Below are 287538 nucleotides of genomic sequence, written 5' to 3'. Positions count from 1 at the left end.
GTATAGTTAAAAGGGAAGCTTGCAACACAGCCCCTCTTCTGAAACACCCACGGAATACTACATGTCACCCTTCCATGGTGGCTGAGCTCAGGAGCCCCAGTTTTTATTATAGTTGTAAAAATCTCATGTTGAAAATCAGAAAATGTAATTAACGTGACCACCAGCTCAAGGGCATGGTTTTGTTCCATAGCTATTGTGTGTCACAGGAGCTGATATCTTAGGCAGCTCCCCTGATCGTGGGACACCTCCACCCCCCAGATAGGAGGGAAATCATAAATTAACTTTGTGGGCTGCTTACCCTATGCCGGTCACTAAAGTACTCAGCATCCATTAACTCATCATTCTGAAACGACTTCCTGAGCAAGAAGCCACCCCCATTCCCACATGCAAGAGGATGAACCCAAGGCACACAGAAGTTTGTTAACTTGCCTACAGGACCACAGCAGAGTCAGGATTCTAACTCAGCTTGTGGAGTACTGGCATTCTAAATGTGCCTCTAGGAAAGGAAAAAGAACATTTCATTCCCAGCCTCAGGCCGCTAGCAAGATCCTCACTGTGCCCCAATGACCTGGGAAGTTAGGTTAATGATAGAGTAAGGGGGTGTATTTTGCAGTTGAACCTGTCATTCTGACCTACGAATTCAAAGAGTAGGTACTTTCCCTTAAATTCACTTCCCAACTAAAGGGAGCCAACTTTCTTGTAATGCTACAACTTTGATCTTTTATTCTGCTTAATGAAAGATAATCTCTTAATATCATACTGCTTGAGATACGGTTTCATCCTCCCCACCCTCAAGAAATATAACATGGTTACTGATTACATAGACTTTGCTGGGTCCTTTCTTGGGTCTCTGAAAGCTGGACAATTTCTGGGGACACTGAGGATGGGCATATGTTTTGGGATATCCTATGCCAAAGCAAGGTGGAGAAAGCCTTGGGAATACTTCGGTAATCCCCCTCATCAAATCTGTTTGTCAACTGATTTAATCTGGAAAAAAAAAAAAAAGTGATGGGGCTGGGTAGTAACTATATGGGCTGACTGTCCCAGCTCAGAAACAGGGCTGGGCCTTCCATGAGGCACAGGTGCATTCTCCGTGCACTGAGGAAAGGGAAAGAGGGTCCCGCGTGTGACCTCGGCCCCCCAGATCTGAACAAACGCAGCTCCCCAGCGCACAGGGGCCTCCTGCAACTGGGCGAAGGGAGCATCAAAGTTTGTTTCTTTACGCGCCGAACGGCAGTTGGCTTTTCTTCCGGGATTAGAATAATCCTAAAAGAAATGGTTCCCACTGAGCTCCACATTCATGCCTGTACAATGAAAGCTGACAACAAAGCAGAACAGAACAAAACAAAACCCTTTCCTGCACTTAGTGGTGGGTTAGGACAAGCATTGCTCTCATAAGTTCTGGATGACCGGTGAGATCCCACAAGATGATGAAAGACCAGCAAAGGGGCTCGCCTCTCCCTGCTTGGTGCGGAGGGACTGCATCTTGTTGCTAGACTAAAAATCCCTGGGGCCTTTATTAAGATCCACGCTGGGGAAGAGCGGGACACCCCTGCACAGCCTAATTGCCTCTCGAAGTCCTCGCCACCATGAGGAAGATTCAGAACCGACGTTGCGAAGGCCTCGTTACTTTTAGATAAAACAAATGAAGTCTACAAATGTGAAGTGAATGAATGAGGTGCCTGCCGATAGAACTGGGACCCCACGGGGGAGGGGGGCCGGGGAGTAAACCCACAGCGTTCATGGAAGCCGAGTGAATGCACTGCGGTTCCATTGGCCTTCTGTGCCTTTGCCGACCTCCCAGCCCTGTCAATGCTGACGATGAAATGAACGAACTCTCAAGGCCTCTCAGCTTCAGCTGCAACAGCTTTGGAGCCATTTTTGCGTTCGGCTCTTGCCACCTGGCCGCAAGAATTGACTTCTCAACGCTGCGGAGTCTCACCCTTGCTGAGCCTCGGAGAGCTACCTTCCTGGTGGTGGGGAGCGTGGCAGCTGGTGGCTGTCCACGGAAAGGAATTGCCTCTGCAGAGAAAGCGACCGTGCCCTGAGGTCACGGTGCTGGTCACGCAGAGCCAGGGGCCTCACCTCCGGGTACAATGGCTCTGAAGGGCCGTTCTGCTCTAGAGGTCCTGGTTAGAATTAATCGTTGTGTTGGCCAAACTAGCCAGGCTCCTCTGAGCCCACTTCTCAACTAGGCCTCCAGCTTGGCCTTGAATGAAACACTGACATAGTTTCTAGCAGCTCAAGGCCATATCCCTCTGATAACCCTAGCACCCCTCAAAGGGCCTGCCTGAGAAAATTTGAGGCTGCCAAAGGAATTGAATCGTTTGCTTCAGCCAACACCTGAAGACAGGGTCCCCTCTCCCAGCCTCTGTGGAAGGGTAGGAACCTAATTTCAATAAGCACCAGAGCAAACCCAAATGGGTTTCACATGGACCAGAGCCCCCCCACCCCAACCCTGCCTCTTGGAATTTTGCTCTTCCCTGACTCTAATGAGCCCTGCTCATCCCTCCCCTCTCCCTTCATTCTCCCTTTGAAACACCCAGTTGCCTCTGTATACCTCTGTACAAACTGAAATTGAGTTCACACTGGACCCATTCTCAAGATCCAGGAAGAGTGGATGTTTCAGTTCAAGTCTGAAGGCAGGAAAAAGCTGATGTCCCGGTTCAAAGGCAGTCAGGGAGGAGGAATTTTCTCTTGCTCAGGGGAGGCCAGTCTTTTTGTTCTATTCAGGCCTTCAACTGATTGGATGTGGCCCACCCACCTAGGGTGGGCAATCTGCTTTACTTGGCTTACCAATTTAAATGGTAATCTCATCTAAAATGGTAATCCTTCAGAATAACGTGTGACCAAATATCTGGGCATCCCATGGCCCAAAGTGACACAGAAAATTATCCATTGCAGATGGTTAAGACTAAGTAAGACTCAGTAAGACTGTTGTTTGAGCTGCCCAGTCTGTGGTAAGCACAAGACAGCCCTAGCAAACTGATATAGATTTTGCTACTGGGAAATAGGGTGTTACTGTAACAAATACCTAAAAATGTGGGAGTACCTTTAGAATCGGGTAATGGGTAGAGGCCTGGGGAAGTTTTGAGGTCCGTGTTAGAAAAACCAAGATTGCCTTGAGAAATTATTGGTAGAAATATGGGTGTTAAAGACAATTTTGGTGAGGGTCTCGAAAGAAAAGAGGAGAGCTGTAGAGAAAATGCCCACTGTCTTAGAGAATGCATAGAGCATCGTGAATGGGACGTTGCTAGAAACTTGAATGTACAGGTGCTTCTGGTGAGTTCTCAACCAGAAATGTGGAACGGATTATGAGAAACTGTCAGAAAGGTGATCCTTATGATGCAGGAGCAGAGGGCTTGGCCCAATTGTGTTCTACTGCTTTATGGAAAGTAGAAGGTGTAAGCAATGAACCTGGAGCGCTAGCTGAGGAGATTTCCAAGCCATGTGTCAAAGGTGCATCCCGTTTCTGTTGTCTAAGCCACCCGAACTGTGGTCCATGTTATGACGACTGTAGGAAAGTTATACAGTAGGGAAGCACCTGGCTGGCCCAGGACACCTTTGCTCACCTGTCCGTGAGGGCATGAGGCCTTTTGGAGGGGAAGGAGGAGCAGGGGAAGTCAGATCCCAAACCATTGGGCTGTGGCAGGCTTTCACTGCCTGGTGTCTGTGAACCAGAACCAAGAGGCACAGTGATGGCTCTCACCCTGCCTCATGGCACGGATTCCATGGCTCCTGGTCAGGTCCAGGCCCACCTGGCCTCTAAGGCTGAGCTTCTGTCTAGAACCTAACCTCTGTGCGGAAGGAGAACTTGGTAGAGAAAGGGGATGGATTTCATCCAAGCAAAACTGCCTTCCACTCAGCTCACCTTCCCTTGATGGGCAAACAGTTCCCCCAAGAAAGCAATGGGGCCCGCCATGCAAAGAAGCCATGTTGTTGGCCAGTGGGTATGAACATTGAGTGGCCAGGACTGCCCTAGAAGAAGTACCTCATCAAGAATTCCAGCTGCAGAGGGAGGAAGGAAAAATGTGGAGGGCGCATTTGCTCCCCTCCCTTGGAGTTTTGTACAGTGGGGCTCCGTGTCCGGGACCCAAACACACAATTTAGTAGCACTGCCCAGGAGGTGAGGAGGGGACTACAAAGCCTGACACACGTCCACCTCTATCACCAGGCAGGATGAACGCCGAGCTCCCTCCGGCCTGGGGCTCACTCAGCCAGTCAACCAGCTCCTTCATTTGGCCTCGGGTTTTGGAGCCTGACTCGGGGGCGAAAACTCTCACATGGCAACCGTCGTGGGCCTCCCTGCCGGGGGTCTTAGAGCAGCTGGTGGAGGTGCCGGCAGGGTGCAGACGGAGCCGGATTACCCCTAAGGATCCTTTAGACTCTGACATGCCTCTGACATGTGTGCCAATCAAATCGATGGCAAGGTGAGTTTTGGTTGAGCGAATCTGATTCTCCATTGGCTTCCATTATAAATCTGGTATATGTCCTGAAACAGACAGAAATGATCCCCTGTAGACTAAAATGAAGGCATGGATGAGAACATCTTTATCAAGCAATTAGCCTGTCCAGGGGGGCTTGGCCACTGGACATGCACTCCTCTCCCTCGGGGACCGCCTTTTCTTCCCTGATGATGGGAGAAGTGGCTCTTTGCCCGTATTCTGCAGCACCTCCTCCCTGCTGGCCGGCTTGTCCTCACCCAGAAGCCTGACTGCACCTCCCCATCATGGTTATCACCCCGCCTCGCTCCACCTCGGGTTCCCCAAGGCCCATTTGACCCTAAGTCCAAGTGTGGCTCCATGCCCATTCCTGCACCTTCACAGGCCTCAAACCCATGTGAGAAAGAGGACCGATCGATCATCAACAGAGACTTATTAGCGTCGGCCTATTTCAGCTCCTAGGTCATTCGAATGCAGGCATTTCTCTCGTGTCCGCTGGTATTACCTCATCTAGCCACCATCCCTGTCCCTGCCTGGATCGCTGCACACGTGTCCCTGCCCACGTCCCTCCCAGTCCTTCCTCAGCAGCCCAGGTGGATGGGTTTCCCTCTTCATGCCAATCCAATCGTGTCACTTTTCTCCATCGTCCTGTTGAAAAGGAAACCACAAAAAAAACCAGATTCTTAACTCTAGAGAACTGGTGGTTGCCAGAAGGAGGTGGTATGTTAACTCTGCCAGAATTATTTTTTTAAAAGAAAACCACTAGCCCAAAATGGTATCATTTAGACCAAGCCACCAAAGTGGGACTTGCTAACTAATCTAATTACTGTTTCAACCACCCTGAGAAATGGAGCTCTTCAGCAGTCGGTCAGGTATTTTCTGGTCAGCACCAATGATACAATCTTGTCACAGGGGCCCTCTCCATCCCCCAGAGGTGGAGGAAGCAATCCACCTACTAAGACCCCCTGCCCGCTTCCCCTAAGGGAAGGTGACCTTGCCTGGAACAATGCTTCCTTTTTTTTTTTTTTTTTTTTGCTAACAACTTTCTGGCCCTACCCTCCTTCCTATAAAAACCCCCCTTTTTATAGAACTCCTCAGAGCTCCCTAATATTTGTGAGATGAGGATGAGGTGCTGCCTGGTTCATGAATCCCTTCATAAAGCCAATTAGATCTTCAGGTTTACTTGGTTGAATTTTTGCTCTGGGTTTGGTTTGGCTTGGTTCCATGGCTCCCTGGACCCTACGTGGTTCAGCCTCTCCCTTCTCTCCAGCCAACTGCTCATGGCTTGCCCCAGAATTCAAGGCTTTGGGACTTAACACCTTTTTTCTGTTGTTCCGATTCACTGTTTCCTCTTCATTAGGATGATCGCTTTTCTCCTCTCCCAGATCCCGAGCTCCCTGGGCAGCCCCAGACCATTCTTAGTCTTCCTTCCAGCTACAACTCTGAGGCCACTTCCTCCAGGACCTGTCAAGTCTAGCAGGGAGAGCCCTTCTCTGCCCTTGTACCTGAAATGACCCCCATCCAGGGCTTTTCAGACAGCAGTGTCAAGGGCCTGTTCATCTCTCAGTATCCTCCACTAGACCTGATTAGAAGCTTTATGAAGCTTTTTATTAGCCTTTTTATAAGCCTTTTATTAGCCATTTGCTGGCACCTACCACAGCACTCAGCACATAGTAGATGCTCAACAAAAATCTACTCAATCAACAAAAATCAACAAAAAATCAAGGAGTGCATGCCCATTGAGAGGAGCCAATAAGATAATTCAATAAGAAAATGTGCCTGAAAGAACTTACTCTCATTTAAGTACCTGCAGTCCAAATCAGGCCCACATCCTGTGTTTGCAAATAAAGTTTTATTGGCACACAGCCACCCCAGTTGGTTTGCTGTTGTCACAGCTGCTTTCCTGCTTCCATGGCAGAGCTGAGCTGTGGCAGAGGCCACAACTGGCCTGCCAACCCGAAAATATTTACCATCTAGCCTTTTATGGAAAAAGTTTGCACCCCTGATCTAGATGTCAGCATAAATCGTTCTGACTCCAAAATAAGAAAAAAAACGTTTATTAGCCAGGGCTCCACTGTGGGTAATTGAAGCATTGTCCAGTTAATTCACTCCCCTAGCAAGGATTTCTTTTATCTTTATTGTCCAGATAATCTTATCAACTATCCCCTGCCTGAGATCCTTGGTAGTAAATACCTCACTAAGTGGAGTTAATTAACTCTTTCAGGCTCTACAATGACATTAAGAATCCCCTTGTCTGGGAATCTAATTGCCCTCTGGGGGCCATAATAGGTGTGATTCACTCTTAAAACAAATTTGACCTACTCCAGGGTCAGCAGGGCTGAATCACCAGGTCAAGTGAATGAACTCACAGTATTTTCCCAGGGGGTTCCTGGAGGCCTTGGGAGCGGCAGCCTAGGATGAACTCTCAGCTGAGGGCAGGTTAAAAGAAGTTAGCCTCAGCCCCTGGATGCTCGGGAGTCGCTGGACAAGTCCCTAAGCAGCAGCCACAGGTGCGTCCAGTTTCTAGCTTCATGGCCGTCTCCACCCATGGAACACTAGGAAGCCCTCCCTGTTCCCAAAGTCCCAGGAGGATATCCAGATTTCCCTCTACAGAGAGAAGCCTGCCCTCTGGAATTTTGCTTAATAACGTGACCGAGCCCTCTTCAGCAGGACAGTGACTATCTGGCTAGGATTGTTTAAACAGGCTGCCACGAGCTAAGTAAATGTCACAGGCAAAGCGTGGCATGCGCGTCCCTTTCTTGCATATCTGCCCAGGGTGGGGTGAGGTCTTTGCGGACAGCAAGGACCCTGTTGAGGCAAAGATGAAGGAGTCCCTATGTGACCTCTGTGCGCACAAAGGACCAAGACTCTGGTGCGATCCCACTGTTACTGAAGTTCAAGAAGACGGTTTCCCCAAATCTGAAGTACGGGGCATCACGTGCTGGTGCCAAAGCAGTTACACTCCAGGTTCTGGGTCGGGAGGGAGAATTCATTTCAAAGTACCAACCCGTTCCTGTAAGGATGCCTTCTGTTTGTTTTTGTCATTATTTGCCTATTTCCTATTTAACCAAGACTGTGCTTCGTTTTGGCAGTTGGTGTTTTTCCCCATGGATAGTTTCAGATAATTAAAGTATTAATTAAGATACTATTTCTGGGGATAACAAAATGTCAGGGGGCAGGAAAGCGAACGTGGTCCCTTCAGCCATCGATGGAATCGTCCGCGTGAGATGGAGATAACTGGCGAGAGCGCCTGCTCACTTAGGGCCACAAAGCTGTGCCAAATGCCTTACCCTGTTAGTGACACACACAGAGGAGAAAACTGTCGCACACCTAAGCAAGATGCACGAGGTCACTTTCTTAGTCTGGGCTCCCTCGGAAGCAGAGCCTAAGACAGACAAGTACAGACAGTACTAAGTGGGTAACTTGGAAGTTGATCCCAGGAAGTCCGGGGCAGGGAGGGTGGGGTAGGCAAGAAGGAAGTCAGCACAAGCGTGCATTACCACAGCTCGTGCAGAATGCCACCCAACCGTGTGCAGCCCAAGGGGAGCATTACCTCTCCGGGGTAGAAAGCAGGCAGGCCCGCGGTACACTCTGGGGACAGGAAACCCTCAGGTGCCTCTGAGCTGCGATCCGGGGGCTGGGGTGGGGGGGATGCATGAGCCAGGAGTGCCCGTTGCAGTAACAACGTAGGAAGAATTCAGTGGGTCTCTCTGACTCCGGAGACCACCCTCTGCACGTCCCCTTCCCATTCAGCTGGCCCTCGTGTGCAGAGCTCAGCCCAGGCTGCCAGGGTCCAGAACAGGACTGCTGGGCTTACCTCCCTCCATCCCTGTAACCTGCTTCCAACCAAGTGCAGCGAGGAAGATGGGCCCGTGTGCCACAGGGGAAGCGTTTGCCCCACTGGCCCCGAGAAGATAGCCTGCCTAGACGTGTGAAGGCCCAAAGCCACGGACACTGCAAGCCGCGCGCTGCGCTTCTCCAGGGAACACGGATCCCAGGGCAGTCCCAGTGAATGGCGGCCCCTAGGGTTGTGCGGACAACAAGCTGGGTGACTGTATGCAGTGGACCCGACCCCAGCTCCTTCACTGTCATCTGTCTCCAACGGGTCACTTCTGAAAGAAAGTTATAGAAGGTGAGCACCACCCTGAAGCACATCTGCGCGGAGGAGCCCTTTTTAGGACTGTGGTGGTTTCCTGGCCCAGTGGGATTCAAGTCAGCTTTGCAGGAAGAAGCCCATTATGAATAGGAGCTAGCTGCCCCTTTCTCCGAGGCCCGCATTCGAAACCGACTCCATTGGGCGCCTGGGTGGCTCAGTCGGTTAAGCGACTGCCTTCGGCTCAGGTCATGATCCTGGACCCCCAGGATCGAGTCCCGCGTCGGGCTCCCTGCTCGGCGGGGAGTCTGCTTCTCCCTCTGACCCTCTTCCCTCTCGTGCTCTCTATCTCTCATTCTCTCTCTCTCAAATAAATAAATAAAATCTTTAAAAAAAAGAAAAAAGAAACTGACTCCATTATTACAAAGCCGAGGGGGAGTGAGGAAGCCGGGGGACAGCATGGCATCTCCCTTTCTGTACTTCTCTGTAACCCTGCTCTGACCTTCTGTCTTCTCCCAGAAACATGACAATGACGGTCCAAGATCCATCTAGGATTTCACAGAAACCTAAATATTATACTCTGAAGGCCAAATTGTGTCCCTTAGGTAAAAGCAGTTCCTAAGAGATTTTCAGAAAGGTAAACTTAAAAGTCCATCCTGAAAACACTTCTGTGCTTTTTCCTTTCCCAGCAAAATTGCAGGTAAGCAATCTGTGTGAGCTCGCTGGGCTGGGATAAATGTGCAGTTCACAAAAGCCTGTAGGGACCCAACTCTGCCATACAGCCCAACCTTTTCCTGGACACCCATGCCTCACAGATGAAAGGATCATCCTAAAAATATTTAGGACATCCACCAATTGGTGGATGTTCATTCTCCTGTAAAAGGATATTCACTCATTTACTCCTCAAAGGCCAGGCTCTGTCCTGATGCAAAAGTGAAGAGACACAATTCCCATCTTTAGCGTCTCCACTTGGGAGCAGAAGACAAATGGTATGTGATAGTTACAACACAATGAGATAAACACTATAATAAGAGAGAGTTTTCTTCTGTTTAAAATGCAATAGAAGCCCAGAAGAAGGACCACACTGTGCTGCCTGGGTAAATCAGGAAAAGAATGAGTCACAGAGGGCATTTTCAGTTGGGTCTTGAAGGATGAGTAGGAGTTTTCAGGGGGGAGAGGGGTGGAACGAGGTAGAAGGGGTCATTGCAATCCGGGGCAGGAGGTATATGCAAAAGTTTCGGGGTTTAGAACATTGTGGCCTATTCAGAGGGCTTAAATCGTTTCCTGTGCCTGGAGTATGGGGTATAAGAGGCAAGGGAAGAGAAATTGTAGGAGGGCTGCTGCGTGAGCTGAGGCTGGAAAACTTTGTCAGGACCCCATTACAATGATAGCTTCAGGCTGCTGCCCCCGGGGACTCGGGCAGCTGCATGCATTATTCTATGGAAACCAAAATTAAACTCAACCAAGTGCTTAGATTAACCAAAAATGCAGCCTTTGCCTCCTTAACAGTAAAAGAAGAGCACAGTCTCTCACTTGATGAAATTCGAAAAACAAGGCACTCTTTGCCCCAAATATCCTCTCTCCCAACCTGATCCAAGACTGGAAATGTCACCGTCTGAGTGCCCATCCCTTTGGATCAGAGAGGTGTTTTGGTTTTCAATGTCCCTGAATAAAAACACCAAGAGCCTGGGCCGAGAGAGCAGCCTGAACACTGTGAGTTATTGTACATCGTCCTGAGGTCAGATCTGGTGAGCATCTCGTCCTTTTGTTGGTGGCCATCCATGGCTCCACTTCTGCGAAGCGCCTAGTCTGTGCTTTCCCTAGTTTTTCTATGGAGTTGTTTCCTATTGATTTATAGTAATCCTGGATGTTCGCTGGTTGCTAATCCTTGGTCGGTTACACGTGTGGCGAATATCTTCTCCCAATTCAGTGGTTTATCTCTTATTTTATGAACACGTGCATTTGTCTGCTAGCAGCTCCCCTAGGATCATGGAATTCTATGCCTGACAGATGGTCAAAAGCAGGGGTAGGACACAAGACAGTCCCAGGCCTGGAAAGAAAAGGCTAGACACAGCAAAGAGAAGAAAAAGTCCAAGAGCTTGACTGAGCCTTCAGCGTTCGAGGACTTCAGGCTTGACACCTGCTCATCTCTCTTGCCACGCTGGTCTCCTCCGCCCAAACGTTCGGGCCACAGGAAACTGCTCAGATCTTTGAATGCGCCACGCTCCCTCTCCCTCAGCACTTTCTCCCCCGGCTAGTCCCTCTACCAGATCTCCGTTCTGCCTGGAAAGTTCTAGTGCCCCGTTAGTTCTCACCTGCTTGCCCTCTCCTAGTCACCCTAGGACCCAGCTAGATTCCCTCCAAGAGGCTCCTAAAGGACGCTGACTCAACCCTGCTGAGACTCTCACTTTTTTTTTTCAATCTGATAGTTGGGGTATTAAGATTAAATTAAACATTCATGTTTTCCTCCAAAAACATGTAAACTACACCACCTCTTAATGCATTACAGTGAGGCAGGCAAAAAAGTAAACACATGGCTGTAACAATTTCTTTTCCTCTGTCAGGGCAGACTGTGGGAAAACTGTTGTCCCGCTTCTAGGTTTAAACAAAAATTATACCTTTAGCTGAAGCAGTGCTAATACTGTCACAGGACAATGTTCTGGCTGTGATACAAATGTACACGTTTTCATTTTCCTTTTTTTTTTTCCAGAACCATCGGCACATGATTTAGGCAAAATATGGTACACAGAAAAATTACTGAGTTTTTGGCCAGGCCAAAAAAAAAAACCAAATAAACACAATGGGACCCCCCCTTACCCCACCCCCACCTGGCCTCCTAAGCCCCACCCACAAAAAAGTTATCCTAGCAACTGTGTCTTTCACATTTCCCACGAACCCCGAACCCGCTCCTTCTTCTTTGACCACATATTGTCACATTACAAATGAGAAAGGTCAATTAAATACATTGTTAATGTTACTGGATTAAATCTGCTCTCTGCTTCAGCAAAGTGCCCATTAGACCACCATTTTACCCCTCTACGTGCCCGCTTCCAACAAAACCAATGGCTTGTTCATAGTCCCCAATTTCAGATACCCAGAGACTCTCACTTCTTACTCACTCCCAAACTATCCTTTTATCTCCCACTAGATAGATTCCTAACTTTTGTGGGCAATGCATTCTACTTCTTTTGCATTCCACACATTGTATAGCATGAGACTCAATGCACCATTACCTATTTAATACATTTTTTTAAAGAACAAAATGACTTGATAAAGGTAATTCGGAATGTAATCACACTTTTAATTAGGCTTCCCTGATCACCAGCATAAACACAGTTTTTTAAATCAGTATTTGTGTTGTAAGTCTAGCTTTTTGTGGAAGACACAAGACAGTTTCAGTTGAAGTTAGAACTTTCATCACCCATATTTGACTCAGAAGCAGGACCTTCTGTAAGAATTACCTGCAGGTGGGACAGTGACAGAACAGCCCAGACCCTGCAGGAAAGGCACCCCAGACCTACACTGGACTAGAATGTAATGGCAAAATAAGCCATTGTTGCATTAAACCTTTACAGTAGCCAGTGTTCCTTAATTTCCCTGACAGCCCCACCCCCCAAAAAAATCTCCTTTTGGTATTGCCTTTGAGATCTACTTGGAACACCCTCAATGTTATCAAACCATTATTCTTTGAATATGAATGGATTCATCGATCTAAGACAGTTCAACAAATATGTATTGAGCACCTAGTGTGCTCAGGATAGAATGACAAGGGCTGGATCAGATAGCAAGCTAAGTCACAACATGGCGCACATGAGAACACCTCTGCAGCCACCGATACCTCTGAAGCCAAGTGGAAGGTGTGGCTGGGAAGACGCCAAGGAGAGGGCTTGAGATTTAAGTCATAAAGCTGCTTCCTTGGAAAACACCATATTAAAATGAGAGTACCCGCACCTGCTATCCTGGTGATGGAACCACATGTAAGATCCATGGCCAAACAACATCAACTAGCCTTGATCTCTGCCCAAGGAGTCCTGCTCCTGAGCTCTGGGTGGGTGGTGACGAGCCCACCCCAGAAGCAGTGCGGTTGGTAAGGAGACATGATGGGCTTGAGACTTCCTGTCTCCGGGTTGAGTTGTTCAGTTGTTGAGTGTCTCTTGGTAAGCAATTGACCACTTTTGTGTCTCCATTTCCCCACAGATGACCCAAAAAAGGGGAAAAGCCCCTTTATGCTGCATCATCAGGTCATGTAAGGATAAGGAGGGAATGCCTGGTGAAGGCCTTGTGCTCAGAAGTTGTGTTGTGATGAATAAATCATGCTGAATATTGACACCATTATTGATGATGGCTGGGCTCCCACCACACTCACCTAATTGCTTTTCTAAAATTCCTCCCCGAAAGGGCATATTTGGTTAAAGTGAAAAGATAAGACTAATGGAGAAAAGGGGGAATGTGAAGACTGCCCCATTGGGAATGAATATAGGAGTTCACACCAGTAGAGTCATCTGACAGTAAGTGCCCAAGCACCTGACTGATCTCAGATCCTGCTTCAGACGCTGCCCATGGCAGCCCCAGCCAGCTAACAATTGGACTCACCAATGCCACTGACCCAAGTGCCCTGCATGGTACAGAATGACCTATAGTCTCGCTGTATACCTCTTATTTCCATTCTGGGCACCATGCATGAATTCCATTACCTTACTCTCTCCTCAGAGACAGGCCGAACTTGTCTGGGCTCCAGTTAATCTTTCCTATATAATCCGTAAGAAAATCTGTCAGAGGGACTCAATGATACCTTCCAGCCCGAGTGTTCTTAATTCCAAACACAAAGCTCATAGCTTTCACGCCATATCACCTTCCATCTTCACAACTAGCCCTTATGGTGGTTCTCTTTTCATTTCCATCTTACAGATGAGGGAACTATGGCTTGGAGACATGAAGTCACCTAAAATAAGGCCACACAGCGTGTATACCAGAGCCCAAAATTCAAACCTGTGTCTCTTTGACTCCAGGATCTGCTGAATACTGCCTGCGATGGTTGATTTTATGTGTCAACTTGACTGGGCCACAAGATGCCCAGACATCTGGTTAAATGTTGCTTTGGCTGCCTCTGTGAAGGTATTTCTAGAAGACATTAGCATTTGAATCCACAGACTGATGGAAGCAGATTGCCCTCCCCAGTGTGGGTGGGCCTCATCCATCTCTTGGATTAGACAGAACAACTGTTGTCCCAAATAGAACAAAAAGGTGGAGGAATGGGGAGTTCTCCATCTCTCTGCCTGCCTATGAAGTTGGGACATTGGTCTTCTCCTGTCTTGGGACTTGGACCCAGACTGACATTACTGGTTTTTCTGGTTCTCAGGCCTCCAGCTCACACTGGAACTGGACCCCTGCTCTCCTCGGTCTCTGCTCTCACACACAGACTTTGAAACTTCTCGGCCCCCGTAATCACACGAGCCAATTCCTCATAATAAATCTCCCTCCATAGTTAATAAATTAAATACACATACAGATATAATGGATCCTATTGGTTCTGTTTCTCTGGAGAACCCTCTCCAGAGCAAGCAAAACTCATCCTTTGTGGTTCTTTTCCTTTCATCAATTCCCTAGGATACAGACGACGAAATTAGGGGCACCTGGGTGGCTCAGTCGGTTAGCATCTGCCTTCGACTTGGGTCATGATCCCAGGGTCCTGGGATCCAGTCCCACATCTGGCTCCCTGCTCGGTGGGGAGCCTGTTCCTCCTTCTGCCCCTCCCCCCACTTGTGCTCTCTCTTTCTCTTTCAAATAAATAAATAGAATCTTTAAAAAAAAAAGATGATGAAATCAGAAGTCTGAGTGACAATATTATCACCCATCTACCTAGTCAACATCAGTTGCTATCATGTCAAATAACTTCAACATAAGTTCATTATTTTTAGTAGTGAAGATGGCTTTACAGAATTTCTCTTCCCAATTCTCAATAAAAGTAAGGGGAAAAAAATTAAACTGGCAAAAAAAAAATTTTCTAATAGCAACCAAGGGGGAGATGAGTATAACTCAAAAAAAAAGCACATTATTTCAAAAATTGGAAGCCCAGGCAAGGAAGAATGTGGCATGGAGCACAAGTGGTCAGGCAGATGCCACACCGCTCCCAGAGCCATAATTGTGGGTCCCCCAAATCCTGAGAGCCAAGCTAGGAGGAGAGCTGTTTCTCTCTCCTCTTCTGAGAGAGGAGGAGTGGAATCAGTTGTCGGGGGGAAAATTGGCTAAAACAGGGAAGTGGGTGAAGCAGGGCCTCACCCAAGGCCTGGCAGAGTGCACATTGCTTTGGGGAAATAATCTGAAACCCTTAGCGCAGTTCCCATGGGAGTTGGGGTATGCCCTGCAATGGGATGGAGTAGGACCTGTCACCAGATAGTGAACGAAATTTCCTTTCATGAAAGAAAATCTAGACAGTCCAACAAACACACCAGCTCATGTCAGTTGAATTCCTTCCCTCTACACCTGCAGTTCTCTAAGGCAACAGAGAGGGAAATACTCAGGCTTCAAAATGCTCATAGAGAAAAAAGAACTTGGTCTCTGAGAAGGAAGGAGTAATGTCAAGTTACCCTCTTTGATTCAGAGCAAACGGAAGGTCTGCAGAGAGCTACTCAGGCATGTGTCAGATGAAAGAAATGGCTGGGCAGCTAAGCAAACATATAGCACAAAGGACAGGGCAAAGGAAGGGGGCAGGGGAGTGGGGAGGGAATTCACCAAGAGTTCAAAGCCGAGAAGATAAAATGACAAGGCGCGAGGAAAGGGAGACTGCATGGCTAAAGGAAGCAGCTAGTGAACACTGAATCTACATCATCATAAAATACACTCGTCACACACCAGTAAGAGTTAGGGTCACCCAGGCGCCTGGGGCGGCTCCGTTGGTTAAGCGTCTGCCTTCGGCTCAGGTCATGATCCCGGGGTCTTGGGATCGAGCCCCACGTCGGGCTCCCTGCTCATTGGGGGGGCCTGCTTCTCCCTCTCCCTCTGCTACTCCCCCATGCTTGTGCTCTCTTTGTCAAATAAATAAATAAAATCTTTTAAAAAAAAGTTATGGTTCCCTAACAGAACGTGACTGATAGACAATGTAAACTGGGATGATACAAAACTAACTATCCATTTGTCACCGACTGGGGGGGCTCACACAACAGAAATTGATTCCCTCACAGTGCTGGAAGCCACAGGTCCAAATCAAGATGTTGACAGGGTGGATTCTTTCTGGAGTCCCAAGGGAAGACTCTGTTCCAGGCCTCTCTCCTAGCTCCCGGTGGTTGCCAGCAACACTGGGCATTCCACGGTTTATGATTGCACCACTCCAATCTCTGTCTGTCTTCACACGGCTGTCTTTCCACTGGTGTCTGTGTCAGAATTCCCTGCTCCTTATAAGGACACCAGGCACTCACTGCACTAGGGCCCACTGCAATCCAATATGGCCTCATTAAACTTATTACATCTGCAAAGACCCTATTTCCAAATAAAGTCACATTCACAGGTACCAGGGGTTAGGACTTGAGCAGATCTTTTTAGGGAACTCAGTTCAACCAGAAATAACGATATAACTGAATAGAATTAAGAGCAAAAGGAAAAGAAACGGAAGCACTAGGAGAATGCCAATATCCTCATCTTCATTTGGAAAGAGACAACCAATAACGTTCTAAAATCCAGACAGAGAGCGTCGATGTGTATGTGTGTGCATACAGCTATAAAACCCCAAACTGCTAATTTTTCTGTATAAACTCTTGTATTTAGAGAATATGTGGTAAAGAAACATTTACTTAAGGTTCAACAACTTCAGTTTATTTTTGTTCTTTGATAAAATAAATAAAATTTAAATGTGTAATGCTTTTTGTTCTTTCAAACATTCTAGTGACTACTTACCAGGTTGTTCCATTAAGCATTTGCAATACTAACTTCCTCCCTGACAATCATCCAAACCATGAGAAAGCATATGACTAAGTCAGAATCTTAGTCATGTTTGAAGCTCCACAGCTTGCAACATATGCCTGGGACATAGTTGCTGTTTAATAAATGCTTTGCTAAAGTGGCTTGTTTTGTTGCTAACTATGCAGTGTTGTACCGGATAACATACAACAAAACCAATGCGGACATGCCCTCTGAAGTCTTGCACCCATAGAGGTACATGGTGTCCAGGTCTCCAAGACTACATTTTTCACTTCCCTTTTGCACCCAATAGTCTAACTCTGGGAGATTCATTCCAGACGTAGCTGAGGGGGAGAAGGCACAGTTGTCCTCCGATGAGTTGACCCTGGTACTCAAAGGGAACATGAATCCTTTCTTTCTGTCTGGAATGTATTTCATGCTCCCTGCTCTGAAGTCCTATTCTCTGGCAACATAGTCATTTCATCCATGGACAACAGAATCTGCTGGTAAAAAGCCAAGGGTGAACGGGTCAGCTCCTTGGGCTCAGCGCCTTCCCTGCAGAGGGCATTATTACCGCTGAAGAAGGTAGCCCAGTTCTGAACGGAGCAGATGTGGCTGCTGACAGAAGCGGCCAGGTGTCGGGCACCTTCACGGACCGTCAGCAGCCTTGCACCCCCACTGTCCTCTCCCCTGCCCCCATGTCAGCTCACCTCTAACTTATTTGGAAGCCAGCAGAGGGCTGCCCAGGGTTTAGTAAAGATACGGCATGCACGTGTAGAACCAGCCTCAGCTCTTAGGAACAGGCTGTTGGGTAGGAGAACCAGGGCTGACTGCTTCTCGCCTCTTTATCCACATCTGTGTGGTGTAAATGGCTCTCTCTCCCTCCCTATCCGTCTCTCTCTCTCATTTGCGCCCCAGTGCAATCAATATTCTGCTCCATCACAGATTCAGGACCTGACAGGCTGTGTTTGCCATTCCTGTGCTGACTCATCCACGGATCCCATCATGGCCAAGTGCTCCCTTTGGCCGGAAATGCTAGTCAGTCCAACCTCCAACTCTGGCTTATCTTTGCTCCAATCGGTTTCCTTTTTCCTTTTCCCTGGAATGTCATTTCGGTCTCCTGTGCCCAGCCAGCCTGGGAGTCCCAGAGAGGCATTAACCACAGGCTTGGGGGCTTTCAGGACACCGAGGGAAGGTGGGCACGGAATAGCATTGTCCCTTATGAGTATCAAGAAGCAGTAGCTAAAAAGAAGGAAGTGCAAACGGTGGTGACCAAGGGCAAGGTCTGGAGCCGAGGAACACGCTAGAAATAGCTGGCACCCCAGAAGGGCATATTCTGTGTCCAGCTTTGGTTTGATTTCCTAATTTTGTAACGTAAGAAAGACTACAGGGATGGAGAAAAATAAACACTCGTTTAAATTCTTTCCTAGAACGTCAGCTGTCAGGTGATAGAGACTTCCAGCTGGCTGAACCTCAGAGATGACTGCTTTCAGTGTTCTCTAGCCACAGAGGAGGAGCCAGAGGGATGCCAAGATGGGCCATGTCTCCAAGGTCAGACAGGGGACAGGGTCCCGCATTTCAGTCCGGGTCTATTTTCCTGCCTTTTTCAAGTGTGACCTCTTTGTGCACCGCCATCCGAGTGTTTATGTTGTCAAGTGCTTTACTCTGCAGGGTCTGTGGTTTGGAACAGCTGGTGGACAATACCAGCAGAGAGACCTGTTTAGGGACAGAAAGCGTGCTTGCAGCCGCTCATGTGGGAAGACCACACTGCAGCCAGGGGCTCCGGGGAAGGGCAGGGATAGCTGGCAGAATGGACGGCCGGGGACCAGCTTCAGCACAGAGGGTTCCCTGGGGATTACAGGAGCTGAGGGTCTCATCCGCCTCTCTATTACACTTCGGGGGCAGAGGACGGACAAAACGGCCTCACACTGGAACTTTCGAAGAAGGTAATGAGCAATTTGGCATTCTGCATCTTTGGGTCACCAAGCAGCATGATCTCTTCTGAAAAGTTCTCCTTGCAGCCTTGTGGCAATCTGCAGAGAGAGTGCTTGGCTCCCATCAACTCTGCTCCCTTGGTCTGCAGTGAAGGGGGGCAATGATAGAGAATGGGGGGATGAAGGGTAACAAGGCGGGGAGACAGGAGGAGGGAGGGGGATGGGGAGTTGGTGGGGGACATGATGGGGTGTGAGGACATAATGCGAATGGAAGAAGCCAGGTCTGGCTCCTGCACTGCGACCCTGCCGAAACCACGGGGTTACTCGGGCTAGAGTTCAGGGCTTCCGGGAATGCCAGCCTACAGACTAAGGGGAGACAGGAGGGACCAGCAGGGACTGATTGAACCCAGCTGCTACTCCGGGGTCAGTCGACTCAGGGTTCTCCCAAAGGAGAACATGCATAGGCTGGTTTTTTTTATTTTTTATTGTTATGTTAATCATACATTACATCATTAGTTTTTGATGTAGTGTTCCATGATTCATTGTTTGTGCATAACACCCAGTGCTCCATGTGGAATGGGCCCTCTTTAATACCCATCACCAGGCTAACCCCTCCCCCCACCGCCCTCCCCTCTAGAACCCTCAGTTTGTTTTTCAGAGGCCATCGTCTCTCATGGTTCGTCTCCCCCTCTGACTTACTCCCCTTCATTCTTCCCCTCCTGCTATCTTCTTCATTTTCTTTTTTCTTAACATATGTTGCATTATTTGTTTCAGAAGTACAGATCTCTGATTCAACAGTCTTCCACAATTCACAGCGCTCACCATAGCACATACCCTCCCCGATGTCTATCACCCAGCCACCCCATCCCTCCCACCCCCCACCACTCCAGCAAACCTCAGTTTGTTTCCTGAGATTAAGAATTCCTCATATCAGTGAGGTCATATGATACATGTCTTTCTCTGATTGACTTATTTCACTCAGCATAACACCCTCCAGTTCCATCCACATCATTGCATATGGCAAGATCTCGTTCCTTTTGATGGCTGCATAATATTCCATTGTGTAGATATACCACCTCTTCTTTATCCATTCATCTGTCGATGGACATCTTGGCTCTTTCCACAGTTTGGCTATTGTGGACATTGCTGCTATAAACATTGGGGTACACGTACCCCTTCAGATCCCTACATTTGTATCTTTGGGGTAAATACCCAGTAGTGCAATTGCTGGATCGTATGGTAGCTCTATTTTCAACTTTTTGAGGAACCTCCATACTGTTTTCCAGGGGGATTGCACCAGCTTGCATTCCCACCAACAGTGTAGGAGGGTTCCCCTTTCTCCACATCCCCGCCAACATCTGTCGTTTCCTGACTTGTTAATTTTAGCCATTCTGACTGGTGTGAGGTGGTATCTCATTGAGGTTTTGATTTGGACTTCCCTGATGCCAAGTGATGTTGAGCACTTTTTCTTTTTTTTTTTTTTTAAAGATTTTATTTATTTATTCATGAGAGACAGAGGGAGAGAGAGAGAGAGAGAAGCAGAGGGAGAAGCAGGCTCCCAAGGAGCAGGGAGCCCGATGCGGGACTCGATCCCAGGACCCTGGGATCATGACCTGAGCCGAAGGCAGACGCTTAACCATCTGAGCCACCCAGGCGCCCAAGCACTTTTTCATGTGTCTGTTGGCCATTTGGATGTCTTCTTTGGAAAAATGTTTGTTCATGTCTTCTGCCCATTTCCTGATTGGATTATTTGTTCTTTGGGTGTTGAGTTTGATAAGTTCTTTATAGATTTTGGATACTAGCCCTTTATCTGATATGTCATTTGCAAATATTTTCTCCCATTCTGTCGGTTGTCTTTGGTTTTGTGGACTGTTTCTTTTGCTGTGCAAAAGCTTTTATCTTGATGAAATCCCAAGTGTTCATTTTTGCCCTTCCTTCCCTTGCCTTTGGCGATGTTTCTAGGAAGAAGTTGCTGCGGCTGAGGTCGAAGAGGTTGCTGCCTGTGTTCTCCTTTAGGATTTTGATGGACTCCTGTCTCACGTTTAGGTCTTTCAACCATTTGGAGTCTATTTTTGTGTGTGGTGTAAGGAAATGGGCCAGTTTCATTCTTCTGCATGTGGCTGTCCAATTTTCCCAACACCATTTGTTGAAGAGACTGTCTTTTTTCCATTGGACATTCTTTCCTGCTTTGTCAAAGATAAGTTGACCATAGAGTTGAGGGTCCATTTCTGGGCTCTCGATTCTGTTGCATTGATCGATGTGTCTGTTTTTGTGCCAGTCCCATACTGTCTTGAGGATGACAGCTTTGTAATAGAGCTGGAAGTCCAGAATTGTGATGCCGCCAGCCTTGCTTTTCTTTTTCAACATTCCGCTGGCTATTTGGGGTCTCTTCTGGTTCCATACAAATTTTAGGATTATTTGTTCCATTTCTTTGAAAAAAGTGGATGGTATTTTGATGGGGATTGCATTGAATGTGTAGATTGCTCTAGGTAGCATTGACATCTTCACAATGTTGGTTCTCCCAATCCATGAGCATGGAACGTTTTTCCATTTCTTTGTGTCTTCCTCAATTTCTTTCCTGAGTATTTTATAGTTTTCTGAGTCCAGATCCTTTGCCTCTTTGGTTAAATTTATTCCTAGGTATCTTATGGTTTTGGGTGGAATTGTAAATGGGATCGACTCCTTGATTTGTCTCTCTTCTGTCTTGTTGTTGGTGTATAGGAATGCCACTGATTTCTGTGCATTGATTTTTATATCCTGCTACTTTACTGAATTCCTGTATGAGTTCTAGCAGTTTTGGGGTGGAGTCTTTTGGGTTTTCCACATACAGTATCATATCATCTGCAAAGAGTGAGAGTTTGACTTCCTCTTTGCCGATGTGGATGCCTTTGATTTCTTTTTGTTGTCTGATTGCTGTGGCTAGGACTTCTAATACTATGTTGAATAGCAGTGGTGAGAGTGGACATCCCTGCCGCGTTCCTGACCTTAGGGGAAAAGCTCTCAGCTTTTCCCCATTGAGAATGATATTCACTGTGGGTTTTTCATAGATGGCTTTTATGATATTGAGGTATGTACCCTCTATGCCTATTGCATAGGCTGTTTTGATGCAATTGTGGGCAGGAAGTAATAAATTGAGGGAGGAAAAAGAAGACCCCCAAAGTACCTTCTTTAAGGCTGTGAAATCCCAGGATCGTAGACTCACAGTTGAGAGTCACTTTGGAGACCATCAGCCCATTCGTGTACCCCGTGTAAGACTATCTCCTCAATCAGCCTTCTTTGAACCATTCCGAGAGAGTGTTCGTCTGCTTGCAGATTAGCCATTCCATTCACGCTGCTCTAAGACATTGATCATTATACGGAGTCAGAATGGGCTCCCTATAGCCTTTAGCCTTCTTTTTTAAATCCTCTAGACTTTATTCTAATCCTTCCACGTGATTCTCAGAAATCAGATTATTACGCCTTTGTAACACACAGTTCAGAGGCTGCGTGTGTGTGCGTGCACGTGTGTGTAGTGAGGGGGAACTCCCACACTGTTTATATGTATGATCTGGCAATTACAAGCAATTAGCAAGCAGTCCAGTGATCTGTTCAGTTAGAGGTTATCAATGACTAATTCAAAAATCATATTTTTGTTTCATAAGTCTATTTGAATTTATGAATCCTAAGACAATCCAAAAAAAAAGCTCAACCAACTTTCCAAATGTGATGCTAGAAATATTAAAACAAATCTCAGCCTTTTCCCAAGATGCATTCCCCAACTTCAGTAATGATGGGTTCTGCCCAGAACCTTTCAGTCTTCCTTGATGCCTCCTTTCCTTCCACCCCCGTGCCAATTTTGCTGGACCCATCAGCACTGAGACCCGGCCCTGGCTTCTGTGAGCAGCACAGGTTTCCTTAGCCTCCAACCTGCCCCTGCTCCAGGCTCCAGCTCCTCAGGATGCCTCTCAGGCCCACAGCACAGAGTCCAAACTCTCCGAGCTACCAGTTTGTGTCACTGGCCCAGGGGCCCCTCAATACCCCACGCTCTGCCTTAGCAGCCCCAGCTTCTTGCCGTGCTCTCTCCTCTCTCGGTGCATTTGAACTTGGCAGTGGACCCCTAGCTTGGGCCTCTCGAGCACGCATGTCCCAGTCACATCTCAGCCTGCTCCCCCAGCTCTCTGCTCCTGGAGAGCCCCCTTTCCCCCTGGGCATCTCAAAGGAGCTGGCTTTTGGTCTGAAACTCTCTTTTTTGTGTACCAGCCAGCCCTTCTCTTTACCACTCACCTACCTAACTCCAGGCCCTGAGACCCCTCCCTAGAGCTGTCGGGCCACAGACCCTCCTTGTGCGGCACTGGGGTACCCTGCATTTCTCTTCTCTTTCTCAGGGTGACCCCTCCCAGGTCTCCATGCGTGGATGGCCTCCACCAGGGAGGGACCCACCTATGTCATTTGTGGCTGCTTCTTCTGTACCTAGCACAGCACCTGGCCTGCATGAAGTGCTCAGTAGCGAGTGTCCCCTTGTCTACTGAATGCAGCTCAGATCCCCACAGAGCCCTATAATGGTAATCCAAAAATCCCCTTCCATCCTCCTCTCCCACTCTGTGTCCTTGTACAGGCCCACACAGAGCAGACTGACCACCCTTCTCTCCCCAAACAGACTGGAATATTCCCACCGTGAGACCCTTGCTCACAATAATAGGTACTGTATGTATGTACTATGTATATATAATATTCTAACATATAATAATATTCAATTCTATGCATTAACTTAATATATAAAATTAAATGGTGATATTTAATACATAATGCTTAATAATAAATACTAAAAATATGTTATTATACATGATCTGTTATATACATAGCAATATATTACACATAATACATTAACATAAAGTGATATCATATACATAAGATATTGATATAATTATACATCACACATAAGATATTATATAATAATGTGTTATAATCTAATAATTTAGTATTGTCCATTACTGAGTGTTCATATATTATAGTTAAAGTGGTATGCACAATTACATGTGTGCATATGTGTGTACATAAGAGCAATATATACTACATCTTTTCTGGGCCAGCTACTCTCCTGGACACTTTGCACGCATTATTTCATTAATTCTCAACAATGGCTCTATGAGCTCAGGTAGTCTGCACCTCGCCCGCCCACCCCTACCACTCAGTGAGAGTGGATCTGTCCTTCCTTCCACGACACCAGTCCTTTCTTTATGCCCCTTGGATGCTGAGCATGCCCCAAAGTCTGTCCTCTCATATATCTATTAGGACACAAGTCATAACTCCCTGATACATGGGAAGCACATCAAGAGCCAGAGGTAGGCCTGTTCCTTTCATTACAGCACAGGAGCTGGTCCAGAGCTGCTCAGGTTACACACGGCTCCCACAACAAGCTAACACTCAGTCTCAAGACTTGATACATAAACAGGTGAGTGATTCATACATTTGCTAATTGTGTTCTGCTGCAGACATTAGTTTGGCTAAACCTTTGGTATATTCATTAGACCCATTAGTTGAATGGCATCTATCCTGTTAATTTGGTCATGACACCCAAGTTCCACCAAAATTCAGACTTAAAACACAGGTCTAATGTGTGATTGATGTGGGAGGGGCCAGTTCCTCTCTCCACCTTTTAAAGAATGTCCCTATACTTCTCAGACTTACAAATGAAATGTCACTGTGCAGGACTGCACCAGACCCCCCCCCCACAACTGTGATTCATCCTACAGTCATGGAGGGTCACCTCTGGTCCCACCATCTGACTCCTCAGGCCACTCGGAAGGGCACCAGGGGTACCCAGGTCTGTAGCTCCCTCCTGCTCCCCGGAGGACTTTAGTGCCATAGACAACCCTTCATGCACGCCACTCCCAGCCCCAGCAGCCTCTGCCTTCCTTAGCTCCTCTTCAGAGAGCTCAGCAGAAAACCCGCCTCTTTCTCACCAGGAAGCAGGGGCAGCTGGTGGCATGTGGGTACCCCAAGAAAACTAACATTTTAATGGAATTTAATACCATTCAATATCTATTTCAAGGAGGAGCTGAGTGCTGCTCCAGCCCCCCTTCCTCCCTGTCCCCTCCAGGCAAAGCTCAAGCTCCACACTATCATCCTAAGCAATTCCGCTCAACCCCCCTCCCCAACAATTTATATATCTAGTCCAGAAGACAAACAAGAAAGTCCACAGGGAACTGGATCTGCATTCTCTAGAAGGCACTTGAGCCAGCACATTGGAGTGGGTGAGGCGCACCCCTCACACCGAAGTAAATGGTCAAGAATTCTTTCCAAACACATTGGGCAATCTCCCTGAGTCAAGTTCTGTGGGTAAATATCATTTTTCTCTTCCCTCGTTACATTTCTTGGACTGTGATAGCAGTTGTCAGAGGCCAGACTCCCCCAAAGCAGGGCCTGAAGCCAGGATTTGTGGGCATGTGACTTATGCAGGGTGGGGGGACAGCAGAGCAAGAAATGGGAGGTGGCCACACCGGGCTGTATCACTGCCTCAGCCCATCCTGCAGACGAGCTAGAGTGAAAATTACTCCTTGGACCTTGTCCTCTGTCAGAGCAAGGGGCCTGGACTTTCGTGCCCCTTCCTCAGACAGCTGCTGCTAAAGCTCCCCCTCCCCCCAATGGGGATGTGACTCCTGGACACTTGTGGGACCGCAAATGCAGGCCAACTTCTCCAGCCGCCCGTGGGTAGTCCAGGCATAGGGGCTGCCATCAGAAGCAAAGCTCAAGGATGCCGGGGCTTAGGCACCCAAGAACCAGTGGGACCATGGAGACCTGGACAGAGTACCAACTGTGGCCACTGTGGTGGCCCATGTGGAGTGACACTTCGGGCCATTGCTGCCCAGCTGGGCCACTCCTTAATCAGGCTCTGCCAAGAATTGGGGATTAATAAACTTGTAGAATCCAGTTAGAATCCTGGCATCACCAGGTAACCAAGATGAGCTTCCATCGTAATCTGTGTGTGTGTGTGTGTGTGTGCGCGCGTGTGCTACGGGGATGTGTGCACACACACACATACATTGGCAGATAGAACATCCGCGCACATACGCTCCCGACTACCTTCAGAGCACAGCAGAAGGGCAGTCAGTAAATGCTGGAGTGCAGGTGCCAGTGGCTTGGAGAAGCCTCACCCAGGTGGGAGTCCCCTCTGTCATGCTCAACATCCAGCATCTCCCCATGCAACATCTCTGTCCCCATGCTGCTTCTTCCTGCGCCCACATCTTAGCGCTTCTGGGTCTGTTTGCAAAAAAGCATCTGCTTCCTGAATCCTGTTTCCTTTTGTCAGTGACCTCGTGTTTTCCTTTGCATGCATAGGATTTATTTGTGAATCCTTTCCTGGAGCACACACAATTTGTATACAAACCCTTCTCAAACCGTTCTCACAGGTTCCTGGAGGCTGTGTCCTTGGCCAACAAGGATTCTGAGTCTCTGAAGTGCTGGTCCACACTTTATAAGGCAAAGAGCTATCTGTTTCTAGTGATTATTATAGTTTCTCCTAATTTTACTGTGGCCAGAGCCTGCTCGTAGTGAGGAGGCCACCTCACAACCCCTACCCCTGAGACTGCACCTGACAATGGGCGTTGTGAAGATGCCACAGAGAATATAAAGAGCATATTCTAGAAGCAGATGGCCAGCTTTGAGTCCCATCCCTACCACTCGTTAGAGAGGGGTGTTAGCTCACTTTCCCCATCTGTCAAATGGGGGTAATAATAGTAACTACCCACCAGGTTCTTCTAAGAAAACAAGATCATGCAAGATTAAGTGAACAAAATAAAGTCTGGAGCACTGTTAACATTCCAGAAATTAGTGGTGGGAGGCACTGTTCTTATTATTGGGGGGATGGACCCAAAGAAGAACATCTCAGAGATTCCCTTTGGTTTTGTAAACCAAGATCAAATATCACTTGCTGGTCATTGACACTAGGAACACCCAAATCCCAGGGGCAAGCTTGGCAATCTTGCAGGTTCTCTTGGTCCTGTGAGAAGGAGGCACTTGGCCCATGGCAATGCCCAATAACAACTGACTCGTTGGACCTGCTTCCAAAGGAATTATGGTGTGTGTGTGTGTGTGTGTGTGTGTGTGTGTGTGTGTGTGTGTGCGCTGCAGTCAAAGTAGTGATCCATTATGGGAACTGAAAATAAAATGGACTAACTAATATTGATTAACTTGATATTCCTCTGGGTTTGTTTTTTTCTGAAGATTTTATTTATTTAAGACAGAGAGAGAGAGAGAGCACACGTGAACATGCAGTGGGGGTTGGGGAGAGCAGAGGCAGAGAGAGAAACAGACTCCCCACTGACGCAGGGAGCCCAATGTGGGGCTTGATCCCAAGATCCCCCCGAGACCATGACCTGAGCCGAAGGCAGATGCTTAATGGACTGAGCCACCCTGGCGTCCCATTCCTCTGGGTTTTAAGACAACGTGTTACAAGGCAGAATCAAACTCAAATTGGCTAAAAGCAGGAAAGAGTTCACACCTTTCAACATTATCTTCTCCCTATCCACTCACCCAAACTTTCATTTGTTTTAGTTTTTTATTTTTCAGTAATTTTAAATTTACACAAGAGTTATAAGAATAGCACCAAGAATTCTTACATATTTTCACCCAGTTATCAATTACTAACCTTTCTCCATATTTACTTCATTACTCTTATCTAAATGCATAGGTATATTATTTTTTTCCTGAACAATTTGAAAGTGAGTAGCAAACACCCTTTACCCCTAAGTATTTCAGCATGCATTCTGTAAGAACAAGAATATTCTCTTACAAAACCATAGTACAATTATCAAATTCAAGTAATTTGACATTGATACAATACTATGACCTAACTGACAGTACATATTCAATCTTCATCAGTTGTTCCATTAACGTTCCTTATGGATATTTTTTTCCCTAATCCAGGATCCAAACAGGACCACACAGCGCCTGTAGTTGTCATGTCCTTTGTCTCTTTTAATCCAGAACTCTTTTTTGTCCTTCAAGATCCTGATTTTTTTTTCAGCTTTATTGAGGCATAACTGACAATACTGATATTTTAAAATAGTATAGACCATCTCTTTTGGAAAATGCCCCCAATTTGATTCTGTATAACATGGTCTCATGAGTAGGTTTAGGTTAGGCATTTTTGGCAGGAACACTACTTGAGTGGTGTGTGTTCTCAATTCTCAATGTGTTCTCAATGCATCATTGGGAGGGACCTATTATCGGTCCCATTATTGCAAATGGTAACTTTCTCATTGGTAAGGGGGTATCTGCCAGGTTTCTTGACAAATCTTTGTTTCAAAGAAGAAATCAACTATGGTTTAAAGATGTGACTCATCCATCAATAAATTTATAAATTTAACATAATCCTCCAAAATGTACTAATAAGTTTCTTTCCTTCAGAAATAGACAAGCAGGTTCAGTCAAAATAAATAAGCAAGGCTAGCTTAGGAAAAATTTAAACTAGAAAAAAAAAAGAGGAGGGACTGGTCTCCCCAGTTCTTAGAACCCATCATAAGGCCTTGGCAAATAATATAAAATGGCACATGAATAGACACACAGCCCAGTGGAACAGAAGAGAAAATCCAGAAATAGACCCAAATGTACACTGGATGTTAATATATGACAAATATGGATACTCTAATCAGCAGGTAAACGTGGCCTTTGTAATAAACAGTGTTGGGACAAGTGGATAGCCGTTAGGGAAAAAGGTAAAGTTGGAACCATACTACACCTAGGACATCCAGGTAAACTCTGATGGATCAAAATTTTAAATGCAAAAAATAAAACTATGTAAGCATTACCAGCAGGCATTCTATAACGGTGCTGGATCTCCTCTACTTCCCACCCCACCCCACAGAACTTCGGTCCACTCACCTTCCCTATTCCCTGCTGTGGAAGGCTGCTCACGTGGATGACACCAGCAGGATCCTGCACCCTCCGGCCAGTGGGGAACCATGACAGGACAGAGGAGGGCCTGAGGGAAATGAGGGCAGGGTGTTCACTTCTTGGCTTCCTCCTGCAGGTCACTGTTTCCCCAACAGACACAAGAGCTCTTCTCTACTTGGCCTGGTCTACACAGCTCTCTTTCCCTCCAGGCTGCAATAACCTGTCTGCCCCTTGTCCCCTGGAGCCCCGTTGCTCCTAGGCCCTGATTCTTGCACCATCCTTGGGTTGGGGGGAGGGTCCCTAAATCTTGCCCACACGCCCTTGTAACTTCTCCCTTTGTACATAAACTCTTCTTGAATTATCCTAATTGGGACTCTGATTAGGACTCTCATTGATACAATAACCTTGGAGTAGATTGGCACATCTACGTCTCAAACTCCAGAAGCAAAAGTAATCCCCTCATAACTGTAACTGGAATCAGTAACAACCAGTTCTATATAGAAAACATAATCAAAGCACAACACAAAGAAAACAGACAGCAACTAGGGGAAACATTTGCAGCTCATGACACAGGAAAGTGTTTTCTCCAAAAGATGTGGAGAGCTCTGAGAGATAAAAAAGAGTAAGACCCCAAGACTAATAGAAAAATGGGCAGAGGTCACAAGCAGTTCACAGAATAAGAAAGCCAAATGGTCTTAAATACTTGGGAGCCCTCATAAGCACAGGCACAACAATTAAAACTCCACTAGGGTACAATTTTTCCTTAGTCAAATTGGAAAACTTCCAAAGGTTTGACAAAACAGCCCACTGCTAAGTGCTAGGGAAGCAGATGTTGGTCTTCTTCAGTGGTGGTGTAGCTATCAACATTTCAAACACAGTTTCCTTTGGACCCAGCGACCCTGCTCCTGGAGTTATATCTGATCAGGATGAACTGACATCTGACAAGATCATTCCTTGCAGCATTGCCTGTGATAGTAAAACATCTGGAAACCACACAAACGTCCATGTCTGAGGAACTGGATAAATAAACCTACAATTTATTCACACACTGGAATAGCCTGTCCCTGTAAAAAAAAATATGTATGTATATATACATATTTTTTTTAAATGAGGAAGGTCCCTGTGAACTAAAATCAAAATATCTCCCGGACACATCACTAAGTGAAAACAGGAAAGTACAAAAGTATGTTATAATGTGGGATGCTAACTTTGGGGTAAGAAAGTAGGAAATAGGAACATCATTTCTGTGTTCTTGTGTTGGCAGAAAGACGTACTGCAAGGATACCAAAGAAACGAATGATGGCAGAGACTTGGGGTGGAGGCAAGAGCATGTGGCTGGGCAGCGGAGGAGCAGAATTTCTCAGCGCCTACCTTCACTGTTGGTTCCATTTTTGAACAATATGAATGCGGCGCCTGTTCCAAAAGATGAAGAAGATAAAAGAGGAGGGAGGAGAAGACACGGAAGGCTCAGATGGAGAAAATGAAAAGGAAGACCAGAAAGAAAACAAATACAAAGGAGATGAGCATGGAGATGGAGAAGTGGACCACGTTCCTTGGAAAGGAGGGCTGGGTGAACTCTCTCCTCTGTAACTGTTTCTCGGGTTAGGAGAGCCACAGATAGAGGGGCAGAGGTAAAGAACACAGGTTTGGGAATAAATGAGACCGTGGTTTGACCTTGGGGCTTCTGCCTTCTTGCTGGACCGATGAGTCCACCTCTCTGAGGCACATTGTGCCTGAGGGGGAAATGGGGAGAGTAGTCCTGACTTCACGATAGTGTTGCGAGGACCCAATCAGGTAATATACATCCATAGAAAGCGCTGACTCATAGGAAATATGAGACATTCTTATTTTTATAGCTCTCAGGCAGCTATGTTGAAAAGTAAGAATTTAATTGCCCATGTAAACTCTTTTTACCGAAAATTCTCCCTGGAAAATGAAATTACTGTCTTCCAAATAAACACTGAGCCTTCTATTTCGGGATGCATTGCTGAGGGCTCTTTGCTCTGCTGTGCCTCCATCATTTAATTAGCCTCCATTAAGGATACAAAATGTCAAGGCACATGCTTTACCCTCAACAAATGCAGTGTTAGGTTTTCCTCTCTCTTTCCATACACCTCCCCCTCAGTCTTCTCTCTCCGTGTCATCCGTCCCCCTTCTCCTCTTTATTCATCTCCGTTTTGTCTTCTACTTTTCCCCTCCTTTCCTCTGGACCTCTGGAGTCACAAATGACCAGGATATTAAAAACAGAAGCGACCTTAGGAGACCAACAGTCCAATCCACTCTTGCTGCAAATCCAAGCCCAGAGAGAAGGAGGGTTCACCCACGGCCACAAGGTGGGAAGAGGGGAGGGGGCAAGGAGGAGTCCACCCAAGCTGGTACCTACTTGTACTGCCTCTTCTGCAACGCCTTGTCTCGGCTATCGATCTGGTTCTGAGGGGGAGGAGAGCCTGGCAGTCATCGGCTCTCTTGCAGTGCACCGTTCAGGGCATTCACTCTATCCTTCAGAGCACAACCTTTGTAAGTGCCCAAGAGTGTGTTCTTGCAAATCAGAAGCCTTTTCTCCCAAGACTACCATCTTTCAGTTTCCTTTCTCTTGGCCATGTCTTTTAAAAAATTATCAAAGTGATACATGTGTACAATTAAAATCAAAGAGAATAAGTCTTGTGATGAAAAAATGGTACCTTGAGCTCTTCCCTAGTCTAGGATTCACAGCCCTGATTCTAAATCATATCATTAGATCATTATTTCTCAGTTTATTGATTTTAGATGTTATCTGCTGATTTCCTGTTATGAAAAGGTACTGCATCACCTTGGCCCCCCCCACTCTGGTTCTACCTCTTCCACCTTCTCCATATTGGCCATATCGATAGTCTGCATTTAGAATATTATGACCAGGAACTGTGATTTAATTCACTCCACATACAAAATTTTAAATTTATTCCCCTGGATCTAATAATAGCTATCATTTTTAGAGCCATTTTTTGTTTGCTTTGTTTCATTCTTCCTAAAATCCTCAACAAATTATGGAAACCTTCTGAATGTTATTGCTTATCTACATGACCAAACATATCAGATATCTAACTTACCTATTTCAGTTTTTTTTCCAGGCTACATCTCTCCTACACCTTCAGTCTTCCAGCCTCAGGCTGGACCAGGAGCATCAACAACAACATCAGTGTTGTTTCAGATTCTCTTGTCTGGAGTCCACCACTTTCTCCTTGGAGCACCCTGTTTCAGTAGCACATCCGCTAATAACTCCCATGAAATCGTGCATGAGAGGTCACTATTTTTAGACCACGCATATCTGGCAAATGTCCTTATTCTACCTTCCCTCTGGATCAATAAATCAGTAAGTTGAGAATCACTTCTCCCTGGTCCTCTGGTTTCTATTATGGTTTTGAGAAGCCCCCATAAAATTTGGATTCTCTTGCCTTTGTATGGGACCTTCTCTTTCTCCCCTGGAAGCTTTTATTATCTTCTCTTCTTACTGGCATTTTAGTATCTCGGCAATGTGCCTTAGTTAGGGTGTTTTTTCATTCATGGTGTTGGCCATTTCGCGGATCTTTCCATCTAGAAAGTTATGTATTTTGTAGTTGAGATGTACACGTAAGATTTGCATGCTTGACTTGTCCCACCTTAACCGAACTTCAAGAGCCTATTTGGGAGGTCAGAAGCTAAAATGTGATCATCTCAGGGGCGCCTGGGTGGCTCAGTCTGTTAAGTGTCTGCCTCTTGATTTCAGCTCAGGTCATGATCTCAGGGTTGTGAGATCGAGCCCAGCATTGATTTCAGATGTTATCCACTGATTTCTCCTTGTCCCTCTCCCTCTGTGCCTCCCCCCACTCTCCCTCCCTCTCTCTCTCAAATAAATAAAGTCTTTAAATAAATAAATAAATAAAAATTAAGGAGGGCACTTACTGCGTGGAGCACTGGGTGTTATACACAAACAATGAATCATGGAACACTACATCAAAAACTAATGATGTACTGTGTGGTGACTAACATAACATAATATAAATTAATTAATTAATTAAAATAAAATGTGAACGCTTCATACCTGTGCTCCCTCTCTTGAGGCAATACATGCTTCTAGAAGAGAGGGCAAAGGCAATAACTCTGTTTACCAAACTCAGTATCCCTAAATTCTATCTTGCCTCCTTTACCTGGCTTATGGATCCTTACCCTCTTGGGTAGGTGGGTGTTCTTATCCGCATTTTACTGATGAGAAAAATCAAGGCTCAGAACTTTCAAGTAACATTCCCTAAAATCCCACTGCTAACTCACGTTTCAACCTGACTTGGCATCTTGCTGACCACAAAGAGGACATTCTTTGTTTTATTTATTTATTTATTCATTTATTTATTTATTATTTATTTATTGGTGGAGATTAAGCCTCCATTTGAGACGGTTATGAAAATGCCAAAATTTCATAAATTTTCTGCTCTCTATATTAATTTCCTATCCCTTTGGAAATATTTAATATCCTGAAAATACCATTTGTTGATATAAAGAAATACGGAAGTTTCTGTGGAGAAATTATAGTAAATTAAGGTGTTTCTGGAACTCAAAGACATTCACTGGATGTATTTTTTTCTGCCATCACGGTACATATAAGAAAATGCTAATCATTGAAGGAAGCCAAATGAATCTACATGAAACATATATAATCATTCATTTTGTATGTTTATGTGTTTTTACAAATAGGGTCTACAAAGGCATATAATTACATAAATTATAAATTATAATTTTATTATAAATATAATGTATAAATTATAAATAAGCTGCAATTTTGGAAGACTCTGAATCCTGGGGAGTAGATGATGCTTATATTCTTAGTCTAACCGTAATATTTAAAAAAAAATTGAGGGTAGACAGACAACATTATTTGGACAGCTTCTGTGTGTCCTCTGGACGTCTATGTCATCATCAGGATATCTTTAAATCTCCTGACATGATTTTTCATGGATCACTTCTAGATCCATGCCACGGCCACCCATGGACAATTTGCCTTGCAATCCTCATGTACTCAACCTCTTCTGTACCATGTCGGATGGATACATCACTCAGCCCCTCTCCTGCATTTCCACAGAGACCAGCTGGCAGGAGACATTTGTGAATTTGGCACGTTTTCCTCAGGTTTTAGAAAAGTTCACACGGCAAAAACACCAAAAACCTTTGTTTGCATGATGTAACACAATCATTCCTTTCTTCATCTTTATCTACCACCAAACTCCTATTCGTTTCTCTTTTTTTTAATTAATCGGGGTGTAATTGACATATAACATTATATTAGTTTCAGGTGGACGCCATCATGATTCGATACATGTATACATTATGAAATGATCATCACAATGAGGTCTAGTTAACATTCATCACCATAGAGTTACAGTTTTTTTCTTGTGCTGAGACCTTTTAAGATCTACTCTCTTACAAACTTTCAAATATACAGTACTGTATTATTAACCATATATGTATAGTCACAATGCTGTACATTGTATCCCCAGGACTGACTTACTTTATAACTAGAAATTTGTACCTTTTGACCACCTTTGCTCATTTTCCCTACCCCCCAGCCCTCACCTCCAGCAACCCCCAATCTATTCTCTGTAGCTATGAGCTCAGTTTCTTAATTTTTTCTTTTCCCTTTTTTTTTTTCATACAGGATTTGTCTTTTTCTGGCTGGCTTATTTCACTTAGCACAATGCCCTCCAGGTCTATCCGTGTTGCTGCAAATGTCAGGATTTCCTTCTTTTTTATTATTGAATAATATTCTGTTGTGTGAATATATATGACACGTTCTTTATCTATTTGTCCATTGATTAAATAAAAGCTCCTGTTCTTAATTATGATTCCGGAGTGCTCCTCCGGAGAAGTATAAAAGGGGTCGGGGAGGAACGAAGGAAGGAGAGGACAGCGGCTGCTAAACGGAGACGTCGGTGTGCAGTTGGTGTTATACCCTAGACTTGAAAGTATTTTGCTTCCCATTTTCTCTCTTTCTGCACCTGTAGGGAGATGGCGAATCTCAATCTCCCATGTAGACTCAAATGAAAATCTAGGCTCCCTGAGCTAGAGAAAAGTATTTTAAGGTTTTCTCCATAGAACACAGCAAAGATTAGTAATCTGTAGAATACCTTTTTAATGCACTAAAAGGTACGGCATTCTCCTGCCCATTTGACTCTAAGGCGATATTTTATTGGCACTGACCACTCCTCCAATAACCACAGGGGTGGAAAGAGAGTGCGCTGTTGGATCTCTTTCCTTTAAAAGAACGGATTTCTTTTGGAGGGGTGACCGGGCTCTCCCTCATGTACACATGAACCAACAGCCAGCTGGATCCCCATGGGTTTTCCCCACCGGATGAGCTGTGATCCTTCTCGCTGATTCCCACTTAATCTACCTATTTCTTTTCCAGTTCGGTGCTACAAAAGTCAACTAGGCATCGTGTCTTCCCCGGTGACACAAGGGCCTCAAATGAAGAAGGACTACTCATTGCCATAACAGAAATCTGGAGAAAATGGAGGTAAATATTTCTCTGATAAATGAAATCTTCAATTGGATTCTCTTTCCACAATTAAATTTGCTAGCTTAGTCTCCTGGTTTTGCAATGCAGTGATTAATGCATTAAACCAATTAAACTCTAAGTAACTCTTCACATTTGTTTGCCTTTTTTTTTTTAGAAGCACACACACAGAATTAGTCTGAACCAGAGGTGTAATTTATTTGTCTGTGATCTTGAGTCACTGAGTTCCCTCGGGGTATCTTTCCACTGGTTCTTTCTTAATCTCAATGGAGTATTTTTTTTTTTCAAAACATGTGATTTATTTAGAAACAGGTTACTCAGCAAGAAGCCAAGGTGCTCCATGTTTTCTATTTCAGAATTTGCTCATATGACTTAAGAAACGTCAAAACTAGGTACTTTGTGCTTTTATAGCTCTGAATTGGTATGCGGTGGTGCATGTTGTTTCTGTGCTTGCTTCATCACAGAAATCAGAAATGGCCACCCTCTCTAGACGTGCCTGTCAATATTGGAAAGGTCAAGTGAGAATACAGGAGCGACAGTCTTCACACACCCTTTCAAGTCTATTAAACCTCTTTTCAAAGCTTTATGTTAATTCCAGTTACCATGTAGTGCTATACTAGTTTCAGGTGTACAATATAGTGATTCGACAGTTCCATACGTTACCCGGTGCTCATCACAACAGGTGCACTCCTTAATCCTCATCAGCTTTTTCACCCATTCCTTCCTCCTCCCCTCTGGTGACCATCAGATTGTTCTCTATAATTAAGAGTCTGTTTCTTGCTTTGTCTCTCTCTCTCTCCCTCTTTTTTTCCCTTTGCTTGTTTGTTTTGCTTTTTAAATTCCACATATGAGTGAAGTCATATAGTATTTGTTGTCTTTCTCTGTCTGACATATTTCACTTAGCATAATACTCTGTTGCTCCATCCATGTCCCTACAAATGGCAAAATTGCATTATTTTTATGGCTGAGTAATATTCCACTGTATATATACCACATCTTCTTTGTCCATTCATCAGTCGATGGACATGTGGGATGCTTCCATATCTTGGCTATTGTAAATAATGCTGCAACAAACAGGGGTGCATGTATCGCTTTGAGTTTGTGTTCTTGCATTCTTTGGGTAAACACCCAGTAGTTCAACTGCTGGATCCTAAGATAGTTTTATTTTTAACTTTTTGAGAAACCTCCATACTGTTTTCCACAGTAGCTGCACCAGTTTGCATTTACACCAACAGTGCAAGAGGTTTCTTTTCTCTCCACATCTTCACCAACACCTGTTGTTGCTTATGTTGGTGATTTTAGCCATTCTGACAGGTGTGAGGTGACATCTTATTGTAGTTTTGATTTGCATTTCCCTGATAATCAGTGATGATGAGTACCTTTTCATATGTCTATTAGCCTTCTGTATGTCTTCTTTGGAAAAATGTTTATTCATGTCTTCTGCCCATTTTTTAGTTAGATTGTTTGTTTTTTGGGTTTTGAGTTGTATAAGTTCTTTATGTATTTTGGATACTAACCCTTTATCGGATATGTCATTTGCAAATATTTTCTCCCATTCGGTAGGTTGCCTTTTAGTTTTGTTGGTTGTTGCCTTTGCTGTGCAGAAGCTTTTTATTTTGATGAAGTCCAAATAGTTCACTTTTGCTTTTGTTTCCCTTGCCTCAGGAAACATTATCTAGGAAGAAGTTGCTGCAGCCAATGTCAAAGAGGGTACTGCCTCTGTTGTCTTCTAGGATTTTTATGGTTTCATATCTCACATTTAGGTCTTTAATCCATTTTTAATTTATTTTTGTGTATGGTGTAAGAAAGTGATCTAGTTTCATTCTTTTGCATGTAGCTGTCCAGTTTTCCCAACACCATTTGTTGATGAGACTTTTTTCCATCGCATATTCTTGCCTCCTTTGTCAAAGATTAATTGACTGTATAATTGTGGGTTTCTATATGGGTTTTCTGTTCTGTTCTATTGACCTATGTGTCTATTTTTGTGCCAGTTTGTGCCTGTTTTAATTATTACAGCTTTGTAATACAGCTTGAAGTCCAGAATTGTGATGCCTCCAGCTCTGCTTTTCTCTTTCAAGATGACTTTGACTATTTGAGGTCTTTCGTGGTTCCATACAAATTTTAGGATTGTACGTTCTAGTTCTGTGAAAAATGCTGTTGGTATTCCGAAAGAGATTGCATTAAATGTGTAGATTGCTTTGGATAGTATAGATATTTTAACAATATTTGTTAAGCACGGAATGTATTTCCATTTCTTTGTGTCATCTTCAATTTCTTTCATCAGTGTTTTATGATTTTCAAGGTATAGATCTTTTACCTCTTTGGTTAGGTTTATTCCTAGATATGTTCTTATTTTGGGTGCAATTGTAAATGGGATTGTTTTCTTAATTTCTCTTTCTGCTGCTTCATTATTGGTGTAGAGAAATGCAACAGATTTCTGTACATTGCTTTTGTATCCTGAGACTTTACTGAATTTGTGTATCTGTTCAGACAGTTTTGGGGTGGAGTCTTTAGGGTTTTCCATATAGAGTATCATGTCATCTGCAAATAGTGAAAGTTTTACTTCTTCCTTACCAGTTTGGATGCCTTTTATTTCTTTTTGTTATCTGATTGCTGTGGCTAGGGCTTCCAGTACTATGTTGAATTAAAGTGGTGAGAATGGACATTCTTGTCTTGTTCCTGACCTTAGGGGAAAACATCATCATTAAGGATGATGTTAGCTGTGGGGTTTAAGTCTATTAAACTTTATAGCACGGCAGCATTAGATAATATGTTAACTAAAGTTCGAAAGAAGTTTTCTTCCTAAATGTTTACGTAGGCTTTGGCCTTAAGCCAAAAGAAAATCAAAGATATACGTAATTATTAGAACCCAGATAGATACAAGACCACAGTTTTTTTCCAGACTGACAACTCTTCTAGAACATTCATGAAACTCTATGGTGCATGGCCACAAAGACACCAGAACTCAAGCTTCAGGTCTGCTACTACTTACCATGTAATGGTGGGTGAGCGACTTACCCTCTCTGGGCCTCAGTTTCCTGATGTATGAAATGGGGCCTGGTTGGCCCAACTCACAAAGTTGTGTTTGGATTCAAATGATTTAAAGCCCGTGGAGGCCCTTTGCAGTGTATGAGGTCATCCTGCCACAGAGCATTGTTGTGTGGCTTTTTATTATTCTTAACGTCTCCTCAGAGAGGTCTGCAAAAGGACCATGTGGTGCAGGGAGAAATTATCAGAGTGCCTAAAATTTTACTCTCAACTTTTCATTTCTCTTTCTGTGCATATTTGTGGAGTGTGCAATGCGTGTGGGTTTGGTGGGAAACTCGCTCACTCCTCATCAGTTCCAAACTTCTGGTTTGTCTTCCTGACTGTAAAACCTGGAAAGCTGCAAAGTACTGCCCAGATCCCTCGTGGCTAAGGGTCCACAGGTGTTTGAGCTTTGTGTATCAACCATGTTTCTCACTTCTGTAAACTTGACTCTGGCACATCTGCCCTACGTGGACAGACTGAACAAGCCATAGCCTGACAGCCCAGTGATCTGCCTGAGCCACCTTGTCTCGCCCTCCTGCCTCCCTTGTAGTGCCCCCTCTACCTTCCCCACCCACACCAGGAGGAGTCTTCCTGGGGTGGGGGACACTTTCCAAATACAAACCAACCAGTCAGAGCCCATACCCCAACCACTCACCTCCTCTATGGGCTGTCACAGTCCAGCCACTGTCCACCTGCTCTAATCACCCCAGGGCCAGGGGCCAGACAACCAGGGACAGCTCCCATGCCCCAGAGCCTGCAAAAAATTTCCAAACTAGCCAGCCCTAAGTCTGCTTACCCCACCTCATCTTCTCTTTCCTGCAGAAACCACAAGAAAGACTCATTCACATTTCCCCTCTTTTCCTCTGCTTCCCGGATGAACCTGTGCTTCCCGGGTGGTCCTGCATGGTATGCGCTTCTCTTGGGATCTGTGAGAAATAAGCTATCCTTTTGGTGGCAATCATTTCCTGATCTGTTGACCTCACCCTACCTCCAATTTTCTATTAATACACTATATTGTAAAACATCTGCAAGTCAGCTGCACTCACAGGAGACTTGGAGTTGGAAGGTTAAGCGGGGAGTAGGTGGGCCATCCATTTGCCGGGCCACCCAGGTGTGGCGTGGCTCTGGAGCTACAAGTTCAACAGCAACTTCCTGCTGTCTGCTTTGCTGCTAAGGCTCTCTGTTCCTGGAGCCAAGGGATCCTGTGTTTGTGCTTCGTGGCCCCACCTTGCCCTGAGTGATAGCAGGAGTGGCTCCCTTGTCAGGCTCAGTCTGCCCTGTGATCCTGGGGGCCTTGGCCATGTTCCAGTCTAGACTATATTCTTCCTGCTCTTTGTAAACACCTGATTCTCCAGATTAAACCTCTGTTCAGACTTTCTGTTATCTGCGATACAACCCTGCCCGATACAATATTTCATAGTAAATGTATCAGGTGGGATTCTGGTCAGGAGACAGAAGCCACAAGACTCATGTGAACAGAGAAAGGTTAATATGTAGAATTATTAAGTAACGCAGGATTCACTCCTCAGAGGGGTAGAAAAAACACTGAAGCATACAGAAGTAGCCAATGTAGGTGGCAGCCACTGTTTCCAGGGTTGGGGGGAAGCACATCCAAGGAAGCAACGCGGTTGGACAGGTTTCCCCTCCTCTCACCATGGCTGAGATCCGGACCTCAGTGCAAGGGGTGGCTGAGGCTTGTGGAAAGGTGAAGAACTCACCAAGGGCCACAGGCCTGAGCAGGACACAGCTTCACCAGGGTGCCGACAAAAATGGCTAGAAGGGCTCCTGCTAGGGAGCACCCTCAGGGTGTCTGCAAGACTGGCTGGGAAGTAACCTGGGCAACCAACAAAGCAGCCCAGAGGGAATGTGCTTTGCCGTGTGCCATTGGTGGGGAAGCTTCCTGAAGGCAGCCAGGGCATAGGTACAAGAGGAAAAGGCCCTGGTTCCAGGGAGAGAAGATCCTTCCTCTTGCAATGTTAACTCTCTGGGTCCAATCAGGAGAGAGAAACCACCCAGTAATTTGAAACAGGCAAACTTTCATAGAAAGAATTATTAGCCATAACGGGGGATGGGAATGAGAGAGTGGCTAGTAAGTCGTAAAGAGAGCTCTTTGAAAGTACAGGAAGCGCAGATGTAAGAAGGAGCGATAGCTCTGGGGCTGCAACAGGCGCCAAGGAAGCAAGTACACCCCCACCGCGAGCTGGGATCCGCACCCTGCGAGTGACGTCATGGCTGCCGCAAGGTCAATAGCAGACATGTTACTGTGGTGCCTCACCAGCAGAACTTGCTGGAAATCTGTCCTCTAAAGTACCCCCAGAAAGCTGTTCATGGGAGGTGTCTCAGTGGACTTCTTCCACTGCAAAACCTCATGAAGGGGATGCCGAGGGGGATTTGCTGACCTTCAAGTGCTGTTGGTTGCCTGGCCCTGCAGGACGCAGATCCAGCTCCAGAATCACAAAGTAGCTCAGAGAAGGGAAGATTTGGTGAAATAGGAAGTACTAAATCAATCATTGATAATGGTCTACCCCTTCAGCTACTTGGCTTCTAAATGCACTCTTTTACACACATTTGAACTTTTGCCCTTACCCCCTCCCTGCATGAGGAGGTGCAATCGCCATGGTACCCATCACTGGGTATGTCATTACTCCGATTCAGTCATGGTGCCACCGAATATTCTGTCCCCTAAAGACTAAATGATAAAGTGAATTTGTATATGAAATAATAATGGAAGGAGAAGAGAGAAGAAGACACACATAACAACATACACATCTCAGCAAAGAGAAAAGAGGCAGAGCTACTTCAGCCCTCCTTTATGTCACTGGTCACAGGCTGTAACTGGCACTTACGGCTTCCTTCTTCCACCTCTCATTCCGTATTTCCCTTGCCCTCAGCCAGAACCGCAACGGGTCGCTTACGTCATAACCTGGTAAAATGACCCAAAACTTCATTGGCAAAATGGTCTGAATCCTAACTAGTTCTTCTCCCCTCTTTTGTGGGGGAGGGGGAGAGGTCTGTAGTTTCCTATAAACCTCCACTATGGGGCACGGAAGTATTTAGAGTTACCCGAGGAATCCCCTGGGTTCCAGACATCGTCCTAGTTGCCCTATTGGGCAGCAGCAACTCAATCTCCCCTTGGTTATTGGGATTGATCACTCCAGCCAGCAGAGTGACCTCTTCTTCTACCCAGTGGCTAGAGGCATAATAAGCCCAAAATAGCCCAGTGGCAGTCTCATCATACCACTTAGTGAAACCATTGTTGTGTCCAATGGTGGAAGCATTATCCCTTGGACTATGATCTCCAAACAAACAGAGCTCAGGGATGCTGGGACAAGAAGCAAGCTTTCTGTGAGTGGGTTACTAGTGACAGCGGAGAGAAGAGCAACTCCACTTCCATTTCTTGACTCCTAGATCCATGGATCTTAGCAAAAGAGAAACACCCCTTAAGACAGAATCCCATTCATCAGTGTGTTGTCTCCCAAATGGCATTCCAACGGAGTCTTCATGAAGCCATTCCACCTTCCAGTTCGGCTAGCCGGCTGCTTCCTGGTGATGGAATATGTGGTTAATTCCATGGCAGGAGACCATTACCGCACTTCCCTCATTGTGAAGTGATTTCCTTGATCAGAAACAATGCCGTGCAGAATACCATGACGGTGAACAAAGCCTTCCAGAGTCCACAATGGCAGCCCTGTCAGAGACAATACAGATAAACAAGGCATGGCTGTATCCAGAATATGCTGTCTATTCCTGTGCGCATGAATCTCTGCCCCCCTCCATGATGGAAGAGGGCCAACGTAATCACTCTGCCTCAGGGGGCTGGCTCATCTCCCCAAGGAATGGTACCATACTGGGGACTCAGTGTTGCTCTCTGCTGTTGGTAGATTAGGCCCTCAGAAAAGTTCTGGGCTTCTTAACCCAGAGCCAAGAGATCCAGGGGAGTCTTCCTGATCCCACAACTGCTTGACTGAGATAGAGGTGGAAGCCCCCTTGCCAGATCCATCCTAGGATCTTAGAGACTATTATCATTTCTTGGATCTTAGAGCCTATTCTTCCAGATCTTTCTAAGCATCTAATTCTTTTTTTAAGATTTTATTTATTTGAGAGAGAGAGAGCACAAGAGTGGGGAAGGTCAGAGGGAGAAGCAGACTCCCCGCTGAGCAGGGAGTCTGATGCGGGACTCGATCCTGGGACTCCAGGATCATGACCTGAGCCGAAGGCAGTCGCTTAACCAACTGAGCCACCCAGGCGCCCTAAGCATCTAATTTCTTGTATTATATCCTTTCTGTTTAAATTTTCCCTTGTCCGCAATTAAACCTCGTGTGTTATAATGTTTCATAATTAAATATTTGTACAATCATATGTGAATATATTTGATATGCCTAATTCGTTATTTTTAACTAAGGCATATGCATGATTTAAAACTTTTTGGAGACTTTTACCTAGAGAGCATGCAGTGGTCCCTCGTGGACGTAAAGTTTTATGGGACTCCTGGAACACTGGAAGAGTTATCAATGGGTTATTTGAACCAAGCTCAAATTTGCTTTAGGCTAATGAAGCACGCAGCATGGCCCTCTGCTCATGTGCCCCCGGACATAGGTGTGAGCGGTTGTTTGAACATGTTGCCCTCCTAGGGAAAAGTGCCTGTGGAATGGCTGCTGCTTCTTCCTGCCCTCCCGCTCCTCCCTCTCCTCCTTCCCTTCCCCCCTCCTTCTTCTCCTCCTTCTCCTTCTTCTTTATTCCAAATCACCCTTAGGTCAAATTCCGTTTCCTATGCCTAGACTATATATCTCAGACAGCTGCGTTAACCTTTGTGATTTTAATGAATGGTCTCATGGTACAAAAGTTCCATTGGATCTAAATCTAGCCTTTAAGGTCAGTTTTAGTCTTTTGCTGCTTTTCAACTTCACCCTGCGGACCACGCAGCTCCCTCTAGCTCTGCCGTGGGCTTCCTCAGACACTGGGGTTTGTGTTCACACGCAGTGCTCCGAAAGCGCCCCCTCCCCGACCTGATGTGGATGGGAAGCGCACCCCTCCAGTGACACATGGTCCCCCGCAGCCCCTCCTCAGAAACCCTCTTTCCCCACAGGCTCCTCCTCCTCCTCTTCTTCTTCTTCTTCTTCTTCTTCTTCTTCTTCTTCTTCTTCTTCTTCTTCTTCTTCTCCTTCCTCTTCTTCTTTTTCTTCTTCTTCTTCTTCTTCTTCTTCTTCTTCTTCTTCTTCTTCTTCTTCTTCTTCTTCTTCTTCTCCTTCTCCTTCTCCTTCTCCTTCTCCTTCTCCTTCTCCTTCTCCTTCTCCTTCTCCTTCTTCTTCTCCTTCCTCTTCTCCTTCTCCTCCTCCTCCTCCTCCTTCTTCTTCTTCTTCTTCTTCTTCTTCTTCTTCTTCTTCTTCTTCTTCTTCTTCTTCTTCTTCTTCTTCTCCTACTTTGTTAGAGCTGCAAAAAGGAAGTTTATTGTGAAAAGATTACAGGGAATCAGCACATGGATTCTGGTGAGGAGTTACAGGGAAAGAGCCTCCATATCCAGAGAAGTAGGGGATCCTTGGAGTCCAGGGTGGGTAAAGAAACTCCCGGCGGCAGCTGAATAATCAACATGAACATCTATATAGGTGATGGTCTGGAGTGTGGAGGACATTCTAAGAGGAGATCAGCAAGCAGGACCTGATTTGGATTGGTGCGAATGTGGCTCCTTTACTTTGGGGATATTTGGGCGGTGGCTCGGTACCTGCCCTGCTGCAGCAGCAGACCAATCAGTTCGTTAGTCACTTGCGGATTCAGGTTATAAAGACACAAATTAACAAAGGGACACATTTTTGCCCCCAAATTATGGATTATCAGGTCTCCCAGGACTCTCTCTACATTTTCCACAATAATATTTTTCATTGGGGTGACGCTCTTAGGGCTCCTTAAAATTAATTAAATTGAATTGAATCAATTGAAATCACCCTGCCTTCATCATTGCTCCCCATGACCCCCCTCTCCTTGCCTATTTTGTTCCTCTCTCCTGGAATGCCTTCTTCAGCTTCTACCACCCTTTTAGGTTCTGATCACTCTCTTTCCAGCACATTCCTGTTCCTCTCATTATCTAAGGCTCCAACAGAACTTTTCTCCTTAGCCTGATGGTCGATGATCGTGCCTTCATGGAAGGAGTAGTGTAATATCATTCTTCAGTTGGGGGAGAGGAGAAAGAAGCAGGGAAATGGCAGTGTAAACCCACCAGGCTCCCCCCGATCAGTCCGAACGCAGGCAGGAAGTGCGAGATGGGCAGGGTTGGCAGGGCTGAAGAACATCTGTCCTCTCTACGGGGTCGGCTCTTCCCATAAGAACTTGTCCCTAGTTTTTGTTGTTGTTTTTGTGTTTGTCTGGGTGTTGGTTTGGGTTGTGTTTTTATTCTGTTGTTCCAGTATGGGTCCAGAAAATAAGGAAATAGGAAAAGTGGCATTTCAGGGGTTACATTAGAATCTTCCTCTCCTAGCTCAAAAACACATTCGGGTTCTTCACATGTGTATTGTTCTAATCATTCTTAGAGATCAGCAGGCTCACACATTAATATTATACCTATTTTTCCATTAAGAAAACCAAGGCAAAGTGAACTAAGGGGCTTGCGGGAGCCACACAGAGAGTTACCCCTAAAGCTCATTTGAGTTCAACATTTTCCCACGTTATTTTAATAATAACGTTTTATTATTTTAAAGTTTATTATTTTAATAATAACCCACAAAAGAGCATTGCCCTTCCATGTCATATCACATCTGTATAGTGTTATAATGATATGAACCAGATCAGAAACAGGTCATCAGCCAACATTGCTCATCGACACAGATCTGCTATCTGGGGAACATTGCTGCTGGTTGTGACATTTCTCACTCATTTGTAATCCACGTCAGCTGGTGTCACCATCACCCTTAACACCTAAATTACACGGGCCTGAATCCCTATCCCAGAACTTGTCCAGGTTCAGTGCCATCGCCAGGGTTTTTCCTGGTTCCTCTGACCCTGAGCCCAGGCACTCCCCAGGTGAATTCAGGCTGCGGTGTATCCTGCCTGTGCACTCAGCCCCCACTGGGTCCAGTGTGGACCTGGCCCTTCCTGGATCTCCACCAAAGAAACAGCACGCACACAGAGCCTCTGTGTCCCCAACACATTTCCTGAAGACGTGAGGAGAGGGAGGAAGTTTTCATCCGAATAAAGTCAACGCTCCTGTGCTTTCAGCTCCTCCAAGACCAGGCAGTGCCGACCAGCCACACCCTCCCCAGCCTGCTCCTCAGGCTGCACCAGCTCCCCATGTCAGCTCAGCTCTTTTCTCCCCATTTACATCATTCCTTCCTCCGCAGTTGCTGCCGGGAGCTCTGAATTCCTCCCATCCTATTTTGTAGAGCCTCTCTTCGGCTCTCCCAGCCCTGATGCCCAGATCAGCCCTGAGCTCTTCTGGGCAAATCCAAATCAAGATGCTTGGCCGAAATAATTTTTTCATTAATAGCATTCCGTGTTTACTCTCTAATACGCCCTTTAAGAGAATCCAGCCTCCTCAAAAAACAGGTTGATTTGATTTCAAACAGCAATTTGTTTCTTTCTTTTTTTTTTTTTTAACATGCTATATTTATTGAAAGAGGGCCGGGGAGACCCCCACTTGGAAAGACTTTACATTTCAAGCTGGTTTGATTGATGAGAGTATCTTACATCAAGTAAATGAGGATTTCCAATCCGTGTGACCCCCTGCTCCCGGCAATTAATACAAAGTAGCGGGATTTGTTTAACCACTTTACAGGTATCTTTCTTTTTTCAAGATGGGACAGCTAAAATCAAATGATCTTGAAGGAGTGATGAAGATGTTCGGGACAAAAGAAGGGGTGAAAGAAAGTAAACTTCCTGTGCCTCCATACTGCGTGTGTGCCCGGGTCTCCCTCCCAGCGGATTCGGGCCCTGCGGACGGGTCCCGAGTCACTCGTCCTCCCTCGTCTTGCCCTGTGCCTCTCCGTAGACTTCCTGAACACTCCCTGCCAGGCTTTCATCTCTCACAATCCAGAAACGGTTTCTTCAGGTTCATTGTGAGTCACCCTACTCCCCAAAGTCCCCAGATGGGTTTCTCAAACTGGCACATTTTAGGTGTCAGTTTTCCCAATAGACACCAGACCTCGTTAGTCTGTGGTGGTCACTCCACAGGAGAGCTTTGCTCTCCTGCGTGACTCTCAAAGAGTTCCTTCTTCCCTTTCCAGAAAGAGAAAAAAGGAAAGTCAAATTGTGTCTAAGCCCACCAGTACGCTGTTCCTTCTTTCCATTCCTGGTTTCTTTTCCCCTCTCAATCAAGCTTTTATCTCTGCTCTTGAGGCTAAAGGCCCCAAATTAGTGCCAAGTATCCTATTTAAGTCACTTTTAAAATAGCAACAATGGAATTGGAATGTAGCTTTTACCAGGAGGAGGAGGAGGAGAAGGAGAAAGAGGAAGAAGAAGGAGACCAACGAAAGAAAAAAGGAAAGGAAAGAAATGTCAAGAAACTGGACATTAAAGGCAGGCCAGCTTTAAGTCACACCAGAGTCCTTTTTTTCTCCCACAGACACGACTTCCATCCCAAAAACCTTTCTCCGTCAGTGATCTATTGCTTTCAGGCTAGCTTTGTGTGGAAAACAAGTAATTTAGGAGTACCATAAAAGCTTATTGATTACCAATGGTCCACTCTGTGGTAGGTACTTAGGCAAGGAGAAAGAAGGAAAAATATAAATAAGCCCCAAGTTTACTTCTGCAGAAATAAATGGACCAAATACCAATATGGCACCTTCCCAGCCCAGATCATTTCTTGCACTCATTAAAATTCAAAAGCAGTGATCCAAGTGAGTCCTGGAGGAAACTTCCAGAGTCTCCCTAATGGATCTCTAGCCTCCCTCTCCACCTCCAGCAAAGGCTCTGGGAGGGAAGAAGGGAAGGGAAGGCATGGCTCTCAAACTGAAGCGGGCATCAGAATCACCTCCCAGGCCTGGGAAACCACAGCTCACTCAGCCCCACCCCCCCCAAGGTCAGGGCCAGCCCAATAACTTGCATTCTAACCAGCTCCTGGTGATGCTCATGCTGCTGGCCCAGAGATCACCGAGAACCACTGGTTACGAAGGAGTAAACAGTAGTGGTTAAGAACAGAGACTCTGCAAGTCAGAGTGCCCTGATCCAAATCCTTTCTCCCTTACTGGTGCCTCAGTGTCCTCACCTGTAAAATGGGAATTAGGGCTACAATCCTACTGCTTAGCATTGTCAGGAGAACTGAATGCATTTACATGGATAAAGCACTTGGAATAATACCTGGTACATGGTAAGTACCATGTAGAAGTATTAGCTAATGTTATAAATTTTTAAATTTAGATGATCGTATTGTTTATTCGGGGGCCCCAGTCGGACCCAGAGTAAGCAAAGCTGTTCTGCCAAACGTCTTGTAGGTGAGCCAGCAATCTCCTTTCAGCTGTTTGCTGTTAGACTGAGACTAGCCAACCCATAACTGGGCCTCAGTTCCTCACCCATAAAATGGGAGGGTTGGATAGTCGGTTTCAAGGTTCCAGTTAACATAAACACAAAGTGATTCCTGTAGCACTTTGAATTTCCCTGGGTTGTAAACTACACCCAGCCACACCTTCTTTTTTAACCTTCCGGTGTAACAGGTGTCTGAGTCCTGTCCCGGTTAGCGAACTTGCTTCTCTGCTTCTCTTCTCTTTGCCGGGCGTATCTCCTGCCTCCCCACTTGGTTGTGGCGGAAGGAAGAGAAAGGGAAAAGGAGCTGAGTCGGACGCTATACAGGTCCATTCCGTAATCCTTAGGGCAACCCTAGGGGGCAGGTGGCATTGCCCCATTTTGCAGATGGGGCAGATTTTGAGGAAAGTGAGCCAGGGAAGATCGTAACAGGTGCAGAGTTACCCAGCTGGGAGGCGACAACGTTGCAATCTGAGCCCTGGTAAGAGGCCTCAGGGAGACGCTGAGGGGTGGTGAGCATGACAAATAGGCCCAAACGAACACACCAGAATGCCCCCAGAGGGTCCCGCGAAACAGAGGGGAACTCTTGACACGTGGCTGCCAAACCAGTTCTCAGCGGCTATTTGACGCAATCATCCCAGATCCCACCATTCAGCAAGGGGCAGCCACACCTCTCTCCTCTGCCCCCAAAGCTCTATAGGAGAACATGGGGTGACCAGCTGCCCCTCCCTGTAATTCCTTCTGCACGGCTGTTCCCCTGCTTGGGGTCAGGAAGCTCACCACTTCCTCTCCAAGCCCGTGCCCCCCGGGGGAATTATTCATCCCTGAAGACCTGGCCCTCACCACCCCTCCAGGGGATTTCTGTGGCCTGCACCTTCACCCTGCAGTGACCCTCCCTCCCCATCCCCCCATCCATCCCCAGCACCCCACATGTTTCTACCGTAGCATCTGAGACCCTTTACAGCATGCCTTCTTTCCCCTATCTGGCCCCTATTATGGGCTGAATTGCATCCCACACACACAATTCACATGTGAAACCCTAACCCCAAGGGGAAATTAGGGTTAAGTGAGGTCATTGGCACAGGCCCCAATCCAGCAGGACTGGTGTCCTCATAAGGATCAGGACACAGACACACACAGAGGGGAGACCGTGTGAGGACCCAGGCAGAAGGTGGCGTCCACAAGCCAAGGAGAGAGGCCACAGAAGGAACCAACCAACCCGCTGACACCTTGATCTTGGACTTCCAGCCTCCAGAACTTGAAGAACTGAATTTCTGTGGTCTAAGCCGCCCAGCTCATGGTATTTGTTACAGCAGCCCCAGCAGACTAATACCCCCACCCCCAACAAATGTAAGAAACACCTTGTCATCTTAGAGATCAGCACTGTTCATCCCAGAAGCCCTCATGCCTGGGATAGTCCCTGGTTCCTGGGAGGCCTTCACTAAATGGATGTTGACTAAATCAATGGATGTGTCCATATATACACATGTATACATACATACACTGTCCTGATGTTTCAGTACAGCCCTGTTATGTCCCTCACCTGATATGAGACACGTGAGGTAAACAGGCCCCTCACCCCTGCCCAGAGCTATGCTTGCAAAAATAACAGGCAAAAGGGGTTGGCCGAAAACACACAGGTGTTACTTTTGCTGAATGCGGGAACAATTTTGAAGGAGCAGTCCCTGACAGCCAGATGCTGGCCTGGCCACGCTATTCTCCTCCTGAATGTAAGCCTTGGCTGGTGCAGGACACCCACCCCAGATGTCACTCTGAAACCACAATAAGATGAGAGAAAGCAAGGCTACTTCATAATTTCACCTAAGCTCCAACAAAAACAAGGTCACTGTACCACCCACAAAAATACTCTCCCCAAAGCCTCCTCTATGGGCTAAAATGAGTGATTGTTACTTTGCCAATTACAGCTTTGGTTGTTTTAGTCTCCCCTCCCCATAAAGATTTATTAAGGTGCCCAAAGAATTGCTCCCACTTTCTGACAGCATCCAACCTCCAACTAATCTCTAGAGCCAATCCTGGCTTCCTTATCATGCAACCAGATCCCCAATCCTATGAGGGCCTTTCTAACACCCTCCTACTGAGATCCCCAGGTTCCTCACAGTGAGGTTCTCACTGCAGCTAGTAGTGAGCCCCACTTGTCCAAGTGCAAGTGTGCCCCTGGTGGTCTTGGGCCTGAGCCGCTTGACAATGCTGTTCAATTGGCTTTTGTCTGATGCAGTGGGATATGCTAAAAAGCCAAAATTTTAAGAAGGGGTGTCAAGAGGAAGATGAAGTGGGGCCATTAAAGATTAAGAAGAGAGCTTTGGCAAATTCCAAAGGGAGAGACAGGTTTGGAAGGCATATTAAAGAAGGTTGCCACTGTGGGGGCAACCCTTTCCTCCACCTCCCAACAAAACCTGCAATAGTGTTGGTACCATTTGCTAAACTCTTGAAACTGGGTCTGGGGTTGGGATAGGGAGGGTCTGAGTCTTACAATACCTGGCTGAAGAAACTGGACTATAAGCTGATACCTCAAGAGAGGTGAGTGGCCCCCAAAACTATCTCTTGGGTTACCCAGACTTCCTCTCCACCAGTCTGCTAAGGTCTGCAGAACGGTTTGATAATGATAAGAATAATTTAGCCCCCACAGTGTCCTATACAGTGTGATGGCCATGGTGAGTGCTCAAGACTGATTAAGGGACATCTGTCCCGTCGCTCCAGGAAACCCTTCAGCCTTCTAAGAAAGCTGGTCATGGGACCCACCACTAGTCTACCCACAGCCGATGGAATTAGCACTGGGCTTCTGGACCCTGGGCAGCCAATCTATGGCCTGGCTAGTGGTCCATGAAGTTGTCCTGACCTGAAGGTTTGGAGGACCAGGAATGACCGTGGCGGATGGATAGATTCTGGTCCTTTTGTGGGCAGTTGTATGTAAAATAGATAGAAGACAGCATGAGTGACTTCGTTTTTTGTAGGGCTGCTGTAACAAAGTACCACAAACTGGGTGGCTTCACAGAAATGTACTGTCTCTTCGTTCTGGAGACCAGAAATCTGAGATCCAGATATTGGTAGGGTTGGTTCTTCCTGAGGGCTGTGAGGGATGAATCCGCTCCAGGCTTCTCTCCTGGGCTTGTAGAAAGACATCCTCATGTTCAGTGATGTTCTCTCTGTATGTATTTCTCTGTATCCAAATTTCCCCTTTTAATAAGGGTATCAGCCATATTGGATTAGCACTCACCCTGATGATGTGGGAGGTCACCCAACTTAACAACTTCCTCTGTAAAGGCCCTGTCTCCAAATAAGTTCACATTCTGAAGTACTGGAAGTTAGGATTTTGACATAGGAATTTGAGAGGATACAATTCAGCCTGTAACAGTGACTAACTGAATGGATACCAAAGCAGACATCTGAAAAACATTATTTTGGGGGCGCCTGGGTGGCTCAGTCAGTTAAGCGTCTGACTCTTGATTTTGGCTCAGGTCATGATCTCAGGGTCATGGGATCCAGCCCCAGGACAGACTCCACACTCGGCGTCTGCTTCTCTCCCTCCCTCCTCCTCTCCCTCGGCTCCTCCCCCTGCTCACGCACACATGTTCTCTCTCTCTCTCTCTCTCAGATAAATAAATAAATCTTTGAAAGAAGTTATCTTGTACAGTCCCTTTCAAACTGTAATATGCCCATGAGTCATCTGAAGACCTTATTAAATACAGATTCTGATTCAGTCAATCTTGTGTGAGCCCTAGGATTCTGTATTTTTTTAAAGATTTTACTTATTTATTAAAGAGAGAGAGAGAGCATGAGCGGGGGGGGGGCAGAGGCAGAGGGAGAAGCAGATTCCCCTCTGAGCAGGAAACCCAAAGTGGGGCTCCATCCCGGGACGCCGAGATCATGACACTTAACCCACTGAGCCACCCAGGTGCCCCGAGTTCTGCATTTTTAAAACAAACGGCAAGATGGTGCTGATGCTGATGCTGAGGCTGATGCTGGTGGTCTATGAACCACTCTTTGAGTGTGGAGGGAATAGGACCTCTCCTAGGATCACTCTTCTCCTTTTGAAGAGGACTTGCTGATGAGTAAGACTGGCCAATTCTCGACAGTTCCTTGTGTTCTGTAAACTCAGGGCAGCAGTCCTCAACCTTCACAGCACATTGGACTCAACCCAGGGAGCTAGGACAAAGTCTTCATGGTCCCACCTCCTAGAGATCCAGATTTGTCTGGGATGGGCCTCAGGATTTTTTAGAAAGTCCCCCAGGGAAGAATGAAGGGGGGGAAATCAGAGGGGGAGACGAACTATGAGAGACGATGGACTCTGAGAAACAAACTGAGGGTTCTAGAGAGGAGGTGGGTGGGGGGATGGGTTATCCTGGTGATGGGTATTAAAGAGGGCACGTACTGAATGGAGCGCTGGGTGTTATGCACAAACAACGAATCTTGGAACACTACATCAAGAACTAATGATGTAATGTATGGTGATTAACATAACATAATAATAATAAAAAAAAAGTCCCCCAGGTATTTCTTCCATTGCTTTCCAGGGTATCCTTTCCACAGGTCATATATTTACATTTTAACAGGTGCACTTGTTCAGTAAGTGACCCTAATTGTGAGAATTTCAACCACCAATTTCAACGGTGAGAAAATATCTGTGGACCTACAAGTCTTCTGTTCTTCCAATAACAGAATGAGATCATTTTAGTGCTTGGTGAGATCAGCCTTACCTCAAAGTGTAGGGGCCTGAGATATAGGCTATCTTGTCAGTTCCCTTATTTAGAACAGAGACATTTACTCATTTTCCAAGAAAGCACTAAGCTGTGCTCAAGGCAAGAACTAGCTCCCACCCTATACAGCACCTGTGATCCTCAAAGGACAGGAAATGGTCTTTCCATTGTTGGCGCTTTAGCAGAACGAGGATGTCTGGTTGGAAGTGGGCCTTCTGCCACCGGTTCTCTAGGGACCATGACCCAGTAGGACAGTCCCGAGACCAGGTGCTTGAAAATCATCAATATTAGCCTACGTGGGCCTATTAGCGTTGGCAGTGGAGGCAAGAAGCTGAGATCTGGGGAAATAGGAGAATGGTATTTCCAAGAAGAGTGGCTTTGAAAAGTCATATAGAATTTGAAAAAAACAAAACAAATAAAAACAAAATGTGCCCCTATTAGCCTCTTTCTCCAAGTGTATGACATCTGAGCACTAAGTCCCAAACACTGTATTATTTAGAACGCACATCACTCACCGTTGTTAACTGTCCACTGACGACTGCCTCTCCCCCTGATCATGAGTCCCTTCTTGTCAGGCCATGTTATCTGCCTCAGAGAGTCTCCAGTATCCAGCACAATGCTTAGCACGTGGCAACATGACAGGAGGGCAGGGTGTCTGCCCGATCCCTGCTCTATTCCAGCACGTGGCATGTAGAGGAGTTCAGCAAGTATTTGATGAATGAGCATCAGGTCACTGAGAACCCAAAAGTCAAGTTCTCACTATCCAGAGGCATGCCCTACCCTGTAGCTTTTCAGATGATTTCATTTACGCAGAATGATGCAGCTTCAGCAGGAAAGGGTGGGAGGTGGTTGCTGTGAGAGTCAGGGATGGTGAGTCATCTTCAACCTTGAACTTCCCTTTTCCCCTGAAGACAGTCTAGGCTCCAACAGCATGGCCACCTAGTTTCCTGCCCACCACAGAGATCTGAGAGTCGAGAATCCAAGTCGCCTTTCTATAAAGTGGTGGTTTTTTTTTTTATAAGATGACTGAAGTGTCCTTGTTGACACAGCTCCTCTGTCTTACATTTCAACTGCTTCCCACACATTTCTGCCCTGATGCCCCCAGCCTTGCCCTCAAGTGACCCTGAAAGCTGTCTTTTTCCAAATGAGGACCCAGTACCTTTTTGCCACCGGCAGCCACCCTTGGGCCAGGACTGTGCATCCTAAATAAATTCAAAATAGCTCAGCTGGTATTTTGGAAACTGATTAGTAACCTGATGTTTGCTCAGCTCAGCTCTTAATTTGAAATCTATTCATATCAATCAACTAGTAGTTATGGAATATCAGTTGGGAGTTCAGGACTCTGCTAGGTCAAAAGAAAGCAGAAAAGCATCTTTCTGGTGCTCCTTACCAGAAAGCATTTTCTCCCCTACTTGGGCAGGCTGGGTAATGCTGAGGACAGCAGCTAGGTGGTTCACTGTGCAGTGTAGGTGCTGAAGGTAAGAGCCGTCGAAGGATGGGGCGATGACTAGGAACCACGGCGGGTGGAGGAGGTGGAGTTGGGACTTGAGCTGGGTAAGCACCGAAAGGGGAGTCACGGGGTGTGAAGATGACATGGGCACAAAAGCACAGAGGCAGAAAGTCATGCTGTCTCAGGGCACCTCCCAGAGTCTGGCCTGCCTGGACAGCGTGTGTGTGTGTGTGTGTGTGTGTGTGTGTGTGTGTGTGTGTGTGTGCTGGGACAACTGGTCAACAGGGTTACCCAGCTGGGTGGGGCCAGCTGACAGTGGACGTGCAAAGCCTCGATGCACAAAGCAAGGCGGATAATGCAGAGAGACTGGTCAGGAGACAGAATAGGAGCAAGCAGAGACTGCAGGACACTAATCAGAGAGGAGTAGGGCAGGCATTAGGAGGTGCCAGCCTGGCCTGGGGTAGCGGGGTGGAGATGGGAAAGAAAGCACAGCTCCAGGGTCAGAATGGCAGGACCTGGTGCAAAGGGTGGAGAAAAGGGAGGCTTTTGGTGTAAAAAGTTTTGACTCTGCTAGGTCAAACATTTCAGGCGAATTCTTGTGACATGAAAATTAGCTGAAGTGTTACTGTCTTCCTTTTAAACAAATTTTTTTTTATTCTTTTGAAAAATTGTGCTAAAATATACATGACATAAAATTTACCATTTTAACCATTGTTCAAGTGTACAGTTCAGTGGCAACAAGGACATTCACAATGTTGTATAACTATCTCCCCCATGCATCGCCAGAACTTCATCTTCCCAACATGATCCTCTCTACTTATTAATCACTGACTCCCCATCTCCCTCCCCCAGCCCCTGGCAACCTCTCTTCTACTTTCTGTCTCTATGAATTTGATTACTTTGGGAACCACGTATGAGTGGGACTATCCAGGATTAGTCTGTTTGTGTCTGGCATAGTTCACCTAGGAGGATGTCTTCAAGATCCATCCACATTGTAGCACGTGTCAGAATGTCCTTTCTTTTTAAGGCTGAATCACATTCCATGCATGTATAGGCCACATTTTCTTTGTCCGCTCATCCCTTGATTGATATTTGGGTTGCGTGCACCTCCGGGCTATTGTGAATAGTGCTGCTGGGATCGCAGTTGTACAAATATACTACTTCCAGTTTCTCTCTCTCCATTCATGTTTTCCCGTAAGCAAACCAAATCACTTCTTCAACATCTTGCTTAGGAATCTCCTCCACGAAATATCCAATTTTATTGCTTGCGAGTGTCACCATACACAGAACACGAGAACACAGCTCAGCCAAGTTCTTTACCACTTTATAGGAAGGATCGTCTTTCCTCCAGTTTCCAGTGACACATTCCTCATTCCTGTCCATAATTCTACCAACATTCTGCCCATGGTGATACACATATCCTCTAAGATGACAGCGGCTTTCTCTCCAGCTCTTCTCTTCCTGACACCTCACCAGATTCGCCTTTAACATCCATATTTCGACCAACAGTCACATCAGGGCAACCTAGGCTTTTTTTCTGGCATGCACCTGGAAACTCTTCCAGCCCCTCCCCACCACCTAGTTCCAAGGCCACTTCCACATTTTGGGCTGTTCGTTACAGCAACATACCAATTCTTGGTACCAGAATCTGTATTAGTCTGCTCTGGTTGCCATACAAAATGCCATAGACTATGTGGCTTAAGCAGTAGGAATGTTTTTTTTCTCACAGTTCTGGAGGCTAGAAGTCCAAGATCAAGGTGCTAGCAAATTCAGCTACTGGCAAGAGCTCTCTTCCTGGCTTGTAGACAGCCACCTTCTTGCCACGTCCTCACATGGCCTCTTCTCTGCATCCTTGTGGAGAGAGAGAGATCTCAGGTGTCTCTTCCTCTTATAGGAACATCAGTTCTGTCACATTGGGGTCCTACCCTTATGACCCCATTTAACCTTAATTACCTTCCGAAATGCCCCATCTCCAAATATAATCACAGTGGGAGTTAGGGCTTCAGCGTAGGAAACTTGTTCCACAGTTCAGTCCATAACAGCATCTATCTATTTAGGTGACATCATGGAATGAACACTGGACTTCGATCTGGTCAGCTTCTGCTCTCATCCTGGCCCTACATCCTCAAGAAGCCATTTAACCACAATAGGTCTCAGTTTTGTTGTGGGGGGAAAATAGGACCTTTCCCCAGGGTTGTATAAAGGATCAAACCCAGTCATGCAGGTGGAGGCATTTTAGTGCCCTGCACCCCTAAAGAAGTCCTGGTCATGGCCTTCCAGGCCCCCATAAGTGATCTAACAGTCAAACAACCAAAGCCCATCTCTGTCCTTCTCGCTGGGGGACACCCTCAATACTGACCTCTTGCCTGCTGGTAAGTGCAAGAAGGGTAGCATCCTCTTTTTTGGGTTGTTTTTTGGGGGTACTCTGTTTTAGAACAGAGACCAAGGATAGCAAATGCTGTGTCGCAAAGGCGTCTCAACAGTGTTCAGTCTCAGCGTGGCCTGATTGGGTGGTGGGGCCTGCCTGGGGCACAGGGCAAGGGGACACACTCAGCCCAGAGTACCCAAGGCTTTGGGTGTCAGGCACTGGGCTCTTGTTTTTTTAATTTCCTGGGTTCTCAGTAACCCTCCTAACACTCTCCAGTATAGGGATTTGTCATCCAAGGACATGGAACCAGGATATCAGAAGGTAATAAGCACAGTTTAATGATTATACCACAAACTAACATCCTATGAATCCTCTGTATTCCCAGAAATGAGCACAGAGCCTTATACTAAGTGAATGTTTGATGAGTGAATTCCCACACACACGCACAAGGCATTGCTAAGGAAGCACTGCTAGATTTCATGCCTCCAGCATCATACCTTGAATTACAATGCAAACAGAAGACTGCCACACATCATCTCAGACAAGACAAACACTTAAGATAATTACACCAGTATATAGTTACAAGCAGATTTACTAATGTTGACACGCATCTCACTTCTGCATGCTCTGAGAGTACTTTTGCCATTCTGTCATCTAGGATTTCCCATGTAGTATTATAATTACTTGATTCTATTTTGACTCTCTCATTAGACAATAAACTCCTTGAGGGCCAGAACCCTGTCTTAATCTGTGCTGCCACAGCCTGGTACACAATCTCCCACATCATCAGGATTGTGTGCAGGACAGATGACTCAACAGATAAATGGGGTGGGGTGCTATCGAGCTCCCAGAGCTGGAGATGGCAGCCATGTCTTTCTTTTATCGTTTCTTTCTCCCGTATCCCAGCACCTAAGGGTACCACAGTGGCACCACTTGATTTATTTTGGTCTTTGTGTTTGCGAGCGCATACATGAGCTGGGTTTTTAAAAAGAGGTGGCTATTCAAAAGCCTGGAATTAGATATTATTTTGGACGCTCATAGAGCTAATTATGGGATTAGAAAAAAAATGCCCTTATCCCGACCCCAGGAATTGTGACGCTTCCTATTTTTTAATGTAAAACATGACGTAAACATAATTCACTGTCATTTTTAATGTCCTGGTACATTTCAGAGACCCACTTAAGATAAATGATTTTCAAATGCCTGATCAGTCTGGTTTGAAAACCTCTATGGAATTAATGTTCTGTAATGTATTCAAATCATTTGAAATTCAGGCCCTGCTTTGATATTTGTTTTTCATTGCCATCATTGATAGAAGTACAAGTTCACATAAATAGGACATTGCCAATGGGATGTGTTCTGCCCTGACCATTAATTCCAGGGCTCATTTTCTAGCTCAGCCCCAATGAGCAGGGAAGTTGCAAGACAAGCCACTGGAAATGTTTATTGTGACATATAAGTAGTCGGGCAGGATAGAGGTGGAGGAGTGTAAACGTGTGTGTGTGTGTGTGTGTGTGTGTGTGTTCAGCTTCAGATACTCATAGATATATACAGAGTAAAGATTTTGAAATCTGTCAGCTATAACAGAAAAGAGTTTTTAAAATAGATACACATGGTTAAAACTCAGAACAAGTGAAAACATTGATTTAAAAATTTGTACATTAAAAATCATTCTCCTACCTCTTACTTAGTAGTTGTTGGTATGTCTCTCCAGCATTCCTTTGCACACATGGGGATATATTTCATTTCCCCCCAGAAAGGATGATTATAAAGGAGAAATGTGAATTGCAGATGACATTTATTAGGCATTGACAACATGCTCTAAGTGTTCATTTAATTCTCAAATTAGTTATAAGAGGTGAGAATTATTACTATCCCCACATTATAGACGCAGAAACTGAGGCAAGTACAATTAAGTTCTTTGCCCAAGTGAGCAGAGATGCAGGATTTGAACAGGCAGGGTTGGAGATCCTAACCTCTACCCTTTTTCCATTCAGGCAGAGAGAAAAATCTGCAGAGTTTCTGTTCTCTTCAAGAGGAGAAGCCATTTCAGAATCAAATAAACCATTGCTCCTCGGGTATCAGAAGAGAGGCCAATGAGGTCCCTGGAATATGAGGGTAGAGTAACAAAGACTGTTCCCAGCCAGAGAGCCATAGAGGGGTCGTCACTGCCACAGGATGTCTCAGTGTCTGTGAGAGAGACACAGCTCCTTTTGAAGCATGACCAAGGTGTGGTAGAAGCGTAGACCAACCTGGCCAGTCCTTCTGTCTCCTCCAAGATGAAGTCCAAGCCCACTGAAGGACCTAGCTAGCCGTGAATTTGTGTACGCAGAGCTTAGGATGGTCTCTCCAGATGAGAAGCTGAATGGATGGATGTCCAGAATGAGAAATGGAACAATTCACTAATCCATTAAAAGAATGATTGACAACCGTGATGGGCCAGATGTTGGGCTAGAATGGTAGGAATACAGGGGCGACAAGGACAAATTTCTGCCTCAAGGTGTCTACAATTTAGAGCAGAGCACAAGTTGGCTTGTGGATCATCAGGACACTGTGATGCGGCATTACAAATGCTGTGCTGATGGTATGCACACAGGGAGGTACGAAGGGTGACCACCGCGTCTGCAGGAAGTGGCAGGTATGTAGATGGGAAACAAATTCCACCCAGATGATTCATCAGAAGGTGTGGCTAGGATTAGAGAAACAATGGGGGGTTGTGGCATAATAAAAAAAAATGTATTTGGTCTTTGTCCCCAATCTTCTAAAATTCCTGGCATTTCCTGAGTGATGGGCACGTCTTTTGTTATTCATAATGAGCCCCTTTTGACCATACCTGAGTTTACGCTCATGAGGCCACTATTGGTGGGTCCCTAGACAGCTTCAGGTTGGTGTTGGTCCACAGAGGGACCACCATGTGACCTGAGAGCTAGAACTTTCAGCCCCGCTCTCTGTCCTTCTGGGAGAGGAGAAAGCTTGGAGGTTGAGTTCAGCCATCCATGGCCATCAATGGCCGATCAATCATGTTAAAGTAATGAAACTTCCACAAAAACGCTGAACAACAAGGCTCAGGGGGGCGTCCTGCTTGGTGAACATAGTGATGTGCTGGGAGGGTGGTACACCTCAGCTCCATGGGAACAGAAGTGCCTGCACTCAGGACCTCTGCAGACCCTGCCCTCTACATCTCTTCCATTTGGCCATTTCAAGCTCCATCTGAGTTATATACTTTATAATAAAACTTTAATTGTAAGTATGGTGCTTTCCTGAGCTCCATGAGTCATTCTAGTGAGTTATCAAACCTGAGGGTGCATTGTGGGAACCCCTGAATTTGTAGCCAAGTTGGACAGGTCTCCATGGCCCCCTGGAGACCTGGCGTTTGCAACTGGCATCTGAAGTGGGGGCAGTCTCATGGGGTCCCTTACTCTGCACTCACTCTGGGTGGTCAGTGTCAGGATTGAACTGAATTATGGGACAGCCCGTTGTTGTCAGAAAAATGGAGAATTGTTGAAAGGACATAGGGGCGTAAAGGCACCCAGAGTCTGGCAGCAGAGAGAAACTGCCGCCACCCCTAGAGCTGGAAGGACAAGGGGAAATGAGAATGGGACCTGGGAGAAGATGATGAGAAGAGGCCACTCAGGCAGGGGAATTCATCATGTGTGGGGCTAGAGCTGAAGATTCTGAGGGAGTCAGGGGATTCTCCCACCTACAAGTGAGTAGCAGCCAAAGACCCCAGAAGTGGGCAACACTCTTAAAAACCTAAAGAAGATTAAGAAATAAAATGGGCAGCTTGCCTTTATTTCTATTGAGAAGGACTTACCAGGCTTTTCAAGCAGACCAAACAAAACCACACCTGTGCGGTAACTAGTGTAAAGAGAGGCACGCCTGGGGGGCTCAGTTGGTTAAAGGGCTGCCTTCGGCTCAGGTCACGATCCCAGGGTCTTGAGATCCAGGTCCTTCCCTGCTCAGTAGGAAGTCTGCTTCTCCCTCTCCCTCTGCTGCTCCCCCTGCTTGTGCTCTCTCCCTCACATGCCTGCGTGCATTCTCTCTCTCTCTCTCTCTCTCACATAAATAAATAAAATCTTAAAAAAAGAACTATGGTAAAGAGACATTGTTTTATTAATAGTTCAGAAAATAGTTACGAAAACTGCAGTCAAATTTACTGGAAATGCTGTATTGACTCTTCTCAATTGACTCCTATTGTTTGCAAAATCCTGAGTTAGCACAACTTTATGATTTCTTAAATAATATCTAAAAAGCACCAACAACAATAGAAGAAGATTGACAAATTGGACTACATCAAAATGTAATACTTCCGTCTAACAAAAGACACCATAAGTGAAGTTAAAACCAATACCGACAACAAAATAAGCCACAGACTGAGAGAAGATAGTCACAATGCATGTAAGTGATAGAGGATTAGTATCTAGTATATACAAAAACTCGTCTAAATCATTGTTTTTAAGAATGATCAATTGGGGAGCGCCTGGGCGGCTCAGTCAGTTAAGCATCTGCCTTTGGCTCAGGTCATGATCCCAGGGTCCTGGGATGGAGTCCCCCATTAGGCTCCCTGCTCAGTGGGGAACCTGCTTCTGCCTCTGCCTACTGCTCCCCCTGCTTGTGCTCTCTCTCTCTGTGTCAAGTAAATAAATAAAATCTTAAAAAAAAAAAAAGATCAATTGAGAACAACCCAAACAACCAATAGGGAAATGAATGAATGAATTGTAATAAATTTATAGAAATAATACTAAAACAGCAGTTCAAAAGAAACGTACTGGATCTCCACGTATCAACCAGGACAAACTTGGAAAGCCTAGAATGGAGTAAAAATGTAAGTTGCAGAAAAACTGTATGAAGTGTTATGTAAGATACAAACACCACTAAATACTGATTATTTACATATACACGCATAAAAACATTAAAGCATGGATGAAAAAGAGAGACCAGGATCAGAAGAGAGAGCTGCTGAGGGCAGGGCAAGGGGCAGGATGAAGGAAGGTGGGAAAGGAGTTGCAAAGATACCTCTAAAAAAACATGAAGTGGTTATGTCCACACTTGTAAAGTCTGGATGGTATATGCTTATATTATTCTCTGTACTTTTCTATGTGTTTGAAATATTTCCGAGAGAGAGGTTCTTCCAGGCGTCTGGAGGAGAGCCACCTTGAGCTACTTGCTGGTCCCTAAGCGGCCCAGTACACCTCCTCTCCACCCTTCGAGACTCAAAGTGGGACTAGCTAACAGCGATCACTAGCAGCTTCCTGAAAATGCAGATCTTGGGTCCAACCCAGACCCGAAGATTCAGAATCTGCCTTTTAACAAGTCCCAGGTAATTCCTGGTGTAAGTCCAAGCAACCTCCACGAAACTGCTGCCCCCGCTCCCTCTTGCCCACTGCCCCGATTACTAGCCAACTCCTAAAACTCTAATCCGGATGTAGTTCAACAATTGCCTGTTCTAAGGTTTCTTTGAAACCCTGTCTAGGTCAAGAGTTGTCTGCATGCAATACACATCCTTTTCTCAAAACAGGAAGCATTATCATCATTTGCTAAATGGACTGTGAAGTCCTCGTTCGTCCCATTAGCCTTTGGGCAGTTGTCCTTATCACAATATATGGCACATGACATGAACTCAAGGCATGTTATAAGAATCAGCAAGAACCACATTTTTAGACACCAGTAAGGCCATTGTCCATGCTCAAATGGTTCATCCAGGGAGTGGAAGGGTCTGGTTCTAGAGCACTGTAATACATGGAATCAATGTCCTACCATCGTTTTAGGTTCTCAATCTAAAAGAAATTAAATTTACTTTTAAATTTCCAGCATTTAAGAAAATGTGCATGCCTAAAATTTTGTAGCAAAGTGCTGTTGGGTGTTTTGGGGTTTTATTTTTGGGGGGTGGGTGCAGCACACCTTAGTAAATCGGTGTAAAAATTGTCTCTACTTCAGGAACTCTTAATCTTTCCAGAAGTCTGGGCCCCATTCGAGGCCTGATGAAAAATGTGGATCTTCTCCCCAGATAAAATTTCAGTATCTACAAACTAAAGTTTAAAAGGTGGTGCAGGATACCCTTACTTAGCATTGTTCTAGAGCTGTCCACAGTGTCATGTAAACAAAAACGTGTCTGTGGACATTCCCACCATATGACACCTTTGAGAGCAACCGCATTTCTCTTGCTATAGAAACAATCCCAACAACCCACTGAAAATCAGGAACACCTTAAAAACTTTTACCATGGTTGGCTAATGAAGTGGTTTTTGTTTTCTTTTGTTTTTTAAAGGTTAATTTATTTATTTGGGGTGGGGGCGGGAAAGAGTACGCAGGCCAGCACAGGAGCCCACGTGGGGGTTTAAGCAGAGAAAAACATGAAATGCCCAAAGGTATCAAGAGATGGGAGGAGCCATCTGCCTAAGACTCTGGTGATATAAGAAGCCCAGATTCTGAGGTTTAACTCCCCTAGGTTGTGCTTATTTGCCTCAAAGAAAAGTCCAATGTCCACCCTTCTCATTGAGTGACCCCCAAGCCCTTCGGGAATAAAACTCCACCTTCCAGGAGTACTCATTTCCCCTGACATTCAGTCACTGGAGCTGTGAGTGGTTCCTAGAATAATAGTACTAATATAATAATGAGCATTTGCTCTGTTTTCAGCTTTGCAAAGCTCTTTCACTTTGTGTTGGTCTAGCATTTTAATTATGTCGCCAGAAAGAAAGCAGAGCTTCTTTCTCCACTGAGGCCTTGCGCCCCCCCCTGACAAGCCCCCCACAGAAAGCCCCAACCTGGCTCTACATTAACGCTGAGTCATGGGAGCCTGGGCTGTCTGTGGCCTTGCTTGTGTGGAGTTTTCACGATATTTATGAAATGATTCCCTGCAGACATAAGTCAGCTCTTCCTAGAATCAGAGTGAGGTCAGAGGTTGATTGAAAAAGAAATTTTTTAAACAGGCAGCAATTTCAAGCAGGGAGGAATTCATGAACGAGGGTAGCCTTTTCAGAAGGATGGCCTTTTTCTCCGGGACTTCTCTAGTTAAAAATCTGGAGATAAAGTGAAACTTTTAATGAGTGCCATTTTATTTTAGATTTTGATTTACCTTATATATTGCACTCACTGATGCTTGAAAAAGAAGCCAACTTCATCCAAAAACGATGGTGGTGGAATTTGCATCCACCTGTGGCCAGTTAACTAAATTCACTGGCACTAACGGGGCGGTCCATGTGGTCCTTTGTGGGTTAGCTGGTTTCACCTTGTGCTACCCTCCCTCCACTCACTATTCATGGAGCCCCTACTAGGCACAGAATATGAAGGCTATACAGTTGGGTCATCAGAGAGCTTGAGGTCTCCGGGATGAACTCCGAGAGAGCCTATTTTAATACATAAAAGATGAAGTAGGAGCATCATCAGCATAAAGCCATCATTTCTGCTAAAGGGGAAAATGCCGTATTGATGGCATGTCAGTGACTTTGTAATTGATCATAAGATATTCTACACAAATTCCATTTCCACAGACACAGCATCAAGGATGCGTGACTGGGAATCAGAAGACCTGAGCCCTAGTCCCAGGCTGACCTCTCACGAACTCTTCGATTTAGGTCAAAGGATTCAATTTCTCTGGGGCCTCGGTTTCCTCTCCCAGAAGAGGATGCTACCGGTAGGTGACGAGAGGTTCCATCTAGCCTCATTATTTGTTATCATTCAGACATTGTATTTCCCGCCTGAGAAAGGGAGAGGTTATTTTGTTGTTGTTGTCTTAGAAGAAAACCAGCTGTGGTGCACTAGCAAATCAGTAACAAGCCCAACCCTGAACGAGCTGCTGCTTCTCCTCTTCTCTTTGACCAGCCACCACTGATGGCCACCTTCAGGCAGCTCTTGAAACAAATGAAAAGAATGTCCTCCTTGCCCTGGGCATGAGCACAAGTGGCTATTTGCAAAGCGACAGAAAGGCCGTAATTGGTGTGAGTTCACACTTGGGTTTACAGCAAAACAGCATCTCTTAGCAACAGAGACCTTCAAGCAGTGAAGCAGAATTCCAGTGTAGACACTTCCAGAAGGGAGTGAGGAATCAGTGTTGAAAGGGAAAATGAGAGCCATCTGATGGAGTCCAGAAGCCACGGTAGCTAGAAGAGGAACAGGAACCACCTGCATTCTTTTCCCGAAATGGCCTAAGGAGCTGGTCAGCATGTTACCCTGACATGACCGAAGATCCCTATCAAAGTCTGGATAAAGGTGCATTGCTGTTGAAACTTGCCAACTCACCATCAGCAAGCTTTCACACCCTGAGATTTAATTAGGTGGGAATGTGAACCCATCACATGTTTACTCCTTTGAAAGGGGAAAAATAAAAAGAGGAGAAGAGAGAGAGCACAGAGGAACAGGACTTTGTACTCTATCCTTTTATCTTACCGCAGTTAGAAAGCACGGCCCACCCGAGGAAAGGCAAATATCAAACATATCTCTATGTGGAGGACATGTCGGCAAGGAAGGATTTAAATTATTCACCCATTTCTCTTGAGGTTCAGACACTTGTCACTCTCATTAAATGAAAATATGAAGGATAAACACTTGGCGAAGATCAAAAAGGGGTAGGATTTTAAAGTGGGGCCAGAGAAGAAAGTTCTTTAGCAGCTAGCCAGGGCCTGATCTCGAATTGCCTTGTTACGGGGTGAGGGTTCCTCTCACGAAAAGCTTTTGTGTGCCACCATCAGAGCCACCGTAAGGACAAGACATTCTTCCTCCTTATTTTATACTCACAGATCATTTTTAGCCCCAAATGATATTTCTCAGCTTAATCGCTAAACTTGGTTTCAATTGACTTTTAGCTACTTTTTCTTAAAAGTCAAGAGCGTAAAAAAAAAACTTCACAGGAGAAAATATTCAAAAGGTTGTGCCACAGACTCCAAATGCAATTTCCAGAAGAGAGGGCCAAGAAAGGTTTGAACAATGGCTGAACCTTTTCTATAAGACTATGGTCCTCTGTTGAAGAGGAGCAAGATTCGTATGTACACATTCAGGCCTGCTCGTTTGAAAATGTTTATTTCTATATGTAAAAGTCTCACCTGATGCAAGGCATTTTTTAAATGAATCAGGTGGGGGGGAGCAAAAACAAAAAATAAATTCACTGGTAATGGAACTTAGATTCTCCTCTTTTGGATCTTTCCTGTAGAAAGGTTCCCCCAGGATCTCGAGATGCATGCTCAGCTCCCTTGACCACTCAAACTAGCCCTGGCTCCAGCCTGAGATGGTGAATCCCTAAGGCCTTGTAAGAAAAGTGAAGGATTGAAGTATCTCATGTGTGTGTACTTCTGGTTAGTTCTGTTTGCAACAGTGGGATTTTTCTGAGCATCTCCCACGATGAAGACAGAGGGAGACACAGAATTTTGTACTCCAGAGCCTTTTCAGTTGGAGAATATTTCTGAACCTGAAACAAAAGGGAATCAGGGAAATTTATAAGAAGCCCTCATTGTGTAGAGTTCTGTTTTGTTCACTGACTAAAGGTGAGTGCTGACATTAACCCTTCGACGAGGTAAACGATTCCTGGAGAGCTCCAGGGGCTCAGGGATGTCTCCAGGGAGAGCGATGGGTGACAGTCATGGCCCGCAGATCTGTAAGTGGGCATTTTCCTGTAGGGAAGCATTTGGGGGTTTCCCAAGGCCATGGATGTTAGAGCAGAGAGGAAGCTGGTTCCAGAAGCAAGGGCACTCACACGGGCCAAGGAAGCCCACTAGGTATGACCTTCTGCCGGGAAGATGGGGAGAGGAAGGGGCAGCAACTGTCTGGCCAGGGATGAGACCTGTTGGATCTGGACATTCACCCAGTCGAATCGCAGAGACCTGTGAGAATTCTCTGCTTCGTGGAGCTCTCTCCTACCAGGACTGGGCAGGGTGGGGCGGGGGGGAATGTTACTCTTGTGGCCTAGAATCCTGAGCTCTGCCATGAGGCTACTCTGAGTTTCGAGTGTGAGTCCTGGTTCTGATACTGTGTGACCTTGGGCAAGTTACCTAACATCTTTAACACTTGCCTTCTTCGTTCCAAAATGGTGCAACGGTGCTTCCTTCATAGGTGTGCAGGGTACTTTAAGCGAGGTAACACACGTATAGAAAGGTGTTGGAGGACTCAAGAAATGGTAGCTGTGATCGTTACTAAGTTTATGAGGAACGTGTCCAATTTCTGGTTCTGTCAAAGATGCAGAGCAATGTGTTTGTGGCAGGATAAGGCAAGCAGAATGAGGGAGGGCCAGGACCTAGCATCAGATCTGCCAAAATTGGGGGCAGGGAGCAGGGAAGACTCCTAGGCTGGGCTGAGTCAGGTGGATGACACACAGTGTGATGGTTCTGCACTCTTCGTGATGTTTATTTAGCCTGTAGACAAGATGGAGGACGGACTCACCTGCCCCAGCCAAAGAGAGACAACCGGGATTTCAGGACAATCCACAGAGGTCTGGGCCAGCAAACATTCACTACCAGGAAGTCTGACCACAGGCAGCAAACTCAAGCTCTGTGTCTGTCTGACTCTACTGTAGAATTATTTAGCAGAGCTAATGGAATGAAATGTCTACTGGGCATTCCAACCTCTTTTCTCTATTTGATTGCTATTGAAATCTGACCTTGGGTTTGTGGTGATGAAGCATCAGATAAACTCAGTATAGCTATCTTAGGTGGTTGGGGTCAAGATGATCACTTCTGATAGCACCTAAATAATACTGGCTGTTAGTGTGACTGCTTACATTTGCAAGTCCCCTTAGTTCCTATTATCTCATTTGCTCTTGAGCAACCCTGTGTGATAGGTGGGTGAGGCAGATACTACGATTATTCCCATTTTACAGTTGAGGAAAGCAAGGCTCACATAAGTGATAGGACTTGTTCAAGCGCACACCACCGGAAGGTTGGAAGGTTGGGACAAAGAGTCAGGAGGCCTGACTTCAGATGCTCTCTTTTCCTACCAAGTATTTCTTGGGTTTGATGCCTAGAGGCAGACCCTGAAATGGGGCTTTATGTGCAAGGAAGCCAGCAAGGGAATTGGTGCTTTTGTTGTCCCACATTCACCTGTCACAGGTTAAGGGGGAGCTGTACTCCCAGAGACTTCCCGTTCCCCTGGCAAATGGGCTTCAGTAATCCAAGCGCCATGCTTTGGGAAAAAGTCTGAGTTGCGGGATGATGGAAGCAAAAGCCCCTTAAAGCTGCCCTCCCTCTCTCCAACCCCCAGACCTCCAAAAATAGTTAAAAGGGCCCTGAGGGATCTGAGCAAAGCCCTGAGAGCATCGTCCTCAGTCACCTTAGCCAAGGAGGCTTCAGAAGGTCCTGCATCTCTTTCGCCTAATGATGGGCCATGCTAATAGTGCTCTCAGACTTGCTTTAGATGAAAGATAGGGTTTAATTTGGAGTCCTGTGGGTTCTTGGGGTAGCAGTTCCCTCTCATTTTTTTTTGCTGAATTATCCTGAAAAGGAGGATGCTTTCCTGACACAGTTTGTAACTAGCACCTCACCTACTTTCTGTTTTAGCTTGGGGACCCACGATGATTTTTATATATTTAAAAATCTAGAATTTGCACATAATTTCTAACAGGGAACAATGGAAATGGACATTGTTGTTTGTCCTTCCCGTAACCGGGCCTGGGCAATTCTACTATTCCACTTTCAATTATCATGGCTCAGAGGAGGGTAAGGCCACCTCCGTGACATGTGACTAAGCCTGGCCAATCAGAGCATCACAGGCTGGAGACCGCAGTGTGGAGACCACAGTCAAAAATAGTACTGACCCAACCAGCCATGAATCAGAGCCAATGAGATTGGCAGTGATATTGTTGGGGCTTTTAGAAAACAGGCATTCTCTTCCTGTTGGAGCCGCCAAGGGCGAGCCGGGGAAACACCACACAGAGCCTAAGAATGAAGGTCACAGAGAAGAAAAGAAATCCAAGAGGTGGAAACAGACCAGGATTTAGCCATGTCTAAAGCCATGCAAGCCTTGATCTTTCTGGTTACATAAGCCAATACAGTCCCTTTTTTGCATAAGTCAGTTTGCCTTGGGTTTTCTATAGTTTGGGTATGAAAAAAATACTAATGCCTTGACAGTATTGGTAATATCCTATACATGTTTTGCTATGTAAGGAAGTATGATGAGACCCTAGGATGCTGCCTAAAATAAATCACTTTACAGATACTGACGTGTAAAGAATTCACTTTAATTTTAGACTCACTAACCAGCATATTCTGTGGCATCTCTTCATTGTTACTTGTGTTCTCAAAGAATACAAGCGTTTTTCTAATTTCATAAACATGTAAGCTGTTCCATGCTAGCTCAGATGATGCCCTTGCCAGCCCTGGATTCTTTGTTTAATAGTGGCCATAAGACAATTTTTGTGGGTTGGTGACCTCCAAGGTATCATTTTCAAAAAATGAGACATGACTTATTGTACAACTCTACTCCCAGATATTTACCCAGGAGAAATGAAAACATGTCTATATGAAGAACCATAGACAAAGGTTCATAGAAGCTTTGTTCAAAGTAGCCCCAAACTGGAAACAACCCAAACATCCGTTAACAGAATGGATAACAAGTTCTAGCATAGTCATGCAATGGAACAATACTCAGCAATGAATAAAAAGGAATAAAATACTGAGACATGCAACAACATGTGGGTGAACCTCATACGTGTCATGCTGAGTAAAAGAAGCTAGGCACAAGAGAGCATGTGCTGTCTAGTTCCATTTATCGTAAGTTCTAGAACAGGAAAAACTTATCTATAGTGAGAGAAAGCAGTTCAGTAGTTGCCAAGGTCACGTGTGGGGTGGGGGGATTGGTTGCAAAGAGGCACAACAGACCTTTTTTGGGTGAGTGAAATGTTTTGTATCTTGATTGGGGTGATGGTCTCATAGGTGAATACATCAAGAAACTGTACATTTAAAATGTCTATGTAAAATATACCTCCATAAAGTTTTTTTTTAATGAGGTATTTCCTTAGGATTTCCTTTTCTTTTCTTCTGTTTTTTAAAGATTTTATTTATGAGAGGGAGAGACAGAGCATGAGCAGCGGGAAGCAGGCAGAGGGAGCGGGAGAATCAGGTTCCCCGCTGAGCACAAAGCGCAGCACGGGGCTCCATCCCAGGACCCCGGGATCATGACCTGAGGGGAACGTAGACACTTAACCGAATGAGCCACCCAGGTGCCCCTCCCTAGGATTTTCTTAACTTCAAGACTCATAGTGTTTATATTTAAAATAGTATCATCAAATTTTAGTCTATAAATACTATATTATTATAAATTATATTAATACATAATATTATCGTAGAAATGCCGTGAGGTCCATAAAATTTTCCACATATGCAATTCTCGCTACTACCTTTGAATTTTCATTCCTACTGTCCCTTCAACTTGGAATACACTCTTTCCTCTTCTCTCCCTGACAAAATGCTATCGTCCCATTCTTCATTCATTCATTCATTCCCCAAATATTTATGGAGTGCCAGGCCCTGTGACAGGCAGTGGGGCTGTTGAGACATATAAATCAGGAGCCCTGCCCTTTAGGGACACATCCTAGAAAATGGAGTTTTACTTGAATGCCCTTAAATTTATATGCTTAACACTTTCTGGCTGATAAAAAGACTGTCGAAGACCATTAAGCTGGAGGCTACAGGCCATACCTAAAAGTGTGCTGGTTCTTCCATATGCATGTATTTTGCTGCCTCCCTACAGGTTCTATGTTAACTTTAAAGAAATGGAACTTTTGAGGAGGTTAACAAGACAGGAAGAAAATATCTCTGACAAGTTAAAGGGAAACTTGGTTTCAGTGCATTTCTATGTCTATGATGAAAACATGACAAAATATGGGATTGTAACTCAAATGAAAGGGGAATTGAGACGAAGTGATAGTTGCCAGGTTTCCCAGATGGGGCTTGAGGTTCCCCTGGGCTGGCTGGCCTGTTAGACAGAGCAGAGCCTGGACCTCAGCTGACAAGTTTGCTGGTGGTATCTTTTAATGTTTGAGAGTATTTTAAAAAATCAATTACTATAACAAGCTTTTATTAACATTTATTTTTCAGTTATTTACATTTTCTTCTGCTCCCCCATCAACTTTGGGTTACAAACCATTAAATCTTTATTTGATTCAAAATATCATCACAGAGATAGGACCTGTACAGAGCAAAGTTACTGACTTACACCTCAATGAAATATTAATTCTTGAAAAGACTGTTAAATCACCTCGTTTTTTAAAAAAAAAGTGTTTATTTTAGAATAGTTTTAGACTTTTAAAAAAGATTTTATTTATTTATTTTTGAGAGAGAGAGAGAGAGAGCGTGCATGAGCAGAGGCGGGGGTGGGGGTGGGGGCAGAGGGAGAAGCAGACTCCCTGCTGAGCAAGGAGCCTGATGTGGGACTTGATCCCAGGACCCTGGGATCATGACCTGAGCTGAAGGCAGATGCTTAACTGACGGAGCCACCCAGGTGCCCTAGAACAGTTTTCAACTTCTAGAAAAAGTTGCAAAGATAGGACAGACAGTTCCCATATGCCACACATCTAATTTCCCCTATTATTATCATCTTATCTTTGTCACAACTAATGAACCAATATTGAAACATTTTTATTAATTGAATTTTATAGTTCACTCAGATTTTCTTAGCGTTTGCCTAATGTCCTTTTTCTATTCCAGGATCCCTTCCAGAATGCCACATTACACTTTGATCATCATGTCTCCTTAGCCTCCTCTTGGCTGTGATAGGTTCTCAAACTTTCCTTGCTTTTAGTCACCTGGACAGTTTTTAGTACTGGTCAGGTATTTTCTAGAATGTTCTGCAATTGGGACTTGTCTGATGTTCTCCTCATGGTTAAACTGGGGTTATGGGTTTTGGGGAGGAAGATGACAGAGATAAAGAGCTGTTTTCATCACATCCTATGGAGGCTACATGCTATCAACATGTCTTATCACTGTTGATGTTGATCTTGGTCACCTAACTGAGGTAGTAATTATCAGGTTTCTCCGCTGTAGCTTTTCTCTATCTTTTCCCCCTCCCTTTCCATACGCTCCATTTTGGAAAGAAATACGCTGTATAGCCCGCTCTCGAGAGTCACACTTGACCTCCTCAAGGGCTGTATATCTACATACATTCTTTGGGATTCTTCTGCTTGGGAGATTTGTCTCATCTTCCCATTTCTTTCTTTATTCCATCATTTATTTATATCAGTATGGATTTATATGAGTAGTTATTTTAGACTTTGGGTCACTATACAACACTATTTCATTTTGTTGTTCAAATTAGGAGCTCTTTTCGGTTGTTTCCTGTGACACAACCCTGTCACTGGGGTCAGGGGCGGGGGGTGGGGGGACAGTCAGCAGTTTCTTACTTTGAGGCACTACAAGGCACCCTGGGCTCATCTTGTATATTTCCTGCCCCAGTCCTAGAATCAACCATCTCTCCAAGGAGCGTTGGTTCCTTTTACTGGAGAATGGTGTTAGAAACCAAGAATTGGTACTAGGTGTGCTCATTGCTACTGGGGTGTTAAATAACCTTTTGAAAGAGCAAAGGTGTTTTACTTGAGTTTAAAAACTTAGTTTTGTTTTTAAAAATATTGTTAACAAAAAATGCTTCAGTGACTTTATATATTTATATATTATTTTGCTATAGAAACACTAAATTTTTATTCAAAGCACTATTCAGTGGCCCACAGTTTACAGTGACAATAATATGCATATATGGCTAATTTTTTAAATACAAGAGGTTCTTCAGGACTATCTAATAGCCATAAATTCAAACGAACCTTGTTAGAGACAAAAAAAAATCTAAAAATTTTTTTTAGTTAAAACGTTTTGCCTCGGAAAGTATATTCTCGGTCTATGATTTACCTCATTTGGGATTATTCCTTACTCTCATACTCTTCTAGCTTCTAGTCCTTGAAGGAAATCAGCTTAATAGATTTAGATTTGGCTAGAACACCTAGACCATCCAGTAGTGAGTTTTTCTTCATCTCGATTTAGGATTAGTAGGGAAAGAGGGGAAAAGTGTTCTTTAAAGAGCATTATTTTATCTATCTTCGGAAGTGAAAGTCTCTTTCTCTAAACCTTTGTTATTTGATTTTTGTTCCCACAAACTCTCCTGGCAATGATTATCTTCAGATTGCCTATTCATTGCTGAAAGCCCCAACATCCATACTTGAAACCTGAGGTTCATGTGCAAATTTTGGGAGGATTCTCCCAAGGAACAGAGGCTGTTTCTATGCTGGAATTAAACATATAATGTTCATCTGTCAGTCCTGGCACCCTACCTATCCTTTGTGTGTGTGTGTGTGACAAAGAACATTCTTAAACACAATAAGGCAAATGTGACATCTGTGATTGTAGCAAACAGAAGCCAACATCAAATTCTAGATTGATTTGTTATACTAATTGTTTTTTAACTCAATTAAAGGAGCTCAAAATTAAATTTTGACCAAGCCTTTAAAAGTAATTCGGCCTTATCAATCACACAATTGAATAGCTGTTCGCATGGAAGCCTTATCTTCATTTTGTTATTTTGTTTACTTGGCCTTTTGATCAGGAAGGATGAATTTGGCAGTACTCACTGAATAAGTTTTTCTTAAGATATTACCTGCAGTTTTCCTTTGGACAGATTACGTGAAATTTTTATTACTTCTGCCATGGAACAAAAGTAGCTTTTTCATTTTCCTTTATGATAGGTCTTGTAAATGTCAAATTCCTTGTTCGAAAGTCAGAGTTAATGTTCCAAAAGTCAAAGGATGATGTAAGTAATGTTCAAGTATACACATTTAGAGTTTGAAGTAATTTCATACCACTTTTTCCTACCCCCTACCCAAATCAAGATAACCTACTTTCAAACAACTACTTGAAAGAGAGAGGTCAAACTGTGGTAAGAAAAAAGAAAGACACGTGATATTCCAAACTGTGGTATCTATCTATATTTCAAGTATAAATAAAAAACATGAACATATAGCGGTGCCTGGCTGGCTCAGTCAGAAGAGCGTGTTACTCATGATCTCAGGGTTGTGAGTTCAAGCCCTATGTTGGGTGTAGAGATAATGGAAATAAATTTTTTAAAAAGTGAACATACAAGTAAAATTAATGTGAAATCCATTTGCTATGACTAGTATTATACATTCTAAGTTAATTAACCCTGACACCAATCAATTCCTTCGAACTCACTTTTACAGAATTATGGAGGACTTAAAATTCGATTTCTATCAACTTTAGAAGTAAGCTACATTTTTTTCCCTCCCGTTATCTCCAAGGAAATAAAATTGTTCAAGTGTATTCGTGATTAGGTGGTATCTTTCATTTCTTTATTTTCTCAATTTTTAGGAGATTGCAAACTGATAGATTATTTAACATGCTTTCAAAGCAAGAGAGAATGGCTCAGCTTCTTCACAGTGTTGAGTAACAAAATTCAAGAGTAAATTTTAAAGATAAAATCGGCTTTATTAATTCATTTCAAGTATAAATAAAAAACATGAACACACAGATGTGAGCTCCGAAGGGCTACAGAAAGGGAAAGGTTTTTTTTTTTAATTTTTATTTTTTAAGGATTTATTTATTTGAGAGAGCAAGAACGAGAGAGAGAGAGAGAGAGTACATGAGAGGGGGGAGGGTCAGAGGGAGAAGCAGGCTCCTCGCCGAGCAGGGAGCCCGATGCAGGACTCGATCCCTCATGACCTGAGCCAAAGGCAGTCGCTTAACCAACTGAGCCACCCAGGTGCCCAGAAAGGAAAAGGTTTTTAAAGATAGGACAATGAAGTCAATTTTCAAACGTTGACAATTATTTTTCTGGGAACATTGTGTGTGGTCTGTGAGCTGCATTTGGCTTCCAGTCCAATCGTCTGCAAGCTGATAACCGCACCCAAGAACTTCATACAGGGAGCGAACCCATTGACCACAATAACTTATAATAAGAAATATAATTGTTCAAATGGATTCTCATGCTGGCTGATCTGAGCACTCTATCTGAGAGACTAAGCAAATAGGAAAAGGTTGCTTGGTGACTTAAGAATCAAAGTAAACAGAGTTGTAGGAAACTTGATGATAATATTAAGTGATAATAACCTGATATTTAGCAAATTGAGTGTCTTGAGTGTATTGAGCGCCTTGCATGTGCCAAGCACTGTTTTAGGCTCCAGAAATACAGCTGAGTACAAATACGAAGGACCTGTCTAGATGTAGGAGGTAGTAAATAAAGAAGTAAATGAGAAAACTAGCACTCGATAGCTACCACCCAGAAAAGTAAAAGAGGGTAATATGATAGTGGGTGCCTGATAGGCTGCCCCATACTAGCTGGTGAACCTAAATACTTACCCTGGAGGTTATCAGAGTGTCAAATTCCTCTTCTTCGCTCTTTGCATTCTAGGTTCCTCTAAGAAGTCATTTGTGATATGTCTTAATGAATTGAAGGGCAGTTTAATTTAAATTAGTTACTTTTTGATCTTGACTACATTTGGGGCAGGGAACATGTTGATCTGAGAGGGATTTAGTCAAACCTCTAATCTAATCAGGAACTTAATTACAAGGTAAGTCAGGGCTGGGTCAGCACTGCAGATGGCTAATTGCAAACATTTTATGTTGGTTCCTTTTAGCTTGCATCTTAGAGGGTACCATTTTCTAGTGTGCCTCTTAATTCTGGGACTGTACCATTTGAGGATTTTTTTAAAAGATTTTATTTATTTATGTATTTGAGAGAGAGGGCACGCACAAGCCTGGGGGAGGGGCAGAGGGAGAGGGAGAAGCAGACTCCCCATTGAGCAGGGATACCATGTAGGGCTCCATTCCAGGACCCCGAGATCATGACCTGAACCAAGCAGAAGGCAGATGCTTAACCGACTGAACTTAACTGCCCCCCATTTGAGGATTTTTATCACCTTTTTGGGACAAGGACTAATAGCAGCTTGGCAATGAAATTCACCCCAGGGTTAGGGTTTCTCCCAACCTAAAAATGCATATTAACAAATACCTCTTAAAACCCTTCCTGGGGTGCTTGGCTGGCTCAGTTGGTGGAGTGTGCGACTATTGATCTCGGGGTTGTGAGTTTGAGCCCCACAACGGGTGTAGAGGTTACTTAAAAATAAAATTTTTCAAAAAAAATTAAAAAAAAAAACCCAAACTCTTCCTATGGTATTATAATCTGTCCCTGCATGTTAAAATAGACACCCTGGAATGTCCAGTCAGAAGGTCTGGGTTCAAAGCCCATTTTCTGGCTCTGCTGTGGGCCAACTCTTTGATCTGGTAGACATTTCACCTTTAGAGCTTTGTCTGGGAGACCCACCTCTTGGGGGTTTCATGAGGACTGAATGACAGTGTGTATTTGAAAACTAACCCTGCAGAGTTCAACATTATTTATTATTATGACTGGAATAACCATCAAGGTCACTGGCAATGCTTATTTTGTGATGATTTCTAAGAAAAGAAATGGGTCCTTGCGCCTTTGGGGTACAGAGGTAGGGCCCAACACAAAATAGAACTCTACTGGAAACATCCGCCGCTAAAGAGGAAATAAATAACTGTAAAGTTATATTTAAATTCAGAAATAAAATGGAAATTTTATAGAATAGTAATTGTGGTGGTAATAAGATGCAGCTAACATTTATTAAGTACTTTCTCTGTTCTGGGCATGGTAAACACTTTGTATTTATTATCTCTTCTAAGGGAGAGAGGGGAAAAAAGAAAAAAAAATCAAGGTAATAAATAATATGAACTTGGAAAATAAATCATTACTATACAATGTGTCCTATCACCCCCCAAAAGCTCTTTAAACATGTGCGGGTTTGGAGACCCATTTCTCAGAGGTTTGGTATCTTCTGCAGCCCCATGGGCCCCTTTAGCCCACAATTATCTAATCTCCCCTTCTCAGCTACTCAGAAAAGTTCATGACCTCCTCCCATCCCCAAGGCCCAGCTCACTAACAGACTTCAGAAATAATTTTCGCGGATGTGCCAGTATTTTAGTAGTAAGCACTTGATGCCCACAACAAAAAAGAACTGCAGGTTAAAAATGTAAGCGAATAATTGAAATGCAAACGAATACATTCGGTATGCGTAGCTGAGAGTGTATTCCTTTGTAAAGCAAAAGCATGTCTTTCACATTTCCCCCCCCAAATCATATTGGAAATGGATCGCTCTAAGACTTCCATTAATAAACTTCTCAGAATGTGAAATGTCTCCAGCACGTGGAGACGCCGGGGTGAAAGGTGCCACGCTATTCTCATTTCTGCCAGGCCCGGGTGCAGGAGGAAATATGCTAATGCAGCCGTTTGCCGCAGGGCTGGTGTTATATAGTGCTGGCTGGGCAAGGTTCGAGCTGGAGCACGGGAGAGGTGGGAGAGGTTTGTCTTCATGTGTGTGGATATAGATGGGTGCGCCTGTGCACTTGGCGTTCGAAACGTGAATTCAAGATCTTGGGGAGGGGGTGGGGAACACCATCACCATTCACGTTTATGTGTATACAGTGTAACTCGTGCGGGCGATGTATCCTTCCAGCATTGTACTTACACAGCATATGCATTTTGGAGTGGGGAAGACATGGCGATTTGGGAGTTAGGTGCCGCGATCGGTTGCCGGTGACCCGACACTGCGGGTGACCAGCGACCTGCAATTGGCCAATGCGCATTCTTGACACTGCTCCGCGGACACAAAAATCAACCATTATCTGAACCCCTAAAAAAGTGCGAGGGGTTTGCTCCCGAATGCTAGCGACTTTGGGCTCAGGACCGGGAGTGGGGTGTGGACAGCGGGTAGTGGGCGCCTCTGAAGCGAGCAGAGGTCACCGAGACCCGGCACACGGGGGTGGGTGGAAACCCCTCGCGGCTTCGGGAGCCGAGCCTCGAAGACAAACCCCCTCACACGCTCAGCGCTCAAGCCGACTCCTCCGGGACCCCCAACCCACCCGCGCCCGCCGCTCCACGCGCCTGCTCCTCCCCCGCCTTGCCCGGCGCGGAAGGGGAACAACAGGGGATCCTCCAGCCAGGCAGGCGCGGGGTGTCCCGTTTCCCCGCCCCCTCCCGTGGATCCCGCGGCGGCGGCGGCGGCGGCGCGTCCCGGCTGGAGGGGGCGCTCGCGCTCAGGAGCAGGGCGCAGCAGGTGCCGCGGTTACCTCCACCTCGGAGGGGGGAGAGGGGGCGGGCCGGGGGGCAGGGGAGGAGGAGGAGGAGGAGGGAGGCCGGCTCGCGGGGCTGGAGAGCGCGGCCGGCTCGGCAGCCTGGAACCCGAGCTCGCGGCTTCCGGGAGGCGCCCGAGGCCGGATAAATACATCCCGGGCTCCGGGGTAGAAGCGGACGCTGCCCGCACCGCCGCCCGCGCCGCCCGCGCCGCCCGCGCCGCCCGCACAGCTGTCCGCAGGGCACCGAGCCGCCCGACTTAGGCGCGGCGCCCGCTCCTCCTCCTGCGGCCGGCGCGGAGCAGCGGAGAGCGGCGGCCTCGGCCGCCGGCGCCCGGGCCGCGGAGCCGATGAGCGGCGGCGGCTGAGGGCCCGGGCCGGCCTCTGCCCGCTCTCTGCCCGGCGCCCGAGCGGGGCCGCAGCGCCCGGGGCGCAGGGTCGGGGCCGGGGACATGGGGGCGGACTGAAGCAGCCGGGGCGGCCGAGCGCTCTCTCTCGAGCCGCGGGCCCTCCTCCGCGGCGGCGGCGGCGGCGGCGGCTGCGGGCGCCCGGCCCGGCGCGCTCTGCCCGGGGCGCCCGCGGGAGCCTCCGCCGCGCTTCTATGCGCCTCTGCGGGCGCCGTGGGCCCCGGCCATGGCGATAGACCGGCGGCGCGAGGCGGCGGGCGGCGGGCCCGGGCGGCAGCCGTCCCCGGCCGAGGAGAACGGCTCCCTACCGCCCGGGGACGCGGCGGCCTCGGCGCCCCTCGGGGGACGCGCGGGCCCCGGCGGCGGTGGCGGGGAGATCCAGCCGCTGCCCGCCCCGCATCCCGCCGCCGCCGGCCCGCACCCGGGCTGCAGCTCGGCGGCGGCGGCCCCGAGCCTCCTGTTGCTGGACTACGATGGGTCGGTGCTCCCCTTCCTCGGGGGCCTGGGCGGGGGCTACCAGAAGACCCTCGTGCTGCTCACCTGGATCCCGGCGCTGTTCATCGGCTTTAGCCAGTTCTCGGACTCTTTCCTCTTGGACCAGCCGAACTTCTGGTGCCGCGGGGCGGGCAAAGGCGCGGAGCTGGCGGGGGTCACCGCCACCGGTCGGTGGGACGCCGGCGACGTGGCCAACTGGACCAGCCCCCCGACCACCCCCTTCTCCACTGCCTCCTGGGGGGCCGCGGGCAACCTTAGCAACGGCAGCGGCGCGGACGGGGGTGACACGCCACCCCTGCCGTCCCCTCCGGACAAGGGGGACAACGCCTCCAACTGCGACTGCCACGCGTGGGACTACGGCATCCGCACAGGCCTCGTCCAAAACGTGGTCAGCAAGGTAAGGGCTGCGCCCGCCCTGGCCCCGCGTCCTTCTCCTAAGCCTTTCACTCCTGAATCTCCTCCACCCTTCCCTCGGAGGTCCCTTAAAGCGATGCTAGCCTGTGTGTACATGCATCTGGCATTGGCTTAATCCTCCGTCCCCCAAACGAGATGCATTTGACTGGGTGTGAGGCGGGGGCTTTTCCCTGCCTTTCTCGGGGCAGCTGCCTCCCAACCCTAAGGGGGCTCCATGGCCTTTCCTAGTTTGCACCCAAACTCCTGCCCGAGTGCACATTTGGAAAGAGAGCCCCTCCCCCGAAAATGACTTGAGCTCCCTTCCCCTACCCTTCCAGCTGTTATACTCATTCAGGCAGGGGTGGCCCTGGAGAAAGGTGAGGCTGCTGACCTGTCAGCCAGCCAGCTCTGGAAGACTCGCCTCATTCAAGGTCTGATGCCCGGAGCCAGGACGTCGGTTCTAGTCTTCTGCCAGGCTTTGTGGTCTCCCACAAAGAAATATCTACCCATGGGACTAATGTCATATTCCCAGATGTTCTTCTTTCTGGCAGACCACAGTCATCCCGTGCTGGGTTTTGCAAACAGGCTAAAGCCAGCTAAAGAACCCAAGTTAAGAGCCACAGAAGCAAAGAGCTTTTGCAAATTCCCTTTTCCTTCTCATCATGCTCATTCCTCTCCAAAGATTTGCTATTTTTGACTTTAGATTTTGCCACTCCAGTGTTCCCTCAGGGGACTTCAGGAATATCTCTAGAGTATAGGAAGGAAACTAAGAATTTGTTTTGTATCCCGGGACCACGGCCGCTCCCACATAGCAGCTGCTTTTGTCTGAAGCATCGAGACCCTGGGAGGCTTTAGCTGAGCAACCGCCTTGCTCAGAGTCCAGAAGGAGCCCCTCTGGCAGAGGTACTGCATTGTGTGAAATGAGCAGCAGTGGTTTTTGAGAGGAGCTGTGTGGCGGGCAGAAAAATCAATCCCGAAGACCTCTGTATTTTCTGATTTTTCTTAACACACAAGAGACACTTATTAAGCAGTTTGGGTTTTTTGTCCCTTCTGTGTTTTAAATAACTAATTTGCATTTCAAACTAGGTGTAGACCTCCCCTCCCCTTCTGGGCAGTTCTGAGTTTTAAATGCTTTGTTTAAACGTGAGACTGAAGTGTGACAGTGTGCATGTGCTTTTTCCCCCCAAATGAGTGTTAGTAAACAGTTGTAGCTCATGGATGTGTAAGATGAAACTCTTACATCATCATAATCATTGTTTTAATCTTGTACCAACCTGGCAAGAAATGATCTGTCCTGTGGGAACTGACAGGATTAGATGTTAATGGGAAAGATCCTTCAGGCTTGGTTCACCTTGACACCCCGCAGCCCCAGCCCCAGTGCCCCTCCTTTCCAAATGTGTTCCTGTGACTCTGTTTCCCATCCATGCGGGGCAACATTTGTTTTTGTTTTTGTTTTGTTACCGGCATGGAAAAAAATCAGAACAATGACTACAGTGACTCTTTTAACACCCTTTGTATGTCTGTGCAAGTAAGGATTTGGCGACATTTTCAAATACTTTAAACCCCTTTTTAAAGTAGAGGAGGAATAGTAGAGACCAAAGCAAACGTGTTTAGAGGGTGCTCTGTCCTGGGGTCAGAGGCGAGGGGAACTTGAAAGTTAGGAGGTGGGATAGAGCATCATTATCCTGGTGGTGGGGGCCCAGGGACCGCCGGATGGTGGGGCTGGGAGGACTAAAATAGGTCCTTGAAAACAGGCTTTAAAGGCACAGTGGAGAGCTGGCCAGTTTTTCTAAATTTGCACTAAGGAGGGTCAAAGATGGCAGCAACGTGTGCCCTGTGGTTTGGGGCTGCTTCAGAGCTCGTCATGCTTACCCGTAGCTGAGAGGGCAAGACTGGGAGCTGAAGACCTCAGGACAATAGTTAGAGATGCGTTTTCTTGTGAGATAAAGACTAGAAAGGACGTACTGATTTTCTCGCACAAGTAAGATCTAAATAAAGGACTGTCCTTCCACAGTGTTCGAGTCCATAACAAAAGCCTTAAAGAGCTCTTTAAGCACATTTGGCATATACTAAGGCCGCCTTTCAGCTTCAGCTGGATGTGCCCACAGATGCACAAATATGGACCGTATACTGTGATGGGTGCGCAGTTCTAGAGGTCAGGTGCCTGTCAGCTTGGTTTGTAAGAGCAGAAGTGCAAAGTGTCACCTTCCGTCAGTGGATGAAAGTTCAGGGTCTGAGAAGTTGCCTTTTGTACCCTCTTTCCCCACTCCGTACCTTTAGCCACTTGAAAATAATCTCCCACAATGTCTCTGTCATTCAATTTCCCTCAGCCTGTATGTGCCTGTCCAATAAGTGTCCTATTCTATCCCTAAATGTTGGGGGGGAGGGGATACAGAAAAACTGCCAGACATATATTATGTTTTATTGTGTTATATTATACATATGCATTTTATTACGGATATATATTGTATTACAAACATAAATATATATCATTAATGTATGTCATATGCAGTGCACAGCCTATCACATATAGGCTGTAATAGCACCAGCTGCCAAGCCAGTTAGAATCCCAGGTTATTGTAGTTAAAAGGGATCTTCAGTCTGACAAGCCTCTCTCGTCTCCTGATCAACATCCCTGACATGGGTACCCCTTCCAGGATGGGAAGGGAGGGCCCCATTGACTAGGCACCTCACTCCATGCAGACAAGCATGTTTTGGGGTGACTATATCTCAGGCCATCTCATGCCTATTTGCATGGCTTGCTCCTCTGAAGGATTCTTTTTCCTTTATATAATAGGTGTTCAGATATTGGAGAATACCCAAGTTTCTTTCCTGGCTAAAAAATCTCCGGCTACTTCCGCCGTTCCACACATGACAGAATTTGCCATGCTGATTGCTCCCCTTGGCATGAGTGTCTCTTAAACACTCAGAACACAGCCTGGCAGGCCCTGTGTTCCCTAACTAAAAGGGAGCATGGATGGACACTGTGCTTTCACTAACAAAGCCTGCAGTTGATGCATGAAGGCTTTCAGTAAACACGACAAGCTTCTATCTCGAGACCACGGTCACCAAATCTTTGCGGGATTGCATTGTCAAGGATTTCTCAGGCTACGCTTCTGTGACATGGCACACAATTTAGGTTTTTTCGTAATAGTTTTGGGTCATTAGACATTAGATGTCTCCTGTTAGTATCTGCTTATTTCTGTTTTGTGCCTTGGTCTTTGTTATTTGTTCCAAAATTTTCAATGCCTTCAAATTAATAATAATGCACCTTTCTTTTGTGCAACCCTATAAAGTTTTCCAAACGTTTCCTTTTATTACGTTACTTCCTTTTGTGAATGTTGAATAATCCAAGGCCAGTCTTAACACTGAGCATTCTCTTGGATATTCAGTTAACACATACCGAGAGTGGGCCAGGAGCTGTGTACCTTGAACCCTGTGTTCAACTTCCCAGGGACATTCATAGCTCTGCATTTTATCTCCCAGCCATGCCTTTCCGAAACAAATCTAACAAAGTTCTGAGTCACTTAGAGGTCAGCTCTGGGGGAACTGAGGCCGGACATGGCTCCCTGTCCCACACCAGCATCCCCAGGCAGCTCAAATTGTCTAAAGATTTACACAAGGTTAAAAAAACACAGTACGGCTGACTTTAAAATATTTCTCTTAATAATTTGCATCATTATCCTGCGTTGTTCTGAGTGAATCCTCCTTGGTTTCCAGTGCTCACCGCTTCCTTGAAGAGCCCTTGCAATGTTGCCAAAAATCAATGTCAGCTGCTAAACTTTCTAAGCTCCATTCTTTTTCTTTATATAAAGTTTGGGATGTTTGTCCCCAGTCGTCTTATACTTCTTCTGTTCTCCATGAATTCTCAAAGATTTCTGGCTTTCGTCCTGTAAGTACATCTGAGAGTTGTTTAAATATCCTGGGAAGTAATTTGTATTCTTTTTCTGGGGCTCAAGTCTAGAAGTATTTAAAGTGATTCAGTACAATTTAATTAGGATTAAAAATAATTACAATTTCATTGCAATAGTAATATTTTAAAAATAACCCAGTGTCAGGTCATCCCAGTGGTGGTTGATTTATTTTGTCTAGTGTATGCAACACAGCAGTGAACATCTTTATGCAGCTGTCTTTTTAGAGATTGGCCAGTAGATAATGTATGCACACGTACAGAAAGCAGACAGTAATAGTAACATTGACTTCCATCTCTGCCTCCAGTTTCCCTCTTCAGAAGCAACCATGGTTACCAGTTTCTTATGTATCCTTCTAGAAATAGTCTAAGTATATTTTCATTTATATATTTGTCTCTCACAAACAATGACATAATACATACATTGTTCTATGCCTGTTTCCACCACTGTCAGGGATAGATGCCTATCACCAGTGAGAGAGCCCCTCATTTTGCTTCTGTAACATTATGTCTGCATAGTATTCCATTGTATGGGCAAGCCATAATTTATTTAAGTAGTCACCTACCAAGGGGGTGCTGCGGTTGTTTCCAGTCTTTGCTGTTATATAATATGTATTGAAATTCTGGCATGCATGAAATTCTTAAAAGTGGAGGGTCAAAGTAGGCTACATTTTTATTTTAATAGATGTTGTTAAGTGCTCTCTCTAGAGATCTTACCAATTTCCACTTCCATCCGTCAAGCTGGAGGTCCTGTTCCCTACACCCTCCCTCACCAAGGACTTAACCACACTTTGAAAGGTCTCCTCATTGGATCTGTGCGGTGTATTTGGTGGTTGTTGTAATTTGCATTCCTCTTGTTAGGGCGGAGGTTAAACATGTCTCCGAAATTTTTTGAGCCATTTGTTTCCTTTTCTTTCAACTGCCCTCCTGAGGTTCTTTGCCTATGTGTGTGTTTTGGGGGAGGAGTATACAAAAGTTACCATGGAAGTGCTCCAAGCAGAAGGTAAATTAACTCTCTGGATGTCTTGTAAATGTTTCTCCCCTGGCTCTTTGTTTGTCTTTTTTTTTTTTTTTTTTTTTATGGTGTGTTTGTTATGCAGAAACTTTTGGCTTGTATAGAGTCAAATTAATCTTTTCTGTTAGGGTTTCTGTGTTTTGCATTAGATTTAGGGCTTCCATAATCCCGGAATATTAGAAAAAGACCCATACTTTCTTCTTATATTTTTTTGATCTTGGTACCTCTGTGTCATTTGGTGTCTCAGATACCCTTTTTGCTTGGATTAAGCTAGTAGGATAAATTGCTAGAAAGGGAAATAAATATTAGGCCCCTGGATATAACCCGCATTTCATGCAGGCTTTGACTTGCTCCTAACGACATCCTAAACACTGCATTTGGCAGCGACGCCAGTGGGAAGACCAGAAGCTAAACGGTTGTTAAGCAACCCTTGTCATCTTTTGGGAGCCAACACTCTACCCCACGCCGTGGGGCTCACCTTTCCTCCATCTTCTTGTTCTGAGCTGGCTGCAAAACCTCTTTTTTCTCCTTTTTTCCCCCCCTCTTTTTCCTCTTTTGTCTGTAGCATTTTTTGCAAGTCTCAATTCATTTTGGCCTTCAGTCCAAACTAGGATTGAGTCAAAAGTTGATGTCATTTGAAACCGCGATGGGCTTTCTGAATGTCAGTCCTGGCGTTGCCACAAACCAGCAGTGAGCTTGAGCCGCTTGGCCTCTGCCGACTCTGAGCCAGTGTGCACTTCTCTGTTGGTGGCTTCGAGGCAGCCATGGTGGGAGCGTCTACACCATGGAATTGGCAAACACTACACCTCGGGGTTTTATGTTTTCTGCAGAGATCCAATTGTTAAATGATCCTTAGGCCACTAAGTGTGACCCTAGGCCACTCCTTCCCCCCCCCTTTTTTTTTTTAACTTTTCTCCTTCCTTCCATTCATAGATGAGTCCCTCTTTTGGGCCAAGCTTTGTGCTATGTATTCAGGATAGAAAGACAGGTGTAGACAGCTCCACTCCCATAGAGCTTATAGACTAATGAGGGAGGCACACCTTAACTAATTAATAATAATGCCTTTAATTACACATGGAATTAAGTGTGTGGAAAGAAAGGGAAATGAAAGACTGGAACAAAAAGCCTGGCCTACACTGACTGGTCTCTGAGTGCAAATGACATCTGAGTTGAGATCTTAGGTTTGCGTGGGAGAGGGAGGAGAGAGAATGCATTTGCAAGGGTCCTGTGGTATGTGAGAGCTTAGAATTGCTAGGAGGCAGTGAAGGTGGGAACATAGGGAGGGGTGGCTATGGAACATCGGACGTGAGATGACCTGAGTCAGCTGAGGGGATGAATTGGGATGGAGGGCAGCAAGGCAGAGCCTGTGGAGAAGGGGAGCTAGCATGGGGAGTCTTTGGAGAGGCAGAGGGGAGGGTGCAGAGCGTTTGATGGAGAGAGGTCGCCTGACTGAAGGTTCTGGGGAAATTGGGTGGTTTGGGCTGTGGGAAGGAGGCTGGCCAGCCCAAGAAGAGGTTCTGAGGAGAAGCTGTGGGAAATCGCATTGCAGCTGCAGGTCCAGGCCAGACTTGGGGCAAGTGGGCCCTGAAGCCTCTTTCCAGGGCTATTGCTAGGAAGCAGCACTGGCCCTTTGGAGTGTTCCAGCATTTTCTCTGCCCTCCTGCTCAAAAGGGGGGAGTGCAAATTGAATTTGCACAAAGCCGAAAGACCCTGACATAGGAAACCATCAGTCTAGAGTTTACTTCGATTCAACCAGCTTTACCTTTACCAAATGCCTAATGTAGGTTTAAAAAAAAAAAAATCGTCCTGGGCTCTGCTAGCATATAATATGATCTCTTCGTCCAAAGTCCTCAGTTTACAGATGAGAAGACTGAGGCTGGAGTGAATGTAGGGGGTGTCGCTGATGTATCCAGAGCCACGAGCTCTGCAGGGGCTAGAATCTAGCTCCCCTCACCCTGCAGGGTGTTCTTGCCTCTGCCCAGGGGCAGCCTCCGCTGGGGGAGAGGAACCAGCAAGCACTGGCGGGCTTGTTCCTTTTGTCCAGCCTGTCAGGGATGGCCGTCCTGTGGCCGCCTGAGAAGGAAGGGTCCCGGCCATTGGGAGCTGCGCGCTGGGGTGGGGTCGGTGGGCTTGGGCAGGGCGCCTTTCTGGGCAGATTGCGCTGAGCTCTGCTCCTTCTGCCTGGCCGGCCCGCTTGGCAGGGACGCCCTCTCCTCCTTCCTTCAGCCAGTACGTCCCTGTTCCTCCTCCGTACCTGCTCATCCTCACTCTGCTCTCCAGCCCTCAGACTGGTCTCTCTGTCCTCACCCCAGCTGTGTGGTGGTCAGAGTGCACCCTGCCCCTCTTCCCCCCGGAGCTGTGTCTGACGCGTCTTCTACCCACGAGGTCTTCCCTGAGACCCTCTGGGCTCACCTGAATCTGCAACCATGAAAGAGCAAGGAGGGCTTTTTCGTCTGGCAGGAGTGGGTTCAGGTCCTGACGGCTGCTGAGGACCAGCAGGTAATAACAACAGCCGTGAGGGTCACAGGTAGAGCTCCATGAGCTTTATCTTTGGGAAAGCGGGTCATTGCTCGCCTTCCCGGGAGGCTAGAATGAGAACAGCCGGGGGGAGCCCACCGCCCTCCCCCCAGGCTCCCTGCAAACCCGAGGAAGCTGGGAAGCTCAGATGCCATTCTCCCTCCTGTGTGTGGGGCTGAGGACCAGCCGAATGAGTCGAATGAGTCATCTGAGAAATACTTCGGTGGGGAGGAGCCGATAGGCCACACCTGGGAGGGTGAGTTATTCCTTGGGCACTCCGAGGTGCCTGTCCCCTCCCCTGCGCCCAGAAACCCATCACGTGGGGGGCCAGGTGTGCCTTCCTCCAGGACGCAGGAATCCAGGGTGGCCTGAGGAGTCTGACCACAACAGACCTCTAGTCTGATGAACAAGACCATGTAATGGCTTTGTTTTCAGGTCACTGGTCACAGGGCTCCAAAGGATCTGAAAAGGAAAAGGCTTTTCTGGCCGACCTCGAGGAACCGGAGAGCGGGTTTCTGCCAGGGGCTTCACACCCCCACAGAGGTCTTGGCTCAGGAACTTGAGGTCATGCCGTTGGATGGAGAACCATCTACACGTGTTAAAAAGTCTGGGCTGGCTCTGCTGGTGACAATGGATGAGAGAAACCGTGGAATTTTAGAGGGGTTGGTGGTAGCTTTGGACCTCAATGGCCGGGGTCAGAGAGCTCACCTCAGGGGCAGGTGGAAACTGGACAGAGGGCCAGGCCCCTCCCGAGGGCTGCCCCACCCACCCCGAACACTGTCCTTGCTGACTTGTCATGGGAGGGCAGTGACCGGCCTCTAGCCTTCAGACCTTGATCATCTGTGACTTGGGGCTTGTCCTTTCATTTGCTCAAGGCTGCTCAGTGCTAGTCATTATGTGTAGGCAGATGTTCCTCCAAACAAGTGACCTAGAGATTGGCAAGGCCTCTATTTCTAGGAAAGAGGGGCAATGGTTATTGACTGATTGAGCTGGGTTCCCCTAAAATAAATCACTGCTGAAATAGAATACTGCCCGAGGCCACTCCATTTGCACAGGATTAGATTCTACAAAACCTCTCATATGACTCCTGGTTGCAAGTGAGGAAAACAAATTTCACATTACATTAACAAAATAGAAAAGAAATGTATCGGAAAGATGCAGGAATGGCTCAGGGAACCTAGGGTGGGATCTGAAACCAGAAAATTGTAAGGGGGGGGGTGTTGAATCAGGAGCCCTGGTGCCACCGCCCTTCTGTCAGGAGTTACGTGTGCTCTCAGCCCTTTCTCCAGAAGTCAGCTTTGTTCCCTCTACAGACTGACTTTGCCCATGCTTATGCTTACCTGGTCAGGCACCGATCACGGAGGCGCTGCATTCCTCTGTCCATTCCAGATTCCTGGGTGCAAATCTGATGTCCAGGCAGGTTTTCAGAGTAGAGGATGTGGTTACCCAGCACTGGGGGTCTCCTGCAGACCATGTGGCAGGGGGTGGTAGTAGCTATTCTTCATTGGGGTGGGAGGGATTAGAGATGAATCTTTTTGGCAATTAATCGAGAATAATTGAACATTGTTGATTGAACCATTACATACTTAAAAGTATTCTTTTTCTTCCCAAAGACTCAGGATATAACTTACCTGGCCACTTAAGCTTAGTATGGAATTAGCAGGGATACTCCTCCTGAGGCTTCTTTTCTGGAAACAGTGATACACGGTCTCAGTTATTAGCTCCAGGGCGCAGAGGGAGCTTGGAACAAGCCCTTGGCAGTCACTGAAACAGTTTTACACATCGTTCCCCCTACCCCTGGCCCCACACAGGGTGAGTGTCTGTTTTTCCAAACCTTTCTGCTGGTCTCAGGACCAGCTACATCATTTGTGGGGCCCAGTGCAAAATGAAAATGCAGAACCCCTCGTCCAAAAAATTATTAAGATCAAGACAGTGACAGCCTAGCTTTAAGCCGGATGTGGGCCCTTCTGAGCGGTGGTGCTTCTGGTGGGGGCTCCAGTCCGTTGTCTCTCGCAAAGCCAGCTCTCACGGCTGCAGAGCTAAGCAAGGATCCCCGAGCCCTTGCAAGTCTTTCTTCCTGATTTTTCAGTGTCTTTTCTGCTTCTCTGTGCCTTGGTTGTGTTTTATATCTTTTTCTAGATGTCTTGTAGTCAGAGTGCAACATACTTTTTGTGCGTCTGTTTTTCCCAGGGAACAGCTTCACAAAGCCCTAGCCAGTTTTGTGTTGAATGTTTAGTTTGCTCAAGGTATGCAGCAGCAAGAAGGAGCCATGGAGGGAGCCTTCTTACACTTGAAAACACTGCCCCAGAAGTGAGACAGTTGGTTTACTTATCTGAGCAGTGAACCAAACAGCTGAGTCATAGGAATGTGTGGTAAAGAATGTTAAGTCATAGGAATGCTACTTAAGTGTTCGTCCGCCTTTTATTTTATTTTTTTTTAAATGGAGAGGATGGTCAGTCCTTTCTCTAATTCTGCCAAAAGCAAACAGTCACACTTTTCTTGGTATCATTTAAAGAAAAAGTGCAAAGGAGATGATGCCGGCATCAAGCAGCTCAGACGTCCCAGTGGTCATATTAAATTATGGCTGGGTTATGCACTCAGCATAGTAATTTGCACTACAGAGTGTTTCCTCCCAGATTAGATTAAAAGCTGCTTTTTCTCTCTGTGTTTAAAAGATGCTTTACAAATTGGGCACCCTTGATTGTTACATACTGAGGAACTCCACTGTTCTCCAATGAATATACATGAGCATTTGCAGTGAACACAAAGTTTTTGTCCTACTTTTTAAAAAGTTTTTTTTTTAATTGTGGTAAAATCCACATAACATAAAATGTACCATTTTAACCATGTTTACGTGTACAACCGAGTGGGATGAAACACAGTCACAGTGTGTTGTGCAGCCATCACCACCATCCATCTCCAGGGCTTTGTCATCTTTCCAAACTGAAACTCTGTCCCCATTCACGGCTAAGTGCCCAGCCCCCTCCGCCTCCCCCTGCCCCTGCCCCTGGCAACCACCACTGCACTTTCTCTCTCTGAATCTGACTACTCCAGGGACCTCACCTCAGCGGAGCCATTCTAGTCCTTGTTCTTTTGTGACTGGCTTTATTTTACTTAGTGGAATGTTCTCGGGGTTCATCCACGTTGTAGCATGTGTCAGAATTTCCTTCCTTTTTTAAGGCCGAACCATATTCCATGCTAGGTATAGACCACATTTTATTTACCCATTCATCCACTGATGGACCGGTGGGTTGCTTCCACCTTTTGGCTGTTGGAAATAATGCTGCTGTGGACATAGGTGTCGTTCTACTTTTTGAAGACCCTTCGTACAACCCCTTCATCCCTCCCCTCCCCTGTTGGAGGTGATTTCTGCAGTCACTTGTGTGGTGCCTGGCTCTGGTCCTTCTGTCAGAACATCTGCTCTGTAGGTAGGCCTTCTGCTCCACCTTGGGTGGGTGACACAGATGGGTAGAAGAGGGTCTCTGCCCTGAAGAAGGAGCTCGTGGTGTAGCCAAGACAGTTGGTAAATGGAGGATTCTAGGCCCAGCGTGGGACCAGCTGAGTGGAGCGCATGAGGGCCAGGAGCTGAGGGTGAGGGGTGCAGAAGTGCACAGGCCCAGGAAAGCCCGCGAGGTATGTGCTCGGCCCCGGGAGTTCCCACCATGAGCGGGAGAGCCAGGTGCTGCGGCTTTGAGCTGGGCCCTGAAGGAGGGCTGGGGTCTTGAAAGATAGAAAGGGCCTCGTCTGCAGAGGAGCTAACACAGCCTGGGAAGGGACGAGTGCAGGGTGCGGAGGGGGACACCTGCAGCAGAACTTGGGGCCTGACTGCCCAGGCCCCCACGGTCCATCCTTGGGGATCGGTTGGGTTTTCCCCCAGTAGACAATGAGTTATTTGAGGTTTATAATGGAGAAACGAGAGTAGAGACCCAGGGCAGAAGAACCCCCGGGGCCCAGGCTGGCACTGTGTGGCACTGTGTCCTCAGGACCCCTATGGCAGGCCTCTTGGCTTCTGTCCAGCTGCCACATGCTGCCCCTGGAGCACGCATGTTGGTGTGGGCCTCCGTGAGAGCCCTCGCCAAGCCCCCGTCATAAGCCTGGCCACATCCCAGGGGCTGCGGCCCTCGCCCTGTCTGTGTGTCCGTGCTCTTGGGAGGCGCCGGCTTCGCCCAGCGTCCCTGCCTTGCCTGCCGGGCCTCACGGTCTCTGCGTCCCAGATGGTGTCAAGCCTGCCTGATGCCAGATCCCTGGGACTGCTTCGGCGAAATCGGTCAGCCTCTGCGGGGTGTTGCCGGTGACTGCTCAGTCCTTGACACTGTCTCCTTGGGATTGGCGGGGGGGAGGCTGCTTTTCCAGATTTTTCTTGTGCTCCGCTGGTTGCTCTTCTCCTTCGAGAATCCTTTCCACCACCTGCTCCATTCAGATGGTTCCCCAGAGTCTCAGTCAGCTCGGGCTGCATAACAAGTACCACAGATGGGCTGGGGGTGGGGGGCCTAACAGACATTTAGCGCCTCTCGGGTCTAAACTCTGGAAGTCTGAGATCAAGTGTCAGCAGGGCTGGACCTTCTGAGGCCTCTCTCCCTGGCTTGTGCATGCTGTCTCCTCCCTGGGTCCTCACATGGGCTTCCCTCTGTGTGCATCTGTGGTCTAGTCTCTTTTTACAAGGACACCAGTCCTGTTGGATTAAGGCCCATCCCAGTGACCTCGTTTTAAGTTAATTACCTCTGTAAAGGCCCTATCTCCAAATACAGTCACGTTCTGAGGTATGAAGGGTCAGGGCTCAACATTTGAGGCTTTGGGGTTTGGGGCAAGGGGACATAGTTCAGCCCCTAATATCCGAGTTCCAGCACACACTCTGAGTAGGGCAGCGGCAGATCTTTCTCCATAACCTGGATGTCTCCTCAGAGCCCTCACTCTGTGTGTTTGGTTATCTGCTAGACCAGACCTCTCATCTGGCCCCTGGCCCCTGATCTTACCTACCCCCCTTGCCTCAAATCCCAGTGATTTTGATTCTACATTGACAATGAGTAGCTTTTTTTTTTTTTTTTTTTTTACTTCCCTGCTTCAGATCCCTGACCTTTAGGATGAAGTTGGGCCTGGTTGGCTGGTTTTCAAGGTCCCTGATGATCTGTCTGCACCCTGCATGCTTCTCTTGCACAGGCCCCCATCACGGTCATGCAGGGACCCTGTGCTCCAGCCCCCAGTTTCTCAAACAACACTTGACCTTTGCAAGTGGTGCTCCTTCAGTGCAGAATCCACCTGCCCTCCCCCATCATCCCATCACCTTCTTAAAGCCTTTCCTGGCTCCCTATCCGCCCCCCCCAATCCTCCACCCCTGCTTTCCTGGCCCAGATCTGTATTCTCAGCACCTGGCTCTGGTAGGTGCTCAATTAACATTTCTCGAATGACAAAGGTAAACAGTAAAGGGGTCGTTACTCTCATCTGGGCAAGGTAAGGTGATTTAATTCTAGGATGACAAGAAGCAGAAGAGGGCAGGTGGTACATAGGTCAACTCAGACCTAAAGTCAAATTTCAGTGAGTTTATTGAAAGCTAAGAAATAGCAGCTAATCAAACTTGAACTCCTACCCGGCTCTGGAATGGGTTATATGTTGACTTTAAGTCACCGTTTTTCAGAACTTTTAAGTCCCAGGGCCTTTTCTTCTCATGAAAGTGACATACTGAATGGGTCTGAATCTAGGATGGCAGTGTTGGTGGCTAGAGCTCTCAGGGTCACCTGGGAGCTTTTGGAACTGGGGATCCAGGCATCAGTTGTTTAAAAAAAGTTCGCTGGATGATTTCCAGGTGGTATAATTTCCCCCCGGGGGACATTGGCCAATGTCTGGAAATAGCCGAGAAAGGGGATGCTACTGGCGTCTGGTGGGTAGACACCAGGGATGCTGCTGAATATCCCACAATGCACGGGACAGCCCCCGCAGCAAAGAATGATCCAGTTGAGCATGCCAAGTTTGAGAAATCCTGGTGGAGGCTAATACAAAAGTTCATTGTATTTTCTGACCATACCCGACAGATGGCCGGGTCAGCCGGGGTGAGACCTTGGCTCCTTTGTAACCCACAAGGGAAGCATTGGTATGCGGGCTCAGGAGCTATAGAAGGGCGATTCATCACACCAGAATTATCACAGTGCAGCCAGGGCCCCTTTGCCCTCTGTGAAGAAAGGGTTTGCTAAGTGCATAAATGGTGTAAACTGAGTGTCAGCGGGCACGTTTAGCTTACCTAGGGAAGCACACTATGAAACACTGCCTTAGCATATTTATGTACAAATGAATGTTGCTAACGACCAAGTCACTCATTAAAGTAAGTCCTTTGAACCTCTGCTTGGAATAATGGTTAATTACTTGAAAAGGAAACATTTATTTGGAAGTAAAGGTATTTATTTTCAAAATGCCTCTAATTCAGACTAGCCTTTTCCATAATTAATTCCCATTAAAGTGGTTTGATAATGTTTTCAGCAGCAGGAAACAAGAACCCCCCCGGGGGACACAGACACCAAGCACTAGAAGAGTTCAGAATCAAACATAAGCACTACTTACATTCACTGAGTAACAGACCGGGGTTGACATCTCCCTTGGGCACAGGCAGTGAATCTAAAGTGATCCTAGCATGACATTTACCCATGCTTAGGGCCAGCACCTGTGAAAGTAAGCGTGTGCGGTGTTAACTGGGGCTGCTGAGGGCGTGCCCCCTTAGTTAACCTGAGCCAGCCTCCCTGCGGCAGGGAGGTCCAGGCCCCAGGCAGCCTCAGCACCCTCCCCAGAGAGGTCTTTCCTGCCTTTAGATGTTCATGGCATCATCTGTCTGTCCCACTCATTCGTATTACTTTTTGGGAGTTTGTGCTTCATATTCTCAGTATCCCTAATAAAGAACTATCAGGGGCGCCTGCGTGGCTCAGTCGTTAAGCGTCCGCCTTCGGCTCAGGTCATGATCCCAGGGGTCCTGGGATCGAGCCCCACATCGGGCTCCCTGCTCCGCGGGAAGCCTGCTTCTCTCTCTCCCTCTGCCCCTGCTTGTGTTCCCTCTCTCGCTGTCGCAGTCTCTGTCAAAAAATAAGTAAAATCTTTAAAATAAAATAAGAACTATCAAGGGCCACAGATGGGCAGAGAGCTGTGTGTCCTGGAGCTGGCCAGAGGGTCTGATCTGGCTCTGAGAAGGAACTTCCAAGTAGTAAATAAAGATGTTTCAACTAGAGGTCATCCAGTGAGAGGCAGTGAAATGCAGGAAGGTGATGTTTCTTCATAGGGGCCTCCTTGTTTCCAGAGCCATATTGCTTGGTGAGTCATCCAATCTTCTGTGTTCCAAGGTAGGGTTTTTATTATTTCAATAGAAGTTTTATTGGGAAGTTTTTCTGGGAAGTCCCGTAAGAAACAGCTTTTCAAATATGGGTATCATCTAGGCTATGAGGGTGTTTCGGGTTTTGTTTTTCTTTTATTTTTGGTTTTGTGTATCTCCTGATACTGGTTTGAATTGAATTGAATTGAATTGTGGTTTAAGTATAAGCAGTGGTGTCTCTCTTTAATTAATTTCTCATCTGCCATTGGATTCTTCCCCATTTATAATTCTAATTCTTTTTTTGACAGAGTCTCAGATAAGTGACTAACAGGAGGGATTGTGAAAAGGAAAACTGTGACCTCAATTATGAATCTCATCTCCAAAAGCAATTTTTGGGGAAACTGAAATGACCTTGGACAGGCAGAAGGTTACCAGGGGATTTAAAGACTCATAGTTTATCATATGAAAATAGGTTTTTAAGTCTGCAGAAAGCATTTTCTCTTTTAATCTGGGGAGGCAGCGACACACAGCAGTCTTTCCTCAGTGATCTGTTTGAATCGATCTAGTAAATATAGTGGTCTAATCTCGGATAAGTTAAAAGCGTATGCAGGAAATATACCCCACAGGAGAAGTCCAGCGTCATGTGTCGTATTCAGGCACTGTCCTGGAGCTGCAGGGGAGAAGGAGCCCATGAGGTGGGCCTTGGAGAATGGTGGCCCCGGGGGCAGAGACGGGCAGAGGGAAACAGGGAGCCAAAGAATGGTGAAGAGGAAGAGCAGGTAGGAGTGGGGAATGATCGGAATGTAAGTCCTTGGAAGGAAGGGGGGAAAGCACTTGTTTTCAGTTAGGAGGGGAGAACGTACAGTGTTGGAAAAGGTTTGAAAGCTTGGGATTCGACAGGGTGCTGTCTGCTGCACATCGCCGAAAACCTCAGATCAAACAGGCTTAAAAATATATACAGAAATACCTATGATGTTTCTGGAAGTCCAGAGAGAGGATAGGCTCCCCTGCATGCTTCTAGGCCTTCTCAGAATTGGTTCATTCTAATGCTATATTATTAGTCTGTGCCACAGACTGGGTGGCTCAAACGACAGAATTTATTCTTCACGGTTTTGGAAGCTGGAAGTCCAAGATCAAGGTGTTGGCAGGTTGGTTCCTTCTGAGGCCTCTCTCTTTGGCTTGCAGATGGCTGTCTTCTCCCTGTGTCCTCCCCTGGTCTGCCCTCTGCACACGTCTGTGTCCTCATCTCTTCTTAGAAGGATGCTGGTCAGTGACCTCATTTTAACTTAAACCTCTGTACAAACCCTTTCTCCAAATACAGTCACATTCTGAGGAACTGGGGGGCTAGGGCTTCAACAGATGTATTTTGAGGGGATACAATTCAGCCCGTAACAAATGCTGAGTCCCTCGTAGTGGCAAGGTGGCTTCCCACAACAGCAGGTCATTTGCTGCCCCCCGCCCCCTTGTGACTTAGGAGAAAAGGAAATAGCCACCTTCTCCGTGAGCATGGTGGGTGAATCCTCCTTGTGGACCCCACTTCACCACATACCTGCCCCTGGACCGACACCGCTCACCAGGGGATGCCATGTGTGTTGTAGGGATGGGCCACCTGACCCTGAGTCATGTGGGAGGAGGGTACCTGCACAGCTGGGTTCTGCAAAGAATGGAACTGGTGAGACGAGGCATTGTAAAAGACCAGCACAGCCCATCGCTCTCTGCCGAGGAATCTGGACTGTGGCAGGTGATGGAGGGTATTGAAGGATTTTGAGCAAGGTCACGGCAGCATGACCTTCCCGGGTGCCCTTCATATCCCCACCGTGTACCGGCTGCTTTGAGCAGGCCTCTCGCTTCACCCTTGCAATAAGCCAGTGAAGCAGCCCTGTTACCAGCATCTGCCAGGTGAGGAAACGGAGGTGGAGATGCGAAGAAACTTGGCCAGGGACACGCTATTATGATTGGTGAAGTCAGCACCCTCCAGTGCGTCACCCCAGCTCCAGCATCTACGCTCTCTCCATCTGCCCAGTGTCACATTTTCAGAAGACAAAGCTGGCTGTGCTGGAGGAGATGAGGGGTTGGTGCTAGGCGCCTGTGCTGCAGATAGCGGAGCCCCCGGCCAGGTGTGCTGGGGAAGGGAGAGAGACCAGACTCACTGGCGAGGCAGACGAAGGCAGGTGGCGGGGCATGAAGCATCCAGGGGGTCTGAAATCAAGGTGTCGGTGGGGTGGGTCCCTTCCAGGGGCGGGGGGGACAGTCTGTTCCAGGCCTCTCCTGGCTTCTAGTGATTGCTATAATCTTTGGTGTTCTTGGCTCATAAACGCCTGGCTCCAATCTCCCACCTTCACGTGGCCTTCTCCCTGTGTCTCCTGTGTTCACATCATCCTCCCTGCGTCTGTGTCTCTGTGTCCAAACTGCCCCTTTTCCTAGGGACCTCAGTCACACTGGGTTGGGGCCCACTTTAACAGTGTCACTTTAACTTGATTACCTCTGCCAAGACCTTGTCTCCAAATGAGGTCAGGTTCTGCGGCACCAGGGGGTAGGACTTCACCAGAATGTGTTAGGGGGACACAATGCGACCCACAGCAGAGTCCTTCCGGGGAGGAGGAGGAAGGTTCGAATCGCTGGAACACAGTGATTTTGTCTTTCACGTCGGTTTTGCAGGAAGAGGGCTTTCCATCTATGTTATCTACTGTTGGAATCCAGGTGGTGACCAAAGGGGGCAGCTAGAGAGAAGAGGTGGCCGAGAACGGGATGGGGGGGGGCCTGTGGGGCACGTCACGGGGGCAACGGGAGGGGTAGGAAGAGGACCAGGAGGCTGCGGCAGGATTACTGGGCCCAGTGTCCCACACGTGTCACCTCTGAGTCCTGACGACAGCCCTCCTGAGAAGTGGGCCTGGCTCCGGCTTACTCAGACGGAACTTGGTGTTCAGAGAGGCTAAGAGAACGTGGCTACAGGGACCCAACTGAGCAAAGTGGCAGGGGCGGGGTTTGCACCCCGGAGGGTCTGCGTTCCAGTTCCTGCTGGGGCACCACTGCGTGGGTGAGCCTCGGGCTTCTGCAGGTGGGCATGGCCATAGCTCCTTCCCAGGGTGCTGCTAGGCCCGTGTTTCTAGGGAGGACTTTGTAAACCAGGGTAGGGCTCCAGTTTTGCTGGCCTTGATACAGTTACAATGACGCTCTTGTCTTGATCTGATGGGCAGACAACCCATAACCACATTTGTTAAGAAGCTCAGGCCTGGAAATAGCAACTGTGTGAGCTGTTCGCTCTCTGTTCTGAGTGCTTGGCCAAGAGATCTGCTTAGGCAGAAGGGGAAGTACACACAGATGCCTTCCCTCCTTGCCCTTAATCTAGCTATTTGAGATGCTCTGTCAGTGAATGGTGGTCAGTGCCCCGTGAGCCCCTGCCCCTTTGCTGCGTGCCGCCCGAGAACTAGCAGAGGAAGGAGCCGCAAAGCCCCAATCGGTTGGGTATTTCTGTCTCGTCTTCGGAGACCCATTTAAAACCATTAAGGGCAGAGTTTTGAAAATGGAGATACCATTAACATGTCGGTAAAAGGCAGAGATTTTAAGTGTATAGTTCAGTGGGTTTCAACTCCCATTCCACCCAGTAGCCACCATCTAAATGAAGATCTCGAACATTGCCTTCACCCCGTTTGATACCCTCACGCCCATCCCATCAGCTCGCCCCCATAGGCAGCTGCTGTTTTCATTTCCAGCAGCAAAGCTCAGCTCTGCCTGGTGCAGAACGTCACAGACATGGAATCACACAGCATGCAGGCTTTTGTGTCTGCTGCGTCCCCCAGCACCATCTCTGGGATCCGTCTGGGTTCCGGCGTAAACCCGCCGTCGCTCCCTTCCGTTGCCACGCGGTGTCCCTCTGCGTGTACGCACCACGTTTTGTTTCTCTCGTCACGTGTCGATGGGCCCGTGCGTTGTTGCTTCCTGTTTGGGGCTATGCCACATAAACGGCCGTGAACGTTATAAGCTGAATTTTGTACATCCTTTCTGGTCCTTACTCCATTTTAGCTCTAACGTTTGGAAGTTGATTGACACAATGAGAGCAGCTAGTGAGAAATCTTGACTTGTTTATAATCTAGGTAAGTTTCCTTCTCTGTCTTTTCTTCTTAAGGGTAGAAGCTGGAGTGACAGGGTACCTGTGGGGAGGGGGGCTACCATCTCTATGGGGTGGGAATCTCGATACTGTTTCCCTACTGAAGTAAGATGTGGATTTTTGACTGCATGGCGGGGCTGGAGAGCAGTCAGCACCCCTAACCCCTGCATTGTTTAAGAGTAAACTGTAGTTTCATCCCATCTCCTGTGACACAGAGCCCCTGTGAGCAGCCAGGACTTCCTGCCTATTTTGTAGCTCCCTCCGGCTGCTGGGACCTTGCTGAGAGCCTCCTTCTCCTTCCTCTCTTTAAGAAGTCCCAGGTAGGGCGCCTGGGTGGCTCAGTCGGTTTGGTGTCTGCCTTCAGCTCGGGTCGTGGTCCCAGGGATCGAGGGACCACGGATCCCAGGGATCAAGGCCCGTGTCAGACTGTCTGCTCAGCGGGGAGGCTGCTTCTCCCTCTGCCCAAGCCCCGCCTCTGACCCCACTCATGCTCTCTCTCAAATAAATTTAAAAAAAAAAGAAAAGAAAAGAAGACGACCCAACTAAGCTTTGTGAGGGCGGATAGCTCAAGGGTTAAAGAATCTTTGGAGCAAACCCCAAACAGAGCACAGGGTGCATCTATCACCCAGCCCACGGCTGAATGCAAATGGTGCCAAGGGCCCAGTGTGTAGGCGCCCGGGCCAAGGGGAATTCTTTTCTGATGGAGCCTGCCCTACAGAATCCTGTTTGTTCTTTCATTGGATTAAAGAGGGAGTTATCGGGGTATTTCTCAACAAGGCTGAGGGAATGAGAGAAGGAGAGTCACCCCTCCCAATCTGTCACCTCCTGTCTGGAAACCTTAAAAGAAGCCATGAAATGTAGGCTGACATTTCCCCCCATTTTTAAATATACGAAGATGTGGTGTTTTTCACAGGGATTTTACATTTCTGTGTTTGCGAATCAGTCAGCATTTTGTCAAGAAGCATGTTTGTGCTTGTGCATACGTGTCATCCCATGATGAACTGCACTTTTTTTAAAGCAGGTTGTTAAGCAACCAGTGATGCACTTTTAGTGAATAACAGTTTAGAGGTTGGAGACCCCTGGCATGTCAGCATACTGGCACATTTATCCTGACGGCTGTTGAAGTGACTTGAGCCCAAGCAGAAGGTTCTCCCTCCATTTGGGTATTTAGTGCTTTGAACAGCATTTTTGCACCAGAGCAAAGAAGCTTGGTCCCTTTAGGTTTTATAAAAGCAGTCCCATGATTTGGAAAAAGACATTTTTTAAAAAAATGGCTTTAAACATGGGCTTTTGTCATAGGCTCCCAGCCAGCTCTCTCCCCAACATGGAGTGGCTGTGAGGGGGTCAGTGGTGCATGCAGCAGAGCCTGGGGCATCCCGTGTGCAGGTGCTGTGTGGAGAGGTGGGCCGGGGGGAGGCCAGCGTGGGGCTCAGTGCAGAAGACCCGGATCTAAATCCCTGTGCTACCTCTTCACCTCTGTAAAGCACTCGGGGTTCCTTAGCCTCTGGGAACCGAACTGCCAAGGTGGAGATGACACTTCGTGGAGGAGGCTTTGTGGGCATCAAATGAAGCGGCTGATGCGCAAGCTCCCTCTCAGCAGAGTGTGTGCTTTGAGTCCTCTTCTGCAAGGAGCTCCCACTGGAGTTGAGAGGACGGTCATGCAGTCAGCTCTGCTGGTGCATCGTATGGCTCACGGCACTGTTGCAGCCATCCTTTAGACCTTTCAAACCGGAACTATGGAAGGGCACCGCGCGTCATTGACATCAGCCCTGGCAAATGACTGAGCCACGGATACCTGGGCCTACTCCACGCTCTCACTTTGAGAAACCCTCTTCCTTTAGCCCCAGGAGGAGGAGGAGGAGCCCCACCTCATCCCCAGGCTAGTCTGCTCCTCGTTTGGGTACATGTCCTAGGTCTCCTTAAATGTTCTGGTTTTCGGAATTTCCCTCTCTGTTCCTACTCTCTAAAACATTGTGCAGCTACCTCAGCTAAGACATGAAAGCAGTTCATACCATGGTGGGGTTAATCTTCCTCCTTTTCGGGCTCATCCACATCTCTAAAGCTGTTAAGCAATGACTGGTCAACAGCCTGCAACCCTCACGCCCACCCACAGGTAGGCTGTTTCGAGAGGCTTTGCTACCCCATTGCGTCCCCTAAAGAGCCAGGGTCACGGATTTGGTTGTCTTCCTCCCAAAGGCTGAGATCCTTAATCAGGGTATTTCTGACAACAGTAGCAAAGGCTAAAAGAAGGTTTGCTTTCGGTTAACATTCTAATTCCATTTAAAATCTGTAACCTGGTGCGCAAGGCCCCTGCGGGACCTGCCCCCTTGCTCGCCACCCCCTTCGTCTCTGCCTCCAGGTCTGGCCCTGGCGTGACTCCCCCTCCTGCCCCACGCTTCCCCCTCCTGTCTCCCAGTGCAGCACTCTCTCACCCAGAGCCCCACGCCTGACCAAGGCTGGGACAGCTCACACCAGGAAGTCGTGGAGGAAAATGGGAAACAGACCCTCTGATGCCCTGTCCCGGCACTTGAAGGACATCTGCCATCACGGCCCTTCATTTCTCAGACTTGTCATTTTAATTCCTAGCCATTTTCCGCTCTTAGACTCTAAGCCCTTGAGAGCAGGGCAGGGACGGTGCTTTCTGCTCTGTTACTTCCCTGGGGTGTGGCACTCAGTAGGTGGGTAATAAAAGAGTCATTAAATACTGAAGCTGTGCCATCCTCTGACCCCGAGGATGAGCTCCCAGTGGGCCTGGACCGGCTGCTGGCTGTGGGACAGAGATCTGAAAGGAGAAGAAAAACCTACTTAGGTGAGGGCGGGACCCGAGAGCTTGCCGTAATCTGCCTTGAACGTCCTGTGAGGTTGAAGGCCAAGGCTGAAGGGTGCAGGCGGCTGTATGACATAGGAATTTACGGTCACTCTTCCTTTTTTGGAGAAGGATTTTCCTTCTCCACGTGCTCCACTCACGTAGCACCGTGAGCGCTATGGTCACTCACGGGCAAGTTTGAGGACAAAGGCTGTCTCGCTGCGAGGTATGGACACCCCGGTGGCTCAGGGTCCTGGGATCGAGCCCCGGGTCAGACCCTCTGCTCAGCAGGGAGGCTGCTTCTCCCTCTGCCTGTGCCCTGCCCCGACCCCACAGGGGTCTGGACCTTGTAGAGTCTCTTGAAATTATACTCCCTGGGACTGAGAATACACAAGAAGTGGTTGCACCAGTACTTTTCTGCTAATGTTGTAATTTGGGGTTCTCTTCAAAGTGATAATGCCATCTGTGTTTAAGTGGCATGGAACCCAGACGAGCCCATTTCCCCCGTTCCACATCTTGGCTTTGTCGTTGGTAGAACTGAAATACAATTGAACGGTTCAAGGTAAGACTTGAAGATACACTAAAAAAAAAAACAAAACAAAAAACAAAAAACGCTTTTTTTTAATTGCAGTAAAATATACATAAAGTAAAATGTACCATTTTAACCATTCTTAAGCATATAGTTCAGTGGCATTGTTCACATTATTGTGCAACTGTCACCACCAGGCTTCTCCAGAACTCTTTCATCTTGCGCAACTGAAATTCTGCTTCTCTGGTGCCTACAGACTGTTTTTTAAAGAATGAGAGAGGGTCTGCAGTTTCGTCCAGAGGACGCAAGTGCCACTGGACGTGGGCTGATGATGGAGTGACCTCCTGCAACAGGAGCAGGGATGAGCAGGGCAGTTGCCTTGCGTTTCAAGGAGGCTGAATTGTACACAGCTGATTGCCTTTTGTTTGCGGTTGACCTTTTGCGTATCATTTCCTAGGAATATTTAATGCTTGTCCATCTGTTACCAATTAGCCTTTATAATCTCTTGCAAGGACAGAGGAAAACAGTTATCATTTTTATTTTCTCTGACCAAAAGTAGAAAAAAAAAGTCCCTATGCTTACTTTCTATTTTCTTCTTCTAAATTTTTTTATTTAAATTCAATTAATTAACATATAGTATATTATTAGTTTCCGAGGTAGAGTCCTATGATTCATCAGTTGCATACAACACCCAGCGCTCATTCCATCACGTGCCCTCCTTAATGCCCAGGCTTACTTTCAGTGTCCTTGGATTCACATGGCTAGCATGCCACCTCCCCTCATGTGGATTGCCAGGGCTGATAGGACTGTTTGACTCCGGCCTTAAAATCCCAGAATTGTCATGTGTTGTAATTTGCATTGTGATCAGACAATAGGTCCTGAAGGGCACACCAAATATACATGGCAACATCTCTCATATTCCACAATCCAAAAAATATACCCTCTCAAGGGGAGGGAGGTTTCCAAGGTCAGATAAGTTTGGGAAGGGCCACATGCAGATCCCCCCTCTTCAGAATGCATGATGCATGTTAACAGCGTCAAGGCTCTGAGAAATCCTGCAAATGAGACCCTGGCTTCACTTTGTTTAACGAGATGTCACCATACATTATCTGACCATCGATCCCCTTCTTGAAATGCACACCTACTAGTGCCCCTACGGGTATGCTCCCTCAAGAGGATGCTTCAGCTGCTGACTCAGAGATGAATGTGTTTTAAAGGTGCAGCTATCCACGGGAGCACAGTCCAGGGGCAAGGTGTCATTTATGGACCATTCACTTTATCTCATCTTTTGCTTCCTATTTGCCTTAGAGAGAGAGGAAGAATGGAGACTTCCTAACGAGTGGACTTGGTTGTCCCGTGACAAGCTTTGTAAAGGCCGCTCTGTCGAATCAGCATTAATTTGGAGAATATTAATTTGGATTGTCCGAATTGTACCTTTTCAGAGCACGCCTGAGGGCTGGACTGGAATTGAGGCGTCCTGGCTTAGCTAAGCGAGGCCAGGCCCACGAAACTCCGAACCCCGACTGCAGTTAGTGCTACGGCAGAAAGACGCCGGCTTTTGGAGGGTCGCCAGGAGCAGAACAGCTGCTTATTATGTTCACCAGAAGGGGCTTCTCGTGTCACGTTCCTAGGTCCTGTCATTCTAGTCCACTAGCGGCAGAAGGGTGACCTCTCTGGAGCTAGCCATCCCAGGCCCATCGCCAGCCTTCAATCTTGTGTAATTCTGACCACATTACGGCGTGAAGGGGGCTGAGAACATTCCACAAAGTCACATTGGAGGGCCACTGGGAGACCGCGTGGGGACCACGGCGTGACCGTTTTGCAGCTACTTTGGCGTGAAAGGGTCCCTGCTCCCCTTTCTCCTCTTGCTGAGGTTCAGACTGGCTAGCACATTCCCTGTTGCCCTCTCCCACACATCTGGCCAGACCCATGCAGGCTCCTGCGATCTGTCCTCAGGAGAATTGATTCCTGGTAGGAGGTCCCTCTGGGAGATGATTCTGGCTTGGACTTAAGGATGCTTTGGAAGTTTGTTCGAGGCAGGGTCTTGGAGAACTGTCTGCCAGTGAACTTGGGCCCAGGATGTCAGAGGCACCCACAGTGGAAGGTGAGGGGCCCTCTCCTCCCCGCCCCAGGTAGGGCCGCCCCTCTGCTTCTCCCCGTCCCCCTGGGCTGTATCTGCACATTCGTGCTCCCTGCCAAGCTCCGGGCAGCCGAGGAGACAAACTGCACAGTCACATTTTGCTGTCACCTCGCCAGTTCAGCCCAGTGTTTTTAGGAGATTAATAGTTCAAGGAAAAAAAAAATGTAAACACTGTTTTGGGTAGAATAGTGTCATCTGCCACTTTTTCTCCTTTTTGGTCAGACAAATAGTCTATCTAATAAATGATTGTGGAGTCTGGGACCCGGTGCTGTGTTACTATTCCCGTACGATGCCTAAGAGGTCAAAGTGAAGGGCATTGCATTCTGGGGTCTGGCGGAGGACTTGGCGAGCACACAGAACCCTTGTGCCGATCTGTGCCTGTTCTCCTGGCGGTCCCTCCCCGGCTGGGAATACAGCTGGGCGCCCCCCTCCCCGCCCCCGGGGGCAGCTTCTCTCCTGGCCTCTCCCACTTTCTGTGCTGGTGTTGGCGAGGCAGACAGGATGCACAATTGGTAAAAATACCCCTTCTTTCGGATCCCTTAGGGGTAAGCCTCCATGAATAAGGCAGCTTTAAATATCAAAAGACTTTTTGAAAGTAGCTTTATTCCTCCCACATTCAGATGTTACCTACCAACAGACAGAAGCCCTCAAGGAGCTGCTGAAAAATGACAGACAAAATTAATGAGCGATAATCACCTTGTGCCAGTTACTACACTAGACACATTCTTTATATGATTTTGACCCCTAAGAAAGCGACATGATAGGTTTTGTGACTCCCATATCACAGATGTTGCAACTCGGGCCCCAAAAGGTGAAATAACTTAACCCAGGGTCATACGAATCTCAGAGGGCAAAACTAGAATCTAAACTCCCCTGCCCGTGACTTGAAATCTGTGCTCTCAACCTTGAGGCCAGTTTCCGACAGTCCCCCTGGGGCCGGGCTCAGCCCCCCTGTTGGGTTATAATTGTCGGCCGTCCTCCAGGCTCTTGTTTATCCACTGATGCTCCTCCTCAGAGATAATGGTAAACTACAGCTCAGCCCAAGTGCAATGAAGACAAGTCAGGTTGGTAAAAATTCAAAAAGTTGTGCTCTGCTCTCCTTAAACCATTCGTTGGGTTCAGTAAGCAGGCACGGGGTGCGGGCCAGGCACAGCACCAGGGCTCCAAGCCCTCTCTTTTTGGGAGGTGGGTGTTGGCTGTCTTCCTGGAAAAGGTGATCGATTCACAGGCGTCCTGCCTTCCAGTCTGAGTCGGAGGAAGCAAAAACATCCTTGTTTGAAGAGACCTTTTCACCAAATATTCATGTCCTTTCAAGATAGCGAGAGCAGTTTCAAAACAGGAGAAGGGCTGGGTTAGCTTCTCAACTACTCAGATTCATATAGTATAAAGAAGATGACTATTTGACAGGAAGCCCAAGATTTGGTCTCAGAATGTTGACCTTGGCTTTTCCCAGCATTTTGGTGCTAACATTTTCTGTGAAAAATAAAGATACTGGGCTATTCTTATTTTTAACCACGGCCATTTACGAAGCACCTGCTATTCACAGGCTCTTTACAGGTTATTTTTTTTTAGTCACCGTAACGACGAAATAACGCCAAAGCCTGTCCTACTTCCATTACAATACTGTTCTTCCATGTACGGGAATTGTTACAGCCCCAGCAAGACAAATGCCATATAACCCGTGGCAATGTAATATACACCACAGAATTGTTTTTATTTGCATGAACCAGAGCTGTTTCTTTGAGTTTATGGGGGGAAAGAATAGGAGTTTTCACCAGACAGGGATTTATAATCTCCCATTGAAGAGCCCTTTGACCTTCGACTAGTTGCTTTACCTCTCTTGGCCTTGGTTTCTTCGTCTGTAAAATGGGCACACTGATAATAATACCCGTGTTGTAGGATCATCTTAATGCCTGAATGAGAGAGGCTTGGCAGAGCAGCCCACAGAGTGCTAGACGATGATAGATAATTAATAAATGTTAGTTCCTTTCTTCTTAGAACAGTGCCGAATTTTTATAATGGATTTGCTCTATTAAGAGAATTATTCCTTGTTTTAAACAAATTTCTCATATACCCAATATTCTATTGGTTTTTATAATAAAACTAGAATGATCTTTCCTTGGAGGAAAATTGCGAATAGTGGAAAGGTAAGGGAAACATTAAAACTATATTGCCTGTATAAATTGTGTATAATAATTATGTATTAATTATTTAAATGAAATTGTATTTGAAGAAATAATCCCAAAGAAAAAAAGGATTAGGTGGTGCATGGCACAGTGAACACAAGCAAACACAAAGAACATTTCGACTTCTGGGAGTGGGAGCTCCTGCATGAGTACGTACCTTTGTACCTCCTCCCTTCCAGACATTAGCTTGAGGACTAGGGTTATAGAGATAAGACACGGTCTCTTTCTTCCGGGGACTCACAGTCTAGTTCCGGTGTTTGCGAGCTTTACCTGTGAAGGCCCAAATAATAAACATTTTCAGTTTCACAGGCCATACGGTCTCTGTTGTAACTACTCAACTCTAGATATGCAGTGGTAGTGCCTAAGCAGCCAAAGACAATATGTAAATGAATGAATGTGGCTGTGTTCCAGTAAAACTGTATTTACAAAACAGGTGGGAGGGCCATTTGGGCCAACAGGCTGTAGTTTGCTGACCCCCGAGCCAGGGAAGAAACGCTTGTAAACAATAGGCAATTACAATATATCATGATACATAGTCTGGGTGTTTATCATGATAAAGGATGCCATAGGAGTACAGAGGAGAGGCCCCTGATCCAGTGTAGGAAGAAGAGACTCCCTCAGTTGAGTTTATTAACCTTGATAGAGATATGGAAAAGTGTTCTTTTGAATCTGTGTAGTTTTCATACCCCTTTCCCTCTTCACTTGTGTGTTTACAAAGGTAATATATGCTCATTGAACGAAGAAAAAGCAAGCTATACAGAAAGTCAGCATACGATGACCCACAGGTGATGTACAATGTTAAATAATTTGGGTTGAAATGAGTCTGATCCTTTGAATAGGCATTGAGCCAGAAAAATTGGGGTGTATGTGAATATTGTGGGGCAGGTGTGGAAGAGCAATTCGGGCAAAGAACATGAGGCTTTTTGGGAGCTGGAGGGTGCTTTGGCATGGCTGGATCATGGCAAGGGTTGGCAAGCAGGTGGGGCAGGCATGTGAATGGGAGGTGAGGGGCAACTTGGGTCATAAAGGGAATTAACAGGCCTGCGTTAAGTCAGCTCATAGCCTGCCAGCCAGTGGGAAGGGATTGAGGCATTTGTTTGCAGCAAGTGAAAGATGATTTTCCTTCTGCCTCTGAATTCTTCGTGATTGGTCACCTGAGTCATCAAATTCTTCTCATCCCAAAGTTTCCCTGATCGTACTGTCAAAAGTTTTCCATGCTTGGCTCCTTCCAGAATTAGTGGAGCTATTTTAAATGTTAATGGTATAGTCCAGTTTTGCTCATATATTATATTCTAAAAGATATCCTCTAGTCATGTATGAAGCCACTTTTTAATTTTTCAAGTTAAAAATCTTCCAGTCACTTAGTATATATTAGTGTACTAGAAGGACATTAATAATTCCTCCTGTTTAATGCTTAGACTTGTGGGAGTTTTTCTTTCTTTCTGGTTTTGCAACAGGCCTCTTTATAGGGCTTACTCTTAATTTCCCTTTTTAGAGGTAGTTGGTGAGGGCCATTAGTAAAATACGCACTGCAGGATTTGGAAAGACTCTCCAAGGTTTTGGTTGATAGAAGGGTATTACTTGTTTATAATCTCTGCTGCCTTGTGGGATATATATTCAGTTTTCCCAAATGCCGTAGAGGGCATTATACCAAGTGAATAAGAATATTCAATAATGTAAACCTCCTCTTAGAATAATACATATCTCTATTTCCTTTAAGAAAAAGTCAAGGAGAAAAATGAGTGTCTCCTGTAGATGATCCTACATCACCTACTCAGGGCCTGTTCAGGTGGTTATTTTTCTGTTTCCTTTTAAAATCCTTTTCGGCAGACGTTTTCTATTTCTAGCCCTTTAAAAATGGTAGAATTCAGGAAGAACCGGGGAAACCCCCAGTATCAACAGCTGATGCACGTAGCTTCCATCTCTCTTCCAGGGAAGGTGACAGCAGAAGGGCAGCCCACAGTCACTGCTGTCATTGGAAAAAACAAAGAAACAAAGACTGAGATCACCGCGTGAGGGTTAGAATGAATCTAAAATTACTACATTAGTCAGAGATGGGACCATGCGAAGTTTAAGAAGTGTAACCAACTTCAGTGCTGTGGTTTGGGATTGGGTTTCCTGCAAATGACAGGGAGTGCGGAATTTCTAGGCAAAGTGTGTCCTTGCGAGAGATTTTTGGTGCCACTGTTTCTTTCAACAGACCACGTTTGGTTTCTTGGCGCTAAGTTCAGAAAAAAAGAATGTTGAAGAGCAATTTGAGTGGCAATTAATGAAAAACGGAGAAACAAAAGTAAAAACAAAAAAAAAATCTCCCAGAGTACCTGGCAAGGGTGTTCATTATGTCATTTAAGCAAGCTTGCAAGGATGCCAACCTTAATTGGCAGTTGTGTTGGCTACTGTTAACAGTGAATCTCCTAAAATTGGAGGATGAGCTTAGAGGCAAAAAGCAGAGAGCAGTTTGGGGTTTTCAAAACATGCAGTATATCTTGAATTTTGATGGAGTTTTTTAGGGAAAAAAAATCCACGTACTGCTAGATAAAAAAAAAAAAATACTTAAACACACAGGTAGGATCATAGCCTGCCTAAATGTAGCTAATGTGCTTCTTCAGTCTAGCCCATGTAGCGCTTTTCTCTTGTCCATCTGGGACTAATCTTGCAGGTGTGGAGGCGTGTGTGTTCTTGTACATTTCTGTTGTTTCCAGTTAAGAAATGTGGAGATGGCCAATCCATGGTATAGAAAACAGGGGTTCATGAGAGGCTGCTGAAATGCCACTTTGGTGGTAGGGATGGGGGTTGGGGGAGAAGGTGGCAGAAGAATGCTGACCCTATATTTCTCTAAATTCCTACCACTCAGGAAGTTTGTTTAAGCTTCTGAAATTTTAAGTGGCATTATCCCCTTTGTAGTGCTGAGCAGAAATGTTTCTTTTTATCTCAGTTGACTGTCCTCAGGTTTAGAACAGAGGTCTTGCAGAAGGATCAGTGAAAACATGTGGTTTCTAACACAAAGGGGGATCTCCATTACAAGAGATGAGACTTGGGGAAAATTTTCTCCCCGCCCCCGCAATTCCTAAGATACATGGTTTTTTGTTGTTGTTGTTGTTTGGTTTTTTTTTTTGCTTTAGTCAATGAACATTAACATAAGTAAACTTCAGGCTCTGAAGATCTGTTTTCTTTCAAGTGAGGTTCCAAACAAGCTTCCTCCAGGCTTAAGTTTTTAGATTGTGTTAAAATGCATATCCATGAAAAGGTGGCAAGGTTTTTTGGGTGTTATTTTTAATTTTTAATGATTTTGTCTTGGGCACCTGGGTGGCTCAGTTGGTTGGGCGACTGCCTTCAGCTCAGGTCATGATCCTGGAGTCCCAGGATCGAGTCCCGCATCGGGCTCCCTGCTCAGCGGGTAGTCTGCTTCTCCCTCTGACCCTCTTCCCTCTTGTGCTGTCTCTCATTCTCTCTCTCAAATAAATGAATAAAATCTTTTTAAAAAAATGATTTTGTCTTACCCTCACCACCACCCATTCCACCTGCCACCGTGGGCGTGTATATTTACCTATATTTTTCCTCTCATTATAAGGTTCATAGATTAATTGTAGAAAGCTTGAAAAAGTCAAGAAAAATCAAAAATCAAAAATAAAACTCAGTCTTGGGGTTCCTGGGTAGCTCAGTTGGATAAGCGGCCAACGCTTGCTTTCGGCTCAGGTCATGATCTCAGGGTCCTGAGATCGAGCCCCAAGTCGGGCTCCATGCCCAGCAGGGAGTCTGCTTGAGATGCTCTCTCTCCTTCTCCATCTGCCTCCTCTCTCTCTCTGTCAAATAAATTAATTTATTAAAAAAAAAACACCTCTCTTTAAAAATAAATAAATAAAAATAAAACTCAGTTTTAATTCAACCTTCCAGAAATAATCACTTTGAATAGTTTGGAATACCTTCTAATAATTTCTCCTATAAACATAAATTTCTATTCACTGTTGTTTTTTTTTTTTTTAATTCTGAGGTTTTCTCATCATGAGCATTTTTTCTTAATCATTAATTTCCAAAGGCAACTTTTGCTTAAATTGGAGTGTAGTTGATGTACAGTGTTATATCAGTTTTAGGAGTACAACACTGTGATACAGCAAGTCTATACATTACTCAGTGCTCATCACCGTAAGTGCAGTTACCATCTGTCGTCATACACCATTATCACAATATTTTTGGTTGTTTTCGTTATGCCATACTTTTCATTCATGTGACTTATTTATTTTCTACCTGGAAGTTTGTACCTCTTAATCCCCTTCACTTATTTCACCCATCCCCCACCCCTGTCCCCTCTGGCAACCACCAGTTTGTTCTCTGTATTTATGAGTCTGTTTCTGTGTGTGTGTGTTCATTCATCTGTTTTATATTTAGATTCCACATATAAGTGAAATTATATGGTATTTTTCTTTGTCTGACTTATTTCACTTGGTATGAGATCGTCCAGTTCCCTCTAAGTTGGCACAAATGGCAAGATCTCTTTTTTTTTCATAATTGAGTAATATTTCATTGGGTATATCAAAAGCAAAACTTTTAATGGCTGCATAGTATCACTGCACATTTAGTCAAGTTCCCACTTTTTATTCTTACAAATTAACAACCAGTGAACATCATTGTACTGGGACCTCTGTGGGCATCTCTGATAATTTCCTTGGGAGAATGTTCCAAGAAGGGGAATTGCTGGGATGGAGAGTGTACAGTGTTTGAAGTAATGTGATGTGTATTGTTAAATTGCCTTCCAGGGCACCTGGGTGGCTCAGTTGATTCGGCGACTGCCTTCGGCTCAGGTCATGATCCTGGAGTCCTGGGATCGAGTCCCGCATTGGGCTCCCTGCTCAGCAGGGACTCTGCTTCTCCCTCTGACCCTCTTCTCTCTTGTACTATCTCTCATTCTCTCTCTCTCAAATAAATAAAATCTTTAAAAAAAAAATTGCCTTCCAAAAACACAGTGTCTAGTTTACACTCCTAGTACAGGTCTGTACCTCTGTGTTTCTCCTACATCTTCGGGGAATTTAAAAAAAAACAAAATACTGTGCTTTGATATTCATTAGTAGGATTGAGTATTTCCCAAGGGGCTCTTTCGGTGGTGTGTGGGGGCGGGTTGGGGTGGACAAATGTGGGAAGATGAAGATGTGGGGAAACTAACGGAAGTAAGGGTTATTTTAGTAAGTTTTGTTTGCAGACCCATCTCTGTGTAGACTTTCAGCCTTCTTCACGGCCATAAACCTTCCCCAGGAGAGGGGATTTATGGCAGTTCTCATTTCTCAGAAGTTTCTGCTTTTCAGTCAGATAAGAGAAGCTCTTGAGAAGGCTTCTTTCTGTTGATGTTGGTTCTCATTTGCCTTCGGCTCAAAAGAAGCCTTATGCCAAAGTGGCATATTTTGGAGTGGCATACTCTGATTCCCTACAATATATTTAACAAATGTAGATCTTTATAATTTATTTATGGTATTTTTAGTGCGTGGAAGTTTTTTTGGGTTTTTTTGTCTTGTTTTTTAAGAGAGAGAGAGAGTGTGTGAGCTGGGGTGAGGGGCAGAGGGGGGGAGAGAGAGAGAATCTTAGGCAGGCTCCATGCCTTAGTGTGGAACCTGACTTGGGGCTCGATCTCAAGGCCCTGAAATCATGACCTGAGCTGAAATCAAGAGTCAGACACTTAACTGACTGAGCCACCCAGGCGCCCCTAATGCATGGAAGTTTCAAATAATAAGTTAAATAAATCATTTAAGCAATAATTTACTTAACTTAATAATTTAAATGAATAGTTATTAAGTAGTAAGAGTTAAACTCTTACTAGATTATGAAATCTATCAGTTTTTTCTTTAGGTAAGGAAATGTAAGTTTAGTTTTTATCTTTAGGGATTTCATCTCCCACTTCAAAATTGGACAAGTGATCTGTTTTCTTCCAATATTTTCTTTTACATTTACTTTATCACAGGATTTATTATTACTGAAAATAAGATTGTTTTCCTTATGTCCCATTTATTTTGCATCTTCTTTAGAAATTTCATTAGTTTCCTTGATGAGTATTTTTCTACTCTGGTACGTCAAGGAGTTAGATCATTCCTTTGAAAATAATGTGATTTTATTTCTTTTCTTTTAGCTTGTCCTTAAAACATACAGGTAGAGAAATAGTCTGCCAGATTTTCCATAACCTCGGCCTTTTTTTTGAAACAGAACATGTGCAGCTAAAATTGAGACCAGGTTTTAGGGTCGTCTCTCTCACTGTTTAGTGATGGCTGGCAAGTGCCCTGTGGCATCACCAAAGAATGTCGCTGGTCTTGGAACAATGGCAAAGAGAGCATGCTTACTAAGATTATGAAATGGGGCCATGACTTTAACGCTTTTATGTTTGTGTTAAACCTGCTGATGAAGTGTTAACATGCTTAATTAGAGGATTGTTTTCATTGTTCTGTAGGGAATGGATTTGAGGGAGGCCAGCGTTAGTACATGGAGACACTGGTATTAGTTCGGGAAGAGAGGATGGCGGCATGGTCTATATCCTGTTCTCACCCTGCAGACTCCATCCCAAGGAAGTTGAGTCAGGAACTAGGGCTCAACTTGCAGATAACAGAAACTACTCTAGGTATTTAAGAAGATCAGGAGTGAATACAGGGAAACAGTATTCACTGAATTGCAGGAGCAGCTGTAGGCCGGGCCCTCCAGAAGGTGTCCCAGAACGACTCCCTAGAACGAGCGTGCCCTGGGGGATTGTGTCACAGTGAGGAGGCCAGGGAGTCAGGAGGTCACTGCCCAACCGCTGGCTCAGGATGACAGCTGAGCCACCTCCGGACTAAGCACTGGCAGATCTGAACAGCAAAGTGGGTGTCCCACATACCCTCGCTGCACACACTTCCTAATTCAAGCCATCCCAAAACTTAGATCTAGGTTGTGCACTGGAAGTTATTTTGGGGCGCGCAGCTGATTGGCAGAACCTAAATCACAACCGAAACCTTAGCTGGAAGGGAGTCCGGAAGTAGTTTGGTTTTAGCCTTCCAGCTCCCACTGCGGGAACACGCGCTGGGACGATGAGGGCCTCCCTACCACATCCACGTAAGTCAGGTTCCCCGGAGTGAAGCTGGGGTGCAGGGGTGGAGGCAGGATGTGTTGGAAAGGGCGGATCCTCTGGATTTGGTGGTTGATTTGATGGTGTGCAAAGGATGGAGAGGCAAGCGTAAGGCCAGAGACAAAGCCCATTGCACGTTTTAGATTTTTAAAAGTCTCTTGGTCCTTGCTTAGCAAAATGACCAATGGTTCTATCTTATCAAGAGTGGTGCGAACAAATTTCAAGGGCAAGGGTGATCTCAAAGCTTCCTCATACTTCTGAAATTCTTTTGGAGCTATTACTGTGTCTGAACATACTTTGTCTTCCCAGTTCATGTTTGTCAATAGGAGAAGTCGAAGTCCAACAGAGGGATGCCGCCGAGGTGGATTCCCCCAGCCTCACCCTCCCCAGCTTCTGGAATGTGCCCCGAGGGGGGTGTTACAGGCAGATTCCCCTGGCGTGAGGAACCTTATCTTGGGAAGCCTAGAGTTGGTTTGCTTGTTGACTCAGAGATGTTGTCTATTCTTGTGCCGCAGTGAGGCGCTGTGGAGGCACCAGCTGGCTGCCCTGTCCTCGGCCCCCGGGCCCCTCCCCCAGGCTGAAAATAACAGTGCTTGCGGACACTTTGGGCCACATTTCCTTTCCTCACTGGCTGTGGGAGCAGTTCTGGCTCTCTCATCTGTTTTTTATCTTTTTCCTCTCCAGCATTGTTAATTGATAGAAGTGTGTCAAGGTGACCCCGGGATGTCTTCTTAGGTAGCAAGTAAACTGAGTTGTGGCTGCCCAAGGTCGGGTATGGTTATTGCTCACATGGCTGAGCTCACAACAGAGCTCAGAGTTTCCCCCCATCTCCCTGAATGCTTTTATTAAAATCTCTTTTGTCTCCTGGCCATCTAATCTAAGCATAAATGTGCTCTTTTGCATCACTTAACCTCAAATAAACTCATCAGTGGAAGTCTGGGTGGAGACCCGAGCAAGTGATTCTCTGACCCCGAGCCAGCAGCTGGTTACATCCTCCTCAGCAGCAACCGGGGGATCAGGTCCCTCTCCTGCCAAGAATGTGCCAGGCTGGGCGCAGGACCGCATGATGTGATTGGGATATTAATGATTCCAGGTGTTGGTGTTGTAAGCACCTCCTCTTCAGATTAGCCAGGCATGCTCAGAGATGGAGCTCTTATTCTTGGAACTGATGACTTTGTGGGCAGGGTCCTGTGCTGGGCAGAGAGGAGAGAAAGCGATCCAGAAACAGCTTCAGAATATAATACACCTAGCAGGGAAACCAGCGTAGACACACGCAGTTAGTTATGATGCTATAACTCCCATGAGAGAGCAAGACCTGCATTTCTGAAGCTGGTTTGCACCTTGAAAGGTTTTTTGTTTGTTTTTTTATTAAAAATATATTGACTCCTAGAAACAATATATAGGTGAATGTTGGTTTGCCCACTGACAATCTGGTCTGACAATCCTGCATTCGCAGTACAAAATAACAGGACTGTTGGGCATGTTTCCTGCAGCGTTTGGCTGCATCCTGCTCATGGTGAGTGGGTTGAACCCCAGCCCAGGACTGCAACACTCATTCATCGTCTTCAGAATGACAGGGAAATGGCAGGACAGAGCTGGCCACTGGTTCTCAGACTTAAGGGGGTGTCAGAATCGCCTGGAAGGCTTGCAAACTGCATTCATGTGCTTCACTCCAGGAGTTCTCACTCACTCAGCAGGTCTGGGGTGGGGCCCAAGAATTTGTAATTCCAGCATGTTCCCAGGTGATGGCGGGGCTGCTGGCTGCTGGAGCACATTTTGAGGACCACTGGAGTAGACACAGGAAAAGGTTCACCCTCTGAAGAACTCCTGTATCTGAATTCTTATGATTCTGTGCAACCAGCAGTGCCCCGCTCCCCAAACACATGAGTAAATCTTGACGAGAAACACGCCCAAACCATCCACTGTTGACAAGGCCCCGTGCGGTCTGTGCCTCCCTTTCTTCCTGAGCCTGGCTTTGGACATCACTCTGGAAGCAGATGGGTAGAAGAGTTAAGTTACTCTCCCCAGGTCTCTGGAATCTGGAAAGTCAGACATGCCTTGGGGGCATCAGTGAGCAAATGTGTGTCCCAAGGAGTCCAGGGAACAGTGTGACAGGAGGCTGCCTTCCGGCTTTGTTCAGGCCGGGCGCTTCCCTGTACGGTGGCGGGGGCAGAAGTGTGGCTTTTCCCAAAGCCTGCTGAAGTCAAGACCCACAGCTGAGGGCTCCCGGGTGGGGAGGGGAGGGTGCAGGTGCCATCAGGCTTACCAGAAGTTTGGAAATGGAGGGCAGGACCAGAGCTTACAATGCCCTGTAAGGATCCCCTGCATTATACTTGGGTCTCAAGATGGACAGACAAGGGGGCAGGGGGGTGTATTGAGTAAGACAAAGCTAAGATCAGGTTTCACCCCAACAAATCCTGCTTCTGCTTCCAGAACTTCTGACATTTCCACCTCCCCTACCTCGTGGTGCATCTCTCCCTCTCCACTGACCTGAAGTTCTTTAGCAACTTCTTTGTACCGGAAGGAGGGCATACGATGGGGTGATGTGGGGTGGGGGGCTGCAGTCTTCATGGTGTCACCTGCCGAGACCCTGCTGGTTTGCTCCCAAAGCCCGGATGTGAGCCGTTTTTGGATTTGAGCGCCATGTCCTCATAGGTCTTCAACTTGGATGCACATCGCTTCCAGGGAACAAACGTGGCTCTTCTCCTGCTTCTGCAAAAGGACGACACAAACTTAAGAGACTTGTTTTATTCTTTTATTAAATAATAAAACAATTGTTAAAAGAGTCTAAATGTTGTATTCACAAATCAATTGGCTTTCCCTCCAGGTGGAGGGGGTAGCTTTAGAAGAGAGTCAGGGGAAACCTAAGGGACATTTACAAGAGAAAAAGAAAAAAGAATGCTTTGTTAGTTGATACTTCAACATTAATTGTTAACTCTGTTTTTAAGACTACTTACAAAGTGTGGGGGGAGGGCTTGGGCATGGAAACACAGAAGTTGCTTTTAATTGCCTCGCGTCACGATCCCCTGTGCAGCAAGTTGGCAGGGTCTTCCCTCCTCTGGGCGAGTGACAGCTCTGTGGGTGAGAACAGGTGCTGGCCATGAGGACCGCTCGGCCTCCTCTGTTACAGTCCCTGTGGTAGCTAGGGCAGAAGAACACACGCCCCCACGTTTCCTGGGGTGCTCCTTGCAGAGGTTTATAATCTGTCCTGGCTATAATGTTACACTGCCTTTTATGGGCAAATTCTATTTCTCGTTGTTGTCTTTTCAGACCCAGTGAAGGGAGGTCTTCATGGTATGTGTGACTTGTTGCTATGAATGGGGTCCTGATCCTTACTGTAGTGATTGTGTTACCCTTATGATTAACTACAACTGGCCTCTGTATGTGCTTCTCTCTGACTTATTTTCTATTTGCCCCTCTCTAGTGGGATCTTGTGTGTGATAATGCCTGGAAGGTCCATATCGCTAAGTTCTCCTTACTGGTTGGATTAATCTTTGGCTACCTAATAACTGGATGCATTGCTGACTGGTGAGTACCAACGTGCCCACTGCACGAACCTTTGGAAGCCACAGCAAGCCTTTGCTGGCTAAAGAAGAGTGGTCTGTGTTAGATCACTGTTAGCGAGTCCTTTCTCTGCCCTGGTATGGGTGTTGGCACAGAGGGCCGAAGCCGTCCCCTGGAGAATTCAGAACTAAGAGCATTGGCCGGTGCATCTAACTGGCCCTTTGGAACAGAGAATTTAAATTCATTGCAATTTTCCAGCTGCTAGACTCTAGCAACACCTGCATGCGACCCACAGCCCCCTCTGCTCCTGATGTTTATTGTTTAGTTGGGAAGAGCTTGAGGGCAGAGGTTCAAGGCTCTGTGGGCTGGGCTCTGAGGAGTTAGATACACAAGATGCGTCAAAAGATGGGGAGCGGAGGAGCTAGAGATTACCCACATGCACTGAATGGGTAGGGCTGTGCCAGTGGGCATCTCAGAACACACACAGATTTCAGAGAGGCAGAGTCCTATAGTTGGCTTGGCCAGGAGACGCCTCTGCAGGGCCCGTGGGGAGCTGGACCTTGGAAAGTGAACAGCATTTGGATAACGGATGGGCACCACAAGCAGAGAGAGGGTGGTGGCCAGAGGTGAGAATGAATATGCTTTACTCGGATGGGTAAGGAGTTCTTAGTGCCTGGAGCAAAGTGTGTGGTTTCATGATAAAGTGATAAGGTTAGGGAGACGGAGGGGGTAGTGAAGAGAATCGTAGTTAACAGTAATGATGATGACGGCGGCAATGATATTGGCAGCTACCACTTACTGATTGATTACTGTTGCCAGGCACCGTGCGAATCATTTCCACACATTAAAATATCCCATCCTCACAGCACCCCTGTTTGGTAGGTACTATTTATTATCTGTTTACAGTGGAAAAACAGAAGCACAGAAGTCTAAGTAAAATCCCCAAGGTCACTCAGCTTTTAAGTTGGAGAGCCCAGATTTGAACCGAAGCCCCGTGGCTCCAGAGCCTGCCTCTTCACGAGTGTGTGACAGCCCCGTCTGTTCACGAGGGCCGCACGGAGCACACATCTGAGCAGGGAGGCAAGCTCCCGATGTTGACGGAGGTTTCCAGTAACGGGGCTGCTCAGGGAGAAAGGTGTGGGGTAGACATCCCCCCTCCCCCACCTTGACGTTCTTTTATCTTTGAAGGAACTTTTTGCGAATAAGGACATCTTGGACCCAATGACGTCATAAGGGCCAAGAGTGATGTGGAGCAGACCCCTTACATCTGTGGCTTTGCTCTGCGTTGCCCCCTGTTCCCTGGTTAGTTAACAAAGCGGGTTGAGGCACTGCAGCAAGAGCCTGGAGGGGGCCATGGGGCCAAGAAGGGTTCTGAAACCACTCTCAAGTTCTGGACATTTCTTTCTAAAAGCAAACATCTATTTGGGAGTTGCTTTGCATTCACAAGTAAGTGATTTCCTGTGTGTTCAGAATTTGCTTAATCATCATTTGTAAATGCTTCTTAGGGACACATTACTTGGGAGCAGTAACAGGAGCTGCCGGTGACCTCTGAAAACCTATTCCAGGGCCCCCTGGAGGTTTTTTTTTTGTTTTTTGTTTTGTTTTGTTTTGTTTTTTTGGCAGGGGATCGGGGGGGGAAGTGGGGAAGTGGGGGGAGTGTAGGGTATTTTTTAACCCAATCCTTGAGTTTATAGGTTTTCAGAGCAAACTCTACTAATCTGAAACACTCTAATCCCAATATTTTAACCACGAGGACTTTTGTTTCCCAGTATTCTGCACTGAAATAGGTTAGGAAGATATACTAATATAATCCATGTCACTTCTTTCTAGAAAATGCAGACTTGACCGAGGTTTGGGTGTCCTTATTTAGTGGTATCATCTGGAAACTTAATATGGACTTCTGTGAATAGATCAGTCTATAATGGCTTAAATTGTTTAGAAGTTGGTTTTTTTTTTTTTTGGTGATTTCTTACTTTTTTTTTAATTTAATTTTTTTTTTTTTTTGGTGGGCAGCAAAGCAAGGTTTATTGAGCGACAGCTAAGTGATAGTACAAAGCTCCCAAGGAGGGGAGGGACCCCAGGGGGTTGCCCGTGATTTCTTACTTCTTGCACGTGTCTGCTGTTTGGCACCCTGGCTCACACACCAGGCCTGGGGACAAAAGGCAGAGGCGTTTGGCGGTCTTCCTCGTAAGTTACCCGAGCCTGATGATATTGCCAAGCCACACCTCTACAGTCACTTTGGCTTGGTCCGTGGTGAGCGGGCAGGGGGTGCCCAGAGAGGCAGGGCCGGCTGCTCTGTCCCTGTGGTTTTTGAACATCTTGAGTGGACTTCAGTTCCAGTTTGAAAGTTTGGTGTTTTCCACCCTTTATTTATTCATTTATTTTTGGCCGTTTATTCCCTGCTCGAGCCGTGCCCAAAGGGAAATAAGCACATTTAGAGGGAACTCCAGACTTCACAGCTGTCAGCACCCATTTCATGGCCTCATGGGGAAGTTGATCAGGTCATAAGTTAAACTTTCTAAGACTGAAGTCAGCACATGTTGAAACTTCAGTAAGACCCTTTTTTATTTTATTTAATTTTTAAAAATGAATCTCTACACCCAGTGTGGGGCTCAGACTCACAACCCTGAGATCGACAGTCACATGCTCTACCGGCTGAGCCAGCCAGGGGCCCCAGGACACTTTTTTCTTTAAAAGGTTACCGTGTTCCACCCAATCTTGTTTGGGGATCTACAGTATGTACTATCCTATAACGTGTTAGCTTAGACGTTTACGAGGGAGCAGCCCCGTCCGTGCTCTTGCGGGATGAGCTCCCTTCCCTCTATTATTGGTTCTGTTGCTGGATGTTGTGCCCTTCTCCCTTCAGGAGCCCTCTGCACCCTCTCCAGCTAGCCCTGGGCCCTGGCCTTTCGAGGCTGCACCAGAGGACCCCTTGCCCTCTAGCTCCAGGCTGAGGCTGGCCATGGGGAGGGAACACCAGTTGGAGGTCTGAGAGAGAGAGATGAGAGTAAGGGGGGACGTTTCTGTCCCAGCTGGGTCTCTTCAGGGCTGCCAGGGGCTGGCTGCCTTCCGTTCCGGGCCCCTCCACCCTGCACCTCTCTCTCTGGGTTCCAGGACCATCCTTCCCCCTGCTGTTGCCGACCCCAAGGTTTCTCTCACAGCTTGCCCAGCCTTTTGCAAATACTAAAATCTTCCCAAATCACTCTTTTTGAGTGGGGCATCTGTTTCCTGTTGAGACCCTGTGTTATTTCCCTATGGCTACTGTGACGAATCACCACACACCTGGTGGCTTAAATTAATTAATTAACTTAGAGTTCTGTAGTTCTCAGGAGGCTAAAATCAAGGTGCAGGCAGGGTTGTATTTCTGGGGGCTCCAGGAAGGAATCCTTTTCCTCACTTTTTCCAGCTTCCAGCGACTTCCCACATTCCTTGGCTCATGGCCCCTTTTCTAGCCTCAAAGCCAGCAGTGACAGTCAGATCTGCTCATGCCACCATCTCCCCTCCCTGCAGCCTGAAGAGGCTCTCCATGTGCTTAGATCCACCTGATGATTCCACCTGAATCAGCACCTGGTCTCAAGGTCTTTGACCGTAATTGCATCTGCAGAGCCCCTTTCTTCCATGAAAGGTAACATAACCACAGGTTCTGAGGAGGAGGTCGTGGACAGCCTTGAGAGCCACTATCTCTGCCCACTTAAGATGCCACCTCTGCATTAACGGATTTTGGAGTGTGGTTTTATATGTCATCTCTGAGGGGATTCTGCTCTGGAGGAAACCAGTTCACACTAAAACTCCAATGATCATAACATTTGTTACTAAATCTTACTAAATTACCCATACCTGACAGCAACCCCATTCGGTCGGCATTAACTGGCCATTCCAAAGAAAACTCAAGGCTCCTTTGAACTTTAGTCTTTCCCAAGACCTTGCAGTGTATAAGTGGCAAGCCTATATTCAAGACTGGGGTGTCTGCTTCTAAAGACCATGTTTGCCCCACAGTTCCTAAAAATAATTTTTACTTGTTGATGTTAGCAACCATTTGGGAGGGAGACATTTAGATTTAGATTTCTACAACTTAAAAAAAAAAAAAGAAGGATCTTTTCTAAAGTATCAGAACAGGGCAAATCGTGTTTGGTGGGTATCCAGGCTGTAGACATGTAGGAAGGAATCATATGAGCTAAACCTTTACTTGCTCTGTGGCAGGCATTGTGCCTACATCCATCACCTTTCTTAATGATCTCAGTAATGCTGTGAAGTCAGACAGTTATCCCCATTTTACAGACAAGGAAGGGGGAAATAACAATGGAGAAGTCAGATCTCATCTTTGTTTTCAGGAGACCAGCTAAGCTATATTATAAATTTATTTAAGTGGATTGGGTTTGGATAAAACTACCTATAGAGTACATGACAAGGGCTTCATGACCCCAGCACCAGTCAAAGGACATAATGCCTGAAAGCTCTGACAAGAGTTGACTCACACTGGCATTGAGTTCATCTCACTAAACCCATGTGACTAATGGGAATGGTTAGAAGCCTAAGAAATAATGAATGAAACTGTGCTCTGTAGTTCCCTTCCTCATATTTTCTCGAAATTACATCCATTTCTTTCACAGGACAAGGACATGCGTTACTGAGTATTGCTTTTTTCTTAACGGCTTTATTGAGAGATAATTGACATACCATAAAGCTCACCCATTTTAACCGAGTAATTCAATGAGTTTTGGTATGTAGACAGAGTTATAGAACCAACACCATACTCTTAAGTTTAAAACACTTCCATCACCTTGAACGGAAATCTTGTGTTCACTTGCACTCATTTCCCATTCTTGTCCCGAGCCCTAGGCCACAAATCTCCTTTCTGTTTTCATTTGTCACAAGAACGTCACAAGGATGTCTAGGCAAGTTTAAGCCAATTCAGCTACTCTTTAGGTGTTTGGGGTACGAGGTGTAAATTTTTTTTTTCCCTTTGGCAGATAGTCCACTACTCCAATTTCTCTGTGAGCTATCCTTCCAGTTCAAGCTGGATTTATTATATTAATTAGTGTGGTGGAGAGTTTGGGGTTTTGTTTTTGTTTTTTCTCCTAATGAGTCGATGAAGGGAAAGATGGAAAGATACTTCCGGAAGGATAGAGAACTAGCAACTTCCTGTTCCCTGGGACCACCCCCTCTGCCCTGCCAGCCACGCCTAGAAGCACATCGCCCCCTAGTGGTCACCGATCTCACACCCGCCCGCTCTGTAACCCGCCAACCTAGTGTTTGCACGCTACCCTTTGTGGAAACACAGTAGGCCAGGTTCTTTCCAAGCCCCTTGCTGCCTGGTGGGCTTCACTTCCAGGTCCACGCTCCTTAGTTAAAGTTCAAACTCTCTTAGTTTAGTCTGTGATCCCTTAAAAAGTATTTCTCATCCATGTAGCTGAAACAGATCAGCCCCTGTCAGGTCCTGGACTCTTGACAGGTTGCATGGGAGGTCAGGTAGGACTAGTTAACAGCCCAGAGAAAGGAAATGAAGTGACTTGGCTCAGTGTTTGTGTTGACTTTGGAGCCCATTCCAAAGGTCAGCAATTTCTCAAGACATGTTATGCTGGGTGTGTCAAGATTTGTGTTTGGGGAGTTATTATTGATTTTGTTACTCTTGCCTTGAATCATTCCCCTCTACACTCAGAAACAGACTTGCCAGCAGGAACTGGGTCCCTGTCTCAATTCTACTCAGTAGCTGTTTTGACCTCTGCCCCCTTAGGTACAAAGCAAGGGTTTGGGCTGAATTTCCCCAGAGGGCTTTTCTACCTGTGGTTCGTGCGTGCGGTCCACGCGTGCAAATTGGGTCTAGACACCACAGAGCCTTTTAATCTAGTACTCATCCCACATCTGTGGAGCGCCAGCTGGATACTGGGGGTCAGCATCTAGCGTTGCAACCCTGTTTAATGATACTTCCTAATTTTTTCCCCTCTTCACATGCAGGGTTGGCCGGCGGCCTGTGCTGTTGTTTTCCATCATCTTCATTCTGATCTTTGGACTAACCGTGGCACTGTCAGTGAATGTGACCATGTTCAGCACCCTCAGGTTCTTTGAAGGATTCTGCCTGGCTGGAATAATACTTACCTTGTATGCATTACGTAAGTAGGAGCCTTCATGACTGTCTTGAAGAAATTAGTTGGCAGTTTTGCTGCTGCCTGTGAGGTTATGGGAAGGGTGCTGTGCTTGTTGGCGGTTTGGGATGGCAGTCTTTTGGAAGCACAAATTTCAGTGGCCTCAACTGTTCCTGAAAAAGTTGTCTCGGGCAGTGTCATCCAATACTCTGTCCTGATTTCCAGCTCAGGCTCAGGGCTCATCGAAGGACATGGAGGGTTTACATAATTGGAGAAATGGAGGTCTGCCCACAGCTGATATGGACGGGCTTTTGCTTTCCTCCAGAATTTTCTGGGTTGACATTCTGCACACTTCCAAATCCAGTGCATAATTGGACATTCCTGTACTTGGTTCCAGAAGAACATACCAAGTACCACTACCGTCTGGTCTGGGCTCAGCGATCTCATCGGTGCTTTAAGAGTTTTTCTCATTTTTTTTTTCCTACGGTTATGCAGAGTCCAAAATTCCCACACTCTCCTGTGTCCACATGTAGCCTGATGTGGTCTGGACATGAACCCTCAATACTGGAAGGGCAAATCTCAGCATTTGTTAGCATTTGCTCTTTTTAGGGTGAAAAAAAATTTCCTCCATTGATCTAATGTGTTTGTTGACTATATTAATTCCCTTGTCAGGCATGCTTATATCTCACTTCTTTGTAGTTGGTGTTTACTAAAACAGCCACAAACTCATAGGGAGGACGAAGGTTGTAGGCCTTGATGTTTTACTTATTTTCTGGTTTTATACTTTTTAATTACCTTGTTGAAAGATGTTAGGAATAACGTAAAATGATTTATAATATATCTTGCCTGCTTCTTGCCTTCTGACAACATGGGTAGGAATCACATGTAGACAATGCCCAATAGTTCTGATTCTCTTAGATTTGCATACTAAAGACTCAGTAACACTTTTCGGGTAACCTGAATTTTTGTTCCCAATTGTAGAGAATAGAAATAGAATCAATTTGTAACATAGTTTTATTAGTCACAAAGGAAGAATGAGCATAGAGAAAGGTGACAGATGTGTTCTTCCAAATCTATAGTTGGCGGTTCTGTCTTCCTCTTCCAACACTGAACTGAATTGTACTTTCTTGGAAATCACCATTTCCAGTTTATTTGCATTTATTTTGGAATCCTTGTTTCCGGCAGAAAGGGGTTCTTTAGGAATGTGTTCAAGGTCAGTGGGTCTGGGTGATGGCTATTTGGAGGTTTTGTTTCTTGGAACAAACAACACAGGCATGGGGCTTGAACGTTCCCAGACAAAATGCCGGTGCCCTTGTTTGGCCTCACCGCCCCCTGTGGTCCGTGCGTGCGGTCCACGTGTGCACAGGAGGAGGCTCCACGCTCTTTTCTGGAAGAGACCCCTAGCCGTGCTCTCAGACCCTTGCCTGCGCCACGCATGTGCCGGCATGGTTGGTTTTCTCAGGCAGCCATCCTTGCGAGGTTCCTGGCTCCCCCAGGATGACATCAGGCCAGTGCATCCTCATGGATACCATTAATGGAGACAGCTCTGTGCATCGACAGGATAGAATAGCTCCGCTCAGGAATGGGGCAGGGAGCATTGCCTCCATGTCACCAGCCCCAGCACTTCTCAGACTCAGAGGCGGAGTGTTGATGGAAAACCACCTTGAAGCAAAGATGGGTACCAGTTTTATCTTGCATGCCAACCACTAATGGTTGGCCGAGGCTGCCAGAGAACTCAGAGAACACTTTGGAGGACACTTCGGGGCTCCGTGGGGGAGAGTAACCAGAGCCCTTGGCTTCGTCTGCCTGCGATAAGGAAGGAGGGTGGGGAGGGCTGCACATAGCTCGCACTTGCCATCTTTACAACTAACTCTCCCTGAATTAAGCCAGAGCGGGAGAGAGTTTCTCCTGACCTGCCTTGTTGCAGCCTCACATAGGACTGTTTCACTGGCGTGTGTTATGACATCATGCCATTGGCCCTGAAACCCATTGCTGTATGTACTGTGAAAAATGAAGCTAAGGATGTGTTTTCACGAGATTGCATCGTGAGCGCTTTATACTAGAATGTTCTCTGTCAAAAGGTGTGCTTATCCTAGGATACTGCTTTGCTTTGATCTTGCATGTACAGAATCACATAACCTGGTCATCTGCAAACTTTTTTCTGAAAAGGGCCGGGTAGTAAACACTTCAGGTTTTGCAGGTCTCTGTAGCAGCTGCTTGACTGCCACCATATGGCGAAGCGCGACCATAAATGATACCTAAATGAATAGGTGTGGCTGTGTTCCAATAAAACTTTACTTAACCGAAACAGAAAGTGGGCCAGGTTTGACCAGTGAACCATAATGTTCAGCCACCGATAGATATAAGTGAGTTCCCGTCTTTCCACTGGCTTCTAAGAAGCTCAAAAGCTAAGAATCTAATCCAGCCATGTGTATGATGAGCCTGACAAGCTGAGCTTTAAATTCTGGCCTCTCTCCTAAATTCATCTAAACTTTCCTCCCTTCATTTTTCCTTTGTCCCATTTTCCTATTTCCATAATATAAGTGCTACTTTATTGCATATATTTGTGCCAGGAGCCTTATACTTTTTTCTGAAATGAAGCAGGGCATAAATAAATAATTATGTTTTCTTAACTTGGGATTACAAGTCAAACATCCTGACAAATATCATGGCAATGAGAATTTCCAAGTATCAACCAGCTGCCCCCCCTGTTTGAGTCAATATAGCATCTGATAGAGCAAAGTTAGACTAAAGCAAAAGGATATCAGTGAGTCCTTGGAGTTCATTGAGGGAATATTGAGACAATAAATTAGGGGGAGGTTGGTGATGGCAGAGGAGCTAAGATGGGCAAGGGGAATCAAAAATGGAAATGCAGTTGTAATGGGCAGCTGGGATTAGAGTAGGGTATGGCATGTGCTGGGCCGGGGTAGCCCATCTCTGGCAATTTTAGGCAAAGACAGAGGCTGGTGATAAGAGGTTAAGAGGCAGGCTCCTGGTCAATAGGGCAGACTGCATCTGAATTTCCAAATTAGTGTGCTTGCTAGTGTTTTATACACAGGTAGTACATGCTTGGGAACTTGTTTTGCTTAAAGGAAAGTATTGATAACCCCGGTCACAGGGTTGAAGTATTTATTGACTCTAAAGAAAAGTTTTTAAATTGGAGGCAATGATTATTTGGAAAATACATCTTTAATGGTCCTGACATTTTCTCCCCCTTCAACCATACGGGTTTTCGTTGTTGTTGTTGTTTTTTAATCTCACTTAATGCATCTGCTGGAAAGGCTTGTACTTTCTCAGAAGAGAACTGGGTATGATTCTTTTTTTAGTCCTGCAGGTGCTTGGCAATGGAAGCAGGGGAAGTCATGATTTGTGCAGATTTTGTTTCTTGTGTAGCTTGCCGTGAGGGTGGACTCTTCATTTTGCAAAATGCTGCTGACTTGTGAAAGTTTTCAGCTTTATGTGCAAGGCTGCCAGAGGGTTTTTTTTTTTTTTCCTGCTTTGGAATTTTTCTAAGGTGCGTTCCAGATAAATACGCTCTCCCTTAAACTTCCAAGTCATCGAAGGGAGACGTGGTGGTGTAATTAGGACATAAAATAGAGATTATTCGCATCTTCCTATGAGTCTTCATATGGAAGTGGAGTGCACGCTGGCCCGAACGAGAGAGAACCAGCGAAGGTGGATGGCTTTGTGTCTGCCTGGGAAGCCACTGGGAGACACAGAATAATTAAACACACTCGGGCTAAATCAGTGGCTTCATTGTGTCCCTTTACCGCAGGCCGGGGTGGGGTGTGGGGAGGAGAAGAAGAAAGGTGGGGGAGAAAATGTTGACTCTGCTGGGCAAGAGACGGGGGACCACAGACAGAGAAAAGAATTACATCTCCTTATTTGTTTATGAAAATGAAGTCTTATCAAAGACTAAAGAAATAGTCGCTGTGCCTTACAGGCTGACATGATGTGTTGTGGTATGAACTTTTTCTCCAGCGAGGACTCATGACATCACAGACATGGAAACATAGTATCGTTTCAGATGTGTCTTTCTTCAAAAGAAACCCATGAGAGATTATTGCTTTTTAAGTTAATTTTATGTTAGATGTAATAAGTCTATGGGAGAGATTTTTTTTTTAATGTAAATAGTTTTTCTAGTTTCTCTCTTCATTTGATCTGTGTCTTCCCCCTTCCCATCATTGACAACCTACCCCCACCAAAACCCCGATTTGAAATAATGAACACTACTTTTTGCTAGCAGAGACCATATCTTAGTTACTTTGGGTGATTGAACATCACTTCTTTGTTCTGTTTTTGGACCCAACAGTGAACAATTTCCTTGAAAACTTCTCTCCAAGCTTCATGTTCTCATTAAGATAACCCTCCTTCAACCCAGTTAGCCTAAATAACTGGACGAATTTTACGCATAATCAAGCGGTGACCGGAAATGTCACAGGTGACTAAGTTTCTGAGTATTTCGCAAAAGGAGAAGCCATGTCTAATTGGTAACTAGACTCGGAAGTCTTGAGTTTGCTCTGGGCGGGGTGATGCTCTTCGTCTTGCATGGCACTGATGGGTTTAGCCTCTCGCTGAAGTGATTGAGTAACTCCTAATGTGCTGGTGTAGGGTGACTCTTCCTCACCTCACGGATTTCTATAATTTGATGTCTTTCTGAACTATTAGTCCCCGGAACATATTTCAGTCAACTGGGTTGTTAAGCATCAAAGTCATGCTGTACATTAAAAAAAGAAAAAAAAAAGGACTGAGCCAGAACATGGTGAGTTGCTGAACTGTGGAATGAAGAGAACGGTGATTACCACTGTCAAGTACAAGAGACTTTCCACTGGCTTGTGGCTCACTTCTGCTGGGGAGCAAATATTTGCGCTGCGTTTGAGGGAAGCGACAATTTCCCGTGAATGCGTGCTCGGTCACCGCCGCCTGTCTCTGTCCTCTCTCACCTGTCCCCGGCTTCAGATTCCTGGGCCCTCCCCAGAGCAACACAACAGAGCCAGAACCCCGTTCTTCTGGTGGGACCGGCTCTACTGATACAGCTTTTTTTCCACCAAGGAAGTGAGTCAGAGATTACCAAAAGCCTAAGACAAACGCTTTTTTTTTTTAAAGCTTCAGAAGAATTTTAGTTTTCTCCAGGTTCAGACTAGAGTAGCTGGGAAATCGGAACAGACTGAGGTTTCTGCACCAGTCTTTTCTTCACTGGAAGCTTTACTCACCCTGCATGTGGACTGAAAAGCCGAGGAATTAATGTATAAGCAAAAAAAAAAAAAAAAAAAGGTAGTGAAGTATTTGTTCTCCATCTCTCTGCCTTCCCTCTGCCCCACTTCTAAGGAACCATAGCTCCTGGGATAGCCACGGAGTGTTGAGTCAGTAGAAGCTCCTGGTGAGCGAGCTCCAGTCCCTAGGAGACAGGATGGCGAGGTGGCCACTCAGGGCCATGCTTCTCGTTGGCCTGACCCTCCTGGGGTGAGTCATCCAGCAGAGAACCAGAAAATGCCACTGACAACTAATTTTTCTCAAACTTCAAGTAAAGATGAGTAAACCTCTCTATCCCTACTTACATGTTAGCCCGAACTTGAGTTTATATTGAGACTTTTCTCTGAAAAAAAAAAAAAAATACAATGTCTGTATGTCTGAAGAGCATGGAAGGAGTTCTCGCCTCACTTGCATGTGAAGATAGAATCCAGGGTTCTTCCTCCGAGTTGCCATTGAGACCCACTAAGCAGGACAGCATGTATATATTGCCTAAATATAAGTAGGCTTCAAAGCGCCTATTTCTTTGGATGTTTTAAATTTGCAAGATAGTCCTGTCTCCTGAAATCAGAGGGAAAAACAGAACTTTTGATATCTGGCATTTTGAAATTGGAATATTTGGATGCCTTTTCCATGCAGTGGAGGATGTTATAAAAGCTGTGTGTGCATCCTTCGGGACTAGGTTTTTCCCAGACTGGAATTTTAGTGGTGCTTCAGTTGAAACAAAGCAGTTCACCACACTAACAGGGGAAGTAGAAAGATCTGGAAATCAGGAGATCTGAGCGATGGTGTGCGCTCTGCCGTGACCGACTCTGAGTCAGTAACAAATTGCTTTATCTGTAAGCTTCTGTCACCCCTGGCTTTTAAGTTAGGGCACGGGCTTCCACACTACATCCTATGGAGCTGTGCAGTCCCTTCCTGGACCCATTTGTGGGGAACATGGATGGAAAGCAACAACAACAAAAAAACCCCAGTGGATCCTCTATGACAGCATTGAATACTGCTGTAACAGTATAACAGTAACAACCAAACCAAATGGAAACCCATTGGTCTCTACCGAATCTTCTTTTGAATTCTAAGCAGCACTTCAGTGCTGGAGGGGCATGAAGCCAGGCAGATATGCGTGGCCCTTGGATTGTGTGACTGTGTCACGCCAGGAAAACTCTGCTTCGGATAGTTTATGTTTTGGGTTTTGGTGACCTTCTTGGAAACACAAGACTACTTTCTCCTTCACTCATTCGCTTGGCAAATATGTGAGTACTTACTAGGTGCCCAGGGAGCAACCTGAGCCCTTCCGGGGCACTGTCAGGTGCTGAGCGCACAAAGGCAGACATACCTGCCGGCCCTCCGGGACACTCAGAGGTTAGTGGGTAGGGATGCTGGGACAGGCCCTGAATGAAGTGAGAGTGTCAGAAAGTGACCCGTGAACCGTGAGTTTGGTAGGGTCAGGGAGAGTGGATGTTTGCTATTTGCAGGGGTTGCTCAGGGCCAGAGAGCCTAGTACATGCCAGGTACTGTGGTTGGGAAGGAGGCTGTGCACAAAGGTCCTCTCCTCCATGACCCTAGGACAGCACCAGGCTCATGAAGAGTCTCAAGCAAGAAAGGCGAACCTTTATGTGCTTTGGGGGATCACTCAGCCTGCGGCAGAGGAGAGCAGACCAAGGAAGAAGACCAGGCTCAAAGCTGGGAGGCTGTTGCAGGATCCAGGTGAGGAAGGAGAAGGTTCTGAAGAAGGCCGTGGGCACAAGGAAGGAGAAGTAAGGAGGTGCAGTCCACAGCCTAGCTGACTGAAGAATGGGGAAAATGATGACCAGGGGACGGGTGACCAGCTTGGACAAGTGGATAGATTACCCTCCCACTGGTGGGGCAAGGGATGCAGCCCAGGCAGTCTGATCCAGGTCCTATAGATTTTGAAGCTCCTGGCCACTCCCTTCCTCTGGCAGGTTTGGTGGGGGAAGATGACAACTTCAGTTCAAATATGATGACTTGGTGGTGCCTAGGGACATCCAAGGGAGTTGATTCCTCAGGTGAGTGGCTCTTCAGACGTTCAGGAGCAAGGTCCATGTGTCCTCAACATCCTGGTAGCAGTTAAGGGCTGCAGAATAACTGAGATCACCCAGAGATTGTGTAACATGAGAAATAAATGGGCAGAGGTAGAAGAACCAGTCGGGGGAGATGGGAGGGGATAGCCTGAGTAGTCCGTGGAAAGTCCAAATAGGCTGATGCCCAGGGGGCTAGGGAAGGGGCCCGAGCAGAGTGTCAAATGATGCAAGACCAGGATTGAGAAATGTCCATTGGATGAAGCAATGATTGCCCAGTAGGGCAGAGGCAACTAGGGCAAAAGCAACTGTTGTTCAGTTTAGTGATTAACGTAATCTACATGATTTCAAACATAGGTTTTACATGTTTTCCCCACAGGAGTACTGTCTTGTCCTGATGTCAAGTGTTTGAGAAAGAAAATGACATTTTTTTTTTACTGTGGTTAAATGTGTATAGCATAAAGTTTACCATTTCACCATTAAGTGTACATTCAGTGGCTTAAGTACATCTACATTGCTGTGCAAGAAAATCCCTTTTTAACAGTGGTAAATGTTCATTATAATCGAGTAGAAAAAAAATTGAATTGGAAGGCAAATCTGTAATGACTATTTTTCCTTGAAGTTGCCTGAAACAGTACATTTCCACAGCTCAGTAACTGGGCATTCAGAGCCGCAGTGAATTAGAGATGCGGTTTTGTTCTCCCCACAATGTTGTGTTGCTCACACCGAAGGCAGCATCTGAAGACCGCACCCCCACTCCTTCCCGTGCACATGTACGCACACGTGTGTGCGAGCACATATCAGCAGTGGAAAAGCCCCTGGGAAGGGATCCCAGCGTGGGATGTGAGCCATGCCCCACCACTCACCCACTGGGGTCTTGGGCAAGGGGGACTTAACAACTCAATCCATCTTCTCACCTGTAAAGGATCGTGCAGAGAGGACGCATGTGATCACCATCAGAAGCCACGATCCAGAGAAATGGTGGGTGCGTTGCTTGGGCGCCTGCTTCTTGCCACGTGACAGCCACCGTTGTGCCAAAAGCAGGCATCCCATATTGAGATAATCAGCACTTTTCTCTCCCAGTAGGACCTTCTCAGGTCAGGGCCTCTCTGAGCTCACGACAAGCTTGGAAAACCTAGCTAACGAGGAACTTTGGTCTGGGGCTTGCTACCAGCGTAGGATCCCATAGGAGAATAACTTGGGGGTCAGAGGGGCTAAGAATCTGCTTCATAATCATTTCTCCAGTGGCTGACTTAATGAAGTACTTCTCCAACATCCATTCAGAGCTCCACAGACTGCATTTTAAAAACCCTAACTACTTTGGGAGCCAAAGAGGATAATAAACTAAAGGGAGAATTCTCCTGGACAAATTATATGTAGGGACCTTGTCTCTTCTGTGTTGACATGAGTACCTGAATATCCAATACCCCACTATTTGTTGAGAAAAGATGCTAAAGTAGGGTACTGGTAGCCATTTTCAAGATTTATCTTACACATATTCAAAAAAGCTCTCCCTTTCCCTTCCCTAAAAGTATATACATTTTTCTGTTGTTTTAAATGTTAGCTCAAGAAACTTGCCTGCTGTCCCTTAATGCAGCCGTTGACCTGCTGAGGTCCTGTTGTTTGCTGTGTTCTGCCATGACATTTCCACGCCCCCAAGCAGGTACATTTTAGGGCCCGAGTGAGATCCCAGAGGTCTGCCAGGGGTGGAAGGATCTGTCCCCTGCATGAGCGTCCTCCTTGTCTTTGGAAGCTGAAAGGTGCTGGCGTCTTTTCTAACCTGTGTCTTTTGAAAGTATATTTGCCCCCCTCCACATCGGGACGATGGCAGCTCCCATTTTTTATGTGATTTGTGTGAAAACGTATGCCCCTAGGACAGGTGTGAGTCAGGGAATGGGGAGGAGCTTTCCCGCGAAGTGGCACGAGGTATTCTGTTGTTCTTCCCAAATGACTCCTCAGGAGGAAAAGCTGCCCAGCTGCCACCTTCCAGTTGCTGGTCCACGAACGTGTAAGACCTGGCCAGTATTTGGGGTGGGATTATGGGCAGCACCTTGTTTTATTTGTCGGTTTTGCCTTCCCCTCTGGAGAAGTGTTCCTTCCACAAGAAGGAGCCCCCGAGCCCAGCAGCCAGGCCTTTAGAGACCAGGTGTCTGAGGCTGAGCTGGGATGCCCTGTTAGGCTCGCTCCTGGATTGTGGGGACCCATTCACCTCTTCTCCCTGGAAGCCACCGAACTCCGTGGCAGGCGGGCCCTCCCTTCCCCGCCGGCTGAGACTCTGGATGTGGTGATTCTCTGTGAAGTTGGACTCCCGGGGCCTCTAGGCATCTTTAAAGCTGTGCCCTCTGCCCTGATAGAAACCAGTCTCGGGGAGTTGAGGAGCCAGGGAAGCATTACAGCTGGGTCGGATGCCCCAGAAGGAGACCACAGGGCCACTCTGGTGGCCAAGTTCAACAGCTCAGAGACCTCAGTGTGGGGATCCCCCTGAGCCACCTGCATGGAACACAGAGCCGGGAAAATGATGGGTGTCTGATTGAGGGCTCTTGTTCTGCTGTTTTCTGTCCCTTCCTCCTTCTTTGGGGCCTTTGATGATTCTCCTAGAGAAGGGAACTTTGTGTCTTTGTGTCCACCCAGAGTTGGTTCTGCCCACTCTTCTTTGAAAGCTGGAAGGTGCCTGTGTTTCTTCCAACCTGTGCCTTTTGAAAGCATCAAGCCTTGATTTTTGCTTTGTGCCTGTTCTGGGAAGGGGCTCAGAACTCTCTCCAAACCTTTGTCAGAGTAGGGGTGAGGGAGGAATTAGGGCCCTTTCGTTCTTATCCAGCCCCCCACCCCCCCCACCCCTACTCTGTGACAGCACTTTTACGTGAGAAAGAGAGCTTTCGCTAGTTCTGGTGTGACTTGGAATTTCTGACTCCTCTTCCCTGACATCTATGCAATTTGTCAAGTTGGCTTATCTGTCTACATACATAAGGCCCTGGGCTCAGATTGTGGAGGCGACAAGGGGCTCCTGAGATGGAGCTGCATGTGGGGATACAAATAATTTGCCCTGTTGATAAATATTATTGACCTCTTTGTGTGTGTGTGTGTGTGTGTGTGTGTGTGTGTGTGTGTGTGTGTGTGTGTGTGTGTGTTGGGGAGGGCATGTGACTACCCTCCCTTAGTATATGGGAGGTGGTGCTGGGAGGCCACCTGGCCCTTCGTCCCTGGTCATTTGCTCACTGTTTAGCTGGCCTCAGTGCTCAAAGCACGATTTTGTCTGGTATCTCAGATTATCACTCCCTCACTCAGATGGATAGTTGGATGGATGCGTGGATGGATAAGCAGATAATCTCACTGTTTTCCTCTTAGAAAGAATCATAGACAATTCTGATGAGCAAGGGCTAGACGGAATAGCTGGGGGGAACCTTGCCTGCTGACCTCCCTTTTCATGCACTCCAACACATGCCTAGCATGTATGGAGCATGTTGTATGAGTAGTACTTTGATGTTAAGGAATAAAAAGGAGAAGCTGAAGAGGTCATGATGATAACTGTTTGGTAACAATAATAAGGTATTTATTGAGTGTTTTCTAAGCTCAGATACTGTGCTAAGTTACTCATTCATACACACCCCCATGCCTCTACCCATATATTTTAAATTTCATACTAACTATATAAAGTAGATCCTGCTAATGGCCCCATTTTACAGATAAGGAAACTGAGATGGCTAGTCCCTGGACCTTATCTACTTCACTAGTGAGGCTTTTAAGCAAGAACTAATACTTACTGGACTTTTACAATGTACATTGATGCTGTGCTGAGTGCAATCTAAATATTTCATCCACCCCATGGTTCTGTGTGTGAGCACTATTACTATCCCCATTTTACACATGGAAACCTGACGTGTAAGGGAGGGAACCTGCCCAAGGTCCCACACCAGAGTCAGGGGGGCCGGGAGTGGAAGCCAGGTCTATGTGGCTCCAGTGTCTGGGTTGTTTCGAAGAGCCCTCTTTTGCTTTGTCCTAAAATATGTTATTATAAGATTATTTAAACATATACAACGTATCCCATAGGAGTTTGCATTCATCCTTATGACTTCTAAATAACTGTAAGAGCAAAATATTAACAACATCCAACTTGAAAGCCAGCACAATCCAGATTAATTAACGGTACTTTAATGTGATGGACGATGGTCTTTTCATGAAACAGAATGACCGCCTGCCCTTGTTGGGTTAAATAGCAGAAAGACATAGCTTCAGATTCCATTTCATATTTAATCTATTTTGGCATTTCAACTTGAAAAATTCCAGCGTACATGATGCCTTTTCATGTAATTTTGCTGTCTAAGATGATGTTGACGATGCTAAGGCTTGCTGGCACGGGCCACTCCAACTGCCCATCCCAACACTGCTCACGAGCACGCCTCAGTCCCTCACTTTAATGGGGTGCCTCCTGATGGCTCCCCCAACCTGGCTACTTTTCTTGAAGCTACAGTAGGATTTGTGGCATTATTAAAACATTAATTAAATAGATATGTAATCCATTTATGACTGGAATTGAGACTAGAAACGTTCACGGCTGCCTGTTTCCCGGCACTCCTGTGCTAATGAAGTTGGCCTTTACAGAGACAGCAGGTGCAAGACTCACATACTCTGTCCAACGCCAGGCTCGGCCGAGGTCCTGGTGCCTGTGTCATCATACACGTGTGGCCACGCAGTTCTCCTGCCACTCTCTGCGGACCACTGTGAGGCCTGCGTTCGTGCAGCCTGGCGGGGAGACGTTGGCCTTTGTGAGCGTACCTCTAGATGCAGACATGGGCTTAGAAATCTCAGGTCCACCCTGGATTACAGGCTACTCATCTAGATGAGCCAGGTTCCACGTACGTCAGTATAGACTAAGATTTTCATTGACACTGGAACTAAAATTTTAAAAATTCTTGTAGCCTGCCAAGAACACAAGTCAGTGTTCTAGAACGAGGCCCCACCAGGAGGACCCGCTTCCCTCCTGCCCTCCATGCCCACTTCCTCACTGCCCTGACCGCTTGGCTCAGACCTGCTCCCTGTCCCTTTCGTGGTTCAGCTTCCGCTCTGGCTCTCTGGCCTCGCTCTCCAACATGCTGAGGGCAAGGCACCTTCCCAAGCCTGACCTCAGCCCCGCTCACTGAGGAGCCTGGTCAGCCCAGATATGACCCCCCCTACGGTGCAGGCCAGGCAGAGATGCAGTGGAGGAAGGGCTGGGAAGGTTTTCCCGAAGAGCCAGACCAAGGAGACAAGAGGTTTGGGCAGTGGAGAGCCACCACCGGCTTTTTGTTCTCTGTTTTGGGGAGATGACTCTGGGGGTCATTCCTTTCTTGTCCCGTGGCTGCCAGAAAGCAATACTAGTTTGTGCAGTCTAACAAGGCTGACGGAGTAATTTCCCCCTTTGATGTCTACGGCATCCCTGGCCGTAGTTACATGGAGAACTCGTCTTCCAAATCTGTGCTTCCCATAAATGAAATTTACCAAAACCAGTCCTCTTCTTGACAGTTTTATCACTGAAAAAAGGGCCGTCTTTGGACATCATGCAGCTTCCTTGTGTTCTAGGTGGTTTCTTGAGTCTCACGCACGTGGAGCCTATGAGCCGTGTATAAGGATTACTGTTAGAACTTTCACGTGAGTTTGGAATTGTCAGGGAGTATCAAGGTACTCTAGGATTACATGAATCTTGTTCTTAGGGTTTAACTGAATGGAAGGCACCACCCAGTGAGGCCCAAGCGGAAGTCCCAGGCTATCACAGAGCCCAAATCCCATTTTTCCTTTGCAATCATATCCAAGAACACAGTGGTGTTCTCTGACCTCTTCCTGGTTGGATCTGATTTTCCATTTCCTTTGTGGGGTCACTGGAGGGTCTTATTTCATGTTCTCTTCAGGGGATAATTGCTCTTTTGCTGTTTTTCCAAGCTCTCCTTTTTGGCATTTTTCCTTTCGGTCTTGTGACAGTGGAAGCGAATATTTGCACAGTTGGCTTTTCCACTCCCTCGTGGCTCTGCTCCGGCATCTGCGGGGAGCGGGGGCCGTCCAGGGGACAGGTGAGGCTGCCTTCGGCACCTGCAAGGTCACCTTCGCTTCCTTCTGCCCTTTTAAAGGGGTTCATAATCAACTTGGAATGAAAGAACAAATGAGAACCACAGGACCATTACCTTCTGAAAAGTTACACAGCCCTGAGGTCTCTTCAAATATTGAAAATTATGATCAACAGTTTCTAAACCTGAACCAGACGCATTCGGGCAAAAAAGGAGGAATAGTAGCTGTTGCGTGTCTCCATTATAAAAGAAAAACCCAAATGGGAAAACGCATGCTTCTTTTTTCTGTCCCATTCTCTCTCACACATAGTCCCATGAGACAAGGCAAATCAATCATAATAAACCATCTCTTTTTTTTTAAGATTTATTTATTTTAGAGGGAGAGAGCGAGAGCAGGGGAAAGGGCAGAAGGAGGGAGAGAGAGAGACTCCCAAGCAGACTCTGAGCTAAGCACGGAGCCTGGTGCAGGGCGCGATCTCATGACACTGAGATCATGACCTGAGATGAAACCAAGAGTCAGTCATTGAACTGACTGAGCCACCCAGGGGCCCCTTGAATGATTTCTAAAGAGCTTTGGACCAGAGCTTTCTGAGAGAACTTGCTGTGCCGACGGAAATGTTCTCTCTGCGCTGGCCAGAGCTCGAACCACTAGTCACGCTGGAGATGTGGCCCGTGGGACTGAGGAACTGAATCTGTAATCTTTGTTCATTTTAATTAATTAAATTTAAGTCGCTCCAGGTGGCTGGCGATCTACTATATTGGTGGATCTGCTAGAAACATGGCATTAAATCATCTCCATATGATTTATATCATCAATTCTGACCTCCATACCAAGTTCTAAACTCCTTTATCCAGCTGCCTCGTGGATAGTCCATAGGCATTTAAATTCTGTTGTGACCAGCATAGCACCTTCACCCTCCCACGTGCTCAAAGCCCCTGCTCCCTGGTCTGCTCCAGGCTCAGTAAGGAGAGCCACCCCCACATAGGTGCTCAGGCAAAGATGGGCGAGTCTCCCCTTCTTCCCTTGCCTGTGGTCAAGGTGTCCCCTCAACTCTTGCTCCAGATTGTGTTCCCTCGATGTCTCTCCACCTCCACAGCAGCCTCCTGAGGCAAAGCCTTTCATTTCTTGCCTGGATAATCACAATAGCTTCCTGACCGATCTGCCTGCTTCCTGCCCAAACCTCTACAACTCATCCTTCACTTACAACCAGGGTGATATTTCTGCAACATGAGTCAGACCTCATACTCGCCTACTTCACTCTGTGTTAGTTAGCGATAGCTTCACTGTGCAAGACTGAAAACCAAAACAACAGGGATTTGAACAACGTAGAAGTTTATGTCTGCCATCAGTGTAATCAGCGCAGGGCTGCTTCGGATAGTCTGCTGACACCAGGGTTCCAGACCCTTCGTGTTTGCTAATCCAGCTGTCCTGTCCACGTTGCATCCAGCAGAGAGGTGGCAAAGAAGGGGAGGGGCACTTCTTCCCATTAAGGTCACTTCCCAGAACTGGTAGGTACCACTTTGTACATCCCACTGGCCACAGCTCAGTAACCTGCCCCCCCCCCCACCACCACCAATGGCAAGCGTGGCTGGGAAGTGCTGTCTTGTTTTGTATGGACATCTGCTTGCAAGAAGAGGGGGAGAATGGGGGTCGGGGATGACTAGTGGTCTTTGCTACACCCTTCAACAGCTTTTATCGTGCGATGTAAACTCCTCACCATGGTCTGGGAGGTTCTGTGTGGTCTGACCCCTGCTGCTTCCACGCTGTATTCCAGCCAAACTGACCTTCTTTTGGTTCTTTACATGCTGGGCTCTCACTTGTTCCCTGGGTCATTTGTACGAGCCTTTCTCTCTGCCAGAAATACTCCATCCCTGACCTCTATGGACCCGGCCACGTCTTGTCACTACGATTCTGCTCATGTGACCTCTGCCAACCTTTCTCAGACCACCTGTCCACTCAGCACTCAAAAATTCCTTTAAAATCACCTGCCTTGTTTTAAACATGTACCACTCCCTGAAAATATATTTGTTTATTTGCATTTCGATGCATACCAGTCACCCACTCTAGAGTAAACTGCACAAAAGCAGGACCTTATCTTTCTTTTTCTCCACGATGTCCTCTGTACCTGGCACAGAAAGGGTATCTAAATATGAGTTGGTTGCATGAATGAGCTCATTAACAGGATGGAAATCTCTGTAACAGTAGTACAGAAGAGATGGAGATGCGTGACTGTAAAATAGTAAAGCTGGATTAGTTCAATTCCCACATGGTAAAGGTGAGGATAAAGGACAACTGAAGTTGTCATATAGCTGGTTATAAATTCTAGAGGTAATGTGCTGAGATTTCTCATGACATCCTCATGAACTAGATTGGTTTGGACAGGACACCAAAAGAGTTGGCTGGATTTAAAAGTGAGCTCAACCGTGTCCCATAACGATTGATTAAGGAACTGGTAGCCGTCAGAATAAGGTCTCCGGGACTTGGTGAGGACATTTGTGTGCAAGTCATGTTTTAATGAGCCTAAAATTAGGGGCCAGTCAAGAATGAATGATGACATAGGGTCACCATCTTCCCTTTCCCTACCATTTTTAGTTGATTGCCCCGTGGGTCATTGCCATTATCTTCATTGTAGCTCCATGAGCAAGGGGACAAGAGCTGATCTTGCATCCTCTGTTTGTCGCACAGTGCCTGCCCCAGTAGATACCCAATGACCCAATAAGAACTTTTGAGGGGTGAGTGATGCATCCCTAAAAAATGGGAAAAAGTCTCATCAGGGGTTTCTGGTAAGTTCAAGAAACTTTTCATCATTATAAAAAGTCAAGGTATTGTTCCTCTATATTCCATCCACGCAGTTCACCAAATTCGCTCAAAGACTAGAATCGATATCAACAGTACGTATTCTGCTTCACTCATATTGGCATGTGGGGCTTTTAGGCAGGACTCCAGCATCAGTGTTAGAGTCCTTGGCTCGAACTCTGTCCAGCCAGTGGTTTGACCCACAGCCAGCATTTTATTTAAGCCTGTAGGACCTGAAACTAGTGTTTTGAAAATAAAGAAAGCAGAATTCCACATGTTCTATATCCTCCCTCAGGGCCCAGTGATGCATACCAGATTCGGGAATGCCAAGTGTCCCATGGCGGGGGGTGGTACAGGCTAGCTCCCCAGTTTTTATCCAGCCTTTCATATATAACACAGATTGATGGTGAATTGGAGCTAGGGTAGCTGCAGGGGATACATCTCGGTCAAGGTCATTCCTTAGCGGATATTTAAACCTGTAGATGAGCACGAAGTAGACCTCATCACTCTGGCCGCCTGAGAGAAATAGGTTTACTCTAGGCTCTAAGGACATTTCCTCATGGAGAGCCTGAGGACCGAGGTCATTGCAGACGTGAATAGCATTCTGGGCCTGCACATGTAGGTTTTGAATGAGGACTTGACTAGGCTTTGGGCCCAGAGGAAAGATGCAGCGAGGCGGGGAGAGGGACACAGGAGGTGCCTAGATCTCTCTCCGTCTCATGGAGGGGAATCTTTAAAAATCTGATTTGTGTGTTCTGTGATTTGAAGCCAATTACTTGAGATGGCTGAGCATATGTAAATTTCCCAGGCAATCATGCGTTTTTCTTCCAGACCTTTTCTTCTTCAGTGTCACTGAATGTGAGATTTAGTTTAGACCAAGAGGTTGTCAAGAGAGCCCCATTTCCTTATGCCTGGTTGTGGCTTTCAGCTGGTCTCTGTTCCAAATGAGCTCACAGACAGATGGTGGCAACTGGCCTGGGAATGCCAAGGCCAGAAGAAGTCTGTTCATCTCATCCCAAACTGGGCCTGTTTTTGAAACACAGAACTGTGATGCCACTTTCATGCATTAGCTCACCCTTTGACTGGCTGAGTATTATCTTTTGGAGACAAGTGACCTCAAGTTTCCAGAGTTAGCAAAAAAGGCCAACAGCAGGGCAAATCTTTGCAACTGCTTTGGGCAAACCAGAACCCAGTTCTTCACTAACAACTGCCCAGTGTGGTGGGTCTCCCGCAGCTGACCATGACCTCCAGTGTTCGCTTTCCTGGGTGTCTTCTGAGGTTTTCACACAAGTCGGGACGACAGCCTTCTCTCCTACCCAGGGCTGATAAGGTGCCTTAGCTCCATCACCCTGCTGAGTTCAGACCTGCATACGGCTGGAGGGGGAGGTGGCGGCTGGAAAACAGCCTGAAAAGATAAAGATGTGGGGTAGTCAGCCAGCAGCCGAAATGAAAGATGCCGGAGTGCTCCACCCTTCCACCCCTCCTCCCTCCTCAGAGAGGCCTTCCTGATGTCCACTCAGAATTCACTAGCTTCTTTCTCTGATCACACTCTAATTCTTTGCATAAACTTAAAAAAAAAATTCAAATTGTAAAAAAAAAAAAAAAACAACGCATAAAATTGACTATCTCAACCATGTCTAAGTGCGGAGCTCAGTTATGTTAGGTGCATTCACTTTGTTGTGCGACTATCAGCATCATCCATTTCCGGCTGAAACTCTGTCCCCATCAAACACGAACGCCCCATTCCCCTCTGCCCCCCCCCATACCCGCAGGCCCTGGCAGCTGCCTTTCTGTTCTCCATCTCTATGAATGTGATGACGCTAGGGACGTCCAAAAGTAGGCTCATCCACTGTGTGACCTTTCGTGGCTGCCTTATTTCACTCAGCCTAACGTCCTCCAGGTTCACCCATGTCGTAGCCTGTGTCCAACTTTCTTCTTTATGCCTGAGTAATACTCCTTCACTGGTACAGACTGCATTTTGTTTGCCCGTTCATCTGCTGATGGCCTCTTGGGCTTGCTTCCCCCCTCCCCCCGGCTGCTGTAAATCACGCTGCAGCAAATGTGGCTGTGCAAATAATGCTTTCAGCTCTCTTGGGCATGCACCCAGAAGTGGGGTTGCTGGATCCTGCTGACGCCCTTTCTTCATCTGGAAAACAAAAGGGCTGGCCCTCGAAGCCCGCTCTGGGCTTGGGGACTGTCTCCTACCATGTCCAGCGTGAGCGCTGGGGACCCTGCGGGGATGGCTTTCTCCAGCGTCTGGCCTCTCTCCTCCATGGCACTCAGAACAGGGCTCTCAGAAGGACCCTGAGCCTCCTGTGGCTGCTTTGTTTTGAGCCTCTCCCCCAACTTTCCAAAGAAGCCAACTTTTGGAAGAGGAATAGGGAGAAATGAGTTACAAGTGCCCACTTTCAGAGTTCATAGATGTTGGCTTTGTTGGTGGTTTCCGTGGAACAAGTGGGTGTTTCTTTTTCCTTCTCTCTTTTCAGCTGGGAGGCCTGTGTGTCTCCCGCTGCCTCCCCCCCACCAGCCCTTCCTGCCTCCCTCTCTCCCCTCCCTCCTGTCCCTTTCTGAACTCCTAAGGTGCTTGCTGAGCCTTGGTGGCGCCAGTGTCATGGTTCTAGCTAACGTTGAGCTGAGTCCTTTAAAAGTCCATCTTGCCAAGGAATCAAAGACCTAGGAAAGGTAATTTTTTAAAAGATTTTTTTATTTATTCATTTGAGAGAGAAAGAGAGCATGAGCAGGGGGGAGGGGTGGAGGGGGAGAAGCAGACTCCCCACTGAGCGTGGAGCCCGACGTGGGACTCGATCCCAGGACCCTGAGATCACAACCTGAGCCGAAGGCAGACACTTAACTGACTGAGCCACCCAGGTGCCCCAAGAAAGGTACTTTTAAAAACATAGTACTGCTATCTCTTCTCTGTGTCCTGCAGGGACTGATGTTTCACAGGGAGTTTGCTCGCCGGGTGAAATGGAGCATGATGCATTTATTTTGGCCTCACGCTGCTTGACCTCAGAGCAGAGTCACTTGCTGCAGTATTTTGGCAGCCTAATGGATTGTTCTGTGGATGCTGTTTAAAGCATTAGGTGAAATTAGGTGACCATATTTGCCCTCACAACATCCCGCCTCTAATGCATCTCCCCGTCCTGGCAACCAAGTGTTCTCTGAGGCGTGTTTTGCCCTGAGGACAGGGGTTTTTAAAGTTTTCCATATAGGCCGGTAGCAGCCACTCGTGTGGGCTACCGTGTGGGCTACCCCATGTGGACTACCATAACTAGGTGAACGGGGATGCCCGGACTCAGCCAAGAGCTTGCTGTGACCTTGGGGGACTTCCCCAAGGAACCCACAAACTTTTAAAGGAACCAAGACAATTGAGTCCAACAATGAGAGACAAGTCTAGTCTGTAATAAACTCAGCCGTTGTATGGCCCAATTAAGGCATCCGTGTTTTGGAACTTTTTGTTTTATTGTGATAAAATATACACAACATAAAATTTCCCACTGTAGCCATTTGTAAGTGCACAACTCACTGACATTGAGTCACTTACCCCGGGGCGCCTGGGTGGCTCAGTCGTTAAGCGTCTGCCTTCGGCTCAGGTCATGATCTCAGGGTCCTAGGACCGAGCCCCTCATCGGGCTCCCTGCTCTGCGGGAAGCCTGCTTCTCCCTCTCCCACTCCCCCTGCTTGTGTTCCCTCTCTCGCTGTGTCTCTCTCTGTCAAATAAATAAATAAAAAATCTTTAAAAAAGAAAAATCACTCACCCCTTTGTGTGCCGCCGTCTCCACCATCCCTCTCGTGACTTTTTCACCTCGCAAACTGATACTCTATACCCATCAACCACTGACTCCCCCTAGACCCTGACAAGCATCCTTCTACTTTCTGTCTCCGTGAGTCTGACTCCTCTGGGTTCCTCATGTCCATGGAATCATCCAGCAGTTGTCCTTTTGTGACTGGCTTACGTCACTTGGCACAATGTCTTCACGGTTCAGCCATGTTGTAGCCTGTGTCCGAAGTTCCTTCCTTATTGAGGCTGAATAATGCTCCACTGTATGTGCACACCACATTTTGTGTATCCATTTCTCTGGGACGGACACTGACATCTCCGCTACCTTTCGGCTGTTGTGACTACTGCTGTTCTGAGCATGGCTGTCCGAGTGTGGGTTGGAGGCCCTGCTTTCACTCCTTTTAGATCCGTACTCTGAAACAGAGTTGCTGGGTCATGGAGTCTGGAGAACTCTTAAAGTCACTCTACTCTTTGGAGAAGATCTTTGCGGAATCTGGCCTAATTCACTGTAAGCGTTAATAAGTAAAAGATTAGGTTGACATTGTTTCAAACAGAAGTAATAGGAGGCAACAAAACATGGTCATGATTGCGTAATTAAGGTCCAAGCTTGAAGTAGGTGGTGTGATGACGAAACCATAAGACAGAGCTGGGCTTCTTTTTTTTTTTTTTTTTTTTTAAAGATTTTATTTATTTATTTGAGAGAGAGAGAGAGAATGAGAGATAGCACAAGAGGGAAGAGGGTCAGAGGGAGAAGCAGACTCCCCGCTGAGCGGAGAGCCCGATGCGGGACTCGATCCCGGGACTCCAGGATCATGACCTGAGCCGAAGGCAGTCGCTTAACGACTGAGCCACCCAGGCGCCCCAAGAGAGCTGGGCTTCTGTTTTGTTTTCTTGGTAGCATCGTGTATACCCATGTTTATTCTTGCCACTAGAGAAGTGTGATTTTTAGCTGATTTTCCTGTTGCTCTGATTTAAAAGTACTTGTAGCACTTTTAGTCTTCCCTTGCCTATACTTTTATAAAGAATTAAGCATTTTTATTTTTTATATTTTTATTATTTATTTTTTAGAATTAGGCAATTTTAGATAGAATGCCTGTTTAAAATGAGAATGATATGGGACGTCTGGGTGGCTCGGTTGGTTAAGCATCTGCCTTCGGCTCAGGTCATGACCCCAGGGTCCTGGGATCGAGCCCCACATGGGGCTCTCTGCTCAGCAGGCAGTCTGCTTCTCCCTCCGCCTGCCACTCCCCCTGCTTGTGCTCTCGCTCCCTCATTCCAATAAAGAAATAAAATCTTAAAAAAAAATAAAATGAGAATGATAGATTACAATCTATTAACATAAAGTTGACATATGGTAGGAGAGTCTTCATTTTAGAGAAGGGTCATCTGCTTGGCTTTGCAAAGACACCACGGAGTGTCTTTGCCATTGTAAGCTAGTGCACTCATATTTATCTGTACTAATTGCACTGGTATTTATTTCAACATACAAAAAAGTGACCTACACAAAACTTCTGTGTTTCTGCTTATTGTGCTCTATAGTCAATAGGCATCTGCTGTATTAATGACGTGCCTGCTAATTTTGGCCTGACACCTTCTTGGTTTTGTTCACTTGTTTAAGCAGTAGGGGTGTCCATCACTGCTACGTACATACAGTTACTGGCCTTGTTCTCAGCCCAGCAGAAACCAGAGGGGACTTGAGGCTAGCTGAGTTAGCCGAGTAAACTGACGTTGCCACAGCAAGAACAATCTTTTTAAAAGACAACTTTGGTCATGTCGCTACACTCCCTGGCTGAAATCCCTCAAAGGCTCAAGTTGCTTTTGGAATAAAGCACACATTTTTCCCTGTGGCTCACGAGGCTCACTAGCGTGGCCCCAGGGGACCCTCACCAGCCCTCCTTTCCCTACGCAGCACTTTGCTTGCTGGTTTCAGTTCCTTGAAAACTTTGCAATCTTTTGCATCTCTGGGTTCTTTCCCAGGCTATTCTTTGCTAGAACACTCTTTCCTGACTTCTCAGGGTGAATTTTGTTCCAGTCCTTAAGTGACATGTGCCATTTTCTGTAGGGATTCTCTTCCTGGCCCCGGCATCTGAGTTAGTGGTCCCGCCGCTGTGTGCCCAGAGCACTTTCTGAGGTCTTTCTTACTGCATCCTAGCGCTCATCCCATGTTTCTACTTATAAAATTTAGTCGATTAAATATTGAGCAGGCATAAAAGGGCTAATGAAATATAGGTCGGCTAGAAAAGATTCTGACACCGTGCACCTCTGTGTACTCACCACCCAGTTCTAGAAAAGGAATATGGTCATGACTTTTGAAATGCCCTACACAGCCCCTCCGTGGCCATCCCTGTCTCCCTGCCACCCTCCCACTAACCATGAGCCTGGCTCTGCTGTTACTCCTCTCCCTGCCTTTCTTTAAAATTTGCCTCATCTTTCGGGATCCATAAACAATGTAGCATTTCATTTTGCATGGCTCGGGGCTTTTAGTAAGTCAACTCATATGTCACGTGTTTTTCTGTGGGCTTTTTTTCTCTCCACATTATTCCCCAGATGCATCTATGTTGACCTTTATGGCTACAACTCATTTGTTTCACTGCTGTGTGAATATACCACCATTATTTGGCCTATAATTGCCTTTTTACATATTTCTTTCCCTTAGGCCCCATCTTTATCCCGACACACAATTTTAAATTCCCCAAGGACAGAGATTGAGTTTGTCTTGCCCACTGTTGTGTCCTAGTATCTGGCATGTAAGAAAATATTTGTGAAGCAAGCCCTATACCCTTGGGCCTAAGGGTTTGCCCGTGAGTGGTAATCAACGCAAACCCATTCTTTTTTTTTTTTAAAGATTTTATTTATGTATTTAGTTATTTATTAAGAGAGAGAGGGAGAGAGCACGTGCACGTGCATGTTGGGAGAGGGGCGTTTGAGCACAAGCCGGGGGAGAGGGAGAGAGAGAGAGAATCTTAAGCAGATTCCCGGCTGAGTGTGCAGGCTGTTGCGGGGCTCGATCTCATGACCCCAAGATCACGACCTGAGCTGAAACCAAAAGTCAGACGCTTAACCGACTGAGCTCCCCCGGCGCCCCAGAGCGACCCCATTCTTCCTCGGCAGAGACCTTTGCACCCAGCACCCTCCCCTACTGCAGCGCTCGGGACCAGGGCTCAGCAAACTTTTTCTGTACCAGGCCAGATGGTAACTATTTTAGACTTTGGGGGCCATATGGTTTCTCATGTAACTACTCAACTCTGCCATTGTAGTGTGAAAGCAGCTATAGGTGATACATAAACAAATGGGCGGTCCAGTAACACTTTATTTACAAAAATAAGCATTGGGCCAAATTTGGCCCACAACCTATAGCGTGCCAACCTCTGTTTAAAGGACTTCCCTGGTTCCATGTGTCTAGTTCTGGCCAATGAGCTGTGAGCAGAATTGACGCATCCCTACTGGTCCGGAGCATTTAATTACCTATTGACCAGTCCTGCTTCTTGATCATCCTGTGCCTTCCAGGGGGACCCTCCCGGTCTAGTACAGACAAGGACAAACACGGTGGGTTTCTGGCACCTTATCAGGCCCTCAGGCAAAATGATATGGCTGTAGTCAAGGTGGAAAAGTAGCAGCTTTCAGACTAGGACCGAAATTCATCTGCGAGGTTGTCATGCATGTATATAACATATAGACTGTGTATGTGTATAACATATAGACTAAAGGCATGGATAAAAATACTACTGTAAATATTTGAGATGCAGGCTGAAGAGTTTGGATCTCCACTTTGCCGTCTTTCATCCCCACCCTTTCTTTGCTGGTTCCTTGTCGGCATCTGGGGCTTGAGCCTGGCCCGCTCTGCATACAGAGAACTGAGAGTTGGTGTCTTAACTCTGCCAAGCATACCGAATATAGCCTGATGGAGAAAATGTTGACTTCTATTTGTTGGGTTAGCAGAACAGCTTCTTTGGAGAGTTCTGAGCACAAGTGGAGGAATAACACATACTGGGTCATTTTCCTTACATTAAGTGGACCCCCTTGCGCTCACGATACGGGAGCAAACCACGTAGAACGCTGCAGTGAAAGAAGACAGCCTCGGACAGATAGATTTGAAACCTGAGTTGGTTTGGGTCTTCTCATGATTTAAGCGGGGATACTTACACCTCCTTCACAGGATTATTGTGAGGAATGCAGTTTGCTCGTTGCAGTAGCAAATTAGTTTGAAAGAAATGTGGCTGAAGGGAGGTCCAGATGATAAGGATAAGAAAAAGAATAGGTTTGACAAAAATCAGGGCTCACCATGCACTGCCAGGCACTGTTCTAGCGCCTTACTCTTCATTCCACCCTTACAGTGACCTGGGGGGAAGGCACTATTACTGTCCCCCTTCACAGACGGTGAAGAAAGCACAGAGAAGGCAGGTCACTTGGCCAGGGCTGCTCGGCTAGTAAGTGCTAGAACCAGGGTGGCTATGCATGTGTCTAGCTGGAGAGTCCCCGCCCTTCGCCAGATCACTGCTTCTCATGGTACTGGTGCTAATGCTTTAAGTTTGGCTATTGTTACATTGTTATCAGGGAAGGCCCCTGAAACCCCTCACCACTGAGGTGCCTTGGTCAGCCCCATTCTGCTCTCCTGTAATTGACATAGAAAGTGGTCTAGAGACGTCAGCCATTTCTCTAAGGACACAGGGCAGCCGGGAAATCATATCAGTGTCTTCCCATATGATGTGTATTTGAGACATTTTAAAAGAACGAGCTGCACATAACAAAGTGTGGATGTCATTGGTGCCTTTTGCCAGTATTTCCCTTGAGATGGGGCAGGCCCGTGTGTCTAGTTCTGGCCAATGAGCTGTGAGCAGAATTGATATGTCCCTTCTGGTCTGGAGCATTTAATTACCAATGAGACAGCCTCGAGGCCTGTAACACATCAACCAGCAACATTCAAGATGGTATCTGATCTTCGAACCCGCCCCCCAAGTGACAGTGATGAGCAGAGCCCCCCGCCAGCCCTCAGTGGGCATGTAGTATGAGCAAGAAATAAACTTACAATGTTGTAAGCCTCTGAAATTGTTAAGAGATGATTGGTTCTGCAGAACAACCTAGCTCGTGACTAATACACAAACCTGCTGCAGTTTTCTGTCCTTGCAAACAGCTCGTTTGTACAGTTTTTTTTTTTTTTTATTATCATTACTTGATGTGAGTTAGGACTAGCATGAAAGAATATTAGCATTGACCTTGGGTGTGTAGAGTTTTGTAGAGAGTCAATAAGTTCCAGAATTGGGGTCCAGTTCCATAAGACTTTGTACAGAGTCTTATACCAAAATGGCTGATTTCCTGATACTGTCAAGAAATGTTTCATTGGCAGGCCATTGTTAGGGGGACTCAGATGTATATAAATGGTATTAACTGGTACTTGCAAGTTACTCCCTTGATATTCTTCCTATCCGTTCCTTATTACTGTGGTTTATAGGAAGACATTCTACCCACGCCTGACCCAACTGTGTCAGACCTTACAGGGTAGGCTAGGGCAGGTGCTGTGTTCAACAACATCCTCCTGTTTGCCCAGACTGACTTCTGTTCATTTGCAACTTCCACTAATATTTCTGAAAGCTGCTTAACTTGTCAAGTTTGGGCAAACCATTCACCCCGTTGGACCTGTAGAGTTACTATATTGTTCGCATATCAAGCGCCATTCCCGCCCCGTTTTCTCTCGACTGTGTCTTGAACACCTAGGATTTCTGTATCTCTCACCTTCTCTCCCCCTCTCTGTCATCATGTTCTTCATATTCTTCTGTTTCTCTTGCTCACACACAGGCATCCTCTCTCCCTCTCCCTTGCCCCCCTCCCCAAAGATTTAAATCGATCCTGTTCTAAGATCCCCAACACTGGGGAAATGTCTGCACATTATTCATCATCCCTAATGAACAAAACTGCAGGAACCTTTTGAAAGGCTTCTGCTGGGAACTGAGGGAGGCTGGAGCAGTCATCAGTAATCTGAGCTCAGCCAGCTGCATGACTTCAAGTGGGAATTGCATAAGTTTCTGCCTTAAGTACGTCCTCCAGAGGTTTAGGTTTTCAACTTGTGTTCAAGGTGATACGGAGCAGGGGTAGAATTAGTGGGAGAAATTTAATATTGAGGGAAAGGAAACATGGCAGCGTTCCAATCCCCACGAGGTATGTTTGCCTTTCTCTTTCACAGAAGCTAAAATTTCCAAAACCAAGTAGAAGCGCTGTCCGCCCTCGCCTGGCAAGTGTGATACTCTGAGTTTGCTGCTCGGTGTCCTTGAGTTCATTGGCAGCATCCCGCAGCAGGAGAGAAAACTTTCATCCTTGAAAATGAGAAGCATACCCTGAGCTTTCCCAGCGAGCATTTGATGATCTTTAAGGTTTATAGATTATCATTGAAATGTGGGCCTTTCCCTCAGAGGGCTTCTAATCTAGTAGATTATAAGACGTTTGCCAAGAAGAAAGAGTGTCTCTGGGGGAGAAGACACTTAAGCCCCTTTGGTAGAAAAGAAAGATGTTTTAAATTTCTGCTCTAGTCTACGCGCAGCAGTAGAGAGTGGAACTTGTCTCAGAAGCAGGCCGGGTACAGGAGAGCCTCCCCAGAGAGCTCATTAAGGGGATCGGACTCACATCATGGAGAAAACAGTGCAGACATGGTAGGCTGTCTGGGAGGCCCAGGCTAGGCTGTCCTATAAAGACGGGCTTTGGTGGAGCTGCAGCTTCGGGCCCAGACTGCAGCCCAGCTCACCCTTCCTGTTAAAATCTGCCATGGCAAGAGGTTAAAAGATGTACCTACGGCCAGATAGAGGGTGTCTGAACCCGAGTCAGAACTGAGACCCCTGAGTAACAGTCTGATGGCCCCCAGATAGTGACGGGAGGCCAGAGTTGTCAGGGAATATGTACAGAAAGGAGAGGAACTGATGCTTCTCCAGGAAAATGGGGGCCTCTTGCCTGAGGAGTAATGACAATAATGGGCGTCTATAAAAAGTTTTGTTTCAGTGCCCCTCAAGTTTTGCAGGACAAAGTGCTGACACATGGCTGAGGGCTTCATGTCCTGTTGGCCTTTAATTCAGGGAGAACTACCAGGTTGTCCCTGTGCCTGCCCAATGACCATATTGATCCATTGGCCATGTTGACCTCTGGCCTCCCAGTGCACCCCCTTGACAAGTGCAGCCCGGCGGGAGGGGCTGTCCGGAGCATCAGCAGTACCAAATGTTGGAGAGAGTTGAAAGCATGCAGGAGTCAGTGTGGGCCATCGTTGATGCTTTCCAGGTAAACAGATCCCATGGAGATGTCGCCTAGCGCTGACGTGTGTATGGGGTGGTGGTAGAAGCACTCCCAGGAGCTGCCGACCAGCAGTGTCCTCAGCCAGGCAGACCGTGTATGTTGTGTTGCTTTTGGAGTGGCCGCCGGGCTGTGGGAGGGCCTTGAGGTGCCCTTGGAGCATGCATTCTCTGGAGGAGAGAACACCCCAGGTGTGAGGCACCCACACCTCCTTCCCAGAGCCACTGCCCTGCCTACGGGAGGTCCTGCTTGTCTCAGTGGTCTCCTGACTCTTTCCCTGCCCCAGCCTCTTCATTCGCCAGCATGACTCTGGGCGCCCGTGGTCTTTGTAGAACAGAATCAGCATGTCCACTCTGATTCTGCAGCTTTACTGAGTTTGCTGGAACCCACAGTTGGAAAAACAGCCTGACCTCTCTGTTACGGTGTGGCTGCCCTGGGTGACCCCCACTAAAGCCAGGGAAGGGGGGTACCTGCCCATCCTCATGTTGCTTACGGACCAGAGGGAGGAAGAGGCATCTGCACCTGGTCTGGGCACAGTTGGTGCACGGCGGGGGCAACTGCCCCAGCCAGGAGGGTGGAGGCCTTCCTGGAGGAGGTGCTGTCGGAGCAGCAGGGGGCTCTTTCACTCCTTCCACAGGGCTCTTCTGCCTTCGGAGCCCCTCTTCGCTCTGCTCCCAACCCTCCTCCCCACACCTTCATCTGTACCTGAAATGCCGTCTCCTTCCATCTGCCATTTGCATTTTGAAATCCTACCGGCTTCTCATTGAGCCAAGTCAAAAGGCTTTTTTTTTTTCCTTTTTTAAAATATGGAATGCTTCATGACTGCCTGTCATCTTGTGCAGGGGCCACGCTCATCTGCTCTGTGCCGTCCAGTTTCGCGTGCTGCCCAGGCGAGCACAGAAGGCCCTTTCTCTGCACAGATCCTCCATCTCCCTGCCTCCAAGCCGGGGTGCGGGCCCCTCATTCTCTGAGCCCCTGCCCTGCTTGATTTTGCCTTTTATATGATCAGTGTCACTTCTGTCTCCAGCCAGCCTGCAGGGTAAATGTGTGTCCCATCGGGTTTTGTACAATGGACCCAACACGGTGTTTGTAAAGTGAACTGAACCTAAATACACTGAGCTGTGCTTAACGGACACCATACTCAACAGACACTAAAAATATTTGTAATATAAGTGCATGAATTAGAGGGTTCTAGAGGGGAGGAGGAGGGGGGATGGGTTAGCCTGGTGATGGGTATTAAAGAGGGCACATTCTGCATGGAGCACTGGGTGTTATAGGCAAACAATGAATCATGGAACACTACATCAAAAACTAATGATGTAATGTATGGTGATTAACATAACATAACATAATAAAAAAATAAGTGCATGAATTAAAGATTGATGCAGGGTGGCTAAAAGTCATGGAAACTTAGGAGCAGGGAAGAAGGACATGAGCAGTGAGAGCTGGGAGCAAGCCGTCCTGTGGAAAGGAGGGCTGGAGGTATTTCGTGGCAGGGACAAGAAGGCGCGTTCTAGAGTGGGAGAAGAGCTTGGTGACAGCGTCAGATTGCAGCTGCAGAGAATGAGTATGGGGGTGGTGGACGGTGGCAGGGCTGGTCGGGGCACAAACATGGCTCCGGAAGGGCAGCTTCAGAGCTGGGGCGGGGGGGGGTCACTTGGCACCATGATTTGGTGTTGGCCTCACTTGGCCAGGGCACAGCGGCGGTGATGTGAATTGCCCAGATTAGACCGTGAAAGGAAGAGGGAGGAGGAGGAGGCTGGGTGTCCGGTCTTAGGTCTGGCTTCTCGCTACTGGGTACCACTCTGAATCGATGGTACAATAAACGTCCGCATTCTGAAGCCAGCAGTAGGATTTCCTTCTGTGCCCTAACTGACATAATTGTTTAATGAAATCTGCAGAAGCTTTATTACCCCAAATGCAATGTGTTTTTCCAGAGAAATAGAATCTGGCTATAAAGTATTCAAAGACAAAATATAGAAAAGACTTCCTGATGCCTGCTGGAAATGGAATTGAAATACACACAGCACCAAATGAATTTCTCTCCACCATTAAAATTCCTAGTTTACCAACTACTTAAAAGGCAAATTCAAGTAAACAGAAGAGGCATGTGCTTTCCTCTAAGGGGAATATTTTAATCAGGATCAAGACAGTTTGATAGACATTTCTATCTGGATCTCTTCTTTCTGCCCCATTAAACCAGAAATTGGTCTTTGCCAGTAGTGACCTAGTATATGTGTTCAAGGCAAGATAATTAACTGGAAGGGGGCCATTTTGCAGCATTGCTAATCCTGTCATAGTTAATACCAGCCTTGAATATTCAGTGCAGATAGACACATCTGAGGCTCCATGTCCCCTCCCCGGAGAGACAGACTCTACACGGAGCGGTAAATGATGAATGCTGAAAGGAGGTTGCACGGGAGGCCTGAGCCACTCTCCCCACAGTCCTTTCTCGGCCACACTGGGGTCCCCGGCACTGGCCCACGGTGCTCCCCAGTGGTAAAGCTCCCCGTAGCACACCGCCAGCACTGTCGTGGCGAATGGTTTAGCTGGCTGTGTCATCGGGCAGGGCATGTGGAAAAGCAGTTAGCTTCCCGAGGGTCAGTAGCAGATAGTCTAGTTCCAAACACAGAACGTGCTCAGGTAGAGTCGTGAGAATTCATCAGACCCAGCTGCAGTTGTGAAAGCAATATTTTCACGGGGTGGTTTGTTCTGAAGTTGGGCGTACTGGAAACGTTAAATGATGAATAGGGTGGATAAAGCAACTATCAACTAATACATTTACTCTTGGGCTTGCTTTTAAATTTTTCCTGCCCTTTTTTTTCTTGTACCTTATTGTCACTTGAAGTCTCACTTCTTACAGCCCTTAAGACTGTTCGTATAAACATATTTTTTGTGTGAAATAGAGAATGTCTGTATTTTCTGCCCAGACTTCGTTACTCCTGTCAGTATGGCCATGACTCCCTTACTCGGTCGCCTGCGCCCGACTTTGACACCCCTGAACCCCTGCTGCTGGAATTAGCTACCAGATTCCGTCCATTCTCTCTTCAGAAATGGTTCTTAAAACCCACAGCTCGCGTGCTATTTCCAACCCGAATCTATTGGAATGGTAAAGAGACAGAGTGGGAAGGAACGTGTGCCATGGTCACGGGCCCCCTGTGAGCTGAGAAAGGGTGCGTTGTCCGGGGCCCTGCGTGTCTTCCCATCAGACCTGGCCCCACCTTCGGTCTCAGGCTCTGGCCACACCTCGAGCGGGGTGGCATCGCATCATCCAGAAGCCTCTCGCCCCTGCACCCTGCTCCAGGGCGCCGGCCCATCAAGCCATCCATCTCTTCTGCTCCCAGCTAAGTCTAACCCAGTCAGCCCTTTGAACACTGTCACTCTCATCCTCACTGGCTGCCCGTAGGTTTGGAACTCTAAGTTTTCAGGGTTGTCATCGTTGGATTTCACTCAGTTTTACCAAAACACACCCTTCACCCCAGCCAGTCTTCCCTTGGTGCCCTCACCCTGTGCTGCTTATTGCTGGGTCCACCTCTTTGCCCATATTGTTACCGCCACGGGGATTGCCTGTTTTCCCTTCTGACTCTTCAGAACTTGCCTTTGAGATCTCCCTCAATGTTCCCCGGGACCTATCATTGCCACTCTGGGCTGTGCTGACCTCCCATGCCGAATGGCTGTTCTCTGCCATCCGTGTGCCCCTGAGTGCTTACCGTATGTGAAGCGTGGCACCATGGCGAAGACCCAGGGTTGCACCGGGCCGGAGCCTGGCCACACAGCTTAGAGTCTAGCACAGGCATGAAAACCTGCATACAAATAATTTTAGCGCAGGACGCTTGGGTGGCTGAGTGGGTTAAGCATCTGCCTTCAGCTCAGGTCATGATCTCAGGGTCCTGGGATCGAGTCCCACATCAGGCTCCCTGCTCAGCGGGGAGCCTTCTCCCTCTGCCGGCCGCTCCCCCTGCTCATTCTCTCTCTCTGTCTCTCTGGCAGATAAAATCTTAAAAAAAAAATCCACACTATTCAAAGAAATAATTTTAATGCTGGGCGGTATGTAATAAATACTATGGTTGTTAAAGACGTAGATGCAATTGAGCCTGTTTATGCTAGTCCAGAACTCAGATTCTGAAGCCAGAGGATGTGTTGCTATTAACTAGTTATGTGACCTGGGGAGTACTTCCCCTTGATGTGCTCGGCTTCCTCATCTGTGAGGATGGAGGAAGGAAGAGCGCCCCCTTCCCAGGGTTGCTGTCAGAACTACGTGAGTTGATGCTGAAAGTGCTCAGGAGAGTGCCCGGCATGTAGTACGCACCAGGTACGTGTTAGCTCTTACCACCCCGCCTGCCATCACCCTCATCCTGGGAGTCCTCGCCATCGTTGTCTCTTACACTTGACTGCAGATTTCAAGGACAGAAATCACAAGTTTAGGCTCTTGCTGAGCATGTGATGGGTGCTTGGTCAACACTGAATGGGACAGTAGGTCATCTGATCCCTGGTTTCTCATGCACTCGTGTTTCAGAATCAGTAGAGTGAGTAGCTTCCCTATGCCTGGCACAGCACCGTTGCCAAAGTGAATTGGCTGAGGATAGTTGTGTCAAGAGTCCCTGGGATGGATGTCCCTGGGGGGGGGGGGGGTGTCACTAGGACTCACAGGACTCAGTATCTCAGCATCTAGTTTGGCTGTGATTTATTACAGCAAAGGGGTACAGAGCAAAATCAGCAAAGGGAAAAAGTGCTGAGGCAAAGTCTGGAGGAGACCGGGCTCAAGCTTTCCGGAGTCCCCTGCCGGCAGAGTAACGCAGCATACACGTCATTGCTCCCCGCAGTGAATTGTGACGACACGTGATAAATACTGTCTACCGGGGAAGCTCATTAGAGACCCAGCACCCGGCTTTTTCCTGGAGACTGGTCACACAGGCACCCTCTGCTGAGCACGTACCAGATTCCAGACCCTCCAAAGGAAAGCAGGGGCTCAGCATAAACCACATTGTCTATACAAAACAGTGCAGCCGCGGCGAGCCATGCTTCTCTGTTAAAATGGTAGGACTTCTGAAGTCCAAGTTCTCAGTTGCCAGCCAAGGGCCAGCCAGGCGAGGAGACCTTTCTAAGGACAGCGGTCTCAGGTCGGCTGTGTTGACTCCTTTGTGCACAGCAACTCAGACTGAAGCTACGTGTTGAGCAAGCTTTTGACTAATTGGAGTTTTACAGGAAAAAGAGAAATCTCATCCCCTTGAGCATATTTGAAGCACTTCATTATTTGGTGATGAAATAATAACGGGGAGAAAGAAATGTGAAGCTAAAATTTTGAGAGGAAAAACAATTCAGAATTTGAAAAATGATTTTGGCTGAAATTGTTCCGTAATTTCTGCGAGTCCTGAGTGCCTCCCCCTCCGTGCAGTGAGGATGGGAGACCCAGGGGAGCATGATTCCCCAGGCGACAGAGCTGCAGGCTGCTCTCTGGCCTGCAGACTCCACCCCTAAGCATTCCTTTCACACCAGAAAATACAGCTCAAAGATAGGAAACCTCTCCCAGTCCTTCTCCTCTGCCCTGCTCCGTCCATGACCTGGACAGGATTCCCAGGACAGCTGTTAAGAGGAATTACGCAAGCTTAGATGTTAGTGTGCCTTGCCATTTTCATTCTGCATTTTAGAATTCCTGTTTCTCCTTACCCCTTGCTGCATTAACACCCTCCTAGGAAATACCAGAGGGACGTGATTGACTGGTCTGACGTATGTCCTCTCACCAAGGAGAAAGTTCCTTTGTGCCAAACTCCTCCACCTGGATTGCACGCTTAAAGTGCCAGGTGTTTTCAGCCTTCCTCCCAGTGTTCATGCCCTTACGGCCGAGCTTCAACTCTGCACCAGGTTAACCTGCCTGTGTTAAAAAGCCCTGACACTTTTACCTTTTCCTGCAGAGACTGAAACAGTTTCTCAGTTTCCTCATTTGTACAATAGGGACGATCACAGTACCTACCTAGATCCTAGGTAGTACCTGGCCTGCAGGGGAGGTCTGGGCTTAACAGGGATTCCGTTTTTATCAGTTCTAAAATGCATCTCCCCTCCCTCCCACAAACACACTCCAGCATTTGTGAGATCAGAACGCATCTTACACTCAGTGCCATGTCAAGAGGTTAACTGGCAGCTTTTTCTTTCTCAGTGGTACATTCAGGAATGGTGCGTCATAAAATCGATAGCACCATAGATAAGATGAAATACTGTAAAAGTTGGAAGCACTTAACACAGTGCCTCGCAGGAAACAAAGGTTCAGAGTCATTAGTTGTCGTTGCCATTATCAATGTCATGGTCATCATCAAACAGGATGCCCCTCCAGGAAGGAGATCAGCTGTTTTTTTCTGTTTAGGTGTCTAATTTTTAAAACTCAGAAGGCAAAGATTCTTATCCCCACTTGGCAGATGAGCAAAGTGAGGCTCGAGAAGTCTGGGCAACTTCTCTTCCCGCCCCCCGAGAGTTGGCCAGGTGCGGACCCAGAGCCTGTAAGCTACAGCCCACCGACCAGCTCTGGCCTCCTGCCTTTTTAATGTGGTCTGTGAGCTCTGAGTGGTTTTTACATTTTTTACAAGTTATAAAACATCAGAAGAAGAGTCGTATTTTGTGACACATGGAAATTATGAGAAATGTAAGTCTCAGTGTCTGTACAATAAAGTTTTATTGGAACACAGCCCTGCTCAGACATTTACAGTCTTTGGCGGCCTTTGAACCACAGTGGCGGGGGAAGTGCTTCAGAAACCACTTAGCCACACAACACCTGAAATATTTGCCATTTGGCTTTTGAAGGAGAAAATTCGCCGACTCCTGGTCTAGCTCTTTGAACTCTGATGTGTGTCCTTTTGAGGAAAGAGAGTTTCGTACTCATCGTTCTATATTCCATACTTGGTAAGCACTCAGTAAGTGCTTGCTAAATTGACTTTCTGTAATCGGTCTTCAGTCTAAGAAGTAAACCTCAAGTCCTGCCGGTTACCATGGCACCAGGTAAACATCAAAATAAAGTGCCCATAAGCTCAAGGAGAGGAAAACCAGTTACAGAAACACTCCCAGGCACTTTTTCAAATGTTCGTATTCATGTTGCAGTGTCTCTTAGAGAATAAATAAAGTGATTTCCTAAGAACGAGGCCACATTCCAGGAGCAGCTGGATGGGTAAATACGTCTCAGGTAGGAGATGTTTTCAGAAAACTGAGCACTTATCAGTCCGCTGCTTGTCCCCCCTCGGAAGGCCTGCAGTACAACTGCTGCCTCAGGACCAAGCACAGACCGCAGGGGGCTCAGCGATCAGAAGACCTTTCTGCAGGTGTGTGGAGAAAATGACTCCGTGATGTCCTGGCTTTGAAGGCCTTGTTGGTTTCAAGAGATCAATCAAATTACTGAAATTAAACCAGGATCAATGTTGCCTCCTCATTAAATGTTTACAAGGTAGGCAAGCATCGGCACACTCAAGGTCATTGTGGGGACTTGCTCAACCTGGAGTTTGAGCCAGCTGTCGGGCGCATGGGCCCACAGTCAGGTGATGGGTGCTGAGGTGAGCGAGGAGCTCCACTACCTCTGAATGCAGAAATCGAGCCGCAAGGGGTGGGGGGGCCCCCCGGGAGCTTCAGCAGCCTTCGGCCGACACAGCTGGCTGATGCCCGAGTACCTCCGCCAGTTACAGCCTTCCCTCCTCGCCCACCTGGGCACAGCGTTCTCTGGAGCTCAGGAGTCTTGGGAGAGAGTGCCATTCTTTCCACCTGTGTGGAGAAAGTTTCCTACCAAGTCAGAACCAAGAGCTAGGGCCACCTGCCCTTGGAAGTCTGTGGGGACCCTCCCCCCAGCCCCCAGGAAGACTTGAAGTTCCTCAAGGATTAAGTCGAGTTTCTTCAAAACTTGTTTTAAGCATTTACAATTGTTTCATTAAATAATTTCGCTTTAAGTCATTTCTCCCCCCAAAACCTAATTTAAAAAGAGTTTTTACATTCCTAGATGTGGCTAACCACCTTCAGTTTTATACCAAAAAATCAATGGAAAAATAGGTTTAGAAGAAAAAAATCCCCCACCAAGGTTTTTTGTTTTTTGTTTTTTTTTAAATTGAAGCATGTGTTCCGTAAAGTGAGGTTAGGCACACTATACATCCTCTAACAGTCATCCTCACAAAATCGGATCTCTTTTCGTATAATTTGGCTCTTTCTCCTGAAAGAAAAGTATGATGCACAACAATATTAATTGTGGTTACAGTGTACTGAGTTTTTCTTTTTCTTTTTTTTTTAAAGATTTTATTTATTTGTTTGAGAGAGAGAGAATGAGAGATAGAGAGCACGAGAGGGAAGAGGGTCAGAGGGAGAAGCAGACTCCCTGCTGAGGCAGGGAGCCCGATGCGGGACTCGATCCCGGGACTCTAGGATCATGACCTGAGCCGAAGGCAGTCGCTTAACCAACTGAGCCACCCAGGCACCCTTTATTTTTCTTTTGTCTCTTGAGTATGGAAGTGTACCTATATGGAAGGGAAATTTTCGCAGGAAAAGTGTTATGCTTAAGATATGTTGAAAATCACTTCAAATATTGAAGCAATATTGTTTCAACACATACACATTTTAAGGCTGAAGCATTTCAGCAGTCTCTGTGTTAAAATGCTCATGTGGACTAGGCCAGGGCCTTTAAAGAAAGCACTTCGAATTGAGAACCCAAACATACGTTTACACCGTTATTTCTAATAAGGAAGTTACGCATGAACTTTTGGAAAGCATTTGAGAGGTGGAGATTGCCTTGAACATAGGGTTGGAAGAAAATTATAAGGAGTTGATGACTATAGTCCTTGCTTGTCGTAATTTTTTTTTGTCCTGGTATTTTTAATAAGGGGCCCTGCAGGGTGGGACATGGGATTCACCTGCTTTCATTGGTCCCCTTCTGCCTGGAGTGTCCCTCTCTGTCTTGTGAAGAAATGCTTGAAGGAGGCCGGAGGAATTATCAGCTAAGCTCAATTATTCATGGGAATATTAAGAAGGAAAAAAGAGTATTTTCTTAAAAAAAAAAAAAGTAAACCTCACACTTTAAGTGACAGTCAGAATTAGGTTAAAAATAGAGCCATCTCTGGGAAAGACCAGAGAATTTTAATTAGCTCATCACTCTGAGCAGTTCTGACGTGTCAGCAGGTTGGTCCCAGAGGGGATGCCAGGATTTCTGTGCTGTATACACATTTTTTTTTCCAGTACGTTTAAGTAAAAGTAGGAACTGATGTGCAGCCTCAACAGGCTGCCAGGGAGCCCACCTTATGAACGGCATCCATCTTGGAGCCGGAGTCACTGTGAGCCCCGTGTAGAACTCCTCGTCCCTTTGTTACTTCCGCTGCTTCTGGCTCCGTTCCTGATTCCTATTTTTGTGCCCCCTCCCCCTTCTCTTGGAATCCTTTTGCATCGTTTATAGCATCAGAGGGTTTATTTTAATTTCCCTGAAATCTTACAGATTAAATTGCCCATCTTTGACTTTTTTCAGCTTTTAATCGCTCTGACCCACTTTATGTTGAAATTTGGCCAATTTGACAGAAACGAAAGCTCCTTTTAAAGCGGTACTTTTGAGTCTTCTGAATCTTTTTTGGGTCAGAGACCCCTTTGAGAATTTGATGAAAACTACGGGCCCTTCCCCTGGAAAAATGCGTATCTTAGACACGCACACACACATGCATGCGCCCATCCAGTTTTACATAAAAGTACAGAATATTCATGGTTATCCCTAAAACACATCTGTGAATCCTAGGATGAAAACTACACGGCTCTGGTTGAGCACAAGGGCCAGGAAACTGGGGGAGCCTGACTTGTGTCCCAGATGCTGGGGTCATGAGGAAGATGCATGATGTGAAGGGCAGAGCAGGGAGCATATCTCCAAGATGGAGGTGCTCGCGAGTATTTTATCATATAGAACCAAGGATTCAAATTTTGGTTGAAAAGCCCGGTACCAGAAAACACCTTTTGTCCAAAAGGGTGGGGATCTAGTGGTCGTGACTTCCTGCCCCTTGTCCCCATCCCCAGTCTCCTTGACCTCACTGGAACCCGGTGATAGGCTTTCCACGTGACGAATACTGATGTTTTCCTCTCAGGATGGTTGTTAAGCCGTGTCGTGAATGCCCGGCTCCTCCCCTCACTCTCCATGACCCAGATGGCCCTCAGTCCTGGCTGGGGTGGCCATGGGCCTGCACTGCTTTGGGGGGAGGGGTGGTACGTGGGGAGTGAGATGACTACAGAGCTACCTGCAGGTGCTGCTGAGGCGTGGACCTGGGGCCGAGGGAGGATGACCCTGCAGGTACCATCAGGCCTGGCTCGCTAATGCCTGAGGTGAGGGCATAGAGAAATAGACCCTTCCAATGGTGACCAAAGAACGAGGCTTTGACTAGCCACCTAACTGCACCTGCAGGGACCCTCCTCCTGCCTCGACAGTTTGATTTCCAGGCTGCTTAAGAAATGTGCTTTGAATTTCTGAAGCCTGTGAGCCTGGAGCAGCTGATACCTCCAAGAAGCCCAGGAAAGCAGGAAGCCCCACGGAAAAGAGCATTTCCCTCGAGCTCCACGTGCACTTTCTCTGAAGGTTTGCTGACATCGACGTCTCATCAGGAGTTCCTGGGGCACATGGAGTGACTGAGGCCACATTTTTGTGTAGTTAGGATCCTGCTCGTGTGCCCGCTGCCTGAGACTTGAGATCATCCCTTGCCCTTTCCTTCTAGAGGAAATATCGAAGGTGATTGCTGCGGCATTGACAAATCTCAGTGAAATTTTATTTTGAAGTAGAGGACGGGGTGGGACACAGAGGCCGCTTGCTTGAGCAATGTACTTACCATTGCTCCGAGGTCCATAGCAGCTTCTGCTGGGCATCAGCTCTGTGGTTCAGTGCCCTCCTAAGACTGATAGCTTGGGTGGGCATTTTGCTTGTGGAGCAGGTCCGAGTGAGTTTTGTGGACCTCAGCTTGACACTTGTCTTATGGTAACAACAGAAAAGGAGGTTTTTAATGGAAGTATTCTGGAAAATCCATCATGGACAGTTTTTATGGTTACAGGTTTAGTCTGTGTTCTTTAGTGTTTAATTCCTTGCTAGAAATACTATGGAACAGAGAATGTGTGCTCTTCAGGGGCAGGTGTTCCTGCCAACCGTGTTCACTGCTGCATCTGCAGAACCCGAACAGGGCCGGGCACACAGTGGGGACACAGCAAATACTTGGTGACTGGTTGGGCTGATCTAGAAGCCAGTATTTCGGGAAGTCCCATCCTTTCTCCGAGCTTTGTGCCAGGATGGGTGTATGCAGTCTCCGCCCATGTCTCCCCAGCCCAGAAACCAGGATGGAGGACCAGCGTAGCCACAGAAGTTTTACCACCTTAGCGACACGGCACCTCTGCACCTTAGTCTCTTGTTCCTTTCACTTCCTCTTGGCTCCCGGCGACTCAGAACAGCTTTGCCCTCCCTCCGATCTGCTCTCCACTCCACGGCCAGAGTGACCTTTCTAAACCCCAACCCATCACATCCCTCTGTGGCTTGGGATCCTTTCAGGAACCTGTGTCCCAGGCTTAGCCCAGTTATGGTCCGCGGCTCCCTGCACGGCACTTCCCAGCCCGAGTGGCAGGCCCACGAAGGGGTATGGGGCATGTCTCCTCCTCCCCGGAGTGGCTCCCTTGGCCTGGAGTAACCTTCCTCTCCAGCTGCCCCTTCACATCGGCGCTTCATGAGCTGAGTCTGAAATGCAGCATGGGGTCACCTCCTGGCGCGCCCCCTCCCCACGTCTGTGTTGAATTTAGGTGACCTTTCTATAGGACCTCATCCCGCGGTGTGCGCAGAGCATGTGGGACAGGTGTGACGTCATCCTGTAGTATGAGCTCAGTGCTCAGACCCAGGCACGTCATCACACAGTGTGAGTAGGGCGCGTGGGGCAGGTGTGACCCCATCTGTCACTGGTCCTGACTGTTGTTTGTTTTTTGTTTTAAGAAGGGAATTGAGTATGAAAGGATCTTTTTTTTTTTTTAAGATGACAGAGACCGCAAGAGAGGGAACACAAGCAGGGGGAGTGGGAGAGGGAGAAGCAGACTCCCCACTGAGTAGGGAGCCCGACATGGGGCTCCATCCTAGGAACCCGGGATCACGACCTGAGCCAAAGGCAGATGCTTAATGACTGAGCCACCCAGGTGCCCCGAGTATGAAAGAATCTTAACCCAGGAGTCTGAGAACATGGATTCTGGTCCCAAAGTCAAGCCTTCATTAGCTCTGTATTCTCGGGCAAGTTACTTCAGAGAGCTGATCCTCAGTTTCTTAAAATATAAACTGAGAATTGTACCTGTTTCATCTTACCCCATGACGCAAGAGCTGATGCGCTCGTGTGTGTGGAAAGGCTATTCTAAACTAGAAAACTCTGTGCAAGTGGCATCGTCCAGACACTTGGTGTTCATCTTCAAGTGAGATACTACTGCAGGTTTGTGTGCAGATTGGCTAGTGGGCTATTTTTCTCTGTATATGCCTTACCTTTGTCTCATCCCAAAGGGACTGATAAAAGTGCCCCAGGAGAGCTGGGCGTCAGAGGCATGAGTTGGTAAAGTGCGTGGATGTTGGGCCATGCTGCCATTCCCTCTGCCCCACGGGACAGGCCAGGTAAAGTCGGCATGCATCTGGGCCACCAGCTAGACCAGACTTGAATCTTGTGGCCTAAAGTTGAAGCTTGCCCTTTGACTGTGCCTAGTCGGTGGCTAATGACTCGCGGGGTCAGGCGGTCCCTGGCTCTGTCCCGTGTCCCTGTGTCCTCTCGGAAATGTCACGCTAGTGCCCCTGAGTGTGCCAGGATAAGAGGGGCAGAGGGCAATGGAGTAATTGCTGAAGTGGAGCCTGAGCCGAGGCTGAGACAGGCTCCTCCCACCGCTGCCCCTGGAAAAGCCCGTTTCTTTCTCCCCGGGGCGTGGCTGTGGTTGGAGCAAGGAGGGGCCAGGCTGCAGTGCTAGATTTCCATTTCTGGAGTGCCATTGTCCTGGGAGAGTGGTAGGCAGGCCCCTCCATGCTGGGGGTGCCACGTCCTAGCCTAGCCGTGGCCGTTGGGCCCCCGGCAGGGAGCAAGCAGCCTGTCTCGTCAAGGTGACCCCTGGATGGCCGGGCAGTGCGGGAACCGAGTCCATGAGCCATGTTCTTACCTCCCCTCTCTCCCTTACCACCCCCACCTTCCCTCCCAGCCTCGCCTCAGCCTGTGCCCCCTGGGGCGCCGCTTTCCCTGAAGAGGAAGGCTGCGGAGGCTGCAGCATCCCAGGTGGGCCATGTCTTTATGTGTCCTGTTTGGGCGGGTGGCCTGGCCCCGGGGACAGAGCCCCACAGGCCAGCCTCCCTGATGGTACATGGCTGTCCGAGCTGCCTGAGCTTCTCTCCTACTGCTGTGTGCCGGGAGGACAGAGGAGCTAGGACTGTGGGAAGAAAACACTGGCGACGGGAGAGGCGACTGCTTGTGTTTTTTTGTTTGTTTGTTTGTTTTGAACAATAGGAACCTAAGTCACAGGAAAAAATGCCACTGCTTAAGTGTGTCACAATTTTTTTTAAACAAAAAAATGGGCACCTTAAGAAAAAAAAAAACTGAGGTCAAACTTGGATTTCAAATAGTGAAAACTGCAGTTCTCATTATCCCATCTATGAAGAGCCACAGAAGGGACGGTTCTCCTAATCTGGCCCAATTGGCACTATTACTGTTCACAGCAATGGGAACCAAAATAAATACTCATTGAGCAACTCCTTCCAAACTGGAAAAGAAGGCGGCGTTCTGGCCTCAGTTTGTAGCCACTAAATCTGGTCCCCATCTCCACATCTTCTACCACACGCTACACCCTATTTCCTGCAATTGTCTGCTAAAGATGACCCCTTCCACTGCGGCCTCTGGAGCAGAGATTAGCAAACTATGGCCTGCCACCTGTTTTTGTAAATAAAGTTTTATTGGAACACAGCCAAAAAAAAAAAAAGGACACTTCCTGGCCTCACTAAGTGGAGAGCCCCTTTCTGACCTCATCAGAAGTTATGGGTGGTGGGCTGCAAGAAAGGCCCTGGCTGTAGCAGTGAAGAGCCCCCGTTAGACTTTCTTAAGGCAGAGGAGGCCACCTGCTTTAGGCACAGGGATCCGGCTGCCTAGGCTGGCCACAGACCACCAGAAGCAATGGTGGGCACAGATCCCACCACGTGCTGCCAGTTTGGTGGGAAGTGTGCTAAACAATCACAGAACTGTACCTCTGAAACCAATAATACATTATATGTTAAAAAAAAAAAAAAAGAAGATAGCAGGAAGGGAAAAATGAAGGGGGGGAAATCAGAGGAGGAGATGAACCATGAGAGACTATGGACTCTGAGAAACAAACTGAGGGTTTTAGAGGGGAGGGGGTGGGGGGATGGGTTAGCCTGGTGATGGGTATTAAAGAGGGCACGTTCTGCGTGGAGCACTGGGTGTTGTACACAAACAATGAATCATGGAACACTGCATCAAAAACTAATGATGTATGGTGACTAACATAACATAAAATAAAATTGAGAAAAAAAAAGAATGCTAACAACAGGGGCACCTGGGTGGCTCAGTCAGTTAAACGTCTTCCTTCGACTCAGGTCATCATCCTAGGGTCCTGGGATCAAGCCCCACATCGGGTTCTTTGCTCAACAGGAGCCTGCTTCTCCCCTGCCTGCCATTCCCTCTGCTTGTGCTCTGTCTCTCTCTCCCTCTCCCTCTCCCTCTCTCCCTGTCTCTCGTTATCTCTGTGTCAAATAAATAAATAAAAAATCTTTAAAAAAAGAATGCTAACAACAGAACAGAAAACGGTGCTCGGCTGAGTGCTGAGCCATCAGGCAAGAATGCAGATCAAAACTCAGTTCCTCAGCCTCTGAGCATCCGTCATTGAAAGACTGCTAATTGGCTGAGCCTGTTTAATATTTCATTCACACCCGTAGAAGCGGAGAGGCAGGCCCATGGCAGAGGCTGCCACAGAACTTTCCCCTTTCCCCGCCACCTTGTTCCCCTTGCCTCAAAAAATCTTGATCTGATGGTCCTCTTAACATCTACACCTAATTCAGATTTCCTCTCCTGGTGAATGGGGGGGGCTGCACACTTCTGGGACCTATAGCTGGGCTAGCTATTTTCCACTGCTCAGTCTGAGCAGGACCACGTTCATGGATGACAGACTGGGGCTCTCCCCCTGGTCCCAGAACTCTGGTCCTATACTATCTTCTTTAAAAAGAAGGGTCTGGGGCTTTGGCGGGGGGTGGGGTGCTATTAATCCTAATCTTACAAAGCCTGGCTCCATGGAGAGACCCTAGGAGCACCCCAGCAGTCCCTTGCCTGTTGAACAACTATTTGGGTCAAGAAAGGGTTTCCTCAGTAGGTGTTTCAATGCCTGATTAAAATGTATACTAATGTTATTGGAGTATAGTTTAAGATGATAATGTGTGTGTGCACGTACATACCTGATAGAGGTTTGCAGAGCCTTTCATTTATTGACCTGCAAATGAATCTCTGAGGAAGGTGAACCAAATGTTTCCTCTGTGTTTCCATGCTCTCTGCGTGGTGGCAACACGAGGCAGTGCAATATTTGGATTTGGGGTGTTTTCTGGATCTGACTGTAGTTCCCCCAGGGCAGGGACTGTGTCTGTATGCTCTTAACTATAAGCATGGGAATTGGCTCATTTGTCACACTTCGCTAATGTTTACTGCACGATGCCTTTTGTAATCTACTGAGATGGCCTCATGTTTCTTAGTGCCCCGATAATGAATGTAATTCAACAGAAAGAATATTGGGAAAGAAAGCTATTGAGAGTTTTTCTTGGATCACATAGGGCTTGCTGTTGTCAAGCCTGTGCTTTGTGGAGAGGGTGTTCCTGGCCCTTTCTTTCTTTCTTTCTTTTTTTTTTTTTTTGTAAGATTTTATCTATTTGTTTGACAGAGAGTGAGCACAAGCAGGGGAAGTGGCAGAGGGAGAGGGAGAAGCAGGCCCCCCGCTGAGCAGGGAGCCCAACACGGGGCTCGATCCCAGGACCCCGGGATCATGACCTGAGCCAAAGACAGACGCTTCACTGACTGAGTCACCCAGGCGCCCCTTCCCGGCCTCTTCAAAGAGGAGTGAGGGATTAGTGATGCAGAGAGATCTCTCCAGGGCATCAGCCCAGTCCCTTGCCCTCCACGAAACTGGGGATGAAAGTATAAGTCTGGAGACCCGAACCCCAGAATTTTGGAGATGGAACTAGGATCCCCACTCCCTCTCAGGACCTTGGCCTGTGTACCTTTCCCAGCTGCTAACTTTTAGACTCCTCCATCCTCATGACGGACTGATCCTTACCTGGCCATGATGCCGTTTGAGGGGACCCAAGGCGCTCGAAGTTACGACAGAGAAGGACAGGAGGAGGGGATAAAACAGATTTAATTCATCCTAGTTTTTAAAAAGATGAAAAATGATGTAGGAACCATCTTAAAACTTCTCAAAAAGGGAGGGCTCAGAGAGCCCAGCATCCTCCCTCTTAAATAAGTGCCATTTGGTTGTGGGTGGTGGTTGTTATTTTGGTAAAAAGGCGATGCAGAGGGTATGTTTTGTGAGATGCAGCTATGGGGCTTCTTTGGCGGAAGGGAGTTCTGACCTAAATTTTCCCAGCTGGTTCAGGTCCCAAGTCATTTGAACAGTTTAACTTGGGGCCAAGCCTAAAATGCATAGAAATAGAAAATACATGAACTATGGAAGTATAAAACGTGGGGTGCTTTCTGCAGCTCAGACATGGGGTCCCCCAGCCTCACACTCTTCTGCTGCTGCATGCACCCTGCCCTCCCCCTTACTGACCCACTGTGCTCCCCCCCAGCTCATGGCACCCTCCCTCCCCTCCCAGGGAAGCCCCCTTCAGCTCACCCTCCTTGGCCTTCTCTTGGCCCGGGCAGGACACCCACATCCCCAGTGGTGTCTGTGGGAGCACCCCCTCCTCTGGCCTGTCCCCATCACAGAGGGCTCAGCTCGCGGCCCTCTTTGTTTCCCGCGTACCTGGGACAGCGCCTGAGGCTCAGATGAGCAATGAAGTAGGGGTTAAGTGGAAGCTTGGCGATGTGCGCAATGAGATTGTCGGGGTTTACCTTAGAAGGTGAAAAGGCCTTGAAGCAACCTCCCCTGTGATTGAGCCAGTGCCCAAAAGCTGACCATTCGAATGTAGTTCTCTATTTTGAAGCCACATCGGACAGAGAATTGACTACTGAGAATGGGAACACAGCCAGCTCTGTGAATCACTTCTACCTCTTGTAGATTGAGTTTCTCTGGTCCTCCTGATGGAAAAGAGGGGCCAGCATGAAGATCCTTGTGTGGGTTGGGTAGGTAGGGCGCACACCCCAGGGGTCAGAGTTTCCAAATACGCCTACTTTACATTTTCTGTTTTTTGTTTGTCTGGAGGAGGATTTTCTTTATTGTGGTAAAATCCACATAACATAAAATTTACCATTTTAACCATTTTAAAATGTACAACTCAGTGACATTAACTACTTCACATTGTTGGACTACCATTCATCTCCAGAACTTTTTCATCTTGCAAAACTGAAATTCTGCCCCCATTAAACACGAACTCTTCATTCTCCCCCGCCCCGGCCCCTGGCAGCCACCCTTGCCCTCTCTGTCTCCATGAATCTCTAGGGAACTCATGTCAGTGGGATCATACAGTATTAATCCTTTCGTGACTGGCTTATGTCACGGAGCATAACGCCCTCAGGTTCCATCCATGTCGTGGCATGTGTCAGAAGTTCCTTCCTTTCTAAGACGGAACACTAGTCTATTACAGGTTACGTATCTCCCCATTCATTAGCCGATGGCCATTTGGGTTGTTCCCACCTTTTGGCGACTATGAGTAATGCTGCTGTGAACATGAGCATGCAAGTATCTTTGAGTCCCTGCTTTCAGTTATTTGGGGTATATATCCAGGGTATATATGGAATTGCTGGGCCTAACGGCTGTGAAGAACCATCTCCTAGTGGTCTGGATTTGCATTTCCCTAATGATCAGTGAGGTTGAGCACCTTTCCATGTGCTTATTGGCACGGTCTCTATATCTTCTTCGTTTTCCATTTTGTTTTAAACTTGTCCTCAAGATGCTTATTCGCATGGTATTTACACGTGTGACCTGAGAGAAACCACTCAATGACACAGGCTAGATGAGCGGGAGCGGCCAGCCAGGCTCACAGGGTCTGCTGTCAGCCCGAGGGAGGCAGGTGCTTGGGGAGATGCTGCTTCTAGCCCTGCCCCAGAGTGACGTGGTTCAGGGAGCCCTCCTCCCTTCCCCTTCTTAGCCCCCATTCTGTTCGCAGTCGCCATGATCTGTCCTTTCTGTGGCCCTGAAGCCATCAAGAGTTTTCCTTTGTGCAGTTGTCTAACTGGGCCTTCCTGACCTGTCCTGCTGAATGAGTGGGGTGCGCTGGGGTCGGGGCAGGGAGAGGGGGCAGCGAACCTGATGTGAAAACACCATAGGTGGCGGAGGCCGGGTTCAGATGACCCCAGGGGACAGAAAGCAGGGGAGGCCAGAGCTTCCCTTTAGAATTGGCAACATCTCCCGACACCTCGCAGAGGCAGTCCCTGCTGGCTGCTTCTTCCCGGGACTGCGGTTCCAGCTGATCCTATAGTTGTTGGATGACACCAGACCTTCCCCGGGGACTTTTTGACGCCGATCGCCAACCCCGTGCTCTCGGCCTCTTGTGCACCGGCCCTCTTTCCAGGAGTTGTCCCTCACTCCGTCTGTCTCAGCCCCCTCTCCTCCCCTAACACCCACCAGGCAGGACAGCCTTCCTGACCTTCCCCCTCAAGGTCAAATCCAAATGCTGATTCCTCTGCAAAAGCCTCCCCAGGACTCACTCCTGCAGCGTAGGCATCACACCTGGGTGTGCCTCGTCTCGTGGGCCTGTGCCTCCTCCATCAGACTGCTGCCCCCGAGGCCGGGAATGCGGCTTACTCATCTTGGCCTCTCCCCTAGCCTAGCATTCCTGCATCATCCTTACTCCATAAGAAGATGGAATGCATTTTTTATGCACAGCCAGCATTCTGTTTTCCCTTATTCACCCTTATTCAGTGTCTTCTTTGGGGCAGGAGCGGGGCATGGGATGTTGAGTGGTCCCTAGACTCAAGGAGAGCTTAATTTGGTTAAAAAAAAAAAAAGATTATAAATTTTTATTTATGACATGCTTTTAGATATCTTTTTGCTATTTAGAAAGGCGTAAACAACACAGTATTTGGAGGTGAGTTTTTGAAATAGTTGAGATGTGTGGCTAGTGCCGCGTGTAAAAAGCTAGGGAAAACACACCTACTCTGTGCTTGAAGTCATTTCCTCGTGCTGATTTATAAGGCGAGTAATCGGTATACCATCGCTGAACCGCGCTTGTTTACATAGGAAGTCTGTCTGGGTAATTATTAGCAAAGACTTTACCCAGGCTGTGGCCAGTCCTCCCAGCTGGTTGTTTGTACTGGGGGTTTTACATGCATTTGACCTTTGCCTAAGGTAAGGGAGGGTTTGTTTGGCCAAAACAGTGATAAATATTCCCATGGCATTTCAGCACTGCTGGATCTTTGAGACCGGGAATGGGATGTGGGCGCTGCTCAAAATGTGAGCGTTTCCTACAGAACCTGCCTTGTTTCACGTTTCTTGTTCTGTTGTGGTTTTCTCGTCCAGGCTGCATTGTTGGATTGTGTGCGTTACGGTTGTCCGTGTGGCCTCGGCTGCCACGGCCTCTAGGACTTGCCCCAGGGGTTGGAATCCAGAAACCTGTGCCTCTCTTGGAGGGACCACTTGGCATCACAGTGCCCATGAACTGACCTTCTAGGAGGGGGCCGTTTCCTACGTTAGAAATGGGGATAATGCTTCATATCCCTATTTATAGGATTTGGTGAGGGCCTATGAGGTAACACCTCCGAAACTTCTTTGAAGGGCTTGGGTGTAACCGGACACCTTATTATGGGTGACTGTTGGTCTCCCAAGCCAGGGGTACAAGCCAGCCAGTCCTTACACTGAGCTGGTAGGAGGGAGATGGCATGGTTACAGCAAAGCTCCGGGCTTGGGAAGAGAGGTTGCACGCGCACATGGGCCTGGCCTGCAGGCTCCCTTCTAAAATAAACATGCCTGTGTCTCCAGCTGAAGGTTGGCCCAGAGAAACGGGAGAAGCCCATGGGAAGGTAGTGTGGCCTGGTACATGTAGGGTCAGCTGTATTTTCAGAAGCAGACAAAGAGGTGAGGGGGCCACCAGGATCACCCCTCTGAGGTTGTGAGGTTGATGGGGGCCCCTTAACCTTGCCGGCCGTTAGGTTGGGTTTAATATGCTACTTCATGAGCCAGTTCCATCAGCTGTTTAGTTGCTTACATCTCCTTTTGAACAGTCCCTGTAGCCAGCAGCCCACATCCCAAGGGCTGGCAGGCTTCGGGAAGGCAGTCACAAGAAGCACGTGTGCTTTGATTTCTTTTCTTATGATTAACTTTGAACCAATTGAGACATCAGATATCTACGGACCCGCTACCCAGACCCAGAAACAGGGCGTTATTAGTACAGTCTGACCCTCTTGCCCAACAACTTCTTCCTCACCACGGTTTCCAAAAGTTTTCCATTGCTGTTTATCATCCCTGTGAATTTTCTTTGGTTTTACTACGTCTCTACTCATCCCTCAGCAGCATCTAGGATGCTGTGTGGTACTGTTTTGTCCTTTTAAAAAGCTCAGAATAAGTGGTATCATACTATCTTTGTTCTTCTGAACTTCCTTCTTTTCTTTCTTTCTTAAAACTCAGCTTCATGTTTGGGAGGCTCTTACATGTTGACCGGGATAGAAGGAGTGAACTGGACTGATGTCAATTTTGATAGTTAGGGTTTACTCAGGATTGAACGAGGCCTTAGGCCTTGCCTTGAGAAATAGCAAAGGACCGAAGTGGGTGAGCCGGGAAATAACATGGTTCCGTTTCATCTGGGTTAAAATGAAAGCTTGGAAATTTGTCTTTCTCCTATTTTTTATTCTAAGTTCAAAGGCTTCTAACATACATAGTAAGTTCATCTCTTTCCTCTGATACCCTCACTTAAGATTTTGAGTTTGGAGATAAGGAAATTGATGGTATTAGGCCCTCCGCGTTCATCTCCTCTCACAATGTAAGATTCTAGTCAGTATCAGGGAGTGAGACTCTTTTTTTTATTGGCAAGGGCAGTAACCACAAAGGAAGGAGGCCATTTCCAAGCTGCCAGAGGACAAGAACCCGAAGATAGGGATTTAAATACCAGTAAGTTGTATAGACAGAGAGGCACTCTTTTGTTTGTTTGTTTTTCATTTTGTGAGCTCAATAATAGAAGCCCCAGTATTTTTCCTGTTTTCTATTTAAAGAAAAACGGGCAGCACAAAGGCATGCAAATGCTTCGTCCTTTTAGGGACAGAATCAATGCCGTAAGTGCTCTGACCCTCAGATCATTACTTTTTCAGTTGCGCCATCTTGCCTCCCCACGAACTGACAAAGCTACCATCTTAATTGACAAGTATTAATTAAAGAGGATGACATTGAATTAGGAGGTGCAGCAACCAATTACACAGTAACTTGGCTCAGCATAGTACCTTCCCCACTGTAGACATTCACTAATTATTTGATAGTAGGAAATTAGAGGTGGTGTGAATAATTGAAATCTGAACAACCCCTCCGACTCTTCCCCCTAAGACTCTGAATGGGCATCTACTAAAACACAGAGACCGTGTTTCAGTTTGTGCATGTAGTTTATCCACTAACAAATGGTGCATCCACCATTTATTGAGTGCTTGCTGGATGCTGGGGCTCTAAAGATGAAAAGACATTGTCCTGCCACTGAGGCACAGAGTCTCTAGTGTGACTATGGCATCCGACCACCGTACAGTATATGCTCTGATGGATGCACATACTGAATGCCGTGGAGACGTGGGAGAAGGAGAATCTCAAACTTTCTGAGATTTTCTTTCCTTCACCTAATTCGCCTTTAGGTGAAGGTGCTGTGGAACCAAAGGCAGAAGGGAGGGTGTCTTAGTGCCCTTATTTCCTGGCTTCTTGGCAAATACCTGTTTCTTATTGAATTCACCACTGAGTCCTCTTAAAAGGAGTATTTTGCCTCTGCGGGGGGGGGAGGGAAGATCAGTTTCATTCTGTCGTGCTAAGCAGCCTTGTGTTTCTGGTTTGGAAGTTTCCCTGATCCTTTCATGGGGCTCTTGTCTTGGACTTGCCAGCTTTAAGGAATAAGTAAGTATGATTGTCATTGAAATCCCCACAAGCCATTCAAGTCTGCCAAGGAGCTTTACCTGATCGGGAAGATGGTTTCACTCCTTGTCACTCCAGGGAACACATTCAAGAATTCATTCAACCTGCCCAAGGAATGGTGTTTTTGTTTTTTTTCCCCCTGCTGTCTTCCTAGAAAAAGCAAAGCAGCCCACCCACAGGAGATCTGGGAAAATCACTGGCTAGGATTTGGAAGGAGCCTCTGCATGTGGCTTCTTCAGTGCTCTCATGTTCAGGGCCAGAGCTGGGGTCCTGGGAAACGTTCACCAGTCGAGGAGAGAGGTCCTCCCCCAGCTAAGAAAGGGGCTGCAGGGGCTCCCTGAGTTGGGGCCCTTCGGGACAGCAATCCTGGAAGCAGGACTCACACGAGCACGCTGGGGTGGTAGCGGGAGGAACAGAAAGAACTTGTCAGAGCTTCCATAAGAAGAAGAGGAGGCCACCCCCCAAGCCCCCTACCCTCACCTGGGATAGTAACGCTTGACCCATTTGGTGATGTGAGGACCAAAATCCCAGTAGTTCTAGGGGCGCCTGGCTGGCTCAGTCAGTTAAGCATCCGACCCTTGACTTCAGCTCAGGTCATGATCTCAGGGTCATGATGAGGTCAAGCCAGGCGTTGGGCTCCACAGGGGGCATGGAGCCTTGCTTAAGATTTTCTTTCTCCTTCTCCCTCTGCCCCCCCCCCCCCCAGAATCCCAGTACTTCTCGTCTTTGTGTTTTCAGTTGAACTTTTTTCCTGATGGGCTATATCTCTGATTTTTTTAAAGGGTAACAGACACCTGAATCAGAGCAGTGGGATGTTTCAAAGCCCAGGGTCTCCGCGTTCTTGGTTGGGTATGATCCAGGCCACTTGGCCACATGAGATGTGGGGGAGACGTGGGCAGGTGTTTAAACTAAAACAACCACAGAGAAGGGTGAGTTTGGCAACTGGGAGAGCTGGGGGACGGAGGCACCTCTTAATTGGAGTTCTGGCTGTGGTGTGGGAAATCTAACAGACAGAGCTACTCCTTTTTTATCCATTTATTGGAGAACCAGGTTTCAGTTCGGGCAGCCAGGTAAAGCCCCCAAGCATCTGTGTTTTGCAGCCCTTGGCCATCTCTTCTTCCAAAAGATAAGGGTTATTTTTTTGGACACTAGCAATTCTTATATGTAATTTTAGATTAAGCAGGGTGTTGGCAAGTCTCAGCTTCACCTGATGTGTGGTGGGACAGTCAATATTTGTACAGTAATTATATTTACTTACTGCCTTCACTCTGAAGTAAGAGTTTTTGCCCTGTTCCTCAGCAAAAACGTTCTGTTGAAACAAAGCCGGTCATCGGGGGTTGGTTCTGTCAGCAGCAGGAAAGTCAGGTGGGCTATCTGACCTTCTCCTAGATGTTTGCAGGCCTCTCAACTTGTGTGCACGGCAGACCCAGGTGTGTTTCCAGACTCTTGTGCAAGCCTGAGGCTTTGCTGTATGCTTTCCCCTCTCAGCAAAAATCCCTCACTCAGATTAATGACGGAATTTTAATCTTTAAAAAATAAAATACTGGTAAGCAGTGCTCATGGTTCTTAGAACTCAAACTTGATGCTGAGACAGTTGTCGATTTTCACATGATGTGAGAATGTGATTTCAGGACCCAAGTGATTCCGTTTTCTATGATTGAGATGAGTCCCGGTAGAGGCTTCTGATTTACAGATGGGAGAATGAGACCGAGGTAGAGACACAAAGAGCTGGGCCTATAGAAATGAGATCCTTGAAGTGGGCTTTCTTTCTCCTTTGTTATAAATCACTGTTAGAGTGGAAGCTTGGCGTGCTCACTCTCTCACTGCCTGTGTGTGTGCGTCCCGTCAGGAGAAGGACAAGAGGTACTTGCACTTTCCCTTTCATCAGCTACTCTTCTTTGGGGTGCCATAGACCCAGGTTTGCTCTCTGTCTTTGTCGCCCACCTTCCCACAGAGGGGGGCTGGGGAAAGCTCAGGTCTCAGATCTCATCTCACACGTCCTGGAAGGAGCTGCCCTGCCAGTTGGGCCTTGGGCGATCATCAACCCTGGGCATTCCTTCCTGCTCTCCGGTTCGCTGTGGCCGCCAGGGAACTAGGGCTGCCTTGGGGTCGGGGCGTGGCGGGGGGAGGGGTGCTGGGGGAGATGCGGTGAGTCTTCAGAGTGGCCAATGGCACATTCCTGGGCTGATGAATGAAGCTGGGAGACAGGCAAAGAGGAGAGGTTTCTAGAGCTGCTGGGGTTGGGTGGGAATTGAGGTGGGGGAAGAAAGGGCCATTTATTCAGCCGCGGTCACTGCTCATTAGTACACAGTCGGTGAATGCTCCACACCGGCCCAGCATCCTCAGACACAACCCCGGGATGGGTAACCCATTGCCCACCTCAGCCATCCCACCACCATAAAATCTTGACATTCATCTTCCTGCCAGCATGAGCGATAACATCAGATTATTACTTTTCCACTTACCTTTCCCTTCTCCCCTCCTTTTTCTGCCCCAAGAGGCTAAATCCCCGGCACTTTCCACCATACTCTGATTACACTGGACAAAGAACGCTGGGCTGTGAGGCTAACGGGGAGATTTCTTTTCTCGGCAGTGGAAACCTCACAAAAGCCCAGGCTGTAGCTGCAGGGCCTCCCCAGCTCTCACTTTCTTTCCTGTAATTCTATACACATGGCATTAGCCTTTTACGAGGCCTTTGTTTGCAGCCACTCTGAGGGTGCTTTTCAACTGACACTGGTTTCTTGAATTTTAAGTGAAATTAGTTCTGATCTGCCCGGTGTTACTTCTTGTGGAGGAAATGCAGGCTGGGGATTGTAAGTTACTAAATGCAAAAGGGATAGCTTTTTAAAAAATCTTTCTCTTCCACCACAAATTAAATGCCTCCATAAGAGAGGAGCATTAAAAATTAAAATGGCCTTTGACAAAGCCAGCCCATCACCCTCAGTCGGAGCACAGGAGTGGGAAGGGCCGTTTCCCGCGCGCCTGCAGAAACTCCATTTGTGTTCTCTCTCCCATACGTAGGGAGCTCAGCCTCCTCGAGGGCTCTGTTCTCATAATAAAGACCATGATTTGCTTTCTTTAAGTGATATTACTGATTTTTCTGTTGCAAACTGAAGTAAAACTATAACATCCTAGCTCTGACGACCAATTTGACAAATTAATCAGACAACCCCGTCTATACCTATCCTAGCCTTAGACCAGCACACTTGTTCTGTAAAGGGTCAGAAACTCAGCATTCCAGGCCACGTGGGCCCTCCAGGCTGTGTCACAGCCACTCAGCACCGACATTCTGGTGCGAAAGCAGCCCCAGACAATCTGGAAGTGAGTGAGCGTGGCTGTGGTCCAACCGAACATTGTTGGCAGACGCTAAAATGTGAATTTCACACAAGAAATATTATTCTTCTTTTGGTTGTTTTGAACCATTTAAAAATGTAGAAAACCATTCTTAGCTCACACGCCGAATAAAAATAGGCAACAGGAGGTGTAAAACGGGCCTTGGGCGGGATTTGGCCCACGGGTCATAGTTTTCTGAGCTCTGCTTTACACTTGGTCTCAGCCAAAAGGCTAAGAAATGATTCCCAACCTGATCGTAAAGCAGCATTTTAAAACTGCGGCTCCCAACACATTAATCAGTTATGAGGTCTATCTGGGGGGAATCCTTCTTAAGATCTTAAAAGAAAAAGAATAGAATTTAGTACAGCACACACAGTAAGAGTCCAGTGTTGTGTCATGAAACTTTTGTTGCCGGTATGTGTGTACGGGGTCATTGTGTGGACTACTGGGAAAGAATGTTAGGTCAGCCACGGCCCTCCCCATCCCCAGGCTTTTGTGCACCCCAAGGAACACAGACATTCACAATCAACAGAGTGCTAATGTTGTTAGCCAATGAGAAGGGGACAGAGGTGAGTGTGGTCATCTTCCAGCATGTATCAGAGAAGTCAAGACTCAGACAACTGGGCTGTCTCTCCCAGGCCTATAGCTGGAGGGAGACAGGAGCAACAAGCAAATAGCTCTCCTTAGGACACTAAGTTGTTTGGGGCACTGCCCACTGAACATGAATTTCCTACTTTCATGTTTTGCTTATTTATTTCTAAGTAGTTCTAAGAATCCATTTTCATCCCTCTACTCTTCTGCCTTCCCAGACTCAGTGATATTTAAAGCACTTGGTTGAGTATTCAGTATTCTTCACCAAACAGAAACACAATTGTGTGTGGGAAGAGGGATGATGCATTTGAATCTGATAAAAACACCTTATGCCAACCATAACTGCTAGCCTAACTGCAAGCCAGGCTGTGAGGAGGTGGAGGAGGAGGGAGGAAGGAATATTTGGGCATTCCACTCGTTCGGGGCCATCCACATCCTAGAGGGGGTTCCAGAAACTCCAGGCCCCAGGGCTCTTCTGGGGCTAGGGCTTTGCATTCTGGTCAGAGTCAGTGGGGCTGAAAAGTGTGCCAGTAGGTAAGATAGGGAGGGAGGGCGGGGGAACTGACCCTGAGTTTCCTGCCTTGGGCCAGTTCTAGAAAATGGGAGTGGGGAGGAAGAGGGAAAGTCGAGAGATAGAAACATGTTTGGAGGTTCCCACTGAACAGTGCGTAGTCCCAGCTCAGCCCTGTGCCTCGTGGTGCTCAAGGGCAGCCTCCCTAGAGGGCTCTGGGCTTCTCAGCTCCGAAGGCCTCTACTGAGAGGAGTAAAGGAGCAGACGGCGTAGCCCTGAGGCCAGCTGGAGGCCTCTGACTGGGGAGTGGGAAATGTTCCATCGAGGAGCTGTTGGGAGAAAGGCGGGGAGGGGGTGCTGGCGGAGCCAGAGGGAGCGTCATGCTTCCGTGTTCTCTGGCTCAGATGATGCTTCGTGGCTTCCTTATTTACCCAGGGGGAGAAATGTTTACTCTTCGGAAGGGCTCATGAAAGATGAGCTGCTGTTTCCAGGGTGATGATGAAGGGTGAAGTGAAGGGTGGAAGAGAAGAGAGTATCCGTGGCTTCCCCTCCAGAACAAAGAATCTAAGTGACACTAGACATCTTCTCCTCTTACGGGCCTTGACGTGTAGGTTGGTTCTGACCTGTAGGTTGGTTAGTTGTCTCCTCATGGTCAAGGACCCTTGCTGTGAGGTTCAGTGACTCTTTATGCAGGTGGAAGATTTGCAGCCCCATTTCTCCCGGGGCAGTTTCTCAGTTGGCTTTGGAGTGAGGGGACATTGGCTCTAGTGAGGTGTTTGCAGGTGGGTCCTGGGAATAGCGAAAAGCACCACACCCAGCTCACTATCTGAAACATGCTGGACACTCAAGGAATTGCTGAATTGGTAAATGCAGAATGGCGGCATGCATCATTCGGTCAACAGGGCCATTGTCCTGTGTGTGTACTCACTCAGATGCACAGATGGGAACCAGTCACCAGGCGGTGGCCTGGCTAAATACAGAATCGTGCAAGGAAAACGAATAAAACACAGACTGCTGTTGTCATTCTAAGCCAATGGCCACAAATCAGCCAGAGCGCACCCTTGCAGATGTAAGAGGGTAGACCAGAAGCTCGTGGAAAATATAGCCCCTTTTCCAGGGAAGATGGTAGCTGGGCTTTGGTTTAAAGTTTGGACCCCATAAGTTGGAGTAGGTGAACCAGGCCATGGTCACAAAGCAACTCCCTGTCTCCCTTCCCCACTTCCTTCCTTCCCCAAGCACAGAACACCTATAACGTACAGGCACTGAGGATTAGAGATACGGCATTGAAGATATGGTTTGCACGTAGGTCTAGGGCGGGAGATCTATATCTGACTGTACAGATAATCAGATACGTGTATCCCCCCAGCTGGACAAATGCTAGGAAGGAGGAATCTAGGGGGGTGTGAAGGAACGTGGGAAGACCTGGTTTAGACGATGGGGCAGAGAGGGACCCTACAGGGACCTGGAGGGTTAGCAAGGGGAAGGACAGGAGAAGACCGTCTGGGCAGAGGTTTCAGCCCCCAACGTCCCGAGGCTGGGAGAGCAGACCAGCTCCGCATGGGAACTGGCAGAGAGGGAGGGAGAGGGCATGGACCGGGGATGGCTTGGGAGGATGAGGACGGTGGCAGACAGAATCAGCAGGTCTCCAGCGTGAGCTGTGAGTGAGAGCAGGTGCTTCTCACTAAGGAGGGGGGAAGCTGGAAGAGAAACAGTGTGAGAGATCCACGAGACCCAGACAGAGATCCAGGCCACTGGGACGGTCATGCCGCGGCTGGGTCCTGGTTCCTGTTCCCCAGGGAGATGACCAGGTGTTTCTGTTGCAGTTGAATTCCATACTCTGCGTACAGTTCTGCTTTTAGAAGTGAGCTCTAGGGCAGCTCGCACCTTAGCAGGTACAGTGCTCAAGTCCATCAGCCAACCTGCACATACTCGGGGCCCGTTCTGGGTCAGTTTTTACTAGATCTTGGGGAACCACCAGGAAGTATGAGAGGAGGACCTGACCCTGAAGCAAGTTAGGGTCCATTTGGGTAGAGAAATACATACACATAAAAGGTAAAGTGTACAAAATGGGAAGAAGCTAGATGTCCAGCGGTGAAGAAATGGGGAAGGTGATTTCATGGTGTAGCCATCAGTCACACCTCATGTACTCACAAAACATCACATTTTGAAGATTTTATTTATTTATTTATTTGAGAGAGAGCGTGAGTGGAGGGAAGGGCAGAGGGAGAGGGAGAGAAAGAATCTCGAGCAGGCTCTGACATGGGGCTCGATCTCATGATCCTTAGATCATGACCTGAGCTGAAATCAAGAGTCGATTGCTCAACCGACTAAGCCACCCAGGCGCCCCGAAACATCACATTTTAGGGGAATATTTAATGCTTGTGGAAATGTTTACAATGTCATGCTAAATAAGGAAAGCAAGCCGATAACCAATTTTGTTTTTTAAATAACTCTTTAACAGAATGAGAGGAAAGACTGGAATATGAACACTGGGCATTTGGATTACTGATGATTCACTTAATGTAGACTTAGCTGTATTTTCAAGATCTCCTACGGTATGATGTGCCTTTATGTTTAAAGTTAACGTGGGCACCTTGCTCTTTAAATGCTACAAGGGGGTATATGTTGTATATCAACTGGGTGTCCTGACCCCAAACAGTTTTACCAGGTCCTAGGACTCTAAGCTGGATCTGGAAAGGTGGGTAGCATTTATCCTGGGGGTCAGTGAGGGCGGAATATTTCTAAGAGGAGGATGTTTCTTCACCACAGAAAACAGACCGGAAGGCAGTCTGCCGGACAGCAAGGAATGAGGGAGAAAGCTGAAAGCAGAGGGGGAGAGGAAGCATGGTGCACGGCCTGGGTGGTGGTGGGAAGGTAGGGAAAAGTCCCTGGAGGCGCTAGAATTCTAGTGACCGTAGGAGTGTGGGGGGCCAGCAGAGGGGTCTGAATAGCAACTTGACTGTTGAGGAATGATCTTTTAAGCTGTGTGGCGGAAGATTTGGAGGTGGTGAAGGAGGGGATCCCCCCGCTGAGCTGGAGCAGTATGATAGGAGTGAGGACAGTCAGATCTAAGAGGATCTGTAGGGAGAAAGCTTGTGGGATCCAAAGACAGTCCAGGTAGGGGAAGGCAGAGGCCCCCGGCTCTCACCTGTGGTGATTTAAGGGGTGCATATGCCTTTAACAGACAGAAGAGGTCAGTGGAAGGGTTGACTTCGGTGGCGGGGCGGGGGGGGCAATGGCAAATTTAGTTTCAGATGTTCAGTGTTGGGTTTTCAATGTGGCAGCAACTTGCAAGCAGAGAAGCAGAAAAGCAGAGCTAGGACCGAGAGGGAAGATGGCGCTGACAGGCCAAGGTGGGTCGTTCACATACCAGAGGGGAGTCTGGGCGTCTCTAAGACAGAGCAGCCCAGTCTCTGGCTTTGAGCAGGTGGAATGGGGAAGAGGTTCAGGGGTGCCAGGGTGAACTGCTCACAGGTTGTAAGTAGAACATTTTATATTTTTTTATTTAAGGATTTTATTTTTAAGCTACGCCCAGCATGGGGCTTGAACTTAACAACCCTGAGATCAAGAGTCACATTCTCCACTGCCTGAGCCAGCCAGGCACCCCTGGGACATTTTAAATGCTGGAACGGAAGCTCCTTAGTAGAACAGGACAGCTGGTAGAGAGCATAGGTTCCATGTCACCTCAGGGTCCCGTGGTGTATTCTCCAAAATCAAAGCAGCCTCCAGCAGACTACATGCCGTAGAGAATCCGAGATCCCCCAAATAAGGGGAAGGCTCAGCTCCATGTACAGCAGGTTATAAATATAAAACAAAAACAAAACTGAAATGTGTTCAGCATTAGGTAGGCCACTTCTATTACAATGAGCATCTGGGGCAGAACTTTCTAAACCATGGCAGCGTGTGACTGTAGTCAGCGGCTCTGAGCGTGTGGACCGTGCCACCTCGGGTCTGCACAAATACGAGCCCCATTTCTTGTCCTGGGAAAGACGGCATATGCGTGTACTTTCTTTATAATTTAAAAGTCAGTGGCTTCCTGCTAAGAAACAATTTTCTTCGGATGAGTGAAGATGGATTGCACGAAACTTAAACACATGTCTTAAACACATGTCTTCGCTTTTGTTTCTCAAACATTGGCAACTCTGTGGCCATTGAAACCTCTCTGCACTCATTCCCCAAATGCTGATGCCTGGACTCTCCTGGATTTGAAAGCATAATAGAAGTGACATTAACGTGGACGAGTATAAAGAATTTGGACAAAGCTGTACGTTCTTCACATTTGGATGTGGGGTCATATTTATTACAGACCTAGCAATGGATCTTTTGTCAAGTATTGGATGATAAATAGCCATTTCCTTTGTATAATGGAAGCTTGCGCTGTGAGGGGTCCCCTTGTTTCCTGACACTGAAAATGTATTGAATGATTTACCAAGAGTAGAGAGATGGTTGCCTCAGCCCAGGTTCCCAGAGCGGCCAAAAAAACAGGGTTTCCTGTGCATTTGCTTCCAGCTACCCAAGCGCTTTTAGTCTGTTTTAAGGAGGCGGCAGGTAGATTGCTTGCAAGAAGCTTGTTCCTGAACTTATAGAGACCAAAGGTTATGATGCTGAAGGAGTGTGTGATTGCTTACCGATTACTTATTTTAATACGCTTCAAGTTTGAAATTGGTTCTTCTAAGATGTGCTGTCCATTTCTACCTCTAGAAGAAGGATCTTTATGAATCATTCTCTGCATTCAATTTAGTTTCGCTTTAACCTTCAACGAAACTCCAAACATTCTAGAATTGTTCTTAGTTGTCCGGGAAACTTAGAACCGATGCTGTCTGGCTCCACAGCCCAGGATCTTAACACACGGTTGTGTTGAACACCACTGCTTATATGCTTTGAACTTTTCAGTAGGGCATTTATTGGATTCATTAAAGGGATCCACTGGGGGCTTCTATATCTGCTCACTGAAAGCAGAGGGGGAGAGGAAAGATGGAAAATGGAAAGATTTAAGCAAGCATGTTTCCTATTATTTCTTACACTTTTTCACTATGCAGTTGATCCTTGAACAATACAGGTTTGAACTGTATCAATCCATTTATATGTGTTTTTTTTTTCAATAAATACAGTACACTACTATAAATGTATTTTCTCTTTCTTATGATTTCTTTAATAACATTTTTTCTCTAGCTTACTTTATTGTAAGAAACCAGTATATGAAGCATATAACATACAAAATGTGTTATGTTACCAGCCAACAGTAAGTAAGCTATTGGTAGTTAAATTTGGAGGGGGAGTCAAAAGTTACATGTGGATTTTCAACTGCATGGGAGTGTTAGTGTCCCTAAACCCCTCTTTGTTCAAGGATCAACTGTACTTGAAATATTTCATGATTTAAAAAAAAAATTTTTGAGTTCAATTTTGACCTCCTTTGTATTTACATTTTCTTGAGAATTTTGCAAAGTGTCTTTATTTCAACACTTTAACATCAGAGTTTATTTAGCTCAGTGCTTTCCAGTAGAACACTTGGAATGTGACTAGTGCACATTATTTAATTTTAATTAATTTAAGTTTAAATTTAAATAGCCGTATGTGGTCGCCATATTGGACAGGTACAATTCTGAAAGAAAAAACTGCAGAAACCAGGAGAGTCCTTCAATGCTATCAGACACTGGGCTATATATTCTAATTTGTGTATCGTTCTTCAGCAAAAAAAAAAAAAAAAAAAAAAATCCTCTAAAAATACTGTAGGAATTAATGAACCAAGTCTAAAATGTACTGAAGGAAATAACATCCTAAATATTTATAGAATGTAAGTTCCTTCCCGCGCCCTCTTGTACTTCTACATGTCCTTTTTCAAATGAAACCTCTTTCTCCCTTCCTGTGTAAGAGCTCTTTGCTAGCAGGTACTAGTGTTTTGACAATGATTAGCTCTTCACTAGGTTTAACTACATCCTAGTTCCTGAGGTCATCAATCAGTGTCATTAGGTTTGGAAGCAGATGGACAATTCAAGAGCAACCTATGGTCCTCAGACATTTGGCTGGTTGCTGAGTGTGTAATTCTGTCTCAGCAAACACTGGATAGAGCCCTCATTGATAAGCGTAGTTTATTAAGGGCTGGCCTTGTTAACAGTCATGGTGATAAATTGTGCTAGTCTTATTGAAAAGAGATGACTAAAAGGGAGCTAGTGTGTTTGGAGGGTGGGGTTGTTTGCTTTGTTCTTAAAGGATAAATATGGTGTTTAAAATCGAAAGGTCTGAATTCAAGTCCTGGATATTATAAAATACATTTTTTTAAAGATTTTATTTATTTGAGAGAGAGAGAGAGAGAGCACATGAGAGGGGGTAGGGTCAGAGGGAGAAGCAGACTCCCCGCTGAGCAAGGGGCCCGATGCGGGACTCGATCCTGGGACTCCAGTCGCTTAACCAACTGAGCCACCCAGGCGCCCCTCAAGTCCTGGATATTATAAACCATATGACTGAAGCCTATTTGATAACCAGCCTCTTGTGGACACCCTGTAAAATGAGAATGACTCTTGTTTACGAGACAAGAATGTAGTTAGAAATAAATGCAGTGATGCAGGTGACTGTGTTTGCTAATGAAGAGTCCGGAATATACCACTGTGGCATAAGGATTATTTTGTGATGAAGGCATTTGAGAATTGACAGATGCAGGAAGAGGCCTTCTCTGCACTCCCCTGACAGCCTAAAAGCAGATCCTTCCCAAAGAATTTAACTGTCATAAATCCTCCTTTAAGAGAAGCTTCCCATACTAGAGGGAAAGAGTGACTCCTGTTACCCGAGATGAGAAATTGCTCAGACTTTATTAAAACAAACCTTACCTTCCAATACTTTCATTCATTTATTTTGCAGTCATTTCCCACCATTTATCATTCCTTAAAATCCTAACTCCCTCCCCATGTTAAGATGGTATATAATCCCTAAATTCTAACCACTTCTCTGAGCCACCTTCTTTATAAGCCTTTGCATACACACCTTCTCCAATAAACTTTGTCTTTTCCCTTGCTAATGTGCCTATTGTCAGTTTAATTGGCAGACCCCATGACTGAACCTAAGAGGATATAGAAAAGTTTTTTCTCCCCAACACTAACAGGTGACAGACAGTGTTCCTTGTACAATGGTGGTTTGAGGTGGATAGAAAATCCCGGCAATTTTGCTGACACTTGGTGACAAACGTTCTCAGGCTTTAATGTGCATCAGAATCTCTTGGACCCCCTGCTCAACTCCAACCTCTGGGGCTTCACCCTGAAAGTGTCTTGGTTCTATAGATCTGGGCATAGGGCCCCAGGGAAGTCTGATGAGAGGGTTAAGGGAGCCACACTTGGAGAAACACTGCTTTCAGGGACCTCTGCATATAAGACCAGAAAACATAGGGGATGACCCAGGGTGGCCTCACTTGCATGTGCCTGGGTTGTACTTCATTCTGAATTTCAATTTTAAGTTTAGTATTTGGTTGCCTAAAGGAAATGAGATATTCATTTTAGTTTTGCTTTATCTCAATTTGCTAGCTGCTGTTAAATCACAAAAATTCAACTGTGTAAATTTTAAAGATCTAACTGGCCTTATTAATTGATTTGTGATGGAGGCAGCATCCCGTCTAGCAAGTAGGGGGAGCTCCTAGGAGTTGTACAAAATGGAAGGTTTTATAGGAAGGAAGGCAGGACAGGGAAGTAATTAGCAGAACAAACAAAGGATTGTTTCAGGCAAGGTCACCTTCCTTTAGGGGGAAGAGCAGGGGGTCTTGTTAGAAGATTACTTCATCTTCCTTTGGGGGATGGAGAGGGCCCTTGTAACAGATGACCTGATAGATGTTGACCAGAAAATTCCTGACTGACTGGTGAAGAACTACATTCCATGGGGGAGGTTGAAACTGCAATCAGGTTAGGTATTAAGCCCCAGTTTGGTGACTAGGCCTGGCAAAAGTGACTCCATTTTGGGCCTGTAGTTTTCTTTTTAACACTACACAAAGACTTTTTGAAAGGGTTGAATTATGTTAAGGAGGCATATATCCTTAAAATATCAGACCTAACAGGTTTGAGTTGCAATTCAGAGTTCCACTGTAGCCAGGGCGCAAGGGCGCAGGAGCACCTGGCTCTGGGGTCCCAAACAGACCAGGTTTGGCCACTCGCCGCTGACAAAATCCACAGGCAGAGAGACGAGCGGTGGTGAAGCAAGAAAGGAATTTAGTTCCATGAGGCCAACACCAGCTATCTCAAACACTGTCTCCAAAGTGCTTTCATCTCTAGTAAATAAACACCTAGGAGTAGAATGGTTATCTCCTGTGGCAGTTGTATGTGTAACTTCTTTTTTTAAAAAAAGGAAAGATTTGATTGATTGATTGATTGATTGATTGATGAAAGAGAGCACGCACGCGAAGCAGAGGGAGAAGCAGACTCCCCGCTGAGCAGGGAGCCTGATGCGGGACTCGATCCCGGGACCCTGAGATCATGACCTGAGCCGAAGGCAAGATGCTTAACTGGCTGAGCCACCCAGGTGCCCCCTTCCAGGTTTACGTAAGGAGAATGCGGGACAGAGGTCGGTGGGTACGTGCCGTGGGCAGTGAAGGCCTTGCAGTCACTCCTGGGGGTCTCGCTGGCTCAGGACAGTCCTTGTTGCTGGAGGGGCTTTCGGCTCCCACAGACTCACTCTGCCCACAGTGTCTTCCGCCTGAGATCAGAGAGAAGCTGGAAAGAGGAACTTAATCAATTAGAAAGCACGGACTGAGGTCAAAATCCAGCTTAAAACAGTGACTAAAAATAAGTTTTCACTCGGGCACACCTGGAATTTAAACCAGTACTATTGACCTAGAGGAACAAAATGCTCACGTAGGAGTTATTAAATTTAGATTATCTTCCTAACTCTAGTAGGCAGATTGCTTCCTCTCTCCATGAATCCAAATCCGTTTAATCACTTGTACCCTAGGAGTTGTTTCTGAAATGACAGAAGTGTATGAAGATTGGTTATATGGCTTTAAAAACAAAACAAAACCTTTTAACTTCTCTTTTTAAAGACTTCACTTCGATTATTTATTTTGCATAAAGCGCATCACTCTGATTTTATGTGGTTTTTTCCCAAACCTCGGGTGGGGAAGGTAAGGCCGGGGTGGGAAGGATTCTCCCCCCATTTGGGCTTCTCGCCCTCTGCCCCACCCCCGGTGCTGGAAGGAAAGCTCTGATCACACACATAGCTGATAAATGAATTGTTCATTTTGGGTTCTGCTCTTCTGCCTCCTTCTCTTCTGTCAACGTCGTCAAAGGCAGCCCAGCGTGAATCAGAAGGGCTGGCTGCACACTGACCCCCAGAGTCTGGGATTGTTTTGTGTGCCAGGATTTACATTTGAATGTCGCCTGAGACCACAGAAATGATTAACCAGTGACTGTGGCATCCCATCCAAAGTGCAAGAATGGAATGGCTTTTTCTGTGTTTTTATGTTCTGGACCAAAGAGAAAGGGGGGGAGAGAACAAAACAAATCCACTTAGAAATTTTCCAGTGAGGTCTGACAGTTGTCTCGCTAAACCTGAGCTTCACGTGCCCTCAAGACCTCACCTTGCAACAGCCCCTTGCACCCTCTAAAAGGTAGGCTTTTGGAATAAAATCTTTGGAACAACAAAAAAACAACACATTGCTGTGGCATAACTTTTCTAAACTTTAAATCCTTCGTATTTAATATTTTCCTCTCAATTTGATTCGAGGGAATGCTTTCTCTTGCCCTCGTAAGGGCATCTGTGAACTGGGTCAGCCTGGCCACGACACTGATGTGGGGAGTATTTCTCTTTACAAAGTACTGTGTGTTTTGAACATTTTCCCCTCAGAACCAAGAACTCGAAGGAGCCATATAATCCCTGACTTCACAGCAGGCCATTTTTAATAGTATAAAATGATCAGAAGGCGTCGTTGCGTGCAAAATGTGATGTTAATGACCATGGGCACACAGAACATAAATGATGGGGCTCCTGACCACTCAGCTTTCTTCCTGAAGAAGGAATGCAGTGTGAAAACACTACTCCTTTAGACGTAAATACTCTAGACCTACATTACTTCCATTCTCCAAATGCTAAAAGTGTCCATTCCAAATGGCTCTCCATCAAAATCCACAGATACCTTGGGACGATCTCTCTGCTCTGCCATTTTGGTTGTGGGGCTGTGCTTTCCCCATCAACCCCATCTGTTTTCCATAAGAACTGCACTCTGTTGCTCTATAAATTTGCTATGGCCATTATCTCATCCTTTTTCACAAGGGACCTTGGAAATCTTTTTTTTTTTTTCCCCTTTTACAATAGTAGATCATTCAGCAAGGCCTTTTATACTGTGGTTAGAAATCCCGTCATTTTGGAAGTTGCCATTCTTATGCAAAAAGTCCCCAAGTTTTGCAAGAGTTAGAAACTTCTACAGAAGTTCTTTTATATCATGGTTACCTGGAACTAAAGGGGCATTTATGGTCACAGCCTCTGTTACGGTGGTGAACAGGCCCTCTGGCCAGACCACAGTTGGGCTGTGTCCCTGAATTATACTGATGTGCTGTTTGAAGGCACCAGAGCAAATATCTCATGCTACCTTTTATAAGGCACACTACCTTATATCATCAATTTCTTTCATTCTTGCTCCAGTTCCGGCAGATGGTTCCTATGATCCTTTCCTAAGAGGGACATTTGTATGTTAAGTACCCTGCTTAATGCCTATACCTGGTCCTCGGAAGATGGAAAGTCCAACCACCTTCAAAGCTTCTGTTCTCCCCACTGCCTTCCCCAGCCTGTCTCTCTTGGATAAAGGTGCTTTTGTAGGAGCCTGTGGGAAAGCAAGAGAAAGAAGGTGCATTCTCGTGGATACAGTCATTTTTAATCCCACACATCTGCGTCAGGATCCTGGCCTTTGGGCAGATACTCCGAGGCATTATGAGTTGGAAAGCTGAGGCTCTCACCCCAGGAGGGATGGGGCCAGGGCTGGGAACTGTGCTGCACCTGGGAAGTAGGCAGGAAACAGAAAGCTTTATAGCGGAGCTTGACACAGTCTTTGAAGACAGATCATCATCTGTCTCCATCAAAGGCCTGTGCACATGGTGCCAGGTTACTGGATTGGGGGTATGCTGGGGAGGGTGGGGGAAACATAGTGGTTTTATTTTTAATCACAATTGGTGGGGATTTTTAAGGGATGCGAAACCCTGATTGGCCTGCAGGAAGCCAGCATGGGTTTTAGTTGTGGTGGGAGTAAGAACCACAAAGCTGTCGTGTCCGCTAAGGATGACTGGCTGCCCTCTCCTTCGACCCTACCATTCTCTCTGTGCTCTCTCTACAGCCCACCATCTGGCATCACCACCACATCTCTTAGATTTCAGCTTAGGGATTCATGTTCTCTATTAAGCCCTCCCAACCCTGGACCCCCCAACCCTCCTCCCGAAGCCCCTTCCTTGGTATCTCTCTTGCCTCTTCTCCATCTCAGCATTCTTGATGGAATAGCACTCTGTGCTGGGAAGAGTCAGCGTTCTCAGACAAAAGGAAAAAATCCGAAAATCTACATCTTCTTGTGTAATTGAGCACTTTTAATTTTGTACAGACTTTTCTTTCTCGAACAGCATTGTTCCTTTTCATAATAATTACCAAAAACTATCACACAATTATAAAATGTTACAACTTTAGGAATGCAACTGTAAGGGAAGAAAGATCTTTTTTCCTCTACCCTCTTAGGTTCAGTCTCTGGGGCCATGTAAATTAAATTGACAAAAGGCATGCATATTTTATTTGATGTTAATATTTTAATTTTCATGTGTACACAAGGTCTCACAGAAAAGAAAGCAAAAACCCAAAGAAGGGGTTAGCCTTCTCTGTTAGCCCTGAGAGCTTATATATAATTATAACAAAAACTGATAATATATGGAGAGGTTGCCTGCTAAAGGCAAAGAGGTCAGACTTCTAGGGTTGGTACATTGTGGAGACGTCAGTCTATGGGGGAAGCAATGGAAGATAAGGCTCTTTCGGAGAGCTGTGTTATGAGGACTCAAGCTGGTGACATCTCCAGTGACAAGAATCATCTCGTTTCCTCTTCCTGGGACAAGGAGGGAAAGGGGACCCTTCACAAAGGAAAATGTATTGCCTTGCCTTTAGGCTGAAAGGAGGAAGGCAGAGAGACTTTTCCTCTATCTGCTGTTCCCCAGCTGCCTTCAGCTCTGAACAGTCCTTCTACCAGAGTGGCATGTCCTGGTGTGGCAGACTCACATCTCCAGCCTTCCTTTTACAGATGAGAAAACTTAAGTCCCCAGGGGAGTACTCGCGGGTCCCCGAGGCAGTGCCGACCGGGGGCCTCGCTGGGCCTTTCTCCTACACTGGCTTGTCTACACCCTGTGTAGACCCCGTGCACACCAGCATGCAGGGAGTACAGACCCTCCTGTTACCTCCCCAGCCGGGCTCCACAGACACCTGGGCTTCGAATCTGCCTCTTCCCTTTGCCAGCCGTGGGTGTGTGAGCCAATCCCGTAACTTTGCTGAGCCTCACCTAAGATGTTAACACCTACCCAAGAGGGGGTGGTGCAGATGCAGTGTAAACAAGATGTGTGTGCAGGACCCCACCCTGCTGTGCATGAACCTGGGTGCATTACTGAGCCTGTCCAATCCTGTTCATCCATCTATGCAAAACTATTCGGTTTCCCTGCAAGAATAATTTCTCTGCAAGAATGAAAGGAAAGGAAGAGGGCACCTGGGTGGCTCAGTCGGTTAAGCAGCTGCCTTCGGCTCATGTCATGGTCCCAGGGTCCTGGGATCGAGCCCCACATCGGGCTCCCTGCCCAGCAGGAATCCTGCTTTTCCCTCTCCCTCTGCCCCTCCCCCCTTGCTCGTGCTCTCTCCCTTTCTCTCTCTCTCTCTCCAGTAAATAAAAATCTTTAAAAAGAAAAAAGAAAGAAGAGGTGCCACGCACAATGACAAACACATACAAGTCCTCTGTAAATGGTAAATACCGTCCCCCCAGCGCCACCATAGCGGCTCGGTAAATGCTCTACCTTAGGCAGTAAATACCCACTGGGAGCCATAGTGGGGTGGGGGGGCGGCGGTGGAGATATTCCCTAACAAATAGGCCTGCAAGCTTTTGTGTTGTAGAGTGGCTTGGAGGAGCTCTTGCTCATTGCGTTTGGTGCAGAGAGCCCTCAGAGGCTCCATTCATGACAGATCCTCATTCCCTCACGTCAATGTGCTTAATAAAACCTGCCATCCTTTCTTCATTAACGGGATTCTCTGGCTCCCGTGGAAAATTGTGCCTCTCTCATTTTCGTTGTTTGAAGTCAGCAGACAGTCACGGAGCATCTGGTAGGTGCTGAATACAGTGCTAGACATTAAGAAGGACGCAGAGAGGAGCAGGCATGGTTTTCATTCTCAAGGAGCTCACGGTTGCACCAGGAGAAGGCAGAGTAGGAGGTTCTGGAATGCGCTTGCGGAGCCCTCTAGGATCCAGAAGGAAGAGGTTACATCTGGCGTGGCGGTCCGGCCGCTGACAGAGGAAGGTGCAGGGACAGCTGGGCCTTAATGGACGGGAAGGGATTTGAGTAGACGGAGGCGGGGGACTGGGAGTGGCAAGCAGGGGGGGCACCATGTAAGGCTTGGAATGGTCTCATGCACGCTGCATGTGGAGTTATGTGAGGAGAGCCAACAGTGAGAGGGAAATGGGCCAGGAAGGTGAAATCAGAGAGAACCGTCAACAGCACGCTCAGAATTTGGACAGGACTTGGCATTTTTAGCAATACTGAAATACAACAGAGCTCTGTTAGGGTCAATAATCTGTCAGCGGTGTCAGGCGAATGAAGGGGAAAACCTTCTGGAGAAGCTATGGCAGCAGTCTGGGTGAGAAGTGTCATAGGTGGACGAGGAGACATGCTGTGGAGACTCTGTCTTCTGCCTCCAGCCGCCCGGTGTGGATGATCAGGAGGACACTGTGGAAACATTTGCTAACTGCCAGGTTGGGTGACATGCACATCTCAGTACGTGCACTTTCCATGGTTTCCAACAGCCACCTCTAGGATTCAGCAGAGCAATACTTGAGCGTAGTGCTCCCCCAGGGGCCAGATTGGAGTCTGCTGCATTATAAACTGTACATTCTGGAGCTGGAAGGACAGACGGATGCATCCCCCAGGAGAGAAAAGCACCTGACTTCCAGGAGAGAAGAAGGGCGCACTCTGCATTGTAAAGGCGAGGCCCCTGACTCAGGTGGAAGAGGCCGGATGGCCGCCCCAGGGCCACACTGCTGTCCGTGGGGTCACAGTAGGGCTTTGCCCAGAGGAGTAAACTCGAGTCCCGCTGTGGAGGAGTTTGGCAAACATGTGGGGGACTTAAGCTGAGGAGTGTTCTGTTACTTGAACGCTTATAAATGTGTTACTCAGCATCTGTTTACTGAGCCCACACTGTGCATGCCGCAGGGCATGGGTGTGATGAACACAAGTGTGACCTTTGGAGTTCCCTAGATGGGACTTCAGAGCTGTGCCCTCTGAGGCTTTGTTCCCACTTGGGACGAGAGGCTTTGCCACAGAGGAGGCGTTGTCTCCCAATTTCCAGGGCAGGACTTGGCTGAGAACTAGTGTTCTGTACTGTCAAATTCCTCACCTCCCCACCCTCACGCCATGTACAGGAAATCCAAGGTCAAACACCACGTAGATCAAACTCTGTCAGAAACAAGATGACCCTGGGGCAAGATGCCACGGGATCTTAGAACGTCTCACTTGTGCTGAGGATACTCCACTTCACTTGGGGTGGGAAGAGAAACTTACGGTTCCTTCCGGCCAGCATATCCCCTCACCAAAGATCTGTTTCTTGAAAAATCCCTTCCCAGTTGTTGGCCTGATCTGACCCTGTAATTCGTGGGGAGATGCTGTTAGGTTGAATGTGGCACAAAGGGGTGTTCCAGTTTGGTGGAGGAGGAGAGAGCTAATTTTAACTGACATATGTCACATCAAGTTTGATTTTTGTTTTTATTGTAATCTCCATTTAAAAATAAACCAGGAGCAATCCAAGTGACTTGTATTCTCCAGAGACTGTGTCGTAAAGCCCAGAGAGCCCCAGGCTTGGAATTCATGGTTGCTTAGGCTAGTACCAACTCACTCCGACCTTACTTTCCCCTTGAATAAAATGAGCAGGTTGGGTGAGGTTCAGTGGCTGCAGGCAGGCAAGCGTGTGGCCAGACCCTGACCCTAGGCATGTTTTGTGTGACCCAGACAGTGTTGTATTTTCTAATTGAACTTAAAGGCCTTTAAACTAGCAAACCAGCAAGCACCTGCTGCTTTGCCACAGGCCCCGCCCCTCATGCCAGGTCAGTTTCACACGTTTCTTATCTGCCTGGCATTTGACTCCACCGGCACCGGGGGGGGGGGGGGGGGGGGGGGGGGGGTGTTCTCTGAGTTTCCTTTCATCTGAAATAGACTGAGAGTTGAATTTCTTTGCAACCCCAGGTCTTTCATGCCCCTGCCTGCCTGGCCGTTTGGGCCTTGGAGGAACTGTTTTTTTCAGTGGGGAAAAAAAAAATCCTATGTCTGATGAGAGGGAAAAAAATTAAGCTTCCAGTCACTCTAAGGCCAATAGGCCAACAGGTGTTATAAGCTGTAACGTAGCTTTGTTTTGTGTTATTGTTAATATGCTAATGCTGCAAAGGGAGAGTGGATCATGGGATCTCAGGCTTACGGTGTCTAAAACTCTGCCTGCAGTGTTCAGAGCAATGATTTTCAAAGTGTGGTCCCTGAACCCCCAGCATCTGCATCATGTGCGAATTTGTTACACAGGTTCTGGGACCTGCCCCCAGACCCCCTGAATCCAGATCCCCAGGCATGGGGCCCAGAAGGCCGTGTTTTACCACCTTGAAAATGGAATGATAAAATAGTAGCTACCTCAGAGGGTGATAGGAGGATGAAATGATCTAATATTTATAAAGTCCACTGCAGGGGTTCTTAAAGTTGAGAATCATCAGAATCGCTGGGGTTGGTTAACACAGCTTGCTGGACTCAACCTCAAATTCTGATTTGATTTTGGTCTGGAGAAGGGCCCTAAAATCTGTGCTTCCATCATGGTCCCAGGTGATGCTTATGCCTCTGGTCTGGGTCCGCACTTGAGAACCAGGGTTCTAAGAAGAGCCATGGGAGAAGTCATCGGGGAGAACTTGGGGCGTGACGAGGGGTAAAGATTGCTATTCAGCACAGGCTGAGCTTCCCTGATGGAGTGACACTTGCGCAGAGACCCGAAGGGAGGGAGGAGAGAGCCATGTGACTCCGGGGAGGGTGTTCCAGGCACAGGGGACAGCCAGTAAGTGCAGCAAGGAGGCCAGGGTAGCGGGAGTGACATGAAGGAGGGGGAGAGTGGCAGATGATGAGGTCTGAGGGGTGCGGGTGGGGTGGCGATGACATGAGGTCTTGAGTAATTATGAAAGGCTTTGTTTTGCTGTGAGTACAGTGGGAGGGTGACATGACGTGTGAAATTATCCATCACCCAGAGCGATCATGATTATATACTGCTGCCTCTTCCGAATTAACAAAGTCCTTTACCAAATAATTCAAGGTGAAAAAAATGAATGATGGAATTAGAAAACCAAATCACCATTTTGTACCCCCTAATGAAATGATTGATACGGGCATTAATCATCAGAGGATGCCAAAACCAGTAGCAAGAATGTTAGTGGATGATTCCGGGACGGGATGCTGAGATGCCCCCACTGGAGTGGTTGATTGATCTTCACATCATTGGAAGCAGGTCCCTTGTGGGTGCTCTGATAGGAAGTGCAGACCCACCCATGAACTCTTCTTACCTAAAACATTGAACTTTAGTCCAACCAGATCTTTAGGTCTAGCTTCCAGTTTAGGAACCAATGGGAAAGTAATCACATAAAACGAGAACCCCTCTGGTTTCTTCACCAGCACAGTATCATGGGGAGGGGCTTCTCTAGCTTGAAAGAAACCTAAGGGATGTGCAACATATAGACCGGATTTTTAAAAGTACAACCAGATGGAGACTTTTTTGAGGTAACTGAATAATTTGAACACAGGCTGGATGTGAAATAATATTAAAGAATTATTATTGATTGTTAGATGTGATGATGGCATTGTCTTCTTGTAAGAAAATGTCCTTTTGATAAAGAGCCATCCATATGTTAGTATTTCGAAGTAAAATGACCTGATTTCAAGCATTTGATTTAAAACATCACAGGAAAGAGAGAAAAGAAGCAGAAGACCCAAGAGAAGCAAAACATTGATCATTGTTGACCCTAGCAGATGGTCTAGGGGTCCGTCTGCTCTTCTCTGCTCTTCGTGACCATGCAAACTTTCAAAAGTTTTTTTTTTTTTTAAGTACAGATACAATAGAAGATGGGAAGATGAGAAAGTAAGAAAAAAGGAAGGCCTTGTTTAGAAAGACTAAGTTACTAATAATTCTTCCCTAATTAGGAAAATTATTCCAAAGAGTGAAATGCATTTACTATTGCTACATGTTACACGTAATGATACTATGAACTCACAGTGCGCTATATTCTATTTACCATAAACCCAGCCCCCAAGTTCTTGATTCCTTGCCAGTCTCATAAAATAAGGACAGTATCGGCAATGTTGATGATGAGAAATAAAAATTGAGTACTCTCTGCCCTCTGACACTTGGGGAGCTAAGTGCATGTCCCTGGAAGTCAGAGCTGGAACTAATTTAGGACTGTTCTCTTTGGCTACACCTGCTGTTTCAAATCCCAAGGCCTGGGAGGCTTCCTTTGGCTCCTGTGCATAATCTAATTATGCACACAGGACCAATCAGTAAGTGTGATCTCCATCCATAGCGTGGACAGAACGAGAGAAAATGAAGTTTGAGGATTGTTGCTTTGGAACTGGCAGCTGGAAAACCTGGATAGTAATTTCTAAAGTGCATTCTTGACCCTAAAACCACCCACTCTCTGTCTCTGCGTATTCACTGAGCTTGAAAAGGAGCTCCAGATCTGAACTGCAAAGGATTTCAGTGGACTTGAGGCTGTTCTGGTGTTTGAAGTCATTTCTCTCCTTGGATTTTTCTTCTCTTATTAAATACCAGGAGACAAAAAAAAGCGGTATTAAATTCTTACGCATGTCGTGCTGAACATCAGTCGCTGGTTTTTAAACAGTGTTTCTGAGCAGAAACATTAGTGAACATTTAAAGCCCCATTCCTCATTTTGAGGAATTGTAATGTTATTTTTTTAAAAAACAAATGTAAAGTAATAGAAATCATTTATTATTTGGAAAGGAAACTGAACTTTATGGCTCATATTGGGTAGCTGGGTTTTATGGTTGACATGTCCCCAAATTTTGATCATCCTGTGACTTTGCGGACCATGATGAGCTCACATGTAAGACTAGTTTCTGCAGATTTACCAACTGATCTCAGCCACCATAACTCTAACTGATTCCACTGAAGAAATCTTAAGAAAAGGGGAATATAGGTGAAGTGACTAATCTAGACAGGAAGAACCCATGATGCAGCTTTTCATCCGACAGACAGCTGAGCCCCGGCTGGGGGCCAGGCACTGTCCTAGGCTCTGAGGAAGGGTGATGAGCAAAGGCGAAGCAGCCTTGGCCTCTGTGGAGCTTAGATTCTGGCAGGAACACAGCACAGAGGCCATACCCACCAGGGGCTCTGTTTGACAACAGCTCCTGCCTACAGCAGAGGGGTGGAGAGGCACGGGAGAGGGGGACTGGCTTCAACTCCTACCTCATTCCTTCCTCAGCTCTGTGATCTTGGACGAGTCCCTTAATTACTCTGAGCTTCAGGGTCCTCTTGTGTAAAATGAGCATTAAAAACAATCCTTACCTCATAGAGTCTCTGTGCAGATGAAGTGAGTTTCATGTGTGAAAAATGGCCTACCAAAGTGTTTGGCCCACAGTGAGCAGTGGAGGCATGACGACAGGTTACTCACCTGGTGGTCATCAGGTCAGTCCTACATTTGAGCTTTAAACGCCTATGTGCACATGTCTGGCAGACACTGGAATGTGATTCCTAAGAAATATCTCCATTTCTGTGTTTTTATTTTCTCTTTCTCTAAATAGAGGAACAGCCTTTCAGACTCTTCCGACCGTTCCTTTATGTCGGCAGGTCCTAAGTGAGGAGGAAAAGGGAGTTTTCCATGCGGAAGGGAAGATTCGGAGCTGTTCTGATAATAGCAACCTTGTACAGTCATGCCCTCGAATGCTATTTGAGTCAAGATGACTGGCAATTTCGGGCCCTCTTGCTATAATAAGGAATTCCACAATCACATGCCCAGAGGTCTGTTTTTCAGGATCCCGGGGGCCCATTGTCCCCAGTCGGGGCCGTAATTACTGAGGGGCACTTTCACTTCCAGGCCCGGCTGGGTGAGGGGCCGGAAGGAGGGCAAGTGCAGTGAGGAGGGGAGAGGGAAGGCAGGAGGCCCGTGAGAGATTGGAAGAGAGTCGTCTTCCTCTCTGGGAAGGGAGTGAGGGGGAGCCCCCAGGGGCTCAGGGGCTGCTGGGAGGGGCCTCTGGTGGCCCCCGGGTGGGCAGCAGCACCCGGGAGGCCGAGCCAAGCCAGGCTGGAGGAAGTCCGTGCCCCAGGGAGGCAGGTGGTATTGCAACAAGGGGCAGTTTTTCTCCAGCGGCCACCGTGTGCTGCTGAGCTGGTTGATGGCAGAGGAGAGGGAGAGTGGACGCCCTTTGTAAGGACCCTGGGTTTGGACGAGTGGCCTGGGTGAATGGTGTGCGCTCTTGCACGGGGCTGGGCGGTGTGGTCGCAGGGGCCCCATCGGCCTTTGTGTGGCCTTGCCCCTCATGTGGCGGCCAGTCAGCACTGTGTTGCCGTAGTCTCTCATTCCCCAGACCATTCCAGGAATCATGTTTAATTTTGGTGCTTAAATACAGTGTGGGGAGATGCTGTCCTTTCCTGAGCTGGTCTCGCCTCCCTCTCCCGAGCCTTGGGACGGCTCATGCTATGTGGACAGGTGTCTTGGGGCCCGTCAGAGTGGCCCGGGGCCGTGCAGCGAGAGAAGCTGCAAGGGCCGGCTGTTCTCGTGCAGTAGGATGTACGATAAAAGTGTGCTGAACCCGTGAGGAGCAGTGTGTGCTTTTATTTTAATGTAAAGATTTTATTTACCTGAGAGAGGGGGCAAGCACAAGTTGGGGGGGGGGGCAGAGGCAGAGGGAGAAGCAGCCTCCCCGCTGAGCAGGGAGCCCGATGCAGAGCTCGAGGCCAGGACCCTGGGATCATGACCTGAGTCGAAGGCAGACGCTTCACCGACAGAGCCACCCAGGTGCCCCAGAGTGTGTGCTTTTATACACTTCCAGGCCTATTTCTGCTCCCTGCAGGCTCCTCTGCTTTTTGCCTTGGAATCTCCCGTATGCATTAGTGAGGGACAACGAGGCAGGCCTGGGCATGGGCTTCCTGGCTAGCATGAAGCACTGCAAGAGGGAAGTGGGAGGCAGGACGAGAGGGACAGCTCGGGCCTCACCCTCCCCGCCACGTCTCACAGCCTCGGCTGGGGTGAAGGCCCTGCCCAGAAGAGGCTATTCTTTCCAAGTAGGCTTGTCGGCTTTCCCTGCTAGCCAGAGAAAGAAGAATCCTATTCTAGGGAGCTTGTACATCATATCACATGGTTTGGGTGGGTTCTGACCATGTTTTTCCTAAAACCCAGCATAGTTTAGGTCCCTTGTGGAAGAACTGAATTCACTGGAGTTAGTCTCTTGGCTCCATGCGCCCACCCAGAGCCTCACGGAAGCGGCCTGAGGTGCATAAGGCCAACAGTGAGTAGGAAGCCTTCCACAGCAGCTAGATAGGCGCCTGTGTGCGGGGGGTACAGTTATTATCTACTTCATAGATGACAGAAGCACACAAGGAGCACAAAGAGGGTGAGTAGCTTCACCTGGCCGGAAGAGGCAGGGGAGGCATTTAACCCCGCTGCCCGCCATCCCAGGACCTCAACTGAGCTCCCCCATGCAGGGCGCACTTTCCTTGTTCTCTGGTGTAGACGTGGTCAGCCAACTCCATATATTCCTTCACTGCTGGCCAACTCTGATCCAGAAAAATCCCATAGGCTCATTTTAGAAGAGCTAGGAGCGGTTAGCAATCCCAAGAAAACACAGACTTCAGTTTTTGGAATAAATATTGTAAGAAAGAAAAGGGCTGTGTTTATTCACTTACATATTATAGAAGGATGGGACGGGTCTTCTTAAGCCTGGTTCTAAAATGGTTTTTTTTTTTTTTCTTAAATCAAACAATCATAATTCCGAAACCCAGTGAACAGTTAGGTGAGTGTGCTGGCGGGGGTTGAGAAGGTGAGAAGAGACTATTTCCTGCCGGCAAATCCCTTAGACACCGACACCAACGCAGTGGATGAGTTTGTCTGCTGCCTGCACAGCTTTGCCTCTCACCTAGTGCTCCTTGCCTGGAAGCTTCTCAACACACGGAGCGCCTCTGGTGCAACAGCGCCGCACTCCCCTAAGGGGGCCTGAGCGGCGGGTCAGGGGCATCTGCAGGTGCTGAGCGTGCATATCCACGGAGACTCTGCTCTATCTGAACGGGGCATTTTGTGTCTAATTAAATTGTATCAGCAAGGAGTTTCTAGATTATTGGGCATTGAATACCAGCTAAACTTTTAAAACCCATCAGGCTGAACATTATGACACCTTTAGGCATAAATGAGAAGGCAGAACCTTTGGTTTTAGCCAAAGGAGGCTATTCCACATGTTGAGGTTCTTGGTGGACGTTCAGGGGCATTCCCTAGAAGAGCTTTGCTCTGTAGCTGTCACCTGACTTCTAGGCTCTGCCTGTAGCACCTCCTAATCAGCCAGGTTCCCCCAGAGGTGTCCTGGCATCAGCCCATGGAGTTCGTGGAGGCCACACTGGGGAGCTCCTGGTTCAGAGGTCACAGTGGAGCTGGGTTCGAGTGTTGGAGCCCCCTGGATCCACCCCTGGAGCTCTGCAGTCTTAGAACCATTCAGACCACATGACTAATTTCAGCTACTTCTGCTCTACATCACGTCGAGGGGGAGATTGTTTAAAGTCTGATCCGCCTGCATATAAAGCCTCATAGTGGCTCTTGTGGGATCATGGAATTTCCAAGCTGGATGGGACCTTGGAGAGATGTTTATTCCCTTTGCAGATTGACCCCCAAATCTCTGGCGGGGAGGTAGTCAGCAGGACAAAGCATCTTCTCCCTAACCTCTTGCTCCCAAAACAAAGATAAAAGCCACCATGGTGTTTTCTTCTTAGTGCAGAATTGATGAAATCCTTCCTGAACTCTGACGTTTAATTCTTACACCTTGCCCGCACCCCCAACTCTAAAGCTTTCCTCTGCCTGGCGCCTCTCTGATGAAGGATGCCCACGCTGCGTGCCCTTGCCTGTCCCCAGTGCCATTTTGTCATCCATCTGTGTGCTTAACCAGGAGAGTAGAATGATGCGGCCACCTTCATAGGCTTTGACCTAGATGAGGCTGGGGAACCAGGTCCAGGATGGCCTGGAAGGGAAGCAGGGTGGGAGGTGTCGATCCACACTGAGAGCACTGTAGGAGGGCCAGGTGCCGGCTGGGCCAGCAGCTTTGAGGCAGGGCTTCATGGGGGACCCCGTGTGACCTCGTGAGAGTGTAAGAAGCCTGACCTCTGTATCGAGGCTCACCCAGAGAAACGGAACCAGGAGGAGATATACAGGAAGAGATTTTCAGCAGGGAATAGGCTTACACAGTTGTGGGAGCAGGTTATGCAGATCTGAAATCTGAAAAGAGGGCAGGCTGGCAAGAAAGACAGGCTGGAACTCGGGCACAGGATGGAGCTGCCATCCACAGGCAGGGTGTTCTCTTTCTCCTCAGGGAAGCCTCAGCTCTGTTCTGTAAGGCCTTGCTACTGATTGAGTCAGGCTTGCCCAGATTATCTAGGATAATCTCCCTTCCTTCAAGGCCACTGATTGTGGACTTTAATCACATCTACAGAACACCTTGATAAGTACACCTTGATAGCAACACCTAGATTACTGTTGATTGAATCCCTGAGAACCTAGCCTAGTCACTTGTTGACCCATCACAGTGACCCTCCCAACCTCCTTCTGAGGAGAGGCTGTGGGCCGTTTAATGACCCTCAGCTTTGATGATCTGGTTCTGCTTGGGTCTTTGTCCTCTATCACCCGGAATGACTAATCTGGGCAGCACGCTTCTCCTCCTCCAGGAAATTTGTAAGGATCTGAAAGCTTCTGAAAAGCACATCCTCTGAAAAGATCTCCCGCCCCAACACCATATTTCCAGTAGGCGTCACAGACGAGCATCGGGCTGCCCCTGTACCGGCGTGCTCAGACTTCTGTGGTTGTGACTCCCCCATTCTACAGGCCAAATGCCTCTGCCAAGGCCTAATTCCATGCTGTTTGACTCTCATAACGTTCTGCAATTCCTCTGCCGTCAACGTCTAACAAGCTTAGAAGTGTAGCTTTTCAGCCTTCTCCATTAAGGCATTAGGGAAAAAGTCATTTAAGAGTAGGGATTTCTGATGTGGTTTTCTTGGTTCACTTGGTTCTGTTTTTCAGTTGATGGATTATTGCTAGGCCTGAGAGAATCTCCATGAAATAAAATATATGGAGAAGAAAGAGTGTAGACTGTCATTGTAGGTTTTCTTATTCAGTCTTTTCGAACAAAACCCATTCCTACCCTGAATCGATTCATTCATTCATTTATTCATTTATATTTTTTTTAAGTAATCTCTATACCCAGTGTGGAGCTCAAACTCACAGCCCTGAGATGAAGGGTCCCATGCTCTACGGACTGAGCCAGCCGGGTCAGTCCTTCAATCCTACCTTGAAATTCACCAGATCAGGTGAATAATAAAGAGGTCAGATGAGACCAAAAAGTGACTTGGCAATAATTATATTATTATATATGGTAATAATCCATATTATTACTTTGAAAAGCCAACATGTCACATTTTCTATGTGCAACCACTCTATGCTCATTTAATGCCCACAATAGCCCGTTTTACAGATGACAGAACTGAGGCACAGAGCTCACAGATGACCAGACCAAGGTCACAAGCTTTGAAGTGGTGGGGACAGATTCAGGCGCAGGCTGTCTCGCATCAGAATCCAGGCTTTTCACATTTGAATCTACGATGCTTCACCTAAGATGATTTTTTGTGTGTGTGGCCCTTAGTTGTTTTACATAAGGAGGGGGGGTAGTTGCTGCCCATAAGTGAAAACCTACTAAGATGACTTCAGGGCGGGCCTCCCACAAAAGTGCATGGCATGCCGCCCGGGCCACTCCAGGTGCTGCCAACCAGCTAGCGGTGCAGAGCTGTGGCTGCCTGCCTGTGGGTGGCCTGTTCTCTGTGATCCCCAGGTCCTGAGGGGGCAGGGCCACTGGGACACCATTCCCTGCTGCCAGCAGGTTTCCCTGCCTTTCAAGATTTTATTTATTCATTTGTCAGAGAGAGAGCACAAGCAGGGGGAGCAGCGGAGGGAGAGGGAGAAGAGGGTCCCCGCTGAACAGAGCCCGATGCGGGGCTCGGTCCCAGGACCCCGGGATCATGATCTGAGCCGAAGGTGGATGCTTAACTGACTGAGACACCCAGACGTCCCTCCTGCCTTTGAAGACCGAGGCCAGTGGCCCTGGCCTCATAGCTGTAGGCATCTCCAAGGTGTGTGAACCCCTGCACCGAATGCTCTTGTTTGCAGAGCCGGGAGCAGGCCCCCTGTGGGCAGAAACCACCTACCTGCCCGTCCCTGTCCCCTGCTACCGGATGCCAGGAGTCAAGGCTTTAACGCTGTGATGTATTTCTTCCTCTCTTCCACTTCAGGAAAACTGATTTCTCATCATCCAAAAGGAACATGTGATTAATGGGAAGCCTAAAGTGCCTGCCGTTCTTTGATAATTGCTTTTTTTTTTTTTAAACAACTTTATAGCCACGTTCAGAACGTAGTGGATTTCAGGCAGTTTGGAGAGGATTTCTGGTGAGTCAAGGCAGAAAGGTTATTATATGCAAGTGTCATACCTGTGTCCTTAGATCAAAGCGCTGTGTTTTTTTTCCATTGCCCTGGCGGGAATGCTAAAATATATGGATCAACTAGAGTGCTCGTCCATTTTTCTACCTGGCGAAATAAAGTGAAATCTCTGCTAAGAGTCCTTGCAAAAGCAGGAGTGGAGCAGTCAGAAAATGATGTTACTTATTCAGCTCTCAGATACTGTCTGGGAAGGAAAAACATTTCTCGCGCTGTGGGTGAGGGTAACCGTTTGGGGGAAGTATCGTGAGCCGGTGCCTTGCAAGGGGTCATCCGGGGATCTTGATAAAATGCAGAAGCTGATTCTGGAGGTCCGAGTGGGGCCTGAGATTCTGCATCTCTTAACAAGCTCCGGGGGGTGCAGATTCTTCAGGACCTCACAAGGAACTAGAGGAACCCTCCACCCGCCTATGGGAGAGGGACGAGAGAACCCTATGGGAGAGTAACTATGACAATTAATCACTGTCGTGTCGACAGGAACGCTGACATATGTCCTGGTCACAGCATGTCATTTGCAGCTAGGGAGGGGGGTTGCTGAGAAGTCAGACTGTGGAATCATTTGCCCATCAAGCGACGAATTTCTTTTGACCTCCACAAACCCACACCCTCATTTGGGAAGTTGCCTTGTGATCCTTCATGCGATAGCACGGAGTGTAGACTAGCTTGTGGGATGAGACGTCCCGAAGGGGTCTGTAGTAAAGCTACCATAGTCTCGGATAGTCTCATACTTACCAGGGCACAGAATTAGAGAGAGAGGCAGTGAAGAGCAAATCCACAGGCTGTGTGCCATGCCCGCTGCACCTGCCAGCCCACTGACATGGAGCCATCGGCTGTTTGAACAGTATCTCTCTGACTTTGTTTAAAGCTTACCTGGGTGGCCAAGTGCTAAACTGTCTCTTCTGAGACAAACCTGTGCCGAGCCCTGAGCAGCGAACTCACCCTGGCTTATGCTGATTGCTGGTTTCCATGGCACATCTATTGCCTGTGCCTACTAAGTGCAAGCTACCACCTGCGCCAGTTCTTTTTTTTTTTTTAAGATTTTATTTATTTATTTGATAGAGAGGCAGAGAGAGAGCGCAAGTAGGCAGAGCGGCCCACAGAGGGAGAGGGAGAAGCAGGCCTCCCGCTGAGCAGGGAGCCCGACGCGGGGCTCGATTCCAGGACCCTGGGACCATGACCTGAGCTGAAGGCAGCCGCTTAACCGACTGAGCCACCCAGGCGCCCCCCATTCCTCTTTTCTAAAAAGACCCTGATCCATTATTTTTAAGAGCAGAAATGCCAGATCAGGAGTGAATACCCGAGTCCCACTAGGAAGTGATCTTTTAAGTGAACCCAGCTCGTGCCTATTGAAAGGAATGGCATCGCAGTAAGTGGCCGGGAGAGGGCTGCTTAATCCTGTTTTCTTAATTAAATGGCAAAAAGTCCTTTAGAAGCTATATGCAGTGAGGCCAGCTTTCTCTCCCGCTCACCCATCACTGTGATGATCATCTGTTTGTGACAGAGTGGCAGTGGAAATTTTGATGACTTTATTATTCTTTCCGTGCAGGTGAGCTGGTGTAGATATGGGCTGGCATGGTGCCCTATTCTTGTTAGGGCTGATTCCATCCTTGTGGCCAAGTGTAATGTGTCTGTTTTCCCCTCAAACCTGCTCCCCTCCCTATTGCCTTTCGACCTGCTACCTCAGCTGTGGTCCCTAGACAACCAGCAGATGGGCCACAGCCACGAATCCACAGCCTCTGGAAACAGGCACAAAAAGTATTCTCTCCCAAGGGTCTTTCTCCTTTTTTAGAAAGTCATTTTAACTATACTTAAAAAAAAAAAAAAAAAAAAAAAAACAAGCTTTCAGGAATACTGCATGTTGTAGAAGACTGGCAAACAAACCGACATGTTCTATGGGGGGGGCAGGGGGACGGGGAATGTATAAAACTCAGCTTACGTTGCAGCGCGGAGGACCTTGAGTATAGGACTTCACATCCTGGATCTGTACAGCTGGCACTTGGGTGCTACAGCTGAAGGTTTTGTGACCGTCTTTTTTCCCTCGAGGTCAGATTCAGAGCATAGATTCTTGCCAACAAGGGGGACCATGGTGTCGCTGCATTCAGGAGACATTTAGTGAAGGCAGACAGTGGTGCTATTTTGAACTTCTGAAGATAACTCAGACATGCCTCTGCTAGAGGAGCTGTCTGTCTCGTGGGGACAGAGAAAGGGTCGTGCGACACCCCCATGTCACAGTGGGCTGCAGAATTCCAGCAGGGAGGAGAAACTTACTACCAAATCTGCTTTATTGATTGTTTTTTGGGTTTTGGTTTTTTGATGTTTTGTTTTTGTTTTTTTTTGTTTTTTTTTTTTTGTCTTGTTCAGATAGATTAACCATGGTGCAACTTGGTCTGTCTTGGTCTCACAGTGCAAATAGATGGCCTGGAACTCGCAGTTCCAAAGGAGCACAGGAGTCGGGACCAGAAGGAGGGATGGTGCAGGTGGCGGGAGTGAGCAGACGGACGTTCCAGGTGGAGGGGGTCCCCTGATACAGCATCGCCCAAGGAAGGCACGGCAGCAGATGGGCAGGAGAGGGATCCTGCCCTCCAGCAAGCTCAGTAGCATCCCCAGAGCAGAGGAAGCGGAATTGTGCAGTGCAAACACTACAGCCCCATACAAAGCAGCGTCTCCTAGTGTCTGGGCTCAGCAATTCTGAATTACGCTCTTTTGCCGCTGACTCGCTCTGTGACCTTGAGCAACAATCTCTTCCTTCCCAGTCCAGGCCTCGGCTCATCCAGCTGTAAAAAACAAGGATCTCAACATTGACATGCAACGTAGGGCTCTCGCGGCGGCCAGCAAATAAATACGATTTCTATGGTGCTTGGTTGTTGAAGGTTCCCTGACCCCGGTGCACCCGTGGCTCCTCCAGGCTGCGGGGCAGGGTGCTCATGTCTCTCTTGTCCCTTCTGTGTTCCAGGAATAGAGCTGTGCCCCCCCGGAAAACGGTTCATGATCACGATGGTGGCGAGTTTCGTGGCCATGGCGGGGCAGTTCCTCATGCCCGGGCTGGCCGCCCTGTGCCGGGACTGGCAGGTCCTGCAGGCCCTCATCATCTGCCCCTTCCTGCTCATGCTGCTCTATTGGTCGTGAGTACCCTCCCCGCAGGCTTCACCCCCTGCTGCTTCTGCAAACGCTTTCTGAAGGGCGCCCCCCACCCCCGGGGGGGGAGACATGTGAGGCCAACCACTGGGGGCCCGCCCTCCCCCAGCTCCTGACTGGTTTCAGCTTCTGCTTTTTTTGTGAAGGCGTTTTCCTCCTTTATAAAATTTCCTCTCTCAAACCTGGTATCCTGGGAAATGTTGAAACACCCACAGAGATGGGCGGAAGAGAGTGGAGGGAGCCCCTGAGCGCCTTCCACCCAGCTCCGGGAGCCTGCCCTCCCTCAGTCTGTCCGGACGCCTGCTTGCTGGGTTATTTTGATAGGATTTTTATGAATAGATTTGCAAAGGGAGGATTCTTGTGTTGGGAGGGGGGACTACGGAGACGTTCAAGGGGTGATTTAGGAGAGCCCCCTTATCTCCCCTAGATTAGGGACAGGCAGAGACTACAGTCGTGGACCAAATCTGGTCGCCACCTGTTTTGGCAAATACAGTTTTATTGGAACACAGCCATGCCCGCACATTTACGTACGTGTCAGCTCGGGCTGTTTTCACGCTACAGTGGTGTTGCTGAGGAGGGTACAACAGTCTCATTGGCCTACAAAGCCGAATATTTACTCTCTGGCCCGTTACAGGAAGTTTGTCCACCCCTGCTCCTGACGAGTCCACTAGGCCTTCGGGAACCGTGTATAACTTTGGCTTTTGGCTGGCTGGCTGTAGGGAGAAAACAACTGAACACACTAGGCTGGTGGGTGTGACCTGGGCCAACTAGATTTTTAAAAACTCCCCGGAGGATTGATGTTTAGCAAAGGTTGAAAAACCCCCCTCTTGGATAGAGAGATGTTTAGGAAAAAAAATGAGTGTTCAGCCTTTTTTTCTTTTTTTTAATAACGCCTTTCTTTCTTTCCCTGCCCCTCCCTGGCCCTCTTCATGCCAACACTGTCCACACGCGAGTAGGAGCCACTGTACTGTAGAGAATACATACTATTCTTTGTTGCTCTTACTTGGTCACTAATGGAAACCCAACTTCTGGCAAGAAGTCAGTTAGCTTTAAGTGTTCACTGGAGCAGAGAAGGCTCCTTAATTGGGCTTCCTTTCCTAAGGTACCAGGGAGGGGAAGAAAGCCCCTGCCTTTTAGCTTCATGGTGCTGGGCCCCAGCCCCGCCCTGGTAGTAGGTCATCCCACAGAGAAACAGTGGTGAGTGAGGGAACAGGTGCATTTTCCTCCAGAGCCCAGCTCTTGGTTACTGTATCAGAAGAACCTCGCAGCAGCAGGGAGCTAGCTGTAAGGGATGAAGAAAGGCCACCTGCCGGGGAGTCGCTCACTGGGGACAGCTGCCCCCCCCCGTTCCCCCCTCCCCATGCTTCTTGCAGCCTTGCCTGCCAGCTGGGGCTGGACAGCACCACCACCACCACCACCACTCCCCCCCTCCCCCGGCCGCCCCCGCTCCGCGCAGGAGTGGGAGCTGTGCATATTTCAGGACCTCCTGCTCCCTCCAGCAGGGGCTTAGGAGGCAAAGAATGAAATCGTTGCCCAAAACAGGATGGAACGGGCAGTTCTTCCTTCTGTCTTCTAGGCAGTCCTTCCTGTTCCTTCTCTTGCTGCATCTGGAGCGGAACCTTGCTTGTTTTGGAATTCAGAGGCATTTATTTATTTAACAGATGCTCATACCATGTTCATGTCTCACACAAACTGCAAGCCCTGTACAAATAGTAGGTTATTCGGTCTTCATATTTCATCACCCCACCGTACAAATGGCAAAACTGAGGTCACCCAGCTGGCCCTTGAACCCCAGGCCACTCTTAGCCACATGCGGTGCCATCTCCTGCCTTCCCTGAGCTTCTGTCTCTTGTCTCGGACCCCTGGAGCCCCTGGGAGAGAGCCTCTGGCCCTGGGAGAGAGCATTGTTGCCCTAGAGGATCCTCCGTGAGGAGGATCTGACATCCTCCCAGCTGCTGCCCCTCTCACCGGAGCGCCCAAGGGGCCCCGGAGCTGTCTGAGGGCCCCTGGCGGGGGGGGGGGGGGCTGGAGGCCTTGAGGAGGGATGGACACAACCTCCTGGTGGCTCACACTCCAGTAAGAGTTAGGCTTCAAGTCTCCACAGGTGCTATCCCACCTGCCCTGGGTAGGAGGACACCCAGCAGGGAGGAACGGCAGGGAAGGCTTTGGAATAGGTCTGGGGGACTGACCCACATGGTAAAGGACTGGGGTTCCTGTTGATCATGTTGTATTTTTTATTTAAATTTAAAAAGTATATCAGGGTTTAATGGCAGGTAAGACACTCATTTCTTTAAATATACTGTAAAACCTAAGAAAAAAAATTCTTTGAAACTTACAAATGTAAAAACAAAATCTAGTGAAAACGGCAGCCAGGGTGCTTTGATAAGTAAAATGTGTACTCAGACCAGCAGATGGACGGACGTTCCAAGTCACTGGTGCCGTGTGGTCACAGCTCTGGCGCTGCAGTCTGGGGGAGACCAGCTCTACCCAAATATGTAACTGCTATGATCAGCATCAATCATTTTGTATTTATATTATTCTCTAAGGTGCTTGGCACATGTCTGACCTACACTAAGTGCTCATAAATCTGAGCGGCTTTACAGCTACAATCGTATCACCTCTTACCCCGCGTGGAAGCCAGGGTGTAACAGGGGGCAGGCCAAAGAAATCGGTGGTGAGCGACGCATTCCACCTTTGCCTCTAGCCTTGAGAGGCTCCGTAAGGATCACCGGCTTTCTCTGGCCAGCCGCTCTTCCTGCCATTTGTTGTGGGAGGTAGGAAGCCCCTTGCTCCCGAAGGCTCTGTAGCTTGGCAGGATGAAGAGGGCCGCTGGGTAGTGGGGAGGCAGCTGCAGCACAAGCCAGGAGGCCAGCTGTGGATGACAAAGCCCTGACACTCTCGCTTTCCTTTCATGAGCAAGTCTTTATGGTGGGGGCCCAGGGGACCCTACAGAGTACTTGGTACTTTGGGGTCCCTCCAAGAGCAGATGTGGAAGCAAGGACCATAAACCAAACTGCACAACACAGAGTCGCTGTCGCGCAGGGTCTTGGCATGGGAGCAATAAGACAAAGCGGGGAGATTGACCAGAAGGGATCCTCTGGTCCACAGGGTGGGCTGCACTGACACGGACCCTCCAAACACACACCCAGTGCTGGATAAGGTATCACATCAACCAAATATGCCCACGGTGCTGAGCTCCAGTGCCAGAAAGGGGGAACTCCCAGGGCCCAGGCCAAGGAGAACATTCAAGCTGGAGCGGATACAGAGGCAGCCTGCAGGGCAAGGGGACCAGAAAGAGGCCCAGGGAGCTGGAGTCTTAATACCTGTCCCAAGGGCTGGAGCTAAGGCCTCAGGCCCTTTATGCATTTATAACTGAGCTCCTTGCATGAAGCCAGGACTCCAAACTGTCCTGTTCTAATAACAGTATTTGAAAGTCTTTGCCCACCACAGGGACTCAGCTCCAAAGCTGGCTGATGCCTCGGACTGTGGGCAGAAATGATCCACCTCTAAGACATGGAGCCAGGAAGTCTGCACCACCCGTGGCTATGTGTTCCAAATTCTAACCGCTTTGTAAGGCTGAGGAACTGTGAAGCTCGTTGGACCCTCTGGCTCAAGAATGAAACCTCCCACAGAGAGTCACTGGAGACTCACATGGAAGAAAATGCTTACCAAGGATGAACTCACAGCCAAAAATCAGAGTCTATGGGAATCCATTCTAAGGGCCTGAAACTATAAATTGAGGAATTTGCCTCTCAGGAACTCTAGGAAACAGAGCAATCTGAAAACGAAGTTGATTCAAATAATTAACTAAGGTAGTTACCACTACCTCATGCCGAATGCTGTCCTAGCTACTAAGTATTCTAGATACTGCACATACATACGAGCGAAAATCTCTCGTCTTTTGAAATCTGTATTACAGTGGGTATACGGGGGTGGGAGGGAGCCCAGAGACCATAAACCCATACTCGAGCAAATAATATTCTTCCAAATAACCACCACTCTGAAGACATGAAATAAATCAGTGGGGTGGAGAGGAGCAAGTTAGGGTGGTCAGGAAAGGCATTTCTCAGGGAGTGACTTTAGGGCTAACACCTAAATACGTGATCAAAAAGAGGAAGTCACACGAAGTTCTGGGTGGAAAAATAGGCAAGTGGGAAGAGCAGGGCCAAAGCTGGCTTCCACATGGCCTCTTCTGGAAGGGGAAGATGGTGGGTCAGACCACATGTGGCCTTCAGCACGATGGGTTTGTTTTTTGGTTTTTTTTTTTTTAAGATTTTATTTATTTGTCATAGAGAGCACAAGCAGGGGGAGTGGCAGGCAGAGGGAGAAGCAGCCTCCCCTCGAGCAGGGAGCCCGATGCGGGACTCAATCCCAGGACCCTGGGATCATGACCCGAGCCGAAGGCAGATTCTTAACTGACTGAGCCACCCAGGCGCCCCTTAATGGGTTTGTTCTGAAAGCCATGAAAACCCATGGAGGTTTAAATGGGGGAGGAATGTGCTCTGGCAGGTGCTCCAGCAAGGTCTCGCTCTCTGCCACTGGGGCTGGTGGAAGAGTGGCCGAGAGCGGGACGGAGGGAGCCAGTGTGGTGTCTGCCCCCATGGTGGACGGGGTGCTCACCTGGAGAGGCCTGAGTCCAGGTGTGTTTGGGAGCAGCCCCAGTGGGAGATGCTGGCGGGTCCGCTGTGGGCCACAAGGGCAGGAGAGCCACGGCCCAGAATGTTTCCTGGGGGCGGGGGGACAGGGCTCTCTGTGGCACGGAGGCCCCGCGGGGACTGGAGCAGCAATCCTGTCCTGAGGGGAGACCTCGAAGAGTCACAGAAACGGGGTGACTAGCTGGCGAGAGGGAAGGTCTGATCTTGAGTCTTGAGGGCAGTGGGGGAGGCCCTGCAGATAGCTGGGAGCCCTGAGGGAAACACAGCCCGTTTGGGAGGGTGCGTTTCGTACTCCCCAGGCGGGATGCGGCCGGCAGGTCAGGAGGTTGCCAGCCACCAAGGAGAGAAGACAGTCCCCTAAAGATGGGGGCACACCGCATCCCGGGGGCCCCACAGGGAAGCACCAGCTGGTCAGGAGGCAGAAGGAGAAGGAGGGAGGGGAACGGGGGGGGGGGGGCAGGAGGCTTCCCTGCTGTTTCGGCCGGAAGAAAGGTGTGAGGCGGGGTAAGCAGGCCCCAGGTTGGCTAATGTGCGTAATTTCTGCAGGCTCTGGGGCACAGGCCTGTCCCTGGTTGTCTGGCACCTGGCTCTGGGGTGACTAGAGCCGGTGGACAGTGGCCAGAGTGTGAGAGCCCACAGAGGAGGTGGTGAGGGTGTGGGCTCTGATCAGTTGGTTTGTCCTTGAAAGGTGCGCACACACTGAATTGTTGGCTATTGCTAAGACTTAGCTAACCTAGGGCGGGGGGGGGGGAGGAGGGGCGACAGTCTTCCCTCCCAGAAACCTCAGAAAATGCAGGAAATAAAAAGGCATGATTAATCCGCAGCCCTACAGCAGCTCCAGGGTTACAGAATATTCTGGAACGAAGTGAGCCAGTCAGGAGGAGGTGGCAGCAGCCGAGGTATGATGCACCCAGGGGCCGGCCGGGATTGGACAGGGGGTGTGGTGAGTACAGGTGGATCCCGGGGAAGACATGGCGCGTGAGTGATTGGGGCCCCAGCGGGTGAGCCTCCGGAAGAGATTAATGTCCTTGCATGTGCTGCCTGGGGATGCTGCTGACCCCCGGGTCCAGGCGGGACCAGCTGCTGGCCCGCGGGGCTTAGGTGGAGGAAGAGCTTCAGGGGCTCAGTGGCCTGAGACAATGAAAGGATGTGCTCGCTGGGATGCTGGATGCTTTGCAGAGTCAAACTTAGGCACCTCATCAGGAAGCAAGAACAGAAGAGAGCCTACTGTGAAGAGTTCTCACCTGAATGAGAATTCTGGCAGAGGTAGTGGGTGACTCCACAGACAGTGCCAGTGCCTGAGGCTCAGATCCCCACGGTCTTTGTCCCTCAGCACACCAGAGCCTGATAGAAGCACTTGCTCAGTCATTTCGCTTAGAAAGGAAGAAAGGGCAGCAGAGCTTCAGGGGTCATCTAGAAGGAACTCATATCAGCCTGTCCTTTTTCCAGAATAAATGTGGACTTCTTCCGGGGTCACAGAAAACAAATGGGGTTGGGGGAGGGGGAGAGTGCAGATTCAGTATCCAAAACACCAGATGAAGGGAGAATCTAAGAGAACCTCTGCTTAGATGTGCTGCTAAGTGGCAGGTGAGCCCAGAACGGACGAAGGGGTGCTTGCAGGGCGCCTGGGTGGCTCAGTCATTAAGCGTCTGCCGTCGGCTCAGGTCGTGGTCACAGGGTCCTGGGATCGAGCCCACGTCAGGCTCCCTGCTCCGCGGAAAGCCTGCTTCTTCCTCTCCCACTCCCCCTTTCTTGTGTTCCCTCTCTCGCTGTCTCCCTCTCTGTCAAATAAAATCTTTTAAAAGAAGAGAAGGGGTGGTTGCAAGGGCTGCCGCTTTCTAATTGCACAAAGTGTATAAAAGCTGTCCCTGTCGGTGGGCTGCAGCCTGCCCCAGGACACACAGCTCGGGGACAGAGTGTCCTCCTCGTGCAGGGCACAGCCTGGGGCAGTGCGTTTGGGGCTGCAGGTCTGCATTAAGTGAGACCGTCTTAGAAAACCATGGTGTGGACAGTCAGGAAGCTGGTACACAAAGCAGGTGGCATCAGGTTTTCTGGGGGGATCTGACTAGGGGAGACTGACCCAGAGGGAGGAGGCGGTGGAGAAGGCGCCACGGGCTATCTGCCTCACGTATTTGCAGAGCACAACATGAAGTAGGAATTGCAAGAGATGAAGATGTCTGTGCCGCTCTTCCAAAATGTTGGTACGTGACCTCACCACACCTTCAAATATAAACTCATGCTGCCGAGTCCTCGCGATTATTCATAAAAACAAGCGTGTGCACGTCAGCTTTGGCCTCGGTGCATGCTGGGGGGCCGTTGTGATGCCGACTCAGGAAGGTCCCCAGTGAGAACACCCACCCTTCTTCAGGCAGCATTGGCTGGGTGTGGCGGGGTCATCGTGAACCCAGAGGACACCGTCCTGCCCCGTGGAACAGCTCGGCCAGGAGGAGAAACATCACATGGTTCACAGGCCGGGCCGCCTCTGTGGCAGAGGCCCCGTGATGGACCCTGATTTGAACATGTCTTAACATTTTAGGGACGCTTTTCCCAAGATCAGCTGCAAGCTTCTGTGTGTGACACTATAGTAACCATTAACCCTTGGATTAGGTTGGTGGGTTTATTCCTGTTTTTAGCTGGGGGAAACCAGGGCATCAAAAAGCTTCACCAAAACACTCAAAAGTGTGAGAAAGTCACTAAAAGCTGGTTTTCGAACATCAGTGGTTCTCATTGTGTGGTCCCTGGACCAACGGCCTCATCAGCACCTGGGAACGTGTTTGAAACACAAATTCTCATGCTCCACCCCAGGCCTACTGCCTGGGTCCGAATGTCTGGAGTGGGGTGCAGGTCTGTGGCTTCAGAAGCCCTCCAGGGGATACTGACGAGCACTCGTGTTCAGGAAGTGGGGTGGGTACACCACAGAATAGAGGCCAGATGTCTGCTCATGGACTGAGGGACCCGGTAGCCCCCCCCAAATAAAGATGGTGTCAAAGCATAAAGAAGATCTGAGTCAGCTGTGGAGGAGTCACACTTCTCGCAGGAAGAGGTTTCTCGGTCCTGCAGGGAAAGGAAACAGATGCCATCGTTGAGGATCAATGAGATGTCATGCAAGGACTGGCTGTCTGATCCAATTCCACTGCGGTGAGCAAATTTGTCTTACCGTCTCAGATAGCAGAAGTCAGAGATATTCCCGGAACGGATGAAAGAAGGCCGAAAAATCTGGGTCCTGGATCTAACAATTTTATCCGCACTATGAGAACATCAACCTAGATGCATGTGTGTTTTGGAGTCTCAAGTTACAGCCTGTGCTGAAGGGTAATGGGAGGGACAGCTTTCTCCCCCGTCACTGTCCTGTCCTCTGAGCAGGTTCAGTGGGGGGGGCATCCTGTGAGTTTTTGCCTTCGGTGCGACCTTCCACCCCCGCGGGAGAGCTTTGGCTACAGTTTTCTTTTACTCTTCTCCAAGACCGTTAGACAGGTACCTAGTTAGGGAGGATTCTCATCTTGTACTCACAGAACGTGGGTTTTTTTTGCGTGAGCTGCTTCGAGAAAGACAGACACGCTGGAAATGTGTGAAGATGGTGAATTATTAACCGTGCTTTGTTCAGCTGGAGTTTCATCCTAACGAGAGAAGAAGTGCTGTTGGCAATCAGCGTGATCATCAAAAGCATCTGGGAAGGCAATGAGAAGGAGATAATAAACCATATGGGAAATAATCAGGAAATAAGAGAAAGATCAAGCTGCAGTACAGAACACTGAGAATAAGTAATAGTATCAATTCCCTGAATGAAAGATAAACCTTGAGACAGGAAAGAGAGCACGCTGTCCTAAGGAACTCACAGGGTAGAGGAGTAAAACAATTAAAACTCTTGGGAAAAAGGTATGTGCTAAAGGGGATTTTAGTTTTTAAAAATTTCAAGAAAAAAGCCTTTGTAAAACATTTAAATGGCCTCGGGTTACATATCCAGCGTAAAAATGTACTAACAGTTCCAATATGTAAATGGTCCTAAATATCATTGGCTCTTTTCAAATATCAGAGATATTTTGGACAGAATAATACTCATTTTTAACATTTCTGGAGGGTTTGCTCCGAGCCAGGCACCGCCAAGCACTTTCAATACTTTGGCCCCTTGGATCCTCCTGGTGACCCTCTGAAGGAGGTACTAGGAAGGCCTCTAGTACAGATGGAGAAACTGAGACACGGGGCTATTCAACAGCTTGCTCTGTAGTCCTAGAACTGGTACCTGGAGCCGAGGCGTGAAAGCCAGAAAGCAAAACCCAGAGCCAGAATGAGGACCAGTAGCCTCTCAGTCATTGTGCTAGTGGTGCTGCTGGGCCCCGGGGGTGGGACCCAGCATGCCGGGAGGATAGGGAGGGCCCTGGCCCCCCAAGAGCACCATGCGTGGGGCACAGAGCAGCCTTCTCACCCGGGGCGGGGGTGGTCTTCTCTTCTAGCTCCTCTTGTTATTTAGCATTTCCCTAACGTGTACAAAAACATTTCTTAAAATCATTGGGCAATCAGTACCTTCCCTAATGGGACCTCCATAAAAATGTGTTAAGTGGGTGAATTGATTTTGCTTTTTGTCATTGTTGATTTTAAAAGACCTCTTAAAATTGTGTGTGTGTGTGTGTGTGTGGGTATTCATTCCCGCGATTATCAGTCTTTTTTCTTGGCCACACACACTTGGGGACATAGTACCTTCTTCCATCAAAAACAGCTTTATTTCAGAAGCCGGTCAAAGTACCACATGCTGCAAACTCTATTACTGGTAAAGGAAGGGCTGCAGGGCTCCCAGCACAGCAGGAGGGAAACTGAATTCAGTTCTACCAACAGTAAAGTCACACGAGAAAATCTTTTCCTCAAAGGAAAGTGGCAGAGGTGAATCATAAAAAGCATATAGCCTCTGGGAGCTTGAAAATCTGCAATAATTATTTTTACAGGTTATCAGATAGTTAATTTGGAGGGACTTCTAGGAAATTTAAAGCCAAAAAAGAAATTTACTCAAATCCTATTTGTCAGCAAATTATCTAAGTGAGGGGAAGATTTGGTTAGTCCTGACCAAGGCAAGTGTATAAATAAAAATGGTAGCCCACATTTCAATCTTAACAATTGAATGAGCAATTAAAAGTGAGATCAAAATGTTCTCCGACTTGCTGTTCGGGGATTTGCTAATGGCATGGAATTTTAGGGAGGCCTCAGGCAAGAGGCTGCCCCATTTTTAACTTCTGAGTCTGCAGAGAGTATGTAAAAAATAATAGGAACCCCTGTGGTCAACAAAACTGCTTCCAAGTCCAAGTGGAGAAAGACCTGTGAACGTGGGAACATGTGGCCCTTCAATACCATGTCCTCTGTCAGGGGATGTAGCCTCTGCTCTTTAGAGGCCAATGTTACCAGCTCCTTGGTCCTCACTGTCCGCACACCTAGGATGTGCTCCGACATTCCATCTTGCTACCCTGTGGAAGCTGGAGGATCACAGAGTCTTGAAACCAGGCCGAATGCAGGGGGCCGATGTGCACATGTGTGCATGTGTGTGCACTCCGGGACGGGTGTGTTTAGTGGGAGTGGTGGGGACAGAAAGCGGGTAGACTGGTGTCTAGTGATAACTGCTCAGTGTTTGCCCCACTCACTGTTCACTGGCAAAAGTCCACGTAGATGGGAACAGAGTGAGGCCGAGGGGCCCAGCCCCGTCAGCGGTGTGGGGGGGGGGGGCTCTGGCAGAGCATATGTCTGGTACTATAAGAAGTGGAGGTCCCAGACAGATCAGTCTGACCTCACTCCATCGAGACTGTTTCTGTTGAGGTTGGGAGGGGTAAGTGTGCTAATGGCAAGAAGCTGCTTTCCAGAGCTGGGTCCGAGGTCAGGGTAGAACCGGCAGGGCCCCCCCTTGATGACAAGCCAATGAATTTGTGGCCTCCGTGGGCTCCTTTATCATCAAGATGGAAGCCAGCAGATCAGGAGAAGCTGAGTCCCGGGAGAAGGTTGACCGGACTCCCTGGACAAACTGCTGATACAGAGGTGCCAATAAAATAAATAAAAGGTTCAGAGAAAAGAGGATATGAAGAGACAGAACGTGGAGAAAATTAACCCAGGTACACTCAAGGTTCCAGAACGTTTTTAGGTGAATTTTAAGCCTTCATGTTTAGAATGTGAACTGAGGAATATTTTAAATTTATCCCAACTGTAAGATATTCTGGACTGCTTATTTAAAAGGCTAGCTCTAAAGAACATTTTCAGTACTGACTTCGTTCCTCCTGGCAAAAACCTGAAGCAGCATTAGAATATTTGTACAGTGCATGGCTATGATCAGCATCTTTTTTACCTTTAAGAAGAAGGCGATGGTTGCCATTAGCCTCATGAAATAAATCCATGCAGAGAATGTTGGTGCCGGGGTAAGGCCTTGGTGTCCTTCCACAACCCCTACCCTGCTCTACAGATGTGGGGAAACTGAGGCCCGGAGGGTTAAGTGATTTGCCCAAGGTCACAAAATGTGTATAATCCCGGGGCTCGCGATGTATTCCCTCTATAATTTTTCTATAAGGGAAGAATTACGTCATTTAGGTATATACCGTTTTAGAAAACATCAGAGACACAAAGTTATGAGTTTATGTGACAAGTGGGATGGCCATTTAATTATGAAAGAATTTTATATTCTATAAAGAGATTTACAAGAAGAGTTATTTGCCTCAGGATATCTTTGGGGTTTAACCATCCTAAAAGCCAATTATTTTAATTTTACTTAATTTAAATTACTAAGTTTAACCCAAATCATGTGAATTTTTGTTAAAAAGAGCTAATTTGTATTCACTTGCTATCCCCTGAATTGAACCGACTTAACCTTTATTTATATCTATACCAGACAAAACTAAACTTTAAAAAAAAAAAATCCAAGTGAAAGCTTATCTATGGGAACGAAGCCTATATTTTTGTAAGAGCTTTGGACCAGAAACTTAAGATATTCTCCCAACTTGTATTTCATTCAATTCTGGACTTTGCTCTCATTTATTAAATTTTGAGACTCTTTTCAGAATTTCATAGCACTGTGATACTTGGTAATACCTTCAAGTATCAACAGCTAGAATCACCTCTTTAAATCAGAAGCACCCTTAGTATGGTCTGAGATGCTTTTTACATCCACGCTCAGGGAAACTTTGCTTCTACAAAGCCTTCCATGACTCATCTGTGTCCTTCCCTCTACACTGGATGACCTGTTGGAGGGAAGATCTTACCCTGTAAGGCAGCTATTAATTGACATGTTTTTCCTGCTGGCAGGTTGATCATGCCCCGTACACACTGATTCCATGAATGATGGATATTGACAGTGTGAAAGCGTACCTGTCCACACACGTATCACTCAAATTTAATACTTCAGGAGAACAAACAACTCGAGGATAAAATTAATAGAATATAAGCTGTTAATCTTAACTTTCTTTCTGTTTTTTCCTTTATGAATAAATATTCTAGGACAGTTAAAGCATATAGATATGCTTTTAATGCAGAGAATTGCCAAGTTGGTGTCTTATCTGAGCAGGTGTTAAATGAATTAGCAAGAAGACAGCCTAGATAGTATACTTGCCAGTGTCTTGTTCTCCAACTGGGTAGAAGGAATGCTTGGTTTTATCTTTAAATGTCAAGGAAAAAAATAGTGACTTCAGTATTAGGAAAGGATCACAGTATTGAGTTTCAATTACTGATGCTAGGTGTGAAAGAGATCCGTGAATGGGAAATCAGGTGGGCTTAAGACTTAGCCAAATAACAGAAGAGGCAGAAATGAAGGCAAAGACAGGAAAGTACATCAGAAACAACACATTACTATTAAATCTAGAGGACTGTGGTCTGAAAAGCATGTGGTGAACCAGGGAGTGCAAGAGAGAAGAAGCAGATAGGGTTCTCCTTGTCTGAATGGCACGCAGACACACAATTTGAAGAACAGCCGTTTAGTGGTAGCAATTAGGAGAACATGGAAAATTTATCAGCCTTGACACAGTAACATTGTTTACGTGATACCACTGAGAAAACGGTTCCATGTAAATAAATTTTCCATATAACTCGTCAAGAGTCAGCACTTTAGTGTAGCTATCTGGTGGGCATCTTTCTAAAATAGACTTTCCTGCTTTTTAAGCAATGCTATAAACATAGCGTGACGTGGAGAAAATAATACTGGTCTAGAGATCTAAAGACCAAGGTCCAGGGCTGAGCCTGCCACTGTACCCTCCCCCAACCCCAGGAGGCACGGTAGGGGCTCAGTCCATGTGCTTTGTCTGGAGGGGCTGAGTTGAGTCAGAGACCTCACTCTGACTCTGAAGTTCATTTTTTATAACTTTGCCTTTTCTTGGTGGGTGTTTAGAGGGTTTGCGTACGGCATCAGGCACATTCCAGTAGTGTGAGCCTTTGTGGTGTGTGAACTGTACCACCCGATTGAGATTGTGCCCCTCGGCTCCGAACGGCCTGTCCTCATTCCTGTCTGCGCTGGGGCTTTCAAACCTAGAGCACGGGTGTCTGAGTGGGAACCTCAGTCGGCCTTTCAGGGCATGGCCTCCGAAAGCTCCGTGTGATTGAGTCAGAGGCCCTTTTCACATGATTGCTGTTCCTTGGCTTTTTGTTGAATAATTGAGGCCACAGGGTAAGTGACCGATAGGTTGATGGTTTTATGATGTTCCAAGTTCATGCTGGAAAATGATGTTGCTCAGGTTGTTCTGAGGTTGGGTCAGCCTTGTGTCAGGTGGCCCCAGGTCACAAGTAGGAAGTTAGTGTGGGTTTGATCCAGGACCTCAAGATAGAAACCACTGTGCACACATTTGTGGGGGATGGTCTCTGGGCCACCTGGGAGCAAACATGTGCCAGTCTGGAAGGAAGGGAAATTTTGAGGGTGAAACTGGCATTTTTCACTGAAAGTAGGGGCAGTGTGATCTAGCAGAAGAAGCACCAAGATATGTAAGCATACAAGTGCCCAGAGTGTGATTGGAAGGATTCGCCCCCATCAGGCAGCTGTTAGCCCCTAAAGGGGGGACGAAGACCATGTAGGGCACCAGGTTTGGGGCAAGGGGTCCAGGAGGGCTGCACTATTTTATTATTTTTTAAGATTGTATTTATTTATTTGGGAGGGAGCAAGGAGGGGCAGAGGGGGAGAGAGAAAGAATCTGAAGCAGACGCTGCACTGAGCACAGAGCCTGACACGGGGCTCCATCCCACAACCGCGAGATCACAGCCTGAGCCAAAACCAAGAGTCGGACGCTTAACAGGCTGAGCCACCCAGGTGCCCCTATTTTCATTTTTAAGTAGAGAATGGATCTGTGATTTGCTTAATGAAAAATTAATTCCATAGCCGAAGGCTTTGATCCAGCGTCCCCAGCCGTAGCGCAGTGTGGAGGGTGGCTCGCCTCTGACCGAGACCGTCGGGTGAGTGGACAGAGCGCCACCTGCACGGCCCACTCCAGGCAGGTGCTCAGCAGACGCCACCTGCATGGTCCGCGTGCAGCTCCACCATCGCCTGTCCCAGATTCTGAAGTGTCCAAGACCCGTCCCGTCTTCTTCAGCTACTCAGCATCGGATACTTGATGCTTCTGCCGTGAAATGTATGTGTGTTCTGGAGGAGCAGTGCCTGAAGACTCAAAATGCTCACATCCATTCTGTCTGGTTCTGCCTCCGGCGAGGTCAAGCCAGCACCCGTCTCATTGCCAAGTGAGTTAAGCAGCGAGGTCTTTGGATTTCAGAACCTTTGGGATTCTGGAATTGTGACTACGGGATCATGGACCTTCTAACCATCCTGAACATAGTTTGGAGAAGGCCTCAGAACAATCCATCGTCTGCCTCGGGCCGAGAGGCCCGTCAGCCCTGTGATCCTCAGCAGGGGAGAGATGAGGTGTCTGCCTGGCACTGCCCCTCCTCCGCCCTCACTCGCTCCACGCTCGCTTGCTGTGTGGGGGTTAGGACCAGAGCAGCTAGAGTGGAGCTTTGCCCACATCCTTCCAGCAGAAGCCCTAGGGCTCGTGGAACCACCTGGCTTGGAGCGATCACAGCCTGAACATCTCTCTAGTCGTGGGTTCAAATCCGGCTCTGCCACTTGAGAGCTGTGTCATCTGGGCCGGATACTTATACTTTCTTTGCCTTGGTTTCCCCATCTGAACAAGAGGAATAATAATAATACTACCACATAGCAAGCTTGAAAGAATTAAATCCTTCCAGCTTTCGAAATGTCTTGCTCGGCTCCTGTGGGCTGAGGCAAGCCATTGGCCCCGTGGACGCTTCCTTTTCCCAGACCCACAGGCGCAGGCCATTGCAGAACTACCTCCTAGAGAAGCCACTGTGGCTTTTATGCCTGGGTACCTGGCGTGGTTGCAGAAGTCACCCTCAAGGAAACTTTCTTACCATCTGCACGGGAGGGTGCACCAGGCAGACGCAGCCTCCTGCTGCCCACCGTGCTCTTTTATTTTTGCTGAAAATGATCAATTTCTCTAAGGTTCTGCTAAATTCCTCCTAGGTCCTGGGCTGTTGGCTGGCTTTTTAATTTGCATGGTGTTATTACATTATGTACTTGTCAGAAGAGATTTCATTAAGCTCCCATAATATGGCCACACGGCCCATTATCCAAACTAGAAAGCCATCTGTGGGCTTTCTCCTAGGCCGATAGTCCAGCGAATTCTTTATGGCTTTGACTTACTTTGACTTACTGTGACTTACTTTGTAGTAAACTTTAAGTATGTGGTGGGCCTCATAAAACTTCATCATTCCATGCAAGCACCCTCTGGGCTTGTGGCATTCTGGAACACCCGAGGAAGCATCGCTAGAACAGTACGTCCCGAGCTTCTGTCACCTGAGCGCTGTCTGGGCGTGTGAGGTTTCTTTGCCACATCCACCAAGGTTAAGGATATGGGCTGCTGAGGCAGACTGCCTGGGTTCAGCTAAGCTCTGCCGCTTACCGGCTCTGGAATCTACACGATGTACTTGAACGTGCTGTGCCTGAGGGTTCTCGTCTGTGAAATGGTAGTGATATCACTACCCCATTACAAGCTTGAAGGTATTCTGTACGCGGGGAACGTGCGGAAGAGTGCCTGATGGTTGTAAATCCAGTCCTAGGGAAGGCAGTCTGCGATGCTCTTGGCCACCGGAAGCAGGGCTGGGTGGCTAATGGGAGTCAGCCCCTGTTCTCATGTCCAAATCTTCTGGGAGAGCGCTGTGTCTTCATTGCAGTTCCTTCTGGTCGGATGGCTACCACTCATTAGACTCCGTGGTGCTCAGGAGCCTCCACTACCTGGGCCCTGCCTCTCTGCCTCTCCTCATCTCTTCTCAGCTCACACCCAGCCTTCCCGTTTTACCAGCTTGCAGCCCCCCAGACACAGGCTGTTTCATGGCCCTGCGCCTCTTCTCGGGATCCTGTCTCCACACACCCCACCACATGCTGCACCTGCCCATCTCCTGAGAAGCCCAAACATACCACCACCCTCCAAAGTCTTCCCCGGCACCCCTTTCCTACAACTGCCCACTCTGGTTCTTGGCCTCAGTTGTGTCCCATACTGTACAGACTTCTGTCCAAATCACTGGTAAATCGTGTGCGTGTTTACTTACTTTAGTTGTCTATCTACCTATTTATATATAGAGATCTCCTCCTATGTTGGAGGACTCTTAGGTTGAGGTCAGGGATGTATCCATGTGGGATGCATCAACACATAGTAGAAAAAAATAATCTGGTGACAGAATGTTTGAGCTCCAAAAGAGACCCGCACCCACTTCTTAAATCCGAAGATCATGGCATGCCTTTGCAAATGGTGCTGTCCTTGAGCCCTCTTTTACAAGCTTTGCCATTCTCAAAGATTCTCTAGGAAGAAACTTGCTCGTTGTCATTTCTCATAAGGGTGTTTATTTCTTCTTACTGATTTTTAGTTATCCAAAGTCTGTTGTCTTTAAGCACGATTTGGGGGTGAGAAAAAAAATGAGTGATAGAGGGTGACAGGGCCGTCAGGAGTAGGGCAGCATCCCTGAGACCCGAGAGCCCATGGGCCACCAAATCGCACATGACGCTTTCCCCATGGAACCCTGGTCTCCGTCTGTGGCTCTGAAACCTGGGAAGAGCTGAGCTCCGCCCCCCCCACCACCACCTGCTGGGCTCTGGGCCTTGCTCTTCCTGCATTGAGCACCTTTATGGTCTTGATTTTCAAATTCTGTTCCCGGCTGTGGAGTTTGTTCCATAAACATTTGATGTAAATTACTTTAAATTACTTTTAAAAGGACCCCAAACTTTCTCGTATTGTAGACCATATTTTACACTTCAGAGATCACCTGCAAAACATCTTGTGCTGTCAGAGGAATATATGAGCTGGTTTTCTGAGGTTTAAAAAGATTATTTAAATCTTTAAAAAGATTCTCCCAAAGTGGCTAAGCATATTTGGACCACCTGTGAACGTGCCCTGCTGAAGAAGGCGGCAGCTCGGCAACTGGTGTTGGCAACAGGGCCCCCTGCCGAAAGGCACCCCGAAGTCCGGGGGGCTCCCGGGTCCAGTATTCAGGCCATCGCCATGTGGAGCCTCACTGGGCCCAGTAGTCAAGGGCCATGGCAGGTGGCCTGCCTATAGGCTGTCCTATGGGGCATCTGGAAATTGGGGATGCTTCTGGACTGGACTGAGGCTGTCTATCCAGCCTCCCCAGCATTGTTTATAGAAGCGCCTCCGATCCACACAGAAGGCCCCTGCCATCACCCACCAGGGGCCCGGCTACTCAGAGTGGCCCGCGCCTGGAGGGCTGCACCCAAACCAGGACCTAAAATCTACAATCAGAGGAGCAGCTGAACCCACTTCTCAGTGCTCAGTAACTTGATCAGACAGCTTAGAGAAAGTACAACACGGAAAATAAGCTTGATTTCATTGTTGCGTATGGGATCCCGCCTGAACAAACAGAAGATTTGCAAGCCAGTTTCTGGATTACTTTAATTAGAGGCTCTCCAGAGCTTGCAGGGCTGCTGAGGGGTAGTTGCAATGCTAACTTCTTAGCCACATCAGTCATGATTCCTTGATACTATATAACCAAAATAAAATACGGTGATGACCAGAGGGTGGGGGGGCTGGTTTCCAGCTTTTACTTTCCTCCCTGTTAGGGGTGGCTCCTCTTCTATAGGAAAGTTCAAAGGGAATACGACCACACCTGTTCCTGCACGAGTTGTCTGTGGCTGTTCGGGCACATGGCAGAGTTGAGGAGTTAACCACAGAGACCTCGCAGGTCCGCAAAATCTAAAATATTTACTGATACTGTCCAGGAGAAGTGAGCTAACCCCTGCTCCAGACAGGCACCCTGTTCTCTTTGATTGACTTGTAAATACTGTCATAAAAGTAAACTTACAAAATGCACTGATAGTAAAACACTAGTGGTTTTTTTTTAAATTGGGACTCCTTACAAGGTCTCATTCTAAACACAAACAAGGAATCTGTTGGCTAATAAAACTTGAAACCTGCTGTGTTACGTGGTGTCACTTCAGAGAGATGTGACATGCAGTTAGCAGCAACATGAAAGTAATTCTATAGGTAAGTCCTGTGAAAGCCGTCCCATGTTCGAAAACTGAAGATAACTGTCCGGTTGCTCACATTGGGCATTTTTTTTAAACTTAAAATCATTCTACTAATATTTGGTTTTTGTGACAAAATATAACAAAAGCAGCGCTTCAACAAACTGCTTAAACTTGCTGTAGAAATCCGTAGTTAGTGAAAAGTTCACACTGATTTCTTGACACAAATGGTAGGATTGTTGTTCCTATCTGCCGTGTTTTGAAAGTCATCATTTTTATACTTTCTCAAAAAAAATTTAGACCCCTTCCCCTGCGCACAGTTTAGCTTCTCTGGTTCGGCTCATGAGCGTCCTGAGCATTCACTGGCCATTACTTCACGTGGGTGGGAAGTGAATGCCACCCACCTGTGAAGCTTCCAGGCCCAGGCCAGAGGCTGTGGGTTTTTGTTTTTGTTTTTGTTTTTTAATGATTTTATTTATTTGTCAGAGAGAGAGCACAAGCTGGGGGAGCGGCAGGCAGAGGGAGACGCAGGCTTCCCACAGAGAGGGAGCCCGATGGAGGGCTCCATCCCAGGACCCTGGGATCATGACCTGAGCCAAAGGCAGACGCTTACCCGACTGAGCCACCCAGGCGTCCCAGGGCTGTGTTTCTTGATGCCCTACAGAACCGAAGACATTCACCCATTCCCTTTGTGTCTTTGAAGGATATTCCCCGAGTCCCTGCGGTGGCTGATGGCTACCCAGCAGTTTGAGGCTGCAAAGAAGCTGATCCTGCACTTCACGCAGAAGAACTGCATGAACCCTGAGAGTGACATCAAAGGTGTGATGCCTGGTGAGTAGTGCTCACTTCAGCCCTGCAGCCCCACCCCGATTGGGAGAGGTGCCACGCGTCCTGGACGAAGTCACCACAGTCTTACCAAGCAGCTGCCTTCCTGGTTTAAGTTTCCATAATGGTTGGTCTGCAGCTGGACCAGGAATGTATGGGAATTGAAATTCTCTCCACCTTCTAGGTGTTAGATTCTTTCCTGACCAAGTCTAACATGCTGTCCTGTCCAGACCCAGAAGTGAGGCATGAGCCTAATAGGCACCCAGTCACCCGGGAATGTTTGGGAGGGGTCCAGCCCGAGTCTGGTACAGAGCCATGCCTACCAGCCCGGTTTATACACCCGCAGAGCCCTGGCTTGGGGTGGCACTGGTCCGCACTGCCTCTCTCTTCCCACGTATGACCTTCAGAGATGCCACTGTCTGTCTCTGTCATGACCTGTTTGTTGGGCATCTGAAGAAATAGGAAAGTGAAGTCTTTTTGTAGAGTAGTTCAGAGCCGTTTAATTTTTTTCTTTTTTTTTTTTAGATTTTGATTTACATTCAAGTTAGTTAACAGATAGTGTATTACTCATTTTGGGAGTCAGGTCCATAGAATGTGTGTGTATCAGGAGCATCGCCACAAGCTAGATCAGGCCTTTCAGGCTGGGGATCTGTCAGTATCACCAGGAAGTTGTTAAAATCCTCATCCCCGGTTCCCTCCCTTGTATGCAGAAATTCTGATCCAGGAGATTTGGAGTAAGTTCGGAGAAATTGCATTGTTAATAAGCAATAGCAGAGATTCTGATGTACATGGTGCACAGACCCTTTGAAAGTCCCAATAAAACCAACCCCAGGCTCTGAGCCATGGCAACAACCCGATGATACTGTTGTTACAAATTTCCCAGGAAAATACTCTTCGGGCCCCGCCCAAGAGAGAATATGTACATCCCCCAGCCCCCACCACGATCTGAAATTCTGTCCAACAGATATTTACTAAACACCTGCGGTATACCAGACCCTGTTCTAGAACAGAGAAGGAAGCAGGCAAAGCCTTGCCTTTTTCGTGGAGCTTACAGGCAAGCAAGGGAGGGTATACAGTGAACAATGAAATGTACAGTCCATCAGGAGGGAGGCATGCTGTCAGAAAAATTCACAGAGTGGAGGGATAGAGGGGGATGGTGAGGGATCCCAGTCAGACGCTTGGGGGAGCCTGGCTCCAAGGTCACGGGTGAGCAGAGACCTAAGCGAGGTAGGAGAATGTACGTGTCACGTCTCCATTCACAACGGGGAAGGAACATGCAAGAAATCTGAATCACACTGGCCAGGAAGGGCTTCTGGAATCATCTGTTTTATGGTTCCTAGACAGGCTTTTCATTAAACTCCTGATTCAGATCTAGGGTTCATGGTCACTAGAAGTTCCCCAGATGCTACTGCTTGACCAGAATGGCGTCTGTGCCTTGGCCTGGATCCATGACCTGGGAGATGGGGACAGCAAGGCTCGGCTGCCTCCACCTGTGGGGCTGGCTTGCTCTGCCTGGCACTCCAGCACAGGGAGACGGGCTCGGGAAGCCTGGGGCCCATGCTTTATTGGAAAAAAGGCCATGAGCCAGGTCTGCTTTACACAATGAGTACTGAGTGCTGGTGCTTTGCAAAGGGGCACCTGTGGTTCCTTTTTATCCAGTGACAATGAGAATAAATGGGATGACATTCACATGGTGCTTAGATGTCAGTCACTTTTCCAAATGATTTGCAAATACTAACTTAATATTTAATACTAAGTGCTTTACATACATTAGCTTTTTCACAACAGTCCTATAGGAGAAGTACCATAATTATCCTGAATTGCAGATGAGGAAGCTGAGGCACAGAGAGGGGAAGTGTCTTGCCGAAGGTCACACAGCTAGTAAGTAGTTGAGCCGGGACCTGAACCCAGGAAGTCCAGCAGAAGCAGAAGGGAGTTGGGGGAGCTCACAGACAGAGACACCAGTGTCACTGTGGAGAAGAATGAGTATTGAATTCATTTCCCCTTTGAGGGCCATCTTCCCAAACTTCTCCAGGCCCCATTCATTAGCAGGTTAATGCTCTTAAGTCCTACAGTATAATCTGTTTCTGGCATTTCCCTAATGAAATCACCACATTCTGTTTCTTTCTGGTTAAAATATTGTCTGGGAAAAGCTTGTTTTCTCAATCCTAATTATACCGATTCATTTTTCTCCTATTTTTGGAAAGTGGTATTAAATCTTTTTTTTCCTTTCTTTGCTTACGAGTTTTGCTGCTGTCCCCGCAGGAGGCTGGGGGGAGGGGAGAGGTGGCTGACACATGTGACCTCAGCCCCACTTGGGAGGGGTGTCACGGCACTCGCTGCTGGGGACACACGGTTCCCGTCTGCCTCGGACCTCTGCTCACTCCCCGCTGTCAAACGCGTAGATGCCAGTGCTGGGGGAAGGCAGGTCATCAGAATTGGCCACTTCACACTTTTGGAGGCTGCTTTTCTCTGCTTGGAATCTTCTTCCCATCACCTCATCTCGCCCACCTACCAATCCCTGTCCCTTACCTGGTCTACCTGCCTTGTCTCCATCTCGCTGCCCCTCCCCTCACACCACCTGCTCACACCACCTGCTCAGAAATCCCTCAGCAGCCTCCTGGGCCTTCTGGCTAGATCCCCCAGACCTTCTGAGGTGAAGGTGCTCTGAGACCCTGCCTCACCTCTACCTGCCTCTCGAAGACTCTGCAGCCTGCATTAGGCTCTCGGAACGCACTGAATGCCCACCCCCGCAGGGCCGTCCCCACCCCGGGTCTTCCTGGGTGACACCCCGCATTTGCTTCTCGCCAGAGCCTTAATGAGGTCAATCATCACATCACCCGTTTGTCGTATGGGGAAGCGGGGCCCAGACAGGCTGAGTGTTGGGGAGCACTGCCACCCACTGCCGATGTCCCTCCAGGTGGAAGGAACAAGCCCCGGGCGGGGAGTGGCTGTCCTCTGTCCTCATGCATTAGGCCCTGTGTGGGCAGCGCCCCCGGAAAAGCCCGCCTGGCCCTCGTTGCCGGGAAGGGAGGGCGAGTCCCCCCATCAGGCCCAGGAGGGGCTTCGCCCGGCCCTTCTCAGCAATCCAGCCTGCATTCTGCCCTCTCCCGCCCCCTCCGTCTTGTCAGCCTGGTCAGAACCAGGTGAGGAGCAGGTCTGTGTATCTGGCCACCTCCGTGTCCCCAGGGTTAGGTCACTTGCCCAGAGTCCCAGCACTAGCGAGTGGTGACTCGGAGGCCGGGTGCCCGGCTGCTAACCCCGCTGGCAGCCGACTCCCCCTCCTCCGGGCTTTGGGCCAACTGTGGCCACGTGCCTGGAGAGGCAGTTTACCGAGGTCAGCGCTGCCGGGTCACTTGCCGAAATTTGGGGCAGATTTCAAAGAGTGAGCTATCTGAGGTGACTTTGATAAGATCCCTCTAGGCGGTCTCATCTGCTTGCGCCTGAAGCACTTGTTCTAATGGCCGAGCACCATCATGTCCAAATCCCTACCTGAGGGGGGAGGGGCTCTGCAGAGGAGACAGCAGGTGTTTTCTCCGCTTCCGGTCCTGGCCTCCTGGCCTCCTTGCCTCCAGGCCTCCTGGCCACCGCCGCGGAGCTCTTAGTGCGCGCTTTTGATAATGGCTCCGGGGCCACCGCGGCGGCTCCTCCTGCTGCTGCTCCTCCTCCTCCTCCTCCTCCTCCTGCTGCTCCTCCTCCTCCTCCTGCTCCTCCTCCTGCTGCTCTTACTCCTGCTCCTCCCTCCTGCTCCTCCTCCTGCTGCTCCTCCTCCTCGTGCTGCTCCTCCTCCTCGTGCTGCTCCTCCTCCTGCTCCTCCTCCTGCTGCTCCTCCTCCTCGTGCTGCTCCTCCTGCTCCTCCTCCTCCTGCTGCTCCTCCTCCTCCTGCTGCTCCTCCTCCTCCTGCTGCTCTTCCTCCTTGTGCTGCTCCTCCTCGTGCTCCTCCTCCTCCTGCTGCTCCTCCTCCTCCTGCTGCTCCTCCTCCTGTTGCTCCTCCTCCTCCTGCTCCTCCTCCTCCTCCTGCTCCTCCTCCTGCTGCTCCTCCTGCTCCTCCTCCTGCTGCTCCTCCTCCTCCTGCTGCTCCCCCTCCTGCTCCTCCTCCTGCTTCTCCTGCTGCTTCTCCTCCTCCTGCTGCTCCTCCTCCTCCTGCTCCTCCTCCTGCTTCTCCTCCTCCTGCTCCTCCTCTTCCTCCTGCTCCTCCTCCTCCTCCTGCTGCTGCTCCTCCTCCTCCTGCTCCTCCTCCTCCTGCTGCTGCTCCTCCTCCTGCTCCTGCTGCTCCTCCTCCTGCTCCTCCTCCTCCTGTTGCTCCTCCTCCTCCTCGTGCTGCTCCTCCTCCTGCTCCTCCTCCTGCTGCTCCTCCTCCTGCTCCTCCTCCTGCTGCTCCTCCTCCTCCTCCTGCTGCTCCTCCTCCTGCTGCTCCTCCTCCTGCTCCTCCTCCTCCTCCTGCTCCTCCTCCTCCTGCTCCTCCTCTTCCTCCTTCTCTTCCTCCTGCTCCTCCTCCTCCTCCTGCTGCTCCTCTTCCTGCTCCTCCTCCTCCTGCTCCTCCTCTTCCTCCTGCTCTTCCTCCTCCTGCTGCTCCTCCTCCTCCTGCTCTTCCTCCTCCTGCTGCTCCTCCTCCTGCTCCTCCTGCTGCTCCTCCTCCTACTACTCCTCCTCCTCCTGTTGCTCCTCCTCCTCCTCCTGCTCCTCCTCCTGCTCCTCCTCCTCCTGCTGCTCGTCCTCCTCCTGCTCCTCCTCCTCCCCCCTTCTTTCCCCTACTTCTCTGTCTTTTTCCCCATCGCCATAACTGATGTTTTCCCAGTTTCACCAGGAGCACATCAGCAGTGTACATAAGTATAAAAGCAAAGCCAGTTAATCTCACCCCCCCCATCCAGACAAATGCAAATTATCGTCTGTGTGTTTGCCCTGCATCTCTGAGCACTGAGTGATCCAGCACTGTCCTCTCCTCGCTCTGTGCTGTCCTGGGGAAGCAGGGTTTGGCCCCTCACCTGGATCTCTTCCGTATGTAGAGGTCATGACTCCTGGGTGTCTGCAAGGACACCTGTCCCTTCTGCAGCTGGGGACCGTCTTGGTCAGCCAAAACACTGGCCAGGAGGGGCGCCTGCTCACCCAGGGCCATGCGGGGCTTCATCTGCTCCCTTTGGTCCTTGTAACAGTGCTCCAAGAGAGGGGCATTGTCCCATGTGCCAGCTGAGAAACTGAGGCACAGAGGAAGCCCAACAAAAAGAAAGAAGACCGGGATTCTGCCAGGTCTGTCAGACCCCTTGCTGCATTGCGGGTGAAGCTGTGATCTGACAGGGATCCGCAGAAACGCGGAGGAGAGGGCACCAGCGACTGCAGGACAGAGTAGGGGCAGCCGGCTGGTCAAAACTCTGTCAGCCCCGTTTGGTTTTGTTTTGACATTTTTCTGATCCTCTGAATATAATCTAATCTGTGAATCCAGAGGGTCGGAGAGCTTGGAAGGAGGACAGGGAGAGGAAATGCTTTTAACAGTCACTTCCTTGGTGCTCAGAGTCTGCTTGGCTGGCACTCCCCTTGTAACCCTGTGCAGCCGCGCGCAAAGACTCAAGGCCATCCCGGCTTTCCATCTGACGCCTAGAGAGATGGAGGGTCATCTGCTGGTCCTTCCAGCTCAGAGCTGGGGGCTTTTTGTCCCAGAGACACAGACTTCGTGCTGAGGCAGTTTGATGTTGTCGTTAATAGGCTGGTGATGTATGTAACCGAGACAACATATCAATAGCCCCAGAGAGGTTAATTTAATTCTGTTTAGAATAATGAAGTTACCTCTGTAGATTACAGTCAGTTCTGTAGACCTTGGGCTGTACAGTTTAATGTCATAAAAAAAAAAAAAAACACCACTCAGGTCACAATTGCAGTTGCTGCAGCTTCTTTAAACATCTGTTTCATGTATTAGCCGTTAGGTTTGAGCCACATTACCAAAAAAAAAAATTAATTTATATAAACATTCTAACAGCCGTTTTCTTCTTGGACAGTTTCCATGATGAGCAAGTGTGGCTACTATAGTTGATTCCTGATGAGGCTGATTTTTTTTTTTTTTAGATTTCATTTATTTATTTGAGAGAGAGAGAGCATGAGCAGGGGGAGCAACAGAGGGAGAGGGAGAAGCAGACCTCCCCACTGAGCAGGGAGCCCGATGTGGGGCTTGATCCCAGCACCCCAGGATCATGACCTGAGCTGAAGGCAGACGCTCAACCGACTGAGCCACCCAGGCGCCCCTTGATGAGTTTTTTAACAGTGAAGACACTCAGACCATTGGATCCAATATTATTTGCTAACCATACTAATTCCATGTTCTTTAAAAGTTTTTTAGTGTTTTAACCAAGGGGAAAGGATGTTTGTAAATCAAATCAGCCTATGTTTGCAGAGGGGGGAAAGTAAAGGCTGGGAAGATGTCGGGAGTTGGAGGGATCCATGGAGAGACAGCTGAAGTGCTAGCTGTTCTAGCTTGTGCATAGACCTCAATTTTGTACCTAAATAGGGGAAGGAAGAAAGTTCTGGAAACTCAGGTGGCATGGCATCCCTCAGACAGCGAAAGACTTTTCCTTCTCCCTTCATGCCCCAGCTGGTGACACTGATCCAAAAAAAACCCTCGTGGTTAAGCAAGATATTTTCCTTCAAAGTGTAGCTAATAAGGTTTGTGGCCCTTCTTCCATGGGCTGGCAGGAAAGAGGTAGAAGAGGAGAGTCGAACTGGGGACGTCCAGGGGTAGGAATGGCCCTAAGAGATATCAGAGCGCACTTCCGTAGCTCGGTCTCCTCCGCAAATGCTGCTTTGGGGTCTCTCCTGAGGTACTTCTTTCTTCCAAGCTCGGAAGCCTTCCTCAGTAGACTGTGCCTTCCCACCCATACTGCTTGTTTTTGTTTGGTTGGTTTGGGTTTTTTAGTAAACTTATTTTGGAATACTTTTAGGTTTATAGAAAAGTGGCAAAACTAGTACAGAATTTCTGAATACCCTGCACTCTGTCCGTCTCCCCCACTGTTAACATATTACCACAGGACCTTTGTCTCAGTCGAGAAGCTGCTGCTGGTACATACACCTAAATGACCCCAGCCTTCCCCTGGCTGTTACCAGTCTCTCCATTGATGACTTACTGTCCCAGGATCCCAATCCAGGATGGAACTTAGTGGTCACCCCTCCCCAGCCTCCTCTGGCCTCTGCCTTATCTCTCGTGGCCTTGACAGTCCTGAGGAGCACCGGCCACCCATCAGTGGGTTAGGTCTCCCTTTCCCTTTTGAGCTCCCAAGTAGAGAATGAGTCCTGAGGAACCGCTCGGCTGGGAGAGCGGGGAGGGGCGTCGGAGGCTGAATGTGGGACATTCCTGCTCCTGGGCGCACAGGGAGCTCCAGGAGGCTGGGGCATTTCCTTGTGTTGACCTTTCTTGTGAGGCTGCCAGGTCGATACCCGGCCTTCGGCAAACTGCTCCACCTTGTGAGTGGGGCGTTGGAGGCGCCTGTCGGAGTCTGTTCAGAACGGCTTTCAGAGCTGGTCTGAGCCACCCGAGAAACTCCGTCTCATGCGCTGGGGGGTGGTCACATCACTGAGCAAAGCACTGCCTGTCTTGCTTGGGTCGCAAAGACCTTTGACTGTTGGCGAAGACGTACACACAGGCACGTGTGCATACACTTGTGTCTGCCCTTCTGTGCACATGTGTGCACTCACGTGTGCAGGCCTGACTTGGAGATGGCTGCCCACGAAGCTAAGGAGCACAGGAGCGTGGCGAGGCAGACGGGTCAGACTCTAGAAGGACAGGAAGCACTTGTTTTGATATGGCCTGAACCTGATTAGTGCCTCTGTGACCTAGAATATCATTTAGTTTTGTGCTCGGGCAAAGCGGGGTGAGTCTACCCTGATGGCTTATTTGTGCGGGTCCTGCCTCTCTGGCAAGAAAGGCTTTGCAGCGGCAAGGGACTCTTGACGGCATGTCGTGGCTCCCTTCAGGCCCCACGGGGAAATTTGAACTGCAAAGCTGGTGTCTTTGTGGATGCCTTTTCTAACCTCAGAGCCAGACCCTTATCCCCTAGCTTAACGGAAAAAAAAAAAAAATGTTTCCCCTTGTCATGATGCCCAAATTCGGGAACATCTGTGAGGCTGCCTGTCCGGGGTCTTGCCGAGAGGTCACAGGCTCTCTTTCCCTGCAGAGCTGGAGAAGGAGCTTTCCCGGAGGCCCAAGAAGGTCTGCATCGTGAAAGTGGTGGGAACCCGGAACCTGTGGAAAAACATCGTGGTCCTGTGTGTGAACTCGTGAGTCGCAAGAGGGACACGGAGAGGGTGGAAGTCAGGGAGAGGCTGGGAAGGAGAGGGCAGAGGGGCCCTCCTCCTCCCACAGCCAGCCCCGGGCTTTGCTCTTTGCCGAGAGGCCCTGGGCTAAGCCCCGGCATCAGTGTTACCGAGAAGGTCTTTCTCATCTTGACTCACAGCTCAATAACCCTGCCCTTCCCTGACCACACAAGGTGGCCTTCACTCAGGGTCAGTGGTCATCTAAGGTCGGGGGCGGGGGGGTTAACCCTTATTTGATGTTAGAGGCTATGGGGTGGGGGTAGTTTTACACTCACCTGCGAACGGCCTCAGGACTGCTGTCCGGGAGAGAGCGAGGCCCGGGGTCAAGGCCCTGGTCCTACCATTTCCCAGAGCTGTTTCTTTCGAAGCAGCTCTACTTCATCAGTTCTCGATACTGGGGTTCCTGCTCACACCCTGTCCTACACTCAGGGAGATGGAGGCCGTGGGCACACGGTGGGTCAGGGCCGGAGCCCTGAGGCCTCAGCCTCCCGGCCCAGAGCCGGCTCCGGACACGGCCACCGTGCTGTTGTCCAGTCTCAGACAGAGAGTAGCTAGCTAGGCTAGCTAATGGGACCATTAAAAATGGAATGACTTCTCCAACTTTTATTTCGGGGAAAGAAACACAAATTGTGACATAGAGGAGATGCCAAGTTTCCATTTTAATGCTTCTTGTGTAACGCTTCTGACCTCTTTACCTGTTGTGGTCAGAAGACTGCCTTCCTACCAGAACAAAAAGGTAGGTTTCCCTGAGACCTCAGTAGGCTGAGAAGCAGAGAAAGTTATCTGGGATCCCCAGAGGTGAACCCAGTCTCCACCAGTTGCTCGATGATAAAAGGACGGCACCGGCAGGCCCTCTGCGGAGGATTTCCCAAATGGAAATGAGTTCATTTGGCAAACAGCAGCTTCCTCCTGCAGGGGCAGGGGTCTGTTGCAGTTGACCTTGACGCATCCTCATGGTGTGATAAAAGCACTTCGATTTCCCCAAAGCACGGAAGAGGGGTTGGGTGAGAAGGAGGTTCTTAGCTCTGGGCCGGCTGCCGAGCGCTGACGTCACGAATGGGCATTCACGGCGCTACCCACGTGGTGCGCGTGCACCTGCAGCCTCCCGGGGGAGTGGGGGTGGGGGCCCCGGGTGCATTCGGATTCCCGCTTCCCAGACTGGATGTCTGCCTCCAGGGGCCCGGACACAACGTTTCCCGGGCAGGTTTATATGATCCTCTGGGGGCGGGAAAGAGGCTTGACCCAGGGCAGAGGGAAGGAAACAGTGATAAATTAAGAATGGAAACAGAGTCTCCAAGACCAGATGTCTTCATTTGGCCTGACTTCCTAGAGCTTTCCCAGGGCGTGTCTTGTCAATAGCAGCAGGAATGGGCTTAGTAGGTAGTTCTCTGGATGGATCCCCAAGTTTCCAGAACCCTGAATGCTGCAGGAAGAGGCAGAGGCCCAGATAGGCAGGATGCCTTCGAAGTTGTCACTTGTCAGCTCGGTAGACTGGTGCGAGCTGCTTAACCTCCTTGGGCCTTTTTGCCCTTCTGTGAAATGGGTCTGACAGGAGCTCCTGGGGGGACCGACATGGGATGAAGTGAGCTGATGCGTGGGGAGTGCTTTGTCATGCGTGATGGATTTGTTGGATGGTGTTCGAACCGACGGTCTCACTGCTTTTACACCCCACTCTTCTGCTAAAGGGATGGTGGAGGAGAGGGAACCGCCACCCCCTCCCCCATGAGGGGCACGCTCCTGTCATGTCTCTGAAGTCCCTTTGCCTTGCACCCGGTCATACATTCGCTCGTGGTGACAGCATGTTTTCTGTGACATGCTGAGCTGCCTCTCTATTTCCTGGTCATTGATCCCTCCTGCCTTTGTCCGCCTGCCCATTGCCCCCCTCGGCTGTGTGTCTCCCCACAGGCTGACGGGCTACGGGATCCACCACTGCTTTGCACGGAGCATGATGGGCCACGAGGTGAAGGTGCCGCTGCTGGAGAACTTCTATGCCGACTATTACACCGTGGCCAGTATTGCCCTGGCATCCTGCCTGGCTATGTGCATGGTGGTCAGGTTCCTGGGGCGCAGGGGCGGGCTGCTACTCTTCATGATCCTCACGGCCCTGGCCTCGCTCCTGCAGCTCGGGCTTCTCAACTGTGAGTGGGGTTGGGGGCGGGGACGGGCCTGGGGGGCGGCGGGCAGAGCCTGGGGCGGGGGAGCTGGCCTATGACCAAAGGGTATTGGACAGAGCTGGGTGAGACTTGAGGAAAGTTTTCTGTGACCTGAGCTATTATTCCAAAATCAGTAGCTTGAGGAAAGTGCCTTGGGAGGGACCAGTTTGAACTGGAATGTCCATGGTGACTGCCGTTGATGGAGTGCACTGTGCGACACCACCACCCCCCCCCCACCCCCCCCCCCGCCCCCGACCATCCCGGCCCCGGGGCTGTAACTGGGAGCGTTCCTGGCTCCACCATCATCCCCAGCACGTGAGGCCCGCAGAGCGCTGGCGGGCATGACTTCACGGAGGGCCAGACTGTGTCTTTGTCATATGTCACGTGACAAGAAGAACAAAGCGCTCTTTCATGGGAAATCAGGGGCACGTTTTGACACCCTTGTATCAGGACACTGCTTTTCAGCGACTGTTCCCAAGTTTATCAGCTTGTCCTTGGGCCAAAGAATTCCTCGGTGAATGTTAAAAATAATTCACAGAAAAACTAGGGAATCCTTGCAGCTCCTCCAGCTGTACGACGACGCATGCTTGACACAGCTCCTTGTGCGTGGAAATAGCACCAGGCATCCCTCTGACCCGCCCAGAGCGAGACACGCCAGAGCTGGGCAGCTGAGCCTTCTCTCACCAGGCACGGTGCTCCCAGGGCAGGCTTGGACCCTGCGGGAAACAGATGCCGCGGATCACTCCCCTCCTGCACAAGGAGAGCCCACCTGAGGGCTGGGAATTTGACTCTAGGACTGTCCAGGTGCAGCACAGATCAGAGCTGCTGAGAAAACAGGCCCTTCTCGTCCTCCAAGGTGTGAGAGTCAATGTCCAGAACAGAAGAAAAAGGAAAAAACTCAAACCTTTCTCAACCTCGTCGTGCAAACTGGATTAAAGAACAGCTCCTTTCAAACTCGGGAGCCATTTTCCTAATCTGGTCACGTTCCCGTGCATTCTGCCTCTTGCTGGGAGACGGATCTTATTTTCAGCTGTGACAAGGAAAACAGAGAAGTGGTGTCTGTCCCCCTGATGGGGGCTGCCCACGCTACCCTGCCCGGGAGCCCTGTGCAAGCTCCTGAGCTTTGGGTGCAGGGAGAGGCAGCCCTGGGAGTGCCACGGGTGCCCTCTTTGTCCCTGAGCCGGAAAGGCCCGGGACCTAGGTGCACAGGAGAAGCCGTGAGCATCAGGCCCAGAGCTGCCGGAATTGCCGCCCAGAGGGTCTGCCCCGGGGTCCTGCTCCTCCCTGGAGCACGGACCAGCAGCGGCTCACCATGAAATTAACCCTTCGGCTTGAGGTCTAGAAGAGCTGCGGGCGTCTCTCTTCTGAAGAGTTCCATTCTCCCCCATATTTGGAGGCCAGAGGGGTTTTCGCCCTCCCCTCTGAACAAAAGGAGCTTTGTTCAGTCGGGCGCTAATCCCGTGTCCGGGGACTCTCTCACCCACAGGTCTCTGCAGCCTTCTAGCACTTGGCCCCCAGCAGGTGTTGGCCCTGCTCCCCAGGGGGTCTGACGGGGCGGGGGAGGGGTGCAGTGGGGCCAACCCAGGCTGGAAGGGAGTTCACTGAGAAGCCAGTCACGTGGTAAGCACAGTAGTGGCCTCATACCTAACGGGCTTTCTCTCTCCCCCCCTTCACTCACTGTCTTCCTCCCCGTGCGCATGGGGCCGTCATTCCTGGGGGCGCAGTGATTGGGAAATACAGCCAGCATCCAGACTCAGGTGAGCCCCAATGTCCGTGCGGTGCACTTGACCACTTTTTATTGCGCCCAAAAGGGACTTTTCATCAAGACTCACAGACCTGTGGTTTCCCCTCCCTGTCTCTCTCCCCCTCTCTCCTTATCCTTCAAGAGTTGCAGCTGAAGTTGGCCGTAGGTTGGACACTATAAGCATACATTTGTATTCTCTACTCCTTCTTGCCTCTAGAAAGAGCACCTCGTTTCCCCCGTCTCTGCCTGGCTTGCATGCATGGCCTCGCCTCTCCCCGCGGCCTCAGCAGTCAGCCCGGGGCCCTGCTGCAGCTGGTCTCACGGACGGCCCCTGGGTGACATGAGAAAGCCCCAGGGAGCGCCGGACGCCTGGCTGACTGTGCCGCCAGGGGAAGCTGCTGTCCCCCTTTGTGCGTCACGGCCGCTCGCTGCTTTTAGCCACGGGGATGGCAGAGCTGCTGATCATACGTGCCTGGCCTGCCCCACGCCCATGCTGCCGAGACTCTCAGCTGTGAGACCCCCTGCGTTCAGGATACGGCCTTGCAGGGAACTGGGCTGTGCCCCAGATGTATGACCCCAACCGCATGCCACTGCTCTGTGCTAGATGCTGCCCGGGTGTGTGGTCAGACTCTGGCGCCGTTTGCAAGGTGCTCGGATGGGTTGAGCACTCCCCCCCAACCCCACCCCCCCCCGCCCAGGCCATAAGTTCTTCTGTTTGGGTTACTGGAGTTTTTGTTCCCTTCAGTCCAACCCAGCATACCCTGTCCTGGGTACTGGACGGGTCAAACCCGAGGCCAGAATAGCCAGGGCTCTCTGGAGGCGGAGGCCTTGTTCTTCCGAAGGTTGGGATAGAAGGGACGTTGCCACAGCCCCGGGAGACCACCAGCCTCCCCTCCTGCCAGGCACGGCTTGTGGCCTCTCGAATCCTGGCCAAGTCCACGTGAGCTCCAGCATTCCAGGCCTGCAGGCAATCATGGGAACCCCAACAAAGCCTTCTGCCAAGAGGGTCTGACCTGTTACACCTGGAGGCGCTCCTCGGTCTCGAGAGGGAACTGAGTGCCCCAGGCTATACCCTGAACTAGGGAAAGGGGAAGGGGGAAGACCCTTTGTGTGGTCCTAGACCCTCCCCCGTCCCTTGTCCGCTGCTGTTTCTGCACCCCCCCCACCTGCCTCACCAGCCCCCTTTTCCCTTCCCTTCTGCCCGCCCCCCTCACCGTCTCCCTCTGATTCTCCTTCAGGTATGAGTGATAGTGTCAAGGACAAATTCTCCATCACGTTTTCCATCGTGGGCATGTTCGCCTCCCACGCGGTGGGAAGCCTCAGTGTGTTCTTCTGTGCAGAGATCACCCCCACGGTAATCAGGTAGGTCACGGCAGGGGCCCCACACCGCGCCTTCTCCCTAGGACTCAGGAGAGGCCTGGGTGTGTAGCAAGGCTCCCGTGGGAGGAACCAGCATCAGCTGTGTCCCACCCTGGCCTCAGGACCAGGGTGCAGCCTGCGCACCGGGCATGTGAGGCCTTCCGCTGGGGAGCTTTGCCCTGACTCCGAGGAAACTGGGAGTCAGCTGAGAACGTGACCCTGGGCTCCGTCTAGGCAAGGAGCCAGAGGAGCAGGGAGCGGGGAACTTTTCGGGGTGCAGGAAGCGCTGCCTGGTTCCACCTGAAAGGGGGTGTTAGCTTGGGCTTAACTCCTTTTGTCTTAGTTCACAGAGTAAGGTATGATCCTTTCTTGGTGCTAGTCCCAGATAGTGGTACCTGGATGCTACCCACCCTTTGATGTTATTAAGATTACAGCGTAATAAAAGGGTTTGCCTTCATTTAAAAGGGCATCACTTAACTACGGACTCATGTCATTTTCCCGGTAATTACTGTTTGTGACTTACGGAAGGGCTCATCATGATTGACATCACACTGAACTTGGCATGGGAAGATCATTAGCATTGCTAACACACATGCTTTTTGAAAATATAAATTGTGAATAAATTAGGCAATTACTCAGTTGTGAAAGAAAACCCAGAAGTCAGCATGATGACACCCGTCCACCCTGACTTTCCCACGCGGGCAAACAAGACAGCCCAGGACAGGTCAAGGCGGGACTCGTGCAGACTAATTACTTTAGCCCCTCGGGTGCTGTGAAGGGCTCTGGGCAAAGGCAGGTAGGTCCGTGGACTTTCTTCCCACATTTCCAGGAGTCATGCTGACAAGAGAAATTTCAACATGACCTCATTTTGCTTCGTTCTCCCAGATTTTTATAGTGCACACCAAGTCTGAAGGCTACTTCGTGCCCGTGGAATAAAATGCCAAGGAATTGTGTATGTAAGAAAAAAAATGCAATTAAATGCCACGTAATTCATCCTGTGCCAACCCTCTCCTAAGCTGAAGTGAAGAGAACAGCCTGAAGCTTCTTTCATGCTCGAGGTTGCAAAATGCCTCAAGCAGATAGCATCTCCCTCTGTGTCTTTTCTTTACCTAGTGAAAATTGCCTTCCTTGACCAAAGAATCCAGCAAAGAGGGTTCTTTCATTAGAGCAGAAGTCAAGGTTGGACCTCTGGCTTTCCAGCTGGTCTCCTCGCAGATTCGTGTGATTGTGGACCTTTCTCTGGGGGCGGCCACCCTTTAACTGTGCTGGTTGGTGGACCTCATTAGTCATTGTTAGATTTTGCTTAACAAGCTAAATGGAAGGAAATACATTCTCCTCCACCTCTTTGATGCAGACCTGCCAAGATTATTTGGGGACAGAAATTCAACAAATACGTTCTTCGATTCAGCTTGCCAAGATGACACACTAGAAAAAATATTTGACCTTTGGTGCTGTTTTTGTACTCCCAGAGGGATGAAAGGAAATCGAGTCCAAAGGGGGTCTCTGGCCAGGAGGGAAGGGGTCCTGGCGTCACTCCGCAGCCCTCCCTTTCAGCGGCCTCTTTCTTGCAGACACACCCAGGGACAGTTCCCGCAGAGTCCCCGGGACAGAAATTGACCCTCCTCCCCTCCCCCTACTTCGCACAGCTAAATCCCAGATAAACGAGGCCGAGCGGCTTGGGGTCTGTGAGCTTTTTCTTTTCCTCATTGAAGTATAATTGACATACAGTGGTACACGCGCTTCATTTTTCTTAATACCAAACGAACCTTTTTCTACAAGGCTCTTATTAAAAACATCCCTTCTGAACCAGAACAGTAGCCCAGGGGAAGATGCCAGGATTCACTAACAAGAAGCAAATAAGAGGATAAGAACTGTTTTGCACAGAGGCTTGTGGAAATCCGTTGTCCAGGAATGACAGACTCACTAGAGTCTAATGAACGTACTAATTACTGTTGTGTCGTGAGATCGCACCCAGACTTTATATTGCAGAGAAGGGCTTCCCTCCCACCCAGGCCTGGTCTGGATGCTGTTCGTTGGCAACAAGCTCTTCCTCAGTTCTCTTCCTGAGGCTTCAGGAGTTGGGTGCCTCTGCAGGCAGACGGGGAGGACCCTGTGCAGCACCCTCTCGCCCAGGGCCTGGTTGATCTAGAAGCAGGTGGTGGCTTGTTTGGGCAGGACCATCTTTTCCATGCAGTGTCCATCTGGAAGCTGCAGGTGGGAGCCCCTGAGGCCTTCACCGTCCTCCTCACCCCTCACCAAAGTGGTTAGTTCCGAGAGGGGCAGGTGCCGGTGCTAACAAGCCCACTTCATTGTCCGGCAACTCCACACCGGCTCCCTCCAAGCCCCTGGGCCGCGGCTGTTACTGCTCTGGTTGGTCTGAGCTCAGCTGCTCCTTCCTGGTATCTTCCACTTTCTTCCCCTTCAGGCTGTCCCACTTTTTTCTCTAGAAACTTCTTTCTTGGAAGTTGCCTTCTCTGAGAATTCCTTCTGAGTAACTCCTCCCTCCTCCTACCTCAGGACTAAGAACCTGGGCCCTGATGTCCTCTGCCCCGAGAACAGGCACCAAGGACAAAGACGCCCTGTGCAAGGTGACATATGGAGTCTAACTTCTTTAAAAATGTGTGTCTTCAATATATATCTATTATGTATTTACATATATGATACACACTCACACACACACAAATATATAACGAATGCTAAGGTCGAGGAGCCAAGGCATTGCAAGTTAGGAGTTCGGCGGCAGGACGAAGAACAACAGAAGCGTAGAGGCTGTGGCCTCGAGCCTCCGATTCCGACCTTCGGCATGAGGGCAGATGGTGCTGTGTCTGATCCCAGAGGCCACTTTCCTTCACGTGGCCTTAGGCAAGTCCTTCAGCCAGACGTCCTCTCTTTGCCCTAAAATGATGGCCCTGTTATAGGGTAGTGATGCTGAGGGGAGAAAGAGCATATAGAGAGGGTCCAGCCTCAGTAGCTGACAACGGATATTGTTAATTATTCCTACCCAAATATTTTTGGCAGTTCTATTTATTTCTGCAAAACTGGCACAAATATTTGTTTATCCTTGACTTTACAGAAATGTAGTCAAGACAAATTGAGTAAGACAGAAGAGGAAGTGAGAAATGGGAGGTTGGTTTGTTCTGTTTAAACGCAAGATGCTTGGTATTCACGTTTAAAAGGATGATTTGAAGATTCTAGAATTCTTAATTTAAGCTTACTACTTCTAATAAGTCTGCTTGTGTATCAGTCTTTATATCCTTAATTTAGATATAATTACTAGTGAAATAAAGATATCCAGTGGATATTTAAAATTTTCTGTGTGCTCCTAAAGCCCAAGGAGGCAAAATTTGCCCCGATTCTTTTATCTGTAAATTGAGGTGCCCCCCTGCTCTGATAGTTACACATGGGCATATGCTGCCCTCTAGTGACAATCTGAAGAAAAGCAGAAAATGCACAGAGTCGGCATTTTAGGGGAGGAAAAGGAAGATAAACACCTGAAAGCCAAGCACGTAACAATCACCCCATTCTCTAAACGGAGATTACAAAAACAACACAAAGCCAAGAATGGTATACCGAATTCTTTCAAACGTGTTCCTAACCTTATTGAATAATGTCAAGGTATCCTTGATAGAAAACCAAACAGAAAATTGCTTTCATGGAAAAAATACATCAAGAAATACTGCATATTGTATATGCACACGTACGTAGACTGCATTTTATACACACACACACACACACACGTAGACACTTACGTGAGCTGTCTAATCCTACCATAAATATATTTGACATGATTTATGAATGTATTATTTTGGCATTGTGAAGTGAGACTTCATCCCATACTGACCTCTACCTCCTTCCCCGTGGGTCTGTGTACACTCCCTCCCTGTAGGTTAACTCACGTGTGGACCTTACATGCACTGAGCAAGGTCAGTGTCCCTCCCTGCTTGTCAGTGCCGTCCACACGTAGTGACGGGGAGGTCCCACGGAAATCCAGAAGGTCTCAGAGAAAAGGGTGTCTTACTGGCATTAAAGGACGCAGGGAAACACATCCATTATCCCTGGCATCCGTCTGTCCCCCGCAACATCCTGTGGCTTCCAGAGTAGCCAGAATGACCAAAAAGACGAAGTGGCTATTTTAGGTGTTCGTATTCTTGGTTCCCATGACATCGCTCTTCCTGACGGTCATCTATTTTTAACCCGCCCCATTCATTTGGGTGAGCTGACCTTCCTACCTAGGAAGCCAGCGTAATCCATAAGCATCCAATATTTATTAAGCATAAATAATACATGCCGGTTGATATTCTAGAAAATAATCCTTGCCCTTGACAAGCTCATAGACTAAATAAGGACGGTAGGCATATGAAGAAAAACTAACAGAAAGGTGCAGAGGTGTCTTCAAAAGGTGGTCTGGGACCATCTGCCTGGGAAGGGGGCTGGTATCTGGGGGATGCCCCCCAAAATATTGCTATTCCTTACCTGTGTCCCCTTGACGGCCCAGTAGCGCGATGGTGTGGCTTTGTTAGCAGGACTAACGTCTGTCCCTTGGCGAAAGGCTTTCTAACACATAGGACTGGTGACACATCACAGCCTGGGTGAGAGGTGGCTGTCTTTTTCTTCCATGGCTAAGGCTAGGAAATTCCATCACTCGCTGAGTGTACTAGTTATCTACTGCTGTGTAACAAATTATCCCAAAACTTAGTGGCTTAAAACAACACAGGCTTTTTGTGTCACGGTTTCTGTGGGCAGAGTTGGCAAAGCCTAGCTGGGCCCTCTGCTGCACGATCCCCCATGGGTGGTAATCAACCAGGGTAGGATTGGTCTTCAAGCTCATTCAGTAATTGGTCTTCGTGTGTTCGTGCTGCTAAAACAGAATAGCACAGACTGGGTGGCTTATAAACCACAGTAATTTATTTCTGGAGCCTGCAAGTCCAAGATCAAGGTGTCCACAGATTTGGTGTTCAGTTAGTCTGCTTCCTGGTTCATCAGTGGCCATCTTCCCGCTATCCCTTTGGGATTACATGTCCTCCCCGTGGTGGAGGGGTGAGGGAGCTCTCTGGGGTGCGTTTTCTAAGGGCAACAATCCCATTCATGGACCTCATCACCTCCCCAAGGCCCCGCCTGCTAACACCATCACAGTGGGGATTAGGAGCTCAACACAGGAATCGGGGTGGGTGGGGGGACAGACATTCGGACCAGAACAGCAGGATTCAGTTCCTTACTAGCTGTTGGACCGAGAGCCTCAGTTCCCTGCTGGCTGGAGGTCACCTCAGTTCCATGCCACCTGGAGTATGACAGCATCACAGCTTGCTTCATCAAAGCCAGCACAAGAATCTGCCAGAAGTCAGTCTTTCATGACCTAATCACGGAAGGGACATCCCCTTTCCTTTGCCATATTTTGTTGGTAAAAAGTGAATTCCTAAGTCCAGCTCACACTCAAGATACAAGGGTATGAATGCGTGGAGGTGGGAATCATCAGGGCCATTTTAGCAATCTGCTCTGGCCTGGCCTGTGGTGTGGGCCTGCTGGGCCGGGCGGCCACCACCACCAGCCTTAACCTCCGTGAGGCTCCATGCCGGGACCTGGGCCAGGCCTCGGGATGGCCTCGAAGAGCCTCCTCCGCCTCCTCAGCAGCGGGAGACCGCTGCCGCCTGGGACCTGGCAGAGCTGAGCTGAGCAGAGTGGCCAGGGCCTCCTCGCGGAGGGGGTGAGGGAGAGAGCCAAGGAGCTCGGGCACTGGGGCTGCAGGTCAGGCAGGTGCGGGGCCAGGGCTCGACCAGACGCAGGAGGGAGCCCTGAGAGAGGGAAGAGTCACTTTGTCAGCGGTGAAGAAAGAGCCCCAGGGAGTGCGAGGACGCGAGACGGGCTGGTTAGGGGAGTGTGACCCAGACGGGCCGAACTGGCAGCCAGAGGGCTTGTCCTGGGTTGGACAGAGGAGGCTGGAACAGGGAGGAGTCCGGCCGCTCCCGGACTCTGGCTTTGTCCCCAGGACAGCAGGCCCCACGCCTCCCCACCCAGCACGAGGGGTGTGAGGAGCCCCCTCCCGTATGCAGAGATACAAGGCCTTTTCTCATTTGGGGCTGAGAGAAGGGAAGAGAGCCGTGTCTTTTGTTGTTATGAAACGTGACAAATGAAGGGAGACCCCCCCCCGCCGCTGTCTCACCCACGCACACCCGATTGTCATTCTTCTGTTCCATTCTTTGAGAACGCTCCTCCCCGTCTTGACCACCAAACTGATACGTCCACTTTACCGTGGCCCTTTAGGGACAGCTGTTGACCTGGGGGGCCCCAAGATGCCGAGTCCCCCTCGTTTCTGTCACTCGTGTGGACCCAGGACTGGCCAGCCAGAGGGCCTACTGTAGACAGCAGGGACTCTCGGTTCACTGTTGACAGCAAGGCCCTGGGAAGGCGCCAGGGAGAGGGAACCCGCTGCCGAGCCACAGGGTGAGCAAAGCAGAGCAGAACCCCCCGCCCCAGGCGGAGCAGCAGGGGGGACAGGGGAGGCCTGGCTGGCCACCCACACTCGAAGCTTTGGGGTTTGTGTTAGCAGGAGGCCCCAGTTCCCACAGCTAGAACAGTTTTGGGTTTGGTTTTGTTTTTTGTTTTTTTCAAAGCTTCCCTGTGGTATAATGTACATACCATATAATGCATTCATTTTAAATGCACAATTCAGTGATCTTGAATGCAATCAGCCCCATAAATCCAGATGTCGAACATTTCCATCACCTCAGGAAGTTCCCTGCTGGCCCTCTGCAGTGCGTCCCTGTCCCCACTCAAAGCCCCAGGCAATCACTAATCTGCTTTTTGTCTCTGTAGATCTGTCCTCCGCCCCCCCTCTGCCCCCCGCCGCTTGTTCAAAATTTCATATAAATGGAGTCTGCAGTCACTTAGTATAATTTTTGAAATTCGTCCACACTGTGGCAGGTGTCACTACTGCACTCCTTACTGCGGAGTACTGTTCCGTTGTCCGCGATGGGCCACGGTTTGTTTATCCATCAACAGGTGAGGGACGTCAGGATTCTCTCTGGTTTGGGGCTGTTATGAATAATGCTGCAGTGAATATTCGCTTCTAAGTTTTTGTGGGGTACAGGTTTCCTGTGTCTCATGAGAGCGGAGTTGCTGGGTCACATAAAAGTTTACATTTAACTGTTTCAGAAACTGACAGGATTTCCACGGCCGCTGCCCCACGTTTCCTTCCCAGCGGCAGAGGTTGCGCGTCCCGTTCTCGGCTCAGCCTCATGAACACTTGTCACTCTCTGCCTTTGTTTTGTTGTTTTTTTTAAGATTTTATTTTTTTATTTGAGAGAGAGAGAGCACAAGCAGGGGGAGCAGCAGAGCAAGAGGCAGACTCCCCACTGAGCAGGGAGCCCGATGCGGGGCTCGATCCCAGGACCCCGGGATCATGACCTGAGCAGACGCTTAACCAACTGAGCCACCCAGGGCCCCCCATTCTCTGCCTTTTTGATTGTTGTCGTCCTGATGGGTGTAAGCCAGGATCTCATTGTGGTTGGGATATGCATCTCTCTAATGACCAGTGATACTGCACATCTGCTTGCGTGCTTTGACTGTTTTGTAGTTTGTACAGTGTCTTTGAAGAAATGTCTATTCAAATCCCTGGCCTGTTATATAAATCGTTTGTCTTCCTACAGTTCTTTATGTATTCTGGATACAAGTCTTTTTTCAGACATGCTCAGTAACCATGTTCTCCCAGTCTGTGGCTTCTCTTTCCATTTTCTTGAGAAATAAAAAAGTCCTATTGATCATTTTCTCTTCTGGATCCGGCTTTTGGTGTCAGATATAAGAAATCTTTGCCTCACCTAAGATCACAGCGATTTTCCCTTATATTTTCTTCTTAAAAGTGTTACAGGTCTAGCGCTTACATTCAGGTCAGTAATCCATTCTGAGCTCACTTTCGTGTATGATGTTGCGTAAAGGCCCAACTTCTTTCTTTGGTGCGTGGATAACCAGTTGTCCCAGCCACTTGTTGAAAAGACTCTCCTTTCCCCATTGAATTTGCCTGTGTTCAAAGTCAGCTGACCATAAATATAAGAGTTTATTTCTGAACTCTCGGTTGGTTCCATAGATCTATGGATACACCAACACCACACTGTCTTTATTACTATAGCTTTATACGAAGTTCTGAAATTGGGACGGTAAGTCCTTGAATTTTGTTATGTTTCAAAATTGTTTTGTCTGTTCTGGGTCTTTTGCATTCCCATATAAATCTTGGGGTCAGATTATCATTTTCTGGGGGAAAAAAACACATCATCTGGAAATTTGATAGGGATTATGTTGAATCTATACATTCCAGCTAAGATGGAAAAATTGCCATCTTAATGGGACTGGGTCTTCCAATCCATGAACATGGACTGTCTTGTCATTTATTTTATATTTCTAATTTTCTCTCAGCAATGATTTATACTTTTTAGTATACAAGTCCTGCATTTTTTTTTCCCTAGAGATTTTATTTATTTCTTTGAGAGAGAGAGCACGTGTGCACGTGCATTTAGGGGAAGGAGCAAAGGGAGAGGGAAAAGCAAACACTGCACTGAGCACAAGCCCGCTGCAGGGCTGGATCCCACAACCCTGAGATCACGACCTGAGCCTAAATCAACAGGCAGACACTTAGCCGACTGAGCCACCCAGGCGCCCCAAGTCTTGCGTTTATTTTTATTTATTTCTAAGTATTTTGTTCTTTTGATGTTATTACAAATAGAATTTTCTTCATTTCATTTTCAGCTTCTGTTGCTAGTGTGTAGACATACAGTTGACCTTTGTATGTTGCCCTCGTGTCTCGTGCCCTCGTAGGTCAGTCAGTAGTTTGATGAGTTACAGGCACCTATGGTGCCAACCAAGAGAACCAGGGGCTCCTTGAGAGCCCGCCACAGAAGCCTTCTGCCTTCGGGCATCCAAGAATAAAGGTCACTGCACTAAAGGGTGATGCATAGCTCCTAAGCAACTCCAATGAAAGTTCTTTAAACCAACTGAGATCCACATCCCCATACACTCTTCCCACTGGTCTGGGTCCACACTCTGATGCGAAGCAGACAACGCTACTCCCCCTTCCTTGAGACCACTGTGACCAGACTGATCCTTCACTGTGGCTCCAGAGCAGACACCGGGCAGGCCTCCCTGGCCTGTGCATTGCATGACACAGTAGGACCGGTGGGACAGGTCACGCGAACACCGCGGTCCCCTTTACCACAGCCCAGCATTGCACTGCTTCCTCAGAGGCCACATGACCCCTTCTCCCCCGCAAATATGCTTTTATGTCAAAGGAGAGATGTCCGAGCCATGATGGATTTTTTTTAAATGTTGCATATCTACTAATCTCTTTGGAACTTTGGCAGGTTCCCCCAAACGGCAGAGGAGTGGAGATACGTGGCACACGCTCTAGGCTCACATGTAGTACTTTCTGAGCTCAGTGCTCTATGACTTTCTCTCAGTCAGTCACAGCACGTGGCTTCTGGCACAGCACCTTGCAGAGGCGGGGCCGCTCCCACTGGTGGTGTGCAGATTGATTTTAGGAAGTATATGGGACACAACAATAAGAACTCACAGTGAGAAAAATCACTGTCTTTTAAAGTATCTTCCGGTCTCTCTAGTTATGGCTGGAGAAACTCTCTGTGAGTGCTGGCTTGTCTGTCATATCCTCTTTAACCCCTGTTAATCCACCTCCCGCCCGCCCACTGACCTCTTTCTAAATGAAGAGCAAACCTTGGGAAGTAGCATAATATAATAATACTTTGTCATTGCATATTTATGGCGAGTGCTTGTCCATTTACAGCAGTAGTGTAACACTGTCTTTCAAAATAAAGTAAAAAATTTTGAGCTAGCAAGAGAAAATATTAATTAGAGGTGGTACAAAGATAGCCAAGGCGAAGGTGGTCTGGGATGCCCTGGGGCGGCCCCCTGCCCAAGCCAGGCCCTGGTCGGCCCCATGATCTGTTCCCGTGTGTCCCTACTCTGGGTGGCGCTGTGCCCCTCCACAGCGGGCTCTGACCGTGGACGTTAACCGTGTGTGCTCGTGCTCTCCCGCAGGTGCGGCGGGCTGGGGCTGGTGCTGGCTAGCGCGGGCTTCGGCATGCTGACAGCGCCCATCATCGATCTGCACAACCAGAAAGGCTACTTCCTGCACCACATCATTTTTGCCTGCTGCACGCTCATCTGCATCATCTGCATCCTCCTGCTGCCTGAGAGCAGGAACCAGAACCTGCCCGAGAACATCTCCAATGGGGAGCACTACACTCGGCAGCCGCTCCTGCCGCACAAGAAGGGGGAGCAGCCCCTCCTGCTCACCAACGCTGAGCTCAAGGACTACTCCGGCCTCCACGATGCGGCCACCGCAGGGGATGGGCCGCCCGAGAACACCACAGCCAATGGCATGAAGTCTATGTAGCTCTGCGCTCGGCCTTCCCTGAAGGAGGCACTGTGGGCTCCAGGGGCTTGGGGGCTGTTTGGGCACAGGTTTACAGACCAGGGACCGAACACGTGGCTGGGGGTAGGGGAGGGGAGGCAGAAAAACCCAATTCTGCTGCTGATGCCACGGATCGCAAGACTGTCAACTGGTGTGGGGAAATTGTCTTTCCAAAACTCTAAGGATCGTGTGTGTGAGGAAGCAAACTCTTTGAAAATAACCCTTCAGACTTTCTTTTCTGCCATGAAATGTTTGTATTTATTTTGGTCATTTTTACGAGAAGCACTTTATTCCCTTTCCTCTAACTGATCTCGAAACAGAACCACCTCCTTCGGAAGAGGGACATGGTTGCCGAGGAAGACACCGTAAGTAGCCAGCGCAGCGGCCCTGGAGGTCACACACCACCCTCGTCCAGCACCCCACACCGGAGCCAGGGGTCACTCACTCTGGGCCCACATCCCCCAAGGCCGCCTGCCTGTGTGCAGACAGACTGACCTGTCATGGAGTGTCTCCATGACCACATTGTAGACAGAGTGAAATGTAAATGATTAGGTTTTTGCTAGAGAGTCTGTGTATGGTTTCTAAAGGGTGTGTGTGTGTGTGTGTGTGTGCGTGCGTGCGTGCGTGTGTGTGTGTGTGTGTGTGTGTGTTTGTGAGGTAAGAGCTGCTGTTCCATGTGTTGGGGGAAAGCAGCTCCCAAATATCATTAAAACCAGCTTAGTCTTTCCTTCGAGATCATCCTTTTGTACTTGATGCTGGAAGCTCCTTGGGGCAAAGTGTACACATTTCACCAGAAATCCTAAGTAACGGGTGGTACTAAGGTCACGGTCTGCCAACACTGGTTTGCCTGGCCGAGCTCACGACGAGCAAGGGTGTGGAGAGGTGAGGCGCGGTAACGCCAGGCATACTCCTTCCCGGGTTTAGCTCCGGCAGGAAAGTCCCCTCTGTCACACTCGGCTTCCTCGCCAGCACAGCCTGAACACGAGGCTACTTTCTGAACTGAAAACCAATAGGAAACTAACTGACACAGACCACTGAGGCAAACCCACAGGAGCGAGGGGTCCTCTCCCGGACGTGGCCTGTCACCCACATCTCGAGCACATGCCGCATAGAAATCACCAGCCTGGATGACTGTCAGCTCCCACCCACTTCACGCTGAGACGCTGCAAAGCTTATGGGAGCCATCCCCCACGCAGCCCTGCCTTGGCCTGCTTCCTGTCACCTCTATCAGCAGAGGAGGGCGAGGAGTGGGGCTCTCACAGGTGAGTCCACCTGACCTCCGGCCTCTTCAAGCATCAAGACCAGTTGAGAGAAAGCAATAACTCACCAAAGTTCAACACCCACCCCGTCCGCGATAGCCAAGGGTTTTCATCGTGTTCCTCACTGCGTCCCCGACAGTGAAGGCTTCCTCCTGCCTTTCCAGGTCAGGCTTTCTGCGCCCGAGGAGCGCGTCACGGGAGACTTGGAGGGCCTCCTCAAGGACACCCAGGGGGCCACGAACACACAAGCTTCGTTGGCGCAGGCAGGCGCTGCCTTGTAGCAACGCAGGCACCCAATTTTTTGGACAGCCTGGTTTCTTTCTAGAATTGTCCACCTCCACACTTTGTGACACATGTCTTTGCTGTGAGCCGTGTTCTTCCAGGGAGCTTGTGGTCTCGAGTCTGTGAAGCAATTAGGGGACTTCCATTGGACAGCGGCTAGAACTCAGAAGGGCCAGGAAAGAGGTTGACGTAACTTCCCTTTCATCCCCGTCCAGCTTTCCACCCGGTCTGTTCTCAGTCCACCCACCACCCTCCCCCAAAACTGCCAGACCCCAGTACGAGCCCACTGGCTTGCTACAAACACCGTGAGGAGGTGAGCCAACTCACAGAGTAAACCACACTGTCTCCTCACCAGTGCCTGGGACGGAAGATGCCCGGCGGGCACTCCCCAGCACCACCCGCTCCAAGCCCAGCTCACCCACACCTCCCTTCATTGCTTTTAAGTCACTTTGTTCCACGTTTCAATGTTAGTCTGCATTCACCTCAATCTGAGATCTTCCTTTCCATCTCTGCAGCCTTCACGTGCCAAACTTGCGGGATACCTTTTGCCTTTTTTAAAGTACTTACTACAAAGCCCCCAGGAGGCAAGACCCAGTCAGCCCAGGACAGGACCTGCGCAGCAGCCGGGCCACCGGGGGGTGGGGGGAACACTTGGGAAGGAGCCGGCGAGGGCCCCGAGGCTGCACCCGACCGGGTGTCTGTCTGCATCCCTCACCCCAGCGCCAGGACGGCCCGCTTGCTGTCCTCCAGGACTTGGGCGCCTTCCCTCGCTGGCCACGTGGACCTTTGTGGACCTTCTGTGAGAACCGTCCTGAAACTGGCGCAAGCCGCCACTAATCTCTAGCCCGGAGGGCAGAGGCGAGGCACGGCATGGACAAGGTCCTGTTCCTCGGTCTCTGATCTCCATGTGATGGGACAACTGTGAAGACCAGTCCAGCGGAGACAGCAGTCAGCACTGTCACTTCAGTGATCCGGACTAGAAGAGAAGCTGGCTATGGGGACCGGGCCCTTGGGACCAAAGTCTAGCAGATGTGAACACGGCTGACTCGCCAACAATCCGTGATGTCCTGGCAAAGAGGTCCCACAGCTCTTCTCTGGCGGCAGCCGCGGGGTTAGGCTGAGCTGCTCTCTTGCTGGTTCGGCTTCGGGACACCCGAAGCTCTTAAGGAACGCCTTTATGAGACGAGGACGAAGCAGGAAAGCTGCCGTGCGGGCTGAGCTCGGGGAGATCCCGAACCATGCGAGCAAGGCAAGAGGGGCCGTCTGCGCAGGAGGGGGCTGCTGGCCCCAGCTCCCTGGCGCGGGGTCAGCGGTGCGTGGACTCCTCGGTCCTGCTGCCTCCGTGCTTAGTGAGGAAACACTTCTCAGGCACCTGCTACTTCAAGTCCACCTTCCCCACTGCCTCCACCCCACCCCCTCCTGCCGGGGGGAGACATCCCCAGCTCCAGCTTCCTCCACCGCCCACTCCTGCATCCTGCTAGCTTATCAGGGAGCTGTGATCCCCTTCCAATAAAAGTTATGCACAAATGTGAACACCTGAGACAGGGCTGGATATTTCTTCATTTTGTTCTTCTCCAGAAGTCAAGAGTAACGCCACATCCCCTAAAGGGTAGCGCCTCAGACAAATAGGAAACAGTTTTAAATGCTTTGTCTTCTAAGAGTAGAATCCTTTGCAACCAGGGGAAGGGGGCTGGTAGGTTGGTTTGGCCACACAACAGAAAGAGAGCAAAACTAAACCTCGTGAAGGAAGTAATTGCACTCAAACATTACCACTTCCTAGAGCCAAACAAGAAATGACTGAAGTGCCATTAAGTGACCCGTGTGACCATCACATAGCCCGCCCCTGGGGGCCCGCGGGCACACGCACGTGCTGGGGGAGCCCACACTTAAACTCTTTTAAAGAACACCTCACTTTAATGTATTGTGTGTTTTGGAAAAGCAGTACACTGTGTTATGTCTAGTGGGGAATACTTCCCTCCCTCTGTCCTTTCGGCAACCCCCACTCATTTGAGGTTTCTGTGTAAGAACCGTGTTACTGTACATGTCGACCGGGATTACTCTGGAGGTGCTCATTCATAGCACAAGCCTAAATCGAGTTCTGAACTGTCGTTCAAAGCTAAACGTCTGCATGATGTCACATCTGTTGTACCTTTGGGGAAAATTTGTATGTAAATGTACAGAAATAAAAAATGTTGCCCCATTAACAAATTTCCACTGGAATGTCTTCCCTACCTCATCTGATGGTATCCAATGAAGGGCATTTCATGACCATTGACTACAAGTAATAAAAACTCTACCTGTTTATGGAGCTCTCACTGTCCCTACTTTAGCGCCTCTGTAAACCGAGTCTTTGCTCTCACCCTGAGGGGACAGCAGGTGGCCTCTCACCCCGCTTGCAGGGTCCTGGTCTTAAAGGCAAGTAGAGGCAGAGATCGGATTGCACGCAAACTGTTCCCTTGGTGATGTTCGCAGACCACCTGAGAAGCGGGGGCCATCAGCGAACTGAAGAGTTCTTTTCTCATGTGTATTGACGTCCTGCTAACCCACGGCCTGACAGCTCCTAGAGAGGTCAAGAAAGGACTCTCTTACACTGTGATTCTGTGAGGAAGTTCTGATAACCCAAAACTCTCTTCTTTAATGTAGTATTTTTTAACAAGAAAACACTATTTCTTTAATAAAGTATTTATACCAAACTCCTCTCCATAGCCCTGATTGTGTGTTACTTACTCTTCTTAGAGAGGTGCCCACTGTGCTTCCAAGCTACGACTGTGGCGGCTGTGGCCTCCGAGGTTAGCACAGCAAGTCTGCAGAGGAGGCAAGCTTCTGGAACCCCAGACCTACTCCTCTCAAGTACCTTTATGTCTTGGCCAGAGTGTAACCACCCCTGGCTGCCTAACCACGGGCTCAAAGTGAGACTTTTGCCACTGCATGGAACCTGTTACAGGGCCCTAACCAATCCGCCTCCAACAACAAAAGGGGTCCAGATGGACCTTGAAGATTAGGAAGTTCTTTGCCAGTGGTCCTCAACCTCACCTGTACTGAGCGGCACGTGGGGAGCTTTTCAAATCTGCCAAAGCCTGGGTCCCAGGCCCTCTGAGTCTCTGGGCAAGGGCCAGGCACAGGCAATCTGTGAAGGCCACCCCCAGGGATTCGAATGTGAAGCCAAAGTTAGGAGCCACTGGCCCATGACATACTGGCTTTTGGGAAAGGGTGTGAAAGAAAATGTGTAGCGTGTGGAACTAGCGAGACTGGAATCCACTACAAGTGGCAGGCAGAAAAAGCCTAAGGATTAAAGGTAACCAAAGCAGGTGCTTGAGACTTTGGAGAAAAGAAGGACACTGATAGCAAGAAGAGCCAGGAGGAGCTAAAGCATTTGGATCCATAACAATGAAGTAGATAAATAGCATAATTGACATCTGAATCGCCATGCCGCTTACTCGATCATGCGAAGCATGTATATATATGTAGTCCTAACGATAACCCAGCAAGGGAGAGCTTATTCCCAATTTACAGGTGAGGAAACAGGGCCCAGACGAGTTAGAGATTCACCAAGTCCAGAAATCCAGTGAGCAGGCCCCAGGGAGAACACACCAGGAACAGCGGTGAGCAGCCATGCCGGGGAAGGGCTTGCCCGGAAGGGGACGGGAAGGAGATAACCTGACACATATTTTATAAAGACTTACTACCTTAATTCTAATGAGGAGCATACACGGCAGGGTCACGACTCATGTACCTCTTTCCTAGATTATCAGATTAGCCCTCTGCAGTCCCAACAATATCCCATTTTAACCCGTTCCCTATTCCTGAGTGGGCCACACACGCACTCTTCCTGCCGTTTTGCTCTTCTCCTTCCCCAGGCACATCGATTGCAGCTTTTTGGCCCACACTCTGGTGAGCGGAAGAAGGAAAGTTAGATGAAGATTTGAAAACAAAACAAAAGATTTGAAAACAAAACAAAATGTGAAAACACATTAACCTAATGACAAACAGTGAAATTCAATCCATTTATTTCAATGTACATTGTACATAAGTTACAAATCCTCACTTCTGCCACTCTGCTAGAACTTTTCCGGAAAAGCCTCCATTTCTTCCTTGATCCTGTTTTCTACCAGTAAGGCGAAGTTACTGTCTGTGTTTTGAAGGTTATAGCTGACAAACACCTGTTTGTTGGTCTTCCTGGCTAAAAAGAGAAAACACATTGGCACAGACGTGACTGAAATGCCTGGAGGTTGTGTGTGCCTCACACATCCCTGACAGCAGGACCATACCTGGGAAAAGAGACTGGGGTCGCAGGGAGAGAAGAAGGTTCTGGTTTTTAATGCTCCTCCAGGCAGCGGCTCCAAATGCAGCCACGCAGACCCCCTCCCACTGTCCACAACACTGGTTCTGCGAGAGTGGCCCCGGTCAGCAGCAGCACCTGGGAGCTTGTCAGAGATGCAGATTCCCAGGCTCCACCCCAGAGCAACCGAGCCAGAGATTCACAAGCGCTCCAGGGGATCCAAGCCCTAATGGTTGAGTACCACTGTTCTACCTAAAAAGTTGGTTTGCCTGTTTTGTTTTTACTTTTTTAAAATACAGACAATAATAAAGTAATTAAAATAAAATATTTAAGTTCTCCTTCAGTACCACCCTCTCTAGGAATTCCACTCCCTTCCCAGAGATAATCCTACATGTCTGTACATTTACATTTACATAACACACACACGTGTCTATGCGTGTGCAGACACACAAACGTAGGACCTTCAATTTGACGTTGAAGATACGTGTTAGCCCCTTTCTACAAAACCGTAATAGTTGAAGTGTGCTCCTCCAACTACAAAAATCAAGCCCAGTCACATGCCCAGAATCCTAACACATATTGGGCAGTAAGCCTTAATTAAACCAGTTCAGTACCGACCACACCAGTGCTGGGGCCCCCTCCTTCAGCGTCCCCCCCCCCTACACGGGGCAAGTGCCAACTCCCACTCCCCGCAGACATCAGATGACCATGCTGGCCCTGTCACATGGGGAGGTGAGGAGAGGGGGGCTGGCACTGTCAAGTCACAGCCCACTTAGCCTACTGTCGTCCAGGGGCAGGAAATTCCTTGTCCCCAGGGAGAGGCCACTCTGATTCCAATCACTCTACCTGCTAAGACAGGATCTTACAGGGAGCAAAACTGTGTCTGCCTGCACCGTCCACCCAGCAGCCCCAGCCCTGCCCTCCAGTGCGCACAGAGTAAGGGCGCCCCATGCACGCCAAAGCCCCCCAGTGCTTCTGGGGTTACTCTGGACCCGCTAGCACTTCTCTTTTCCTACTTGCTTTCATTCTCCATATAGGATACTGTTTCAGGACACGTCCTCTCTCTTCCCATTGCCCCTCTAGACAAGTGATGCATTTTCAACTGCAGGGTCCAGACCTAAGCTCGAGAGGACCAGCACAGGACGGGGCGGCATGATCCCAGCACCCGGGCATCAGCAGTCCCTCTAGCACTGCCAGCAGCCACATCATACCACTGACTTTCCCAGCCTTTCCGCGAGCTTGTCCTTGCTGGGCAACAGCTAAGCGCTGCCAGGTTTGGCTGATACAGGCAGGAGACGACCCTTCATCAATATCTGAGTTTAGAAGTTGGCGAAGACATTTTTTTTGGTCTACGTTTATACAGATTATAATCGATATAAACCACACGAGAAGAAAAATATTAAAAAAATCCTTTGCACAAAACTAAAAAAAAAAACCAACAAAATACAAAAAAAACAAAACAAAAAGCAAACTAGTTTGTTGCACACAAAGTGCTACTAGGCTCCCATCACAAGGACACCCGTGAGTCCATCTTACTTTACTGGCATCAACTATTTATTCGTGACGCAGCAAACGAGCCCCCGCCAGCCTCCTCTAGCAGAACCCGTCTCCCACTTTAGGGCGATCCCCGCGGTTTCCCGGCTCTGTAAACATGAGCACGCCTGTGTCTCCCCCTGACCAGGCAGGGCATGATACGGTATGTCAGCCTTTCCACACCGGCCGACGCACACGAGGAGCAAAGGGCCATCTCGTCTTCAACCTCTTTCGCGTGGTTCAGAAAACAATAACAACATCAACATAGGGAATAACACCCGGGACTCTGGGTGAAGGCTAGGCAGGAATTCCCTGTATCTTTGCTGCAAATTTTCTGTAAATTTAAAATTACTTCCTAATAAGAACTTACCAAAGTAACTTAGTAGTTGGGTAACTAGCGCACGGCTAGTTCCCAGCCAGGTTTCTCTAACGCCGGGCTAAAGAGAAAGTCCAGCGGACGCTCCTGTAACACTAGAGACGCCCACGGGGTCTGCACCGTCCGCACGCAGGGAACTCAGAGCGGCAGGTCTAGAAGCACCCACCCTCACCCTGGCCACGACTCCCCTGTCCGCCTCCACTGTGCGGCCACGCTGCTCACGCGGGGACTGCCTGGAGTGACTGGCATATAAACGCCCACTGAGCAGGGATCAGGTTGGCCGAACGGTGGGCACCACTCAACTACCCGCCCCTCAACACCAGGGGCCGGGCCTCCCCTGCCTCCACCCCCAGCGCCCCGCGCATCCAGGGCACTGGCCAGGAGCACTGGTGCACTCTTAAGACCGAGGAGGAGACAGAGGCTGCCCCCACTGTCCCACGTCCCCAGGCGCCCTGCACACTGGCAGGGGCAGGACAGACACAGCCGTCCTCAACTACCGAGCTATTTTCAGGAAGTATGTGTTCCAGGCACAAGAAGACAGTGGAGCCTTCAACCTCCCGCTCTTGCTTACCACCGTCTACACCATACTCAGGTCAGGCCCGCCTCCCCTCCGGCCAACTCTGCACGACACCACATGGACACTGAAGGACAGTCCTCCTGCGCAGGCTCTGCTGCACCACCAGGAGGCGACCCCGAGCCACTGCCTGATGGGCACTGGGCATCACTCTCACTCTCTTCCCAGGAGGTGGTAATGCGCTTCCAGGAGGGAACTGAGTCACCCTGTCACTCACCGGCCTGCACAGCAGGCCGTGGGAGCCCCTCAAGAACATGCCGGCTGAGGCAGTGGTCAGGGTCATGGACAGAGACAAGCCCTCCTTAAAGAAGACCCAACGTACAAAGGTCTGTGCTTCTCTCTCAGTATAAGGATGCTTTCCTTCTCCAGGGCCTGGCCTTGTGGGTCCCTGAAACAGCGAGCTCCCCATCTGGCTGCTCCTGCAGCCCCAGCCGCAGGTACGTACCTAAGCGCCGGGCAAGGCCAGTGGAAGTGGTGTCAGAAGTGTCTCCGAGGAGGGAGGTAGACACAGGGATGGAATCCTAAAAGGAAAACAAAGAACACAATGCTGCTTTTCCATCGGCCAAGCTTCTGTGGCTTCGGATTCCTCCTGAGTGTGGCAGTGGCAGGTTCTGGGAGGCTGGACACATTTACCGAGAGAAGGAAGCCCTGGCATCTGTGTAGACGGCCAGGTGGGCTGACCCTCCGCTGCACATGAGGTCAGACAGCTGGGACAGAGGAAGACCAGTCGCGGAAACTGGCATCATAGAGCTGTTAGCAAGTTCTAAGACTTATTTTACATAAAAGGCTTGTTTCAGTGTTGGTAACTCCAAAGCATGCTGAAAGGCCACATTATAACCAAGAGGGAAGCCAACAAGACCATTAAGGGCACAGCAGGAAGAAAGCTAATCACAGAGTCTAGGTGCCAAGTGCCCCTGGGTCCCTCTTACCCGCAAGTTAGCCATGAGCCCACAGGGCAGGATGCCTATCTCCTCATCTGGGCCTGTAAAGAGAACACACAACTCCATTCCCCTGAAGGTATCTGGGCTCTGCAAGCTCAGCAAGGGTCCTAGGGCACCAGCCATCAGTGTCCAAATAAGGAAAATAGGAACGTCAGAGTATGTTTGACCAATCCTCATTTCAGATAAGCAGTAAAACTAAAGAAATAAATGTGGCCCTTTTGAAATATAGAAGAAATCTGACCTCCAATTACTATGGAAGTAATCCCCCTTACCATTAAAATTCCTAGCTGAAGACAAAAAAAAACTCAACTAACTTACAATATGGTCAAAATTACTTTTATCAAAATACTAGCCTTCTAAAACAAACAGCACTCAGTATAGAGTCAAGATTTTTTTTTTGCCTTTCTCTTTTTTTAATTTAATTATATTTATTTTTTTAATTTATATTTTAGTTAACACACAGTGCGATATTGGTTTCAGGAGTAGAATTTAGTGATTCATCATTTACACCCAGTGCTCACCACAAGTGCCCTCCTTAATACCCATCACCCACCTAGCCCATCCCCCGCCAACCTCCCTCCATCAACCCTCAGTTTGTTCTTGATCGTTAAGAGTCTCTTATGGTTTGTTTCCTCTTTCCTTCCCCCCCTCTTCCCATAATGTATGTTCATCTGTTTTCTTTCATAAATTCCACCCATGCATGAGATCATATGGTATTTGTCTTTCTCTGACTTATTTCACTTAGCATAATATACTCGAGCTCCATCCACGTCATTGCAAATGGCAAGATTTCATTCCTTTTAATGGCTAAGTAATATTCCATTGTATGTATGTACCACATCTTTATCCATTCGTCCGTCAATGGACATTTGGGTTCTCCATAGTTTGGCTATTGTTGATAATGCTGCAATAAACATCAAGGGGCATGTATCCCTTTGAATCTGTATTGCTAGTAGTATCTCTAGTAGTGCAATTGCTGGATCATAGGGTAGCTCTATTTTTAATTCTTTGAGGAACCTCCATACTGTTCTCCAGAGTGGCTGCACCAGTTTGCATTCCCACCAGCAGCTTAAGAGGGTTCCCCTTTCTCCACATCCTCGCCAATACCTGTTGCCTCTTGTCTTGTTAATTTTAGCCATTCTGACAGGTGTGAGGTGGTATCTCATCATAGTTTTGATTTGTATTTCCCTGATAATAAGTGACACCGAGCATCTTTTCACATGTCTCTTAGCCATCTGGATATCTTCTTTGGACAAATGTCTATTCATGTATTCCGCCCATTTCTTGAATGGATTATTTTTTTGGGGGGGGGGGTGTTGAGTTTGATAAATTCTTTATAGATCTTGGATACTAACCCTTTATCAGATATGTCATTTGCAAATATCTTCTCCCAATCATAGGCTACCTTTTAGTTTTCTTTTGCAGTGCAGCTTTTTATTTTGATGAAGTCCCAAAAGTTCATTTTTGCTTTTGTTTCAGTTGCCTCCAGCGATGCGTCTATAAGAAGTTAATATGGCCGAGGTCAGGGAGGTTGCTGCCTGTGTTCTCCTCTAGGATGTTGATGGTTTCCTATCTCACATTTAGGTCTTTCATCCATTTTGAATTTATTTTTGTGTATGGTATAAGAAAGTGGTCCAGTTTCATTCCTCTGCGTATTGCTGTCCAGTTTTCCGAACACCATTTGTTGAAGAGACTTTTTTCCGTTGGATATTCTTTCCTACTTTGTAGATTAGTTGACGATATAGTTGTGGGTCCACTTCTGGGTTCTCTATTCTGTGCCATTGATCTACGTGACTGTTTTTATCCCAGTACCATACTGTCTTGATGATTAGAGCTTTGTAATACAGCTTGAAGTCTGACATTATGATGCCTCCAGTTTTTTCTTTTTCAGTATTGCTTTGGTTGTTCGGGTTCTTTTGTGGTTCCATACAAATTTTAGGATTGCTTGTTCTAGCTCTGTGAAAAATGCTGGTGGTATTTTGATAGGGATTGCATTAAATGTGTAGATTGCTTTGGGTAGTACAGACATTTTAACAATGTTTGTTTTTCCAATCCATGAGCTTGGAATGCTTTTCCATTTCTTTGTGTCATCTTCAATTTCTTTTGTAAGTGTTCTATAGTTTCCAGAGTACAGATCTTTTACCTCTTTAGTTAGGTTTGTTCCTAGGCATCTTATTGTTTTTGGTGCAGTTGCAAATGGGATCAATTCCTTGAATTCTTTTGCTGCTGCTTCGTCATTGTTTAGAAATTCAACAGACTTCTCCACATTAATTTTATATCCTGCAACTTTGCTGAATTCATGTATCAGTTCTAGCAATTTTTTGGTGGAGTCTTTCACATTTTCTACATAGAGTATCATGTCGTTGGACTTCTTCCTTGCTGGCTTGGATGCCTTTGATTTCTTTTTATTGTGTGATTGCTGAGGCTAAGACTTCCAGTACTATGTTAAACAGTAATGGTGAGAGTGGACATCCTTGTCTTATTCCTGACCATAGGGAAAGGCTCTCAGTTTTTCCCCTTTGAGGATGACATTAGCTGTGGGTCCTTCATATATGGCCTTTATAATGTTGAGGTATGTTCCATCTATCCCTACTTTGTTGAGGGTTTTTATCAAGAATGGATGCTGTGCAGGTGCCTGGGTGGCTCAGTTGGTTGAGCGACTGCCTTCAGCTCAGGTCATGATCCTGGAGTCCCGGGATCGAGTTCCACATCGGACTCCCTACTCGGCAGGGAGTCTGCTTCTCCCTCTGACCCTCTTCCCTCTCGTGCTCTCTATCTCTCATTCTCTCTCTCTCAAATAAATAAATCTTTTAAAAAAAATCATTAAAAAAAAAAGAATGGATGCTGTGCTTTGTCAAATGCTTCTTCTGCATCTATTGACAGGATCTTATCCTTTGATAGGTTCTTATCCTTTCTTTTATTAACGTGGTGTATCACACTGACTGATCTGCAAATACTGAACCACCCCTGAAGCCCAGGAATAAATCCCACTTGATCATGGTAAATAATTCTTTTAATGTACTGTTGAATTCAATTTGCTAGTATTTTGTTGAGAATTTTTGCATCCATGTTCATCAAGGATATTGGCCTGTAATTCTTTTTAGTGGGGTGTTTGTCTGGTTTTGGAATCAAGGTAATGCTGGCTTTGTAGAATGAGTTCACAAGTTCTCCTTCCATTTCTATTTTTTGGAACAATCTGAGAAGAACGGGTATTAACTCCTCTTTAAATGTTTGGTAAAATTCCCCTGGGAAGCCACGTGGCCCAAGACTTTTGTTTGTTGGGAGATTTTTGATTACTGATTCAATTTCTTTGCTGGTTATGGTTTTGTTCAAATTTTCTATTTCTTTCTGCTTCAGTTTTGGTAGTAAGTTTCTAGGAAATTGTCCATTTCTTCCAGATTGCCCAGTTTGTTGGCATAGAATTTTTTCATAGTATTCTCTTACAATTGTTTGTGTTTCCATGGTATTGGTTGTGATCTCTCCTCTTTCATTTGTGATCTTATCTATTTGGGTCCTCTTTTTTGATAGGTCTGGCTAGGGGGTTATCAATTTTATACATTCCTTCAAAGAACCAGCTCTTAGTTTTGTTAATCTGTTCTACTGGTTTGTTTGTTTCTGTATCATTTATTTCTGCTCTAATCTTTATGATTTCCCTTCTTCTGCTGGCTTTAGGCTTTATTTGCTCTTCCTTTTCTAGGTCCTTTAGGTGTAAGGTTAAACTGTGTATTTAAAACTTTTCTTGCTTCTTGAGGTAGACCTGTATTGCAATATACTTCCCTCTTAGAACTGCCTTTGCTGCACCCCAAAGGTTTTAGACTGTCGTGTTTTGATTTTCATTTGCTTCCATGTATTTTTTTTTAAATTACTTCTTTAATTTCCTGGTTAACCCATTCATTCTTTAGTAGGATGCTCTTTAGACTCCATGTATTTGAGGTCTTTCCAAATTTTTTCTTGTGGTTGACTTCAAGTTCAGAGAGTTGTGGTCTGAAAATATGCATGGTATGATCTCGATCTTTTTTGTACTTGTTGAGGGCTGATTTGTGACCCAGTATGTGATCTATTCTGGAGAATGTTCCATGTGCACTCAAAAAGAATGTGTATTCTGCTGCTTTAGGATGAAACGTTCTGAATATATCCGTTAAGTCCATCTGGTCCAGTGTGTCATTCAAAACAACTGTTTCCTTGTTGATTTCTGCTTAGACGATCTGTCCATTGCTGTGAATGGGGTGTTAAAGTCCCCTACTATTATTGTATTATTATCAATGAGTTTATATTTATTATTAATTGATTTGTATATTTGGGTGCTCCCGAGTTGAGGGCATAAATATTTACAATTGTTAGATCTTGTTGATGGATAGACCCCTTAATTATGATATAATGCTCTTTTTCTCTCTTGATATAGTCTTTGTTTTAAAAATCTAATTTTTCTAATATAAGTATGGCTACCCTGGCTTTCTTTTGATATCCATTAGCATGATAGATGGTTCTCCATCCCCTCACTTTCAATCTGCAGGTGTCTTTAGGTTTAAAATGAGTGTCTTATAGGCAACATATAGATGGATCTTGTTTTGTTTTTTATCCATTCTCATACTGTATGTCTTTTGATTAGGGCATTTAGTCTATTTACATTCAGAGTGATTATTGAAAGATATGAATTTAGTGCCACTGTGTTACCTACAGAGTTGATGTTTCTAGTGATGTTCTCTGGTCCTTTCTAATCTTTGTTGCCTTTGGTCTTTTTTTTCTCCACTTGAAGAGTCCCCCTTAAAATTTCTTGCAGGGCTTGTTCAGTGGTCACAAACTCCTTTAGTTTTTGTTTGTCTGGGAGACTCTCTCTCCTATTCTGAGTGACAGCTTTGCCGGATAAAGATTTCTTGGCTGAATATTTTTCCCATTTAGCGTGTTGAAGATATCCTACCACTCTCTTCTGGCCTACCAAGTTTCTGTGGACCAGATCTGCTGCGAATCTAATCTGTTTTCCTTTGTAAGTTAAGGAATTTTTTTTCCCTTGCTGCTTTCAGGATTCTTTCCCTGTCTGTGTATTTTGTGAGTCTGACGATGCTATGCCTTGCTGATGGTCAGCTTTTGTTGAATTTAATGGGAGTTCTCTGTGCTTCTTGGATTTTGATGTCTGTGTTCTTCCCCAGTTTAGGGAATTTCAGCTATAATTTGTTTGAATAAACCTTCTGCCTCTTTTTCTCTCTCTTCATCTTCTGGGACTCCCATGATACAAATGTTAAGACATTTTAATAAGTCGCTGACTTCCCTAAGTCTACCTTTGTGTTCCATTACCTTTCTTTCCCTCTTCTTTTCATCTCCATTATCTTCCATAATTTTACCTTCTATATCACTGATTCACTCCTCTGCTTCATCCATCCTCATTTTTATGACCTCCTTTGGTGTTTGCATCTTGGCTATAGCATTTTTAATTTCGGTCTGACTAGATTTTAGTTCTTTTATCTCTGCAATAAGGGATTCTCTTGTGTCTTTTATGCTTTCTTAAAGCCCAGCTAGTATTATCCTTATGATTACTGTTTTAAATTCTAGTTCAGACATCTTACTTATATCTGTATTGATGAAATCCCTGTCCATGGGTTCTACTTCTTGTTCTTTTGGGGTGAATTCCTGCATCTTGTCATTTTGTCCAGAAAAGAAGACAGAAAAAACAAACAAATAAAAAAACAAAAAACAAAGAAAAAATACCCAAAAAAGTAATCTTGGGTGTGTTTTAGTCTGCTTGTTAAAAGAATCTAGATCCAAAACTTTAAAAATAAAGAAGTAAAATAAAATAAAATAAAAACAAAAAAATAAAAAATATTAAAATATACAAGTTAAAAAAAATAATAAAAGGAACAGAAAAAAGAAAATAAATGAATAATAAAAAAACAAAGCGTAAAAGTAAAAAGGAAGCTAGATCCTATTTCCCCTAGAGCTGAAGCTTTGCAGCACTCTAGGATTAGTAGACTTGGTACCAGCCCGTTGTTTGTGCTAGTCTTCTTGGGGGAGGGGCCTGCTGGGCTGATTCTCAGGTGGCTGGCCCTAGTGGAAATGGGCCTCCCGGGCTCAGGGGAACAGTGCTTGGTGTAAGCGGACCAGCCTCCGCTAGGTGGTGCGTCTTGCTCCCTGAAGGCTTTCCATGCTGATGGGCAGGATGAACATGGCGGCAACCTGTGCACTAGCCCTGGAGCTGACGGTTCACACTCCTACTCTTCACTGAGCCCTCATGAAAGAGCAACCAATCACCCCTCATGTTCCCCCAGTTTCCATCAGAACCCTGCACTCACCCTGCCTGTATCCAAGCTTTTTTATCTCAGGCACATGACTTAGTTTCAAGACTCCAAATTTTAGGGACTCCCATGGCACTGACCCACAGTTCCTCTGGGGGAGGGTCTCCCCACGCTTTTGCAGTTTGCCGCCCATCCCAGGAAAGCAGTCTCACCACCACACAGCAGTTCGCAGTTTATAGGAAAACAGAGCAGAAAGCCGGAACCAAGACCCGCTGCTCTCAGCCAGCATCCCTATTCCTCTGCCTGGGAACAACACAGCACCTTGGCACTACCCATTCTTCCTGCAACCCAGGGAATCCTCAGACCACCCTGTCACTCCTGGCACTCTGCCCTGCTTCACCACCTGAGCACCTTTGAGCCAGGGACGTGCCCCACAGTAGTGGACTTCTAAAGTTCAGATTTTGCACTCCGCTGCTAAAATACTTGGTGGTAACCTCCATAAGCAGGGTCCCTCCCTGCCTCTGTACCCAGTTATATCTCCCTAAGTCAACTCTCCACACCTCCTACCTTCCAAAAGGTGGTCGCTTTTCTACTTGTAGACTTTAAGTTTTTGCTCTCTCAGACCTCAGATTGATTTCTTGGGTGTTCAGAATGATTTGATAACTAGCTGTGTTCAAGGGACATGACAAGCCCCTATTCCTCCACCATCTTAACTCCTCCCTGCCAGGAGGCAAGATTTTTAGAGGAACAAGCATGTGCCACCAGAGGCTCTGGGGTGGGCACCCCTCCCCCCACACTGTCCAGGTAGAGACAGGTAAACTGAATAAACACCTACTATGTGCCAGATACTGTGAGCAGGGCACAGATCAGTGACTGCTCCTTGCCTCCTAGCGGTTCAAAGTCACTTCAAAAGGAGAAAGAACTTGTTCAGGTCTATAAGAGATGATCAAAAAAACACAAGATAAGAATGAAAGCATTTACTGCAAGCTTTTTTGTTGAAAAGATAACAAAAACATGAACTCAATGAATTTGCTGTTTACAAGTTTCAAGTTCAATATTCAGCTATATGCTAACAGTATTTACAGTTAAACTTTTAGAAACAGAAAATCTACTTTAAGGTGATCATTTCCCAACAAAAAGAAAACTAAAAACCTTATATTGTTACCCTTAGTACTTCATTATTTCCAAAATCTTACTATGCCCAGCTAGTCTCCGAGGCACACACATGCTTAAGACAGTTTTACTATGGCTGGAGCACCACTGTCCACTCCAAGTGGGCCCAACAGGTCCTACATCATCTGAGCACGTAGGGCCCCTGTATCATCCTTGTTCTAAAGCCTGTCAGTGCCACAGACAGACCACGTGATGCAAGGTACGCCAGCTGGAAGAGCAGCAGAATGGTATGGTTTTGTTCTATATGGTCTTGTCTTACTGTGGCGGTCGAGGGGGAAGGGAGGAGGGGGAGACGTCACAGACCCTTTGGTGCCACCCTCCACGCATGGGCCAAAAACCTTTCTCTGGGAAGGGCCAGAGGATAAATCGTTTAGTTTTTATGGACTACAAGGTCCAGTTTTAACTGTTCGCCTCTGCCATCAAAATACAGAAGCTGCAACAGACATTACTGAATGGATGGGCAGAACTATGTTCCGATAAAACTTGGTTACAAAAGTAGAAGGCAGGCCAGCCCCTAAGCCATGGTTTGCCAAGCCCTGTTCCACAGGAATCTTGTGTTTCCTGCTTTAAGCTATGGTCTACACATTTCTCTCCAGCTGGAGAGTGGGTGCTCTGCTGCAGGAAGATAATGTACAAGTATACAATGTGACCAATGAATAGGACTGAACTTCTGACAGGTCTGGTAACTGAGACCGGCCTCTTTTCCTTTCCCTACCTGCTCTTGGTAGAGTGTGAGCTTCCAGATGAGGAAATACACCCTACTAGGAGCTATGACTACCAAATGGTCTGACTGCCAAAGTGTGCCAAAGCAGCCCACAGGAGGAATCCTGAAACTGATTCAAAGAAGCAAGGCCTGGTCTTACCAATCAGTAGTGCTGTGCCCCATGTGACCCACAGCCTTACCCACTGTCTATGACTACAGCCTAAGGACTAGGAAAGAAAGAAGGTGAGGTGGCTCCAGCGTACCACAACCTCCAAACACACAGCCCCACCCATCACCTCATGCCCCTGCAGGCCCTCTACGTCTCCTCCAATGACAGAAGGAACTGCCACCTGCCCAAAGGCCCAGCTGCCAGTACCCACCAGAAAAGAAAAAAAGGAAAGCCGCCCAGGAAAGAAGAGCAAGAAGGGAAAGGGCAGAAGAGGGATATGTGTGAAGACATCCAGAAGCCCCATTCAGAGGATGTCTCCTTCCTGAAGCTTTGCCCAGGTCCTGCCTGATGGCTCACTCCTCTGCTTTCCTACCACCCCAAGGTCCCCTCGGAGATTACAATCCTTACTGCGGCAGGTTACTCCTAGCCCTCCCTAGCACACCTGGAGTTCCTTGAGGGAGGCCTCCTTCACTCACTCAACAATTTAATGAGCAGCTTGTCAGGCACTAAGGTTACAAAGACTCATAAAATGGACAAACCTCACGACCACCACACCCACCACCACCACCACCAGGGATACTGATAATTAATTGCAGAGGGAGCAACATCTGGGGACACGCCTATGTGCTAAAGTAGCCAGGAGTGGGCAGGAGGAGGGCGGGAGCAGGGGAGCTCTACCAGGTAACAGAGCCTAAAGAGTTACTGTAAAGTCTCTGAACTGTGCTCTAAGTGTACCTCTTGAAAGGTCTGGAGCAGAGGAATGACAATATCTGATTGCTGTCTGCTGCCCCGTAGAGAACTGGCCATAAGGCAGTGTTGTGGGCTGAATCACGTCCTCCAAAAAGGTAAGTGCAAATCCTAACCCCTAGCACCTGTGAATGTAACTTTTTTTTTTAGAAATAGGGTCTCTGCAGATGTAATTAAGCTGGAATTTAAGATGAGGTCATAATGGAATAGGGTGGTCCCTTAACTTATTATGACTGGTGTCTTTACAAGTAAAGACACAGAGAAAGAGACACACAGAAAAGGCCAGTGACATTGATTGATTAATGGTGGCCATTATAACTAAGCCAAGGAATGCCAAGGACTTCCAGCAACACCAGATGATGGGAGAGGCATGAGAACATTTCTCCTTCAGAGCCTCCAGAGGGACCAGACCTGCTGACACCTTGATTTCAGACTTCTGGCCTTCTGAACTGTGCGAGAATAAATCTTAGTTGGTTTAAGCCACCCAGCTTGTGGCACTTTGCTACAAGCAGCTCTAAGAAATTAACACAGGCAGCAAAGGGGGAATCAGGCAAGGAAAAGGAGATGCTGCAGGTTTGGCCCAGGGTAGCAGGCCTGAAAGGAGGTGATGGGTGTGTAGAGGCCGCTTTGAGGCAATCAACTTGAACAATGGAAACCTGAGTACAGTAGAAGGACCCACAGTGCCCTCCAACCCCTTGGCTGAATACAAGCAGGCCCATTAGGCGACCCACCTAAGCCCTAGCTAACCAATGGGTTACTTACACCCCAAAACAGGTACCAAAACAAGGAGGAACATTCCACATGTTCCCATACCTCCTCACCCTCCCCCTTAACTACAGTTCCACAACACTGCCTCCTGGCAGACAGTCTCTCTCATGCTCTCCTTCCCGCTGTGCATTCAATAACCTGCTGTCTCCTTTGCTCTGTCTTGGGTGAATTCTTTCACTGACCCTGCCAACGGCCTCCACCTGATGGGGTCGCCCCACATGCTGATTGGATTCCCCCGATGTTCTGATGGACCGCAGTGCCTACAGATTCACTGACACTCCCATGTGGAGAGTGGAAGACAGAGTAATCAAAGTTTGAATGGATTTTCCACAACGGAGATGGGATGGCTGTGAAAGAAGCACGTCCGTGGGAAGAGGTTGAGAGTTCGGTCTTAAATATGTCTAGTGTGAGATGCCTATTAAACTTTCAGGCGGAAACACAGGAGTCTAAAATTCAGGAAAGAGGTCTGTACTAGAAACAGAAAATTCGGTGTGGTCAATACAGGGAAGGCATGAAAACTAAGAGGTGGATGCCATCCCCCAGGGCAGGAGTGTGACCAGAGAGCAGAGGTCCCACGGTAGAGCCCCACTGAACAACCAACTACAGAGAGGGGCTGGAAGAGCTAGCAGTGGGGCGCCCGCCTTAAAGGCAGAGGAGGTGGGGAGAGGCGGAGCTCGCCTGGGGGCCCACGCGCCGGCGTGGACCGCACCCCGTTCACCTCGGGTGGTGCAGGTCGGACCGGACCCCGGTTCCCTAAAACACCATAGTAAGAGTTCCGGGGAGCCCCCAGACCCCTGGGCCCAGGAAAAACCTGAGGGCCACGCGCACGCACCTAGGGGGCCGGAACCCCCTCCGGTACCCCACTTGTTCCGGGACCCTCGGTTACCCTCCGTCCCAGCCCCCGCCCCCACACCGGCCCTCTCCCTTGGGCCTCCACCCCCCCATGCCCGCCCGGCCTCCCCCGCCGCGTCCCCCGTCCTCTCCCCCCCACCCCAGCCCCAGCCCCCTTCAGGACCTCCCCGACCGCGTTCGCTGGCCCTCTCCGCCCTCCCCCTCGCCCCCGCCCCGACCTGCACTCACGTAGCGGTTGCACATGGCCACTGCGAGGTTGCGCAGGTGCGGCGTGGCTCCCACCCACAGGAAGAGCGAGTCCGTCAGCCGCATGACATGGAAGTGGACGAGCTGTTCCCACAGCCTCGCGCTGAAGTTGTGCAAGGAGACGTCCCCGCCCGCGGGCGACCCCTCCATGCCGCCTGGAGGGCCCGGTCCAGCGAGCGCCGAGACTCCGGCTGTGCTGCCGGCGCGGGCCTGGCCAGGCCCAACCAAGCGAGCGCCGAGAGGCCGAGAGGCCGAGCGCTCGCCTTCGCTCTCGGTCCCGGGGCTCCGGCAGGGCGGGCCCGGGGAGGAGGAGGGGCTAGCCCGGGGCGGGGCCGGGGCGGGCCCAGGAGTGGGCGGGGCCGGGCTTCTCGACCTCGCGCCGAAGGCAGAGCGCAGACTGCGCGGTTCCCCAGCCTCTCCCAGTGCTGGGGTTTGCTGAAAACCTGCTGTCATCAGCGACATGGGCAGGGCCGGCGTCAGGGGGCTGACCTCAGGGTGTCCAGGGCCGCCGGGCAGAACTCGCCCTCGCTTGTTCCCTCCCTCCTCCTTAGTGCTTGATAAGTAGCATTCGTGTGCCAGAGCTAGCTGCAACGTCATCCCAGGTCGTGACTCGTAGCGCTTTGGAGACAATCACTTTTTAATTAGTTCCTTAAGCCATCACCTTGTCTTTGGTTTGTTTTACCAAAATCCTCCTCCCCTAGGAGCCCTGTACCTTCAGGGAAGCCTTGAATGCAGCTACCTTTGAGAAAGGCGGCGATATTGGAAGAAAGCCTCCAAAAATTGTAACCACTAAAGTTGGCAGGAAGGCACTCTTGGACTCAGACCCCCTGAGGTTTGCAATCACATACAAGCCCGGGCCTTGGGCTGACTTTTAATCTTTCTCGGACTCTGTTTCCTCGTGGACAAAATAGTAATAAGAATAGGTACCTTTCAGAGGAGTGGAAAGGAGTAGGCGCCAGTATGTGGAGAGCACGGTTAATGGTGGCCATTATCACTAAGAGACCCTTTAATCCGAGTCACTTTGGGACACTGCGGAGTTGAAATAAGGAAGCCTTCAATATCAGAGAGAATGAGGTAAAAGCAAGCAGGATCCATTTTGTCAGGTTCTGTTAGAACGGACCGTTGGGTTTTATCTCAGAACTATCACAGTCCTACTTTTTAAAGCTCTAATAGGTCTCAGTAGACAAAATTTAAATGTAAAAGGTTACATTTGTAACCATGTAAAATGTAAAAGGTTTGTTCTATTTGCTAATTATCAATGATTCAATACAATAGTTAACTTTCAGGTCAATATTTTTAACAGCTATATTCAGGTATAATTGACGTACAATAACTACACATCTAAAGTGTATAAATGGAAGTTTTGACACACGTACAACCCATGAAACCATGGCTACAATCAAGATAGTGAACATGTCTATCACCCCCAGAGGTTTCCTCAAGCCCCTTTATAACCTTTTCTGCTCCCTCCCAGCCACGAATATGCATTTTGTCACTTCAGATTAGTTTGGATTTTCTAGAGTTTTAGATAAATGGAATCCTAGAGTATGTACAATTTTTTGTCTGCCTTTTCACTCATCATAATTACTTTGAGATCCATCCATTGTTGTGTGTATCAATAGTTCACTCCTTTTTATTGCGGAGCGGGATTCCGCTGTTCAGCCGCACCACTATTTGTTCCTTCACATGTTGATGTTCATTTGGGCTGCTTCCAGTTTGGGGCTATTATACTAAAGCGGCTACCCCTCTGCTTTCATCTCTGGTAGATAAACACCTAAAAGTAGAATGGTTGGATCATATGGCAGTTGTATGTGTAATTTCTTTTTTTCTTTTTTAAGATTTTATTTATTTATTTATTTGAGAGAGGGAGAGAGAAGCAGAGGGAAACGGACAAGCAGACTCTACACAGAGTGGGGAGCCCAGATGTGGGGCTCCATCCCAGGACGCTGAGATCATGACCTGAGCCAAAATCAAGGGTAGGACGCTTAACTGACTGAGCCACCCACGTGCCCCTGTGTGTATAACTTTTAAAGAACCTGATGAACTGTTTTCTGTAGTGATTATACCATTACATTCCCATCAGTGTATGGAGTTCTGGGTCCTCCCCATCCCCATCAAACAGCAAGGACCATGTCAACTACTTGATATGGTCAAGCTTGTTCATTTTAACCATTCTAAGTAGTGTGTAGTGGTATCTCATTGTGGTTTTAATTGGCATTTCCTTATTTACTAGGAAATCTCAAAAAAAATTTTTTAAAAATCAAAAAATTAAAAAAAAAAGAAGATAGCAGGAAGGGAAGAATGAAGGGGGGAAATTGGAGGGGGAGACGAACCATGAGAACCTATGGACTCTGAGAAACAAACTGAGGGTTCTAGAGGGGAGGGGGGTGGGAGGATGGGTCAGCCTGGTGATGGGAATTAAAGAGGGCACATTCTGCCTGGAGCACTGGGTGTTATACGCAAACAATGAATCATGGAACACTACATCAAAAACTAATGATGTAATGTATGGTGAGTCACATAACATAATAAAAAATAATTAAAAAATAAAAACAAAATTAAAAAAAGGAAATCTCGGGTCCTACTTAACGCCAACACAAAAACAAACTCAAAATTAGACCTAAACATAAAACTTAAAACTATAAAACTTCTAGAAGAAAACATAGGAGAAAATCTTTGTGATCTTTAATTAGATGAAGATTTCATAGATAAAACAGCAAGCTCCATAAAAGAACAAATTGATAAATGGGACCAATGGAGCAGAAAACCTTACCACATCGCAACTCTAATACCCTCTCATGCTTCATCCCTTAGGAAACAAACAATTTTTAAAATGAGAGTTTATATCTAAAGAATCCAGAAGAACTGTCTGGGAAAACTGAGGCAACTAGTTAACAGCATATTGCCTCACTGTCCTCCACATCCACTCAGCACAGGTTGAAGCGAACTCCTCGCTGCTCCTACAGCTGGGCACTGAGCACTGCTAGGAAAACCACCTGACCAGCAGGTGAGGGGCACAATCAGGCATGGCCTCAACATCAGCTGCCCCTCAAACACTATCCTGCACTCCCTTAGACTATGTCCTCTCTCATTTACTCTCAGGACTATTCTCCTCAAGCCCTAACCCTAGCCAAGCTCAAGTTCACCAGATAAGGTGCTTCTAATTTTACAAAGAAAACATAGATTATCTGGCTTGATTTCCCCAACACCTTCTTCCTCTACTCAAACCCTTATCTTCATCTTACCCCATTCTTACCATCTTCTCCTCCCCCCATTACCATGAGTTTCCCTTCCTCTTATCGAAGGTTAATCTATCCACCTGTGCTCGGACCCTATCCTTCTCCACATCCTCAAGAGCCCAACTCTTTCAACTTTGGTGGCTTCTCCAAAGACTCTGTGGTGGGCGCTGAGATGTGCCACCTAGATCCCCCTTCAAGAAAGGACTTGTCCCAGCTGCTGGAAATGCTGCTAGCAGACAGTCATCGGCTGTCACCTCCTTTGGAGTCTGCACACCCTTCCCAGGACAGCTCACATCCAGTGACTGATGGAGGCAGCTGTACAGGGGCCAGGCCATTTCGGCCCAACTGTGATGCGCCATTTTTGTTCCAGAGTGCCCGTGGATTCAACTGAGGCCGACTGCGAGAGTTTATTCACCCTACACCATCAGAAGAAACTGTGGATGGACAATCAGGAGGCTGAGTGCAGTCACCCCAATAAAATCTTATGGTCCCTTGCTCAGTTTCTGGACCTGGAACCCAATAACTAAAGACATAGCCAGGTCCCCTGCAACACCACATTAAGTATACACCGTATGACCATCCAGCCCCTCCCCCAAAAGACCAAAGGTCATTTACTCAAGTAACACTATACTAGGGAAAAGGAAGACCCAAACATCTCAAGAGTCAGCGTTGGACTTGAGAGAGATACCGAGATCTGAAGTCACATCATGGTCCTCCTGCTAAAATGGAGGCATACGGGAACCGGACAATACATACAATCCTGGCTAAGGGTCCATGTGGTCTGAAGACCCATCTGGGATCACTGCCTGCTCCCTGAATATATAACTGGGATAGGCATACTTGGAAGTTGGCACAATTCCCGCAGTGGGTCCTTGGCCTGGGGGGTAAGAGCTCTCATAGTGGAGAAAGCTCTGTGGAAGCCTATGAAACTGCCCCTTCCCCAGCCAAGCAATACTGCATCGAGGGGAGGATGGTGGAATTTGGTGCCAGCCTTAGGGATCCAAAGGATGCAGTGGTGGTGGTCTTCATCGTATTTCTCCTTCTGCAGCTGAATCCTAGAAGATGATAACAGACTACAACAAACTCAACCAAGGAGCAGTCCCAATTGCAGCTGATGTGGTTTATTTATTTATTTATTTATTTACTTATTTATTTATTTGACAGAGAGAGACACAGCGAGAGAGGGAATGCAAGCAGGGGAGTGGGAGGGAGAAGCAGGCTTCCCACAGAGCAGGGAGCCCAATGCAGGGCTCCATCCCAGGACCCCAGGACCCCAGGATCATGACCTGAGCTGAAGGCAGATTGCTTAACGACTGAGCCACCCAGGCGCCCCTGATGTGGGCTCTTACCCCCCAGGCCAAGGACCCACTGCTCTATCTTTGATAGAGCGGCATAATAAGGCCACAGGGACATAATATGTGGCCAATGATCCGGGAAATGCATTCTTTTCTATTCTAATCAGAAAAGAGGGGCAGAAACAGTTTGCATTTCCATGGGATGGACAACAACAAGATTCACATAGAGCTTTGCCCAGGACCATGTTCACTCTCCACCCTCTGTCAGGACGTCGTGAAGAGATCTAGGCTGTCCAGACATCCCACAGAACATCACGCTGATGCGCTACAGCACTGTCACCTCCATTGCACCAGTGTCCTGTCTTTAGTTCACATCTCTGGCTGTATGGGGGATCCCACAGAAATGGCGACGAATGAGTTAAGAGCCTGAGCTGGGTTTCCGGATGGGTCCGTGTAGGGGCGCAAGCTCCACCCAGTACAGTTGTGCTGTAGCCATACCCTGGCAGGGCGCCTGGCCAGCCACCTTGTGAGTCCACATAGACTCATGAGTGGAGGGCCAGGCATTGACCAGGCTGATCAGGAAACTCTGGGGAGAAAGATTAGAATACAGAGCATAGGACAGGGCAGTCTGGGGAAGAGGCATGTGGATGGAGTGTCCACCAAGTGTGAAGATCATTGGGCCACCTGTAATCACCTAGAGAGAGAACATGAGTAGACAGAATGACTCAACCGGTTGATGTTAGCTGGCCCCTGTCTTCGACCACCCCAGGGCTGGTACAGTGAATGGGCCACGGACAAAAGAGCCATGGTGGCAGAGGTGGAGGTTGTGCCGGAGCCAACAGCATGGAATTCCACTTACCAAAGCTGTTCTTGCTGTTGCTGTCACCAAGCATCCTCCCTACCAACAGAGGCCCAGGCTGAGGCTGTCATGGCACCCCCACGGCACCAGTTCTCCTCAAGGAGAACTGACCGCTACCTCACAAGCTGGTGATGTGGGGCTCTTTCCACCCAGAAGGGCCAGCAATCGGTTCTGATGGAATAGAACCACATTCCAGGTGTGGGTTTGCCCTTCCTGTCCGCAGAGCCTTCATGCCATTATCTGAGCGCTTACAGAGTGCGGGATCCTCCAGCATGGCATCGCACAGAACGTCATGTGAGACAGCCAAAAAGGTGGGAGAGTGGGCCCAGAGCCATGGGAGCCACCGGCTACAGGACACCGTCTGTTCCACCCACAAGCTGCCCACCAAAGACGGAAATGCTCAGAGATGGTAATTTAGGAGGATGGAGAACCATCCCCCAAGACCCTTCATGTAGCTTGAACGAAAGGACTATATATGGTGCTGTGTTCCAGCAGGAAGACCATGTGAGTCAGGGATCCAAGAAGGGAAGCAGGAGCAGTCCCTCCTATCATCACTCCCCCAGCCGGGACAGGGGACTGGGCTTCCCAAAGCTGCACTTGCGGGCCTGTTTCCCAAAGGGAGGACACTTCCTCCAGGGGACACAGCAAGAGCTCTGCTCAGTAATTAGCTATGGTGGCCACTAGGCACTTTGGGCTCCTTGTGTCCAGAGCCCAGCAACTCACAGAGGAGTCACCATCCTAGCAGGGGAACACCACCCTCATCATAAGGGGGAGATAGGGCTCTTGTCACCAGGTGGGGTCAGGGAGGAAAATGTCTGACACTCAGATGATCCACTTGGGTGCCCTGTGGTATGCCCTTGCTCAACTGTGACAGCAAATGGACCAAACTAGAACTCTGGCCTGAGGGCAGATCCTCCTTCCAGGAAAGAATCATTGCCCAGTGGCTGGGACCATAGGGCCTTCAAGAGTCAACCCCTTTAGGGATGACCTCTGCGGCAGAGAGCTGCCTTACCCCAAGGTCTTTCCTGGGATGGGGGGTGGGGGCAGGAGGGCTCTCTGATGGAGGCAAAGGAATAAAGATGCGGCCACTTTGGCCCCAAGCAGTCAACTCTGACAGCCACGTGAGCTCCAGAGCTCCCCATGGGGTCACTGGGGGCTTTTCCTTCTTCCTCTGCCCACTCCTACCTCCTTTCACTAGGGGTGTTGATTCCAAGGGTATTCTCTAAAAACATTTGCAGACTAAACTTTCCAAAATTGCCTTCTGGCGAACCCAACCTGGACAGGCTCCCTCTGTAGCCTGTTCTCCTCTCACCTTATGCGTTCCCTGGGCAATTTCATCCACGGCCATGAATTTGCTTGCCACCTAATCTCAAAAGTATGCGTGTACGGCCATTGTTGCTTTTCCTAGATGGAAACTGCCTGGGGCCATCACTTCCCAACTGTCCCCCAGGGCGCCTGGCCCCTTGGTGTCCACACCCAATTTCATCATCTTTTCTACCCTCCCCCTCCTGACACCCCCTCCCCCCAGCACTTTCCTTCCTGTATTCCCTCCGTTGGTGAATGTTCCGCCACTCCCTGGGGTTCCCAAACCCAACTGAAGAATCTTCTCTATTACTGCCAACAGGGCTGCCCGCAGCTGTGGCCACACACCTCCCTCGTACCCTCCCCACCTGCACTTCGGGCCTGGGGCAGACCCTGCCCTTCCTTCTCTCGCCTGAACTGCTGCCCTGGCATTCTGGCTGGCTCTCTTGCTTTCTCCAGGGGGCCTTTCTCACTGCAGCCAGGGAGATCTATCACATGAATACACCTGCTCTTATTTCCTCTAATGAAAACTTTCTTCAGGGACGTTTAGCCTCAAGGCCTTTGCCAACATCCGAGGCCCCAGGCCCGGCTGCCAGGCTGCTCCATGTCTGTCCCTTCACCTCCCTGCTGCTTTATGCTCTGGGGAGAGATACTGACCTCCACGAGGTGCCCAGAACCCACCACCTCTGCCCGCCCTGTGCATCGCTCTACTTGCTGCCCCCAGCCTGGGCCTGCCCCTGACTTACCTGCCGGAGGAACCCCTCGTCCCGAAGTTAGCCCCAGTAGCACCTCTTGGGGAAGCCTTCACAGTTTCTCCACAGGTTCTCCTGGCCCTTCATCTTTTCCTCCCACAGAGCACTCATTTTCTGTGATGGCCTGTTTGCATGCTCATCATCCTTCTCGGGAAGCTTCTTGAGGGCAGCTACCGGGTCTCCCAGCTTCAGTGCCCTGCCCAGCACCACCTAGTAGGCACCAAACAAATATTGACTGGATGGTTGAGGGAGTAAATGAATACATGCTGGAAGAATAATACAAGGAGGGCCTCCTCGGGGCCTTCGGTTCTAGGCCTGGCTCCACCACTGATTAGCTCTATGCCTCTCTTCTAGGTCTCTGTTACCTTAGCTGTAAACTGAGAAGATTGGCTTAGCCGATCTCTAAGGCGCCTTCCAGGGCTAATGCCCTCTGAAGGAGATCAGATAAGAATGCAGAATGCAGAATGGTAACAAGATGCGGGGGGGGGGGGGGGGGGCGGGGGGGGGCCTCTGGCCCTGAGCCGGAGGCTGCAATTCTTCGGGGAACCACTAGGTGGCAGGTGGGAAGGAAGCGGGCTGACTGCCGTGCAGCTTTCGCTTTCAGAAAGCAAGGGTGAGTCACTGGGTTCCCACTCTGTAACTCAGGAACTCTGTCGGGGGCAGTCTTTTCTCCAGACTCTGCAATTTTAGAATGCTGAGATGAAACAGCAAGTCCTGTTTCTCAGGTAGGCCACAGCCCACAAATACAAAAGCACCCAGCAGCACACCGCCAAAGAGGCTGCCCCCCCACCCCGGGGGTCTGCTTGACAAGAGGGCAAGAGGAGCACTGGTGCTTTGATTCATCCCTCTCCTCTTTCTGCCACCAGTTTGGGTTGTGAGACTTTTGTCTGGCATGAATTTCAGTAGGAACCAAGAATCACAGGATTTTTTAGATGAGAGATAAGAAAACTGCTCTGTGGGGAGGATACCGGTTACCTCCCTTCCAGGTGAAGAAAGGTGAGGCATGGAATGGCAATGCACGCCATTGAAGATAGAGCTGCCCCAGGCATGTTCACAGTGCAATCAATGAGTCACAAGAACATCCAAGATATTTTCAGCATCACAGGACTCTCTCATGAGATCCTTGGGCATTTAATCCAAAACCAAACCCAAACTCCGTCATATGCCATGATTGGTGATGTGGTGCTTGGTTTCATAATAGGCTAGGTTATGCGATAGTGACATTTTTATCCTGCAAGGGCACTGGCATTGGGGGGGTGGGAGGTAAGATGGGAGGACTCTGCTCCATATAGTCCTTCAGGGACACAGACCGTACCTCGGGTCACAACAGCAAAAGAGGGATCTGCGCTGTTGGGTCAGGCCTCTTGATGCTCTGACCTAGAAGTGACACCTCAAGTGTTCTGGTGGCCAACAGCCAGAAACTGTCACCTGTTGCTGCCTCCCTGCGGCAGGCAGGAGGGGTTGTGTACAAAATGTGAAGCAGACAGAACATCTGACAAGCACCAAATGTCCCTGCTGTAGAGACCACTTTTAGGCAACAGGCTCAAGCAATGAAAACTTGAGCAAGGCAAAAGGATCCACAGTGACTACCAAGCTGACGCAAACGGGCTCATTGAGTGACCCACCTTGAAATGGCCAGAGACCCTAACTGACCAATGGGCCACTTACGATGAGGCACAGTTACCAAAAAAAGGAAAATTCCATAGGTTCCCATACCTCCTCACTCCACCCCATAACTATAGCCACCCCCCCCACCACCTCCTGGCAGACTGTTTCTCCTTTGCCATCCTGCCCGCTACCCCTTGCAGTGTATTCAAAAAACTTCTATCTCTTTGATCTGCCTTGGGTGAATTCTTTCACCGCCTGTGCCAATCAGAATGCCCCCCACACCTGCCCCAGTGGCAAAATGTGTATATACATATATACATTATTTACTGAGAGTTATTATATCTGCCGATCAGTGTTCATCCAGATTCTCCACTGAGGAGCCCCAGTGGCCTGGGGTCAAGAGGTGAAACCCAAAGCCACGTTCACCACCCCAACTGGCCTTTCTCTAATCTACAGAGCATAGAATAATTCACATTCTGTTCAAAATCTGTTCCTCCCACCAAGCCCAACAAACTCTCTACAGCTGAACCCATTAAGTCCGCTTCTGTTCTAGTTACTACAGATGAACCTTCCATTGCCACCCAAAGCTACCCCTCCACTGGTGTCCCCCTTCTTCCTCACCTTCTCAAGGACAGCACGCAAGCGATTCGTACCTCTCTCTCCTCCATCGTGGATTTTCTCCTCCGCGCTAGACTATTTTCATCGGCATGCAGACATGATCTTACAAAATATCTTTCTTTGTCTCACATCATTCTGATTTTGCTCCCCTTGTTTCTGGCCCTCTACAGCAAAACCCCAGGGAACGGCTTCCACGGTTATCTCCAGATCTTCTTTTCCCTTTCTCTCCTGGCCTCACTCCTACCAGGCTGCCCTCCTTCCATGACCCTGCTCTTGCCAAGGCCACTGAAGATCTCTAGGTGTCAAGGCCTGGAGCCTCAATCAGTCTCTTCCTTGCGCCGGGGGTGGGGTGGGGGGCTGCTGACTCCTGGGACAAGGCTCTGTCACCTTCCTCCGGGCCCCTCCTCCCAGTGCCTCTTGCTGGATCTCACTCATAGTCCCAGCCTCCCCCCTGGAAGTGCCCCAGTGACACTTGTCTCCTCCAGCTGCTGTCCCTGTGAGGTGCCCTCCCTCCACCCGTGGCTTCCGTCCCTTCGACACACTGAGGCCTCCCACATTTGTGTGTCTGAGCTTTCCTGAGCTCCAGCCCTGTACTAGAGTCATCTGTCTACCCAGCACCCCCGTTTGAACGTGTGTTGGAAACTCAACAAGGGTGCCCCACAAAGACTGCCTTTCCCACCGTCCTCCTCATCTTAGAAAGTGGCACCTGCGTTCTTCCAGGCAGTCAGGTCGCAAACCTTGGCATCCCCCCCGGCCCCCCTCCTCCTCCCCCAGCTCACGTCCCATTCATCAGCAAACCTTGCTGGCTCTGTCCAGACTCTGACTGTGGCCAACCCCTCCACCTCGACTCTCCTCTGGACTCCTGTGCTAACCTAAATGGTCTACCTGCCTCCGCCTCATCCCCTTACCATTGTTCTCCACATAACAGTCAGAATGATTCTTTCAAAGTAGTTTTCCTCTTACCTCATTTTTGAAATAGGAGGATTAGGTTGTCAACCAAAATTGTCTAATACAAGCAGTCTGTTTCCAGGGAAGATTTTGAGAATGTTAGACTTTCTTGGTGCTATAAGAACCATTCCTATTTTTTAAAATGTCCCCTATCAGACCTCGAATCCCCCCAAAGACCAGTATTTTCAAGCACACCCACCTCTTCCCTGCCCCCCACCCTGTCCTGGCTTCCTCCACCCCTGCTTCCCGCCTCTGCCCCCGCCCACACTCACAAGTGCAGACAAAATATTTTTGCTGGCAACAGCTGTCACACAGAAGAAAAACCCCTGCCCAAGTTCTAATGTCATCAGGCTCTGGCACAAAAGGAAAATAAGATAAATCCTATCACTTTGCTTCAGAAGAGGGGGAAAACTCCAAGTGGATTAGAAACGAATTGAATGGCATCACTGTTAGTCACAGGCATTATCAACCACGAAGAGATTTTTATAAGTCTTTGAAAAATGTCAATATAGTTTCCTTAACCAACTAAGCTTCCATACAGCTCTGCCTTACCCAGAGGACGGCTGGTAAGTTAACTCAGCCTCCGCTATTAGACTGGGCAGCCCCACCAAGAGCCCCGGAGGGAGCCGCCCCCTTCTTCATTCCACCCGACTCCACAGGAGCCCAAATTCTCCTCTCCCACAGTGCCAGGGCAAATCTGGCTCTGGATCAACCATGAGTGGTGAATAAAAAGGTTCCTCCCTCATCAAGCTAGGCCAAGGGAGCCGCCTACATGCATCCCCACTTGGGTGGGGTGGGAAGGAAACACACAGAGGCTTTAGGAGAGCAAGGCAGGAAAGGGGCTTCGAAAAGAAGCCGTTGGGCAGCCCCACGGCATGGTAGTTCGTCTTCGCCTTACTGACTTCTGCTTCTTTCGGCAGCATTGACGATACGCTGAGCTCTGAGCAATAGAGTATTTCATCTTGATCTCCAGGCACAGACAAGATTGTTGCAGAGACAAGGCGATAATTAACAATGGCGGGCAGGGCACAGACCGGCCAGTGAGGGGTTGAGGCACCAAGTACTCACGGGTCATGAGCTTGAGGAGGGCTCGGTAAGGCTGGACAGGTCGTCAGGACCTGAGCAAGGGGATGGGGGATGCCAGTCAGGCTGAGAGAAGAGAAGAGGGTGTGCTGGGGCCAAGGGAGAGACAGATGTGGGCAGAGCCATGGGCAGCACGTGTCCTGGGAAGTAGAACAGCCCAACAGGTTAAGAGCAATGGCACACATTTGAAGACTCTCCTGCCTCAGTTGAGCCTCACAAAAGTCCTGGGAAGTAGGTATCATGATTCCCAAGGAAGTGAACACTTGGGAAATAGATGAGGTGCTCAGAGGTACACAGGGCCTGTGGTGGAGCTGGGCCTTGGATCCTGCACCCGCCCGGGAAATCCTCTCTCCCTAGCCGGATCTGAGGAAGCTGAAGATGAAAGCGGGGGCTGGGAGGTACAGAGTGCCAGGCCAGGGAGCCCGGATTGAAGGGAATGCATAGGTTTCCAGACAAGGGGCCTCCCCACGTCAGCTCCCAAGGGCTGTTCATCCACAGCAAGCCCTGAAGATGGACAGTGGCCCCGGGGCCATGTCACTGACCCTAGCGAGACTTGCATTCTGTCCTTTTGCTATAGCTGTCTTATCCATTATCCTGGAATTCCCCCACACAACCCTAATTTTTAATATTTCAGTTAAGTGTAGGCTTCTACATGATTTTATCTCATGACTCGATGCTTTTTAGACGAGCAAACTCACACATAGGGAGGGATCCTTATCATGGACAGCGTGTAACCTTATTTGAGTGGGGAGACATGTGATCGTCCATATGTGCGACTGTGTTGGGAGATCACTTTCAGACTCTGGAACACATGTAGGGTTAACAAGACACAATAAGACAGAGACAGCTCTGCTATCACAGTGAAGGCAGAATTATATCCCTAGTCCAAATCAGTGCCGAGTGAAAGACCATGCTGGCTGTTGGGTGAATCTTCTGATGCTTTATTAAAATCCTTGGCCTGACTTCAGAGCCTTGTGCCAGAGATAAGCAATCATGGAGGATGGCAGAACAAAAGACTGTTTCTCTCCATCTCTCTCTCTCTCTCCCCTCCCGCACCCTGGTCCCCAGTCCCCCTCCCTCCTGCAGAAACAGATCATGTGATGCTGAAGCAGAGATCTTTCCGCAGAGGCCCTGTGGATGGGAGGGGCAGGTGGGCTGGCTGTTAAGCACACTGTGGGGCTTTTTCCGAGAATGTGGAAAGCCTTTCCCCGCGTTGGTGCTGAGACACTGCATGAGTCATGGCCTGTCTGCCAGCCCGGTCACTCGGCCGTTCTGATTCCCCACACATGGCCCTTTGAGTCCCGATGGACTCAAAGCATCCACCCAGTCAGTAGATGGTTCTATTCTTGGCACAAAGGAGATCGTCCTTGCAGAGAATATGGCTGCCCTGGAGGGCCCATTTCTGCGCTTGTTTTTTCTTCTTGGCTCGGAAAACAAGCACAACTCCCCAATACATAAAGATGCAGCCCACGAATGCAACTGTATTTCAGGGGGAGTCAGGGAATAAGCCAAGGGATAAATGAAAAGATCCAGTGACAAAATGTCCATTCATCGGGTTCACTAAGCAAACATTTACTGAAGCCATCTGTGCTCCAGGCACCGCGCTGAGGTCTGGAGAGACACAAAGATGGCCTTGAAAGCAGGGACCACACCTCCTGTGAGCTGTCCACTCCCCGCAGCTCCACACAGGCCACCACACGGAGGGGCAGACCCATGCTCGCTCGAATGCGGCTCGGCCCACCATTCCTGGCGGCTCGGCCCAAAGGAGCTGAGAACGTGTGGGAGGTGTGTGTGAAAGTGTGCACACATTCAGGATGAATGAATCTCACAAAAGGAAGCAAGGCATAAAAGAGCACACACTGTCAGAGTCTATTTCTCCAAAGACCCAATACGATGAAACTAAGCCCCAGTGCTAGAGGTCAGGGCGGCAGTTAAAGTTTCAGGACAGGGGTGAGAGAGAGAACACCGAGGGGCTTCTGGAAAGCTGGTAGTGTTCACTAGGACGTGCATCGAGCTGAACACCTATGATCTGAAAAGTTTTTTTGAATCCAGCCTTCAACAGCTTAAGAATCTATTCACTCCTGTCTTTGTGTGTATTTGTACACTGAATCAGAGAGCAGGAGGCCTTTAAAGGCAACTGTTTTATGTATTGCCTTTGCCTAAGAACTTATCTAATGAATTCTGGCCCCTTCAGTATTCCCCCCAAACTTTAGTATGTCTCCTCCTGAAACGTCTTCTTTACGGCCAATCTCAGTCCATAAAATGCAGCCATCAAGCTATTGATCATAATGATGGCCTCTGGTTTGTGCAGATCATTCTTCTTAAGGTGAGTTCCCAAGCAGCTTTTCATCTATTGGTGCTCATGGTCATCCTACAAACATTGTTGAGTTCCTACTGTGTGCCAGGCAAGAAGGATATCAAAACATGAAGACAAAGCTCTTTTTAGTGAAAGAAAGGGACCAGTGAAAATTCCAAAGCAGCACAAGAAGTGCTGGGCTAAATATAAACAGAGTGACTTCACAGAGGCGCCCAAAGGGCAGGTGGGGCTGATAGGAGAGCTTCCTGGAAAAGGTGAGAGAGCGGAGGGGGAGGATGAGGAGTCAGAGGGACAAGGCGGGGGCGGGGCAGTGAGGGCACAGGCATGAGACGGGGAGGAAGCCAGATGGAGGAACTGCAAGGTGATCAGAAGGTGTGGACAGTATGAGAACAAAGGTGGGGCCACAGGTCAGAGCCGCTTAGGAAGCTGTTACTCAAAGAGGGAGAGAGGTGATTGGCTAAGAACAAGCAGCAATATGGAAGGAAAGGGCAGAGCTACATTCAGCAAGATGCCCCCCCCCCCCCCCCCCCCCCCGTCAATATGATGCCGTGAAAAATCCTCAGCTGAATGTCCGGGCACGCACTTAAAGAGGCAACTGCGTCTTAAAAGGGAAAGGAATTCGGACACGTGCTACAACATGGAGGAACCTTGAGGGCATTACACTCAGCAAAATAAGCCAGTTACAAAAGTACAAATCCTGGATGGTTCCACGTGTACAGGTTCCTAGTGTAGTCAAATTCTCAGATTCAGAAAATAGAACGGGGAGCTGCCAGGAGCAAGGGGCGGGGAAGGAGGAGGCAGTGTTTAATGGGGACAGAGTTTAATTTTGCAACCTGAGAATACTCCTGCAATGGATGGTGGTGATGCTGGTCGCACAGCATTAAGTGAACATACTAGTGCCACCGAACCATACCCCTAAAAACGATTAAGATGGTAAATGTACATTATGTGTGTTTTACCATAATTAAAAAGAAAAAAGAAAGGTGACCTTGGCTTTGAAAGTCAGTCATCTTCTGAAGGAATTTAACAAAGCCCCACCACCCTGAGGGGCTTCTGTGTACTTGGCTGCCCAAAGTATAACAGGTCCTCCAAGAACCCAGAACAAGTCACAAATGATTGCTGACTCTAACGTGACCCTATTTTACAGTTCTCCTAGCTTCTGAATCAACTGATCAGCTTCATGTCCAAGAGCCCCACAGGGTCAAGGGTCCACTTTCTGGACACTGCTCTCTGGAAGCCGGGGCCCCAAGCCCACCACACACAGCTTCTCAGGACAGTAGGAAGCGCTTCTGAGGAGGGCACCCCCGGCCTTGCTCTGGCCCCCATGCAGTGCCTCGAGGAGACCTTATTGTCTCATCCGGAGGCTGAGGAGGCCAAAGGTCAAAGGTGAAGTTACTTGCTCACAGGCCCACCACAGATGCTGGGCTGAGAGAGGAGAAGTCAGTCTGTGCCTTTCCCACTTACCCTGCTCAACTCCCTTGTCCTGTCTTTCCTGCCAACAGCATTGAGACAGGGGTTGCCGTTTGCAGGTCTGAAGCCCAAATGTTTTCCCCAAGCATCTTGGCACATCGGACGACCTCCCGCCCTGCAATAGAACAACGCAGGGAGTAGTTACCCACCAGTGGGCGCCTACCCCGCGTCCATAACTGTGCTTGGAGCGTGAGGTGCTCACGGGAGCAATGGGGGAGGTACTAATCTTCCCTAGTTTTACCGTGTGATTTGCTGTTTGAGTCCATTCCCGGTGCTTTTCGCACTCTGCTCTCTGGCTTCACTCGTGCAGTCTGGGCTCCCCTTGGAAGTGGATGGAAGGCTTCCCTCCAGGTTAAAGAGAATGTAACTTAGTCACAGGCTCCTTGGACCTGTTACTTCTCTTATATTCCGTCTGGCCTGCCCCTTCCCTCCGGGCCTCTGACTGGGCCTGATTTCTAGACCCACAACAACATCAACAGCAATGAAACTTCTCTACATAGCATACATACCCGATGCACATGCTGACCAGCCCATGCGGAAAGAGGTCCATACCCTCTGGGATGGATGCTAAGCCATTCCTGGATCAAAGTCCATCTGAGGCTGAAGGATGGGCAAGCTGCCCGAACCCTGCCCTCCTGCTGATCCATCCCACCCAAATGTACACCACGGAAATTCTTGCAGCAGGTGGGAGATGACCCTAGAGCAGAAGAAGCACCTTCTCTGACTCCTCTTGTATCTTTCAAAACTTCATCGCTAAGGTAGGGCTCAGAGCAGAGGTCTTGTACAGGCCTTCCGAAAGTTGCTAGACTCTTCAAACTCTAATAGTGGGTAAAGGCATAAGCTATGGGATCCATAATCTGGCTTGTATGGTAGGGTGCACTGTCTACTCACGGCCACAAATAAAACCCCCCGTGTGGTCACCGGCACCCACCCCAATGCATGCTTCTACAGAAAAGCCCACCCCTCCCCACCAACTCAAGGTTATCTCAGTGGACTCCTTGCCCTGCTCACCTGGGGGCTCTGAGCCTCCAGGCTGGAGACCGGAGCCAATAGAATCCCTTTCATGAATTTGCATTTGAGACCGGGAGAGATTTGCACTCTCTCTCTCTCTGGGTGGCTGGAATGTAGCAAAGGGGGCTTGCAAAGGCGGTATGCACACCTTGAATGTGGGAACATGGACACTTTCCGGGCTTGCAGAGTGACAAAGAGCTCTTAGGGTTTGTTTACAGATCTAAACCTTACATGAATGTCTTTTCTTTTTTTTTTTTTTTAAGATTTTATTTATTTATTTAACAGAGAGAAACACAGCGAGAGAGGGAACACAAGTAGGGGGGAGGGGTAGAGGGAGAAGCAGACTCGCCGCTGAGCAGGGAGCCCCATGAGGGGCTTGATCCCAGGACCCTGGGATCATGACCTGAGCCGAAGGCTGACGCTTAACGACTGAGCCACCCAGGCGCCCCCATGCATGTCTTCTATAAGTGTTCTGCCAGCAAATGTTCTGTATTCTGAGGCCTCAGCTTTTCCAACTGGGCTCTCATACTCACCCGTCCGGGACTTCACAGGAGAATAGCACACCTCTCCCATCAGGGATCTTGCCACGGGTGTTGCTCCGGGGACATAAAACTCTAAGTTGCTCCTGAGTCCCATGCAGAGAAAGAGGGAGAGCTTAGTGAGCGATATGGAGGCAGCATGGCCTGACTTCACCCCGGAGTCAAACTCAGGGCAAGCCTGCACACCCAAATAATCCATCTCTCTTAAAGCAAGAAATCACCCTTTATGGATGGAGGAAGGACTTGGGGTTTGACCAGACAGGAGTCTGAAAGTATCATAAAGCAGTGCTGGATACTGGGATTATAGGGAAAGAGAGTACATACTAAATGGAAAAAAAATAAAGCATAGTAGGTGGAGAGACCTGAAAAAAGTAGGAGTCATTAAGTCACTGATTAACAAAGGTTTGAGTTGGATTATGTGTTGAAACATGGCCGGGACAGTGGTATTCCGTTGTACGTTTACTTACGGCGCAATTTAGCTTAAGGAAACAGTTTATTAAAACCAAGGAAATGAAAATATTTCATACACATAAGATTAGAGACGCATCTCCGCTGCAGAGGAAAGGCTGAAGGTCAAGCAGAACTGAAGCTAGCCATGTGCAGTCTGCGTGTGAACACACACGCATGCGTGCGACAAAATTGCAAGTTTGGTGAAACCACATACCTACCCTCTCTCTGCAATAGCACTTACTCAGTAACTAGAGACTGACAATCATGGAGCAAAAAGGAAAAAAAGCAAATTTCAATGAGACCAAATGAACAATTTTCAATCCAATCTGTGTTGCATTTGTGCAGGCCACGGGTATAAAAGAATAGAGACTCAACAAAGTTAAATTCCAGCGTGTGGCTCCACGGGCCATGTTAATCCAGCTGAAATGTGTTACCACTGTGGTTGTAATGTCACACCGGGACCCCTTGGTGCCAAGCTGGGAAGAGTTCAAAGCACATGGTGATGCTATCTCATCTCAAGAAAGCACATTATTATTCTTATTATTCCCATCTACAGATGAAAGATGCACTGGGGGGACAGGTTGACTGACTTGTTCAAGGTCTCCCAGCTGGTCAGTGAAAGGCTGAGGAAGCAAATTTGGATGGGCCACTCTCCTTCTTGGTGACTTAAGCTGCCTCTTGTTGTGTTCCGAATCAATTTGTCATTGTAAAAATCGTTGCCTGATAAGAAGACCTTCCTCCCAAAAAAGCTTCCACGGGCTAAGCCGACAATGAGTAAGTGTGTCTGGGATTCACCCTTGTCTTCCTGTGTGATCTGACCTGTGGAAGAGCCCAGCGGGCAGAATTCATTTAACACCGAAACTTCACTCTGTCCTGCCTTCAGCTATTCAATAAAGGAGTAATTTTTTGGGTGGTGGTGGGGAGTGCTGTTTAGTCTGGGTTTCCCAACACGATTTTCTCAGAAACCTAGTGACGATTCTATAATAACTAAAGACACCAATTTTTAGGCTGATGGTTTGTTTCTTTGTTTTCAATGAGATTCCAGGATCAGTCACTTCATTTTCCTCTACCAGGTAATCTAAAGTCATTCAGATAGAGAAAAGAGGGGGCGGGGGGAATAGAACAGTGGGGGTGGGGGAGGAAGGGAAGCCGGATTAGAGGCTGGAACCCTGTCCTTACCGAAAGCAGCAGGGAGATTGGATAACCCGGACTGCCCCTATGTAATCAGCTGTCCCAGACATGGTGTTATTACAATGCCACCTACGTCCTTTGTAACCTTTAATTACTCCCTCTCATCACCCATGTTACTTAGCAGAGAAAAGAAGAAAATATGGAAAAGAATCAAAATGGGATGAAAAACACTAACGAAGGAGACAGGAAATAAGGAAGAAAGTTGGCAAAGCTAAGTGCTGTGCTAGTCCCAGGAGGGCGGGGATTTATGGCTGATTCACGCACTGCTGTCCTTCTGGTGCCCAGAACACTGCTTGGCACACAGTAAATATTTCTTGGATGAACCTAGTGGCCTGTAAAGTTTTAAAGATGGACTGGGTGTGCCCAGCCGGAACACAATGCAATTGGCACTTAAACAACACAGGGTGGTTAAGGACTCCCAAAAAACTTAATGACTAATAGCTACCTGGAAGCCTTACCAACAGCATAAACAATCGATTAACACATATTTTGTTTGTCCCATGTATTATATACTTCATTCTTACAATAAAGTAAGCTAGAGAGAAGAAAACGTTATTCAGAAAATTCTAAGGAAGAGAAAATCTATTGAGAGTACTGCACTGTATTTATTAGGGGAAAAAATCCACATGTAAGTGGACCCCCACAGTTCAAACCTGTGCTGTGGGGTTCAAGGGTCAACTGTGCTTCCAAAGGCCCTAAGGGTCTTACCATGGGTTTCCTAGTTCACCTGGAGGAGGAGAATGGGGCCATCCCATTTTCCTTGGAAAGCCTACCAGGTCTTTTTCCTCTGCCTACCTAGGGAAAGCACCAGTATATCACACTTGGTCCTACACCTAGAATCAAGTTGTCCCTACCTCACCTCCCACTGTGGCCTAACCTACACTCACTGGGTTCTTCTGATCCTGAGGAAAACTGGGTCGCAGAAGTTCGTGCGCCTTTAAAGTGGCCATGTGTTACCACTGTCGGGTCTGAGCACATGTGACGTCAAACCATTTCTAGGATCAAGGCGACGAGTGGTACAAAGGGACGAGTCATGGGTGGTGGCACCCCAGGCCCCTTGTTTGCTGAGTGAGGGGGACGCTAGTGGAGGAGAGGACCTCCTCACCACACTTCTAATTACAGTAAGGTTTTCTTCCTCCATTTTCCAGTACCTTGACATTTCTGAACTTTAAAAATATTTATTAAAGTTATTTCCTTTTGGTAATGTTTTCATAATGTTTACACTACTTTGCTAGTTACTCAAATTATAGTAACCCAAACAAGATGGTTGGATCATAGAGCCGGCAGCTGTACCATCAGAGTCTTCCTTATTTGTGGCTCAAAATGCACGATTTGTTTAGGGCAGCCTAAGCAAATAAAAAATCCAATAAAAATAGTACAGTGGAAATGGGTTGAAGCCTAAGGGATATTTCCAACAGTCTGTTCATTGTTGTGGTGAAGGTCTGAGAGAGGCCTATGAGTTGTCCTACGACCAGCCATGGTAAGAGGGTCAGGTCTGGAGCCTGAAGACATTCCTGAATCTTGCAAAAGGTGGAGACAAATTGTCCCTTGTCCTGGGATGGGCTGCAGGTTGGAGTGGTCTTCTCAGGTCAGAAGAAGAGTATGTGAGGGCCTCGATTCTAAGAGGTGGCCTCTCTTCAGGGCCGGAAGACATGTCCTTAAGTCCATGGGAAAGCCTGCTTCAAGTGTGTGATATTCCCTAAGTCTTGAGGAGAAGCCCCACAGGAATGAGATGTGGAAGAGGTCACAGAGGCCCAGAAGCCACCTGCAGGGACGAGGTGTCCAAGGGGACTCCGTGGGCAACTTCCCATTGAAAATCCAGGCACTCCGACACCAGCATTACCTTTGAAACTCATCACTGTAAAAGGGAAGAGGTTTCTTGGGTTTCTTGATGAAGGCTCCTGGAGCCCATGTCCTAGGAAATTTTGTTCTAGAAACTTCATATGATTCACCCAGGACCATCCACTGATGATCACGGGCATATCTCTTCCATCAGAGAAGAGAAAGTCAGAGCTATGGATACATCACCCATGTGGGTGTGGGGCAGAGCTTGTGTGCCTCAGTTCAGTGGGTGCCCCAGAGGAGCAGGGTGGAGAGGATTTCTCTCTGGGCGTCCTGGCTTAGCTGCATGAATTTCTCTCCCAGGCCAGCATATTTCCCCTACCACTCCAGCGAGAGCAGTGGACCAGCTGTCATGATCTTTCTCACCATGAAGAACAGTCTGGAGTTTTATCAGATGTCTCTGTTGGCCATAATTCATTCAATGTGTCTTCATTCCCCTGCTTGTAAGTTTTCACTTCTGCAGCTGGTAACTTCCGTTGTTTCTTTTCCTATTTATACCAGTCATGAATCAGCTGCTTTTTTAGAACCATGGATTTCTCTAGCTAGAGGTCATAAGGATCTGCACTTTCCGATGCTGTGCTTTGCTTTCCAGCAGAATTGTGGCCACATGGCATGCCTGGATGACCCCTCACCAGTCAGCTCATGTTGGCAACAAAGGACTTAGCAAAGATTTGTCTATGAGCCCTTCATCTTCCTCCTTCTCTGATTTAAAAAAAAAAAAAAACCCACTCCAGTGATCTGCCTCTGTTTCAACCGCACAATGTAATGATT

The 287538-nt window shown here is 48.0% G+C and overlaps 2 protein-coding genes and 1 pseudogene across 2 annotated transcripts; 1 reads left to right on the top strand and 2 right to left on the bottom strand.

Moving 5' to 3' along the window:
* Nucleotides 1-77460: 77460 nt before the first annotated feature.
* On the top strand, nt 77461-246697 carry SLC22A23 (solute carrier family 22 member 23). The gene is made up of 10 exons (XM_028122846.2): nt 77461-78126; nt 115118-115221; nt 121153-121307; nt 203005-203173; nt 222031-222158; nt 230309-230411; nt 232353-232585; nt 234325-234357; nt 235583-235706; nt 245739-246697. The coding sequence occupies exons 1-10, from the start codon at nt 77461-77463 to the stop codon at nt 246094-246096; spliced, it is 2073 nt and encodes a 690-aa protein (XP_027978647.1). The 3' UTR covers nt 246097-246697.
* Nucleotides 149252-149349, bottom strand: LOC148164158 (U6 spliceosomal RNA; annotated as a pseudogene).
* Nucleotides 246698-251645: 4948 nt separating the features above from the next.
* PSMG4 (proteasome assembly chaperone 4) lies at nt 251646-266527 on the bottom strand. The gene is made up of 3 exons (XM_028122936.1): nt 266226-266527; nt 254863-254938; nt 251646-251835 (listed from the first exon to the last, which is right to left on the bottom strand). The coding sequence occupies exons 1-3, from the start codon at nt 266391-266393 to the stop codon at nt 251714-251716; spliced, it is 366 nt and encodes a 121-aa protein (XP_027978737.1). The 5' UTR covers nt 266394-266527; the 3' UTR covers nt 251646-251713.
* Nucleotides 266528-287538: the final 21011 nt, after the last annotated feature.

The sequence above is a fragment of the Eumetopias jubatus genome, unplaced genomic scaffold (assembly GCF_037043125.1).
Source record: "Eumetopias jubatus isolate StellerSeaLion01/CBP00866 unplaced genomic scaffold, mEumJub1_p1.0 scaffold_6, whole genome shotgun sequence".
Lineage (NCBI taxonomy): Eukaryota > Metazoa > Chordata > Mammalia > Carnivora > Otariidae > Eumetopias > Eumetopias jubatus.
The sequence above is the reverse complement of the archived record's forward strand: the minus strand, read 5'-3'. Positions and strand labels throughout refer to the sequence as shown.

What these genes read in the sequence shown, in the direction of transcription:
- SLC22A23 (XM_028122846.2), top strand. Translation starts at nt 77,461, where the DNA reads ATGGCGATAGACCGGCGGCGCGAGGCGGCGGGCGGCGGGCCCGGGCGG. An exon ending in GTGGTCCTGTGTGTGAACTC is followed by an intron (nt 230,412 to 232,352) that starts GTGAGTCGCAAG and finishes GTCTCCCCACAG; the next exon opens with GCTGACGGGCTACGGGATCC. An exon ending in CAGCCAGCATCCAGACTCAG is followed by an intron (nt 234,358 to 235,582) that starts GTGAGCCCCAAT and finishes ATTCTCCTTCAG; the next exon opens with GTATGAGTGATAGTGTCAAG.
- PSMG4 (XM_028122936.1), bottom strand. Translation starts at nt 266,393, where the DNA reads ATGGAGGGGTCGCCCGCGGGCGGGGACGTCTCCTTGCACAACTTCAGC. An exon ending in TGGCCATGTGCAACCGCTAC is followed by an intron (nt 254,939 to 266,225) that starts GTGAGTGCAGGT and finishes TTTTCCTTTTAG; the next exon opens with GATTCCATCCCTGTGTCTAC. An exon ending in TGGCCTTGCCCGGCGCTTAG is followed by an intron (nt 251,836 to 254,862) that starts GTACGTACCTGC and finishes TTCTCTTTTTAG; the next exon opens with CCAGGAAGACCAACAAACAG.